The sequence below is a fragment of the Lacerta agilis genome, chromosome 11 (assembly GCF_009819535.1).
Source record: "Lacerta agilis isolate rLacAgi1 chromosome 11, rLacAgi1.pri, whole genome shotgun sequence".
NCBI classification, from domain to species: domain Eukaryota; kingdom Metazoa; phylum Chordata; class Lepidosauria; order Squamata; family Lacertidae; genus Lacerta; species Lacerta agilis.
The window spans coordinates 47,755,089-48,037,575 of NC_046322.1; the positions used below are offsets into that span (position 1 = coordinate 47,755,089).

At 43.5% G+C, this 282,487-nt stretch overlaps 2 protein-coding genes and 1 long non-coding RNA gene across 4 annotated transcripts; 1 reads left to right on the forward strand and 2 right to left on the reverse strand.

Annotated features, from left to right (window-relative positions):
* The first annotated feature begins 12,861 nt into the window (after positions 1–12,861).
* Positions 12,862–48,976, forward strand: LMNB1 (lamin B1). Of its 2 annotated transcripts, none has more exons than XM_033164592.1 (11): positions 12,862–13,259; positions 25,115–25,271; positions 26,717–26,842; positions 27,882–28,052; positions 29,472–29,597; positions 31,095–31,315; positions 32,008–32,233; positions 33,245–33,349; positions 34,491–34,610; positions 34,839–34,992; positions 48,956–48,976. In XM_033164592.1, exons 1-10 carry the CDS (start codon positions 12,889–12,891, stop codon positions 34,968–34,970), a joined length of 1,755 nt encoding a protein of 584 aa, XP_033020483.1. In that variant the 5' UTR covers positions 12,862–12,888; the 3' UTR covers positions 34,971–34,992; positions 48,956–48,976. The 2 variants fall into 2 exon arrangements, with proteins under 2 accessions (XP_033020483.1, XP_033020482.1); XM_033164591.1 differs by lacking the exon at positions 48,956–48,976 and adding an exon at positions 36,164–36,842 and having other exon boundaries at positions 12,863–13,259; positions 34,839–34,955.
* On the reverse strand, positions 47,319–205,418 carry MARCHF3 (membrane associated ring-CH-type finger 3). Its single transcript, XM_033164593.1, has 5 exons — positions 205,319–205,418; positions 98,934–99,177; positions 90,905–91,109; positions 64,507–64,716; positions 47,319–47,777 (listed from the first exon to the last, which is right to left on the reverse strand). Exons 2-5 carry the CDS (start codon positions 99,119–99,121, stop codon positions 47,619–47,621), a joined length of 762 nt encoding a protein of 253 aa, XP_033020484.1. The 5' UTR covers positions 99,122–99,177; positions 205,319–205,418; the 3' UTR covers positions 47,319–47,618.
* A 38,698-nt stretch (positions 205,419–244,116) lies between these two features.
* On the reverse strand, positions 244,117–246,593 carry LOC117054732. Its single transcript, XR_004427544.1, has 2 exons — positions 246,561–246,593; positions 244,117–244,291 (listed from the first exon to the last, which is right to left on the reverse strand). It is a non-coding gene; the product is annotated as an uncharacterized LOC117054732 (long non-coding RNA).
* Between the last annotated feature and the right edge of the window lie 35,894 nt (positions 246,594–282,487).

Genomic DNA, 282,487 nt, shown 5'->3' on the forward strand with positions numbered 1-282,487 from the left:
ATGGATTAATGATTTGCACTCCCTGTGCTTATTTGAACTGGCAGTGTATCAATATGCATGCAAAGAGAACAAGTATGAAAACAGTTGCTCAGCTTGTTTTGAGATGCATGCATCATAGAGGAGAGAGAAGGGTAAGACAAAAAACAACTTAACCCATTGTAACAGCCTGGGGTGCAGCCTGCACCACGAGAGGGAGGGAAGAAAACCAGTTAACTGTTTTTTCCCTGGTTGTCTCCACTAAAACAGCCCTTAACCCTCTGTAACTTTGTCATTTCCTATCAACTTCCTTATGGACTGAGCCAGTTCACTAAACTAGATAAAGCGGTAAGTCAGCAAGGTATGGAAATGAAAACAGAGTCATTAAGCCAAGTTGAAACCACAACAAATTTAGTTTTCAGCAAAGGTCTTGAAAAGCAGCAGTTTAAAAGTTGCTGTCTTAATATTTTCTAGCAAAAAGTAGGTCTTGAAACAGTTTAACCGCAAGAGCAATTATAATATGAAAATCACAGTGGGGAAACCCACATCCTTTGAAATATAGAACCAGATATCTTGGTTCACTGCAAATCCTACTCTGATCGAGCCAACTTTATTTCAGTCTGGCTCGTTTTATTAACTGGAGTTTGTGATCAACCACTCTCCCCGGTTCGCAAGAAAAAGCAGGCAGAGATTTCGGGAAAGGGAAACTAACCTGGGCAAAGTCCTCCTGGAAGAGGACAGGGGATCGGGTGACCCAAGAGCTTTCCATGGGTTCATTCAAGGTCGTGCATGTAGTTCTAGACTCAGGGGTGGCTATTAACCTGTGGCCCTTTAGATGTTGATAGACTACAAATCAGGTTAGGCAAGTCCTGGATCAATGTCTGGTGTTAGTGACGAGCTGCATACAGTCAATAAATTGAGGTTGAATTCTGTGTGAGTGAGTTGTTCCCTGTTGGTTTCCTGTTCTTGGCAGGGTTGCACTGTCTTGTGAAGAAGCAGGTATGTAGCTTGGCAATTCTCTTAGATCCGTCATTGTCAACGGAGGCACACGTGTCCTTGAGAGCCACCAGTGGTGTAGTGGTTAAGAGCGGTAGACTCGTAATCTGGGGAACCGGGTTCGTGTCTCCGCTCCTCCACATGCAGCTGCTGAGTGACCTTGGGCTAGTCACACTTCTCTGAAGTCTCTCAGCCCCACTCACCTCACAGAGTGTTTGTTGTGGGAGAGGAAGGGAAAGGAGAATGTTAGCCGCTTTGAGACTCCTTCGGGTAGTGAAAAGCGGGATATCAAATCCAAACTCTTCTTCTCTTCTTCTCCTTCTTAGTACTGTTGAAGAGTCCTTGCAGCTTCATCTGCTACAGCTGTTCCCGGGCAGAGGCAGTGGGGCAGCAAGTTGCTAACATATAGTCTGAACTATTGGCAATGTGCTCTACGCTGCGCTTGTCTTTCATTCAGAAATTGCAGCTAGTGCAGAATGCACCATCTGCCGGTACATTCCTGAGCAAAGTTCAAGCGTATAAAAATCCTAAATGACCTAGATTACCTTGTCCCTTAGGCAGATCACTGTGATTATCTGGAGGAGTCATCCTGATTACCCAACATTGATTACATTTGTTTAGCTTCTTTCTACACAAACTAAACCTTTGCTTTGTATTTTGTTATTTTATTGTGTTTTATGATTTGATGCTGTTTTAATGATTTTATTGTACAGGCACCATTATTTATGAGTTTGCAGTTGAAACACACACCTACACGAATGAAGATGCTTGCTTGCTTGGGCCTTACAAGTAAAAAGAGTCTCCCTTAGGGCTGACTCCCCTGTATCTGCTGTCTCAGGTGTTTGCCTCTTTGTCTGATAATAGGGTTATCTCTGATCTTCCTTTCCTCCATGAAGGGTGGAAGAAAGGTCCATGGCAGATAAGACATATTTTGAGGGAGAGCAGGGTTTGGAGTGTTTGTTACAGTCTCCGTTTCAAGTGGAATTCATTTTAAATATATGATTCATTTCACACATTACCATGATTGCTACTTCTGTTGATCTTGATCCTACAGCACAACAGGAACATTTTTTTTTTTAAACAGAATTTATTAGCATTTTCATAATATAACACAAACCCAACCCCACACCTACAAATACAAAAACAAATACAAATACACATAAAGTCAGGATTCTTCTTCTTCTTTGTAGCCTTACAAATAAAAAAAAAATTTCTAGTTCTGAATCTTGACACTTGACTTCCCCCGCCTTTTCACCTTCGGTTTTAATTCAATATACTATTTCCTTAACAACTTTTCTCTGTAAAAAATTTAACTTTACTTAAAAAAAAAAAAGAAAACATACTTATCTCAATCTTTGCATTATACCTTAAATCGTAACCAAATATTCTTATAGCTAAACTTATTTCTTCTGTCCTTTATCATGCTGCTTTTAACTTAAAATTCAATATCTCCTTACTTATTTAAAATAAACTTATCATTAACAGACTTCACACTCCGACTTCGGATACCATGGCAGACCATTTAGATTATACATTTAATTCTTCAACCCACTCCCCCTCTTTCCATTGTCTTTTCCTGTCTTTCTCCAGCGCCAAATCTCCCATTGTCTTCCTCCAAGTGTCCACAGATCCAGGCTGCATCCACAGCAAACCCCGCATCGAGCCTCAGGGCGTTTCTCATCTGCATTCTGGGCTCCTCCGTTTCTTTTGCTTCTTCTTCTTGTAAAAATTCTAATTCCATGTCCCTTACCCCCGAGCTGCCACCTCGGGGTCTGGATATTGTAAGTTTTCCCATTTCCAGTTGCTTTTCCCGGATTTGCCCAGCCATCTCAGACCATCTTTCAAACGCCCCTCCCAGCTCTTTGCCAAGGCATGATTCCACACAACAGGAACATTTAAGAGGTGAAATCATAATGTAAGTTTCCGCAACTGTGCCTCCAGCACCGATGGGGTGCGAAACTCAGCACTTAAATATAATTGATAATTCTGAAACATCAGTTTCAAGCGGGAAACTGCCAGGACTTGTGCTTTCTAGGCACAGCACATGCAGAAGTGTGGATGAGCCCTGATCTATCTACCTACCTACCCACCTACCTAATCTATATATATCTATATATCTGAGATCAATAATTGTGGTCACCTGTGTATGGCAGCTATGTACATTTTACTATTTTTAATGTGCTGTAAGCCACCCAGAGTGGCTGGGGAAACCCAGCCATATGGGCGGGGTATAAATTATAAAATCATCTTCTTCATCATCATATTTAAACTGGACTTGGATCAGACAGCCCTTCTAGTAGACGACTGCCCTCTGGACCCTTCAAAGGGAAAGAGGACTGTCCTCTGTAAAACAGGACACATCATAACCTGGATGAATGACTCCCTGGAATTAAATGAAAGGAAAAAAATATTTTTTAGTAAATGAAAGAAAAGGCAGAGTATGCATAAGAAAATTTAAAAATAAAATACATACCCTGCAGAAATCCAAAGATATGTAAAGTGATCTTGTTCCAAATGAACAAGATATAATCTTGGCTATTGCTTTATTTTCTTCATTGCAGCTGAAAACTGGTTACACAATAAAGATGGAGAACTGGTCGTTCCACTCGCTAAAACTTGGAAGTGTTGTTTACATGACTTTAAAAGTTCTTAAACTTTTTCTTCCTTATTAAGTTACCTCCTAAGCTTGTTTCTGTCTGCAATTGTTAATATGTGCAGTAGGCAAGACAGCGAGAGAGACTGGGCTGGAATCTAGAGACGTATTAAAAATGTTGTGAAAACGTTTCTTTAAAAAAACATTTTGAAAAAATATATTGAATTTGGTATAGCTCACCATCGCCATCAAGTGTCACATTTGTGTAATGCCCTTTACAACACACTTGAAACGTTTTATTTGCAGCTGTGTAGCTGAGTCCACTGAAAAGGGCCAAACTGAAGTTTTTAAATTTTCTTATGCATACTCTGCCTTTCCATGATACCTGACATTCATCTATGGAAACAGACCCATTGATTGATTCCATTCCATTTCCCAATAGAGGCATTGCTGTCAGCTAATTGAATCCAGTTGTTTTGCCATGGCCTGGTGATACTCAGCGGATGTGCCAAGGGGGTGGGTGGGGGCAAGCCCCCCCCCCAGATCTGCAGCGGCTGTGCGCACACACCGCAGGGCATGCTCACGTCACATGTGCAAACACGGGGCGTCCACATCACAGATAAGCATGTCCAGTGCTCTGAGATAGCCACCGAACCACCCACGTTTCATATTTATTTATAACATTTCTCATCGCTGCACTGTGTTCTCCTTGCTTCCTCCTCGTTCCCAGAAAACCTTGCAAAAAAAAAAAGTGTAAAGGGACTTTTATTACATCACAACCCCGTTGCCCTGGCGACTTCCTCCTCCTTCTAGGCTAGCCATACATGAGGAAAATTCCTGACATGTCCTGGTTTTCGGGTGTAAAAATGGTGGTGGTGGGGGATCTGCGAAATGTCAGGAAAAACTCAGATGTATGGAAAAAGCAGCTTAAAATTACAATTTTGGTGGTTCTCTTAAAAAAGCCCAACAACTTTGCGGGTGTCAAGAATTTTACTTTTTGAAATATGGCAACCCTACCTTGGTTACCTGTAGGGCCTTTTGCCCTGTAAGATGGCTTAATGGCATGTTTTTTTTTTTATGCATACCCCTTTATATTCTGCTCAAGGCAAAAAAATATCTCTCCCCCCCCCCCCCGTTTTACAGGAAATAAATATTTCTTAAACCATGAAACCTTTTATATATATGTACCCAGCCAGAAGCAAGCCCCATTGAGCCCAGGTGGCAGCCTAAGAAAGGGAATTGATGCCAGCACTAAACATCTGTAGGGGGGACCTCAACTTACTCAGCACCGCACACAATTTTATTATTTTGGCTCTGAGGTTATGTGTGCACACAGACTCTTTCACTTCAGCGTCAGCTGCTACACAGAGCTATTTAATGCTGTAATCCTAACTCTATGTCAACTTTATAATGTGGCAGGTGCGGCAAAGTCGCAGGCAGCTTGTTCTGTAGCTCTTTTTCTTAAGGCATCCCTTCTGGTTACAACAGACTGGGTAAAGGGGAGAGGAAAAACCTATATCATTAAAGGCCTGAACTGTGTAAAAAAGGGAGAGGACACTGCTCTTTAATGTTTTTATAAAGGACTACTAGGGTGTGGTATGAATGTATACATAGCAGCAGTTGCTACAGTTTTAGTCTCCCCTGAGGTGCGGCTGGATTCCTCCTGCATATTTTCCCAGAAACTCCAATGTTCAGACATGGTTCAGGTAGACTTTATTTCTTGACCTTTTCAAAGGACTATGTACATGCTCCTTTATTCAATTTAGCATCCATTGGTGCCTTGTCCCTCCCTCCCTCCCTCCCTCCCTCCTTCCTGTCTTGTCTTGTCTTTCTTTCTTCTTTAAAAAAGCACAGTGCATTTTTTATTTTCTAAAACCTCTCCTGGATTGAAGGATGGGGGGGGAGGGATGTCCTATTGTGACATCACAAAACCAACCAATCAGCATCATGCGTGCTGGCAGCCAGCTTCTGCCGACAATGAGTAGAATTAGTTTCCTGAAGCTCAACTCTTTCCAAAGTGATAGGGATAGCTGACCAGAGCATGGTGAGTATGCTTTCAGAGTGGTTCTAATGTAAATTTGTAAATTCCGAACTTAAAAGTGGAAAGTAATGCTGGTGGTCAATAAGAGTTTTAAAGACTCTCTCAAGGTATAGCTTAAAAAATGTAGTATAAACACCGACAACTGGGAAATACTGGCCTACAAGTGCTCCAGCTGGAGAACAGCCTTTACCAAAGGTGTTGTGGACTTTGAAGACGCTCAAAGTCAGGATGAAAGAGAGAAACATGCTAAGAGGAAGGCACATTTGGCAGACCCTCACCATGATCAACTCCCACCCAGAAACCTATGTCCCCACTGTAGAAGGACGTGTGCAGGGCCGTATCGTCATAGATGCTGGGTGGCGCGGCATGGCAGGGCGCCGGGCCCCCCAGGGGCGCCCCCGCGAGCCTGCCAGCATACCGGGCACCCCCTCCCCAACCCGCCCCCACCCCCACGGGCGGGCAGGCGATCGTGCGCCGGTGGGCGAGCTGCAAGCCGGCCACCCTCCGGAGCCCCAGCTGGAGCGCTGGGAAGGGCGTGCAAAGCCCCGCGCCGCTCCAGCGCCACGCCCCTCATCCCCCGCTCGCTTCCCCTCCCGAGTGGCGGCCAGCACGGGAGGGAGGCGGGCAGAGAGGCGGCACGCTGGGGGCACCAAGGGATCGTTGCGCCATGGCGGCCGATCCCTTTAAGACGGCCCTGGACGTGTGTATCCAGAATTGGCTTCCACAGTCCCTTATGGACTCACTGTTAAAATGTTTTGTCTTTCATTTTCTTTTTTAACATTCATCTACTGGGCGGGGGAGTTTCCTCTTTTGATTCAGATTTGACCATGTTGGGTTTTCTTGGCAATTGGCCATGTACATGTATTTAATAGCATTATGGCTACTGCTTCCAACTGGCTTAACAGCACTTCTTATAACTCGTGCCAGGTTCTAGGGTCCCCACCCCTCCAATCAGTTCCATGAGCAACTGTTCTAGGGCACAGTCATATCTAGAAATTTTTCCTTTTTGTTGTGACTGGAACACGTATGTAGCCAATCTATGTGAGACTAGTTCAAGGAGCCCATTACTAACATAACCAACATTTCTTCTTCAGGATGCTTCCTTGATTTCATTAATCTTAAGATTTCCTTGAGCATTTTCATCAGTGGGACGATAGCACCCCCCCTGTACTATATTATTCTTAGGGCTTGGTTCACTACCCACAATGTTTCTGTGGAGGAGTCTGTCCCTTTGGGGATTTCTAGCATGTTGGGCTGGGTCAATGACCTCTTTAACATACAGAATACCAGCTCCAGTACATTCTTCTCTGACCTTCCTGTAGCATTTGTATCCAGATATAACAATGTCCCACTGGCTTTCTGTTCCTCCAGTTTTGCATTATGCCTATTATATCAATGATGTCCTCTAAGACTAAGCACTCTGTTTCACCCATCTTGGCTCAGAGGCTTCTAGCATTAGCATATAAACACTTGTATATTCTCTCTCTTTAACAGACCATGACTCTTGCTTTTGGCCTTGCGGTGCTTTGGCTTTGATGAATCGCTATCCTTTGCTCCTGCACTCACAATGCCTAGTTGTACAGTCATTTGCCTCCAGATGCATTTACTTATGAATTACATTCCATTTCTATTACACCAGAACATGAGATGATAGCTAATCTCGTATAATTTCCTGACTTTTCTCTATAACCAATGCTTCCTGACATCATTTTATCTGCAGATTTCACCATTCCACATGTATTTTAGATTTTCTGAGGTTCTAACACTGAGATTTAGATACAGGTGGGTAGCCGTGTTGGTCTGCCATAGTCAAAACAAAATCAAAAATTCTTTCTAGTAGCACCTTAGAGACCAACTGAGTTTGTTCCTGGTATGAGCTTTCGTGTGCATGCACACGATAGTTTGTGAGATCAGGATTAGTGCTTGTGAGAAGAAGCTGGTTTGTACTAACTAGCAGATGAAAGAGGAAGTCTATTAAATCAGTGTGTGGTGAGTCAAAAATGGAAAGCTAGATTTATTGTGAGCAGTGTGAATAAGGAACAAAGGATTACCACCTCTTCCAATGTAGATCTACATTGGCTCCCAGTACATTTCCGAGCACAATTCAAAGTGTTGGTGCTGACCTTTAAAACCCTAAATGGCCTTGGCCCAGTATATCTGAAGGAACATCTCCACCCCCATCGTTCAGCATGGACACTGAGGTCCAGTTCCAAGGGCCTTCTGGCAGTTCCCTCACTGCAGGAAGTGAGGTTACAGGGAACCAAGCAGAGGGTCTGCTCGGTAGTGGTGCCCGCCCCGTGGAACACCCTCCCATCTGATGTCAAGGAAATAAACAACTATCTGACTTTTAGAAGTAATTTATTTCAAAATGCAAGGAAACTTAGAAATACTTTTTGAAAACTCTGTGAGCTAAAATGGGAACTTCAAAAGAGCTTCAAAATTTTCAGTTATGTTAAGGAAAAGCATAGTACATAGAATATTAGCCATATCTCTCCTGTCTCATGAAATATTGTTTTGATTATTTTTAACCCAAACTAGTTCAGTAAAGAACTTAGCTGTAATTTAAAACCATAATGTAGACATGGCCTTATATGCCTATTTAGTTTACGCTGCATTACTTTGCAAGTGCAGTTGTGTAATTCTTAATCCATATCATTTTCTAAATAAGCTGTCTGCCATTTCCTCTGTTGCTACATTTTCCTTCAAAGTTTATCAAATTTGTAACATTAGTTTCTGAATGATGCACTATGCATCAATAAAACAATTTATTTGTTTCAGTTACCTTTTCCTGTATGTAGTCTTTTATACATACAGTATAAACTGCCAACCTAGCAGTTCGAAAGCACGTCTAAGTGCGAGTAGATAAATAGGTACCGCTTCAGTGGGAAGGTAAATGGCGTTTCCGTGCGCTGCTCTGGTTCGCCAGAAGCGGCTTAGTCATGCTGGCCACATGACCCGGAAGCTGTACGCCAGCTCCCTCAGCCAATAAAACGAGATGAGCACCGCAACCCCAGAGGCATCCGCAACTGGACCTAATGGTCAGGGGTCCCTTTACCTTTACTTTTACACATACAGTACTGGGGTTATGCTTTACCCCAGAGGATGGGAACCCCATGGATTGCTAAAGTGCCAATTCAAATCCAGTTAAGATCTTTATTATTATTTATTAAATTTCTGTAACACCCTTCACCTAAAAATTGCAGGGCTGTTTGCAATATAAAAACACAAAAATACATATCATAGCAACAAACAAAAACACCCCCTCCAGTTTAAAATGCCATATATTATTTAGCATATTTACTCAAGTCCAATGCGCCATCAAATCTAATGCACACCTCAATTTTCAGAACCTTGAAACGCAAAAAAGTATTTGCTGGTGAATGTAAATGTGCCATTGAATCTAATGCACATCTTAATTTTTGCAATGTGATTTGGCCAAAAAAGGTGCACATTAGATTCAGGTAAATACGGTAATTAGTCAAAGGCCTGGGAGAAGGGGAATGTTTTTGCCTGGCACCTAAAGATAATGAAGGCGCCAGATGAGCCACCATGGAGAGAGCATACCACAAGCAGGGAGCCACCGCAGAAAAGACCACTTCTCATGTTGCAACCCTCTGGCCCTCTCCTGAAGCGGGCACATAAAAAATCAGAATGTGATTGCTGGGTCTGGGTTGGTTCATACGCAGAGAGGTGATCCTTGAGGTATTGCAGCCCTGAGCCATTTAAGGCCAGTGCAGTCAGACCAGGATTGCTTAAACTGTCTTGCCCCAGAGAGGAACTTGGCCTCTGAATTCTGCATGAGCTGAAGCTTCCCAACCATCTTCAGAAGCTGCCACACATATTACCGCACAATAATACATTTCTCTCTCTCTTGGTTTTTAGTCTCCAAGGAAAGGTGCACAAGAGGAGATCAGAGTCCAGCTTTCCTATATGCCATGTATACAGGACAGCCATGGACAAATAATGTTAGCAGTGGCTTACCAGCCCCTCTTCAGAATTGCATACAGTATTTTTTTATTGGAAGAGAACCTGCCAATGAGTTTTTGTTTTCATTACAGGGGATACGACGTTTAGATCTGCTCAGTACTGTCTTGTAAATCTTAGTTTGTCTTGTGTCCATTGCCTCCAAGTGAAATGCCAAGAAACCTCCACCCGTTGCAGAAAGGAGGCCACTCTTCGTTGAAGCAAGGGAAAAGTTGTAGCTTCACAGAAATGGAGTACGTATTTGGGGGGGGGGGGCAGAAGACCTGGCAGGATGTAACGAAACGGCCACTTGCTCCCACTTTCCAGGCAAGGTAGGACAGGCGCGGAGGCACTCCCTTCACGGAATTTCCTAAATCTAAATACATGTAATCTGAATTTATTTGTGGAGAAAAGACAGGCCTTTTTTAGACTCCCCCTTTCCTCCTCAAACCTTGGAGCGCAGATTGAAAGGCCAGTTAGCACTGCAACTGTCAAATATGTTTTAATTTTATGTTGTGAACTGCCCTGTGAGGTACAGCTGAAGGGAAGTGTACAAACTTAAGAACTAACAAGATAGCAGCAAAAGGCATCCTTGTCAATGGAGAGGTGTGCGGCCAAGTTACTTTGTTTATCATTATTTGATATGATTTTCAGTTATTACAATAGTTTTACAGTCATTTTTTAAACATTTCAAAACCAAACTTCCTTCCTCCTCTTTGTGCAGTTCCTTAAATTTATTTTATCATTTCCTGCCTATTCTAAATTAACTTCTTTTATTCATTGAGTTTAACTATTTACTGTTACGAAACTGCTGGTTATTACAATCCTGCCAATGCCCTTATCTAATTCCTTCCAGTAGCACCTTAGAGACCAACTAAGTTTGTGCTTGGTATGAGCTTTTGTTTGCATGCACACTTCAGATACCTGAAGTGTGCAAGCACACGAAAGCTCATTCCAAGAACAAACTTAGTTGGTCTCTAAGGTGCTACTGGAAGGAATTTTTTATTTTATTTTGTTTTGACTATGGCAGACCAACACGGCCTTGTTGTTGTTGTTCAGTTGTGTCCGACTCTTCGTGACCCCATGGACCAGAGCACGCCAGGCACGCCTATCCTTCACTGCCTCTCGCAGTTTGGCCAAACTCATGTTAGTAGCTTCGAGAACACTGTCCAACCATCTCATCCTCTGTCGTCCCCTTCTCCTTGTGCCCTCCATCTTTCCCAACATCAGGGTCTTTTCCAGGGTGTCTTCCCTTCTCATGAGGTGGCCAAAGTACTGGAGCCTCAACTTCAGGATCTGTCCTTCTAGTGAGCACTCAGGGCTGATTTCTTTAAGAATGGATAGATTTGATCTTCTTGCAGTCCATGGGACTCTCAAGAGTCTCCTCCAGCAAAAAGCATCAATCAAAAGCATCAATTCTTCGGCGATCAGCCTTCTTTATGGTCCAGCTCTCACTTCCGTACATTACTACTGGGAAAACCATAGCTTTGACTATATGGACCTTTGTCGGCAAGGTGATGTCTTTGCTTTTTAAGATGCTGTCTAGGTTTGTCACCAACGGCTACCTACCTGTAAATGCCCTTATCTGTTTGCAAATATCCAACAAACCATTCTCACTCTTTTATTAAAAGTTTGCTATCTTGATTTCTCTTTTTTTTCCCTGGCAAGTTTCACCATTTCTGCATAGTCCGTCTTTGTGTCCCTTCTTTTTTTACTTGGCAGAAAAGACGAGACCCTTTGTTTTTTTATACACACCAAACATTTTCTGCTTCACCATTTTAAATAATCATTTAAACATCCTTAAAATATCACTGATGTTGTGTCGTGGGTTCTGGTAGCAATAAGTCCAGCAACACTTCTTAGTGAACAGCTCTTTATTGTAAGGATAGGACAAGACTGGGGAATAGGGGTAGGGAAAGCTCTATTTATAGACACATTGGGACAGAGGGAAGATACATTTTAGCGGGAACCAATAATTAATTAATTTTGCATATCATAAATCCTTGCATATTTTACAAAAACTAAACCATTCAGTATTCCATTATTGTATCCATCAAAACGGGATGAGACCCTTTCGACGGGGTGCCCTAGGCACCCCACCTGTCTGCCCAATGGCAGGGCTTGAGCTTGCCTGTTTCAAAACCTTGGCCTCCCCATCCCCGCATCTTTGACGCCACCCTGAGCCGACCACCGCAGCTCCGTCGGTTCCCCTCGGGATTTTCCCGCCCAAACCCAACGGTCCGCGCGTTCAAACAGACCGAACGGAGGAGGACTCTAAGAGGCCCGCTAAACATCGGCCAGGGGAAGTTTCACGCCGCCACCCCTCACAGATAGCCAGGAAGGACAAGTGCGTGCGTGAGGAAAAAGAAAAACAACACAGCGGCTCCTTCCAAGCGCTTCAGGACCCGAGAAACTAGCAGCCCGCCCGCTCCCTTCCTCCGCCTCCTCCACAAGAGACGGCGGAGAGCGAGAGAGAGAGAGAAGAAAGGAACGTCGGCGGCCTAACCGCGCACGCGCACTTTGGGGTTTTAGGCCCAGCGAGCGGTGGGTTGGTGGTTGTGTTTCTGTGCGAGAGAGAGAGCGCGCGCGCGCCGCTGCTTCGCCGACAGTTGCGGGTTTTGAATTTAGCGTCTAGACCTCGGCGAAGAGCCCCGCTCGGCGCCCTATTGGTTGAGCTCGGGTCACGTGCGGTGGGGGCATAGGCGAGCGGAGGAGGAGGAGGAGGAGGAGGAAGGGAAGAGAGGGAGGGACGGCGCTCGAGCGCGCGACGGCCATATTGGTTCGGAGCAGAGCCCGCCTGTTTTGTGTGTTCGGCCCGGGGAGGAGCGGCCGGAGGCGGGATACGCGAGGCTGGCCGGGCGGGCGGCTCCGCTCCCTGCAGCAGCGCCGAGTTCCAGCTGAGCAGGAGCCGGTTCTCCTCGCTCGCTTTCTTTTATTTGCTTGGACCATCCATTTCCCCTCAACGAAGCACCTGCAGAGCCGCCTTCGTTTCTTTTCGCTCCTCTTTTTCTCCCCACTTCTCCCTTTTTTCCCGCCCGCTCGCTTCCTCGCCCTCGCGTTTTTTTTTTGGTTCATTCATTTGCATCCTCGGTTCGTTTCCTTTCGCGCTTAACTTTCTCCCCTCCCTTCGCTGCTTGGCGTTTTGCTGCTCGTTTGGCAATTTGCTTTTAGGATTGCTGTGGTGCTTTTTTTTTAACCTTTGCATTGCCAAGTTCTCCGCTTTTGAACACCTTTCGGGCTCTTTTTCCTCCTGCCTCCCCCCCCCTTTGGGCTTCCTTCCATCCCCCCCTTTCCCCGCGCGTTTTTTTTTTTGCGCGCCATGGCGGCGGCGGTGGCGGCCATGGCCTCGACGCCGTCGGGTCCGCGCTCGCGGGGCAGCGCGGCGAGCACCCCTCTGAGCCCCACGCGCATCAGTCGCCTGCAAGAGAAGGAAGAGCTGCGGGAGCTCAACGACCGCCTGGCCGTCTACATCGACAAGGTGCGCAGCCTAGAGATAGAGAACAGCGCGCTCCACCTCCAGGTCACCGAGCGAGAGGAGGTGCGCGGCCGGGAGATCACCGGAATCAAGTCCCTCTACGAAGCCGAGCTCGCCGATGCCCGGCGAGCCTTGGACGACACGGCCCGGGAAAGGGCCAAGCTGCAGATCGAGCTGGGCAAGATCCGCAACGAGCACGATCAGCTCCTGGGCAAGTAAGTGGCCGACGAGGAGACGGAGACACCCCCGATCTCTCTTCCTATCTTGGCTTCAATAAGAGTTCATAGGAGCCAATTCCTAGGCTACTTCCCCCCCCCAAAAAAAACCCCAATAAAATATGTGAGAGGGCCTCCCCAAAGCTGATGGGCATTCAAATGTTGCGCGTGCACATCATGTGATTGTGTGAGGCGGGGCTCCCCCCCCCCCAATATTTCACTCCAGTTGGCACTCGGTGTTCGAAACTCCCATTGTTCTGGGCGCGTTTTGCATGCTTGTTCTGAGCTTTGGGCACAATACTGCGCTTTAGATTTCTGATTAAAACTGCCGAGTGGAAGGAAAAGAGTGTTATACAGGAGCTTTTCTTGCCTCTCCACTTCCATCTACTCAGAAGACCGGAGAAGAGACCCTCTTAAGAATATTAAGGGGGTGGGCTAAACCGTGTGAAAAATGAACATAGTATTTTAGCTGCCGTTCGTTCATTTTCAGCACTGTACTGTATTGTTATCGAAAGAGCGTGCCCAGACATTCTGTTGTTGCGCCCGTAACCTCGGTTTAAGGTGCCGTTTAGCTCCTGGTTTTCATATCGGTTTCTAACACTGGCACCCTTGATAGCGCCATCAGGCCAGGGCCATGTGGCCTTTCTTGGTCCCCAAGAGGCTCCCTTCTCACGTTGCACCGCATGACTGAAGCTGATTGCCTGCTGGGGAGTTGGGTGAGGTCTGGGTCTTACTCCGCTGCTTGCATGTTGACGTCATAGACCCTCTTCCATTTCCTGCCTCCTAAATATCTGCCTCCGACCCCACCCTGTCCCTTGGAATCTTCCCACCATACTTCTTCCCACCCGTGCCTTCTCTGCCCCTGCTTGGGGTGGCCACCTTACATTTGCGTGCCCCCAAAGCAGTTAGTTAATATAGGTCAGCATGGAACTCCTCTCCATGAAGTTCGTTCCATAAGAGGGGTTGGTAACTGTTCCCTCACTTTCATGTTTGGGGAGATACCATGTCAGAAGTTAGAAGCATGCTATCTACTGAGAGATGTTGGTGTGGGAGAACTCTTTATTCATGTGTTTCCCTTGGCAACACTTTTTCATCCTGTTTTATAGAGGTGTGCATGATGTTTGGTTCCTCCTTTCTGGTTCCTTCTGTTAATTTATTTGTATTTCTGTTCCTGCATGTTCTCTATGCTCTTTATTTGTAAAGGTGAGCAGTAAAGTAAGAGCATGTTTTGTAATCTTCACTTTAAAACGAGGCAAATCTTGAGCTAACAACAGATTCTCAACCCACCTTTTTTCTCCATTGAGAGATGAGAATCAGGCATGGTTTGAGAGCTGTTATTGTCTCCTCCCCTTTCCTCCCATTCATTTGAGTAGTGAGCATATTAGTCTGACTCCTCTAGCTGCTGCCATGTGCTATAGCTAGTGTGTTAATATTTGAATGAATGAAAAAGTGGGCTGGGAGGTTTCTTCTTAAGAGCAGTTTCCGGCCTAACTGACAGTATGAGATGTATGACGCTCGGGTGGGCCATGATTTCATCATCATTTCATATGTTCAGATTTGATCTAAATGCATGGGCTGCTAACATGTGATACTTATCTACAAACTTACACAATTTGGCTAACTTTTTAAATAGCTTATCTAAAGTGGTAGTCCCCTTTAGAGCTAAAATAGAAGGGGAAGTTTTTCTATGCTTTTGTTGATTTTAGGGGGGGAAAACCACGAGCTATACTGCAACAACATAGGTACTTATTTTAAATGCAGTTCTTGAAAGAGAAGCGCTTAAGATGAATTTTTTCCTATTTTGATAAGAGCATTCCTGGTCAAGCATTAACAATGCATGTGAGAATTGAAATCACTCCTGTTTATGCTCATGTTTACATTTTTGAGCTTTGCAGAGCTGCCTGCCTGAAGCAACGTGCATAACTTTGGGAGAAGGCAGGTAGCTCCTTTCTCCAGTGCTCATCTGAATAATTTGGTTCATATCTCCATGGAACCTTTGCATTTTGTATGCTTTCTGGTATTGGGTATGTTCCTTTTGCTGGCTGGCCTCACTTCTTTGGAATGAGCAGGTGCTTGCTTGCACTGATAAGCTTGATTCATACACCTCCAGAGCTCTGCAAAGGAATGCTTTCAGGGGTGCCATCAAAGCTTTCCTTTAACAGCTGTGTGCTGTCAGTTTGCTGTTGCTTTTTATTTTTTGTTAATGGCATCCAAAATTTGTTTCTTAGGAAGCTTCCACTTGTGCTATTCCCTGTTGTTTTAACCATTTTCAAATCTGGTGTGAGGCCATACACTTGGGGTGAGAACACAATGAGACTTTCCTCCCTGTAGAATCTTTTCTGCCCCCCAATCTTATTCTGAAACAGAATGGGCATAGTGGAGGGGGGGCAGAAAGGCACTAGATGTCCTGTTGCCTGCCATTTTTCCTGTTCTCTTCTCTGATCCTCCTCCCCAGCTCTGCATTTGTTTGTTGGCAGTGTACAGCTGCAATCGTTTAAATGAAATTATGTAAGATGTATTTAATTATATGTTCTAAAAGCTTAAAAATTTTTATTTAGGACAATTTTGTATTCAGGACATTTTTGGATACCTTGAAAAAATGGTTCAGGTGTTGCAGTTTTTGTAGTATATTTCACAGTGAAAAACTATGCAAAGTAATAATCTTTTGCTCACTTCATCATCAAAGTTGGCCAACTTCTGTATTCTTATGGCAGTACTCCTGGAATTATAACTCTGAGGGGGTAGTAAACTACAGTTCCATAAATGTTTGAGGAAAAGAATGTTTCAAATGTGCCTCTCCAGTGGCGTAGTAGAAGTAGGAATGTTTTTGCCTGGTGCCTAATGGTATGTAATGAAGACACCAGGCAATGTTAGAAACTGAGATAGAATAGCTAGGAGCCAAATGGCTTCTGGGATCTGGCTTGTGGGCGCCGAAACAGAATGTCTAGTTTCTATGGGGAGGGGGTTGGCAACAATTTTTATATATTATTTTGATAAGCATGAACAAATATGCAATTCACATAAGTGACACGTTGATATCACATTTTTAGCAGAAATTGTTAATACATGTTTAATTTGGTGTTGGTACAATAAAAATATTGGTGCCATGCTTCAGTTTTCAAAAAACACTATTTATTGTGGAACTCCTTAACATGTTGTCTATCCGTAACATATACTTCAAGGCGCCATACATTTCAGTAATCCTTGAGTATCAGCCAGGGGGAGAAAATGGCACCCAGACTTTTCTCTCTTTCTGTCTTTAATGCCCTGAATAATTTGGTGTCATCAGAAAACCTGGTCACGTCACTGCTCACCCCAACTTCATAATTTAATATGTATATATAAAGTAATGGTTCCAATACAGATCCTTGAGGGACTCACTTCTTACACCCCTCCATTGTGAAAACTGGCCATTTAATTCTATATTCTGCTTCCTGTTCTTTAACCAGTTACTGATCCATAAGAGGACCTGTCCTCTTATCCCATAAGTAAGATCATCTTGGTGAGGGACCCGATAGCAAAAGCTTTTTGAAAGTACCATGTATGCAGTGTCTTATTGGATCATCCCTGTCCACATATTTAAATTGGATAAAATTGCTGCAGTGGTGGCATCTTACCTGCTGATGCCTTTGATCCGTGATCTAAAAGCTTCTTCAAGAAGAAAGTTATGTTCATTTTGCTATTATGCTTATGGCGTCCTTCTTTGCGTCTGCTTGCATGCTTTTCTTGATTCAGCTTGCGTGTTTGAACTGATAACTGGTTTTTTAATGCTATAAATTAGAGTTCAAAGCTTTGTTGCCACCGTATTCAAAGCTTTGTTTTACTAATTGTGCCTTCTCAGCAACATTTGCTGTGGTATAATTTGTGGTCAAGTTTTAAAGCTTGGGAAAAGCTACTCTTAAACATTAGTAATAGTCTCAGTTAACAGCCTTCTGGTTTTGTGAGGTGTATTAGTATATATAAATATTTGGGAGGAACAATAATGTGTCTAGCTGATGCAGCTTAGGGACTTTGTCTTGCAGTGAGGAAAAGAAGGTAATGCTATCACTCTTGTAGAGCCAGGTATGTATCTTTTTGTGTTAGGAGATAGGTTGCACATCCATCAATCTGTATGTGGTGGCAGTGGAGTCATGAAGGATAGATATGTAGAACCATCTATCTGCACACACATACACACACACACTATTTTTTTTGCTGGGCACTTTCAAATTGACTAGAGTGCTTGAGATAAAATTATGTTTTCATATGTTGGCAGTAGAACAGGAGAATCCACAATAGTTGGTTGGAGTTACAGTGTTCTGCTTTTGTGAAGACCATTGCTTGTGGCTTGGTAGTGCTTCTTAAACCTTGAGGCCACCTTTACTGAGTTTCTGCTGCCTTGCTCTTTTCATATTTAGGTTTCTATGTAGCAGTAACTTCTAGGACTTTGTATAGCTGGGCTAAATTGTAAGGGTGAAATCAAGTGTGGGAATTCTGCTTGTGAAATGGCTTTTAATCCAGCAGAAGTGTCTGCTAATTAAAGATACAGGTGGGTAGCCGTGTTGGTCTGCCATAGTCAAAACAAAATCGAAAATTCTTTCTAGTAGCACCTTAGAGACCAACTGAGTTTGTTCCTGGTATGAGCTTTCGTGTGCATGCACACTTCTTCACGAAAGCTCATACCAGGAACAAACTCAGTTGGTCTCTAAGGTGCTACTAGAAAGAATTTTCGATTTTGTTTTTGCTAATTAAAGAGATTTTTTTATTACTTCTCAGTCCACTGCATTCTCTCCAAGAATGTTCTAGATAGTTTTGGGGGACCCTCCAGTGGTAAGTGGCATGTAGGGGAGGGATGAAGAGGGAATCAGCAAAAATGCCTCCTCTTTTCTTAAGTTAGCAGATGCATCTGCTGGATTTTGCCCTAAAAAACTGTTATTTGAAAAAGCAGTGCATGGGTCCAAAAATGATTGCAGGAGGATGAACTCATTCATTCCTTCTGTCTTGAGATACAGTGGAAGAGTGCACCTTTGGGGGTAAAGTCAAACTATTGGAGAGTTACAGCGTCTGCTGTGGCTATAGAGATCAATACAGGAGAGACACGTTTTATTGCAGCTTGGGCAGATGAAGGCATCTGGTTTCACTGCTACATATGTGTCATGACGTTTCTTCTCTCTGCACTCCTCCAGCAGTCATTTCTCCTCTGGTCACTGCTGTGGATACCTGACTGTGTGTCTCCAAGCACTTCATCAATTGTCAATCAATTCCAAAAAGTGTAGCTTTGTTACTGGTAAATTTGTAGCAGAATGAAGTTGAGAAATACTGTGCTTAACTGTTGCCCCTTTTCTTGTTGCTTCTGTTCAGGTTGTACTCTTTCTAAATCAGTGTTTTTCAACCTTTTTTGGGCAAAGGCACACTTGTTTCATGAAAAAAATCACGAGGCACACCACCATTAGAAAATGTTAAAAAAATTAACTCTGTGCCTATATTGACTATATATAAAATAATTTTTAAATTTTTCCCACGGCACACCAGGCAACATCTCGCGGCACACTAGTGTGCCACGGAACAGTGGTTGAAAAACACTGTTCTAAATTACCTTTATTCTTTTGTTTAAAAACGGGAAAATAAACTAGTGCTGTGCATGTGTTCGCTTGTCATAATTAGCTCTGAAGCATCTTATAGTAGAAATATGATGTGGTTTTCTGCCTAGTGACTGAATAGTGTAACTCTTGATATAGATTCTATTTCTCTGGGAACTCCAGCTTACCACTGAAAAGCTGGATTTGCAAATTGCTAGAATAATTATGGTGAATGGGATACTTTGAGATCAAAGTAAATGTACATCTTTTGAAGGAACAGGAATTTCTGTGCAGAGTACCCCCTTAAACCTTTAATAAACAGGTTTTTCCATATTAATGAAAGCAAGGTTGGAAACTGGGGGTGGAAGGGATATCTTAAAGTGCCAGTAATTTGAGTCTCATCTATTTGGTTTAAATCCTCAGGCCCTGCTTCTCATCTTAAGGCCTGATTTGCATATGATTAGCAAAAGCAAAGCATTTTATCTAGTTCCAAGCCCATGTGGGGTATTTAGATGTCATGTTCTTCTAATTAATCGGATGGTGGTTGAGTTACTGTATTCCTTACTCAAAAACGAGTTGAAACCTTTTTTTTTTTGCAAAGGTTCTGAGTTAGAAGCAAATTTTGTGTGATTTAGAGGTAGGGCTTGGATTAAAGTACATCTGTGATAACTCCTGTTTGAGCTTGTGAAATGTGCACTTACACAGAAGTATAATACTTAAGTACAATATAATCACTGGTTCCTTTGTTACTTCTTATATTAGCTTATATTAATAGCCAGATAAAATGCAGAAATCTGTGATTCTCCATCTTGGGTGGTGTGTTTTGATGACACATCTCTTGTTGCATTCAACATTAAGTAGTAGGTTCGCTTTCTGGAAGCTAAGATGGGAAAACCCAATATTGTAGAGGCAGCTGCTTTCTCCATTAATGTTAAGAACAATCTTGTATAAGCACTCAGTTCTGGGTGAAATACTTAACCTCTGCTGTTACAATGAGTAACAAACCAGTGAGAAAGACCTTTGTAAGAGATATTATACAGGTGAGCATCCTGGAGAATCATAGTGACTCGTGAGAAAACCCACCTGAGATCCCAAAGAGGGGCTCTGGGGAGAATCTCCTCACAAGCTGGAGGGGCAGCGGGGCTTTGTTGAGCTGCTCAGCCTCACTGCCTAGCATCAGATGTGTCCCCAGAACCCAAAGAAGATCTCAGTGTGAGCTGGAGAGGCAGCAGGGCTTGCTCAGCTGATGCACTGGGAAGCGGCTGCTGCTGCGCTACCCTGCACACAGTGTTAGAAACTGGGATAGAAAAGCTAAGAGCCAAATGGCTCCTGGGACCTGGATGTGGGTGCCAAAACAGAATGTCTAGTGGCCATTTTGGGGGGGGGGTCGGCCACACTTTCTATTTATTATTTTGATAAACATGAACTAATATGCAATTCACATAAGTGACGCATTGTTAATATCACATTTTTAGCAGAAATTGTTAATACGTGTTTAATTTGGTGTTTATACTAAACATATTGGTACCATGCTTCAGTTTTCAAAACATTCTACTCTTTATTGTTAAACTCCTTAACATATTGTCTGTCCTTATCGTATACTTCAAGGCTTCAAAGCACACACATTTCAGTAATCCTTGAGTGTAAGCCAGGTGCAAAAAATGGCACCCAGACTTTTTTGAGGTGCTCGCAAATGGAGAACCTTTAGGCATGAAATGTGGCTGGCACCCCACTAATTTTGAACCCCGCCTGCACATCAGTTGTTAGGCAGTGAGGCTGAACAGTTCAACAAAGCCCCGCTGCCCCTCCAGTTCATGATGAGATCCTCTGGGGTGAGTTTCCTTGCAAACCAGGAGGGTGCTCCCCATTTCTGGATACCTGTCACCACGCATGTGTGCAGTCGCATACAAATAGATCACATGTAAATGGGGAGTTGCCTGCATACATATAGCAGTAAATAGGATGGAGTTGTCTCCCGGTAAGTGTATTGCCTATTACCCTTGTGCATAATACTTTAGGAAATACAAACCTAGCTGCTTGTTAATTGCACCCCAACATTGCTTCATTCCTTGTGCTGCTACTGCATGATTTTGAATATGGTCAAAATAAGTTTGACAAGATTGGAAAAGTGTAATGGATATGTGAAGTTCTGTGGTATAATTCTTAATGCTTGCTAGTAAATCTCAAATCAGATGCTTGTAAAATCTATTGGGTGGCATTACCTGAAATCAAATACATCAGTTTCAAATTGCTTGCAAGCTTGTGAAAGCTTGCCTAAGAGTAAATTGTAAAGCATGGTACTTTTGCCATCTAAATATTATTGTGGAAAACCAGACTTCATAACAGTAACCGGGGCTTCTGTAATCTTCAGACTTTGTGTCTTAATTTTCCTCATATTATTTAAATGTTATGAGAAGTAAGTTTTAAAACAGTTAAATAAACTAGAACACAATTTAAAAAGAATATACTGCATGTAGTGCTAATTTCACATTAATCAATACCGTGGTGTTTGCAAATTCTGCTGTGGTGAATAAGTGTATAGACTATATTTTGGAACTACTAGGTTGAGGACTGCCGCAAGAGAAACTCTTAAGCACACAGCTGCAGACATGAAAGGTTGTATCTATTGGCTGTCAATCATTTAGCTTACATAGTAAGATTGCCAGCAGCTAAGAGGAACAGAATCTTGTACAAATATATTTTATTGTTACTGTACTATCATCCAGTTCCAGGAACAGAAGATTTCTTTTAAGGAAATCACTTTTTTAATTCTTACTTTCCTGCTTCCTTTTTTAGAAAAGCCATATTTATGAAATTGCATTGAAAATCTATGTCCCCTATGGGCCTGTTATTAAGACAATGACTTGATTGATTCAACAAGTGTTAAGTATAGTTCAGCTGGTGCACAGGGCAACTGTTCAGAGGGTAAACATAGTTGAAACAGCTGTCCCAAGTCCATATTGCTGTGTTAAAGTATGGCCCTCAATAGGAGGGTTAGTATAATCTGATTTAAATGAATGGTTCTCCCTCGGTTGCAATTCAGACTATTATCCAAATCCCTTTTGCACATGCCGTTGTACTGTTGGCACAATGATTATTTTCAGTGTTTGAATCCTTGTGCTTATGAAATCAGACTTATTTCAACTATTGGTAGATGAAGCTCTTGTCTGTCATTTACTCTGATTCATTATACAACTACTATAATTGTAAGCTTTTCATTGATTTGCCAAATGTGCCATATGGTTACGGCAAAGTAAGGCAGCTGGATCACTTCAAGTATTTACTGAAAACTGTCCAATTTGTCATGTGCCGGCCCCACATGTTTGGTGTAACACAGCACTCTTAAATCAAGAGTTTTTGAACTTTCATGAATATGTCTCAGAGGTAGCCTTGGCATACCCACCCCCAACCCCAAATAGGGCACGCATGTAGAGTGGCATTCTTTTTAAGATAAGATAGGTGCACACTATCTGAGCTTTCTGGAAACAGAATTTACCAGCTGGATGACTGGGTCTCTGCCATGAGTGTCTATTTTGTATTGTTTTGATTTAAATAAATCTGCTGTTTTTGTGTGTTTAACTGTGTTTTTGCTGGTTTTATTGTACATCATCTTGAGCTGATGGTGTAAAAAGCCATTGATAACTAATGACGATAATAATGCAGAGAGAAAAAGCCAGTCAATATTATTCTCTTAAGGTCATTGATGCTGAGTGTTACAGCCTGTAATAATTAGGCACTATACTTTTTTAAAGGCTGTGCTTGAAATCTTAAAACTAAGATACTTTTCACTGTATTTTTATTGCCTTTTCACTTTTTAAAAGCGAATACTGTATGGGGTAGTGGCGGGGAACAAACTTAGGTTCCCAGGAAAGAGAGAACAAATCACCATCTACAGTACTTATTTATAAACTGACATCGCTTATGAAAAATATAAAGGTACCGGTATTGTACATAAAATACAAATCAAGCTGCAGTGGCTTGAGATCCTTTTTTGTCCAGCTGTAATTTTTGAATTGGGTGCCAAATTTAAAAAGCAGTGAAGTATACCACCAGCAGCAAAGGAAGACTCAAGAGTGCCCTTCGAATGCACTCCTGATGCTTGGTGATTAATTTGCCCCACAGGCTTACCTGTGCTGTGCCTGATGCCAGGTGATAAACAGGTGGGCATAGTTCAAGCCAAATAATCATGGGCCAAATGGGGAGGCCTGGCAGACCTAACCCTAATTAGGCTCCAGACTGGAGGTTTCCTATTCCTAGTACCGAACAGTGGCTTGGTGGCATGTGTGAACCTAGCACCCCTACTGGTTTGTTTGGCCAGCAGCTGCCTGCTACCTTTACGTTCAGTCTAATGGCCCATTGAATTGCAAACCCTAGCTGTGGTGAAATTGTGGTGGCCCTGAAACTCATGTTTTGCGAATAGTGTTCTGATAAAGGGTTTGAGGCTACTTGCATTTTTACCTAGGAGACTCAGAAACTTCCCTTCACAGTACTAAGCCAGATAATCTTGCTCAGTATTCTGGAAACCCACAAGGTTAATAGCAAGTAAAAGAAAAGAAACTCAGTTTTGCCCAAGAGGTAAACCAGGCTCCTGGTAAAAACAAATAAATGTGTGCGTTCTTAGTATGTTCCACCTCTTAGTATCTCTTCTAGGTCAGACTAATCCATTCCCTGAGCTACTGTATTTGGAAACTGCCTTCCTTGTCTGTTTCTTCCCTGTAGCCCGAACTCACCTTGGTGACAGTATGGAGAACAATGGGTATTCCAGTTATGGGGTATGGCACTCTAGGCATTGTCATCAGAATTTCTAATGTTGCGACAAAAGGAAAGCACCCCACAAGCAGGGACTGTGTTATAACATTACACTGCTTTGATAGCTTTAGCTGTGAAGTAGTTTATAAATAAATAAATACATAAAAGCCACAGTTGTACAACCCTTAAGCAAATAAACAAATGCTTGGGAAAGTACTTGTTACATATAAAAACTCTCTAGTATGTTCTCATCAATATGAGGATTTCATAAGCTGGCTTCATGTGAAACTTATGAAGGCCCACCTCAGCGTTTGCATTGGGAAGAATCGTGGTTTTTTTAATCTCTGCTGCAGGCCTGCCCACCAACTTACGTACTGTTGGGGTAGGTTCCGTGCTGGGGCCTGAAGAACCTCAAATCAAATCATTCTTCATCCTAGGTTTTTTTACCTAAGAGCTCTATAGATGTTGTGATTGTGTAGGACCAAAGAATGTGCAGCAAGGAGAGAGAAAATTATAGGTCATATCCAACCAAGTTTTACTCAGTGTAGACCCATTAAAATTATTCCAGTGGCTGTGAGTGGAGTTTTAGTAACTTGAGTAGCTGCTTGCCTTTTCCCCATGACTAGGAAAAGCAGAGTACAGTGGTACCTTGGGTTACATATGCTTCAGGTTACATACTCCGCTAACCCAGAAATAACGCTTCAGGTTAAGAACTTTGCTTCAGGATAAGAACAGAAATTGTGCTCTGGAGGCGCAGCGGGAGGTCCCATTAGCTAAAGTGGTGCTTCAGGTTAAGAACAGTTTCAGGTTAAGAATGGACATCCGGAACGAATTTAGTACATAACCAGAGGTACCATTGTAGATTGTACACATTTGTTCTGCTTATGTATTTTATTCAGGTCACAGAACTGCTTTCCTTGGCACATAATTTGGATTGTACCAAATTCAAAGTTTTTGTAGATATGCTTTGGGCTTTTACTTTTTACAGTGCTAGTATCCCAGCTGCACAATAACAATTTTATGATGGTGCTAAAAGCAGTTGAGTGTGCTGAATAACTCGAACTTCAGGTTCTACAGTCATTCAGCAAGTTAATACTGCACTTTGGTTTTTCTCTATAAAATAGAGGCTATACTTAATCTTAGCATCTCTGCAATCTTATTCATCACTGTTTTGGCATAAAGTGCTTGCATTGCAAAAATAGCTAAGTGTTGTTGATCGGTTTATATACAGCCAGCAAAATCTTTATCTCTTATGAAAATCTAGCTATGTACTATGATAAAATAATTAGTTCAGTGTTAGTAGTTCTTCACTAGAAATGATTACACAGAATAAGGCTTTTCTCTTCACATGGCTTACATATCAAGAACTAAGGATGCAGTAAAGTACATCTCACTAGAGTTTCAGTCTTTTAGCAGATTTTCCATTCCCCACAAACCAGCGGAATCCAACTATAGTCATACAGCTCTTGTTGAGTTCCATCTTGCATTGAATAAAATATTTGAGGCACCTTAATGAACTTCCTTTTTCTGTTATTTTATTGTTTTTAGCTATGCAAAAAAAGAATCTGATCTAAATGGAGCAATGCTTAAGCTTCGAGAGTTCGAAGCTGCTCTGAATGCTAAAGAAGCTGCACTTGCCACAGCACTTGGTGATAAGAAAAGCCTGGAAGTGGACCTTGAAGATTTAAAAGATCAGATTGCTCAGGTAAATACATAAGTTACTACACAATGCGCTTCAGGCCAGCTTGGAATAAGCAGCAACAGCATCTTGCAAATGTGGCTACAGCTCGTTGGGTAGTAAATAATGCTCACTATTTTAATTAAAACAAAACTGGTGAGTGTGTTGAGAAATTATCGGGTGGAAGCCACACATCAGAGCAGATTTTGGGGCGACCTGGAGGCTACAATGGGGGGAGGGAGGAAGGTGAAGTCTGTTGTGTAACCTGAAGTCTATTGCACTTGTGCACTGTGACACCATTGGAAGCAACTTAGTTTATCATAATAGCCTAGTTTGGATGTAATGATAATGGTTACTGTAATGTGCAGTGGCCTAGATCTCATGCGCTCGCCCCTCTGCTGTTTTGGTGCAGCCAGGAGGCAATCAATACATTAACTTTTGATTTAAATCAACTACAGTTTAGCATTGTGGTCAGACTGTAAATTAGTTAATTCTAACTATGGTTAGTTGAAGCAGATCAGTTTTCCTAAACTATGGGTTGAAATTTACATGTTTTGGCTAATGATTGCTAAGACCAGTATTTGAAATTAGCCAGGTGCCAGGTGGATTTTGCAGCTGGCTTTTGACCACTTGCGATCACGTGAAGATTCCTGGGCAGCACGATGGCACCTGGCATATCCACCATCTGGAGATCATTGAATGGACTGTTTTCACACACTAAGACCCCATATTGTAGAATTTTATTAGTTATATGTTATCTGCACAATCGGAATGAATTTCTGGAACTGAATTATTTTTTCTGTGCACCCTGAGCAGGAACAGTCATCATTAAGAAAAAGAGGTTGGGATAGGCCAATATATATGTGGACTGTTGCTGAATCAAGTGACTTCTCTTCTTTAAGTTCTCAATGCTCTTGACCTAGCCCAAAGTCATCATCTGAACTAGCCATATGTTTAACTGATAATCACAGTCAGTCCATCATTTGAACAATAAGGCTATAGAGCTGTCTTGCCCTAAAATGGCAACTAGACATTCCATTTTGGTGAGTGTAACCTTGGTTTAAGGGGAGCCATTTGGCACCTAGTTTATATATCTGAGTTTTTCACACTGGCTAATTCTAATTGTGGCTTATCTGGGTTCACATATAATACTTATCTAATGGTAGTTTGGAACTGAAGCAAAAACCTCCCAGCTCTTTATGGCAGGCAAAGGGGTGCAGTGTGTAAGCCCCAAGACTTGCTGTTGCTTGTTCCCATGATGATAAACCAAACAACAGTGTGTGAGACATTGTGGATCAGTAAATGAGCAGTACTTAATTAAGAGTGAACTTAACTTCAGTGTATCAAATGTGTTTTATTCTATAACTGGCCAGCTTTATGAAAACGTTGCCAGATGGCACTTAGTTTTTACTTGTGATAATTATTTTATGCTGGAATTGTGTTTTTGCTAATTTGTAATTATTTCTTTTAAGCTTGAAGCCGCTTTAGCTGCTGCTAAGAAGCAGCTCGTGGATGAAACTTTACTGAAAGTGGATCTTGAAAATCGCTGTCAAAGTTTGATTGAAGACCTGGAGTTCCGAAAAAATATTTATGAAGAGGTAATATAGTTCAGGTTCTAAGGTAATGTTACGCAGTGACAATCCAGTATGCACCCTGGCTTCAAATTAGGTATCTCTGTCTGCCTCCAAGTAGTGATAGATGGATCAGTCTATTTCTGATCTGTGTCAATTTTGCACATGTGTGTATTCTAAAGTCTGTCCTGTTACAGCACTAAACTTCAATTTTAAAAACCAGCACTAATTGGTATTTCAATTTGAACTTAAATATGGATGTGTGCTATTTCTCGGTGTATGTATTTTTAAAGGTGATTTATCCTAAAATACATGTTTTATGCATTTTGGTAAAAATTTTGAGTAGAGAGCTATCGTAACATTTGGGAAAGCATGCTGTCCGAAGGATTATTGCGTTTTGATCCATGTATTAGTATGGGAAGTGAGTACAAGGTCAGTTGCTTATAAAAGCAAATCAAATACATTTCTCCATCTTTACTTCAGACTCTCCAAGACTGTGGGTTTCTTGTGTTTGTATCCCTGTCTGTTTCAGCATTGCTTCCAATCAGTGAAGGGGGAAGATATACCCTTCTTTTTCTATACCTGAAGTGTCTCCAGCTATTTTCTGTGCCAGCCCATTGCCCTAGCTTACATGGCAAAAGGGGGTACTTAAGAGACATGGCCAGGACTGTTTACTTAACAGAAGAACTGGTTTGACCTTTTTAGCAATATTCTCAGATCCAGTCTTACAAATAAAGAACCGTGAGACTGGAAGCTATCCCAAGAGGATACCCATTCTAACCACAAGCTCACAACAGTAACATATTGGAGCACATTTAGTAAGAAGATTTGGAGGTGGGGCATCCTCTTAAAAGTGGCATATCCAAAAAAATATATTTGGAGTATTTCTCTTACAAGCTGAGCCCCAAGAAACCCATTTAAGCAAGACTTTCCTTCTTATCAGTACACAAAGCAATTGTGATCTAGTTGGAAAGCCAGTGGGGTCGTACTTTATTTAATATGCCACCCTTGCTTTTCTTTGCTTAGTGAAATTGTGTTATTGAAAAGTAATGTTATTCCTCCTTAGGAAATCAATGAGACAAGAAGAAAGCATGAGACCCGTCTTGTTGAGGTGGACTCTGGGCGTCGGATAGATTATGAGCACAAACTTGCTCAGGCGCTTCAAGAAATGAGAGAGCAGCATGATGTGCAAGTGAAAATGTATAAGGAGGAGCTTGAAGAGACATACCATGCCAAAGTATTTAATATTTGCTCTTGCATATAATAAAATCCTGATAGTTGTGTTACAAAAACTTTGCCTGAATAATTGAAATAGAAACTGTTTCTGGATGTGAGTTTAAAATTTCATTTCTTCTAGAGATTGATAGGTAGTAATGGGTTAAACACCAACATTCAAAATAGAAATTTCCTTTAACGTGAATGCTCCTTTTAAAAACAAAACTTATTTTGAACTAGTGTAGCTGTAGCTAATAAAACTCAACACAATTTTTTAAAATCTGGGCAAATAAGCAAAGTGGAATACTGTATATATTCAAGTCAAGAAGGATGCATGTTAACGTTTCAGAAAAGCTTTGCTAATGTTAAAGATTAGTTACTGTGTATACAATTGGAATGTTTGAAGAGCAGGGCATTTTCTTATAGTCAACCTGGGGCTGCAGGCTTCCCTGTGTCATTTGACTGATCTAGTACAGAATGAGCTGTTCAGAAGCCACTTGCTTAAGAAAAGGTAGTGCAGGCCCGCACCATTTAAGTGCTATCCAATCAGTGCAGCCAAAGTTACTGCTAGTCCTCCATATCTGGTCAACAATCCAGGCTATCCCATTTCCTTGTCTTGTGCATCCATCCTACTTAGTTGAAGTTGAGCTGAAAGGGCCTTTGCTATGCACCTAAAGACTCCTGCTCGCATTTGTAGATTTATTTCTATGGAGATCCTGAAGGTCTTAACATGGTGAATAGTTGCTTTTCCAAGATGTAGTCATTCAACAGTCAAATGAATTCCCTGCTTACTGTGTTTCTTTCCTTGCATATCTAGCCTTAAAACTTAGCTAGCCCCAGAAGGCCTTCTTAAGATACTGTCTGTTAATATTTGTGCTGTCTTGTGAAGCTGTACTTTATTGCATTGGAAAACTGGCAACTGTAGTATAGCTAATATGGAATGTTTTCTTTTAAAAGCATTAAGCAACACCACCATTACCTTCAACTAAATTGAGTTCACTGGTAGCCATATGACTCTGAACAGTCTTGGATCACTGTTGAAAGTTATTGAGGAGCCATTCTATAAGTTCAGTAGGTCACTTTGGTGGTTTTTCTAGTAAACCCTTGCACTCCTTTGAACATTATTGGCTATCTTAGTTCCTTCGCTTATTAAATGCTTCCATATTTCGTTGATAAGAGTTGAGGAAATTGCACGTGGCCTAAGGGGAAACTAAGGATAAAAGAATCTGAATATTTTTGTGGTTGGAGGGGTTGTCCTGGAGAAATATTACATATGTTCTTAGCTGTCAGATTTTCAGAAAAGCCTGCATGACAGGTTTCCTGTATTACATGCAATGTGTGCCTTACTTAATGTTGTTGCAGATATTTTAAAGTACAAGCACTTGCTTCTCTATTTGTTGGCAGACCAAATGTGAAGTGTGTTCTGCTTGTTTTCCTGCAGCTTGAGAACGCCAGACTCTCTTCTGAAATGTCTAGCTCTGCAGCCAACACTGTCAGAGAAGAACTCATGGAAAGTCGCATGCGCATTGACAGCCTCTCTTCCCAACTGGCTAATTTGCAGAAAGAGGTAAGGGATTCCACAATCCTGTCTTTATCACCTTAGTAGCAGGTAAGTACTTCTCAGATATTTTATACATTACATTACAAGTAGTTCAGCGGTTTTCCAGGTTACTGTTGTGTGTGCTGTACTTTAATCTTTTTATTCTTTTTTTAAAAAATCCCTGCGTTTGAAATAGACTGGGCCAATTTGTTGTCCATTTTTGGGTCAATTCCACCTTTTGTTCCCCTCTTGATTTATGAAACAGTTACTAGCGTTCAGTCTGACTCCATTGTATTGATTACCGAAAATGAACAAGTGCTTCTTTTTAGACAAGAGGAATTCATTGGTTACACAGCCATAGTTGTGTGTTTGTGCTATAATTCTGCCGGAGCATAGAATTCAGTTTCCTAAGATTCTCAGCTTTCATTTCTAATTTTTAAATAATAAGCAGTGTTTCTGGCACTTATATTTATGAAGATATGCTGGAGCGTTTGTAGGGAATACCCAGATTTTGGGTGACGTTGTTGGCCAACCAAAAACTTGTCACTAGGACATGCCCAAAGGAGTGGGGTCTTCTCCCTGCATCTTTGAAACATAGCACTTCAGGAGCAAATAGAAACTCCTCTATTGTTCCTCTCCAACTTGGCACTGGGGAGGGGTGGATTTGTTTGCTTTTGCCTGTCAGTTGGTGCTCTAGCCCCTCTCAAGGTTTGGAGTCAGTGAGGGGAGGTCAAGGATGGTTTGGGGTCTCCTCTTGTGCCCAGTAATTACAGAGCTAAAACAAATGGTCCCAGGAAGAAGCCTTTTGCTGAATCTCACTCAGCAGAGCCTGGTTGACTTCTCTCACCATGTCAGGATAGGAGAATGAAATTGATAAACAGTAGCGATATGTAGTGATACCTCAGAAGATTGGAGGGGCACAAACATTATTTGCAGCGTCTGGGGTAGGGCTTCAGGGTCCTTCATAGCGCCCCCTCTTTTAACTAGTAAAACCCAGACATTTATGCAAGCTTGCTTAATTTACAGAACTATATGGGTTGCAAAATTGAGATTATTTTGGTTCATTTTCCATTTTCTGTTTAGTGTGCATAACATCACTGATTATCATCAGCTACATCTTAATGCCATTCCCTTTCTTAAGCCATGCCCTTGCCCTTTGCATAATATGCTAGCAAATGAGAAAATATAAGTGCTGCAGCTTGTCTGTGTTCCAGTAATGAGCCAGTTCTGCAATTGTTCAGTGACTTGCTAGATTTATTCTTGCCCAACATAGGAAGTGTGTGTACGTGTGTGTGTTCTGTTTGTGCTTTTTTTTCAAAACAGACTCACAATCATAGACATCAGCTTTGTCACTTTAAAATATGAAGCAATAGACACAATACCTTGCACAACAGGCAATTTGTATTAAAAACAGGAATGTAACACTTACACGGCTCTTCATATTCATTCTGTCTTTGAATATTGGCTTTTAGAAATTAAAATTCCTGAAGTTGGTGTCTGTGCATTTTTTATTTTATTTTTTAGTCTAGAGAATGGCTAGAAAGGATGCAAGAACTGGAGGATATCCTGGCTAAAGAAAGAGATAACTTTCGCAGGGCACTGTCTGATAAAGAGAGAGAGATGGCAGAAATAAGAGACCAGATGCAACAGCAGTTGAGTGATTATGAACAACTCCTTGATGTAAAATTGGCGCTTGACATGGAGATCAGTGCATACAGAAAGCTCTTGGAAGGTGAAGAAGAAAGGTAAGAAATACTTGTCATTTACAAGAGACTGGAAGTTATCCTAAAGATTATGTACTCCAACTACCTGCCCAATTACTCCAGGCACATGCAGTCCACGTTTAAGAAGGGGAAGGGATATTGGCTACATGTGAAGAGCAAAATGTTTTGACAACTAGAGATGAATAATGGAAAGAGCTTCTCAGTCAAGTGTGAAACTTTTTTCCAGTTGCTGAATGTGAACACTAATACCTCTCCAGGTATAATGTCTTATGAAATAGAATGCAATTAAATTAGGGTTTATAGGTATATCCAGCCAAACTACTCCTCTTATGCTTGGTGTTTTGCAAGGTAAATATTTTCTCTTGAAGTTTTAATGGTTGATTTAAATGTTGCTCTTCACCCCGGGCACTCCCAACTGAAATAGTATAATAATAATTTTTAAAGAAAACTTAATCCCTCATTCCCAGGCCAACCCTATCCTTGAAAACCCTTAGTCCCAGCCCTGGTTTTTCCCACCCACTCTAAATGGTGGGGAAATAATCCAAAATGCACATACTTGCTTGAAATCCAACCTTGCAGGTTATTAATATACTCAAAAGTAATTATCAGAGTTCACAAAACATGTTACTAATCCATGCTGCCTGAGAAGGAGAGAGATGGAAGCACACTTGAAAAGTGTGTGTTGGTGGATTTCCTTTTTTCTTCTTCCACAGATTGAAACTTACTCCCAGCCCATCTTCTCGTGTGACAGTCTCTCGGGCATCATCCAGCCGCAGTGTGCGCACAACCAGGGCAAAGAGGAAGAGGGTTGATGTTGAGGAATCTGAGGCCAGTAGTAGCGTTAGCATCTCTCATTCAGCTTCCGCTACTGGAAATATCTGCATTGAGGAAATAGATGTAGACGGGAAGTTTATCCGCTTGAAAAATACTTCTGAGCAGGTATGGAAACCTGAATAATCAGATGAGGTGGTTAAAATGTAGATGACATTTCCCTGGATGACCAGAGAAAGAAGCAGAGCAACGACAAACAAAGGTTCTCCTGTGATTGATGACTTGTCCTGCAAAAGTTGAGAGTGGTTCAAGAATGTAAAACTCTTAAATGGTCTTACAAGATGTGCCCCAGGTGAAACAGTAAGGGTTGCATAGTGATCGAGTTCATAGAAAGGCTTAGAGAGCATATCGTATTTCACCACCCTCCCTGTGTTTTGAATGGCTTAATGTTCAAGTGTATATAATGACTTATATGGTAAGCCAGCTACTTACGACGTTCCAGGGATAGTGCCTAAAGCCAAATCATATCTCGTTAAAACAAACTGGGTGCCATGGCAGGTGGGATTGCCAAAGCCCTCGCCCCTCCAGATGCCCCCCTTCTTTCCGCCCCATTTTTAATTAATATTTTTGCCAAGCACGTTAAGCTGATTGCGCACATGTTAAATGCACATAACTTGCAAGTGCACTGTAGTGACATCCTATACATTGATATTCAGATGTACGCCCCATTGAATTCAGCAGGACTTCCAGGTAACCATATATAGTCAAAGTGGGATACCTCTGGCCTGTGGTCTTAATTATGCCCACCAGAGCATTTTATCCCAAGCCATGCACACCTGTCCCACATTTGACATATATGATGATGGGTTGGGGGGGCAGGTAAAAACCTCACTAGCTGAAAGGGATGCCTACAGGCATTAGAAGTTGGCAAAGCCCTTTTCAATGTGCTGTGCTAGATCACAGAGAGGGATTTCTGAAGACCCCTGCAGGCAAAAAAGGTCACTGGCAACATTGTGGTGTCAGGTGATTGACAGGTGGGCAGCCCTGTCTGTGTGCCAAACTTTGCTCATAAGGGGTTGGGTGGGGATAAAAACAACCTGGTTTATAGGACTGTAGTCTTAATGTTCAGAAATAAGTACATAATGGCTTGACATGAAAACATCACCTGCTTTTGTTTAGGACCAACCACTGGGAGGTTGGGAGATGATAAGAAAAATAGGAGACTCTTCTGTCACTTACAAATATACCTCAAGATATGTGCTGAAGGCAGGCCAGACCGTTACAGTAAGTGAAACCTACTTTTTGAGTTATCAAAATGTAACTTGGGATTAGCGTGTTGGAAATGTGCTTGGGGTCTAATGTGGGTTCTTTGCTCCAATCTAGGTGTATTTCATTTTCTATTAAGGACTCTCAGTAGTTTCCTAAAGAGTTGCAAACTTATTGTTCACACACAGTGAGTCTGGCAAATTGATCTCTTGAAAATTCTTTGGTGGAATACAGTAATAGGAAAATGGTGATGGAATATTTATATAGTTGGAACAGAAGGAGCTTTTAACCTTTTCCCTCTGCCAGTACTTTTCTTTCAGACTTGGGCTGTTTCTTCTGCTGCCAGGCTTTCTGGTGCTGAGCCTGGTTAGAAGCAAAATGTAAAAGGTGGAGTTTGTCACTCCTCCCAAACACCATTTTTCCTGTGTCAGTATTCTGAGGGAAACAGTAACTCCTGCTTAGCGAGTGATGCTACTTTGCACTTAGGCACCTCTAAACGTGAGAGGCAGAATAGAGCATGCATGTCCAAAAAGTGTGTTGCCAACTGGAAAAGTTTGCAAAGCTGTGGTGTGAGCCATCTAACCTGTATCCATGGCAATTACAGAACTCTCCAGAAAGCTGTGGGCCCTGGGTCTGTTTTGGAAGGGCATGACTCCACCCTGCAGATATCTACAATATCTACAGATAGTGGATGCTTGGGTTGCAAACGTGATCCATGCGGGAGGCATGGTCACAACCTGCAGCGTTCGCATCCCGCAGTGCCGCGTCTGCACAGGCGCGGGTCATGATTTGGCACTTCTGCGCATAGCACGATTTGACGCTTCTGCACATGCGCTGAAACCCGGAAATAACCTGTCCCAGTACTTACGGGTTCAGCACAGTGTGCAACCCAAAATTGTGCAACCTGAAGTGGCTGTAACCCGAGGTATGACTGTATTGCAAATGGGGTGTAACATGTATGGTGCTCTATAAATCGTTTTTATAAAGTTCAGCTAAGAAAATTTTAACTCATTACAAATGCAGTTATTATGGGTCAATAATTTGTCTAGGTCTTCTGCCATTTATTTGCTTCCAGAACTATTGCTATAGATAGAGCTTGCACAGTTCTTTTCTGGAAGACGTATTTTAATCCTTATTGACGTATCTTTCCCTTTCCCAGATATGGGCTGCTAATGCCGGAGTAACAGCCAGTCCTCCTTCTGACCTCATCTGGAAGAACCAAAACTCTTGGGGCACTGGCAAAGATGTTAAAGTTGTGCTGAAAAACTCTCAGGGAGAGGTAATGTTGGAAACCTGGCTAATCTATGCTCATCACAAACTAATTTGTCTAGTGAGAATAGCCCCCAAAGTAGGACAGAACTATACTTTTTGCTTGGATGTACTGGTACATAACACTAGCACAGTCTGTGTCGGATTCTAGATTGACAACAGTCATACTAACTTGCAGCAAATGGTCAGTAAAATATGCCAGATAGCTTGAATAACTGAACAGCCGCATCTGTTACAGGAAGTTGCTCAGAGAAGCACCGTCTTCAAGACAACTTTACTTGAAGCTGAAGAGGTGGAGGAAGTAGATGAAGAACCAGCTGAAGCTGTAGAAGAAGAGGATCTATTCCACCAGCAGGTATCTTATAACTAACTCGCACTGGTATGCTTTCGAAGTGGGACAGAGCAACAGGAGCTCACCGCTGCCACGCAGATTCGAACCACCAACCTTCCGATTGGCAGTCCCAAGAGGCTCAGTGGTTTAGACTACAGCGCCACCCACTCCCTGTAACTTAATTAGTGATATGGAAAATAAACCTATTTTCATAGTGACCTTGGCAGGAGAACAGTCCAGGTAATTGTTTTTTAAAAAATCAAAATATTGGTATTTGGAAGAATTCCTGCAACTCTTTCATATTGCCACAGTGAAGTAAAGTTATGTTCATATACCCTTCTGTGTATCTAAAGGTCTTAAGATGTAGCAATTTTAGTGGCTACTATAGAGGTAAGCATTATGTGAGTCCCAAGCAGAGCCCAAAGGTGGGGAACCTAGCCCTCCAGATGTTATTGGACTAACTTCCATCAGCCTCAGCCAGGGTGATTTCATGGTCAGGGATGATGGGAGTTATAGTCAGCAACAGGAGGACCACGGGTTCCCTATCCCTAATGTAGGCTCTCCTTGGTAATTTGAGAACCTCAGGGTTTTTGTTTTAAAAATCCCGTTTCATGGCTGCAGAGACACTGATGTGCTAGAGAACATGTGGGCCAACTGGCTAAAAGGACTGAAACTAAATTGTATTGCTCATCACAGCTTTAAACATGCATGGCTTGAATTGCACTAGATAAAAATCATGGCCTAGAGCTGTGGCAGGCAATATTCTGTTTAACTCAGTGTGCATCCTACATTTTTATACCAAGCATTACATTTTGAAACTTGGCTTTCCAATAAGGCACTATATTGTGGAAAGCAGTGGTTTTGGTTTATCTCTGAGCAAGACCTCCTTGCTCATCAGCCAGAGATTTAGAATGTACTGCTAGTTATCCTTTGCACATAAACTCCTGCTCAAGCCCTTCAAAGATTTCCATCCCTGAACATTGCCCATGCTGGCAGGGACTGATGGGAGTGAACAATATCTGAAGAAAGCACACGTTCTCCACCACTGGCTGTTTCCTGCTTGATAAATCCTGTGCCCATGAATTTGTCCACAAACAGTTCCCATGACAAAAAGCTTGGTGAAGAAGGCAGACTGTTAAAAACAGTTAATCAAACTACAATTATCGAAAGATACTTAAAATGTCCCCCTACTTTAACCTTAATTAAAGCTGTCTTTCATTTCTTTAAAACAGGGAGACCCACGAACAGCCAACAAAAGCTGTGCAATCATGTAAACTCGTCATCTGTATATCCTCAGTTATGTTAATCCCTTCCTGCAGAGGAGAACCTGCTTGGAAGCACAATATTTTTGTATTTCCTTTTGTGAATTTTAAAGCTGTGTCTGGCCTTAATTTCCTTTGTCACAGAGATGGAGGTTTTTGTAAGTGAAACCCATATATATAGCTTTTTGAAATGTGAAATATTGACACTGAATAATGTACTGTTTTCAAAAACAGCCCTCATTTTTATGCTGGTCCTTTTCTAATATCTTCATTTAAGAATAACGAACTACTGTGTGGGGGGTTTGTTAGTTAGATTAGCCATCTACTATTTGTCCTTTTACATTATTAGATGTTTTTTGGAAGGGGAAGTAAAGGGGCACTCAACAAAACCTTTTGTACTGAAAACTTTTGTATTTTAGCTATCAGGTTATACAAGTTTTACTTGGAACATTTGTAAAGAATATTATCCAACAATTGCATCATAAATAGAAGGATGAAGGATTCAATAAAATTCTTTTGCTAGTTTTGCTTCACTTAGAAACTTAACCGCAAATCAGGCTTATGATAATGTGTTAGGTGTGTTTTTTAAATTCTAGTGTAACTTGCATACCTTTTCATGTCAAATTAACAAATAAAAGTTACCTTAAGACGGGACTTGTATTCTTTTTTTGGGGGAGGGGGGAATACTCTTTTCCTTTAGAAATGAAATGTGGAACCATCAGATTTTGTAGGTGAAAGAAACTGTCCTTAATGACCGGTGTACCTTTTCTGCTTGGACCAATTCTTTTTAGCTATGTACTTGTCTTTATTTTTATTAAACATTTATTCAAAAGTTACAATACAGCTTTGTCCACTGCCATAATATCACAGAATTGTCACTTCGTTCCTCAATCCCAATTATACTTGCTTTCAACATTTTTACAATATGCTTGTCACTTACACCTTTAAAACATCAATCAGCTTTCAGTAACCACAACAAAATACTGCTTAGATTTTTCTTGGTGCGTTTGTGTATTTGGAGTTTAACCACCTGATCTTGTACCCAGCCTACAACAGGTTTTCAAGATCGGGAGCTGTGTTCCTGCTTTTGTCAAGCTTCTTGTAGACTGGATGCTTCTGAGGAGCATTTCCCCACACTTTCTCCAAGGCAAGGAGGTGCCTTGCACCCAGCCTGGAGCATATTTGGGAGACCATCCCTCTGCTTTGCAAACCGTCCCAATTTAATTCAAGGTCCGAGAGATCCCTTGCAGTCCTCCCTGCTCTTCCAAGACATGAGAACCTCAATGTTTTTCTCCCTTTAGGCTGTTTTCTGAAGGGAAGCAAGAATTGACCTGTAGACCAGGGATTCCTCACCCCTGTAAAGGGCCACCCACATTTGATATTTAGAAGAAATTATTCTTTCATGCTAATAAAACACTAATAGAAAAGTTTAATATGTGAAGTAGGTAAAGGAGGAGTTCTAGTTCCTTAGCCAACCTTACATTGTCTGCATCTACAGTGGTGCCTCGCAAGACGAAATTAATTCGTTCTGCGAGTCGTTTCGTATTGCGAAAAATTCGTCTTGCGAAGCACGACCATAGGAATGCATAGGAATGCATAGGAATTTAATTCCCATAGGAATGCATTGAAATTTTCGTCTTGCGAGGCAAGCCCATAGGGAAATTCGTCTTGCGAGTCACCCTTTCGTTAGTGAATGCCTTTCGTCTAGCGAGTTTTTCGTCTAGCGAGGCATTCGTCTAGCGAGGTACCACTGTATCATGTCTCAACCAAACGAGAGATTCAGTCCTTACAGCTGGGTCAGCAGCATCTCAGAACCATCTCTATTGTTCATAGATGCTTTTCCTTTGTCTTATTACAGATTGCCTTTTCCTTATTGAGTGGGTGTTAACCCTCGGTTATTGGCCGTATTGATTAGAGCTCCTTAGATTGGCTACAGAGAAGGCTTGATATAGTTGCTTATAAATGGGGAAGTGGAATGTGCCTTTTTTGTTAGTGTTATCAGTTAATGAAAGTGAAAAAAACAAATATTCTGGCTTGTTAGGTGCATTGTTTTAAATGTTTTGCAAGCAGAAATGTTCCTTTGCCAGGATCACAAAATCAAGCTAAATTGGCTTCCAGCCATGAAGAGGAATGTTCAACGATACATATTTTGAGAAAGGATATTGAAATCAGTAGACATGACCTATTCTAAATGCAGTGGAAGCCAAAAGCTTTCTCTGGTGATTCGTGTTCTACAACGATCTATTCCGCCACAAGATGGGAGTCTTGCTATTGCAGTGTTCATTGAAGATAGGAAAAGGGCAATTCACTGATAAAATTGACTTCCACTTTTGCCAGGTTCATTACAGCACCGTATCAAACCCAAGAAGTAAACATTTGAGCTGTGCTGAAGTACTGGAAATGAAAAATGTCTAATATCTGCTTAATGTCTAAGAAAGATGCTACATTCATATGTATTACTGGCTTTCATATCTTACAACAGTTGTTACCTAAGGATATGAACGTTGTTGAAATGAAAGCACACCCCAGAACACTTCCCTTTCACTTCTGTTATCCTTCCCCACAATGCCTTTTAATGTGTGAAGTGAAGATTTGGACTGTTTATCCCCCAAAAGAGGATAAACTGGGTGGTACTTGGTTCAAGCTGAGGATGGAGGAAAGTGGTGTGTGTTGACTCAGGTTGATAATGTGTTTGAAATACGCTACAAGTGTCTTATAGGGTACGTGAAAGAAAGAAAAAGGTTATGATGATGAAAGGGCCTAAAAATGGCCATCCTCCTGCACCCTTTAATTCTGTATGAGTAATGTTGCTTGGCAAGGAAATGTGTAAGAAAGTTGGTAAATGTTAACAAAAATTAATGCCCCATTTAAAGTTTAGTCTTTTAACAGAAATAGGATTTTTTTGGCTGATGAAAACAACCATTTGGAATCCTGGAATTGCAGCAATTTACACCTTGATGGTGATCTAGCTAAATAGCTCTGAGAAGAAGCCATGAAATTCAGGTTTGTAGACATATTTGTTCTTCTCATTGATCAAAATAGTGTAATGGAGTCGTGGGAAATTAAAATAAAACGGGATTTGCTTAAGGGTGCCTTGAAAATCATTCTAGATGATAGACTTTGTGTGCTGAGGAGCTGCAGCAAAGTTGCTTACATGTTCGATTTTTTGCTCTCTTCAGTACTGTTAAGACACCAGGAAAGGGACAGTTACTTTGTTATGTAAATGATCCTTTTTAGGATGAAATGCCTAATTCTGTGTCTTGTGTTTGTGAGAGAATCTTGACAAAAGCAGTATACCTTCTTTTTCCACAGTAGAAGAAAGACCAAGATAATAAGCAGCAGCAGAGGTCACTTGACAGTACAGTGGTACCTCGGGTTACATATCCTTCAGGTTACATACGCTTCAGTTTACAAACTCATCTAACCCAGAAATAATGTTTCTGGTTAAGAACTTTGCTTCAGGATAAGAACAGAAATTGTGCTCTGGCGGCACAGCAGCAGCGGGAGGCCCTATTAGCTAAAGAGGTGCTTCAGGTTAAGAACAGTTTCAGGTTAAGAACGGACCTGCAGAATGAATTAAGTACTTAACTAGAGGTACCACTGTATGCACATTAATAGGATTATAAGAGAGAGGCAGTCGCTAGGCCATATTTTGTCTCTCCTCCCATATTTGTGTAAAAGTTCATCTACCACATGCAGGCAGCTGACTAAGGATACCAGATGAGTTGAACATGTAGTTGGTGTGGGGGTGGGGAAAATACATATCAAGCTAGATCGACCTTCCCCAGCTTGGAGCTTGCAGCTGCAGCCAGCATATCCATGCTGACTTGGGATGATGGGAGTTTGAATCCAAAACTTCTGGAGGGTACTAGGCTGGGGAAGCTGACATAGACCCATAGAATCATAGAGTTGGAAGGGACCACAAGAATCCTCTTGTCCAACCCCCAGCGTGGGACTCAAACTCATGACCCTGAGATTTAAGAGTCTCAGCTTCTATTGACCAAGCCATAGTCCCAGTTATCAGCTATCCTGCTGGGTGTCTTTGATTTGCAATTAAGAAATAATTAAATGGAGTAAGGAAGGTAGGCCTGACTCATGATGATTTCTGGGGTTCCGGACCAAATGGTAATCAGTGAGGCAGGAAAGATGACGTACGATTGTATTTGAATGTCAGCTAAAGATGCAATGATGAGACATGTTCTTCCTTTGGAGGAGAAAGTGTTACATATTCTGTTGTCGGCAGGCTCTGGCTCATCTTATTTTTGAAATTTCCCGTTGGGTGACAAGCCAGAAAAGTGAACTTCAGCTGTTATAATTTGGTCAAGGCATTTTCTTGGGAGAAATCTGAAGCCCTGCTTGTCAATAACTTCTATACCAAAGGCTGAAGTAGGATTTGCACTTTTGCTAAGTGTCAAGGTGTACAGATCTTTGCTTGAATTCAATCTAGTATTTTTTGTTAGACAAATCTTGGCATCTTGTTCAGTAGCTGGGAGAAGAAGCTTGGGAAGAAACAGGCAACAAACTTTTTCATTGTCTTTAATTCCATTTGTTCTAGACAAATTTCCCTTTGCAACTACAAGAATAAATTTATCATAACCTGTATAATTTTTAATCTCAGTTTGTATAAAAGCAAGCTTTTCACAAACTGGCACAAAGTTGCTTTGGAATTTAACATGGTAACAAAAACTACAGGATAGAAAATAAACTTTTTAAAAAGCATAGCTTTCTACTGAGAATCTGTCAGATGACACAAGCTATTTACCTGTATTAAATACTGCTGATTGAAATGCTTCTCTATTTTCTATAACTTTCTGTTTGAAATTAATGAATCTGCTACTGTGAAAAGCTGTTTGCAACCACCACAATGTTTACAAACATTTATTGAAATTGAAGTTTCATTTTTGTTATAGTAGTAATTTCAGATACATGGCGGTGGCTAATATTTAGAGAAGGCTCCAATGTTATCTTTCCTTGTATAATTGTGAATTGTAGCAAATGTTTTGTCCAAGCCTAGTAATGGCTCATTATGATATGTTTGCAATATCTAGCTTCATGGCTTTTGCTCTGGAGGCTGTTTGCTCAGAGAATTGGTTCTTCAAGGGAAGCCTTATTTCTTTTTTAAATTAAATCTTCCTCTGCTTTTTTTTACTCGGAGTAGTTTAGATTTGCCTGGACTGTAGACCCAAAACTATTGTTTTCTTTCTAATGTGGTACTAGAGGTAGTTGTTCTTCATTCTCTCTTTCCCTCTCAATTAAATATAAATTAAATAACGATACTTCGAGTTTATTTGGATTTGGCAAGTCCTTAAACATAACCCCATTTTCCCTCACGCTAAATTGTTAATTAGGCTTGTCATTGCAACATAAGGTGTAGTCTTCGTATCAGCAGGTTCGCTGCATTGATTTCAGTTTACAATAATGCCTGTATTTTATAACATTCCCGTTCCCAGTTTATTTTACTGTCAGAATGCATCGCAATGGCAAGTTATGTATCGTGTCTGCTTTTTGTACAAGGTTACAGCCAGGCGTAGGCGGTAGTCAGATGATAGAGAAGTGGGAGCTACAAAACTTCTCCCAAGAAGAAAGCCATGATGCAGAACCCTTCATAGATAGCTCTGCTAATAAGTTGTCTTAGCTGAGACGCTGTTCTGCCTGCCTTACACCCCAAAAACATAAATTGACCCTGTTGTGACTATGTTACACACTTGTGCGCTCCCCAACCATTTCATTCTTTGATCACCTTGCTATTTTGTGAAGCTCCGAGGTTCCTAGGCTTGTTTTTCTTTGTTCATTCTGTAATGAAGTTAATAATTTATAATCTCCCCTATAATCACCACACCTCCCCTAAATTTATATTGGATTACTGTTTGTTACATCTTGAATGACCCTTCACATAATGCAACTTCATGCATAAACCAATATCCCAAGTTGAGAGTTTGAACACAATATTGTTGGCCACCCCCTTATACCTTCCTGCACCACAAAACCGGTTATTTACCAGACTGGGGTAGCGAAAAAGCTTTCTTGTTGAACCTCTCTGTGTTCTCAGTGAAAAGCACTCGGGGTACAGTCAAATGCAGCTGTACTTTGAAATAAGTCTCACTGTCTTGCTTGTGAGATGTATGTATTAGAACTTCCATTATAAACTAAATTTCTGATTGCACCTTGATTGAAATGCTACAACAGTATCACAAACTCCCTCATCCAATTTTGCATCAGAACTTTGCTACCAATGCTAAATATTTTCTCTTGGTTAGATGGCAAGGTATACCCTAGAATAACTTCTTGTCACTTGGTGACACAGTTGCTGCTTGAGGAAGCACTTTCTGCATTCTGCTGAGCTAAGCAATAATGTAAAACCTACTTCTTAGATCAGCTTTATTTTAGGATAAAAACCACACACAAACATTTTTCTCTCTCTGCTTTCCCTATTGAATGTACTCTTACAATTAAACTAAAGTGTGAAGATTTTGGTATCTACTAAGATCAGCCTTTCGGATTCTGAAAGTTAAAAATGGATTTATCACATGTCTAAAATGCTGATATCGGAATTCTCACATTGCAAGGCTGCTGTCCCTAGGGAGCCACAGGCAGCTGCTAAGGAGTGATGGAAATCCTTTCCTTATGCTTCTCCCCTTTGCTGGCCCATCTCATATTTTTGCGCCTGAGTTGGGTAGATGAGGAAACAGCAAAACCTGAAAAATGCCTTGCAAATGATCCCTCCCCCCATTAAAGTATTTAATTACATGATTCTCAGTTGCATTAACTAAACGATAGAAAGTTGTTTCTCAAATTGTATAACCTTGAGAGCCTTCTCTACCCTGGTCAAAACAAAATAGAAAATTCTTTTCAGTAGCACCTTAGAGACCAACTGTGTTTGTTCTTGGTATGAGCTTTTGTGTGCATGCACACTTCTTCAGACGAAAGCTCATACCAAGAACAAACACGAAAGCTCATACCAAGAACAAACACAGTTGGTCTCTAAGGTGCTACTGAAAAGAATTTTCTATTTTGTTTCGACTATGGCAGACCAACACGGCTACCCACCTGTAACTTCTCTACCCTGGTACAAGTTGATTGACAGGTCAACACTCGCCTTTGAAGTTTATGTTCCTGTCCTAAGAAGATGGACAGGCTTTTTTTAAGACTACCTTGTGTAGGTTGTGCACTGACAAACTTCTAGTTATTGTTCACTAGGCCAAACACACCCAGAGGACCACTCCACACATTCTCAAAAGGAGTTGATAAAAGATACAGCTTTGCATAAAATTTGTGCATGCTAATTTATAGGTGCCAATCCACTATAAGTAGAAATACACCACATTTTGCCATAGTGGGGAAGACTGGCACCAGGTAGCTTCTGTCGCTGCTCAGTCTGCTGCGCATGTTTTAAATGTTTCATGGACATCTTCAGTTCTCTTCTCCCTTATAGCTCCTCATCTTTTAAGCAACACTTGGATCCTTCAAAATAGAGACTCCTTTGAAGAGTAGGATACATGGTGATCCTGTACACAACCCATCCTCTGAATATGAGAGCCTACCAGGGCTTAATGAACTTAGGTTTGTTGCTGCATATATTATTATTATTATTATTATTATTATTATTATTATTATTATTATTATTATTATTATTATTATTAATTGGTAGCCTGGATGACTTTCAAACATGAAAAATTTCCCAATACAGGGCTGCCTTCAGATGTCTTCTAAAGGTTGTATACGCCTTGACATCCACAGGGCGGGTGCCACCACCGAGAAGGCCCTATGCCTGGTTCCCTGTAACTTCACTTCTTGCACTGAGCGAACCGCCAGGAGGCCCTCGGAGCTGGACCTCATCGTCCAGGCTGAACAACGAGGTGCAGGTCTCCTTCAGGTATACAATTTAATCAGCGGACCAACCTATGTGCTTCTCCGTTGTGAAAGCTCCCATTAGAGGCATCTCCTACCAGTGTTCTGGGAAGGAGTAAGAAAGACCCCCTGCATAAGGCGTAAGTGTGCCAAAAACCTGAACAGGCATAAATCCTTGGCTCTGGAGTCTTAAGTCACATACGGGTAGGTGCTATGATGAAGCTGCAGAGTTAATCCTTTGAATAAGCCTCAGGAGTTTTGGCACTCGTTGCTCACATACCAAGCAGGTATAGATTGGGCAGTGGGGGACCATTTTAATTAGGGTTTTGAGTGAAGGACCTCAGGCTCTGGTGCACTGCTGAAATAAGAAATGAAAGGAAATACTGAAGTTGTATTAATATCATAGCTTTTACTGAATTGTCATTTCGAAGAATTATGCAGCATCTCTAAAGGGCACCCATGCTCATGTTTTGAATGCACATGTATTCAAAATTGTATAAGAATACAATTCCATTTGTTCAAAAAGTCAGGTGGTCAAACTTTGTAGTTTAATTACGTGGGTTTATGTTTTGTTTTTTTGCCAAATAACAGTTGCTTATTCCATTTGACATATAAACTATACAGTGGTGCCTCACTAGACGAAAATAATTCGTTCTGCGAGTGTCTTCGTATAGCAAATTTTTCGTCTAGCGAAGCACCAAGGCAGAATAGCGGTTTTCGTGACGGAATTTTTTTTCTCGTCTTGTGAGGCAGCCCCATTGACTTTTTTGTCTTGCGGGGCAGCCTTCCGCTAGCAAATGCCTTTCGTCTAGCGAGTTTTTCATCTTGCAAGGCATTCGTCTAGTGGGGCACCACTGTATTTTATACATATCCTCTCCCATTTGACCCCCCCCCACAACTGCACAGAAAATACAAGCCAAATGCAGGGATTGCCCCCTATATATTTGTCACGATGTAGAAAAATATATTAAATTGCACATAAGCTACATGTCACCACCTTGCCAGCAGTAATTGTTGGTAGAAGCAAGTCCATTTGATAGCTTAACTCTAAAAAGAGTAAGGGGATGAATAAAAAAATTATTATTTTTTCCCTCTTTAGGAAGGGGCAGTCGTAAGCAAGGCGTACCACCCAGGAATTTGAAAAAAAAAAAGAATTCCAAATTGGAATTGGCCACAATTACAAAGCCTGCTGTAAACATTTGTTCACAAATAGACCTGAAGTCTCACTGGTACGAAGAAGTACAGTCTTCTAAACTCTCATCTAAATTTACCTGTCAAGCGGAAAATCCAGCAGAGAGTTGTAGCTTTACTTGATTGTTATGCATCGCAGGCCCAAGCTTCCTGGAACATGTCTAATGAGGCAGTCCTTGTATGTATGCAGAAGCTCCTCTTAACAAAATAAATCTGGAGAACTAGGGCAAAACTCTGTTCTGATGTAACTTGGCTCACTCAAGATTTACACCAGTATTTACAGCACATACAGTGCCGCCTTTCGGAGCTTTTTGAAACCGAGCCTGCATGGGGTTTGATACGTGAGGTATAAAGCTACATCATTACTCTGGCCTTCAAGAGTAATGCCCCAGGATGTTCTGCTATGAATCCTGGAAGGAGGGGTTCGATAGGAAAACATGCAGAATCTCCTGTATAGCCCTCAGGGAAATTTCATCTGGTCAGATACAATATCTCGGATGTTTTAGACTACAGCTGTCAGCCCCAGCTAACATTGCTGGGTGGTGTGGGAACTGTAGCTCAAGCTTCTTCAGGGCACGAGGCTAGCAAAGCCTGTACTATACATTGCCTATTCTCTGCAAACTCAGCATTAATGGTTAGCTATAACCCTATTCCTACTTCCCTGGAAATAAGTCTCACTGAACTCAACAGGACTTATTTCTGCCTAAACGTGTACAAGACTGCTGTTAGTAACCAGTCCATTATCAGATTCAAATTCAAATTTATTGCGCCTATAAGCCCATAAAGTCCATTATCTTTAAAGGACCCCTGACAGTTAAGTCCAGTTGCGAAGGACTCGGGTTGCGACGCTCATCTCGCTTTACAGGCCGAGGGAGCCGGTGTTTGTCCACTCTGCAGTTTTTCTGGGTCATGCGGCCAGCATGACTTAAGCCGCTTCTGGCACAATGAAACATTGAAACCAGAGCAGTGCACGCAAACGCCGTTTGCCTTCCCTCCGGAGTGGTACATATTTATCTACTATCACTTTTTGGGGTGCTTTTGAATTGCTAGGTTGGCAGGAGCTGGGACTGAGCAACGGGAGCTCACCCCATCGCGGGGATTTGAACCGCCAACATCCTGATCGGCAAGCCCAAGGCTCAGTGGTTTAGACCACAGCGCCACCCACATCCTGTCCATTATCTTTAGCATGGCCAAAATACAGTGGTACCTCGGGTTACATACGCTTCAGGTTACATACGCTTCAGGTTACATACTCTGCTAACCCAGAAATAACGCTTCAGGTTAAGAACTTTGCTTCAGGATAAGAACAGAAATCATGCTCTGACGGTGCAGCGGCAGCGGGAGGTCCTATTAGCTAAAGTGCTGCTTCAGTTTAAGAACAGTTTCAGTTTAAGAACGGACCTCCAGAACGAATTAAGTACGTAACCAGAGGTACCACTGTAAGTGTTTTCTGCCTTGTTTTTCTCTGCTCTTAAGATTATAATTTTAAAGAAACCAATCAAAATATTTTAACCTTGCAAGGAGCACATGAATGGAGCAGACCACCTGACATTTGGCAGATTATGCTAATCACTACCTAATTTGCAGGTTTTAAGCATATAAAGCGGGGGAGGGCAGATGCTGGACTCCCAGCTTCCATCAGCTGCAGCTAACATGGTCAATGGTCAGAGATGGTGGGAGTTACAGCTCCATACCTGAGCAGCAGCTACCTTTCCCCCCCATTAGCGGGGGAAAGGCTTGCAGGAGCAGAATTTCATCTGCCATTGAAAATAATTGGGAAGCTCTTGTTCCATGGTGTGCACGTATGCATGTTAACCAAATAAAGGTTGATCAGTAAATAGACTTTCTTTTGCACATCTGGCAAGTCTTTGTGAGGCTTGAGTGGAAAATCTTAAGTGTTCCAAAACCAATATGCTGTGTGGGTCAAACCAATACTTCTGTCTCTCTCTTTTCAAATGGCATTTCACTTACTACAGTTCAGTTGCAGCACAACATCCTCCTATTCTTCTCGTTTAATGTAGGTGGGAGAGGAGGAATGTGGCAGGAAACCTGTCAAACCACTTAAAGAAATACCGCCACAGACGTGTTTTGCATTGTTTGCCATCATAGTTTAATAATTTTTAAACAACAATAAAAAAGGGTTGCATCCCTAGCGATGCAGCTATCAACATGGGATTGAGGAATTTCATACAGTATCTGCTAAAGTTTAAGCAGGTTTGGCAGCTCAGCAAATATCATATGATTGCAGCATCCGTGATTTCGATTCCAACAGTCGTGTCCTCTCTTCGGCGTAAAGAGTCTTGTCTTTTCATAATAACCACTATCAGGTTTGGATGGAATTAGACCCCCGCATGTAGTTCATGGCCCCAGCTCATGATTATCACAATTAAACGATTGTCTCTTTTGAGTTCCTTTTGACCGAATGCAGGCCCAGCAATGACTGCTGGTTTGAAGGGATGCTGACAGACTTTGGGATGAGGAGGATAACTCTTTGATTGGTCCGACGCCATTCATTATATAATCTACAGTGGTACCTAAAGGATACCTGCAGGAAGAACAAGGGGAAAGGGCATACTTGAGATGAAAAGAGCGAAACACGGACAGCAAAAAAAGTGCATTTCTTATAGTGCATCTTCACTCTACAGTGCAGCTATAGCATTTCAAGGTCCAGCATTTCAAGGAAAGGTCAGCAACAATCAGGTGGAAAACACCTGCCCATGTGGATCTGTAAAGAGGTGTGTGTTAAACTGAATTTATGATATGGTTTATCTCTGTAGATCGTGGCATAAGATTGACATAACTCTAATATGACATGAGACCCTCCATGATAAGCTTTGGTGATCCTGGAACAAGCCAGATTCCAGCCCTCTGCTGAAAGGCATTTGGGCATATCCCGAGTTCACCCATATCTGACCAGAAGACAAACACATGCAAATTTATTTTCAAGTATAGTCGTACCTTGGAAGTCGAACAGAATCCATTCCGGAAGTCCGTTCAACTTCCAAAACGTTTGGAAACCAAAGCGCAGCTTTGGATCGGCTGCAGGAAGCTCCTGCACCCAATCGGAAGCCCCGTCGGGCGTTCGGCTTGCAAAAATAGTTTGCAAACCAGAACACTCACTTCCGGGTTTGCAGCGTTCGGGAGCCAAAACGTTCAAGAACTCAGCTGTTCAAAAACCAAGGTACAACTGTACATGATACTCAACTCTTCAGTGAGATCCAACCCCACAATGGTACGGTGATGTAAAGGCAGATCACCGACAGAGATGGGCAGGTGCAGATACCATCAAAGTCTTTTGCTCTTTTGTTAAGCAAACAGGAACAGGATGGCCAAAGATGGGCAAGGTGAGAACTAGGCAGGAAAGTCTGGAAGGGATTGTGCAAATTGCCGGGCACATTCTACAGCCCTTCTCCTCTCCACTGGCATACCTTGGCAAAAAGGTATACAAAAACATTATATGCAGGTAAAGGTGAAAAGGTAAAGGACCCCTGGACGGTTAAGTCCACTCAAAAGGTTACTATGGGGTTGCGGCCCTCATCTCGCTTTCAGGCCGAGGAAGCCAGTGTTTGTACACAGACAACTTTCTGGGTCGTGTGGCCAGCATGACTAAACCGCTTCTGGTGCAACGGAACACCATGACGGAAACCAGAGCGCACGGAAACACGGTTTATCTTCCTGCTACAGCAGTACCTATTTATCTACTTGCACTGGTGTGATTTTGAACTGCTAGGTTGGCAGGAGCTGCGAGAGAGCAACGGGAGCTCATTCTGTCGCAGGGATTCAAACCGCTGACCTTCTGCTTGGCAAGCCCAAGAGGCTCAGTGATTTAGACCACAGCACCACAAGGTTAGTTGGCTAGCTGCAACAGGACAGCACCTACCCCAGTGCTCCCCAGGACTCAGCATATTTCTGCTTCACTTTAAGGGTAGGTATACTTTCCTCCCCCTGCTTCACTTCCAAGTTTATGCCCACGTTTCTGTAGGCCTTTCAGAACAGGGAATCTTTTACTCTTTAATCGAGGTGTGTATGTACCATAATTTGCTACCTGCTTAGACTGTAAGTTTGCTATCTAAAGCAGCATCTTTATAGATTCCGTCACTCCTGTTTCATCTAATGAACCAAACTTCCTTTATTTCTTTGTGAGAGCACCATGTGGGCATAATGTTAACACACATCCATAACAAGTGTACGCCATAACTCCAGCTAAAGATCCCAAACCCCTCAGCAGTTGCGTATATGAACATACATGTGAGTCCAGGTACGCACTCATAACAGGACCAGACGTATTAAACATTACAGAAGAAGGTTGAGGTCCAGCGATCGAGAAGCAGCTCCGAGGCTCTAGCAAGATTATAAGGAGCCACCCAGCTGTGCAATGTATAAGCTCACAGTAGGGAGGTATGATTAGTTCATTAACTTATTTCCTGCCCCACCTCCTCCCAAAGGAGCCCAGGGCCACAAACACATCAATACTGAAAACACTGTTAATAGCATTCTAAAAAAACGGTTAAATACATTTTCTCAACCCGTGATTTCAGTGGTGCCAGGAACGATGGGCGAGATCCACTCTGCAAGTGGAGCAAAAACTTCTGTTTGCACAACAGGGCTTCCCTTCCCTGTATTCCCCCCCCCAAAAAAAAAATGGCTTGAGGGGTGATGGGGGAGGAGAGGAGAGTTCTTTGCATTTGGCAAGCTAAAATGCTTGCACTGATGGGATGATTGTCTCAGAGCGACACTGAATTTCACCCAGTACCTTTCAGCCATCAAATGCCTGGAAGTCAGGGAGACAGATGCACTTCACTAAGGTGGGCCTTCACAAATGGGGACCTAACACACAATAGGCTCTGCCATGGGTCAATGCCAGTGATGGTACCACCAATCAAAGGTTGGTTCTATGCTCTATGCCAGGGATGGGAGACTTTGCTCTCCAGGTGATAATTGGGCTCTAGCTTTCATCAGCTGCAACCAGCATGGTCAATAGTCAGGGACGATGAGAGTTGCAGTCCTACAATATTCCCCATCCCTGTTCTAAGTCTGTTCCAATCCCAGCTCAGCCAAAATTCCGGCAGGATGTTTAGCACAACTTGTTCTTGTTCCATGTCCATGTATTTTAAATTATTTAATTCAACAACAACACATTTCTACCCCGCCCATTTGACTGGGTTTCCCCAGCCACTGGGCAGCTCCCAACAGAATAATATTATTAATAATGCGATAAAACATTGAACATAAAAACTTCCCTAAACAGGGCTGCCTTCAGATGTCTTCTAAAAGTCAGATGTTTGTTTCCTTGACATCTGATGGGAGGGCGTTCCACAGGGCAGGTGCCACTACCGAGAAGGCTCTCTGCCTGGTTCCCTGTAACCTCACTTCTCGCAGTGAGGGAACCGCCAGAAGGCCCTAAGAACTGGACCCCAGTGTCCGGGGTGAACGATGGGGATGGAGACGCTCCTTCAGGTATACTGGGCCGAGGCTGTTTAGGGCTTTAAAGATCAGCACCAACCCTTTGAATTGTGCTCGGAAACATACTGGGAGCCAATGTAGGTCTTTCAGGACCGGTCTAATATGGTCTCGGCAGCCACTCCCAGTCACCAGTCTAGCTGCTGCATTTTGAATTAGTTGTAGTTTCCGGGTCACCTTCAAAGGTAGCCCCATGTAGAGTGCATTGCAGTAGGACTTAGCACATTAGCTTTCCACTCCCAGTTCTGCATAACACAACCAATCATAGAATCATAGAATCATAGAGTTGGAAGAGACCACAAGGGCCATCCAGTCCAACCCCCTGCCAAGCAGGAAACACCATCAAAGCATTCCTGACAGATGGCTGTTGAGCCTCTGCTTAAAGACCTCCAAAGAAGGAGACTCCACCACACTCCTTGGTAGCAAATTCCACTGCCGAACAGCTCTCACTGTCAGGAAGTTCTTCCTAATGTTTAGGTGGAATCTTCTTTCTTGTAGTTTGAATCCATTGCCCTGTGTCCGCTTCTCTGGAGCAGCAGAAAACAACCTTTCACCCTCCTCTATATGACATCCTTTTATATATTTGAACATGGCTATCATATCACCCCTTAACCTTCTCTTCTCCAGGCTAAACATACCCAGCTCCCTAAGCCATTCCTCATAAGGCATTGTTTCCAGGCCTTTGACCATTTTGGTTGCCCTCTTCTTAAATGCATATTAAGAAAAGGGAGTACATTCAATCCATATTGCAGATTGCCACTAGAAAAAAAATCCCCTCCGATGAAAAACAAATCTTAATTTGCTAGCAGCATCAAAATTGCTGATTATTCGATGCCAAGGGGCTGGGGAAGCTATATCCCTTGAGATGATGGAAGGCTTCTAAATAACAGGGGGTCCCTCCCCAAGTCGAAGACTTCCCACTTCGTAAGAATGATGGTCAACTGTTAAAATGGAGACTGACAGGCTGGAGTGGGCAGATCTTGCCAGAAGTGTGGGGGAAGGAATCTAAGAGAAATGAATGCTTGAATATGGCTAGGTGGTGTCACTTGTGCCCACTGCTGCCACTGTCAGTGGTCACCAGTGTCATGAAACCCCCAGGTGGTGCGCCAACAGGCAATGCAGCACTCGGCTGAAAATGATTTTCCATTTTAAGCAAAAAGAAAATATTAAAAAATAAAGTGATTAGGGTTGGGTTTTAAAAAAAATATCCAGTGCTTGCAGCTGTCTACTTCACAATGGCCATTGGGCTTCCATGTTCACCATCATATTGGTATACTTTTGTAGGGAGGTGAACAACCACCTGGGTAAAATTCTGGCTGGAAAAACCTAGTGGTGCCTCTTGAAAAAGCAGGATTTTGTCTTAAGATCACCATGCGAGCTCAAGCAAGGCTTCTCCAGGAATAGCTGCTTTGTTGAGCCAGGCTCCAAGTGGCTGCTCGTTTGTTTAAGACATTTTTCACAGGATATCCTAGTTAAGCCTGACAGCTTGTTTACAACGGGTTCTTGCCTTCAGGCAATCTCCAAGTGATGTCAGCTACTGAAATTTCAGCAGCGGCCAGGGCAGCTCAGCCTCGCGTTTCGCCAGGAAGCTCTCCAAGGCAGCAGCTGCAACTTGCTCAAGTGTTAGAGAAATAGTTCACAAACCCAAAATGTGAAGCCTAACCAATTCTAAATCCCCCTTTGAGTTTTCTGAAACACTGCGCAGTATCTTTGGTGAACTATCAGCCATTCTAGGGGAGACGTAATTCTGTGCGATCTTGCTGAGGCGAGGTTCAATGAGCCAAGGAAGGACCTGCCCCCTCAATGCTTAAAAAAAACACACACAAAAACACCCCAGAATCTTGGATTCAAAAGCTTTCCTGTGCAGAACAGAGACGAGGTTTGTGTGTTGATCATGGAGACAATGGTGAGATTCATTCAAATGGATAAACAGCAGTCTCTGTGGGAGACAGGATCTTATTTAAGGATGACGGAAAAGAGCTTCTCTGCAAATGTATGGGTTTCTGTTCTGAAAATAGTTACTTCCACTAAACTCTTAAGTTCAATGAGTTGCAATAGTGCAATGCTCACCCAGAGGGCAGCTTTTGATATATGCATCACTGGGTGTTGGCATACCCTCCAACATTTATCCAATTAAAATATAGTGGTACCTCTGGGTATGAACTTAATTCGTTCTGGGGGTCCATTCTTACTCCGAAACATTTGCATCCAGAGGCGGAAACCTTTCATTTACTTCCGGATTTGCTGCGTGCGTAGCCCGAAGCATTCGCAAAGGGGGTGGTTCGCATCCAGAGGTACCACTGTAGGGGCAACCTATTCCATAACAACAATGGTGATGGTTGTCGGAATACGCTGCGTGGATCCGCTAAAGATCCGCGGTTAGTCGTTTATTTTAATGAACTATTTTTCGTATCCTTACACTTGAAAATGAAAGTGAAAGTAAGAATGAACAGTCGTTTTACCAATAGGATTATTCCGCCTTTAACTTGTAGTTCCGGTAATGTTCAAAGTTATCAATGAACGTTTATCCTGCTTCCCGCCCTTTTGGAGGGCAGCAACAGTGGTTTTATTGGTTAAAGTATTGATCGTGATGTCATACCTGTTCCCTAATAAAAGGCTGAGGCTCCCCACGTTCTTTTACGTTTGTTCAGTTGAAGTTTAGGTTTAGTTTAAGGGTCTTGGGAGCGGGCTGGATGGGTTTTTCTTTTAGTTAGCTTCAGTTCGCGGAAGATCTATTCGGTTTAGTTTTAGTTAGGCTTTTAGGTTTAGCCTAGGGCTAGATTTGCGGAAGATATTTCGGTTTAGTATTATTTAGTTTAGTATCGCGGAAGATTGGGCGCGCAGGGACTGAGAGCTTAGGGAAACTTAGCTTAGGGCAAGAAGACGAGCCTACGCGGGTTTTGCCAAAGCCACTAAAGATATATCTGGTGTCTGTCGTCCTTTGGGGAAAAGGGTAAAAGGTTTAAAAGATTTTTTTGATTTTAACCTAAACTTAGACAACGTCCTTGGTTTGGTTTTTCCAGTTCAGATTCAGGGTATCCACTAGTTTTCGAGGCATCCATTAGTTTTCGAGGCATCCTTTTAGTTTCGAGGCATTCATCCACTCACGCACCTTCGGAGTCATTTTCCGTCTTACTCAGCTTCCTTCAGATTGTGAGACTTGGCCGGCGCCCGTGCTCATAAGCACGCGGAACGCTGGCCGCTTTCCCCCCGCTACTGGTACCTCGTGCGTGGGCAGCTTAAGCTTACGCACGGGGAGCTCCAGCACCGAACCCCGGCAGATGGTGATAATTTTATTATTTAAACCCTGCCCATCTGACTGGGTTGCCCCAGCGACTCTGGGTGGCTTCCAACAGGCAACCCTGTTAAGGGAAGTTTTTAATGTTTGATGTTTTATCGTCTTTTTAATACTCTGTTTAGGTTGTCCTCTAATTGCCTCTGTTAATCTGGCCAATTCAGTATAATCTAATAATTTAATTTTGGGGGGAAATGAACGAATTCCTATGCCCCACAAATAACCCAGAAATTTTAAATAAAAGGACACATTCTACTCATGTAAAAAACACGCTGATTCCCGGATTGTCTGCGGGCCGGATTTAGAAGGCGATTGGGCTGGATCTGGCCCCCGGGCCTTAGTTTGCCAACCCATGGACTAGATGATCCATGTCATCCCTTTCAGCTCTATGATTCTATAACTTTGGGGCAACTATGTTGACCCACTAGGGGTTCAGTTGGCAAGCAGATCAGAATTGCCTCCCATCTCAATAGTGAAGACCCCTAAAATATATCAAGGCAAGTCATTCCATACTCTGCTCAACAGTACCTTACAGAACACCTAAAGATACATACAGCTGTACTTAGTTCTTGAACGCCTTGCGACTTGAATGTTTTGGCTCCCGAACACCGCAAACCCGGAAGCGAGTGTTCCAGCTTGCGAACGTTCTTTGGAAGTCGAACATCCGATGCGGCTTCCAATTGAGTGCAGCCAATTGGAAGCCGCGCCTTGGTTGTCAAATGTTTTCGAAAGTCGAACCAACTCCTGGAACGGATTCCGTTCGGCAACCAAGGTATGACTGTACTTGAATGCGAGGTTTGGTTTGCCTGTAGGCAACACAGGAAGTTGCCATACACAGAGTCGGGCAACGGGTCCATCTACCTCAGCATGGTCTGCACACTAGTAATGGTTCTCTGGGATTTCAGCCAAGGGAGAGTCCCAGCCCCAGTGGTATGGCATGGAGAAGGGGGCCACAGGGGTTGTTGCCCCGGGCACAAAATTTCAACACCTGGTGTCGCCTCAGTACAGCTACATGCTTCCGTCTCTGGGCTCCACTGAAAACAACTTCTCAATGAGAACCAGGATTGACCTCTCCAGACAACATGACTCTTCTTTTCTTAACCCTGCACATGCAACCTCCTGGGTGATGTGGACACCTTAGGCAGCTGTGTGTGCATGCATACTCCATCCATTTCCTTCCCACCCTGCTTCTGTGTAGCCCCGGGCACTGGTAACCCATGCTACGCCACTGCCCAGCCCTACCAGGAAATGTTAGGCATTGAACCTGGGCCTTTTCTGCATGCAAGGAAGATTCTCTACCACTGAGCTATGCAGCCATTCAGTGGGGGAAGTGTGTGAGTTTGCAGCTTCCTCCAGCGCATAGCCCACATGCTTGGGCCACGTGTCACATAGTTTCCTATGGAACTTGTTCCCATTATATATGTTTAGCACTACAGTGTACAAGTCCTCTGTATACACACTGCGTCCTCTTATTATATTGCCAGCTTTGTGTTCCAACAGTTATGTATGTTCCCTATTAAATGGAGTCCCTGCTGATACACAACGAAAATTTGAAATCTCTTCCTCGCCTGAGCTGGAGAGCACATTGGCTCATTAATAAAGCCCCCTCCTGTTGGACTTAATAGAATAGGAATGGAATCAGATCTCCCACTTGGCAGCAAAGACAAGCTATAGGTTACCATGCAATTGATAATTTATTAGAAGTATGCTGATCTATCTAGTATTCATATCAGGATTATGACCACAGTATATAAAAATGGGAAACAATGCAAAAAATATATGCAGCTTACAGATATTTTGTTCCTGACTGAAAAATACTTAAAAAATAAATAAATCTCATGAGTTATTTTAAGATGCAAATTATTCTTTGGAGTTGCACTGATAAATAGTTGTTAGCATTTGCGCTTAAAATGCATATTCACCTGAGCAGCGATTAAGGATATTCACGGTGCAAGTTAAATACTGTGTTTCAGAAAAGAACTCCTCCTACATCACTCCAAGTCACTAGTAGCAATTTGGGAGGCATAATAAAAAATAGGGAGCTTTCGGGGCTCAGAGAAAGAGTGGACTGCACCCTACAGTTAAAGTGTCAACTTAAGATGACATTTACAGTCCATGGAGTGCAGCAAAGAAGCAGAGGAACATTACTGGAAAATAGAAACCATCAGTGATAAAAGTGTTAATATGCTCTGTATGCTCTTAATGTGCACAGAGTAACAGTTTCACAGCCCTTTTCTTTGAACAGCTATTTTCTGGAGAGAAGAGAATCCGTTATGAAAGGCTGACCACCATGTAAATGCTTATTAAAGGAATATACTAGAGAAATATATAAAAAAACTGTATTAAAAAGAGGTATTACTTTCCCTCCTTTGTTACTTGCCTGTTTTTTCAGTGTCCATATGTGTGTGTGTGTGTGTATGTGTGTATGTATGTATATATGTATATGTATATATTTGTATCTTGGAAGTCGAAAAGCTTAGTTCCCGAATGTTTTGGCTCCTGAACATTGCAAACCTAGAAGTCAGTGTTCCGGTTTATGAACTTTTTTTGGAAGCCGAACGCCCGACAGGGCTTCGGCGGCTTCCGATTGGCCGCAGGAGCTTCCTGCAGCCAATCAGAAGCTGCGCTTGGGTTTTTGAATGTTTTGGAGTCAAACGGACTTCCAGAACGAATTCTGTTTGACTGTGTGTGTGTGCGTGCGTGTGTGTGTCTTTGTAGAATAATTTCTACAAAGCTGTTAGATTAAATTCTTCCACTAGCATTTGGGCCCCAAAAGCACTCCAGCCATATTTGGTGTTACTGGAAATGGGAGACACGTTCCCATTCCTTTTGTATCAACAGATTTATTTAAATGTTGCTGAGGTAATTGTGACACGGTTGTACATTCATATCAGCTGCATGCAGGGATCTGCTGCTGAATCAGGGCAAGTGTCTCTTGGGAGTGTTGGTGAATTGGAAAAACCTAAACTGAGGTTAGAAAATAATGCTAAAGGCTAAAAACCCATCAAGCAATATGTGTTCCTCCTGTGGCAGATGCTTCCTCTTCAAACCACAACCCAGCTTTATCTCTTGAGCTCCACAAGCAATGAGTGGCCTCTCCTACAGTTCAATAAAGGCAAGTGCTCTTGAAATTACTATCAACTTGTGGAAAGTGCCCTGCTCTGTCGGGAATCCTTGCAAACTAAAAAAGAAAGATTGAGATTTAAAAATAGATTTTAAAAAAATGTTTCTTAATGGGGGAAAAGTATTTAAAGCCCTAAATGGCCTTGGTTCTGTATACCTGAAGGAGCATCTCCACCCCCATCATTTGGCCCAGACACCAAGGTCCAGCTCCGAGGGCCTTCTGGCGGTTACCTCACTGCGAAAAGTGAGGTTACAGGGAACCAGGCAGAGGGCCTTCTCGGTAGTGGCACCTGCTCTGTGAAACGCCCTCCCACCAGATGTCAAAGAGTAAAACAACTACCAAACTTTTAGAAGACATCTGAAGGCAGCTCTGTTTAGGGAAGCTTTTAATGTTTAATAGATTATTGTATTTTAACATTCTGTTGGAAGCCGCCCAGGGTATAAATTATTATTATTATTATTATTATTATTATTATTATTATTATTATTATTATTATTATTATTATTATTATTATTTCCATGGCTGTGTACTCTGACCTGGATGCTCCTAACTCAGTTCAGGCCCCAAATTGATTCAGGGGTCAGTCAAAATGATCAATTAGGGAGGAAATAGGACAGAAACGTACGTTGAAAATGTTGTCTATAAGAATAAAAGAAAATTATTATAAACTAGTTTGGAGATGGTATTTAATACCAGTCATATTACCTCAAATAAACAAGGAATATTCAGTCTTATGTTGGAGGGGATGCCAGGAAACAGGGAATTATGTTCACATGTGGTGGGGGTGTAAATATGTACATTTTTTTTTTGGCAAAAGGTGTTTAAGGAGATAACAGACATCACTGGGTTAAAGCTGGCCAAATTTATTATCCAAAATTAAAAAGTCCAAAATTTTTATCAATTTACGATGTGGTGGAAGGTTCACAGGCTATGAAGGACTTGCTCACAAATTTATTGACAGAATTATTATAGCCAGGAAGTGGAAGGGGCAAGCAGGATATAAAATGGAAGGATGGTATAAAGAGGTGTGGGGTATAGCTATTAATGATAAATTAACATGTGCCATTAAGGTAAGATGGGGAATACACAGGAGAAATGATTTTGAGGAGATATGGAAGGTGTTTGCAGAATCTGTACTGTTAAAACGGAAAGGGGTCAAACCAGCGCAAGAAGTGTTGAAATTCTGGGAGATTGGATAGTTACAATGGAATAGTCTAGGTTTGGTCTGCCATTCCTCTCTGGTGGGAACTTTTTCTTCCTGAGGACTCTTCAAGCAGAGGGCTGGGCCCCCTCAATATTACATGGCCTACAACACACCTCGCCGCTGCCCCTCCTGGCTATGATGGGCCCCACCAGTGGCCGGCCCCGTCAGACCTCCTCCTGCCACATGACGTCACTCAAAGTTGGGTAGAACCCAGCCCTTATGGGCATTAGGCAAAGTGATGCAGGTGCAGATACTGAGAGATGGAGCTTTCTGTGCCATGGGGCTCACCCTAGCCCCCCTAAGCTAGCCTACTGCCCTCAAGTGCTGTCACAGCAGCCGTCATGAAGCAAGATTCAATTGATAGGATCCTGTACATGGAAATGGCAAGAGAAGTGGCACCATCTTGTGGCTTGCCCATCATCTCAGGCAGGCCAGCCCTGGCAGATGGCACTGTTTTATTTTAAGCGATTCTGCGTCTCCACAAAAACCTTTCGTATTTCGTCTCGGATCCTTAATCCACCCCATTCACAGTCCCCGAGGTGAACGGCAGCTCTTAGCACGACCTGATGTAACGCAATTACAGAAATGGTAATTGCAGAATTTTCCATCCCTCTTAAGAGTCTGCTATTTTGGGGCATTGCAAGTATGATCTGCACTAAAATGTTGCAGCAAAGAGTGCTCTTGTTCATTGTTCCAGGCAGTCAGACCACACCCTCCTCCAAGACAGTCCATTCCACTTCTCCCTCCATTCTCTATGTGCCCCCCCCCCCAAATAAAAGCACTCCATGGTTACTGAGAACATTCAGTTCTCAATGAGCTCTTTTTCGGTCTTTCCTCCCGCACTCAGAATGACCCCCCCCTTTTAAGGAAGAGGTTAATTTCTGCAGAGTTTAGGATTCCACCAAGCCAGCTGATACCACCTGATTGTGTGTAGATGGTGCCAATTCGGCTGCACAATATTTCATTTATAGCCCTTTCCCTTTGTATTTAGAGGTCCTATTCCTCCCTCAGCTTGGCAGAAAGTGAAAATAGTTGTTTCCAGGAAAGCTGCCATTGTCTCACAGATATATGGGTACTGGAGTGACAATAACTAATACCGCAGCTTCCTTCCCTGAAAACCTTTGCTGGTTGCAGAGATAAGGCTGCTTGTGCCACAAGCTGCTGTCGTGTTTAGGTGTGGAGGTTTCCTTCAGGGAGGGTGGACCAGGTCAAACTGAAGGCTATAAAGATTTCTGCAGCGTCACAAACTGGTAGAGGAACAGGGCACCAGCCACCCACTGATTTATGTCGAGCATTATGAGCACTAGACAACACAAAGAAATAGCAGCCCGGCTAAAATTAAATGGTTTAACTTATGCAGAGGTTGCACAGCTGACAGGCACCAATTTCTTTACGCTGCTTTGGAGCATTTATTTCATTTATTTGGTATTAAGGTAAATGCCAAAGATGCAGTTTTGGAAAATCAGACAGGAAAGGACGTGAAAAGCAGAGCAGGAAAAGTACAGAGCAAGTGAAACTAAATATGCACCATACACACACACACACACACACACACACACACACCTGTGTATGTATGTATGTACAGGTGAAACTCGAAAAATTAGAATATAGTGGAAAGGTTCATTTCTTTCAGTAATTCAACTTAAAAGGTGAAACTAATAGATGAGATAGACTCATGACATGCAAAGCAAGATATGTCAAGCCTTTGTCTGTTATAATTGTGATGATTATGGCGTACAGCTGATGAGAACCCCAAATTCGCAATCTCAACTTTGGGGTTCTCATCAGCTGTACGCCATAATCATCACAATTATAACAAGCAAAGGCTTGACATATCTCGCTTTGCATGTCGTGAGACTATCTCATATGTTAAACTCCAGTAGCTAATGAAAACAATTGCTTACATAAATGGACTTTTCCACAATATTCTAATTTTTCGAGTTTCACCTACACACACACACACACACACACACACACACATTTGTCCACTCCAGTGGTTTCCTAATTGGGGGCAATCAAAGAGCTATGCACATGACATTTCTTTAGAAAGTTTCATATTTGGAGGGGACCGAAGCAAATCAGGTTTCAAATCATTTGGTTAACTGACTGGAGGAGACTGCTTGCACTGTAATCAGAAGGCCAGTGACCTTCAAAGGCTGGAACAGATAACAAACAGTGGGGTGGCGGCAACAGAAAAATGTTAGTGTGAAATTACAGACTATGAAATTGGGGAGGCAGATGGAGGCAAAAGAAAATAAGGTCAGAATTACACCTGGTAAGAGTCTTACAGCACAACCCTACAATAGTAATGATGATGATGATGATGATGATGATGATGATATAAGATAAAGGACCCCTGGATGGTTAAATCCAGTGAAAGGCGACTATGGGGTTGCGGCGCTCATCTTGCTTTCAGGCCAAGGGAGCCGGCGTCTGTCTACAGACAGCTTTCCAGGTCATGTGGCCAGCATGACAAAACCGCTTCTGGCACCATGGGACACCGTGACAGACAGAAACCAGAGCACACGGAAATATCGTTTACCTTCCCACCGCAGTGGTACCTATTTATCTACTTGCACTGGTGTGCTTTTGAACTGCTAGGTTGGCAGGAGCTGGGACAGAGCAACGGGAGCTCACCCCATTGCGGGGATTCAAACCGCCGACCTTACAATCGGCAAGCCCAGGAGACTCAGTGGTTTAGACCACAGCGCCACCCGCATCCCTAATAATAATAATAATAATAATAATAATAATAGTAAATGCCTCCTCATCTGACTGGGCTGCTCCAGCCACTATGTGCAGCTTCCAACATATACAAAACCCTAATAAAACATTAAATATTAAAAAACTTCCCTATACAGGGCTGCCTTCAGGTTGTCTAGTTACTTATCTCCTTGACATCTGATGTGTGGGTGCCACTACCAAGAAGGCCCTCTCCCTGATTCTCTGTAACTTCACCTCTATCAGCTGATTGTCTAATTTTTCAATATGAGATGCTTTCATTAGTTTATTGTTTATATGACTACATTTGTTACCTCTTCTGTCAGTGAAGTTACCTCTTCTGTCAGTGGGAGCCACCTTGAAGATGGTTTTCTATGGAAAGGCATCATTCAAAGAAGCAAAGATGGTGATAAGTTTTGAAAGTTGCATTTTCTGAGATATTGGGGTGGGGGGGAAGTGGAGACAAGAAGTGGTGTTGTGTTAATGACCTTGAACGGACGCTCTGTAAAAGGCGAGTGGAACTCACTGTGGCTATTCTCCAGTAAGAGCCCAATGTAAAAGCTGCCAGAGTCTTCTGGCACCTTAAAGGCAAAACAGATTTATTGTCACATAAGCCTTTGTAGACTAAAGCTCACTTAAGCAGATATATGAAGTGTCATTCTCATTTGGCAGAGGGGGGAGTAATGTGAACGGTGGGCCCAAAAGATCACGAAACGCAAGAGGCACAGTCACAGAATGTCAGACTGTATCTCTCACTGCATGACCTTTTGGTCCCGCTGTTTACAATTTTCTTTGTAGGTCTCTCTCTCTCTGTGTAATTTCTCTCTCTCTGACATCTGAGGATAACACTGCATCTTTGAAAGCTTATGGCAAACTAAATCTGCTAGGCTTGTAGATATGCCCATAAAAATCACTAGCCTACCCCCCCCCCCCAAATACTAGCCAACTAAGAGACTTGTCACCTACATTCTCATCCTTCAAAGCCAGCATAAAAATACTGACTACTCAGTTTCCACTGAGTAGGATGACAGATGAGGGACACATCACTCTACATCCTGTTTGCCATTTTCATGCTGGTCATGGAAGAACTTTACTCCCTTGATGGCTAGCACAGAAACCAGGTGGGCTTCTGGGGGAGGTATGGAGATTCTCCTCCTTCTTCTTTCTTTTTCTTTGGCAATCACTTGTAGCCGAGTAAGATTGTCTTCCATAAACACGGTTTTAACAATGAGTCCGTAAGTGACTGTGGAAGCCAATACTGGAACCACACGTCCTTCCACAGTGGGGACATTGGTTTCCAGGCGGGAGTTGATCATGGTGTGGATTTGCCAAGCGTGCCTTCCTCTTATCATGTTTCTTCCTTGCGTCCTGAGTTTGAGTGTCTTCAAAGCCCATGACACCTTTGGAAAAGGCTGTTCTCCAATTGGAGCGCTTGCAGGCAAGTGTTTCCCAATTGTTGGTGTTTATACTACATTTTTAAAAGATTTGCATTGAGACAGTCTTTAAACCTCTGTTGTTGACCACCAGCATTACATTTTCCATTTTTAAGCTCAGAATAGAGCTAATGGGGCCTCTTGCTGCCACCGCCGCACGATTTCTGTTCTCATCTTGAAGCAAAATTCTTAACCTGAGGTACTATTTCTGGGTTAGCAGAGTCTGTGACCTGAAGCGTCTGTAACCTGAAGTGTCTGTAACCCGAGGTACCACTGTACCGCAATAAGACATCTTCCAAGCAAGAGAATTCAGTGCAATTTCTCCATGCCTGTGCACCAGACTGGCAGTCCCCTGGAAACAGATACGGCCAACTTGACGTATTCATGTATTCTGTCTTAAACGAACTTGTGATCGAGCTGCCAACCTTTCCCACAGATTAGAGGAGCAAGTTCAGTCAGTGACACCAAGTCACAGATGTCTAGACGAGGAAACCAGATTGTATTTTAAAAAGTGCTAGAACTCAAATCAGTGCAGTAAACCCCCCCCACAAAACCACCCTTTCAACACTGTAACAACATTATCGTTGTCTAACCTACAGTGTTAAGCTAACAGCTTCAGACTTGTTATTTCTGAACATCATCGAGCCTTGGAAAATGTTGAATTTTCGGCACTCCATATCAAAGGAATGAGAACGGTTCAGTTCTTTCCCACCGTAGTTCGTTCAGTGCATTCCAGGTTGCTCTTGCCCACTGTCAACAGAAGACCTATTTAGGGAGACTGAGAAAGGTCTTGTGAGCTTCTTGTCCTGAGGCAAGTTCAGCTGTCTTCACAGAATTCACATTAGAATAAGAAAGCACACTTGTCTCAAGCGAGTTTTCTTCCAACACCCACTAACTGAGGAAAGGAATGTATGCTGGGTGGGATTCCTACACTTCAGCTTTTATTTTGCATTTAGCTGATATGAAAAGGTGTTGTTTTGTAGGAGGGAAGCACCCACCTCTCCTTTGCGTGTACGCATCAGAAACTGAAGTGCCCTGCCTCTTCAACCTATTTTTCCAAGTCCATTAAACTTCTCCCTTCTCTAATTAGAGTGTCCAAACTTCCTATGTTTAGAGGCTAACTTTACGTCTCACAGGTGCCAAAATCCCAAAGAAGAAGAAGAAGAAAAAGAAGAGTTTGGATTTGATATCCCGCTTTATCACTACCCGAAGGGGTCTCAAAGCGGCTAACATTCTCCTTTCCCTTCCTCCCCCACAACAAACACTCTGTGAGGTGAGTGGGGCTGAGAGACTTCAGAGAAGTGTGACTAGCCCAAGGTCACCCAGCAGCCGCATGTGGAGGAGTGGAGACGTGAACCCGGTTCCCCAGATTACGAGTCTACCGCTCTTAACCACTACACCACACTGGAGCAGAAAAGACTATTCATGTATGTGACCATGGCTGCATGGATGTTACTGGCCCAGAGATGGAAAGGAGATAAAGTCCCTACCAGAGAAGAATGGCTGATGAAGTTAATGGACTATGCTGAAATGGCTAAAATGACCATAAGAGTCAGAAATCAGGAAGACCAAAATTTTTAACAAGGAATGGGGAAAATTTATAACTTATCTTAAAGACCACTCTAAACAGTTAAAATTGTTAGTAGGATTGGAATAGCACTCATAGTTTAAGGTTGATTCTGGACATAATGGAAGAAGTAAAAGGTTTGGATTAGCACAAAATATTAATAATAGGACCCACACTAGGCAGGATGGAAGTCCAGAAGATTCTCTGGAATCTTGTTTTTATGATTTATGTTTGATATATTTCTGTAAATTTTAGAGCTGAAAAATCAAATAAGTAAATTTATAATAACTTTACATCTCTCCAAAGTCAAAAATCAAAGTTACAAAGCTGGATCCTCTTTTTGATAAGACAAGAGTCGCGTGGGGTGACCTCTGAACACCGCTACATCATGGCAACATGAAAAAAAAAACCCATGGCTCTCCAATCTAAATGAAAGTTAACAACAAAACAACAAAAAAAAGAGTACTTACTAGTGTCCAAAAGAGGTAAATTGTGAAGAGTGCGACAGTGAGTGCAATGAGGCCGACAGCTTCTAGCCTACTACTAAAGTGCAGGTGGTCCACTGCTCCCCGAAGACACAGCCAGCCCGAGATGGTAGCCAACGGAGTAATAAACAAGAAGCACACCATGTCCCCAAACAAAGTTCGTTTCTCGTGCTGGGGGCCGGGATTTCTTAGCCACTGTAGAAAGAATTAGCACAGAGTAAGTCTCAACAAAATCAAAGTTTTCATCCGGATAACTTGGCTCCCTTCCCTTAACACGACTCACAACATTCCACGGTCTTTCTAGTTAGTTCTCCGCTCCGTTTGTAAAACGGATGGTCCAAACAACCCAAAACACACGCCACATGATTGCAAATAAAAGGAAGAGGTAAGGTTCGCAGGCTGTGAAGGACTTGCTCACAAATTTATTGACAGCTGCACGGATTATTATAGCCAGGAAGTGGAAGGGGCAAGCAGAATATAAAACGGAAGAATGGTATAAAGAGGTGTGGGGTGTAGCTATTAACAAAAAATTGACATGTGCCATTAAGGAAAGATGGGGAATATGCTGGAGAAATGATTTTGAGGAGATGTGGAGGATGTTTGTAGAATTTGTACTGTTAAAATTTATGGTTATTACTTTGTTCAAACAAACAAACAACAAGAAAAGAAAAGAAAATGCTATTATAAACCTCCATAAAAAAGAGGTAAAGTGAAGATGCTTCATCTGAAATAGGGTTAAGTTGGGTTTATTTGCTGTTTTCATTGATTTTTTTCCCCATTTCTGGGGTGCAATACTTGCAAAGAGCTGATAATTCATTCAATGCTGTAAAAATTATTTAAGAATTTCTGTGCCACGTTGCAAAACAAAGTACACACCCTGCTCCAAGGTGGTTTACAATCAATTTGAAAAAGATAGAAAATATAAAACCAGTATATAAAATGTTAAAAACAGCAGCACGAAATAACTCAGACCAAGAAACCAAGTCAAATGTACTGTGATTTAAAAGCATTTTAAAAGCAATATCAGTTTAAAACCCGGCCCGCCCTCTTTCTCTCAAAGAGAGAGAAAAAGTATTTAATGCTTATCTAAAAGAAGATAGGGAGGGAGCCAAACAAACCTCTTGAGGGAGGGAGTTTCAAAGATATGAGGTAACTGCTGAAAAGAAAAAAATATATATACAGACCAAGTACAGTATATAGGACAGAAAAGCACTTATTCTCACCCTTTCCCAAATCTGGACATTTCACAGCTTATCTGGGGAATGCTGGCTTTTACAGGTGTGTTTGGGAAACTGAAGGTAAAACTAATTTAATGAAGACTAGTAATGGCTCTCTCGTTGAAACAGCATCAATAACCTGTCTATAAGCCTTGTGTTGTATTTATATATTTGTGAATGGATGGGCATGGGCATAGCAACAGGCTGAAAAGAACACTCTTTTTTATAATTTGGCAAACCTCTAGGCAGGGTCTGGGAGAGAGAAAACCACTGCTGTTAGAGGTGCCATGAAACCTGTTACTTGTTTTTTATTTATTTTTAAAGAGGGAATAGCTAAAATGCAATGTTAAACAGTTTCAGATTGCAATGCAAGAGTAGTACAAGTATTACAATTTGGGACCAGGATACCTAAAAGATTGTTTTCCCCCTTATATACCCAACCAATCATCAAACTGGTCTCCTGCAGATAACATCTTAACCAGAGATGCTTGCAATGTGGTAATCTGGCCTTCAGTGTCGTGAGACCTATTATTTGGAACGTCCTTCTGTTACATTAGACAGGTGCCACCCATGTTGTCTTTTTGGAGCTTCCCCTTTCAACAAGGCTTTTAGGTGGAGATAAATCTGGCCTGCACATATATTGGAACTATTTTAACTGTTTACACACACACACACACACACACACACACACACACACACACACACACACAGCTTTTGCACTTTTCCTGTTTTATGGTTGTAACTGTTTTGTTTGTTGTAACTGTTTTGTTTGTTTTATCATTGTATTAAAAAAAAATATGTACCCCACCCTGGGACGTTATGGCAAAGGGCAGCCAAGAAAGCTAGTAAATAAACAAGTTGTGCTGCTTAACTGGTGTGTCTCTCTTTTCTCAATCTAGCAGAGCCAATGCACTTAAAATTCTAAACTCTTAAAACATCTATAGTATCCTTATTCACTTAGATCCCAGCCCCTAGAGAAATAACTGTAGAGATCACTATCCCTGCTTATAGATCGAACGATTGTTGTTATTCCGTTAATTATACGTGCATCCTGCCTTTCAAAGCAACGTACACAAGATATCCTCCTTTCAATTTTATCGTTGCAGCCACCTTGTGAGGTCCGTTAGGCTGATAGAAAGTGACAAGCTCAAGGTCACCCAGTGGAGCTACCCTGTTTCTCCTAAAATAAGACATGGCCATAAAATAAGCCATAGCAGGATTTCTATGCATTTGTGAAATATAAGCCGTTCCCCAAAAATAAGCCATACCCCGAAAATAAGCCATAGTGACGTGGTACCTCCCATTAAAACAGCCTGGAGAGGCGTGGCTATGCAGCGTACCGATACGACGTGGTTAAAATAAGACATCCCCTGAAAATAAGCCATACTGTGTTTTGTTGAGTGAAAAAAAATATAAGACGGTGTCTTATTTTAGGAGAAACACGGTATTACTACTTGATACGAAAAGAGTTTTGACTACACTGTTTTTCACTGATCATTATACTAGAGGTACAAAAGTATTCCACACTCAAGTCAATATGGCTCATGACTTGTATTTTTTCCTGCTGAGTCTAGAGATTTTTCTAGCAACAAATCATGTGACAACTCTGTTTGATATTTGGAGTGGTGGTCGGGGTCTTTTCCTGCCTCAGAGAAAAGAGTTTGACTAAGTTGACTCTTGTCCTTTCTGTTGTGTATTGATTCAAGGGTTATCATATCTGTATTACTATTGTCTGTATTCACATTAGGGGAAAGTAACTGGCTTCCTGTTCCAGAAGGAACAGCTACTATTGGTTCATTCAAGTTGCTGCATTTGGATCCTCAGTCTTATTGGTTCCCACCAAAAGGCAGCTTTGTGATTGCTTGAGATTGTTCCTTCCAAAATGTATCCTTTCTAGCCAGTCTTCTGTCCCTATAAATGTAGCTTCCCTCTCCTCAGTTCCCCAGTCTTGTTTGCCTGAATAAAGAGTGTTGCATGAAGAAGCTGTCTCCTGCCTGCTATGTCAGAGAGCTGAAATCACTTGCTGAAATCATTATCCCCACGCTACTACACTTTCCAAAGTCCTAATTTGCAGCGTCGTATCTCAAAGCACTTTTCACAATGAATCAGAGCGGGTAAGGCTGCAATTGAGTTTTCTAACCTAAGAAACTTCTTCTGTTTTACTGAGATACTAAAAGTAATATGAAGCCAGTAATAAATCTCAGCTGTTGAGAGGAGGAGGGGAAAGGGCAGAGGAAAAGAAGATGGGAAGAGCCGAAATGTCACCAAGTGTGCACAAAATAGGAAGGAAGATTTGGAAAACAAGAGCAGAGAAAACAAATGTATCGGTTCCTAGAATTGTACCAAGAAGCATACAAAAACATAGCTCTAATGGCTTACCCCCCCTCTAAAGCAGGCTTAATAATATCCCCACCACCCCCAATTTACATTGTAGGCTACGAATCATGAACTGAGTAATAAACCAGAAAGGTAACTGTAGCAAAGAAATATCAGGTCTCATATCTGTAGCCTTTGACTTGCTCTAATTGTTTTTTTATCTGACAATTCAATTACATTTTTAAACCAAGATCGCAGCAAAATTTAACTCCTGTTAAAAAAATGAGAAGAATGCATAATTCTCAAGTGTTAACTGTAAAAAATATTCTTTAAAACCACCCAGATAAATACATCTTTTAGTAGATCCAAGACAATTTCTAGTCATTTTCAGACGGTGGTTATTTTGTGGGTGGGATTTAATCACATCACATGCAATTCAAGCCGATTTGATGTCCTCGTGCAATAAACTCCCTTCCGAAACAACAAGAACAACTTCTGGGGAAATAGACACGTGTGGAATAGCAATAGCTTGATGCAACGTCATATGCCCCCCCCAACAAAACAAAATGAATTCTCAGTAAACAGTAGACATTGTCTAACCTCCCAACACACCTTCTGCAAACAAATCAGGGTGAATGAGAACTGGGGCAAAACTAACAAAATGATTCTGACTAAATATCAGGAATTATTATTATTATTATTATTATTATTATTATTATTATTATTACCCACTCATCTGGCAGCCCCTATGAGTGACTTCCAGCGCAAATAAAAACAGAACAATATTTTCTGATGGTAAGAGCCCAACTGTGGAATGGACTCCCTTGCAGGGTGATGGGCTCTCCTTCCTTGGAGGTGTTTGGGTGGCAACCTGCCCTGTATGATCTAGTTGAGATTCCTGAATTACAGGGGGTTGGACTAGATGACCCTCGGGGTCCCTTACAGTTCTATGGTTCTATGAATGCTCAACAAACAGGTCACCTGGAAGCAACCTTTTCTTTGTACATTTTATCTCAGGAGACAGTAAAGTTCCATGAGCGAAATAGGGGAGCAAGCCTTTTGTGGCGATTCCCTGTGCAACTCTCCCTAAATCCATTCCAGAAAGTTGGGGGGCCCTCCAGACCAAACATAGGGGATCACATGAAGGGCTTCAAATGGTAAAATATTCAGTATGGACAAGATCCATGAACTGTCATACAAGCTGAAAAATGAAAGTGTGTGAGACTTATTTGTAGCTTTATTTGCTACATTCTTCAGTGAAAAAATAAAGTAGTGGCACAGGTAAATCCCACGAGTCTTAGATTCTTTGGCTTCAATGTTTTAAAGCACAATAGCTGCACAATTGTAATAACAGAACCAGGAAACCAGGACTAGATGCAGAAAAGGAGACCTAGAACATTCCCAGAAATTGGCTGTTGAATTGCTCTTAATTGTAAGAGGAATTTCTCCTGGTGTTCAGCTGATTCTACCATCCTGTAACCTAAACCCTTAACATCTTGCCCTCTCTTTTAGGGCAGCAGTAAGCAAGTTCCCCCCCCCCCCAAGAGGCGTAGCAAGCTCAAGTGGTACCCAGTGTGGATTTTTTTGTCACCCCCCCCACATCCGCCCACACCCCTTCAAGTCACAGTGAGCGTTTTGCGTTCTCCCACAATGCTTTGTGGCACCTCATTTGCGTACGAGGTGCCGCAAAGCATTGTGGGGGGGGAAACCGCAAAACGCTCCCTGTGACTTGAAGGTGTGGGGGCGGATGGTACCCCAGGTCCAGGTGGACTGAGTAAACTAAGCACAGCTAATGCTTTTGCAGTGCTGTGGTGAGTCCTAAGCCTAAAGCCTCTGGATTTGCTCTGGCTTGTGCTTGAGGCTCTAGGTGGAGGTGCCAAATGTCACCCCTTGAAGATGGCACCTTTGTGCCCTCTCAGATGGCAGTACCCTGGTGAAATGTGCCAGGCTGCTGGGTGGAGTCCTGGCTGGGCAGAGCTGTGCTTCTGTGGCTCTTCCCAGCAGGGAGGAAAAAGCAAAGTGTGTGCTGTGTAAGCCAGCTGCTGCACTGAGCAACTTATGAGTTGTGGGGTAGGCATGCTGAGAGTCACCCCCCCTCCCCTGGAACCTGGGGTGGCCCACCCCCCCTAGCAACACCCCTGCCCCCCTTTTGTGTTGTTCAGCTATTTGGACATACCCTTTTGTTTCCCACTGCTACCTCCGCCTCAGTTTTCTCTTCTCTAGGCTAAACATACCCAGTTCTTCCAATCTTTTCTCATAGGACTTATTCTCCACACTGCTGGCAATCTTTGTTTCCTTCCTCTGAACCTGTTGCAATTTGCCTATGAGTCTGCAATCTATTTAGAGGTAAAGGTAAAGGGACCCCTGACTATTAGGTCCAGTCATGTCCGACTTTGGGGTTGCGGCGCTCATCTCGCATTAGTGGCCGAGGGAGCCAGCGTACAGCTTCCAGGTCATGTGGCCAGCATGACTAAGCTGCTTTTGGCGAACCAGAGCAGCGCACAGAAATGCCATTTACCTTCCTGCCAGAGCGGTACCTATTTATCTACTTGCACTTTGACGTGCTTTCAAACTGCTAGGTGGGCAGGAGCTGGGACCCAGCAACGGGAGCTCACCCCGTTGCGGGGATTTGAACCGCCGACCTTCTGATCAGCAAGCTCTAGACTCTGTGGTTTAACCCACAGCGCCACCCGCATCCCTTTAACACAGACACAATTCGGACATCTTTCCTCAAGGTTGTATTGACTTAGTGAGAATAATGGGTTCTGTGACCTGTCTAAATTGCATGTGTTCTTATTTTAACCCTGTAAGAGACCACAGCAGTGATTTCTGGCCATGCTAACAAGGCCAATCCCTTCCAGCAGGCTAGAAATGCCATTTCACAAACATTCTATTTTGTTTTTCAATATTTCTGTTTCAGGCTAGGAACGTGCAGCACTTTAAAAAAATACGTAATCTGAACATTTCTCAGGGAAGTCTCTTGGGGTTGAGATTGTGAGATGTTTTTTTCTGTGCCCACTGAGCTGGCACCAGCAAAGACTATGATATGAAACGTTTCCAAAATAAAATAAAATAAAAATCCATACAGAAAATTCTTCACAATGTAGGGTACATAATCATATCCTTTATGCATCACGCCCATCCTGCAGCTCTGACAAATCAGGTAGAGATAAATAAATTTCATATTCCTATAGTTCCATTTACATTTGCTAAACATCTAGTTGGCCTTTTCTTTCTCAACGTAACACTTAACATACCTCTGTACAAGGAATGCAACTCAAACAAGCCAAAAAACAACAACAACCCTCCCTTAAATGCAGTTTGAACTGAACTAGTCAGATGTGTGCTATAACTAACAGGTTGGGATAAGCATGAAATCTAAACCCCAAATAAACAGTGCACTTCATAACACTTTGCCCTCTGCTATCAAGCAACGGTTCTTCTGACTTCTCCTGTATCTATTTCTTACATTTTCCATGATTTTTTAAAAATACATTATGAATTTGAATTATTACATCTGTGTATCACATCCATCCCTCTACAAGTCGGATGGCATTTACCAAAAGCAGGGGGTGAGAAGTAGGTGGAAGAATACCCTAAAGTAGATTTTTGAAGAAGTCATAGGTTGGGATTCAACTGACTAGTCCCATCACTGGACGCCTGCACAAGAACTTCCATTAGAGCAATGGGGCTCCCCCACTGCCATGAAATTGACTTTAGGAGGGAATTGGGGAAACCCCCCAGAACAGTGAACAGAGGGAAGGGGCATTGTTCCATCTGGCAAGCTGAAAAGCTTGCATTTCCGGAACAACCACCACAGCACCTCTCTGAGCTCCCTAGATTTAATATCAGCATAAAACGAATTAGTAGGATGCCAACAACACAGGAGAAATTGATACGGCGCCCTTTTCGAATGCAATGGCAAAAAGTTAACTGGTAGGACACAATCTGGAAAGAAAACGGCTCTACTCATGAAAGATGAGAGGTACAACAACTGCCATTGTGGAAACAAAGCGAGACTTCAGCCCATATAAATAGTGAAGCTCTTCCATGAAATGCTCAATCCATCAACCAGTAGCTGTATTCCCTGCCAGAGAACACAAATATCTGCCAAGCTCTCCTGGTCTGAACGCAGCCTCCATGCTTCAGCACCACAGAAATGATTTTTTCACACGCAGCAGAATCTCTTTCGTGCCTGTCGTGCACTACGTGTGGATTTCTTTTTTCTTCTTACTACAAAATAGGATGCAAATGCCAAAGATAAACTGCATATACGCTATCAGGAATAAAGGTTTTTTACATTCCCCGCTGACCAGTTGAAGGAAATGCTGACACAGGAAGCCTCACTTGTGGCAAAAGCTTGAGATCTCAACTCCTTGAGTCTGAATTTGCCACAAGGCCCGTTGACATTTTCAGGCACGGTCTTTACCTCTCTTTTTATAATATTGTTTTATTGGTTTTCCAAATTATTACAGATCAGACCAAATTGCTTTAATACAATTTCTTTTTTTAAACATCAGGTTTCCCGCTTCTACTTCATCTCTTCTTTAATATCCACTTGATCCACTTGATGTTAGTCCATTAGCACAGCTGATCATTATTGTCTCCTTACATACAGTGCCTCTGATACTTCTCATAAATATAAAATCCATTTCACATGTGAAAAGGTAAAGATAAGGTAATGGGACCCCTGACCATTAGGTCCACTCATGGATGACTCTGGGGTTGCAGCGCTCATCTCGCTTTATTGGCCGAGGAAGCCAGCGTACAGCTTCCGGGTCATGTGGTGAACCAGAGCAGTGCATGGAAATGCCGCTTACCTTCCTGCCGGAGTGGTACCTATTTATCTACTTGCACTTTGACGTGCTTTCGAACTGCTAGGTGGGCAGGAGCAGGAACCAAGCAACTGGAGCTCACCCAGTTGCGGGGATTCGAACCGCTGGCCGACCTTCTGATCGGTGTGTTTGCTCTTTACCTCTCTTTTTAAAAAATAATATTTATTAAGTTTTCCATTTTAACAATCCAGTAAAAACCACATCAAAATATTCCAAATTATAATACAATCAAAAAAGCCAAATATTCATGCCAAATGTTATATCTTTGGGTGATTTCCCACACACTGAAGTTTGGGGAGTGATGATCTAATATTGTACTGCATTCCTTATTTAGTCCAAATAGTCCTGATAAAACATTTCCGATGTTGATCCTTCATTTATTTTTAACAGCCTCTGAATTCGTTTAGCAAGTGGGTTAGGCCTTTGTAGTTCTGTGTGAAATGTTTTAATTTTCTCCTTTATTTTCCTGTTGTAATCCAAAGTTCTCATCGACGCTCATCCACTTTCGCTTTCTGCACACAAAGGCAATTCTCAGTGCGTCACATCCAAGACAAAGGGAGATCTAGCCTTCTGCCATTAGCGCCGGACAGATATCCAAAATACCCTTCTGTGATCTTGTTCCAGCTCTTTACCTCTCTTGACCCACTGTCAGATCCTGTAAACGGGAGTAACTATCTCAACATGCCTTCACACCTGGTTGCCTATCAATTGTTACTGTACAGGAGGAATGGGGAAACCCCAACACACAGGTCTAACTAGGCTTGTCAGGCACCCTCAGTTGGCCCACGAGGCCATTTTGTCCATGTCACATTGTCACAGCCACCTGCTCAGCACCTGACATCATATATGACATTGATGGCTCCAGGAAAGCCCCTTTCAAAGATATGGGATGGGCTTCTTGTGATCCAACCACGTCTTCAGAAGGTCATCTCAAGGTGCTTGTAACTGGACTTAAGATCTTCAAAGTGGCTTCTGAAGATCCCTGTGGGCAAAAAAAGGCTTCCTGACATCATTGTGACACCAGGAGATGGACAGGTCCACCCACCTGTCTAACATAGCCCATGAGCGGTGAGTGAGAGAAAAAACAGTCCCACCAGGCTCAAAAAGTTCTCCACTCCTGCTCCACAGGTCATACCGCTGTATGTGTGCAACGACTGCACTGAAACAATGTATTTTGTAGTGACAGCAGAAGGTGTGAATACTCTCAGGGCTGCTAGATGTGCAACAGCTCATTTGCACATACAGTCGTACCTTGGTTATCAAACAGAATCCGTTCCGGAAGTCCGCTCAACTTCCGAAAACGTTCAAAAACCAAGGTGCAGTTTCTGATTGGCTGCAGGAGCTTGCTGTACACAATTGGAAGCCGTGTTGGATGTTTGGCTTCCAAAAAAAGTTGTCAAACCTGGATGCAAATGTTCCGGTTTGCAAACTTAGTTGGGAAGCCGAACGTCTGATGCGACTTCCAATTGTTCAGGAGCCAAAACGTTCAAGTCACAAGGCATTTTTGAACCAAGGTATGACTGTACATGTTTATTACCATAGGTTGCAGTTATGAAGGAATGATTAGCATGTATTAACCATGGGTATAATTTTTGAGGATTAATTCAATGACATTTTTTTTTTAAAAAAAATCTGCAATAGAAGGTCTTTGCAAATGCCAAATTTTGCTTGAACGTGGGGACTAAATGTTCAAATTTCCTTGCATATCACTTATTGCTGTCACCTCAAGGTTAGTTAAACATTTTGGCAAGGCAGTTGGGAAGATGACATTTTAGAAAAATCACACACAAAGCGGCGTATTAAATTACACCCAGACAGAACTCTTGCGCAGTTCTCGGGCATTTTATGCAAGGTTGAAGGGTTCTGTTGTTAGGATTTATCTCATTTCCTTGGAAAATACCGCTGAGGATAGCAGCTGGATGAAGGTGCTGTTGCAATCCCCGATTACAATTGGGTTGCTTCTAGACATGATTGATTGCAACCTACACCTTGTTCAATTTCCATGAATCCTTGTAATGAGAAACTGTAAGACAACCAAGAGGAACTTGAAAGTGATTCTTTCAAAGCCGACTGCCAAAGAGTAGGAGGGAAAGTTGTTTGCTTAAAAGGTGACCTGCAGCACTAGAGAATGAGCATCTGGACTTTTCATTGATTGTGGTGGGAACTGCAGGTGCAGAACTTGAGCTCAGTTGTAACGGATCAGCCCTTAGGCTGGGTATGGTCAGGAGCCCAGCGTATTAGGAGTTAACACCCACTCTATGTGACTGGCAGCTCACTCGCAGGAGGCGGGGCTTTTCGCCCTTTAAAAGGGGGGAAATGGCAGTTGGTCAGGAGGGTTAGAGGTTGAGAGGGTTGGAGAGAGATCATGAGAGGTTAGGCTTTGGGGAATGGGAGGAAAGGTCTTTACCATTGCTATGTTGTAACAAAGCTGAATTACATGAGAAGAAGATTTGTAACAGTATTAACCCTGGACATCCATGTTTTCAAGTTACCTCAATAAAGTTAAATGTGTTTCAACGTTCGTTGACTCTGGCAGGGTATCAGTGCCTTAAGAGGTGTGACTAAGAGGAGAGAACAAAGTTTTCCTGTGGAAGAGGAAACGGTTTGCTTATTCTCCTGTCATACAGAGGGCTGGGCAGTGAAGCCAAAGGGGCCACGCAGTTGCCAAAAAGGTGAGGCAAACTGCAGTAGTTGGGAACCCTGGTAGGGAGATCCCATAGGTGGCAAGAGGTTTTCGAACGTGAAGCACTGAGGTACCCCAGAGACATCTCCCATATGAACCCTTTAGGATTCATTCTAGTCGTCAGTGAAACCTAGGGAGAGACACAGTTGGGGAAGCATCGAAAGGGGAAGCCAAAGAGTAGGAGGGAAAGTTGTTTGCTTAAAAGGTGACCTGCAGCACTAGAGAATGAGCATCTGGACTTTTCATTGATTGTGGTGGGAACTGCAGGTGCAGAACTTGAGCTCAGTCTACTGGGAACTTCTCTATGCACAACCCCACTGAATTGAGTTTGTTTTCTTTGACCCCTTGTTTCCAATTCTACTTTACGCAAATTAGACTCCTTAAACTGCATTCTACAGTGGAACCTTGGTTGTTGAATGGCTTGGCTCCCAAACAAATCGGCTCCCCAACGCCGCAAACCTGGAAGTAAGTGTTCCAGTTTGCGAACGTTCTTTTGGAAGCCGAACTTCATGACGTGGCTTCCGTGGCTTCCGACTGAGTGCAGGAAGCTCCTGCAGCCAATCGGAAGCCGCGCCTTGGTTTTTGAATGGTTCCGGGAGCCGGATGGAATCTTGGAACGGATTAAGTTCGACAACCGAGGTACCACTGTGCACATGAAAACAGGGATGGCGAAACGGCATTCCCCGCCCTTCAAACTCTTTTTTTCCTGAAACAAGAAAATAAAACAGGAAGCCAAAGTGTGGGATTAAGGTATAGCATCTAAATTTGGACCTCATATTAGTGTCACAATGGCATCTGGCTAAGTTCAGGTGCCCAAGACTAGCAATATTGCAAGACTGGACATAACTAAAATGAATGAATGAATGAATGAATGAATAGAAATACACCACCCCCACGCAAATATATTACTGGAAAAACCTCACTATACACAGAACACAACTGAATACATTACATGTTATTTTACCCTCTGGTATAAATTAAGATGTATGGTATTAAGCACCAGCAGTTACTGAAAATGGCATATGCATACATCCTAATATAGCATGCACTAATTTTTCCTAGACATGTTTCTGTTCTAAATGTAGTTTCCAGGCTGTGTTTCAGAAAAGTGCCCTGTCAACCTACTCTACAGAGGAAAAAGTCAAGCCAGCAGATCCATTCATGGAGGCAAAGACTGCACAATGATCTCGATAAAGTGCTGAATGGGCTTTTTGATGCAGACATATGGTAGGTGCTAGCAAGCTGTGAAAGACCCCTGTCTGGGGCTAAATGCCGCTGGTGCATATGTGGAGGTGACCATGCACAGAAACAAATTAAAGCTACAGAAAATGTCAGTGGAGAGAGATCTGTTAAGTGGATGGCTATTAACAACAGAGGCAAACAGCAGAATTATTATCCATGCTCCGGTGACCCAAAAATATCACATATTCTGGGGTTATTTTTTCTTTCTCCACAAAGCATTTCTGTAAGTACGCAGTTTAAATGGGAAGATTCATCTGAAAGTTGCATGAGCCTGCTACAGTCTGAAATACTTGAGGTAGGCAAGGATTACGGTAACTCTCCCATCCCCTTAATAAACTGGTAGTAATGTTTACTCATCAATCCTAGGGACGCAGGTGGCGCTGTGGTCTAAACCACTGAGCCTCTCAGGCTTGCCGATCGGAAGGTCAGCAGTTCGAATCTATGCGACGGGGTGAGCTCCCGTTGCTCTGTCCCAGCTCCTGCCAACCTAGCAGTCTAAAGCACACCAGTGCAAGTAGATAAATGGGTACCGCTGTGGCAGGAAGGTAAACGGCGTTTCTGTGTGCTCTGGTTTCCATCACGGTGTTCCATTGCACCAGAAGCGGTTCAGTCATACTGGCCACATGATCCGGAAAGCTGCCTGTGAAAACCCCCCCGGCTCCCTCGGCCTGAAAGAGAGATGAGCGCCGCAACCCCATAGTCACCTTTGCCAGACTTAATCATTCAGGGGTCCTTTACCTTTTACCTTTACCCATCAATCCAGCTATCCAACTGTCTGGGATGTCACCTGTTTTCATGACATTTGACAATTACAAAAACACCGGGATCGGAAAAATGAATGGCTTCGTACATCTTTCTAATCATCCTGATTCTGAAACGGCATTTTTTGAAATGCGTTTTGAACATATACTACCAGATTTTAATTTATACTCACATAAAGTCTTGAGCCTCTCTTGAACCATAGAATTGTAGAGTTGGAAGGGACCATGAGGATCATCTAGTCTAGGGTTTCCCAACCTTGGGTCTCCAGCTGTTTTTGGACTACAATTCACATCATCCCTGACCACTGGTCCCGCTAGCTAGGGATGATGGGAGTTGTAGTCCAAAAACAGCTGGAGACCCAAGGTTGGGGAACCCTGATCTAGTCCAACTTCCTGCAATGCAGGAATCTTTTGCCCAGTGTGGGGCACAAACCCACGACCCTAAGATTAAAGAGTTTTAATTTTACACAGCTAACGAGAATGAACACTGAGCACTTCTTAAAGGGAAGTGTGCCATTTTTGTACAGGCACTTTTCAGAAAAGAAGCAAATGTCAAGCAATCATTTGCCTTAGGTGGATTAAACGGGAACTCTTGACCTTCTCTGGATGAGCAATTAGCATATAGTGAACACATCTCATAAGACTCTGCACATATACCAGCTAGCCTGAAGATCTAAGTGCAATTTCCAACACTCAGTCATTTAAATCCTCGGGGAATTTTCAATTCATCAGCTATTTAAATAGGAATGGATCCACACCAATGCTTGAATATTTGGGTTTATCAGTCCTATCCTAAGCATGCTGATTCAGAAATAAGTGTCACTGACTTTAATAAGACTTTGGCCTAGCGATATTTGCGTAGGATTACAGATGTATGCACCTCGATCCTAAAATGCTGAGACGTTACACCACCATGTTCAATGTTCAATTAAAGGCACTCCCCAAGTAAGTGCGCATAGCATGTCAATCCTATGCAGAATAATTCGGGGAGCAGATTCCAAGCACTTAGTGGAATTTATTTCCAAGGAAACGTATACAAAATCTAAATCTTCACCAGTGAAAATCAGCAATGTTTAAGGGACAAAGTAGGATCAGGCTAAACACACAAGCTGGATAACTTTGTAGATTTGGCTGTAAACATACGAGGCCAGTACAGAGTCTTCCAGCAGGCTGCAACAGCAAATGCTCGGCCTATCAGCTATGAGGGGGAAGGTTATAAAGGACATAGGATGACCACCATCGGCAACAGAAGCCATTTTAAAAGGTCACAGCATGTTTTCAGCCTATGTTAAGAAAAGTCCACATCCTAGAATCAATACGCAGGCTTTATCGTAAATTGGTTTACTTCATCACAGGCAAAAAGACACTAAAGTCATTGTTTTGTACCAGCTGCCAGGAAATATGCAAGACAAAGAGTAGGATTTGGGAGATTTAAAAAATGTCAAATTACAGTAATTGGATAAATATACACTTCTTAATCTGGACTTTGAAAGCTGTTGGGCTTTTTTCTAAAAGAGTACAAGGCAACAACGCTCAATGGAAATTAATAATGAGAACACATAACAGAGTGTGTGCGTGAGCAAGCTAGAAACCCAAGATTGGTGCAGGAGTACATGGTGTGGGAGGTAGCCAGATTAGGAGTTTTTATGCCACAGTGGCACCTGAGCTAAGTATACCACACCAAAAAAATTCTTTTGGGGTGCTAGCAAACATTTCTAAGTTACCACTCTGCTGAGGTATATAGGATATAGCTACAAGGCCTCATGTAGATCTCCTGTTGGCACTGGGATTAGTAGACCCCAAACATACACACGTACACACACGTTTTCAAATTTATTTTTAGGACAAGGGTTATAACTCTGTTATACAGTGGTACCTCTGGTTACGAACTTAATTCGTTCCAGAGGTCCATTCTTAACCTGAAAGCGTTCTTAACCTGAGGTACCACTTTAGCTAATGGTCTCTTCTCATCCTGAGGTAAAGTTCTTAACCCGAGGTACTATTTCTGGGTTAGTGGAGTCTGTAACTCGAAGTGTTTGTAACCCGAGGTGTTTGTAACCCGAGGTACCAATGTATTACTAATTGCCAGAAGTGTGCCTATTTTACTATTCAAATAAATAAGCCCCCTAGGTCATTACAACAATTCTTTCTGTGCCCCATTTCTTTTGCCTTTTTGTGCATTTTCCCCAAAACCTGGTTGATGCAAATAAGTAGCAGTGTGACCTCTGAAAATCCAAACCACGTGAAAGGCAAATGTTTGTTACGCCTCTTGCTAGAGACCTTGTTTGTCTCTGAACCTAGACCTACTTTTTCCTTGGGGACAGTTTACCACTGAACTCAGTAGGACTGGATGAACAGCCCTGAGATCTATGGGTATACAGATTGAATTAATTATTATTAGTATTATTACTAATTTTTTCTGTGAACCATCCTGAGACCTCTGGGTATAGGGCGTTATATAAATTCAACAATTAATTAATTAATTAATTAATAGTTACATGTTCTGGGGAAGTCTCAAGCACGAGTTGTTTGGACAATTCTCCAGACCCAAAATGGCTAATGAGGTTCAGGAAAATGGGCACAATTCAGCGAGAACAGCTTCAGCCCAATCCCAACTAAAATACACCTGACTTTATTTCAAAAGCTGGTTGCGATGAGATGCTCCCAGTGGAATTGTTTAGCTTCAAATAGCTAATGAAGTTTAAAAGTTATGACCTAAAAGAGACCAGGGTGCACATCACAGATTAAAAGTGATAGAGAACCTTAGTTAGTGCTCTAAAGACGCCCACTTTTCCCTATAGTAACTAATATTTACCAACAGCAGAATCATAGAATCATAGAGTTGGAAGGTACCCCAAGGGCCATCTTGCACAAACCCCTGCAATGCAGGAATCTCACCATAGGGTCCTCCATCCAATTGGAAACCATATTGCTTCACAATAATCTTTTCTGCCTCACATGTCTAAAGGAACAGAAACATCTTGCAGAGCATCTGAATTACACGGACACTTCTAAGGCCCCATCCAGCATCAAAATGGCCCAGTTTCACACCATGGTAACAATACTGTATTAGTAGAGGGAAAACATCGCTAATGAAAACCTTTGTCTCACGGATCATAAAAATAAGCGATGTTGCTGTGTAGTCTGCTTTTTAGAAAGTTAACATTGAAACCTGGTCTGGTAGAAAGCTGTAGGGTTTGTTACACAGGGCAAGAGACAGTAGACATTTGGCAGTCATTGGCCACTGGAAATTCATTTTAGTTTTGTAGGGTTGCTCTCATCGCTAATGGAGCAATTTCTAAAGAAGGTTATTTTCAGACCCACAGTGACCCTCTTTGTATAACAGAAATACAGTTGTACCTTGGTTTCCGAACAGCTTAGTTCCCGAACGTTTTGGCTCCCGAACGTCACAAACCTGGAAGTGGCTGTTCCAGTTTTCGAACTACAGTATTTTTGGAAGCCGAACGTCCAACGAGGAACATCTTGGAAGTCGAACGGACTTCCAGAATGGATTCCGTTCAACTTCCAAGGTACGACTGTACTGAAATGTGTTTGCTATGTGTGCATTTTAACACATATTTTCACTGAAATGTAAAATCCAGGAATTGGGTTGCTACCGCCCTGTAGCACTGGAGGTCTACAAGCACAGGTTATTTAGGGCTATCTACTATTTACACAAGAGAGACATGGGTGGCGCTGTGGTCTAAACCACTGAGCCTAGGGCTTGCCGATCAGAAGGTTGGTGGTTCGAATCCCCGTGACGGGGTGAGCTCCTGTTGTTCAGTCCCAACTCATGCCCACCTGGCAGTTCGAAAGCACGTCAAGTTCAAGTAGATAAGTAGGTACCGCTCTGGCGGGAAGGTAAACAGTATTTCCGTGCGCTGCTCTAGTTCACCAGAAGTGGCTTGGTCATGCTGGCCACATGACCCGGAAGCTGTCTGTGGACAAAACGCCGGTTCCCTTGGCCTATAGAGTGAGATGAACATGCAACCCCAGAGTCGTCCACGACAGGACCTAACGGTCAGGGGTACCTTTACCTTTATTATTCACACACACAGTGGAGCCCATCCAGCTTTTCCAAGCTGTTTATTCTAGCTGGACATCATCATTTTTATTCTGTCTTAATGCCTCTCGCCGCTCTCGTTTCTTATTCTTTGAAATGAGCTTTTAAAAGAAAAAAGATAAATCTTTCAGCACTGCCTTTAACCACCTCCGGAGAGTGTAATGAAGTTGTCCCCTGTTTGGCTTCAGCAGGGTAGATTGCCAGCATTTGGCTCTGTTAGCCCTTAAAGCCAATGGGCCATTTCGTCTTGTTGATTACATGCCGAAAACGCCTTTTCCCTTCTAGCCTTGACAGTGATCTCTTTGTGAACCGTGTCTTAGAGCATGTGGCCTTCCGCTGCGGTAACAGGATACCAAACTCCTGCTTCGCTGAACAGCGGAGGGCTGGGATGTACAAAAGGGAGGATGGAACGGAAGTCGGTTCAAAGCTTTACATGGAAAAACAGTCAGTTGAGCTTCATATTTCAGTACAAGGCTTCAGAAAGCTTTCAATTACCAAGCAAGCTCATCTTAATCCTTTCATGCTTGAAGCTGGCTCTCCACCCCCCAGCAACAGCTTCCCAGCTGCCAAGTGACTGGTTAAAAAAAAGAGAGAGAAGAAAGTAACAAGTCCTAATGATAATGATATTTATTGTAGGGCTCAAGACGCAAAGTTTAGTATAGGAGCGTGAAAGGATAGCTTGCATGTATTTTTATATTGCACGTTAACTTTCATTTTACTAGATTATATGATTCCCTGCATGATATGCTCAATATGTGCACGACTGTGTTTACATGTAACACGCCAACCCAGAAACTTCATAAAGATGTCACTGAAATGCCACTAAAAGGGCAGAATGAGGGCAGGGAGTTTGCAGGCTTTTTCGATGGGTCTCCATTATACGCAATTTTACGGATGCATGCGGTGCCTCGGAACGTATCCCTCGCACACTGATGCTGTGTATAGGGGGCACTAAGGGCTCCAGGCCCCTCAATATTTTGAACCAGGGGGCCCAGCCCCCCAATACTGAGGGGGGAGACATCTCCCACCACTGCCCTCCGGGTGCCTCACCCCACACCCGGGAGGGAACGAGTGAGGGGGAAGATTGCTCTTCGTGTGTACTTCCCCCCAGTGCATGCCCTGTGGCATGTCCCATTGGGCAGGACATGTCACGTGACATCACATGGTGTGTCACGTGATGCTTCCCCCTCCAATGTGGGGTGCGTGTGCGCAAGTTGGCATCCCTGCCCTCGCATAAACGGGGGGATGCCTGTATATAGTCCTTTATGATCCGGTAAGAGGTAACACGATTCTTTGTTACAAGAACACAGTAGTAACTTATAAAGTAACCCGTGATTCTGTTTTTAAATTTATGTGCACCTGAGCACTGGAAATAAAAATATCTACCTGGAAATTCATGCCCAAATTCCTTATATTACTGACACCCAGAATATAATCCAGAAATCATTCACTCTTTACTATGTACTAAAGTCTGTGGGTATACTCAGAAATAAACCTTTTCTAGTCTTGCGATCCATCACTGAGTTTAATCTTCTCTAGAAGTTCTACTGTGCTTTCCACAAGAAGCAGCAATGCAGAAATGGGCTGTCCATTTCATATAGGACTCTATGATAACACACGTTTCTGTCACATATGTATGCAGTGCGTTTTACTCCTTCATATTATGTTTAAGCAGTTCTCAGATAACAGAAGAGAAAAAGAAGAAACGACATAATCAAATTTTGTCATGATGGAGCTCCTCCAAGATAGGAAAATCACTAGGTTCCCCACATATTATAAAGACAAAGCAAATTTGCCTGCAACACCTATTCTCTAATGAATGGATCGGCAGTTATATTTTTGAAAATACGGGAGTCATTCCACATGTGCAAACTTAGCTAAGTGTAACACAAAAGGGCAGTTTGAATTAAAGAGAAAAATACAAAACCTGGTGTGGAATTCTGGGCACGGAAAGAACTGCCACCTAACAAACCAACTTACAAATCTGTCCTTGGCCTAACAGGGATGAGAACCTGTGGAACTTCAACTCCCATAACCCCTGACAACAACAACAACAACAACAACAACAACAACAACTATTATTATTATTATTATTATTATTATTATTATTATTATTATTATTATTATTATTATTATTATTATTATTATTATTATTTATATACTGTCCTATACGCGGGGGTCTCACTACAGGTTCCCATGCCTGGACTAACACCATCAGCTTAATGACACTGTGATCCTCTTGTGCAGAAAATATAGGGTAACTCTTATCTATTAGTGTGTTTGAAAGTTTAAAAGCTGGCATTGGTTCATGCAGCTCAGTGCGGTGACTGGCAGCAGAATTTCAGATGGGTGTCTTTTCTACCTGGAGATGCCAGGAATGGAAACTGAGACCTTGTGCACTAAATCCCACTTAAGGAAGGACATGAAGTCATTTTTATTACTAGTGTGGCCAAGTGTAACATCAACTGAAGGTTTGAGCTTGTTTTAAAAAATCTGTTTTTCAGGGTAGCTGTCAGGCGTCAGGGAATCCTATCCCCACCCCCATGGTAGGATGCCAGGAATAGAAAGACAAGAAAGGTTCTTACCAATGTCTTTTATTCAATATTCACAGAGGGAGGCTTGGAAATGCAGCCTCTTGGAGTAATGGCGTTGCTCCGAGTAATCTCCACCCCCCTTCTCTCCTCAATCGCCAACAGCAGGCATAGGCAAAATTGGCCCTCCAGATGTTTTGGGACTACAACTCCCATCATCCCTAGCTAACAGGAGCAGTGGTCAGGGATGATGGGAGTTGTAGTCCCAAAACATCTGGAGGGCTGAGTTTGCCTATGCCTGGTCAACAGCATCACACACCTTACGGTGGCCACTTAAAGCCGTTTGCTCTCCTACTTTCAATGCTTGCTGGGTTCTGGGAGAAGAGGGATCCAGAATGCTTTCTAGTGATAATGTGTCAGCCAGCTGCCCCTCTGGCTGTGTCTCCTCCTCCTCCTCTCCCATTATTTCCCAACTTTGCCCCTCATCTACCTCTGAGCCATGACCTCCCGCAAGCCACTGTTGTAAATCTATGTATACTGTCTTCCTCTTCTCTGGAAGGTTGAGGAAGGGGAGGCATACACCACTCCTCCTCTATCCAGTCCCTGACAGTAGCACAAACCACACTTCGCTGGTTGGGAGAAAAAGCAAACCATGACATGCCTCAAACCAGAAATGGAAGCAGGCAATTGTCATGCATAAAAGTACAACAAGAAGGAGAGAGAATGTGTGCATCTGAGGCTCATCCCAGTCTCATGCACATGATGCTAGACCATAGTTTAGTGGTTGCTTCTGAAGCAAATCAGTGCTTTCTTGGGTCCAGCTGGGGGAAAAGAAAAGAGTCAAAATTCTACACGAGTCTGATTCATCAGAATAAAATATTATTTAAAAGTGGGCGAGTGCTGTGCTATATTTTGGCTAGTGAACTGCAACTTCCTTTGGAAGACGGAATTTTGCAGCATTTCATAGAAGTAGATAAGGCATGCACCATCAGCAATGCACATTGCAAGTGTGTGTGTTTTTTTCATTGTTGCAGTAAAATATAAACGGGTCTGCCTTCAGAATGCCTATTCACTATATCACTTCCGTTACATTTTTATGACTGATCTTGTGAGAACAGAATCTCTGCTATTTGGTTAAAACTTCTTCAGCCTGCAGGAAACAAGCCTCTTTTATATTGCTCATACAATTCTTATCTATAGCACTGTGGTCTTTTAACAGGAAAAAGAAATGAGAAAAATCTAATCTCTCCCACTAGGGCCAAAAAAAAGAAAAGAAAAAGATGCCTCTTATCAAAAGGAAGATCAAAACATCATGCAAAGCCTGGCATATGAATTTTCATTTTCCCGGTTCCATTTCCTCACAATTATAAAGTATGCAGCTGACCTCATAAACTCCGCTCTAGGATTATTGTTCCACACGGAAAAAAGATCTTAGGCTAGACTGTGAAATAATAAAAGAGGACCTATAATGACTGGCCTATGTTTAAAAAGCTATGCTCTAGGTTTGCTCTGACAAACGGAGCCCAAGTATGTTGTGGTAAGATAAAAACGGAAAGGAAGCTGTAAACTGAAGCCTTCAAGCCCACCTGCTTTGCACAATGAATGAGGCGTAAGGCTAATGTAAAGTCAAGGCTGACTCGGCCACAAATCCATGTTCTCCGCCAAGGAAACAAAAAAGAGCTACAAGAGACTGGAGGATTAAGCACGTCACAGAAGTCGTCTTGTCCAACAGCTCATTGAAAGCTGTACCCAGCAGAAACATGTCTACTCTCTAATTTCACCAGTCGTATAAAGTATAATAGAACTCAGCAGCAGTGCAGGGCCACCATCCATGAAGGATGATGGCGGGATACTTTTGGGCAGCCATGCTGACTCCTCAGTTTTTACACTTGGGAAGGAATACTGGTAAAAACAGCGAAGCTACAGGTTTGGGGTGAGGGTCTGGAGTAGGGGTCGGCAACCTAAGGCCCATGGGCCACAAGCGGCCCATGGACCCCTGCCGCCTGCTTGGTGGGCTCCCGTGCACCGCGCTAAACCGGCATGGAACAGAGCAGGAACCGCCTTCCGCGATGCTGGCTGGCTTCCCATTAGCTGCAAGAAGCTCCCGCAGCTAATGGGAAGCTGCACGCCTCCTACGCGCTGGAAAGAGCGCCAGAAATAGCATTTGCGCATGCGTGTGTGCACACTCCGGCCCACTGTGGAGTCTGCGGGACAGTGAACCGTCCCAAGCCACAAAAACTTTGCTGACCCCTGGTCTGGAGTGTCCATAGGCTGGGCAGGTACACTAGGGTCAACACTTTGCTGCCAGGTTACAGTGTGCATGCTCAGCCCCCACATCCACCAAGGGTCATTTAGCACGGCAACGTCAGGCTTCAGGGAATCTGATCCCTCCCACGGTGGCAGCCAAGAAGCAGATTAACCAAAAAAACAGTTCTTATCAAGTAATTTATTCACTATGCACAGAGAGATATGAAGGAATGCAGTCTCCCCTAAATAATGGCGTTGCTCTGAGTAAGGTAACACACCCTCCCTCTCTCCTATTCTATGTCATCCCTGCATCGGCTGAACTGAGCTTTCTGCCCCTGAGCTTTCCATTCTACTGCTCTCAATGAATGCCTGGTCCTGGGGGGGGGGGCAGGAATGCTTTCCAAGGACACTGAGTCTGTCAGCTGTCTCTCCCCCGTTGCTTCTTCTTCCTGCTGTTCCTCTTCCAATATTTCCCAGCTTCTCCCTTCTGCAGCCTCTGAACTATGCCCTTCTGCAAACCACAGTTCTAAATCTATACTGTCCTCCTGTTGTTGGGAAGGTTCGGGGGGGGCAGTCTTCACCATTCCTCCTCAGTCCAGTCCCTGACAGGCAATGGAGTACAGTCGTAACTTGGAAGTTAAATGGAATGCGTTCCGGAAGTCTGTTTGACTTCCAAAGCATTCGAGTTCCAAAGCATGGCTTCTGATTGGCTGCTGGAAGCTCCTGCAGCCAATCGGAAGCCACAGAAGCCCCATCAGACGTTCAGCTTCCAAAAGAACGTTCAAAAACCAGAACAGTCACTTCCGGGTTACAATCGTTCAGGAGCAAAAATGTCTGAGTTTTGGGGCGTTCGACAACCAAGATATGACTGTACACTCAACCTGTGGCTAGGAAGCCACTGCATGTAGCAGTTGACATGTCCAGAGGATGCCAGCAAGGTGCTCCCCTATATTTATGATGAATAAACTCACCTGCCCTCACTTATTAATTGACTCTTGATTTGCAGATCTTATGTTATATTTCAACGAATATAACCATTCCGCCACTATGCCAGCTCTTAAGTCATAGAATCATAGATTGTAGAGTTGGACGGAACCACGAGGCTCATCTGGTCCAACCCTAGGAATGCAGGAAAGTTTTGCCCAACATGGGGCTTGAACCCGCAACCCTGAGATTAAGAGTCTCATGCTATACCAACTTCTTCAGGGGATAATAGAAAAAATGTCCATTTTGGGAGGAAAACTAATACTGTATATCAGTTCAGCGGCTTTACTGTTTGCATATGTTCCTGTTAACTGTACTCTGATATTTTATATACTTCCAGTTTCTAATGAAGCCTTAGTTCCAGTTACAGGTGGGTAGCCGTGTTGGTCTGCCATAGTCAAAACAAAATAAAAAATTCTTTCCAGTAGCACCTTAGAGACCAACTAAGTTTGTTCTTGGTATGAGCTTTCGTGTGCATGCAGACTTCTTCAGATACCATGAATGCACACTTCTTCAGATGCACACTTCTTCAGATACTAATGAAGCCTTAGTTCACTGGCTTTCTACAAGGTAACAATCTCTTACATCTAGAACATATTTTTTATATAAATTAGAACTTCATTATTGCAAGTCTTGCAATACCAGTCAAATGTTTACTGGGAAGGATAACTGAAAAGTCCGCAATGATAAAATAGTTACTAGTGTTGTGAATTTTCTTTTCCTGAATTTGGTTACTACTGTTCCTTTGTTTTTCCCTCCACTGAGCAAATGAACACAAACATATTTGTTGCTTCTTGATTTTGTCCGCATTTTTCCTTTGGTCAGAAGGAATGTTCATTTCTCCATAGGATGTTCAAAAAGCAAAGCTTCTCCAGCTCTGGAAGGGTTAACATTCAATTTCAACTTCCCCAGTCACTATTAATTCTCAAGAAATGTCACATTCCATTTGTGCAAAGAACATTTTCAATTGCAAAGGTGAAATTGCAATAAATTGGGCTCTAAAATCTATTTATTTACTCAATGCTACCTTGTGGCCATTTCTTTATCTCAGTAGACTTACAGTCCCCCCTCCCCCACCGTGCAAAAGTTGCATTTACAGGTAATGAAAAATGTTGGGTTGATTCTGGGCTTCTGCTGTATAAGACGCATGTTCAAGATGCCACTGTCTTGTTATCCAAACTTAGCTGCTTAACTGAAATCTAAAGCTCACGCCACAATGACTTTAGGGTGCCACAAGACTTTGTCAAATCGAACTAACCATGAAACTTGTAACTGCCAGAAAGAAGACTTGGACCAAATTGCCAGTCACCTTCAGGCTGCAGTCCTTGAATGGAAGGACCATTTGGCAAGAGGTTAAAGGGCTACTGGATGACTAGGCCTCCTCCTTGCCAGGAAGAATATCATGACAAAAAGTTGACAGCGTGGCTCAAGCCATCAGTTTGAGTCCTGCTCCCTGCCTGAAAGAATACTCTCCTTCAACCAGAGGCGTGGTACCCGGTGCGGAAAATTTCTTGTCAACCCCCCCACATTGATTTTTTTTTTTGCCTGCAAAAATGGTTTTACGTTATTTCATATTTTCTTACTAAGCAATAATAATAAGTAATAATAAACTTTTATTTATATACTGGCCTCCCCAGCCGAAGTCAGGCTCAGGGCGGCTAACATCAGATACGTAACATTGCTATAAAATCAAACAATAATTAAATTACCTCCTAAAAACATGTCAAAATCAAATTAAATTCTAATTAGATGGTTTTCCACAGGGTTAGGGTTGGGAACAGTAAGTGCTCCACTGAATTGAAATTTCAGCCTTCACGACATAGGAAAACGGCCAAGTAAACAGCTATTTTTGTGGTCAAGATATTAACTGATATGCATGAAATTTCATATATAGCTATATAATCTCTAGTGTAGTAAGATAAGACCTTTGGAGCAGGCATTTTCAAAAAAAGTTTTTTAATGAACCGCCCTAGTAGGGCAGTAGTAATTGTTCCTTGATAATTTGTCATCCCCCTCCATGATGGAATCTGGGGCGACCAGCCCCCGCCCCCCACTTCCTATGCCCCTGCCTTCAACTGCCATTTACCCTTGCATTACAAAATCTGGAGGGAAGCACATTTTGGTCTGTCAGGGACTGCTGAGCTGTGCTGCACGTGCATAGGGATTTGTTTTGTTGTATTATCAATTGTGGACGGCATTTACATTTCAAATGGAAAGGGTAGTAGCTTAGTGGCAGAGTTTTGCACGTAGAAGATCCCAACTTAAACCCCTGTCATCGACAGGAAGGGCAGAGAAAGACATCTGCCTATCAGTGCAGATATAATAATAATAATAATAATAATAATAATAAGAAGAAGAAGAAGAAGAAGAAGAAGAAGAAGAAGAAGAATATTTATTGTTGATACTCTGCCCATCTGGCTGGGTTTCCCCAGCCACTCTGGGCAGCTCCCAACAGAATATTAAAAACACGATTAAAAATCAAACATTGAAAGCTTCCCTAAAGAAGGCTGCCTTCAGATGTCTTCTAAAAGTCAGATTGTTGTTTATTTCCTAGACGTCTGATGGGAGGGCGTTCCACAGGGCAGGCGCCACTACCGAGAAGGCCCTCTGCCTGGTTCCCTGTAACCTCACTTTTCGCAGTGAGGGACCCGCCAGAGCTAAACAGCTTCCTATGAAGCAAGGCTCCACTGTTGTAGACAAGCATCCATGCAGCTTTGCGTGATCAGACATAATGCTGCCCCCTCTGTGATTGATATAAGTTATTTTTATGTTGTCAGTTTCTCAACCAACTTCCTATAATTCATTGTACAGCTTACTCTGAATTCTCATCATCACGGCTCCATTTTCAAATTCCAAAAGGAAAGAAGTGACCTGTAATAATATCATATTTCAAAAGAAAGGAAGAGGCTGCTGCTGCAGCCCAGAGAGCAGATTGGAATTTTACGTGCAGTCCAATTTATTTAAAATAATTGTATCCACAACCTGCAAGACTCAGACCGTAAGTAACCAGAAGAAGAAAAATTGGCTGGTGTGACTAATGTTTGGCCAATAAACAAACCAGCGTTAAAACTATAAAGTGGCAATACAAAAAATCCATCCATGGGGTGACTTTTAAAAACATTAATTCTTGATCTACATTTTACAATCCACAGTAATGTTTTTTTTATAGTGTTCTGTATATCTATTTTTCCCCCCAAGAGGTCTCCGTTAAAGCAAAGAAGAAAATACACGCTGTAAATATTATCCCCTGAAGTATGCAGAGTCCTACAAAGGAGCCAAACCATTTGTCCTATTGTTCTCACCCATGTTCTTTGCTGGAAAAAATGAAAGTTTTAATTACTGTTGCCCTCTTGCTGCCCTTCATTCCCCCCTCCCCGCTTCTAAAAACACCCCAAATGTATAGCTTTTCTTTTGCTTCATTGAAGCTGCAAATCTGTTGTGATCCTGGTGTAAAAACAGACATCATTAAAGCAAAGCTTGGGAGGACATGCCCCGTTTACTGACCTCGACCAGTGGCCTTGGTTTGCGCTCTACTGCAAACCTGAAGTGGCAGAGTTCACAGTAAGTGGTATTCGAAGACGACAGCCAGTGTTCCAGGCAGCTGCGATGTATAGTCCCCAGGGTTCCCGTACATTCACAGGGAGAAAGCAAGTCTTCTTGACTGCTGCCTTCGTGGCAAATTCTACACATTGGTCGGTCATTGAAAGGGCTAGAAGACAAGGAATAGGGGTCGTGGGTTAGTATCGGAGTCACGGAGAGGAGGAAACAGGACGATTATATGGCCCAACCCCATTGCCACGCCAACTCATCGCCACACAATAACAACGCTTTTCCACAGTAAACGCACCATACAATAGTATACAAGGTAGCTTCACTCATCGAGACGACTCAGGCACATCCCACCCCACATATGGAGGTGTATCTCCTCCATCTCTACTAGCTAACCTGACCCGGGGGTGACATTTTTTCTCACCCGCAAATATGGAGAACATCCAACTGCAGAGCGAATTCTGAGACACAAACTATCTAGAGAGGTGTAACATCTTTGGCTCCATAGTATAGTTTCTCCCAGTGTTTTGTTTCCAGTTTCTGTGCTGCAGTGTACACTGCAATTCAACCAGGTAACAACAACAACAACAACAACAACAACAACAACAACAACAACATATTTATACCCCGCCCATCTGGATGGGATTACCCAGCCACGCTGGGCGGCTCCCAATAGAATATTAAAACCCGATAAACATCAAACATTAAAACTTCCCTAAACAGGGTTGCCTTCAGGTGTCTTCTAAAAGTCAGATAGTTGTTTATTTCCTTGACATCTGATGGGAGGGCGTTCCACAGAGCGGGAGCCACTACCGAGAAGGCCCTCTGCCTGGTTCCCTACAGCCTCACTTCTCACAGTGAGGGTACCGCCAGAAGGCCCTCGGAGCTGGACCTCGGTGTCTGGGCTGAGAAAGGGAACTCTATTTACACTAGTTGCTGGGACATCTGGTATTGTGTCCTTTTCTTTTCTCTTGTGCCTTAATGCAGCAGGAAAGGTTGAAGGAGCTGGGTATGCTTAGCCTGGAAAAGAGGAGACCGAAAGGAGATATGATAGCCATCTTCAAATATCTCAAGGGCTGTCACACGGAAGGCAGAACTCAAACCCATGGCTTCCAGTTGCAAGAAAGGAGATTCCAACTAAACATTAGGAAGAACTTTCTGACAGCAAGAGGGGTTTGACAGTGGAGCAGTCTCCCTTGGGATGTTGTGGACTCTCCCTCCTTGGAGGTTTTTAAGCAGAGGTTGGATGGCCATCTGTCATGAATGCTTTAGCGGAGATTCCTGCCTGGGCCTAGATGACCTTTGGGCTCCCTTCCAACTCTTCAATTCTATGATTCTAATACAAAACCACATTAGTTAAAACCATAGTTGTTGTTTTTTTAACCAAACCACAACACTATGGTTTGTTTTTAGCCAGGGCTCAAGCTGTAATTTCTTTTGTTTTGGACTTTAAGCTGTAGTTTAACACTCCGGAAGTGCTGCTTTAATGCTTAAGAGAGAAGGGAGTTTGTGGATACTGTTACATTTGAACCAGGCCAGTGACTTTCCCAAATTATCTTCATTGGGACACACCAACTTACCGTAGGTTGTTTTTTTCACCAGCACAGTTAGGCTATAAATGCACTAAAGGCATTTGGACCTTCATGTCTACCACCCACTGACTGAACAATATATGCACAGCCTGCTCTCCCCTCTATAGCAGTAGCAGAGCATTACTGTGCAAACTGTTGTATGCTGTAAAAATGGCAGGGTATACTAAAGTCTTGGGTGGTAAAATAACACTTCCTAGCCATAACTGTACCCAAAACATGAATATTTAAAAAAAGAAAATCCTTTATTAATGTTCTTTGAGATCAGTGAGGTTCTTTGCTCAGATGACTATTTTGCAGTCTGTTGAAGAATTTTTCGCCTCCTTTCCTTGGAAACCATACTCTGCTCCCAAGTTTTAATTTTTAATGGACCATGTATAGCCATTAGTTTTTATACCCATGGTCTTTCTCAGTATCTCTCCTCTCCAGTGTATTCATAGTGTGCAGTTATATGCACTCTACAACACCTTTTGGCCAGGTTGAACAGGCTAAAGTTTTTCAATCTGTTCTCCATTCCTGTATTCATTCTGGTTATTGCACTTGGTGTATGCTCAAGGAGAATAAACTTAAAATCGCACCAAACATGACCAAACTGTATCTTCTCTTCCAAGTGAAACCTTAGGTCAGGGGGTCGGCAAACTTACTAGGCCTCAGGCTGGTTCCTCCAGCGCTGATTGTGCGGTGGGCCGGAGTGCGGTGGAGCGAGTGCCCATATATGTGTGCACATGCTATTTCCGGCGCACTTCTGGGTCGGCGGAGCACCAGAAATAGCTTGTGCGCATGTGCACGGGCCTCCTCAGACCTGGAAGTGCTCCAGAAATGATGCTTGCGCATGTGCACAAGCTATTTCTGGTGCTCCGCCGACCCAGAAGTGGGCAGCCGCACCGCGCTGGTAAGAGTGGGCGGCGGCAGCAGGCGGCGGGGGTTGCCGTGGGCCAGATAATTGAGTCCCTAGGGCCGTATCCAGCCTGCGGGCCTTAGTTTGGAGATATCAGCCTTAGGTGGTGACCCTTAAAGACGGGATTAAACATTCACTCTCTGACATTACCTATGCGTCATTTGTTAAGTACAAGGTTTTTATGATGCATGTTCTGGATACAGCCGCTGCCGCTATCAGATCTAGATGGAAACACAAGCTCTCTTGTTGTCTTCAGCAAGTCTACTTTCTGTGGAGGTAGCAATTCTATTTCCTGATCGAAATTTGCTGGCTAACATATGATCCCTAGCAGGTATCGATCCCTAACTTCCTTTCCACTGTCTTCTCTTCCTTATGTCATAGCTATCACCTCTCCTCTTCCAGGTAGAACCAGTTCCTGTCTCTGCTACTCTCTTCTTCCAAGTACATCGAAAGGTTCAACCTGTACTTACAGTTTTCTTTTATGCTTCCTGGATTTGGCTTTGCCAAGATCAGGTGCACTGTCTCTTGTTCTTGTTTGGTGGTAAGCAAGGAGCAGGAGAGGCTTGCTTTGTTGAGGAAAGGCACCCTGCCCTTCTAAGGAGGAGTTGTCATTAGTGAATCTCAGAGGCTCGCAATGGCCTGGCACATTTAGCTCAGCACAAACATGCTGAGTTCCAGTCACAGTCATTTTGCTCTTTGTTGGTCCTTGCCGATCAGAAGGTCGGTGGTTCGAATCCCCGCGATGGGGTGAGCTCCCGTTGCTCTGTCCCAGCTGCTACCAATCTAGCGGTTCAAAAGTGGTAAGGTAAACGGCGTTTCTGTGAACTTTGGTTTCTGTCACAGTGTTCCATTGTGCCAGAAGCTGTTTAGTCATGCTGGCCATATGACCTAAAAAGCTGTCTGTGGGACAAACACCGGTTCCCTCGGCCTGAAAGCGAGATGAGCACCGCAACCCCATAGTCGCTTTTGACTGGACTTAACTGTCCAGGGGTCCTTTACCTTTACCAAGCTAAGACAGGTAAAGGTAAAGGGACCACAGACCATTAGGTCCAATCACGGACAACTCTGGGGTTGCGGATTTCATCTCACTTTATTGGCCGAGAGAGCCGGAGTACAGTTTCCGGGTCATGTGGCCAGCATGACTAAGCCGCTTCTGGCGAACCAGAGCAGCGCACAGAAACGCTGTTTACCTTCCCGCCGGAGCGGTACCTATTTATCTACTTGCATTTTGACGTGCTTTCGAACTGTTAGGTTGGCAGGAGCAGGGAACGAGCAACGGGAGCTCACCCCGTCACGGGGATTCGAACCGCCGACCTTCTGATCGACAAGCCCTAGGCTTTGTGGTTTAACCCACAGTGCCACCCATGTCCCTAAGCTAAGCCAAGGTTTGGCTTATTGTGACATCCAAACTTGGGCTCACAGTTTCAACTCCCCATGGTAACCATGAGTCATAAACAAAAAGTCATAAACCATGGTTACAGCTCACGGTTAGCCCATAGAGAGAGCTAAACCATCAGCCTGGGTTTAGACAACACGCTCAGTCAAACCTCGGCTTGATATGGTGTGGCAGCACCAAGGACTGCGGAGGAGCAAAGCGACTGCAAGCTCCCCACTTGTGGAACACCACCAGCTCATCTGCCACTACTTTGATTCTTTATATCTCTGTATTTGCTTGCCTGTTTTTCATGCTCCTTAGGCTCCCCAGACTCTTTTACGAATAAGGATTGAGGAAAGGATTGTTAAAAAAAACAAACTATAAAAGGAAAGTGGATTATCTTAGAAGAGACAAATGAATCAATGTGGCTGGAACTTTCCTCATGCTGAGGGAGGTGGAATTCTAGAATTGTAGAGTTGGAAGGGACCACGAGGGTCATCAAGTCTAAACCCCTGCAATGCAGGAATCAACCTCAGGTAGCCCAGTATACCTGAAGGAGCATCTCCACCCCCATCGTTCTGCCCGGACACAGAGGTCCAGCTCCAAGGGCCTTCTGGCGGTTCCCTCACTGCGAGAAGTGCAGTTACAGGGAACCAGGCAGACGGCCTTCTTGGTAGCGGCGCCCGCCCTGTGGAACACCCTCCCACCAGATGTCAAAGAGATAAACAACTATCTGACTTTTAGAAGACATCTGAAGGCAGTCCTGTTTAGGGAAGTTTTTAATGTTTGATGTTTTGTCTCTTTCTTTCTTCTTCTTCTTCTTCTTCTTCTTCTTCTTCTTCTTCTTCTTCTTCTTCTTCTTCTTCTTCTTCTGTTGGGCGCTGCCCAGATTGGCAGGGTATAAATAAGAAATGATGATGATGATGATGATGATGATGGGGATGGGGAAACAGTGGCCGTCACCTGGTCTGAGCTCTCCCCCCCCCGCAATTCCCCCCTGTTGAAGGACACAGGTATATATTTGCCCCTGCTAAACTTAACTGCTATGAAGGGCATCATACCTTTGCCAATGCTGAAGGAAGATTAAGCCCTGTCAGCTTTTGTACATGCAATGCGGAAGGGGCACCATATTGTCTTTTGCCTCAGGCAGCAAAATGTCTCAGGCCAACCCTGCCTATCAAGCAGCTTTAAACTGAGTTAGGCCCAGGGTTTCTTTTAGGGGGAGCTCACAGGAACTCAGTTCCAGCACCTCTCAGGTGGGCACCATTGCCTTAAGAGAACGAGGGAGGTGTTCATGGTGAGTTCTGACATGTCTTTCTCTAGAAAAATAGCACTGGTTAGGCCTGTGGTTGATTCTAGACCAATCAATGTCCTATCAGTCTCCAATCTTCCCTTCCTCAGCAAGGTGTTAAGAGCATGTGGTAGCATCTCAGCATCAGGGTTCCTGGATGAAACAGGTTATCTAGATCCATTTCAATCTGGTTTTAGGCCTGGTTGTAAAACGGAGACTGCTTTGGTTACCTTGGTGGCTGATCTACATTGGGAACCGGACCTCTCAGTGGCTTTGGAGACCATCAACCATGGCATCCTTTTGGACTGTCTGTCTGGGATGGGACTTGGGAGCACTGTTTGACAGTGGATACCCTCCTTCTTAGAGGGGAAAGTTCAGAAGGTGCTCCTGAGTGTGTGTGTTTCCCATTCAACCCTGTGGTGGTTGAAATGTGGGGTCCCTCAAGGCTCCATCTTGTGCCATGGTATTTAATGTATGGGGTCACGAAGAGTCGGACACGACTGAATGACTAAACAACAACAAATACATGAAACCCCTGGGAGAGCTCATCAGAGTTTTGGAGCCATGCTGATGCCACACAACTTTTTCTCTCCTTTCCATCTGAACCAAGGAAGCAGTCTCCTTGATGCAACAGGAAAGGTTGAAGGAGCTGGGTATGATTAGCCTGGAAAAGAGGAGACTGAGAGGAAATATGATAGCCATCTTCAAACATCTCAAGGGTTGTCACATGGAGGAGGGAGCAAGTTTGTTTTCTCCTGCTCCGGAAGGCAGAACTCAAACTCATGGCTTCCAGTTACAAGAAAGGAGACTCCTCCATCAGAACCAAGGAAGGCCTGATCTGACTTTTGCCACGCCAAGAAAAGGAGAGTGTCTGTGTATATTTTCATACCTTGTTTTCTTTCTTAAACATTACCATTGGTAAGATACTGCTCTATGACACTGGCGCAAATCGGGGGGTTTCTTTGCTCAGCTGTCTTATTCCTAATTCAGATTTATATCAATTAAAAATAGCTTAGCAATATGATCCTCTTCTGCTTATTTTAAATATTTCCATTTCGAGACAGTATAGTGTAGTGCAGATCCTCCCAACAGGGTGGCATTTTTAGACCACCATTCTCATGCGGCCTCAAACCAGCATGGTCCAAACCAGCATGGTCCAAAACAGCTGAGTGGACCAAAGTTGGGGAAGGCTGGTGTAGTAGGTTTGGAGGCTCAAATTTCCTCTCAGTCATGCATCTTTCAGGGTAGCCTTAGTGCACAGCATCACCTCTCACTAACCCTGCAGGGTAGTTATTGCAAGGATGAAACACATTTCACCTATTCCTGCTTTGACCTCCTTGGAGAAAAAGCAGGATACAAATAGGATGGATGGGTGGATGGATGGATGGATGGATGGATGGATGGATAACTAACTAACTAACTAACTAACTAACTAACTAACTAACTGCACTTAAAAAAAGGAAGCACACATACTGCTATAAAAAATATTTAATAATAATAATTTATTACTTATACCCTGTCAATCTGGCTGGGTTTCCCCAGCCACTCTGGGAGGCTCCCAACAGAATATTAAAAAATACAATAAGACATCAAACATTAAAAACTTCCCTAAACCGAGCTGCCTTCAGATGTCTTCTAAAAGTCAGATAGTTGCTTATTTCCTTGGCATCTGGTGGGAGGGCGTTCCATAGGGCGGGTGCCACTACCGAGAAGGCCCTCTGCCCGGTTTATTGCAAGGCAAATCTATGAATTTAAAAATGTAATTGAAGCACAGCTCTTCACACACAAAACTTTGTAGAAAGATATCAGCTCACTCTAGGAGCTTCCAATCTACCCTTCTGAAAAGAAAAGCTACTGTTAAGGGCATGACAGGGGATTTTTTTGGAAATCAACACTGGTTGAACAGCATGTGCCATTCCCCCCCCCCCCCGCCCACTTACAAAATATAACTATTTTCCTAAATACTATATTCTACATGCATTGGCTGATTGCCTACCATTAGACATAACAAGCCATTAGACATTCTTCTAAATGGACTTAAAAATATATATAACATGACTACTGCTTACTTACACCATATCAAACTGCTGCCTGTCAGCAGTAAAAAGAATCTCATACAATACCACCCCCAAGACCCACTCCAGTCCATGGATATGAATGAGAATGGCAAATTCTGTACCCAGGCAGTGGGCATCGTGTTGAATACCAAGTTTGTTCAGCTGCCCAGCTTTACAAAATGTGGTCCAGAAGTATAACAGATGAAAGTCCACAATACTCTACACAGAACGCGACAGGCTCTATATGAGTTTCCCTCCCAATCTCTCACACACACGCAAACGTGAAACGACAGCCCTCACTAGGAAGCAGCGAGCACCATGCTCAAGTCAGCAGAATGTCACTCCTGAACTTTTCTCTCTCGCATCAGGAGGATTGATGGCCTCTCCACATCCCTTTGCCACCCGCCTCTCCCGAGGGTCCCCACCCGCACCCCCTTCCTTGCGCGAAGCGGAACGAGTTTAATCGCCGGGGATCACGGCAAAGTTGCAGCACATTACGAACTCGAAGAAGAGCCGAGCTTTTGCTCTCTTTAAAGTGAGCAAAGCTATGTGCATTGTTCGGAGAGCATGGCTGCAACGATACCAGAAGAACTGAACGTGCAGCTTCCCATCTGGCTGCCCCTGAAACGGACCTGTGACTTTGGAGATGAAAGACCCCCGAGTGCACTTAGGGAGGTTCGGGTCTTGCAATCTCAAACCCCCTCCCCTCCCCGGCACTTTCTTCCCCGCGCTTAGCAATCGATTGGATGTTTCCTTGGCTCGGTACGACCGTACCTCTGTGTGGCAAGCGTCCGTACTACTGTTGACAGCAGCTGTCCGTCCTTGGCCGAAACTTGCATGACATACTGCGGCTGCCCATTCGCGAGGCTGCTACAGTCCTCCACCGTCTTCACCACCGGAGCAGCCGGGCTGGTGCAGTCTGGTAAGACTTCGGGCAGGTGACTGCAGCGGCTGGTTGTCATGGTAACAGACAGCAATTACTCTGCTAATGGCTTCCACATTCATACAGGATTTCCATCTAGGAAAGAAAGATTAGAAAACAATTTATCGGAGGCAGGGGCTGCTGAGAGCGGACGCCCGGGCAAGACGCACACGCAACAAACCACCAACGTCTCCATCATTAAAATTCAGCAGGACTCAAAGAGCATCGCTTCCCATTAGAAAATATTCTAACACAAAGGTGGAAGTGGGGGGGGGGGGAGAGAAAAGCAGGAACTGTTAATAACAATGCAGCAAGCACCTACGTGTACAACACTGTCTTATTGATTCTCTTTGAAAATGAGATATTTCTCTCTCTGGCCCCCCTGCACCTCCTATTTCTTCTTCTTTTTTTAAAAAATTGCTCCTGCTATTTGCAGGGGATGGGCAGCCTCACAATTACATGGAGTTGAGAAACTGCGTCTCTATGAAGTGTGTATTATCTTTAAAAGCAATTTTTCTCCCTTTACTTTTCTCCACAGACTTTAATGCCTTGGTGAGAAATGGAAAGGCTGAAAACCTTTTGTCTCTCTCTCTCTCTCTCCCTTGCCGCCACCTTCCCCCGCCCCCCCCCCCACCTGCTTCTCTCCTAGTTGTGAGGTGCTAAGGACACCTAGCTTGGCCTGGCTTCAGCTGCACGCCAGCCTGTTCCCCATAAATGCAAGAAAAGTACCAAACAAATCTGAAATCTCTCGGAGAAAATAATCTGTTATTACGAAGTGCGTTACACCATCGAATGGAGAGCACAACACCCAAATCAGTATTTAATGACAGAGGGGTTTTCTCCCCCCAACCCCGCGGCTCCGGCCCCCTTAATGATAACCTGCATGCAGTAATGATACAGGCTGCGAGGTAAGGCTAGAGGGGGGGGGTGGCGAAAAAGAGAAATCATACTTGTATATGCCATGCTCCTTTCTCCCAATCATTTCAAATAAGTGACATTTAAAATGTTTTGCTGGACAGCGCCGCAGTATTTGTACAGGAAAACAGAACTTGTGATAGGCAGGAGTGGGCATTCCCCCCCCCCCACAACATAGGTGCCAATTTTGCACAGGAATACACACTGCAGAAATATGTGACATTAGAAATTGTGGGTTAATTTACTGGGAAGTGCCATGTCCTGCTCTCCTCAACCAGGGTGAGAGTATAACAACACCTCTAAGCCTTGTAGACAGTGTGTGTGTGTGATTGTATTGTTGGTTATTATGCTACGTGTTCGTGTGTGTGTTTATGCACATAAAAGATCACATACAGATTGTTCAAATACGAACATCACAGAACCAGCCCTTTCCTTAGAAGTCAGCGGCCCTAATAGAGGAGGACGTTTCAAAGGCCTGACTGTGGCTAGCTGCTAATTCTGTAGGTTCACTCTACTGATTTAAAAACAGCCAATAAAACATTACAAGATAATATAATCATCAACTTCGTCATCATCAACATAGAAAGCTTAAAAGGAAACTAGTGGCATAAAATATATTCCAGAGTGGAATACAAGATTCATATTTCTACCAAACATACCAAATAGTCATGGACGCTGCCAAATAAACTCATATTTGAAAGGACTGAGCCAACCATGAGAAAGATTGGTCATATACGGCACAAACGGCCCCCAAGCAGAAGCAAAGTAGGAGGGGTCTGCATCACCCCTGGCGGCGTGTATTTTATGAGTCGTCTTCCCGGAAATGGCAATGAGCACAACTTCTTTAAACCATCGAGCCACAGGAGAACAGGATGCATCTTCCCATCCTTGAGAGATCACTAGATGAGCAGCAACCAAAGGATATAGAATTCCCTGCTGAGAAGTAAGGTCAGCACCACCCCAAATGGCTAAGAGACATAGCTTAGGGTCCAAAGTGGCCTGCCTGTTTGCCAGCAATAACGCCAATCTCAACTGCAACCTGCTTCCAGAACTTGTGTACATAATGACATCCACACCACATATGCCAGTATGTTCCTCATACCTTACAACTCAGCCAGCATAAGGGGGAACTATATCTTCCAATACTTTTTTTTTTTTTTTACTGTAAACCTGTGATCCTTGAATGATATATTGATCCAGTACTTTGGCCACCTCATGAGAAGAGAAGACTCCCTGGAAAAGACCCTGATGTTGGGAAAGATGGAGGGCACAAGGAGAAGGGGACGACAGAGGATGAGATGGTTGGACAGTGTTCTTGAAGCTACTAACATGAGTTTGGCCAAACTGCGAGGGGCAGTGAAGGACAGGCGTGCCTGGTGTGCTCTGGTCCATGGGGTCACGAAGAGTCGGACATGGCTGAACGACTGAACAACAACAACATTGAAGAAGAAGAAGAAGAAGAAGAAGAAGAATTAAGAAGCCAGGCCCAACCTGGTGCCATGGTTTCAGGTTAGATCCCCGTATGGGACAGTTGCATTGCAGGGGGTTGGAAGAGGGGATCTTCAGGGTCCCTTTCCAACTCCACAATTCTATGATTCTATGATCTCTCGCTGTTGGCTGTGCTGCCTGGAGCTGATGGAAGTTGTAGTCCAATACATCTGCAGTCACAGGTTGGGGAAGGTGGCCTTAAAGCAGCGTTCCCCAACCTTGGGCCTCCAGCTGTTTTTGGACTACAGCTCCCATCATCCCTAGCTAGCAAGGCCAGTGGTCAGGGATGATGGGGGTTGTAGGCCAAAAACAGCTGGAGGCCCAAGGTTGGGGAACACTGCCTTAAAGAACATTAAAGGTACAGAATGCGTTTTAGTGCCCCTGGCATTAATTCAAAAATGCCACCTAACTGCTTATCTGGGGAATACTCCTATCCAATGTATTTTATTGATTTTCTTTTCCCCCTTTCTTTTTTAATGGTATTACACTATCCTGTCACTGTTGAGGCTCAGGGTAGCAGCCACCGAAAACAGTTGCACAATAGGAAAAGAAAGCTGAGAGTAGCTATGGGGCAACACATACCATATTTTTCTGTGTATAAGACTAGTTTCCCCCCCTAAAAAATAATGTCAAAAATTTGGGGGCGTCTTATACACAGATACATCTCCCCCCATTTTCTTAAATCTGAGTCCCCCAAAACAGGGGGCGTCTTATAGACGAAAAAATACGGTACAAAGAGTTATATGCGCTTGTGTGTGTACCAGCAATCATTTTCATATTCTCCCCCTCCCCATTTCTGAGCCCTATCCTTTGATTCCAGTCCTCTCCAGAGTGAGTGCTTGTGTAATTCCTAGGGGATAGGTTTATTCCCTCTTTCTTGTAAATCATTTTTATAGTTTTTTTGAGGAGCACAAAAAGGGCAGGGGAACACTTTGGGAATTCTGATTCCCCAGGGCTCTTCCCCACTCCCCCCCCCCATTTCTTCACAATGCTAAGGGAAGAACCAGGCATTATGGGAAATGCATTGTTGCTCCAGCAATCAGCAGCTCCTGGCACCCCTCTTTTCTCAGTCTCCTGCAGCAAGTACTAAGATGATGATTTTGTCACATTCCAAGATTCTGCATTATCAGCTCTGCTCCAATGGCTGAGATACCACAGGCAGAAGCCACCAGTCTGGCCCATCTTTTTATTTATGTATAAACAACCACGACAGAGCTTGGCAGACACAATCTGAATACTGAACACCACTCTTCTTCTTCTTCTTCTTCTTATTATTATTATTACTATTACTATTACTATTATTATTATTATTATATTTGTACCCCACCCATCTGGCTAAGTCCCCCAAGCCACCCTGGGCGGCTTCCAACAAATATTAAAATACATTAAAATGTCACAGATTAAAAACTTCCCTAAAGTTATTTCCTTGCCTTAACACCAAAATAATTTAAAAATCGAAACCCTGGCCATTCCTTTTGTAGTTTGATAATCAACTGGCACAAAGCACTTTGTGGCACTTTCCAGAGTTAGCCAAGCAGCTGGCTGAGGCAAGAAAGAAGAAGAAGAAGAAGAAGAAGAAGAAGAAGAAGAAGAGTTTGGATTTGATATCCCGCTTTATCACTACCCGAAGGAGTCTCAAAGCGGCTAACATTCTCCTTTCCCTTCCTCCCCCACAACAAACACTCTGTGAGGTGAGTGGGGCTGAGAGACTTCAAAAAAGTATGACTAGCCCAAGGTCACCCAGCAGCTGCATGTGGAGGAGCGGATCCAGGCAGAAAGACATCAGGGATGCCATACCACTCCCATAACGTGGGTCTTAAGCAGTGGTGTTGCACTCCTAAAGTAATATCTACGAACAGGGGCGAGTGCTTGACGATACACCTATCATTGCGGGGATGGCTTTAGCTACTTTTGCAGAGGATACATTCCCTAGGGAGCATGCATGTTGCCTATGTGCTACTTCGTAGCAGTTCTGACGCTCAAAGAACCACGAAGAAAAAGAATAGCGTTGTGATCCTCATATACGATGACAATGGAGCAAATGACTAATTCTAAGACCATTAGCACACAAAGAAATGCAAAAGAATGCAGCCTTATGAGAACGGCAGCCACAGACTCTCAAAGGAGCGTGCGCAGAGACATGGATTATGAGCTACATTTTAGTTTTGAAATGCATGCTGAGACTGTTCAACGAGAGTATGCAGCAGCACAGTAGATGCCTCATTAAACTTAAATAGCCTAGACAGGGCTGTGCTTATAGACCCATGCTACAGAATTATACATTTCCTTGCTCACTGCTTCGCTGACCTCATTATGTACAGCAGGAAGATTATCATTCTGCATAAAGTGACCATCCATGCCTTGACAAAGGCATCCGTCAGTCAGTGGAGGAGTTTAAGGGTATTTCTTAACCACCAGATGATGACGTTAAGAGCAAAATATTAATATATGCACAACTCTTTGCTTAAAAAAGAGCCCAGTGGAATATGTTTCTTCTTATCAGCTTGATAACATATTTTTAAAATAGGAATATCTGACTATTAATTCCAAGGCACTTGAAAATCTGCTATTCAAGGCACTTGAAAATCTTTTTTTAAAAATATAATTTTTATTATTTTTTACACTATACTACTACAATATAAAATTAAATCAAACATTTTCATACATTTTCCACTTTGGCTTGCAAAGCCATGACTTCCCTCAATCCCTCCACATGGCTTTCGGAATTTTATCTTGATATTATACTTCTTAAAATTCCTTCTTACTTTAAACCATACTTACAATAATATTTCTACACATTAACTACAAAACTTCTTGAAATCCTATTAGCGTATTCAATTGTAAATTGTCTTTTAAATAGTTCGTAAACTTTAACCAGTCTTTGATGAATTTCTGGTCCCTCTGTTCCCGGATTCTTCCCGTCATTTTGTCCAATTCTGCATATTCCGTCAATTTCAATGTCCATTCTTCTTTCGTCGGTAATTCTTCTTGTTTCCATTTTTGTGCTAGTAGAATCCTAGCTGCAGTCACTGCGTATTGGAAAAGTCTAATGTCCTTCTTTTCAATGTCTGTACCTACAATACCTAAGAAGAAAGCTTCAGGCTTCTTAACAAAATTATATTTCAACATTTTTCTTAACTCATGATATATCATATCCCAATACATTCTCACCTTCTTACACTCCCACCACATATGATAAAAGGTACCGACACTTTCTTTACATTTCCAACACTTATTATCCGACTTATACATCTTTGCTAGTTTAACTGGGGTAATGTGCCATCTGTACATCATTTTTAACAAATTTTCTTTTATTGACATGCATGCCGTAAATTTCATTCCTTCCTTCCAAAGTTTTTCCCAGTCTTCTAGCATGATGTTATGTCCAATGTCTTTTGCCCAATGAATCATCACTGACTTTACTTGAAAATCTGATGTGGGTCACTATCATTTGTGTTATACGGAAAACAGAAAGAGAGGGAGTAGCTTGGCCAAGGCAGCTGACGTTCATGGCCAACGTTGACATTTGAAAACAGGTCTAATCCCATTATTTTACCAGTGCCACCCTGATTTCCAAAGTTCTGGTTTTTAGAAAAGCTCTGACAACGCAAAATAAATACCAGCCTTTTGAACATGTATTAAAAAAAATCATAATAATTCAACCCCGGCAGAAGCCCTGTAATGCAATTCATCCAATTCCAACAGTTGAGTGTGTTTTCAATATTCTCCCTCATAAAATGCAGCATGATATACACTTTTGAAAATGGTGTAAGTAATAAGCAGCGCATATCGAACTCTGGAGGTAAATATCAAGAATGATTGTTCTGAGAAGTACCTATTGACTAAGGCAATGCCAGCGCATACAAAAGCAAAAATAAATCTTGCTACCTAAGAAAACCCCGGCTGAATACATGTATTCTTTTTATGCGCTTTCATATGAGAGACATGGAAATAGCTTTTGACCATGAGCAGGTATTGTTCATTTTCAAGGCCGTAAGGTTCATTCAGAGACGCTGACAAGGCCTATATTGTATCATTATAGCAGAGAGTCAGAAAACCAGGGGAAGCCAAGAGACTGAGTACTGGACCTACCAGAAAGCGGTGGCCAAACCTCAAAAGTCAGAATCCAAGACACTACCACAGGGTTTTTCTAGTCATTCACACATTTCATCATGGTTTGGCGCAGCTGTGTCACTACACAGAGCTGTTAAGACATAGCTCTGAGGTGGTGAATGTAGGCAGAAGACCTCTGCCGATTTATATGCTTATGAAATGATCTAAATTCTGTACCAAGAAATCTGAATTCTGCAACCTGCCTATGTCATGCAAATGTACATATATTTAGTCATCTTGCACAATTTATTCTGATTCTGGTAATCATATTTTTTTGGGGGGGGGAGGAGAAGAGAGCAATGCAGGACAGCGAAACATTGCTCTCTGGCCACTAAAAATCCTGCTAAGCTTCCTTCATTGGCTCCTGTGATCTCATTGGCACTTCTCATCTAGTTTCAAGGCTATCTTATGAGCTAGACAATGGAATCTCAATTTTGGCACTGAATAAATATAACACTGAACCAAAACGATCATGTAGGTGTCCCTAAAAGTATGTTGGGGTGGGGGCACCGTGTAGGTCATGTAGGTGTCCCTAAAAGTATGTTGGGGTGGGGGCATCGTGAAATCACGACGCCGGACAGACTGTGCATGCGTGGAAATGCTGTGCATGCCCAGTCCACCCGGGCCAGTGTTGCTGCTCCCGCAGCGACTGAGCGAGCCGCCAAGTGAGTGGTGGGTCGTGGGGCTGCCCTGTCTGTCTGTAAAGCAGTACAGACGGGTGCCACACAGCGGGGCTTGGTTTGGGGAGGGGCTGCCAAGTGTCACCCCCCTCCCCTGGAACCCGGGGAGCCCCACCCCCTACACCCCACCCTTCCTACGCCACTGGATGGGGTGCTGCCACTGAAAATGTTGGGTTGGCACTCATCTAATCTCCAAAATGGGGAGCCTCCGAAAAAGGTCGTCTTCAAGCCAGTCTTAACAATCAAGATGGGTGAAATGAGAAACAGTGGTCCCTTGCTATTATAAACCATTTCTTCTGTCTGTAAGCCTGGTTAAACACATAAATGCAGAGCTGCATTTCTAGCCTTCAGTATTCTGGTGAACAAGTACCGATACTTTTGATGTGTTTTCCAATAAGCTCTGCAACTTCTGGGTTATAAGCACGATCCTTCACCTTGCTCAACAGAGGAAAGGGCACCAAATGGAAGATGTTCCCTTTATCTGCTTCGCCCCGTTCAGGCGACTGTTAAGTTCAAAATGTCATCCTACCATTGCTGCGTCTTAAAACGAATGCTTGCCATGCTGCATTTTGTTTCTTGTAATGTAGAAGGCAGAGGGCTGGGGGGGAAAGTAGGCAAAGGGAAATTAAAATTTTAATGGAAAAGCGATGAAATACAGTACCAACGAAAGAACAATGGCAAGAAAAGTTGATGAAATACGCTGAAATGGTGAAGCTAACTGAGAGACTCAAAGATAAGGACAACAGTGACTTCAAAAAACATTGGGAACCTTTTATGATGTATATACAGAAACAATGCATTGAAATGAACTCACTTGCAGGATTCGAGTAATACACTTACAATGGACAAACATAAACAGAAAATATAAATATGAGGTTAAAATGTTAAGAACAGATTGACAATGTACAATTTTAATTTTAGTACACAAGGCATATAAAATTATAAAATTATAATTATATAAAATTATAAATAAATATGATATAAACCAGAAAGGGAAGTCGGGGTAAGTCGGGGGGGGGGGTAATTGAACATGTAAAATGTAATTTGAATTTTTGATTATGCTAAAACTTGTAAAATTTTAATAAAAATATTTTTTAAAAAAATATAAAATTTTCTTTTGCACGAGGAGGAGAAAGAAATTACGCTAGCTGCTGTAGAGAACACTGTCATTACAACCCGCTTGTTCCTCAAGGGAGCATCATGGAGTCACGCGAGTTATTTCCCTTTTGCATCTCTGCTGTTGATTTAAATGACAGATGTGAAAAGTGCAGGGAGTCAGACTGCTCCTGACCGACTCCTCATGTGTGGATGCTGAATGGTGATGGCACTGCAACACACACAACTGCCCCTCCAAGGAGTGCTAAAAATCTTGCAGCTAATGAATTGACTCTCCTGTGAGGCATGGATATAGAAAAGCAATGCTACATACAGCAAGAGCATTGCAGCGACTGGGGAAGTAATTTTGGCAGAATGCAAAGAAGTTAGGACAGTCTTAAGACATAGTCTTCTGTTCTTGTAACCTCCAGGTGTAGACCTGTACTTTTAACAATTTGCTGGGAAGATCAAAGATTGCGTTTGCGCCCAGGAAGGCTAGAATTAGAGCTGGGAAAATCCTCCTGTTCCAAGGAGGCATTAATCATCTCATCGATGCAGTTTGTCAAATCCCCTCTTGCTAGATGCTATCAACCAAGTAGGGCAAGGCTGGGAGCCGGCAGGTGGAAGGTCACGTTTCTCCTAGAACCATATCTATCACTTCTTTATTCTCAACTCGGGGTAATCTTTGTTTGGAGTACTTACACCGGTACTTCAAGCATGTTGGCTAGCCGAGTAATAGCTTGACCTTCACACTTCTAGTGGGCTTTAATGTTTCATGCTGAAAGAAACTGCCTTTCCCCCACATGACCCAACCTACAGAGTCTTCCAATTCACACTGGAGAATGGGAATCAGAAACAGGATATTTGTGGCTGACCTAAAGTTGTGTGATTCACTTCTCTTAGAAATTTGTCTGAGATCGAGCGTTTACTGAAAGCTTTCCATTAGCTAAAAAAAGAAAGAGCGAGGCTCTGATTCAAATCTGCTGGGACTGGTGAATTTATATTAAGGTGTGGGTATTTTTATTCATGCCTAGTTTTCTCCCAACGCTGTAATCCGTTTTCAGCCTGTAGGTTAAGACACCCAAAATAATACATTAAATTAAATAATATTAGTCCAACAAAATATTTTTTCTTTCCTTATTCCGTTCCATTAATCCATTTCAGGTCAATATTATTTTACATATAATTTTATCATGTCACTCCCTCTGTATGTGTTCAAAATATGAATGCACACAATATGGAGATCTGGGGTTGCTCTCTTCGGTATTGTGTTCGAGAATTCAAAATGCCACTTGTGATGGCCTGGGAGTCAGACTCTGATGCTGAACCTGAGGGATCCCAGCCTGCACAGGATTCCCCGCCTCCAGAACCAGCAGAGCCGGGGCCAGGGCTTGAGCCTGAAGGATCCCCACCTGTGCTGGATCCCCAGGTGCAGGCTGTGGAGAACTAGCCGCATGCCAGGTAGGGGTTAAATGTTCTGACAGTTAGAACCCTCGGGGGCGGGCTTAGCCTGGGTATAAAACACCCCTCCCAGTGGGCAGTTAGGCAGTTAGAGTTACCGTTGGAGTTGAAGTGTGGGCAGGAGGAGTTAGAGTGCAGTTAAGTGCGGGGAGTTGAAGTTGAAGTGTGAGTCAAGAGATAGAGCTGGGAGTTTAGAGTCTTAGGTGGATGTTAGCAGAGAGGATAAGGAGATTGTGAAACGCATTGTTATTGCTATTTAGTTAACTATTAGAGGTATTAGGCCGGTAACATTTAGAGGTATTAGGCCGGTATAGGACAACTGTTATAAGCTTATTGAACAACCTTTTATTTATCAGCAACCACAAGCTTTGTACGCAATAAACATCTTTTTAGTTCACAATATCCTCGTCTGTGGTGAATGAAGTAAGCAGGATCCAGCTAGTAGTCTGAAGGGCTGCAGCTGGGGACTGTTTGTCGTTGGTGCAGCACTCATAGACCGTAAAACGTCCGGGGGTGGGCTGTACAGGGCGAAGGGCCCGCGACATTAAAGTGGTGGCAGCGTCGGGACGAAAGATAGTCATAAAGTGGTGGTCATGTTGAGATCAAAGATCTAAAGTGTTGGCAAGCAGTGCCAAGGTACAAGAAAGATTTAAGGGTGACACATTGTGTGAAGTGTGAGGCTTAAAGAGGATTTAAGCAAACTTCTGTGAGACTCTACAATCTAGTCAGGAAGGGGATCGCATACACCTGGAAAGGGAGAAGGGGAATTCAGAGAGGAATTACCTGGCCCTAGGGTGTGGTGTGATAGCGCCTAAGACTGTGAGATTGTGAGAGAATTACAAAGATACTTTGCGTTTAAAACTATTTCAGGCAGAAAGGTTTATAGTGAGAGGTCGGAAAAGTACGCTGGACAAAGTGCACTGAGGTAACTTTGGGCGTGACTTTGGACCTAAACTGTGGAAACTAAGCCTGGAGAAATAGTTTAACTGAAACATCCTTGCTTTAAGTACAGAAATAATACCACCAAATAAATAGAAAATGCCACCTAGGAAGACAAAAACAGCTCTTAGGGACTCACAAGTAGAAAGCTCTGAAGAAGAAAATGGGGTTTCCCAGATTGAGGAAACCAGTACTGAAACAGTTAACAAAAATCCTGCTGAGGGGACTAGTTTTAAAGCCTCAGAGGAATTTGAGAAATGGAAACTAGAACAAGAATATAAACTGAAGGAATTAGAAATGAGATTGCAAGCTGAGGCAAAAGAGAGAGAACTAAAAGAGAAAGAAATGAAACTAAAAGAGAAAGAAATGACCTTAAATATTGAGAGAGAAAGAGAGGAAAGAGAGTTAAAAGAGAAAGAAATGACCTTAACTATTGAGAGAGAAAGAGAAAGGGAGGAAAGAGAATATTTATTAGAAATGAAAAGACTTGAATTATCAGCTGTAGATAATAGAAACAACAACAATAGTTCCACACAAAATCCTAGCAGGGTGGATTTAAAAAGATTCCCTGACTTCAGAGATAAAGACGATCCTGAAGCATTTATCATTTCTTTTGAGAGGGCTTGTGAAGATTTTGAAGTAAAAGATGAGGAGAAAATGCAAATACTGAGAGCTCGTATTAGTGGAACATTAACAGAGATTTATTCTCAAATGCCATCTGATCAATCTAAAGATTTTGAAGCATTTAAACAGTTGGTTTATGTTAGATTCGGAATTACTGCAGAACAACTGAGACAAAAGTTTAGAACAATAAAAAAGGTGCGTGAGGAAACATTCGCTCAATTAGGAGCTAAAACAACAAATTATTTAAACAAGTGGCTAGAACAGGAGGGTGCTGATTCTGTGGCGAAAATAAAAGAGGTGATCGCATTGGAACAATTTTATGACACGATTAATAGTCATTTGAAGTATTTAATTAAAGAAAGACGCCCTAAAACCATCCTGGAAGCTGCTAATCTGGCAGATGAAATAAATGAAATCCGAGAACACGCTTATGATGCCCCAAAATATAAGGACAAGCAGTGGGAAACAAATAAGTTTAAGAGAACGCAACAGCCCGCAAAGTTTACCACAGAAACTGCCAAGAAAATTTTTCCCGCCAATGCAAATGTTCCCCATAACACGCCTATGACAACGGGGGGGACTGAGGGAAAAGTAAATAAATATAGTGAGGGTAAAAGGCCTGAATTAATCTGTTGGCAATGTGGGAGAAAAGGCCATCGACAGGTGGACTGTAGAACTGAACTCAGAACTAGGAGTGCAAATACTATCCCTCAGAAGCAGACATATTGTGTCCAAACTGTGGAGACAGAGCCAACTGCCAACATGGTTGCCACGACAACCGAGGCCCAGTCTAGAGAACAGGCTGATGAGTTACCAGTGGCCCAAGTTGTGAGGTGCTATATAATTCAACAAGATGACATGCTATTACACAAAACAGGAGAAGAAATTTGGGTGAATGGTAAACAATATAAAGGCTTAAAAGACACAGGGTCTCAGATTAGTATTGTACATCCTGATTTATTAAAGCCAGAAGACTTTATTAAAGGCAAAACAATCGGTTTAAAAGGAATATCAAAACAGCCAGAAATCTTGCCAGTCGCACTAGTTAATCTGACATATAAACAATGGTCTGGAAAATGGCAAGTAGCAGTTTCACCAGAAATCCCAGCTCCAATGTTAATTGGGTGGGATCTACTTGACCATGTACAGAGTGCATTTGTGATAACTAGGGCACAAAAACTGCGACAGTTACCTCAGGAGGAAAGGCCTGATACAATTGTTGAACTGACACAAGATACAAGTATAATGCCAGTTACAAATAGTCAAGCAGCTAGTTTTGCAGCCAAGCAGAAACTAGATACAGATTTACAGAAATATTTTCAAGCCACAGCCTTGAATACAGTATTAACCCCTGAAAGCCCGGAGCGGGTTATAGTCAACAATGAGTTGCTATACAGAGAGATTCTTTTAAAGCCTAATAGAGGGGGTAATGAAATCCACAGGCAACTGATCGTACCTACTGAATTTAGAACCAAGATAATACAACATGCACATGGCAGTATCTTTGGAGGTCACTTGGGAATCACCAGAACCAAACAAAGGGTGTCCCAAAATTTCTTTTGGCCTGGGATGGGCAAGCAAATAAAGTTATTTTGTCGAACGTGCCATAGTTGTCAATTACAAGGACATGGGCAGGATAAAACAAAAGCACAATTATGCCCCTTGCCCATAATATCACAACCCTTCCAACGTTTAGCATTAGATGTAATGGGACGAATGCCAAAAGCCAGTCGCAGGGGACATCAAAATTTGTTGTCTATTGTGGATTTTGCGACGAAATATCCGGAAGCGATACCGTTGCAAAACATAGAGACTGAAACAGTGGCTTCAGCTCTAATATGTGTCGGCTAGGGTTTGCAGAACAAATCGTGACAGACCTTGGAGCCTCATTTACCTCTAAACTGATGCAGCGTTTGTGGGAGAGGTGTGGGATAAAACATATCACCAGTAGTCCCTTTAAATTATTGTTTGGGAGAAAAATCAAGGGTCCCCTAGATTTATTAAGATTTAATTGGGAAGGACGGCCGGTTGGGGATTCTGAGAATGTAGTTGATTACCTATTTAAATTGCAAAACACTCTCAAACGATCACTAGAACTGGCAGGAGAACATTGCAAGGTTGCTCAGCACAAACAGAAAGTTTGGTATGACAAAAAGGCACGTATGAGATCTTTTGAGCCAGGACAGGATATTTTATTAATCAGACCAGTAAACTGTGACAAGTTACAACTGACATGGGAAGGTCCTTGTAAGATCATTTCAAAAATGAATGATATAAACGATATAATTCAGCATGGTGAAGGGAGGCGGGTCATGCAGGTGAATATGATAAACCCAACCCAGTCACTAAACCATGAACCCAATCTAGACTACAGTAGTCACGTTGTTGAAAAAGCCTGTGATATTGGTAAAGGAGTGTCTACCTGCAATATGACCAGTGACCCCTCTGTGAGATCAGTTAGAACAAGTAGTCATAGTGACGATAAACCATTCATCAGTTGGAAAGATAGAAAGAAAGACGTACTGGAAGTTATAGCTGGCATGGGGGCCTATCGACTTTCTATGAAAGTGAAATTGTTTCCTACACTAGAGATTGTGTGGTGGGAAGATGGGTACCCTGCTGCTCATGCAACACAAATAAATGCCCAAAAGGAATGTAGTTACACAGCATTAACAGGGCTACCACGTCAAAGGCATACAAAAGTAATCTTAAAATTGCTCGAAGTGGGAACTAATAAATCACTACAGACCAAAGATGAACTGACAACAAGGGAGATTGCTATGAGCAATAAGCAATCAGAGCTTGTTAGCCTACTTTCATTAAGAGATCACGCTTGCCTAGAAAGCTTCAGCAAGCTGAATAAAACAGAGGATATCCACAAACTTCTGCAAATAGTTCCCAGTGCATTTAAAAGCCAGACAACCAGTGTTTATGCAGCTTATGATGACCTGGAGATGTGTGTACAAGTCTGCGAGCTTAAACATTTAACAGAGATCCTGAAGGAGGGAGAGGTTGAACAAAGAGAGCTTTTGATCCTGAGAAACAAGGACTCTACCCAGCTTGAGATCCACAATCGTTACAGACGCCTCGAGTGCAGGGATCGGAATGGGACTGTGTCATCTGGCCGGGGAAGACAGCTTACATCCCATCACGTATGGCAGAGAAAAGACTGGTGCCCAGAGAAAGATACTTCTTGCGACGGTTAAGGACGATAAGGAGCGTGAAAGGATCCTAAACATCATCGCAGACGCCTTATAATGAAGACCCAAAGACAAAGGTTAATGGACAGTTACGGGTTTTCTTGCAATAAAGACCTAATGCTGCATGAACTATTGTATATAATGTTCACAACTATATGTACTTTTACTGGAGATGTAACTGTTTATGCCATAGTTAGGGAAAAGGTAAGAGTTAATAAATGTAATGTTTATGTTAATGTTTAAAAATGTTGTTTGTATCAGAGGGATACTTTGGCTAGTAACTCCTCTGATACAAACCTAAAAAGGAGGGAGGTATGTGGAGAACTAGCCGCATGCCAGGTAGGGGTTAAATGTTCTGACAGTTAGAACCCTCGGGGGCGGGCTTAGCCTGGGTATAAAACACCCCTCCCAGTGGGCAGTTAGGCAGTTAGAGTTACCGTTGGAGTTGAAGTGTGGGCAGGAGGAGTTAGAGTGCAGTTAAGTGCGGGGAGTTGAAGTTGAAGTGTGAGTCAAGAGATAGAGCTGGGAGTTTAGAGTCTTAGGTGGATGTTAGCAGAGAGGATAAGGAGATTGTGAAACGCATTGTTATTGCTATTTAGTTAACTATTAGAGGTATTAGGCCGGTAACATTTAGAGGTATTAGGCCGGTATAGGACAACTGTTATAAGCTTATTGAACAACCTTTTATTTATCAGCAACCACAAGCTTTGTACGCAATAAACATCTTTTTAGTTCACAATATCCTCGTCTGTGGTGAATGAAGTAAGCAGGATCCAGCTAGTAGTCTGAAGGGCTGCAGCTGGGGACTGTTTGTCGTTGGTGCAGCACTCATAGACCGTAAAACGTCCGGGGGTGGGCTGTACAGGGCGAAGGGCCCGCGACACAGGCATCAGCAGAGTCTGCTCTGGCTCCTGATGGGAGGGAGGACCCATTGCCTGCAGGTGCTCCACTCCCAGCCTCTTCAGAGGAAGCTGAGGCATCCCCTGGGTCCTGTAACCCACCAGCCTCTCCTGAGCTAAAGAGGCTCAGGGCAGAGAGGCAAAGGGAGTTAAGTGTCTGCAGGAGGAGTGCTCGCCTCCAGGCCCGGAGGAGAGGCGAGTCTCCGGAGGATCGGGACTGCCCTAAGCATAGGGCCAGATAAAAGCCAGCCAGACCCAGCCCAAGTTGCGTGAGCAACTAGTTGCAAGCGTGTGCTCAACCTGCAACCTTGTGCCTGAACCTGCTTTGGACCTCGACCTGCTCCCTGCCTCGCTCCCCGCCGGACTGACCTCCTTTGGACCCCTAGACCCAGGACTGGACTTGGACCTCGCTTCATGGACAAACCCTTGGGGCCAGCACACCACTGCTGATCACTCGCTGAGAAATTCCAAGGCAGCGAGGGACCCAATGAGTAAATTCTCATGCCAAGACAATCCCAAGAAGGCATTTGCAAGAAATTCTGCAAACGGTCCCATCAATGAAGTGCTCATTTTCCATCGCAGAAGGACTGCATAGCAGGAGATGCGTGACTCTGAAATCAAGAAAAACGGCAGGACTCCGCAAATGCCTGCGAGCGAGGCAGAGGGATTCTTATTAAGTTATAGTCAAACATATGGAGATGTCAAACGGCAGCCTTGCCAGCCTGGAGATGAATTTCAACATGGGCTCATTTGCATTTACAACAGAAAGCCAAGTTGGAGCCCTCATTGCACTTTTGACTACCGTGCATAAATTGAGCTCATTTCTCCACTGCATCAAGAACTACCATGTTGATGAATTCAAGTACCGAAGTGGAAACCCCCCCCCCCATTTCAACAAGGAGAGATTCCCCTCAGAGCCGCTGCAGAAAACCCTGAGTGGTTTTTGATTCACATGAGACAAAAAAAAAAAAAAAGCTCTTACACTGTAAGCTGTGGGAGGCAGAAGTTATACAAATATTGAAGTAGAGCTCTTATGTGAATTTCCCATTTGTGCTTTTTCAGCACCTTTATTAAAAACAGCACAGAATGCATCCGCAGTCTTCAAACACTTTCAAGCACTCAGAAACCCACACTAAACTTCCTATTTCACAGTATTCCCAGGAGTCTCCTATTAAGTTCCAAGAAATGCAACTCAAAAACTTGTATCCTGCAGCTTTGAGATTTCAAGACCAAGGGAAGAGAAACACAACTAGCTTGTTACCAGGGGAAGCTGTCCTAACAGCCTAGCAGCCAGTTATTTAAAATAGGGAGTTAGGGGAGAATCACCCTTAAAACGAAAAATATGTGTGTTGGGAAAGCAAATAATCATCCCCGATTTTTATATTCTGTGCAAGAAACTATAAATTCTTACAGCATGTGGTAAACATGCCATGTGTATTTTAGCTGACGTTCAAATATATTTAATTATTAAAATACCATTGATTGGGGAAGTTAATCATTAACCACAGTTAATTATTTTCCAATTTAATATGAAGCTAAGGGCTTACAGCCCTACTTATGACTCTTTTGAAACTGAGATACAAGTTTGCATAATTTCATGCAAATCACCCACAGCGTGTAGAGACAAAGGGATATTTGCAAGAGAAATATAAAGTAGAATGAGAACTGATTTGACTAACAAAATTTAGCAAAACAACATTGTCTTATACATGGAAAAATTTGGTATTTGGGGGGGGGGCACAGGTTCTCTACCCCATCCTAAAACCTGTTGCCCCAGCACATGGAATGCTAGGGTGTGGGAGAGAATGTTTTTTATTTAGTTAATTGGGAGACAAAAAAGATGCCGTAACACATGATCTCAGAGATCAAGGTGGGATGTAAGGGTTCATGTGGTTGCTAAGCTATATTTAACATAAACTTCCCAAAACATGATGTCATGCTGGGGTTGCAACATCATCACAGCAGCACCGACACTAGCAAATATGTTCAGTAGGCGGAGTCCTTTTCAAAGGTACATTGAAATCTCAGTTTGTAGACTGGAGGCACACAAAGGGCAAAACTATCACTATCATTATCAAAAGAGGGGGGGAGCCAGGTTAAGTTTTAAAATTAACCTTATGGGAGTTTAAATATGGACAGTTTCGTATGATAGGGATGCTTGCAGTAGTCCCCTAAATAAAGTTTACCATGCTAATCAGAAATTAAAGAAAGTAAAGATTAGAATCTTAGAATTGTAGAGTTCGAAGGGACCACAAGGGTCATCTAAAAAGGTAAAAGGTAAATGACCCCTGGATGGTTATAAATCCAGTCAAAGGGGACTATTGGGTGTGGCGCTCATCTCGCTTCAGGCCGAGGGAGCCAGCGTTTGTCCACAGACAGCTTTCCAGGTCATGTGGGCAGCTTGACTAAACCGCTTCTGGCGCAATGGGACACCGTGACAGAAACCAGAGTGCACGGAAACGCCGTTTACCTTCCCGCCAAAGTGGTACCTATTTATCCACTTGCACTTTGATGTGCTTTCGAACTGCTAGTTTGGCAGGAGCTGGGACAGAGCAAAAGGAGCTCATCCTATCGCAGGGATTCAAACCGCCAACGTTCTGATTGGGAAGTCCAAGAGGCTCAGTGGTTTAGACTACAGCACCACCCATGTCCCCCCAAAAACAAGCACACAATCACTGGCAGGTCCACCTGCCACTGTGAGGCTCAAAGCAATAAAAATGATGCCTCCCCAGCTGTTGCCATTGGCTGTGGTTTTCTTGTGATGTCACAAAAGCACTTGGCAACTGAGTAGATATAAAACCAGACCAGGGGGAAAGCCCTTTTCTATTTCCAGCAGGACACACCTGGCAATGGAGGTGACATTCAGCACTGCCCAGGTTTCTTCCACTTGGAGGAGGCAAACTGGTGAATGGGAGGAGGCAATCCTTTGGCAGTGGGACGCCTGGGAGCAATAATAAGGCAAGTTTGCTTGCTTGAAGGCTGCTGGTATCCGTGGTTGGAAGCTGGTGGATGTCTCATGAAGGACCTAACAGTAGCTTCTGGCACAATGGGACACGGTGACAGAAGCCAGAATGCACAGAAATGCTTTTTATCTTCCTGCCACAGTGGTACCAATTTATCTACTTGCACTGGTGTGCTTTCGAACTGCTAGGTTGGCAGGAGCTGGTACAGAGCAATGGGAGCTCACCCTGCCGTGGGGATTCGAACCACCAACCTTCTTATCGGGAAGCCCAAAAGGCCAGGTGGTTTAGACCACAGCACCACCCACTTCCTCAATAAACAAGCACACCATCACTGATAGGTCCACCTGCCACCGTGAGGCTCAAAGCAATGAAGATGATGCCTCCCCAGCTGTTGCCATTGGCTGTGGGTTTCTTGTGATGTCACAAAAGCACTTGGCAACTGAGTGGATATAAAGGCAGGCCAAGGGGAAAGCCCTTTTCTATTTCCAGCAGGACACACCTGGCAATGGATGTGACATTCAGCACTGCCCAGGTTTCTTCCACTTGGAGGAGGCAAACTGGTGAATGGGAGGAGGCAATCCTCTAGCAGTGGGATGCTTGGGAGCGATAATAAGGCAAGTTTGCTTGCTTGAAGGCTGCTGGTAACCATGGTTGGAAGTTGGCGGACGTCTCATGATGGACCTATCAGTAGCTTCTGGCACAATGGGACATGGTGACAGAAGCCAGAATGCACAGAAATGCTTTTTACCTTCCTGCCACAGTGGTACCTACTTATCTACTTGCACTGGTGTGCTTTCAAACTGGTAGGTTGGCAGGAGCTGGTACAGAGCAACGGGAGCTCACCCTGTTGCGGGGGTTCAAACTGCCGACTTTCCAATCAGCAAGCCCAAGAGGCTCAGTGGTTTAGACCACAGCGCCACCCGCATCCCTCACAAGAGTCATCTAGTCCAACGCCTGCAATATAGGAATCTTTCACCCAACGTTGGGCTCTCACCACAACCCTGGGTTTGAGAATCTCATGCTCTACCAACTGAGCTATCCCGACTGCAGTAATATTTGATTATGTCTGCATTTATTTTACCGTTGTTATATCTTTACCTTCCCTTCCACTAGAGAGCTCAAGCGGGTGTGCATGCCCATCTGATGGCATCCTCAAAGCAACCATGTGAAGCAGGCGAGGCTGAAAAGATTGAGCAGGGACATGAACAAGATTCAAGGGCTTCAATCTTCCTGGTCCGAGGCCAACATTCTGTCCTCGGTATCAGGATCCTCTTCGGGTATCTTAGAACAGGGGGTAAATGGGGATGAACGATCCTAGCTCTGCCCCCGTCCCTGCTGTTGTTGTTCAGTCATTCAGTCGTGTCCGACTCTTCGTGACCCCATGGACCAGAGCACGCCAGGCACGCCTATCCTTCACTGCTTCTCGCAGTTTCGCCAAACTCATGTTAGTAGCTTCGAGAACACTGTCCAACCATCTCATCCTCTGTCGTCCCCTTCTCCTTGTGTCCTCCATCTTTCCCAACATCAGGGTCTTTTCTAGGGAGTCTTCTCTTCTCATGAGGTGGCCAAAGTACTGGAGCCTCAACTTCAGGATCTGTCCTTCTAGTGAGCACTCAGGGCTGATTTCTTTGAGAATGGATAGGTTTGATCTTCTTGCAGTCCATGGGACTCTCAAGAGTCTCCTCCAGCACCTTAATTCAAAAGCATCAATTCTTCGGCGATCAGCCTTCTTGATGGTCCAGCTATCACTTCTGTACATTACTACTGGGAAAACCATAGCTTTAACTATACAGACCTTTGTCGGCAAGGTGATGTCTTTGCTTTTTAAGATGCTGTCTAGGTTTGTCATTGCTTTTCTCCCAAGAAGCAGGCGTCTTCTAATTTCGTGACTGCTGTCACCATCTGCAGTGATCATGGAACCCAAGAAAGTGAAATCTCTCACTGCCTCCATTTCTTCCCCTTCTATTTGCCAGGAGGTGATGGGACCAGTGGCCATGATCTTAGTTTTTTTGATGTTGAGCTTCAGACCATATTTTGCGCTTTCCTCTTTCACCCTCATTAAAAGGTTCTTTAATTGCTCCTCACTTTCTGCCATCAAGGTATGCCCTGTGAATTGGAGGGCAATTGTCTAAAGCCGTGGTTTCCAATGTGGGGCAATTTGATTTTTACGGGGGGGGGGGGCGGATTTGAGAATTAGCTGTTAACAGAGTTTTATTTTTTGCATTTCTTATGCTTATGGAGGCCTCATATACAGTATATTAATATATATTGTGACATACACAATTTTTAAAATATAAATCAGAATGTACACGGCAGCCAGCTGGTGACAATGGAGGGGTTATCTAAACAGAAAAGGTTATCTAAACAGAAAATACACTGGGCACATTCAGGGGGAGTAGCACTCAGTCAACAGTTGTGGAATTTCCCCCTCAGTTGGAGCGGTCGCCATTTTTTCAGGTCCACGGCACTCAGTAACAACACTGTTAGCGGAAGAATAGATGAAATGAGTGAAGATATTGAAACACAACTTGTTGAAAAGCTGAAATCAAGAAAATTCTCAGCACAGATGGATGAATCAACTCTGAGAGACACTGAGGCCGCATTGCTAACCTATGTAAGATACAGTGGTAACGTGGTTCTCAAACGCCTTGGTACTCAAACAACTTGGAACCCAAACACTGCAAACCCGGAAGTAAGTGTTCCGGTTCGCGAACTTTTTTCAGAAGCCGAACGTGCTCCGTTTTGAGTGTTACGCTGAGGTCTGTTTTTGCTATTTATTTTGCTTTTTTGTGGCTTTTTTGTTTTGTTTTTGTGACTGTGTGGAACCCAGTTCAGCTACTGATTAATTGATTGTGCGACTGTGGTACATTGTTTATTGCTTTCATTTTATAGATCAATGGTCTCGTTAGGTAGTAAATTCATGTAAATTGCTGTTTTAGGGGCTGTTTTTAAAAGTTTGGAATGGATTAATCCATTTTGCATTACTTTCTATGGGAAAGTGCACCTTGATTTTGGAACAGACTTCCGGAACGGATTAAGTTTGAGAACCAAGGTACCACTTTACAGTGGAACCTCGGGTTAAGAACTTAATTCGTTCTGGAGGTCCGTTCTTAACCTGAAACTGTTCTTAACCTGAAGCACCACTTTAGCTAATGGGGCCTCCTGCTACTGCTATGCCGCCAGAGCACGATTTCTGTTCCTATCCTGAAGCAAAGTTCTTAACCTGAAGCGTTATTTCTGGGTTAGCGGAGTATGTAACCTGAAGCGTATGTAACCCGAGGTACCACTGTATATTGATAAAGGTGATTTTTGCTGAAGAAATGCTATTCTGCAAATCGTAGAGAGCACCACTACCGCCACTGATGTATATAATAAGCTAAAAAAATTACTTAGGTGTCAATAATATATCAATGGGAAACATAACATGTCACGGGGTGGGACGGATCAGGATTTTAGAGATGCTTGGGTGGGGCATGGCCAAAAAAATGGTTGGGAACCACTGGTCTAAAGTGTGAGGGGCTGTGTTCTACTTGTGTGAGCTCCCTATATAATGCAGTTGCTTGCAAAACCAGGATTCCACATTGCATGAATAAAATACGTCACCCTCCCCTACATGTGATGCTTTGCCCTCTTTCCATAATACCTGAAGGTTTTCTGGTTGTAGGATATAGGGCACTATCTTACAACATGATTTCAGACACCATACAGATAGTTTTAAATGACTGCACAGTGGTCATCTGATTCTGCCCTCTTGACAGGGACAAGAAAAGTGTCATTTGAAAGTATTGTGGTCCACAACAAGCAAACCATTGATTTTCAGCTCAAACGGAGAATCAGCAACAATCACTTGCCGCTCTTGGAAGCTTTTGCCGGATCAAAGAGCCTTCCATCAGTGGTGGGAGACAACTGGATGCAACCCACTGGATTTTGCAGCAATCTTTTACAACATATAGCCATGCCGGATTTAATCAATACAGAAGAAGCAAATCTATCTGGTTTTCTTTGGGCTCGTATCACCCTTGCATTGGATTCTGGGGTATAGGAAATTTTCAGCCGGGTTGGACTGAATGTAGCTGCACAGAGATGTCTTTTACAAACATCTATATAAATTACCTATGCAGTGCAACTGGGGGAGCAGGGAGCTGTTCTCCCAGAATTAATGATGAGTTTTAGATAAGGCAATCCATTGTAACTACTCCTCAATTTACTGCACACTTAAAAGAAAAACTTTCAGTGCACAACCATGACTCACGATACTTCTCAATATGCCTTAATTTCATTTTCAAGCCATTTGCTGCCAATGGCCTTTTCTCTTTTTTTTTGCTTTGTAAAACTGAATAATGAAATCCATTCACTGGCAACGCCATTTCACTACGCGCACAGTTCATGGGAGATTATACACTGCAATAAACAGGTAGATGATAAAAGTAAAATACAACGATGGAAATTGGTGTCTGGAATAAATGTCACTGATTTGGAATCTTCCAATATCAGGTGTGTAGGTGTGTGTGTGTGTGTGTGTGTGTGTGTGTGTGTATATATATATATATATATATATATATATATATATATATATATACCTGATATTGGAAGATTATTTTAAAAAGTTTTTTAAACATGGAGGAGCAAACTGCACATTGTGTGCATGAATAAAATGATGCCTCAAGAAATTTTGGAAGGCTATGGTTGGATCTGCCATCTGATTTTGAGTGACTCCCCACCCCAAAGTCCCCTACACACCACCCAAAAGCCCCCAATATCCCAGAGAAGTTATTCAGGTGTGCCAGTGGCAGCTGAAGGAAGAAGGGCAGGGGATGCTTTCGTTCTATGAACTTCCTTAAGTAAAAACAAAATAAAAATTTCTTTCCAGTAGCACCTTAGAGACCAACTAAGTTTGTTCCTTAAGTAAACTTACCCATTGTATTTTCTTTTTTTAAAAAAAGATATATCACAGTGTGTTGCACTGCGAACATCCTGCTCAGTAGACGATGTTTTAACTTTCTTGTTTTGTAGCTGTTGTGTTTGCTTTTTATTTATTTATTCTTGGCTGTCCATTAAAATGGGAACTGGTAATGTTTTGGATAAACAGCTCCAGGTCCCTTGTATTTCGCGATAAGTCAATTCCATCTTGTAATGAACCGCTATCTCGCAACTTCAGCAGCAACAGCCTTCATTGAATCATGAATCTTGGCAAATCTCTCTTATCGCTGGAGGAGCCACAGAGCAAAATAATGGCTGGGTAGCTGTGGCTCAGAAAGGAATTGGAGGCGGCTTTTCCTTATTTCTCGCAATGAGGGAGAACGTCGCAAGAATCCGTCCTCTGCAGAAACGGTGACCTCCTATCTACGCACAGATAAAAAGATCCGTTACTTGCAGTGGATTTTCAAAAATAGGGAAGGCTTAATTCGATCCTATGACACATTGATTTACTACAGCGCATCTTTCCTTCCAAGCCTGACCTCAGTTTGACTTTCACATTTACTGGCTAAAGTGAAAAACTAGAACACTGCATGTTAGCATGGCTGCAAAAGCCAAATGAGAAGGTGACAGAGTGTGCTCTGTGCAGCTCTTGGGCTCCAGAAAAAAGACCCCTGGATTGAACTAAAACATTGATTAGGTTTACACCTTAGCATTTGGCTGGTTTTACTAGTTTCCTATAAACTGGAAGTGCCACATGAAGTAATATCTCTGGGCCGGTTCTGGATTTACATATGAGCTAAACAAGCTATAGTTTAGGACCCCACTTTCTTGGGGGGGCCCCAAATTATGAGTCTTTGTAAATTGTGTTTCTAAAGGAACTTTTGTTATTGCCAAATGTGAATGTGTTTGCATTATTAAGTTTGTTATGAATAAAAAATCATTTTAAGTTAGAGCTTGATAATTGTTTCACTATTAATGTACTTCTTCTTAATTGTATTTCAGTTCAACAATTACTTCAATAAAATACATATTTTGTTATGTGCAAATGGCTTTAGGTCCATAAATTACCATATAGCATATATTCAACACAAAAAACAGCGACAATTTGCTGTTGACAAAGGACAGCTGGACATATAAATCTGGCCCTACTCTGGGCTACTGGAATAGCCCATAATGACCTTCTGTCTTCTCAAATCTTAGAAGCAGAATTTTTTCTGCCTGATACCTAGCTCTACCTCTCCTTTAAAGCAGATCCAGTGAAGGCGGTGAAGGTCCTGTGTGAGTGCCTGGAGGTGGTTGGAGGATGGATGGCGGCTAACAGATTAAGGTTGAATCCTGACAAGGCAGAAGTACTGTTTTGGGTGGACAGGGGGTGGGTCCAGAATGGGGTAACTGTGTCTCTGCAGGACCAGGTGTGCAGCCCAGGAGTCATTTTGGACTCACAGCTGTGCATGGAGGCGCAGGTCAATTCTGTGTCCAGGGCAGCTGTCCACCAGCTCCATCTGGTACGCAGGCTGAGACCCTACCTGCCCGCAGACTGTCTCGCCACAGTGGTGCATTGGTGCATGCTCTGGTTAACTCCTGCTTGGACTACTGCAATGCGCTCTATGTGGGGCTACCATTGAAGGTGACTTGGAAACTACAACTAATCCAGAATGCAGCAGCTAGACTGGTGACTGGGAGTGGCTGCCGAGACCATAAAACACCAGTCCTGAAAGACCTACATTGGCTCCCAGTACGTTTCCGAGCACAATTCAAAGTGTTGGCACTGACCTTTAAAGCCCTAAATGGCCTTGGTCCAGTATACCTGAAGGAGCGTCTCCACCCCCATTCATTCAGCCCGGACGCTGAAGTCCAGCTCCGAGGGCCTTCTGGCGGTTCCCTCACTGCGAGAATTGAGGTTACAGGGAACCAGACAGAGGGCCTTCTCAGTAGTGGCACCCGCCCTGTGGAACGCCCTCCCATCAGATGCCAAGGAAACAAACAACTATCTGACTTTTAGAAGACATCTGGACAGCCCTGTTTAGGGAATGTCTGTTGTTTTATCGTGTTTTTAATATTCTGTTGGGAGTCACTCAGAGTGGCTGGGGAAAGCCAGCCAGATGGGTGGGGTATAAATAATAATTTACAAAATTCAAACCTCAGTCCTACATTATTTTTAGGCAGTGCTATAGGGGTGGGGGGGTGGGGAGGATGAAAAGGAAGTACAGTATTGAGGATGTCATCTAGATGTTACCAGAGCACTGACATCCTAATTTATAGTTGTTCAAGCAACTCATGCCCATCATCAATAATTCTAAACAGAGGATTTCAGCTGCCCAACGGAGGTAACTACACAGGTAAGGCAGGTGGCAACAAAGGGCTTTTTCATTTGTGGTTTCCCAGGTCTGGAACACTCCCAAAAAGACGTACACCTTTTCCAATCTCTTTTAAAAGTCCCCAGGTTAAGATGTTTTTATCCTGGCATTTTAATCACTGGCAATTTCAGAAATTTTCTAAGTGGTTTTTACTAGTCATTAATATTTCACTGTATATATTTTTATTGCTGCTGCTCTGGATTTTCAATTGTCTTGCAAACCATTCAGGGGGAAATGTCTATGAATGTCAGTGTACAAATGGCTGGAGTGAATATGTTCACTACAACTTTGTATTGCAACTTAATACTTCTTAACACTTTTCCATGGTTCCACTAAAGGAAGCATGTGCTCTAGCCTTAAGATTTAGGCGATGTGAACATAGGATGAAAGTTTCATTGTATGCCAAGCACATCGCTGGCACATCAAGTGTTGTCTCTTGCTTAATTAACACAGCTATTATTGAATTTCCTGATCACCGTGGAATAGGTAAGCAGGTCACGGCAGCTTAATCAAAACCGTGTAACAAACTCCAAATCCTGTGCCAAGAAGACCCAGATTTTTGAATTGAACTCTGCTAAATAAAAAATGTGCATGCAGATTATGATTCATTTTCACGCTATATTCTGTTTAACTGAGGAACGAAGGAAGGAAAACACTTAAAGATTAGGGCTAGAAGCGCTTTAGAAACAGTGAGAAATGGAGTAAGAAGGTTGGGCCCAGGGTTTCCCAAACTTGGGTCTCCAGCTGTTTTGGGACTACAATTCCCATCATACCTGACCACGGTTCCTGCTAGCTAGGGATGATGGGAGTTGTAGTCCAAAAAAACAGCTGGAGATGCAAGTTTGGGAAGCCCTGCTCTAACCTAATGGCTAGCAGAAGGCCTTCTCTTGCTTCCCAAGGTGTGTGTGTGTATAACATAAAGCATGTGTATTGTTACTTTTACACCCACCTTTCCTCTAAGCACCTCAAGGTGGCATACATTGTGTCCCACTCCCCATTTTGTCTTAACAACAGCCCTGTGCGGTAGGTTAGGCCAGGCACCCCCAACCTTCAGCCCTCCAGATGTTTTGGACTACAATTCCCATCATCCCTGACCACTGGTCCTGTTAGCTAGGGATCATGGGAGTTGCAGGTCAAAACATATGGAGGGCTGCAGGTTGGGGATGCCTGGGTCAGGCTAATTAACTGACTGGCCCAAGGCCACTCAGTAAGCTTTGTGGCAATTAACACACACCTCCTCCCACATAAGTAAAAAAATTAATTAGGATTACAGGGGGAGGAATGTTTTATAACCCTTTCTTATAAAGACAATTGGATTGGATCAAGACTAAACCAGGGTTAGAAATCAATGGTTAATATTCATTGATTTCAGGGTCTGCACTCTGAATATGAGTAATGTTGGATATCACCCAATGGGACTTACATTAGTGAGATTTCAAGGGGCCTACTCTCAATATGATTAAGGCCACAATCCTAACCATGTCTAGCCAGAAGTAAGTCCCATTCAGTTCAACCTGAATAGTTCAGTTGGTTAGAGGTTGATAACCCCAAGGTTGCCAGTTCAGCTGCTGTATGGGACAACTGCATATTCCTGCATTGCAGGACGTTGATGATCCTTAGGGATCCTTCCAACTCTATGATTCTATGATATAGAATTCTATGTCTGGATCCAACCCAAGTGAGTTTAAATGATCTACCCTCTTGTATCCTTCAAGGGGTGGGTGTTAAAAACCACTCATCTGACATTTGCTTCACTTCGGAGCATGAAATCGTCTTTGTGTTATTCCCACCCACCCACCAAAACGAACATGCGTTCACACAACAGCTCACCGTCGACATTATGTTGAATTCATTAGGAATAACTCCCATTTGAGAATTACAAGAACAACTACAGTATTTGCCGATATACGGACTCTTTGAACACTGGACTAACATTCTCCCAGTTTGTTTCTGAAAAGTGGATATATGTTTGTTTCCCTGTTTGTTTGTTTTGACCCTGTTGTGGCCATTTCCTGTCCATCATTTTCCACACTAAATTGCAACCTGCAGGTGCTTTTCCTACCATGCAGTTCCAGTCACATGTTGGCAAGAGCAATACTATGAATATCAGCAATACTATGCATACCAGCATCATTCTGTCAGGTCCCAAGCTTAATATCCCTTTTTAGAAATTCAGGCTGCTAAGCAGATTCACACTGTATCTAAAGCTTCTCCTTTGATATACTGAAAATGGGGGGGGGGGAGCACTACTCTTCCTACTCAGAGTTGCCCAAAGGTATTATTTGGCTATAATCCAAAAGACAAATGATTCTGCCATGTGCTATAAATATTAAGTCAATGGGATGGCTACTGTGGATCATGCACATTGACATCTGTGTGTCATAGGGGAAACACATAGGGGATGCAGGTGGCGCTGTGGTCTAAACCACTGAGCCTCTTGGGCTTGCCTAATCCGCACCATGGGGTGAGCTTCTATTGCTTTATCCCAGCTCCTGCCAACCTAGCAGTTCGAAAGCACGCTAGTGCAAGTAGATAAATAGGTACCGCTGCGGTGGGAAATGGCGTTTCCGTGCGCTCTGGTTTCCGTCACAGTGTTCCGTTGTGCCAGAAGTGGTTTAGTCATGCTGGCCACATGACCCAGAAAACTGGACAAACACGGGTTCCCTCGGCCTGAAAGCGAGATGAGTGTCGCAACCCCATAGTTGTCTTTGACTGGACTTAACCATCCAGGGGTCCTTTACTTTTAATTGGACAACAGGTCAGCAACGAAGGGCAATCAAAACATTATTTTAAAAAGTGTATAGTGGAAAAGAGGAAACACTTACTATTTTACACTGAGAGCCACCATAAAGTGTGTGTGTTTTTAAATTAAATTAAACAATGGGATTTTGTAAGAGAGGGGCATACACCCATTATCTTCAGGAATATAGCTGGTCACTACTCTAATCAGAACAAATTTACAAAAAATATATAGAATATACTAGCAAGCCTTTTAAAAACAGGGGGGGGGAGAGAGAGAGAGAGAGAAGAAGAAGAAGAAGAAGAAGAAGAAGAAGAAGAAGAAGGGGGAAAGTAAGAATTGAATTACATTGGTGACAAAATTGCAAGAAGCATTTAATGTGGCATGTGAGGTTGCAAAATGTTAAAGGTAGTATGTCTGGTCATGTACTTCTTAAAAAATAAAAATCTGCCACCTTTTAAGAAGGATGGCATTAGGAGATATGGGTGTATTGTACAAATAAGTCAAAGCAGTGAGAACTGTCTAGGTTAAATGAGATCACAGGGGCATGAACTGAAGGTTATAAAACTGACCATTAATACATTGAGAGGAGTCCCTGCCATCTCTTGAAACTCTGAAAGATCCTCTTTTCATGACAGCAATCCCACTTATGTGCAATTATCAGGATCTCTCCCCCCAGAACTCCTCATGCACTTTTAATTCTTCAAGTTTTGTATTCACACAGTTGAGATGGCTGAATTGCTCCTGGTTAATTACAGTTCCCACACCATCTGGGCATTGTTCTGGGTTATTCATATGTGATGTCAATTTGTTTAATGGTCTGTCAAAAGCAACTCTGGTACAGCAGATTGTTTCCTCTAGAGTTTATACTTTCCAGTAATTCCCTCCTTCTAGGTTCGTTATATCCGCAGCTGGGGAAAGAGAGTTGGGGCAGAGAAAAGAGAAGCGAGGAACTGTTGGATTTCAGACACAATAGCCAGGCTGCAATATAAACATGATGCGTAGCTTTGGTGCCAAAAAGAGACCATTGTTTCTTTTTAAACTCCCCAAACCAGAAGGAAACGACGATCCAGAAGGATGTCTGCTTAGCATGTGTTCAAAAGACAAATACACAAAACCATCTATTGAAACTTATTTCCCAAAAAGAAAATTTAGTGAAAAAAAACCCCATCTGAAGACTATAACCAAAAACAGAAGAGGGAATTACAGTGTATTCCTATAAATGTCTACTCAGAAGTAAGTTCTACTGAGGTATAAGACTTATTTCAAGGCAAATGTGTATACAATTGCAGACCCAGCAGTGACGAGATGCATATGGATGGGTAATGTAATCTATTTTTAATTGTCAGCATACTCCAGCATTAAGCAGTATAATAAATAATGATCGTTTTTATTTTTTTAGTTACAGCTGTTATAAACCCACCCGCCAGTTCATAGTCCCTGGACAGAAGTTCATATATGACATTAAAACAATAAAATAACTCATCTGAAATCCAATACTCACAAAAAAATTAAGTCAATACTTTAACTGTCAAAAGCGTGTTCCACAGAAGCAGCAGGCAAATTAAATCAATAACTGAGGATAACAGAACTGACAATAAACCTCGCTCTGTCCCCAAAGCCTGGGGAAACAGGTGCGTCTTCACCTGTTGACAAAATGCCACGAAGTCAGAACAATTTTAAATATTCCCAAGCGGTTCCCAAGATGTCCAGGACTTTATATTTGGATATAAGCACCTGGAACTGAGCTCTGAAGAAAATTGGTAACCCGCCCAGTTCATTCATTCATTCATTTACATACATACATACATACTTTTCAAGTTTATACATAAACTGCGTCCTCCAAACATGCAAGAAGTTGAGCTGCCACCACCAGCGTCTACAAGCAAGTCCCCAATGATGAACACCTCGACCTGATGAAGCATCAAGTGAGTGAGGCAGCTATATGAGGAGAAATAAGTACCATCCATTTAGTTATTTAATTTATTAAAGTATCACCTAAAAGTGTAGCAAGAGCACTTCAGGAGGCTCTGTGTGCCAGGAGCTAAATTCACGGTGGTTAACTTTTGTAAAAATGTACAGCTTCCGATAGGCCTGTGCAGAGCTTGTCTGAAGCCCAGGGCGGGACTATTGTAAGAATAAGGTTATAAACTCAAACTCAAAAGGGCCGCGGGTGGCACTGTGACCTAAACCACTGGGCCTCTTGGGCTTGCCGATCAGAAGGTCGGCAGTTCAAATCCGTGTGACGGGGTGAGCTCCCGTTGCTCTGTCCCAGCTTCTGCCAACCTAGCAGTTCGAAAGCACACCAGTGCAAGTAGATAAATAGGTGCCACTGTGGCAGGAAGGTAAAAAGCATTTCTGTGCATTCTGGCTTCTGTCACTGTGTGCCATTGTGCCAGAAGCTACTGTTAGGTCCATCATGAGACATCCGCCAACTTCCAACCATGGTTACCAGCAGCCTTCAAGCAAGCAAACTTGCCTTATTATCGCTCCATAGCATCCCGCTGCCAGAGGATTGCCTCCTTCCATTCCCCAGTTTGCCTCCTCCAAGTGGAAGAAACCTGGGCAGTGCTGAATGTCACATCCATTGCCAGGTGTGTCCTGCTGGAAATAGAAAAGGGCTTTCCCCTTGGTCTGGCTTTATATCTACTCAGTTGCCAAGTGCTTTTGTGACATCACAAGAAACCCACAGGCAATGGCAATAGCTGGGGAGGCATCATCTTCATTGCTTTGAGCCTCACAATGGCAGGGTGGACCTATCAGTGATTGTGTGCTTGTTTATTGAGGAAGTGGGTGGTGCTGTGGTCTAAAACACCTGGCCTTTTGGGCTTCCCAATAAGAAGGTTGGTGGTTTGAATCCCCACGGCGGGGTGAGCTCCCATTGCTCTGTCCCAGCTCCTGCCAACCTAGCAGTTCAAAAGCACACCAGTGCAAGTAGATAAATAGGTACCACTGTGGCAGGAAGGTAAAAAGCATTTCTTTTCCGTCACGGTGTCCTGTTGTGCCAGAAGCGGTTTAGTCATGCTGCCCACATGACCCAGAAAGCTGTCTGCGGACAAACGCTTGCTACCTCGGCCTGAAAGCAAGATGAGTGTCACAACCCCATAGCTGCCTTTGACTGGACTTAACTGTCCAGGGGTCCTTTACCTTTACATTTTACCTATAAACTCAAACAAAAAAACAAACAGTCCCTGGTGGGGCCCCCTAACCAATTTATCCCTCCAAGGCCTGGGGCAAGTGTACACAACTGTCCCCCGTCCACTCTGTACATGCCTGGCCGAGGAGCTGATTCCTAGTGGTGACAAGCCTACAGAAACTCAGTTTCTAGCTCTACTCTAGCAGGAAAGCATTGAGGGGCCGCAGTGGACAACAACCAAACAACAACCAGAAACCCAGATTAAATCCCCTTGTTAGACAGGAGGGGATACCACCGTGATAGAAAGTTTCAAACATGGCAATGGAAATGTCAGCTATAAAGTGTAAGCTTAGCATTCATCTCAAGCTCATTGCAGGCCTTAGTTTTAGGTTGAAGGGGCAACGTATAAACTAAGTAAGTTTTATCCACCCTTTGCAGATCCAGGATCCCCACCTTTACCCCAGACTTGCATTAGGAGACCCTTGATAATTTCTTTCCATCAAAGCTGAAAATTCATTGCTTCACGATTTCTGATCCTGGCCATTTCATTCGTTTGGCTCATCCTGCCCGGACCCCAAACTTTTGGAGACACTATGAAATTTATCAGGGTATATATGGAGGCAGTTAGAGATTTCACTTTCTTGGGTTCCATGATCACTGCAGATGGTGACAGCAGTCACGAAATTAGAAGACGCCTGCTTCTTGGGAGAAAAGCAATGACAAACCTAGACAGCATCTTAAAAAGCAAAGACATCACCTTGCCGACAAAGGTCCGTATAGTTAAAGCTATGGTTATCCCAGTAGTAATGTATGGAAGTGAGAGCTGGACCATAAAGAAGGCTGATCGCTGTAGAATTGATGCTTTTGAATTATGGTGCTGGAGGAGACTCTTGAGAGTCCCATGGACTGCAAGAAGATCAAACCTATCCATACTAAAAGAAATCAGCCCTGAGTACTCACTAGAAGGACAGATCCTGAAGTTGAGGCTCCAGTACTTTGGCCACCTCATGAGAAGAGAAGACTCCCTGGAAAAGACCCTGATGTTGGGAAAGATGGAGGGCACAAGGAGAAGGGGACGACAGAGGATGAGATGGTTGGACAGTGTTCTCGAAGCTACTAACATGAGTTTGGCCAAACTGCGGGAGGCAGTGAAGGATAGGCGTGCCTGGCGTGCTCTGGTCCATGGGGTCACGAAGATTCGGACACGACTGAACGACTGAACGACAACAACAACAAATATATGGATGCACAGATGCTATTTCACATTTAAAAGATTAACAAACCTGTTTGTGGGATCCGATCCCATTAAAATGTCCGCACATAGCCTGATAGAAAGCATGCAAAGATTCATGGCAGGGCAGTGAGTGACATAACAAGAATCAAATGCGGCAAGAGTGTTCGCCTTGATGTACCTCTTAAACAGGCTTGTTTCTGTTGCTTCTCTTCTCCAGAGGCAAGGCTGTCATTTCTGATGAGCTACCACTGGCTATTAGCACGCTAATGTTTATGCAATAAAGAGCCTATGGCAAGCCAGGACTAACCAGCCATTGTGCTCCATAGAGCGGAAAGGGGGGGGGCAATTCTTGAATTACGATTTGTGCCTGAGCAGGTAGGCAACACATTTCCCAACCGCCCTTGGCTTAAACTGTACTTTGCTTTTATAACACTTTCATGTTTGCATGCACTATTCTCGGAAACCTATTATCGTCACAGATAGACGATGGACCCAAAGAAGAAAGGAAGCTGGCAGTGTTTCGCAGAGCAGTTTGGACAGATTGCTAAAATAAGAGAATGATGGCCTCAGTAATTCCACATGCAGCCCAACTCGTGCCACACGAGAGCTGAAGGCTTGGTGTGAAGGTAGAGGAGCGAGAGATTGGGAAGTTTTGTCACAATTTTATTTTATTTTTTATTTTTTAAAAATGCTGTTGTTGTTCAGTCGTTCAGTCGTGTCCGACTCTTCGTGACCCCATGGACCAGAGCACGCCAGGCACGCCTATCCTTCACTGCCTCTCGCAGTTTGGCCAAACTCATGTTAGTAGCTTCGAGAACACTGTCCTACCATCTCATCCTCTGTCGTCCCCTTCTCCTTGTGCCCTCCATCTTTCCCAACATCAGGGTCTTTTCCAGGGAGTCTTCTCTTCTCTTCTCATGAGGTGGCCAAAGTACTGGAGCCTCAACTTCAGGATCTGTCCTTCTAGTGAGCACTCAGGGCTGATTTCCTTGAGAATGGATAGGTTTGATCTTCTTGCAGTCCATGGGACTCTCAAGAGTCTCCTCCAGCACCATAATTCAAAAGCATCAATTCTTCGGCGATCAGCCTTCTTTAAAAATGCTACTATCTTCCAAATACTCTGACATCGTCCCATAGGCACTATGACCTTATTTTATTTTCTGTCCTTCCCCTTTAAATCCAAGTGCAGCTGACAGGATTGCATGCTGACACGATGCATTGCATTGTGAATCTGTGACTTCAGATAAAAAGCGGGCGCACATGCTTATCTGCTTCATTTTGGAGAAACGAGGGCTCCAATCAGGTTGCATATTCACAGATATGCCTCTAACATTACTGGGTACAGTCCACTGGTCAGAAGCCTAGGCCACAAATCAGGATCTTAGGTTCAGACGCTCCAAGTGTCCCTGTTTTCCAGCGACAGTCCCAGATTTACAGAAGCCGTCCTAGTTTCTGATTTGATCCCGGCATCTCCTGCTTTTCCTTATGACATCCTTATTTTCACCAGATAAATATTGGGGGGGGGGGGGTTTAATGGAATTATGCAACCCCGAGCCAAGGAGATAAGTAACGATACAACCTTCAGAAGACATCTGGAGGCAGCCCTGTATAGGGAAGTTTTTTTAATGTTTAATGTTTTAATATATGTTGGAAGCAGCACAGAGTGGCTGGGGTCCAGTCAGATGGGGAATAATAATAATAATAATAATAATGGAATAGAACGTCCTAATTTTCATCAGAGAAATGTTGGAGGGTATGTAAGTTCAGTTTCAAACCACCCTCTCTGCGACATCAGAAATACGGGGGAGAAGGTATACCTATTTCACAGGGTTACTATTTTATTTATTTATTTATTTATTATTAAAGATTTTCTTGATTTACAAAGGTTGTGTGCAATGTCTCTCTCATATTTTCCCCATGTAACATTTTTACAAATCAGTTTCGGTTGTTGAGACATTAGGAAGAGAAGGGGGAAAGAGGTGGGTGGTATTATGAGGAGAACAAGGTCTGTCTGTGGTGCTTAGCTGCACAGTGCTAAGTCGTTTCTATTATTTTATCAATTACAAAAGAAAGAAAATAAATAAATCTTGCAATGTTGGGGGGCTTGTTGCATATCGTGTACGTTTACTCTTTTCACAGGGAGGCGGATGATGCTGTGGTCTAGACCCCTGAGCCTCTTAGGCTTGCCAATCGGAAGGTCGGCGGCATAGCTGTCAACTTCCCCCTTTTTTTGCGGGAAATTCCCTTATTCCAGCGCCATTTCCCAATGCAAAAAAAGGAAAGTTGACAGCTCTGGTGGCGGTTTGAATCCCTGCAACAGAGTGAGCTCCCATTGCTCTGTCCCAGCTCCTGCCAACCTAGCAGTTTGAAAGCATGCCAGTGCAAGTAGATAAATAGGTACCACAGTGGCGGGAAGGTAAACGGCGTTTCCATGCGCTCTGGTTTCCGTCACAGTGTCCTGTTGCACCAGAAGCTGTTTAGTCCTGCTGGCCACATGACCCGGAAAGCTGTCTGTGGACAAACGCCAGCTCCCTTGGCCTGAAAGCGAGATGAGGGCTGCTACCCCATACAGTCATACCTCTTGTTGCGTTTGCTTCATGTTGCGGCTATTCGGGTTGTGAATGCAGCAAACCCGGAAGTGTATACTTCCGGGTTTCACCGCGCTCGCATGCGCAGAAGCTTTCTGTGTGTTTTGCAACCCCATAGTTGCCTTTGACTTGACTTGACTGTCCAGGGGTCCTTTACTTTTACCTTTCTTCTTCTTCTTCTTTTACTCTTTTCATATTTACTTTAAACTCCCTAGATCAGGGATGGGGAACCTGTGACTTTACAGATGTGGGTGGACTCCAACCCCCAACAGCTCTATCTGCCTGGCCAATAGCCAGGAATGATGGGAAATGTAGTCCATCTGGAGGCACACAGGTTCTCCAATGCTGCTTTAGACCACTGGTCTTCAACTGTTGGGTTGGGGCCCAGTAGTGGGCTGTGGGCAAATCCACAATGGGTCATAACAGGAGCGCAACCGCTATGCAAATATATGGTAAAAAGTTAAGAACTGGGTATCCCAAAGAGTGCTTTGGTTAAAAGTGTCTTCTGTGACATCTTGGGGAAAGTTATGGAGGGAGGACTTAAAATTAACAGCATGCTGTGCGTTGAAGGAGGACTATATGAAAATGATGTATTTCAACACCCACAAAATTAGCAAAAATGTATAGAACTGCTTCAAATGTATGTTGGAAATATAAGGAGAAGGATGGCGCGTTCTACCATATGTGGTGGGCATGCAAGATGACAAAAGCATTCTGGGAAATGATACATAATGAGTTGAAAAAAATGTTTAAAATAACATTGGGGGGGGGGCGGGACAAAATCCGAAGCTTTTTCTTCAAGAATTTTCGATGCAGAGATACCAAAGGAACAGAAATGATTATTCATGTATACGATGACAGCAGCGCGGATGGAAAGAATAAAAAGTCCCGACCAGAGACGAATGGTTGATGAAGATGATGGACTATGCCGAAATGGCGAAAATGACCGAGAAAACCAGAAACCAGGAAGATAGAAACTTTAATAAGGAATGGGGGAAAATTTACAATTTACTTCAGAGAACACTGTAAACAACTAAAAACTTTGGCAGGATTTGAGTAACACTTGTAATGTATTAAAAACTAAGGTAAAAATGGACTATTTTAAGAAAAATGGGGAAAATATATGATGCAGTAGAAAAAGTTTGATAATGGAAACCATGGAGGGGTGGAGGGAAGTCTAAGGATTCAGGGAATACTAAAGGTTGACGATTATGATTAATGTTTGAATTCACATGTATAGTGTAAAATTGAATAAGAAAATAAAATAAAGGTGGGTTCTTTGTCTGAAGATGCCTGCTGTAGACTGAACAAGTGACTTGGGATCTTTCTTACGTACTATGAGTTGATAAGCAGAAAAGGACGACTGATCTTGTGCCATTCCTATGCCTTTATTCAGAGTCCTTCGAAAAGCAAATGCATGCCCTGTAATCGACTTATGACAGTGAGGCTCTGCCAGCTTTCAGCTAGCTCAGATTTGCCAAGCATCTGGCATGAGTAAACAACGCCGCTTTCCAACATTTTAATGTGACAAAATTCAGACGGCATTTGTATTTGTGTGTGTGTGCGTGAGAGACCACTGGCAGGAGAGAAAGAGTATACATTCATAAAAAACCTCTGTCAATCACTGCTTCAACCGTACCACAGGAGGTGGGGGGGGGGGGTAAGCCACCGCAGTTCGTTTAAGGGCTCTTCAACAGACACAAAGAGCTCTGCACTCAAGTAAATGGCTTGTGGATTTTAGCTGAAAACGACAGAACTGGCATTTGGTAGCTTAAATGCAGGTTATTAATTTGAAAAAGCAAACAATTATAGCAGGAAATAAAATGCCAGATGACAACTGTGGCTCAGCTTTGCACCGTCTTCTACTGCTGCTTGGTATTTATGCAGCGCATTTCAAATGTTCGAAGAAGTTCACATGCATTATCTCAATAATCCTGCTGGGATGGGGAGTTAGCAGCTAGTCTAAGGCCACCCAGCGAGTAAACAGTGACATCTCATCACAACAGCAATTCAACTTGATGTTTAGTTGACATCAAACTGAAGACTAATCGTTGAGAAAAGGAGATCTGGTAGCTTATGGAAGGAGAGGGAAGACTCAGTTAAGTCTACTCGTGGCTGCAGATTCCATGTCAATATCAGTCTTGTGTCACTGCTAGATGAAAAAGACATGGCACTTGACTCCATCCCATTCCTCTCACACGACACGCTCCCTACATGGCCTGAAATCACTGAGGTGGGCAGACATGGCTGGCTGGTTGAACGATAACTGTTTCTAGAGATGGATGAGTTGTCACAAGCTTGTTTTCTAGCACTGGGGTTTTGTCACATGAAGACTATTGCAGAAGACTATATGACCAGGGTGCCACCATTACAAACTTCCCTAAACAGAGCTGCCTTCAGATGTCTTCTAAAAGTCAGATAGTTGTTTATTTCCTTGACATCTGATGGGAGGGCGTTCCACTGGGCGGGCGCCACTACCGAGAAGGCCCTCTGCCTGGTTCCCTGTAACTAGGGCCGTCTCATCATAGGGGCTGGGTGGCGTGGTGCACCAGGGCGCCAGGCCCCCCAGGGGCGCCCCCGCAAGCCCACCAGCATACCGGGCGCCCCCTCCCCAACCCGCGCCTGCGGGCGGGCGAGTTGCAAGCCGGCTGCCCTCCGGAGCCCCAGCTGGAGCACTGGGAAGGGCGTGCAAAGCCCCGCGCCGCTCCAGCGCCACGCCCCTTATCCCCCACTTGCCTACCTCCCTCCCACGCTGGCCGCCCCTCGGGAGATGAGGGGCGTGGCGCTGGAGCGGCACAGGGCTTTGCACGCCCTTCCCAGTGCTCCAGCTGGGGCTCCGAGGGCGGCTGGCTTGCAGCGCCACGCCCCTCATCCCCCGCTCGCCCACCCCCCCTCCCAAGGGGCGGCCAGCGCGGGAGGGAGGTGGGCGGAGAGGCGGCCTACCGAGGGCGCCGAGGGATCGTTGCGCCAGGGCGGCCGATCCCTTTAAGACGGCCCTGCCTGTAACCTCAGTTCTTGCAGTGAGGAAACTGTCAGAAGGTGCTTGGAGCTGGACCTCAGGCCAAACGATGCGGGTGGAGATGCTCCTTCAGGCATACAGGACCGAGGCTGTTTAGGGCTTTAAAGGTCAGCGCCAACACTTTGAATTGTGCTCAGAAACGTACTGGGAGCCAATGTAGGCCTTTAAGGACCGGTGTAATATGGTCTCGGTAGCCACTCCCAGTCACCAGTCTAGCTGCCGTATTCTGGATTTGTTGTAGCTTCCCTATCACCTTCAAAGGTAGCCCCATGTAGAGTCCATTGCAGTAGTCCAAGCGGGAGATAACTAGAGCATGCACCACTCTGGTGAGACAGTGTGCGGGCAGGTAGGGTCTTAGCCTGTGTACCAGATGAAGCTGGTAGAAAGCTGCCCTGGACACAGAATTGACCTGCACTTCCATGGACAGCTGTGAGTCCAAAATTACTCCGGGCTGTGCATCTGGTCCTTCAGGGACACAGTTACCCTATTCAGGACCAGGGAGTCCCCCCCCCGCCCACCCCCTGCCCCCCAAAACAATATTTCTGTCTAGTCCGAATTCAACCCCAATCTGTTAGCCACCATCCATCCTCAAACCGCCTCCAGACACTTACAAAGGACCTTCACCGCCTTCACTGGTTCTGATTTAAAAGAGAGGTAGAGCTAGGTTTCATCCGCATACTGATGATCTGCTACCTCAAGTCCGGCATCAATTAATAAAGCAACACCTTGGCAAAAGATGCAACAGCTCAACTTGCTGGTACAAGAAATACAACTGATTAGAACCTTGTCTTAGAGGTTTAACCCCACTTAAAACTACATGTCCTTCCATAACAGGTGAGCACGTTGAAGCAATCTCTCAAAGCAGAATCAGTGGGTTACCTGCTGTACCAGGTAAACCACAACTTCTGGAACAGCCCTAATCCTTAGCTGGAGGGAACGTCAGCAAACATTAGACAAAACATTGCCTTGCCTTTGGAAAGGCTAGCAATGAGTCATTGCTATTCAAGACCATTCAGTGATTAAAACCAGGTTACCACTCACATATTCAGAGCTAATCTAAAGTCCCTTTTTCTAGTCAGATTTCCTCTTTTAAAACAAATGAGCCAGGACTTCATTAACATGCTCATCTGCTCGGAAACTTTTATGAAATAGCTGCAAACACCATGACTAGAGGCTTTCAGTTCAAAGCAAATTCTTCCTGATTAAAATAATAATAATTAAAAAAAATCCGACTATTTTGTCCTTTGCAGGTACAATGTTAAAACGGTATCTCACAAGTTAGAAGAGGTCCAAGACAGCACATTTCTTTTCACTCCTCACTCTCTGCTAATAAAGCCTGGGACTGCATTATATGAAATTAAATGGGAACCGTTATCAACTTCCCTTTTTCTCTCGGGAAAGCGCAGCACCATTGGTGCTCAGACAGTCCTTTTAATGAACTACCAATTACCACAAAGAGCAAAGGACCCCAGTGGCCAGAAAACCTCAAGTCAGTCACCTAGCACAAACATCTATAGAGTTGCAATATAAATTCTTAGAGGACTGGAGTCTTAGCCTGCTAAATCTCTAATATTTCAGGTGCAAGAGATGACCTACTCTCGCCTCATTATATTTCTAAGTGGGAAACCGGCCTTTCTTTTCAGTTCATTTGCCAAGGTGCCTACTGAGCCAGTAAAGTTTCGACTGAGCAAATGACTGCCATGGCATCCTCTGCTGGCAATGATGGCGGAACCACCCAACTGCTAGGCCATAGAATTAGTGAATGACTGCAAAACAGCAGTGTTTACCCTGTGCCAATTCAGTCAAAATGACAAGCTAGCTTGTCTTTCAGTGTTTCTTGGTTAACCTCGGCAACTGCAGTTTTTCATTCAAAGTGTATTCATTTTATTTTATTTTATTAATTTGTATTTATACTTTTCAGGTTTATATATTTCCTTAATTTTACAGTCATTTTAACATTTCAAAACTTGACTTCCTTCTCCCTCTTTCTGCAGTTCCTTAAAGTTAACACACACACACACACACACACACACACACACTGGTACCTCTGGATGCGAACGGGATCCGTTCTGGAGCCCCGTTCGCATCATGAGCAGTCCGTATCATGAAGCACCGCGTCTGCGCATGTGCGCAATGCGATTCGGCACTTCTGCACATGTGTGTGACGTCATTTGACGCGTCTGTGCATGCGTGAACCACCAAACCCGGAAATAACCCGTTCCAGTACTTATGGGTTCGGCGGGTTCGTAACCTGTGACGAACGCAACCTGCAGCATTCGTAACACGCGGTACGTCTGCGTAAATATCTATCTTCTGCATATCAAAATTCATTTAATTTGCTTACTTGTTTATCTACTTTAAATATATACTCTTGTTAAACTGGTTATTACAATAACCCTGCTAATGTTTATATCTGTTTGAAATTTATCTGTAAATATTCAATAAACCATTTCCATTCTTTTATAAACATTTTGTTATCTTGATTTCTTATTCTTCCGGTAAGTTTTGCCATTTCTGCGTATTCCATAATTTTTGTATCCATCCTTCCTTTTATTTTTAATATCTTCTGCAAATGCAAATTGACTTAATTTGCTCATTTATTCATCTATTTTAAATATATACTCTTATAGAACTGCAGGTTATTACAATAATCCTGCCAATGTTCTTATCTGTTTACAACTTATCTGTAAGTATTCAATAAACCATTTCCATTCCATTATAAAAAGTTTGTGATCTTGATTTCTTATTCTTCCGGTAAGTTTTGCCATTTCTGCATATTCCATAATTTTTGTATCCATCCTTCGTTTGCTGGGACTTCTGCTTCTTTCCATTTTTGAGCAAGTAACATTCCTCCCGCTGGAGTCAAATACATGAAAAAACATTCTATACAATTTAGGTACAGTAGTTCTGTCCCTATAATTCCCAAAAGAAAAGCTTCTGGTTTGATTACAAAGGTTATTTGAAACATCCTTTTCAATTCATTATATTTCATTTCCCAGTAAGCTTTGACCTTACTACAATACCAACTCAAATTAATTTAAAACATTTGTAGCTGGTATAACTCAGTTGGTAGAGCCCAAGTCTCAGGGTCGTGGGTTTGATCTCCGCAAAAGATTCCTGGATTGCAGCGGGTTGGACTAGATGACCCTTTTGGCCCCTTCTACAATTCTATGATTCTGTGATTTCTTTACTGCACTTCATCAAAACATTCCAAGGCGGCATCCCAAAGCGTAAATAAAGTCCAACCAAAATGTATTAAAGTGCATCTTCACAATCATCAAGCCAGAACGCCCCACTAGCACATCATTAATGCAAATTAGCAACTTGACGTTAACTGCCTTTTTATTCCGAGTTTTGTGAGCTCATACGTCACCGCTATCTGACATTTATACTCTTGCTGTTCCATCATAAGGCTTTAACGTATGCTATACCCATTATAAAGAAGAGCTAGAAAGGGGAGCAGTTAAAGCAGGAATATTCAAAGCCCCCTGCAGGGGTCAAGATGGAGCAACTCCAGATGCATCCCAGTCCCTAGAAATCAGTGTAATCAGCTGAGAGAGAAAAAGGAAATACTTAACGGGTCTCATGTCCCTTCTGGAACACCACTGACTGCTAAGAATTGAGTTGTCGATGTCTGCTTTTCTATCCTAAGAGAGAGGTTGGTGAAGGATCAGGATGGACAATCTGGGCGATATATGCACAGTACGAACACCAGCTCATCCTCATTAAGAAGTTTAAATTTATTTGTGGTTCTGTGGTTTTGTTTTACTGTACTGCCCCCCCCCCAAACCACTTTAATCATTTTAGGTGAAAGGCCATGTATTAAATTAGGAGTATGGCAAACGGATGGAAAGTTCCATCGATCCTATAGTTTTTGGCGGATCCCAGACCTATACTGGGAAAGGCAGATTTACTAAAACCTGCACTGTTCATAGGACCCCACATACAACACCCACTGGTTCCCATAAACCTCTCATACAATAGGACCCACAGTTGCAAGTAGTGATGGAAATGCCTCACTAGTGTTCTGCTTGACCAAAGGGGCAGCAGCAACCCTACATTACTGTGATGTGATAATTCTTCCAGGCAGGGGAACTTGGGAGATTACCTTGCCAGAGCAAGTATACATGTGTCAGGTGTCAGAGGATCCAACCCCCCCCCCCGTAGGTTGCCAGGAACGGATAAGACAAGGAAAGTTCTTACCAATGCTTTTTATTTAATATTCACAGAGAGAGGCTTAGAAATGCAGCCTCTTGGAAGTAATGGTGTTATTCCGAGTGATTCTCTCTCTCCCATTATGCGTAATCACTACGGGTGCTGAGCTGAGCTGTACCTTCTGCTTCTGAGCTCTCTGCTCTCCCACTTTCAGTTCCTGCCAGGTCCTGGGAAGGGGCCCCTGGAATGCTTTCTAAAGACACTGCGTCCATCAGCTGTCCCCCCACCTCTGGTGCTTCTTCTTCCTCCTCTCCCATTATTTCCCAGCTTTGCCCCTCATCTGCCCCTGAGCTGTGATCTCCCTCAAACCCCTGTTGTAATTCTGAACTGTCTTCTTCTTCTCTGGAAGGGTCAGGCTGGGGAGGCAGTCTCCACCATTCCTCCTGTGCCCAGTCCCCAACAATATGCAGATATGTCCTTGTTTTATTCATCAAGTATCTGAAGCAGGAATGGAGCCCTGGTGGGCCTCCAGATATTGTTACACCAATCATCGCTTGCCAATATGGCCAATGGCAAGGGATAGTGGGAGTTCTTGTCAAACAACATCCGGAGGATCACAGGTTCCTGAATTTGAGCACTTGTCAAGAGCTACCCCACTCCCCTGTTCCACCAACTACAAGCAACAACTGATCTGAATGACGCATAATTGCGCATGTGTGCACACCTCTGGAACATAAAACGAGTATTGCCTGTATAGACCCACAAAATATTTCAATGAACAAGCAAATCCCAGCCACGGTCGCAATGAACTCTGAAGACATCCTTGGTTAGGAACTTAAGGTACACAATTTATACAAGGCAATACTGGGAACAAAATAAAAAGAAAAGGAGATACCCTTACACAAAAAGCCACAATACTCCTTTCATCCACCCGGTACTTTTCAATAGGGATTTTGTACTATTTGTCTGTCTCAAATCTGTTCCGCATATACCTGTGTCTCAGTCTCTCTCTTGATGCCTGATCTTTACAGATTTTGTGTGGTTTTGTGGGTGGGTGTTCAAGTCACACAAGCTCCTGCCGTGTGAACATTCAGAATCTTTCATACTGCTCTGCAACACAAAGTTCATTGTCATGAATTATTTACATAAGGAGAGCTATTTGTAAGGAGCGATATCGTCACGGGAACATCAAATATGCAATTAGATAACCGGACTTCTTGTCCTCGCTTCAAAATGGACCAGATGATTGAATCCGGGCCAAGACAATTTCCTGTGTCCCTCTATTTCCCCTCCTAAACGTTTGTTAGATTGTCTTCTGACATTACATGATAAAGCGTTGCAAAAGCACTCATGTTCCAGTAACATTACCTATTTATTGTCGGCCAGTTGTTTATTATCCGTCAATTGCTGAACCAAAACAGGAATATTGTGCTATTCTGCATCAGCCTTCAACAACCTGGTGCTCTCCAGGTGTTTTGGACTACAATTTCAAACAGCCCCAGCCAAACCCTTCAATATTATTGTGGTGGTTCAATGCCGATCAAGCAAGCCTGCCCAACTTGTAACTCAACAAACCCAAGACGGCAATGCTCCAAGCTTGACACTTCCTCAACATTTGGTGTTCCAGAGAAGCCGTAAAAAACAGAAGTTTATAAACCCACCTACCTAGCTGGCAGGTTGCCTTTGATCACAAGTTGAAAAAAGTGGGAAATTACCAGTACACATTAACAGATTATTATTATTTTCTAGGTATGAGAATAAAGCTGATCTCTTTTCTCTTACTTGCTCAGGCAAGGATTGGGGTAGAGATATTACAAAAAAATTGGTCTGGTTGATGTGGAAATAACACCTCCATTCCTTTCAAATCTTTCCTTTCAACCTGCTATAGCAGAGACAGATGCCAAAAAAACAACAACCAACAAAGCCAACACACAGGAAGTCGGTATTTAATTGTAGCCATAGTTTGTTATTTTAAAAACAATAAAAGGGAACTTCCAGTTCCTTCCTCAAACCAGCCAAGTAAGTGAAATGTCTTTACACTTCCAGCACATTGTGTGGTATTTCTAAGATAGCCAACGATGCACAAAAGTTAAAGGAGGAAACAAAAAGTACGTACGAACGGGCAAGAGGGTGGTTGACTTTTACTACTTATTTTAAGTTGGATGTACAACTGGAAAATGATACTGGTGGCTGAAAGGGAGAACCAGCGAAAACTGGCGTCTGTGGTGCAGGTAAATTATTGGCCTCTCAGCAGGGTCAGTCCAGGAAATTACCTAAGTGAGGGTGCCAATATCCAAAGAAAAGTGCCTCAGCTGTGGAATAAAATAAAACAGATACCTGTGCTTTTGCAAAAGGCACTTCAGCAGTTCACTGAACTCCCATTGGCCACTCTTTTTTTGGGGGGGGTCTCTCTGTAGTTCCATGAAGACGTGGGTGGCGCTGTGGTCTAAATCATTGAGCCTCTTGGGCTGGCTGATCGGAAGGTCGGCGGTTCGAATCCCTGCGACGGGGTGAGCTCCCGTTGCTCTGTCCCAGTTCTGGCCAACCTAGCAGTTCGAAAGCACACCAGTGCAAGTAAATAAATAGGTACCGCTCTGGCGGGAAGGTAAACGGCGTTTCCGAGCGCTGCTCTGGTTTCGCCAGAAGCGGCCACATGACCCGGAAAAACTGTCTGCAGACAAACGCCAGCTCCGTCGGCCTGTAAAATGAGATGAGCGCTGCAACCCCAGAGTCGTCTGCGACTGGACTTAACTGTCAGGGGTCCTTGACCTTTACCTTTTACCTGTAGTTCCACACGATCCTCACTTGTTTAAATGAGGCCGCCTGTTTTGCAGGAGGAATAGGGTACTCGCTGGCTGAGGCTGAACTCAGTGAGGCTTACTTCTGAGTAAACCTGTATAAGCCTGTGAAGTAAGTGTGCTATTGTTCAACTGCTCATCATACTATATAAGACCATAGGCGGCATCTGGGGGAACTGGGGAGCCGATGACCCCCCAAAATTTTCAAGTCAGACCCCCCCAAAAAATCCGCAGTGGCCATGCATGCATACTGCGTGACATGCTCATCTTAATTGTGAAGCCTGTGTGGCATGCCAGTGTGAACATGACACATCAGCATTTTTTCACGACATGAGTGCATGGCACATGATGTGTGTGCATGACATCAGCACATTGTATGGCGCTGGCCCCCTCAATTTTGGGGGCAAGGCAACAAGCTTGTATAAGATACAAGTATGCCTATGGTGGGGGATGAGAGTAGGGCAGCAGAACATTAATTTTCAGCCAAAACCATTGGGCAAGTCTTTCCCACTTAAATAGTAACAGAAGAATCCTTGTCGAGTATGACAAGGTGAAATGAGACTGAACTGCCAAGCACAGTGTTTTCCACATTTAACAAGAAGTCCGGCGAAATAAAATCTTTCCAATTCAATACAGTGATACCTTTGTTCTCAAACTTAATCCGTTCCGCAAGTCCGTTCCAAAACTAAAGCATTCCAAAACCAAGGCACCCTTTCCCATAGAAAGTAATGCAAAACGGATTAATCCGTTCCAGACTTTTAAAAACATCCCCTGAAACAGGCGTTTAACATGAATTTCACTATCTAACAAGACCACTGATCCATAAAATGAAAGCAATAAACAATGTAATGCAGTCACAGAATCAATCAATCAATCAATCAATCAATCAGTAGCTGAACTGGGTTCCACACAGTCACAAAAACAAAACAAAAAAGCCGCAAAAGCAAAAACGCAAAATAAATAGCAAAAACAGGCAGACCTCAGCGTAACACTCAAATTAGAGGCGTAACACTCCAAATGGAGTGCGGTCGGCTTCTGAAAAAGGTTCGCAAACCGGAACACTTACTCAGGGCCGTCTTTAGCAGATGCTGCATCAGGGTGCAAATATCCGCCCAGTACCCCCAAATTACCACAGATGGTGTTGGGGTGGCCGTAGCTGCGCACTGCCAGCCATCGGGGGTGCAACTCTCTCCCATGCCGCTGCAGGAGAGAGATCCCAAGCCTCACTCCCAAGGCTCTGCGAGGATTGCTCTCCTCCCACAGGAGGTTATCTTATACCAAGTCACACAGTGGGTTTATCTAGCTTCCTATTGTCATACTGAATGGCAGTGGCTCTGTGGCTCTGAGTTGGGGTCTCTCCCAGCCCAGCCCTGGAAATGCCAGAGACTAGTCCTGGGGACACCTTCGCATTCAAAGCACTACACTTATCACTGAGCGATGACAGTTCTATTTCCTTGGTGATATCGCTGTTTTATCATGGTTTATCTCCCAGCCTTACATTCTTGAGACTGAGGAATGACAACAGAGATAAGCATCGAAGGATCATCCTTGATTCTAGACTATGCATCCTCACAGGTCAACCCATTCATTCCCCCATTCTTCACATTTCCAGACTCCAGTTTTAAAAGGGATTTTTTTTGGGGGGGAGGGGTAGGAAAGCATTGGGAGGGTGGGAAAGAGAAGATGAAGCCAAAGAGTGATGTTAGAAAACCGGGCGCACAACCGCTAGCCTCAGGGCTGAATGTTTTAAGTGAATATGACCTATTAAACATGGAGAAATGGAGCGTTTATAGGAAATATCACACCAGCCCCTTTTAAACTAATAAAATATTTACAAAGAATATACAGTGGTACCTTGGGTTACGAACTTAATTCGTTCTGGAGGTCTGTTCTTAACCTGAAACCATTTTTAAACTGAGGCGCTCTTTCGCTAATGGAGCCTCCTCCTGCTGCCGCACCGCCAGCGTGTGATTTCTGTTCTCATCCTGAGGTAAAGTTCTTAACCCGAGGTACTACTTCTGGGATAGCGGAGTTTGTAACCCGAAGCGTTTGTAACCCAAGGTACCACTGTATGATGCCCCGGCCTCGTGCCTTTTGGGATTATATGTGTACAACACACATACACCCACTGGAATGTGTGGGATGTATACACATCAGAAAAGGGACAATAATCAGGTGCCAGATTACCTTTGACAACTTTGCAAGTTGTATTAGGTAGGAATGGCCAGGAATGATGGGAATTGTAGTTCACCAACATATGGAAAGAATAGAGTTGGATTAGGGCTGCGGAGACACAGGTTCAAATCCCCATTCAGCCACGACTCTCCAACATTTCTCCAATGAAAATAGGGACATCCTAAGGAAAAGCAGGACATTCCCGGATCAAATCAGAAACCAGGATGGCTTCTGTAAATCTGGGACTGTCCTTGGAAAATAGGGACACTTGGAGGGTCTGTCACCCTCTCTTCCAGCCTAAACTATCTCCTAGGGTTTTCGGAAATATAAGAAACCGAAGAGTTCTAAGTATTATTCAACCTTCCCTATCTGAAGTTTTGCTTTGTTGCATAATTTGGGATAGTAGGTGAATGTATGCTATCTCTCTAGCTTGTCACACCATTTCTAGGCTAAAGCTCTTGGTATGTATAATTTCTCTCCATAAAAGCACTTTCAGAAATACATTTTGCTCCTTTTAAGCTAGTGCATCATTACCTTACCACTTTCTATTTCAGGCTACCAAAAAACAAAAACAAAAAACCCATTAAGAAAGAAAACAAAAGTTATTTTGAAAAATATTGCTACTCCTTAGTCACATACTAAGAATTTGAAGATGGGTAGAATTCTAAGGACATCAAAGGCTAGTTCTCTTTCTAGGATAGTCTTCTGCAGCTTGGCGCCCTCCAAATGTTTTGGACTAGAGGTCCCATCAACCATGCTGCCTCTGGCTGCTGGGAGTTGTATTTGAAACCATCTGGAGGTCCTCAGGAGAAGGAAGACAACCTTAGAAGCACAACCAGCCCCTCTTACACAGCTTCCATTTTGTTTCAACGGAGGCTGCGCAAGAGAATGGTGCCCTGCTTTGCTTTCTCCCTAATTCTTCCAATGAACCAGAAGAAACTTCATGTAGTACCCTACAACCTTGTGTAGAAAAAATCTAGACCGTTTGCTCTCACAACTTGACCTGAGATGGAGCAGTTCTTAACATTTTGCATGCATGTGCTTAAAATTCTTATGTTAGTCAGTTGATATTCTTAATTTAAAAAGTTCCAGTTACAGGTAGGTAGCCGTGCTGGTCTGCCATAGTAAAAAAAATAAAAAAAAATTCCTTCCAGTAGCACCTTAGAGACCAACTAAGTTTGTTCTTGGTGTGAGCTTTTGTGTGCATGCACGCGTAAGCTCATACCAAGAACAAACTTAGCTTAGTTAAAGCTATGGTTTTCCCATTAGTAATGTATGGAAGTGAGAGCTGGACCATAAAGAAGACTGATCGCCGAAGAATTGATGCTTTTGAATTATGGTGCTGGAGGAGACTCTTGAGAGTCCCATGGACTGCAAAAAGATCAAACTTATCCATCCTTAAAGAAATCAGCCCTGAGTGCTCACTGGAAGGGCAGATCCTGAAGTTGAGGCTCTAGTACTTTGGCCACCTCATGAGAAGAGAAGACTCCCTGGAAAAGACCCTGATGTTGGGAAAGATGGAGGGCACAAGGAGAAGGGGACGACAGAGGGTGAGATGGTTGGACAGTGTTCTCGAAGCGACTGGCATGAGTTTGGCTAAACTGCGGGAGGCAGTGGAGGATAGGGGTGCCTGGCGTGCTCTGGTCCATGGGGTCACGAAGAGTCGGACACGACTGAACGACAACAAAAAGGTGCTACTGGAAGGAATTTTTTAATTTTATTTTGATTTTTTTAAAAATTGTATCGCAAAGTCTCCAGAAAAACCTAAGCTGCATTTTCAGAGCCTCATCATTCCATTCTATTCTGCAGTCTCAATGCTCATAGGATAACAAAGCTCACCGTGTTCACAATTTTTTACTGCCCATAAGCCATTTCAAATGGAATGAATTTAGTGGCAGGCGATTGCAGTCATTCGCCTCATAACAGAGTCTTTTAAAGACGGTTCCAATTACCCCTTATATTACTCCACTATTTCATGCAGTTACTTATCTGCTCACCTGGAAAAATCCCCCCCAGCAAGAGTATGTCTGTGAAGGGCCTCCACCCACAGGATTCCCATGAAAGACAAAGGGATGGAGCTGGATAAAGGAAGTTGTTGCGCTCCTTTTGTTTTGCTAAATAAAGTGTTGACTTTGCTGGCACCTTGCGAGCTACTGCTGAGCTGTGCCTGAATTGTGCCTTGGCATGCTGACATTTCTGAGAAGGACAATTCTGGTTTCAAATCATTTCTTTACGGCAAATGTTGGCAGGCAGGGTTGGTCCTAGAACAGGGGTCCCCAAACTAAGGCTCGGGGGCCGGATGCGGCCCAATCACCTTCTAAATCCAGCCTGTGGACGGTCCGAGAATGAGCATGTTTTTACATGAGTAAAATGTGTGCTATTTGTGAGGCATAGGAATTCGTTCATTTTCCCCCCTCCAAAATATAGTCCGGCCCCCCACAAGGTCTGAGGGACAGTGGACCGGCCCCGTGTTGAAAAGGTTTGCTAACCCCTCTCCTAGAACATCAGCTTTGCATGTAAAAAGTCCCAGGTTCAATTCCACGTATCTTCTCTTGACAGCCTGGTTCATACCCTCCAAGTGTCCCAATTTTCCAGAAGCCATCCCGGTTTCTGATTTGATCCTGGGACATCCCGCTTTTCCTTTCTCCTCCCCTCCGTGTCTTGGAGAACAATTTAAAGTGGGGTTTGTGCGTAGGTGCAAAAAAATGGAGTTTGTACTGAAAATAAAGTACCTGCACCAAATGAAGGAAATGGTGAAGCTGGCGTATGAAGTCCTCCTATAATTTTGAAGGAAGAGGTCACCAATCCACTTGGTTATGATGGTGGTGATGATGATACCCCGCCTTTTCCCCTGACAGGGACTCAAGACAGCTCATCACTAAAAGAATATTTCATTCCATTTATCAGTGGAAGATGTTGCACGCGATCCCGTCCAGCACACATTTTTTTCTTTACAAGAATCCTGTGAGGTAGGTTCAGCAGAGAGGTTGCCATTGGCTCACGGTGACTAACGTATATGTGTCTATGACATATACATATATTCAGCGAGATCAAAGGTGGAAGAGGTATCCTGATGTAGAATAGAACGTCTCTATTTTCATCGGAGAAATGTACATACATAGCTGAAGGGCCATTCCATTGTCACGGGTGGGACACTTGGACCATGTTTTTTGGTATTCTCACATGTGTAGCAATGTAAATATACATAAAAATTAACAACCAAAATTTAAACTATGTTCTTAATAAGATACTGAACATTTTACTATTTTTTTATTATTTTTATGGATATTTTTGACAATTTTATTAAATGTTAAAAGTGTTGTCACGGGTGGGACAAAAAAAGGACATGGAGCTTGAGATAAGTTTGATTTATGGAAAAACTCTGTGAGTTGGGAGGTGAATCAATGATAAACTCAGCATATCTGTTTAAATCAATGTTTATTGGTTACAACTATGCAATCAGGAATTAAGTTTAAGAAATTTAACGATACAAAATTAAGGAAAAAATGCTGTCACGGGTGGGACAATCATCAGAAAACTTTTAACTTGAACACTTCTGTGAAGACTACATGGGTGGACTTTTGAAAAGAAAGTCCATAAAATAAACTTCTTTTGTCTTTAGCTTTTTTAAAAATGGTTAGACTGCACGTTTGGAAACTTCCTCACCAAAGTCCAGCACTCATCAAGCATTCTTATCAGGCTCATTTTTCATGGAATGGCCCTGAACTAAAAGGTGACGTTATGTAAAAGCTGATGTTGTGGAGGTTGGATGTATGGTGTTGTTGTTTTTTAAATGCTAACTGCTTTTATAATTATTCCTAATTGTATCTCATACATTTCCTGCATTGTTTTTACTTACTAGCCACTTAATATGCCGCGAATCACTTTCAGAACAATTTTCTGGGAAAGTGGCACACGACTAAACAGACGGTGATGATCTCAGGCAGAAAAGCATTAAGGGTGGCGTTCAACTATGTTTTACTTGGAGTAAAGCATTGGAATTAATGACTTAAGTTTGGTCCATTCATTTCAACAAGTCCAGTCCGAGTAAAACCTAGCTGAAAACCTCCCTAAGAATATTGGTTTAACTGCAAACATAATTCCTTTTATTAAACATTAAACATGTGCTCCCAGAGGGGAAATATCCAAACAGCCTTGAGGAAAAAAATGAAAATCCCGGCTATTAACTACTACGTTTTTATTGCCCTATTAACAAACCGCCTTAAAAATCCCAACTGCAGAAAATGGGCTTGGTGTTGTACAAGGGCCAATGCTCTGCCACCGCTTAATTTTTGCAGCTCTGTTTTGAATGCAAAGCTCCGTCTTGCGCTGCCCATTAACAAAGCCATTTTTCTTCCAGCTGTTAAGGGTTAGATGTGCAACATCCATTAAGAGAGCTACTTGATGGCATGACTGGCAAGGATGCTGCAAAAGGAGAAAGATCATCGCAGGCCCGGAAAATTAATGCATCCTTCACAACAGAGCTCCCAACATCCATTATTACCAAACATTGATTAAGCATCAGTATGATCAGCAGAACCAAATATCTTTTATTGCTAACATAGGAAGATGTCATGTCCGGCGTTTAGGGATGGGTTAGGGAGGGGAGAGCATTGCACTAGCAAATGTGTCACAAGGGACCAGCGGTATTAACACCCAACCTTTGGGCAGATGTTGGCGGGTCCCAATGAGGTGTGTAAATAAAGCACCTACCTCTTTATTCCTTCCAGCTGAGCATAGGGTGGCTTTTGAACTACTGCTGATCTCAGAAAAACTGCAGCTTGGAGCTACAGTTTGGAAGCAGGAGAAACACACAGGAAGAACGCCAAACAGTGGTTATGCTAAGGCATGGGTCGGCAAACTAAGGCCCACAGGCCGGATCAGGCCCAATTGCCTTCTGGATTTGGCCTGCGGACACTCTGGGAATCGACGCGTGCATTGCCAGAGCACACGTTCTTTCCCTCTCCCTCTCCCTCTCCCTCTCCCTCACATGGCGGTGGCAGCACCTCCTCCCTCCCTCCTCCTGGCTTCTCCCTGCCCTGCCTAGAGGAGGAAGGGGGCTGGGCTTTGTTGGTGCTAACAGCAGCAGCAGCACTCGAGTGGCCGCCATTTTAAGCAGCCCCTCTCCGGAGCCCTTTCGTGCGCCGCTCATCGTCCCTCCGGCGTTGCCAGCCCCTGCCGCTCGCAAGACACAGGTAAGCAGCCACCAGGGCTCGTGGTGCTCTTGCACCATTCTTTTCCAAAATACAGTCCAGCCCCCCACAAGGTCTGAGAGACAGTGGACTGGCCCCCTGCTGAAAAAGTTTGCTGACCCCTGTGCAGCAGCAGGCTGGGCAGCCATTCGTCTTGAAAATGGAGCTGCAACCACTCCCATTTCCTCTCAGAATGCACCAGATGGCGTGGCAGCCTTCTATCTTTGCTGCCACAGCCATAAGGAACAAGGGACTGGGTGCAGGAGGAAGTGGGAAATGCAGTTTGGTTCTTTTCCACAGCAGACAGATTATGCCCATTTCCTTGGAATTTGCACAGATTGAAGCTGCTTTCACACTGCTGACCTGCAGCCATCAGAACTAGCCTACTTCCAAACGCCTCTGAAACCAGTGTGTGATATATATATTGTGCCAAAGCTCTATTATGCTTGCCTGTGTTTCCAAACCCAAACAAGTGAGCACCTTGGGCTCTAATGTGCACCTACCAACATTTTCAAGGATCTATCTGGGGCTATTAGCCAATCTGCTTAATAGTAGGGGTGTGCATCTGTTCTGTGACACCTCCCAAATCATGGGCAGATCTGTTGGAGATCTGTGCCTTGACAAAGTGAGGCAGGAACGGGGACCACAAAGAGTGGTTTGAGACTTGGAAATGAAAAACAACAACACATGCAATACAGTGTTTTCAAAGAGAAAACAAATGTCTCACTTTCTAACCATACAAGCAGTGCTTGCCCCCCCCCCCCAATGTTTAGGGGTAGGTACTCTCATTCCATCTGAGACTCAGGAAACACCGTGACAGGAAATGAGGCCGCCGTCGAGGGTAGCAACAGAACTGATGATTCACCGTGCTAGAGAAGAAGCAAGTTTTAAAATTTTCTTCTCCTGTTAGATTTATGAAATGTTTAGGGCTATGCATACCCCTGCGTACCCTGCCCCCCAAAAGCACTAACCTTAGTCAAGCCCAGACTCAGGCAGCTGCTGGGTTCAATATGGCCCCACTAGGCCCACTAGGGCTGCCACCTACCCCAGGCAACACTGTTATCAGATTATCAAGTGCCCTCCAGCAATGGCTTCTGGCCTCTACCATTTGCAGCAAGCAAGATGCAATGGCTGACAGTGATGTCGAGACTGCATTTGGGGAAAGAAATTGTGGCAGCACCCTCACCCCAGCACTTACTTTTCCATCCAATGTATGATTGGTGGCAGGGAGAGCAACAACCTGATGGGTCTGTTTAAGCCTGATGCCTGGACTTAGCAAGGGGACAGGTGTGTCACTGGCCACATGGCAGCAATAAACGAGCCCTTTAAGTTCCTGGGGGTGGCAAATACAGATTCCACACCTGAGGTTGGCTGTGGAGGCTTCCTCAGAGAAACAGCTCTATGACAGGGCTGGGGTTTGAGGACCCTGTGGCATGGGAGGTCTGCCTCAGGCAGGTAGGCTATCTCACTCCACATGTCTTGTCTGGATCTCAAAAAAAGGGTAGTGAGATAATTCTACTGGTCTCTGTAGCTCAGCAGGTGGTGAAGACAGGCCTCATGTGAATCATTAAATCAGAGCTTTCCAAACTTTTCATATTGGTGACACAGTAATTCAGATTTACTAGCAAACTGGAGGTTAAACTAAACCATTTCCAGCCCCAGGAGAAGCAAGCGAGCGTTTGCACGACACACACCTACACACACTGCAGGTGTCGCAACACACAGTTTGGAAAGCTCTGCATTAAATGAAGTCTGGACTCAGCATCACAGGGGAGCAACTGGTGACCTTCAAGAGAGACGAGGCTACATGGGTGACCCCAGTCCCCTCACGCCAAATTTTGAGTTACAGCAAAAGAAATCCTAACATTTTTAACATTATGAAGTTCCTCTGTAGAAACACACAACCCAAACCTATGTTTTCTGCCTCCTGACTCCTGAACTGGACACCTCTGGTTTGTGACTTTTAAGCCAGAATTGAAGATGATGTCACAAAGGAGGGCAGGTCACTGTTACCTTGACAACCCACCTACCTGGGCACTGCTCCTCAGTCTTTAAAGTTCTTCAGAACTTTGAGGCACCTGATATTCTGTCTGAAACATCTTGTTTAAACATCTCTGTTCATATTCATATCTCCATTTCAGATTATCCTGATTTCTAAGAGAACCACCCCAATCTCCTTTTAAATACAATATGAAACGCATATCGATAACACAGCATTAGGCAATCTGCTTTACAAGCAGGAGGTCCCAGGTTCAACCCCTAACATCACCAGGTTGGGACAGTGCTTTTTTTTCTTTTTTTAAAAAGGTTTAGGGGTACTCTCCTTTTGACTCAAGAAAATCACCATTTTATAGTTCAAATCGGGGGAAATAAATACAGTAAATGGACCAAAGTACAAAGATTCACAAAATGTTTAGGGGTATGGATACCCCTGCGTACCCCCAGAAAAAGCACTGCATACAGGAAATGCCAGTTTGGGGTAGAGGAAGGGTGGAGCTTTCTAGATGTAAAGTTTACAATATACAAAGGAAATGTGCAGAAAAGGGAGCTTCTATTGACATGTTTCACTTCTAAACAGCAGGGAAGATTTACCATGGCTCTGCAGTCACAATGGTTTGGTGGAGGGATAAGTAAGTAGAAAGAAGACCACACAGAGGAAAGTGAATCCATTTTACTTACCTGCAATCAGCTTTAAAGCACAAAAAGCCCCTGGATCTGTTTGTCTGCAATTTGACGCGTTTGTTATTCAGGAGCACCTCTCGTGTGTCTTCAGTTTTCAAGCCACAAAACACTATGGGTGATTAAGCGATTCCTTTTTTTTTTTCTTTTTTTTGCACACCCCAAACTGCAAAGCCTGTTCTTGCAGGAAAAGCATCACAGCCATTCTTCTGAAATTTGGCAGGGATTTGCCTTTGCTGCAAATTTCATCCGGTTCTCCCCTCCCATGAACAAGTTTGAGGCACATCCTTTTTTCTAAAAAAGAAACAAAATGTCCAGCCCTCCAGCCCCCTGGATGGATTTGCTTGTAATTTGGCAGCCTTAATCCACTCTGAGGGGCTGCTATGCCTACAAATGTCATCCACTTCTTGAAAAGAAGCAAATTAATAATAATAATAATAATAATAATAATAATAATAATAATAATAATAATAATAATGCCACTTTTTATTCCCTCTAATACTGAATGGTGAGAAACAGAGCTTTGTTTTTAGCTAAACTGCCTCAGACCAGAAATAAAAGTAGAATTGGACGGTTCAGGAAAAGACTCAGAATAGATCAGACTGCTTCCTAAAGTGACAGATACAAATCTGAACCCAATCCTGTGGTCAGTGCACAATCATACTTAATAGAAAGTTTTAATCTTATGGCGTATGAGGGTGGAAGCAGAGGGCAGGATCTGAGTGCATGATATATTAGGAGAAGTTGACCGGAGGCAATCATCATGTGGGTAGAATATTAATTAGGAGGAATACAGTTAATTTAAGAAGACTTAATTTAGAGTAGGTTTGGGGTTATGGTCTGTGCCACACAGCGGGACTTACTTCTTGAGACACCATGCATAGGATAAGTTTTTGCCAGTTGAGATGGAGGAGATATTTGTGTGCTTCATATTTGAAGCATGTAAAGGACCCTCAGTAAAACCATCAAGTTAGGTGTCTAATATTTTTTATATATATACAGTCGTACCTTGGATCCCAAATGCCTTGCGAGTCAAACTTTTTGAGTGTTCCGGTTTGCAAATGTTCTTTGGAACCCGAATGTCTGACAGGGGTTCTGAGGTTTCTGCTTGGCTGCAGGAGCTTCCTTGGTTTTCAAACTTTTTGGTAAAGGTAAAGGTAAAGGACCCCGGGCGGTTAAGTCCGGTCAAAGGCGACTATAGGGTTGTGGCTTTCAGGCTGAGGAAGCCAGCGTTTGTCTGCAGACAGCTTTTTGGGTCATGTGGCCAGCATGACTAAACTGCTTCTGGTGCAACGGGACACCGTGACGGAAACCAGAGCACACGGAAACACCGTTTACTTCCCGCCACAGTGGTACCAATTTATGTACTCACGCTGGTGTGCTTTCGAACTGCTAGGTTGGCAGGAGCTGGGCCAGAGCAACGGGAGCTCACCCCGTCGTGGAGATTCGAACTACCGACCTTCTGATCGGCAAGCCCAAGAAGCTTAGTGGTTTAGACCACAGCGCCACTGGTGTCTCCTGAGGCAGCAGTAGCTTCTCACCTTCCCTCAGGAACTATGCAAAACCTGCGGGAGAAAAAGTGACTGCAGCATCTTCCAGGTGGGACAGAAAATAATGGCATAGCATCAGTTTCCAGACTGCAGCCTTGCATCCCCTTCGCATCTTAATCATTGCAACCGTTTCTTCTGTTTGCCCAAGTTTAATTTTAGGTGACTAATCTCAAGTATTGTCCAGGGATATTTTTTTTTTCTAAACGGTGTTATCAACAACTGAGATAAGCTTTGCAAGAACCTAAGATCAAAAAAGCACTCTTTGGAAGAGTTCCTTTCAAAACCAAGCAGATACATGAGAGGTTGCTTGCAAGATGTTTTAGGCAGATTTGAACTTGACACATGATGTCTGCAACAGATTGTTGCAGTGTATCCTAACCCTCTAACAGGAATGCTCCTAGTCAAGATTCCAGCTGGTCAGGCCATCCTCCAGACTATGATAACCAATGAAGACATTGGGATGTATTTCAAAGTAAACATGCTCAGACTTGCCCTGAAAGACTAGAGAATCGCAGTGGATTTTAAGGGAACTGACCAATTAGCAAGAGAGACTTTGTTTCCCATAACGTACACACAAATTTCACCAGCTCTCTAGTCAAATGCATTTCGGAGATTTTCAAAACCAAAGTGGAATCTACAGATTTAAAAAATGCTTTGTTTTAAAAGCGTTTTTAAAAATATATTGAATTTTTCATAAGGCTCACTATCCCCATCTAGTGTCACGCTGTATATTGCACTAAAAACACGCTGAAAACGTTTTATCTGCAGCTGTATAGTTGAGTCCCAAGTGAAAATCTGCAGAACAGATTGTACCAGAGGCAAATGGAGGAGGCCTGTAGACATTAGGAGTGATTATTCCTTTTCGAAGCTATCTTCTACCCTCTGGAGCAACTACCATCTGTCTTCAGCCTAAGAAGTCAAGCAAATTATTTGCTATGTAAAGACATTAATCTTGTACCGTCCAATTCCAGCCCCTCTCTATACAGGGAAAGCATTGACAGTAAAGTTGGACATATTTAGACTGAGTAAATGAACGAATGAGAGATTGTATCATTCCCAGGATGCTGGAACCTAAGTATGGGGGATGCAGTGGATATTTAGCAACTGTATCTGAAAGCTTCAGCCAATGATATAATGCTTAACATATCAAGAAGAATCATAGGCAAACATAATTCAATTACCCAATTAGAATTTGAGTAATTTCCCTAAGGTCAGGATACAGAATAATTACTTTTTTCAAAACCTTTGCCTAGGTTTAACATACAGCACAAAACCCAGGAGAAGCTTGTACAGTCGTACCTTGGAAGTCAATTGGAATCCGTTCCGGAAGTCCATTTGACTTACAAAACGTTTGAAAACCAAATCATGGCTTCTAATTGGCTGCAGGAAGCTCCTGCAGCCAATCAGAAGCCGCGGAAGCGCCACCAGATGTTCGGTTCCAAAAGAACAGTCGCAAACTGGAACAATTACTTCTGGGTTTGCGGCGTTCGGGAGCCAAGGTGCGATTGTAGTTCCGTTGAATGAATCCTGGCTTGCCATTGAGCTAGAGAATAGAAGACAGTACAGAAATAATACCCAATATTGTGTGTGTGTGTGTGTGTGTGTGTGTGTGTGTGTGTGTTGGGGGGCAGGGATTGTACAGAGACCTCTTCTTCAGTATTGATTTTAAAATCAACAAATTTATTTTATTGAATTAAGATGCAATTATCACACACAAACACATACCCCAATGAAAGTGCTTTTAAGGATCAGGAAGGAAGCAAGCAAGCAAGCAAACAAACAAACAAAAACAGGCTTGTCTGTTTGCTTAACTGAAAGTTTGTTTGCTTGCTTGCTTTTTGCAAAAGACCATTCTTCGCCTATATTTCAAATTTTGAAATATAAAGCCTATGGCCGAATTAGAACCACATTCATAATGGGCACCTACAAATTAACATGTCAAAGACATCCGTATCACTACTGCGGGAAATTAAAGAATATACTGGCACCTATTTCACCTGAACGTCAACATCACTGCTCAAAGCTATAGTGCAAAATGTAGAAAGCTGCCTTTAGGGCAGAACTATGTGGGAAAGAAGAATGCATGGAACAAGACTCACAATCACTTCCACCAGGGTAGGAGTAGCTGACACGCTGCTCTCCAGATGTTGACTACAGACTCATCATTTCTAACCATGGATCCTGGTGGTTGGGACTGATGGGAGCTGCAATCTGGAAGACACCTTGTCAGTTTAGTCTGCTCCAAGGAAGGGAAGTTTTAGAAATGAGTAATTTTGAGTAGAGAAGCTCTGATTACAACAACAGACCCTCCAAGTGTCCCTATTTTCCAGGGACATCCCTGATTTAGAGAAGCCATCCCAGTTTCTGATTTGATGCCGGAATGTCCCATTTTTCCTTAGGCCGTCCCTACTTTCATTGGAGAAATGTTGGAGGGTATGGAGTTATCTGACCTCCAAGCCGTCTGAAGGTAATCCTGTATAGAGAAGTGTTTGGTTGTTGTTTTTAAATTTTTTAAAAATGTTTTATTGTGTTTTTATATATGTTGGGAGCTGCACAAAGTGTCTGGGGCAACACAGTAACATGTGTGGGGTATAAACAGTAAAATTATTTTTATGGAATGGGACGTCTTTATTTTCATCGCAGAAATGCTGGAGGGTATGCAACAATAATACAAACAGCATGAGCTATTGTGTTATTTGTATTTTTTAAATATATTTTACATAGCCTATATGGCTGTAGGTCTTAAAAGAGATCTAGGACTTCACTTAATTGTCAGCTCCTCAGATTTGCTCTTTCATGCAAGGAAGTAACATAACCTGCAACATTAAAAAAAAAACAAAAAAAAACAGAAGGAGAGGATCATTTGGCCTAATCTTCAGGTAGGAAAATGTATTGTGCTGGCAATGTCAGCCCCCAACAATTAACTGCAGTAGGAGGAGATTTTAATAGGATTTTAATTTCAATTGATTAGTGGGTGACATTAATCAACTAAAGTGTATAACTTTCCATATGGGCTTTATTTTCATCATCACGTAGACATGCATACATCTTTCCATACATTTTATTAGCAAGCAAAATTGCTGCGAAAATTAGCCTGTGGGTTGCAGGCATTCCACTCTTTCCTTTAAGCTCCCCGTTTTTGCAACTGAGCCGCTGAGCCAGCATATATGGTAGTGACTTATATGAAGTACATGCAGCTGCGTGACCCAAATGCCATCCTCTGAAGTGTATTCTCGGGCCACGGAATGGATCTCTGCTGAGCTGGTATTTTGTCTAATCCATTGCAACTGCCCCAGAAGCTACTGAAATGTCATGGTGATAATGAAGAGCCTTGCCTTTGTAGACCTCCATTCTCAAATTAACCTGAATTGACTTTCAATATGCAAAAGAACAGGAGCTTGTCCTTAAAAGCATCACAAAAGGACTTAGCATTCCAGTAAGTGTTGGTCTCCCTGTATGCTGCTAAGAAGGCACAAGTCCCTTTGTTTCGTGGTCCATTCAGCCTGCGTTTCGGAGTCTTTCTGATCCCGCAGACCACAAGGAAACCAACCACATTCATCAATCACATCCTTGCTTTACTTGTGTCACTTTCCTGAGTGCGCAATCGCAGCTTCCTGCAGTCCCTGCCGGCCACGTGTTTGCAAAAGAGCAGTAGCTGCAGGAACAGCTGATTCAACATTTGCACCACCTAGATGATCCCAAACAGCGTGATGAAGATGGACAGAAGCAGCTGGAAGAAGCAGCCCCAAGCACTGAGTGGTCAGCAGAGTTCAGATGACTGCTTTCTTTCTGCTCAGCTCCGGAAAGGATTCTTGTAAACTGGGATAAAAGTAAAAGATGGTGGGATTTTCCCTGGAGTCAGCATAGGATCTATTTTATTTTTAAAAAACTTCAATTCCTATAGAGTAATTGCCGTTGTAAACTTGTTCACTAGGCAAGAAGGATCTCCAGCCACAGTTCTGAGCAAGGTTAGGCTTCTAATTCTGGGAATTCGCTGGCAAAAGTGTAGGAGCTTAAGTACTGGTAACTTCAAGGTCCAGAGAGAGTTTTCTATGGTGTTCTCCCATAATATGTCAGTTCTGTGGGGGTTTTTAGGTACTCTAAGGATTATGAACACTTTAAATGGTGGGTCTTGAATGGAGAAATCTATATAAATAAAAATGTAATTTTGTTTCTTCGTAGCCAGTGAACTCAGAAACTACTGCACCAATCGCGTTGAAATTTTGACACAACGTTGCTTTCGAATATGGGAGTGTTTATATGTAACTACATTATATAGATGTCACACCAGCGAGAGATAAAAAGGAAAAAACATACTTTTTTAGATCCTAACCAATCGCATCGTAAGCAGCGTGACATCACAACACTACATTTTCAATGTGGTGACATCACTGCTGTGATACAGGCTACACAGAGATCCTGGTCAGAGAGCCCAGGAGGAGAGAGGAGAGAGGAGAGAGGAGAGGGAGGGAGGGAGGGGGGCCTTGAAGGCGTGCAGGGAGAGAGCGGGGGCAATAATGCCATGCAGAAGATCAAACATAGGTCGTCGTACTCCGGGGGAGGCGGAAAAATGAATGGAGACATTTCTGAGGGAGGAAGAAAGTGGGAGAGGGATGGTCTGAGGGGGGACCTTGGAGGGGAAGGCAGGCGGGAGTTCAACGGGAGAAGCTGTGGGGAGGCAGGTGAAAACAAGGGTCTCCTTCCAGTAGGGTGGGTGGGGGATATATTCGAGGGAAATGTCTGACGGGGGGAGGGGAGGGGAAGGGGAAGGGGAAGGGCCCCTCCCTCAGGAACCCCCCGAACTCTGAATATGACAGGGCCTGCATCCCCTTAACCACTCTGAGCCACAGCAACGTGTGGCCGGGTACAGCTAGTAGTAGTCTGCAGCTTCATTATTTCAACAGTGAAACAAAGAACGTTTGAAACCATTAACAAACACATTAGTGTCTTAAAGCAAAATGACTGTTCAGTCTTCATTTCTGATCCTGAATGCTAATTACATCCAAGAATAATTGCTTGGATAATCATCAAAGTTGTTTTTTTCACAACATATAATGAGTTTAGGTGTGCGCCCCCCCTTTTTTTGCCCGAGTATTTTTTTTTGTAAAAATATTGAAGCAACTTGAGCCAGAAGAAAATGAATATGTGCCGTGTCATCCCATACAAATCTGCTCAGGAGTAAGCCCTGTCACCTTCAGTGGATACAAGGCTGCAGCCAAAAAATAGACTTTGTTTTTTAAACATGAGTGCTCAATAAAGGGAGGCAAACTTTGCAAAAAATAATTTACAGCTTTGACTCTTGGTTATATAACTTTTTACATAAATAAATCTCAGTTCCTTCCCCTTTCAATTCTTGAATCTTTTTCCAAAGCATGTTCTGGAAAAATCACCAGCAATCAAGGTTAATTTCCTTACTGCCAGTGCAGAATACCCAATAGAAGTTTCCTTAATAAAAACAGGACAGTTTGAAGAACTGTTTTAGTCATTTAATAGCTTTCCCCCAACCTCATGCTCTCCAGATGTGTTGGTCTATAATTCCCATTATCCTCAGCCAGCACAACCAGTGGGGAGGGACAAACATCTGGCCAGCACCAAGCTGGAGGAGGCTGGGATACTACGGTATTTCAAGACTATCAATCTATTGACTTCCAGGTCTCTCCGACTAGTATTTTCAGGAGCATAAATTGGAAAAAACCAACCCAAAAAACTATAGGGATCGGAGGACAAAAATGGAACATGCCTCCTGGTTGTGATTATATCCCCCATTTTAAAAATGCTGGTTTGGTTGCCCATTTATTTCCAGACCCAATTCAGGGTTTAATTCATTGTTATCAGCCACTTCGGGAGTTGGAATCGTCATGCCATAGCTACAATGATTCTACTTATATATATATATATATATATATAGAGAGAGAGAGAGAGAGAGAGAGTAGTTCATTGGATGAAAATTGAACCGTAAAAACTGGGTAGGGTACATTTCTTATGTCAACTGGCTAACTTCCTGCCACGACCTCCTTGCTCATGTTACATCATTCTCATGCGCCCAGCACTGCTGCCATTTTAAGAATTACTGCCTATGTGCTTGCAACACTTTCTCATAAGCTGCTCTCACCCAATTTTACCTAGTGGCCTGCTCCCACTGCAGCCCCCCCAAATTTCCAGCCCCTGCAAGTGTTCCTGTTTTCTAGGAGAAGTCCCGGAGTTACAGAAGCCATCCTGGTTTCTGATTTGATCCCAGAATGTCCCAGTTTTCCTTTGGACGTCCCTATTTTCATCAGAGAAATGTTGGAGAGTATGGTGTTATGCAACCTCCAAGCCAAGGAGATAACTATATAACCTTTAGAAGACATTTGTTTTTTTTTTTAAAGATTTTATTATTTTCCATATGCATATAAAAACAAAACATATACAACTACAATAAAACACATTAAAACAACAAATCAAACAATAATACAACAAACATAAAAAACATAAGAAAAAGCACATACATACCTATCAAAACACCAATCTTTATCTCGTTCTAATTCTTCCTTCTAAACATAGAGGACTTCCCCCACACCCTCCACTGCATTGATAATCCAAATATACTTTAAGTAGCTATATATCTTTTTTCATAAATGTTAATCAAAATTCTTGTTTGTCTTTAGATTCCTCTACCAAAAACATAGTTCATAATCTATCCTCAATATCTTAAGACATTCTTTATCATTTATAACTTATACTATAAAATTTCTTACCAACAATTCAATCTAAATTTGCTTAGCTAAAGCCTGTTCTGTAGCTAATTCTGCTCAAATATTCAATTTTACACAATTAACTAAATATTCCTTAAATTTCTTCCAATCCTTCGACACCTTCTCCTCCCTCTGGTCTCGGATTCTCGCGGTCAGTTCGGCAAGCTCCATAAAGTCCATTAACTTCATCTGCCATTCTTCCACTGTTGAAGTCTCTTCACCCTTCCAGTTTCTTGCCAATAAAATTCTAGCAGCTGTTGTGGCATACATAAAGAATACTCTATCTTGACTGGGTATCTGTTCGTTGGTCATGCTCAAAAGGAACGCCTCTGGTTTCTTGCTAAAGGTAATTTTCATTACCTTTTTAAGTTCATTGTAAATCTTATCCCAGAAAGCCTTAACCTTTGGGCATGTCCACCACATATGATAAAAGGTACCTTCCGCTGTTTTACATTTCCAACACATGTTAGACATTGATGGGTTCATCTTAGCAATCTTAACTGGTGTTAAATACCATCTATAAAGCATTTTCATAATGTTTTCTCTTAAATTGTTACAAGCTGTAAATTTGATACCTTCCTTCCACAGTTTTTCCCAGTCCTCCAACATAATATTATGGCCCACATCTTTTGCCCAGTCTATCATTGTTGATTTAACCATTTCATCTTTCGTATGCCACTCTAGCAACAAGTTATACATTCTGGAAAGGTTTTTAGAGTTCGGTTCAATTAGCTCTGTTTCCAGTTTTGATTTTTCAACTTGAAAACCAATTTTCTTGTCTGCTTTAAAAATCTCATAAATTTGATGATATTGCAGCCAGTCGGCGACCTCGCCTTTTACTTGATCATAACTTTTCAATTTAAACGATTCGCCTTCCTGCTGCAATATATCTGCGTATCTTAACCATCTTGCAGACATATTAGGTCTCTTATAGGATTTGGCCTCCACCGGAGAAATCCATCTAGGAGTCTTTCTCTCTAACAAGTCTTTATATCTTGTCCAAACCTGATACAAGGCTTTTCTAACAATGTGATTTTTAAAAGTCTTGTGGACCTTAGCCTTGTCGTACCAAAGATAAGCATGCCAACCAAACATGTTGTCAAAGCCTTCCAAGTCCAACACATCAGCATTTTCCAATTTGAACCAGTCTTTTAGCCAGCAAAAGGCCGCCGCTTCAAAGTAAATCTTTAAGTCCGGCAGAGCAAAGCCTCCTCTCTCTTTAGAGTCCGTTAGTATCTTGAATTTAATTCTAGGCTTTTTCCCCTGCCATATAAACTTTGATAGGTCCTTTTGCCATGTCTTAAAACAGTCCAACTTATCTAAAATTGGAATGGCTTGAAATAAAAACAGCATCCTTGGTAAGACATTCATCTTAACAGCAGCTATTCTGCCCATTAATGAGAGTTTCAATCTTTAGAAGACATTTGAAGGCAGCCCTGTATAGGGAAGTGTTTCCATGTTTAATGTTTTTATATATGTTGAAGCTGCCCAGAGTGGTTGGGGCAGCCCAGTCAGATGGGCTGGGTATGATGATGATGATGGAATAGGACATCCCTATTTTCAATGAAAAAATGTTGGAGGGTATGACTTTCATTCCTCAGGCTTCACCTGAGTTTCCTTGGATTCTTAGGAGAGGCTTTAGAGGGCAAACAGGGTCTCCAGGGAGGAAGTGGCAGGAAATTCACCCTGCACAATCATCCACGTGCCACATTGGATATTGATCATTATGTACTACAACTTCTTGCCATTCAGCGAATCTCTTAACTATGTACAGTGGTACTTCAGAAGTCAAACAGAATCCATTCCGGAAGTCCGTTTGACTTCCACAACGTTCTGAAATCAAGGCGCGGGTTCCGATTGGCTGCGGGAAGCTCCTGCAGCCAATCGGAAGCCGTGGAAGCCCCGTTGGACATTCGGGTTCCAAAGAATGTTCACAAACTGGAACACTCACTGGTTTGCAGTGTTTGGGAGCCAAAACCTTCGACCCGCAAGGCGTTCGGGATCCAAGATACGACTATACTACAAAGCTGCGAAGACATTTACTAAGCCTTATTCTACAGACACAAAGTCAGGACTCCACATCCAAAGTTTCGATCGACATTCTGACTTTTTTAAAAAATGAGGACTTGGCGCCCCGAGATCCTAAGCTTTGTTTATCACTCGGTTTTATATATTAAAATGCATATCAAGCGACAGAGCAGATGTGTTGAATGTCAGTAAACGGCTGCCAGATAAACTCAGCAAATTGTAAAAACAGAATAAACCAACGCTGCATTAGCCTTGGCTTGGCAGAGATTCCTCTTGTCTGTGGCTTGAGTGAAAACATTTGTCATGAAGCCAATAGCAACTGAATCAAGCAACTGAAACCAGAAAGGATAACATAAGTGGGTGAGGGTGGAGGCGATACAACTGGCCTGAAAATATAATTGGCATCAGTGCAGGATCCTCACCTCATCTGCAATTCCAAAGGTCCTCAGTAGGACTGGTTAAGCTTTTCATATACTACTGTAGCATTAGATACTCTCTCTTGCAGAACAGCTCAGACAACACTGACAGCTTCTTCTATAATTGGCCATTCCTTTCCTTGTATTGCATTATCATAGCTTTATTTTACATGTTCTCCGCAGAGACAATGGCTTGGATCCAGACTGCTTAAGAGCTGAACCCTGTTCACAGAAATGTCCCCACTGGCAGAAGCAGGGAGCCCCTCACAGCTCCCTGGACTCTCCCCCAAAAAAATCTACTCTAGAGACCCGCCAGAGCAGTATGGGAGGAAAGGAGAATTGGCAAAAACTGCCTCGCTATTCTGCCAGTGGGAGCCTTCAAAGTCTCTTAAAGGAATCCAAGCTCATCCATCGAGAGGAAACGTTCTTAGAATGCAGGAAAGCAAGAGTTTCCTTACTGGATCCAACAGCAGCTTCCTTGCAGCGACAAATAGCAGATTGCATCGGCGCCAATTTGAACAAAATACAGTGGTACCGTGGATCTCAAATGCCTTGGTACTCAAACGCCAGAAACCCGGAAGTAAGTGTTCCTGTTTTCAAATGTTTTTCAGAAGCTGAACGTCCGATGTGGCTGTCGGCTATTGTTTCCAGGGCGCCTGCACCAATCAGAAGCTGCGCCTTGGTTTTTGTACATTTTGGAAGTCAAACGGACTTCCAGAATGGATTAAGTTTGGCGCTTTTGTTTTTGCTATTTATTTTCTGCTTTTGTTTTTGAGGCTATTTTGGTTAATTTGTTTTTGTGAATGCATGGAACCCAGTTCAGCTACTGATTGATTGATTGATTGATTGACTGATTGATTGATTGTGAGACTGCAGAAATGGATAAAAGCCCCCCATCCAAACAATGACTACCATCAGTGCAGGTATGGGGGAAAAAGAAATTTTAATTTTCATCATCTACAATACTGTCTTATTTATAGTACAGTACATTGACGATTGCTTTTATTTTATGTATCAATGCTCTCGTTAGATAGTAAAATTCATGTTAAATTGCTCTTTTGGGGGTTGTTAAGTTTGGAACGGGTTAATCCGTTTTGCATTACTTTCTATGGGAAAGGGCGCCTTGGTTTTGGAACGCTTTGGTTGTGGAACGGACTTCTGGAACGGATTAAGTTTGAGAACCAAGGTACCACTGTATGCGGGGGCACCCCACACTTCTCCCCCCTCCTCGCACTTCTGTGGTGCACACCTTCCGACACTGCTTGCGACCGGGCACAGGCCTCCCTCCCCCCCCCCTTTGCTCACCTCTAGCCCGCCTGTCTGCAACAAATTTCTACCTGCACTCCCACCTCCCGCACCTCGCCTCTTGCCCCCATGTCCACCCACCACGTCTCCTACTGACCTCTCCAGCTGCCCCGGCTCCGGTGTGCTTGGAAATGGTGCCAAAAGTTGGTAGGCAAGTCAGGAAAAGATGGTGGCACATGGCTGGGGTGGGGGTGGGGAGGTGTCTGCCCAAGGGAGGGAAGAAGGCACTAGCTTGCAGGGAATATTTTTGGGGGGAGCTTCCCTAAATATTCTACTGGGGGGTATTGAAGAGACCAGGGCCCCATAGAATTGGCACCTATGGCAGCTTGGGGGGGGGGAGTTAATGAGCTCTTATGGCCCTAGCAAAAGGGTTGAACTTCTTCTCTATGTTATCAATCTGGACAGCCCCCTCTGAAACCCCCCCCCCAAACAATCAGTTGTTACCACAAACCACACAAACACACACACACATTTAGTGTAAAGCACAGTTTGGCTCCCTCAAACCTTGCGCCAAATTAGTTTCCTTCAAGCCACATAGTCACCAAATATTTGCTCTGCAAACACTAACAGTTCCAGGGAAAGTATTTGTTAAGCCCAAAGGGGGTGGGGAGGAAGTCAGAGTCCTTAAGCACTTGTCCAAAGCTTCCCAAACCCATCAGATTTCCTTCATCCAGCGATTTCTAAAATTTGTGTTGTAAAAGAGAAAAATGACTTGCATAGGCCCACAGTTAAAGGATAACTAACTGTAGGCTTTGCCTCTGTTCAAGCTCAAGACTTGTGAATCCAACACCTTTGCAATGGCTAGGATGGAATTGATTTTGACTGCTCCAGATACAGAACTGTCCACCCTCTAAAAGAGGGCGCATCTCTGCAAAGGTCTCTTCTATGAACTCTCCTCCTTCAAAATAAGCAGGAACACCAAAAAGGGTAAATTATTTACTCATATATGCATACTTTCCAGGTGTAAAAGTCAAATGTGTGACCGGATTTTAAATTCAGGGAGGAAAAGAAACGTTATGTCACAGAGGTTTTGCATCACCTCAGTTAACAGAAGTCCAGAGTGTCACGATGACCCTTTTACATCGACCTTAACTGACTTCAGATACTACACAGTCCAAATTTAGCTTGAATTAAGACAAGGGGGTGGGGGACAAAAGGGGAGCTGAAATCAAAAGTGTTTCAAAATCTCCTGGCAAAATTCAGGAAGAAGAACAAAAATTGTGAGAGCTAGATCCCACTGCAGTGAGAGATTTTACTTTCTTGGGTTCCATGATCACTGCAGATGGTGACAGCAGTCACAAAATTAAAAGACTTCTTCTTCCTGCTTCTTGGGAGAAAAGCAATGGCAAACCTAGACAGCATCTTGAAAAGCAGAGACATCACCTTGCCGACAAAGGTCCGTATAGTTAAAACTATGGTTTTCCCAGTAGTGATGTATGGAAGTGAGAGCCGGACCATAAAGAAGGCTAATCACCAAAGAATTGATGCTTTTGAATTATGGTGCTGGAGGAGACTCTTGAGAGTCCCATGGACTGCAAGAAGATCAAACCTATCCATTCTGAAGGAAATCAGCCCTGAGTGCTCACGGGAAGGACAGATCCTGAAGTTGAGGCTCCAGTACTTTGGCCTCCTCATGAGAAGAGAAGACTCCCTGGAAAAGACCCTGATGTTGGGAAAGATGGAGGGCACAAGGAGAAGGGGACGACAGAGGACGAGATGTTTGGACATTGTTCTCGAAGCTACCAACATTACTCTGACCAAACTGCAGGAGGAAGTGGAAGACAGGAGTGCCTGGCGTGCTCTGGTCCATGGGGTCATGAAGAGTTGGACAGAACTAAACAACTAAACAACAACAACAACAGATCCCACTGCTATTCTTCCAACAGCTGCTGACTCCTCACCCCCCCCCCAAAGAATCCAAGGAACACAATTATGTGGTGATATAATATCACTCTGATTCAGGATATTGGGGAAAAGATATCAGCTGCCAGCCAGCAACAGAAAGCAAGAAAGCAAGAAAGCAACCCATAATCATCAAAATGTTCCCCATGTCACCACCTGCAAATGGGGGGCAGTAAGACATGCTTTGTTGCGGTATGGTAAAATATCAGTAAGGTATAATTTCCTTAACAGGAGGGTTTCGAGTGATGATGACTATCATATTGACAAACTTTATTCAAAACTCTCCTTTTTTAAATAATAAAAAATCCCTAAAGTATATCCTACCATGTGCCAAATTGGCCATTTCATTAGTTGATTGTGAATATGTAAGTACCTACATAAGAAATGTCACCACTGATGGCTGAGAGCCAGGCCACATATTATGGTTATCTTGCAGTTGTAATCTTATCACAAGGGGCTTGGTACCACATTTAATGGTCTGCCTTCTCTCATATGTACTTTCCCAACAATTAATATAATCTTTTAAGACCTTTATCTGGGTTCCCGCTTTTCAGAAGTTAGGTGAGTGGCTTCTTTGTTTTGGCACCCAGATTTCAGAATTCTTCCAGAATTCTTGGTGCTGTCACAATTGTCACCATGGTATCAACACTAGTTTATGCTAGTTTATACTGTGTACGATACTTTAGTTAATCAAGGTTAAAAAAAACAAAACCCTTTTTTACTGAACGATTTGTTTTGTGCTACAGTGGTACCTCTGTTCGAACGTAATCCGTTCTGGAGGACCGTTCGAGTTCTGAAATGTTTGAAAACTGAAGCATTTACTTCTGGAAGCATTTACTTACGAAAAACTCAATAGGGAAACCGTGTTTCATGTTCGACTTCCGAAAAGCGTTTGAAAACCGAAGCATTTCTTTCCGGGTTTTCGGCGTTCGAAAGCCGAAATGTTTGACTTCGGAGATGTTCGAAAATCAAGGTACCACTGTATCCTTTTTAATGTCTGATAATTCGCCACCACATATTTTCACAATAAGAAGTCAGTGGGAGAGGGGGGTTGAAAATATGTGAAACAACACATGGCAATTTTTTGGTTCTTTATGCTGTCCTGCTAGGTTTTTCAGGTTAATTTCTGAGCATGTTTTCTGTGATAGTTAAGATTATTTATCCCAGCTGCCTTAACCTTGGTTTCAATTTCTTTTCTTTTTTTGTGTACTATACGATGTATTTTTGCTTGTACAGATAGATGATTATACAGATTAATAGGCAGAACAAAAAAAAAAAAGTGATTTCTACAGTCATCGTTGCTGATTCAGCATCAGTAGGCAGATCAACAAGCGAAGGCAATACAGTGGTACCTCGGGTTAAGAACTTGATTCGTTCTGGAGGTCCGTTCTTAACCTGAAACTGTTCTTAACCTGAAGCACCACTTTAGCTAATGGGGCCTCCTGCTGCCGCTGTGCCGCCAGAGCACGATTTCTGTTCTTATCCTGAAGCAAAGTTCTTAACCTGAAGTGTTATTTCTGGGTTAGCGGAGTATGTAACCTGAAGTATATGTAACCTGAGGTACCACTGTAGAGGAGGGGGGAACCCAGCTGCGGGGGGGGGGGACACACCTGTTCCCTTTCATAATTCCTAATTGCATTGCCTTTCCATAGTCCGAAAAAGGTCAGTGGACTTGGTAAAATTGACCAGATGGAAATCAACAAATAGCCTTTGTTACAATCAATTTCGCTAGCGAGAGAGAGGAAAAAGGGGAACGGAATGACAATACTTTCCAATAGCAAGGCAGTTGCTGAGAAGGGAAGGTAGCCGTATACAAAACACAGTGTTTATAATATTAGTCACATCATCTGAACACCACGTAGAAGAAAAGACGGTGAGAAAACAAGTGCAGATCTGCTCTAATGCACAGACCACTCTTGTGGGATTCCTTTCTTCTTCTATAACGGTGCCACAAGTAGAAGATAGAGATGAAGAAGCAGTCACTTGGCATATCCCATGGTGGATTCAGCTTTTGACGGAGCAGTGCTAACCACTATTTTGAAGTGCTTGTAGTGATGTTTGCTATAGATCAGATAACCACTTGCTCACCTCTGTCTTTCCTTCTTCAGTGACAGGAAAATAAAAAGCTACCACCCAAGTAACAAAGAAAAAGATTTATAGTAATACAGAGTCACTTTTCTTCCAGCTAGACAACTAAGTGGCTGTTACGATCTAACCCATATTAGCCCGTGACAAAATTAGGAATGAAATATTCCAAATACCCTACTACAATGACTAAAACTGGAAGAAATGTGTAGTTACTCTCTCAGTTTCTGTGGCATTAAGGACACAGGACTCCACATTCTTACGGTACTGTAGCATATTTACAATGTAACAATTCTGAAATATTTTAGGACTAATTGATTCTAAAATATTTTAAGACTTAACCCAGGGGTCGGCAACATGTGGCCCATGGGCCGGATGCAGCCCACGAAGACTGTTTTACCGGCCCATGAGCCACCCCCAAACTGAGCCGCCTGCTCGGCGAGCCCCCCGCACGCTGGGCTAAACTGGCACAACGAGGTGCGGGGACTCACCAAGCGGCGCTGGAAATCACGTCTGCGCATGCCCAGACGCTGAAAATCACTTCTGCGCAGGTGAGATTTTCAGCATCTAGGCATGTACAGAAGCGATTTCTGGTGCCACAGACATGCGCAGACGTGATTTCCGGCATCGTGTTGCACCGGCCTGGTCCACAGATGATCTCCATGGGAGTGATCTGGCCCAGGGCCAGTAAGCCTTGCCGACCCCTGACTTAACCAGTGGGTAATAAGCGGCTTCTTCTGTTATTAAATTCTACTCTTATTTATCCTGAGCGGAACTCCGACGTATAGTTACCAGAGTAAAAACCTAAACACATTGCAGGATTCTCCAAAAATAGACCAGAGGCAATTAATATTTCATCCAGCAGAGCTTTACTGCTACTGAAGGCAAATGAGCATAATGGTCACAAATCCAATACATTCAGGATTGGCCCTGTCCATAAGAAATCCAGCTGCCACAGACTTAACTTAAACTTACAATAACTTAAAATAAGACTAAAAACTTAACACTAAGCATACTATGTACAGAACACCACACCAGAAGGAAACGAGATAGAAAGAGAAAGTGAACCCAGGCTCCTTCTGGCCTTATTATCGGTAGTGGCGCCGGCCCTGTGGAACGCCCTCCCATCAGAGGTCAAAGAGATAAGCAACTACTTGACATTCAGAAAATACCTGAAGGCAGCCCTGTTTAGGGAAGTTTTTAATCTGTGATATTTTTATGTATTTTAATGTATTTGTTGGAAGCCGCCCAGAGTGGCTGGGGGGACCAGGCCAGATGGAAGGGGAACAAATAATAAAATTATTATTATTATTATTATTATTATTATTATTATTATTATTATTATTATTATTATCAGCATGACCTTGACAGAAAGAGATAACAGAACCAGTTTAAGCCAGCACCAGTTTAAGCCATCTGTACTCAGCTTCTCTGAAGGAATAACCCAAACACTACGAACTTTCTGCTTGTTTCTTTCACACAGAGAAGCTTCCAGAACCCTCTTGAATTAATAGAACAGGAAAGATCTCTACACATCAGATCAATACTTTCTGCACTAAGAAATGCAAACTGACATCTTCTTTATTATGAATATAAAAACATAAGAAGAACCTGATGGATCAGGCCAGTGGCCCATCTAATCCAACATCCTCTCCCCACAGTGGCCAACCAGAATCCCATGAGAAGCCCACAAGCAGGACCTGAGCACAAGAGCAATCTCACTTCCAGTGATTTCCAGCAACTGGCACCCAGAAGCATGCTGCTTCCAGCCCTAAAAGCACAGCCATCATGCCTAGTAGGCACTGATAGCCTTATCCTCCAGGGATTTGTCTAACCCTTTTAAAAACCCAACCACGTTGGTCACCATCCCTGCATTTTGCGGGAGCAAATTCCACAGATTTAAATATGTTCTATGTCTCAAGAATTATACAGTGGTACCTCGGTTTTCAAACATCTCCGTTGATGAACATTTCGGTTTTTGAACGCCGTAAACCCAGAAGTAAATGCTTCGGCTTTCGAATACACATCGGAAATCGAACATGCCACGCGGCTTCTGCTGAGTGCAAGATCCAGAGGCGTAGCTGTCGGCTATTGAGTTTTCGGTTTTCAAATGTTTCAGAACTCAAACAGTCTTCCAGAATGGATTGCGTATGAAAAGGTACCAATTGTGTTTGAAAAGGTACCAATTGCGTTTGAAAAGGTACTCTCCAAGTGTCTCCATTTTCCAGGGACAGTCCCGGATTTACAGAAGCCGTCCGAGTTTCTGACTTGATCCCAGAATGTCCCACTTTTCCTTAGGACGTCCCTATTTTCTTAGGAGAATTGTTGCGGGGTATGGAGTTATGCGACTCCCAAGCCAAGGAGACAAGTAATATACAACCTTTAGAAGACATCTGAAGGCAGCCCTGTATAGTTTTATTGTGTACATGTGTGTATATGTGTACACACACACACACACACACACACAGTCTTGCAAAGCATCTGGGGCAGCCCAGTCAGAAGGGTGGGCTATAAATAATAAAATATTATTATTATTATTATTATTATTGAATAGGATGTCCCCGTTTTCATTGGAGAAATGTTGGAGGGTATGGTATATTTCGATACCTCTCCTGAATCTTGCAACCTGACTCTTCATTGGATGCCCATGAGCTCTTGTGTTGTGAAACAGGCAGAGAAATTTTCCTCTACCCTCTTCCCCCATGCATGGCATCACTGTATACATCCTTTCTGCAGCATTGCTCCAGCTCCTTGATCACTTTGCTTCCCCTGTTCTGAACCTCTCCCAGTTCTACAATAACCATTTATTAGGTAAGTTGACCTGAACTGTACACAATCTCATTCCTGGTCAGTCGATGCCACTTCAGAATCCATGAGTGTACATGTGAAATTAGGATTTTTGGCCACCAACACGCCTCACTTTACGCTTGTTTACGTTGAATTGTGTTTGCCATTTTTGTTGATCCTGAACAATTATCATCAGCATATGATGATATGCTTACCCTTAACTCTGGATCTGGGTTTCCAGATGTTTCCATCTCTTTTTGGACTACAACTCCCATCATCCCTAGCTAGCAGGACCAGTGGTCAGGGATGATGGGGATTGTAGTCCAAAACCAACTGGAGACCCAAGTTTGGGAAACCCTGCTCTAGATTGTTTATGAACAAATTAAAAAGCACAGCTCCCACTATAGACACTTGGGAAGACTCCACTTTCTACATCCCTCTGTTGAGAAAATGGTGCATTTATGCCCATGCTCTGCTTCCTGTTAAGTACCTAGTTCATGATGCACAAGAAGACATTGATTTTAATCCTTGACTGTAGTGGGTATTGGCTTACATGTAAAAATAAAATATAAGCTGTGTCTGCCATTGAGATTTTCCAAGCACTTCAATCATTGCATGCAAAAAGCAAAGAAGAACTTTAAAAGCTGGGCTATTAAAAATATTATAATTTACTGCATCACATAGAAATGCAAGGATTGTCAGAATTTTTGGTGCATGATGTATTGGGACACAACAGCCATAATAATTTAGTATAATTTATGGAGCATGGAGTTGATTTTACAGGTGCATGCTGGCCTGAACACGCTAATGAAAAATGCTGTACTGGTGTTTTAAACTAATCATGCAAAAGGCTTGGGTGATGCAGACAATGCTAAAATAATATGAGAAATAAACAGGAAGGGAAATCAAACCTCTATAAAATATCCACCTTAGGGATATTATTACTGGTTTATCTTGCAGGATCATTGTGCAAATTACCGCTATAGTATCTTACATACATTATTAAAATAGTCATTCAACAATAGCATGATACTGAAGAGTTATAAACTTTAATGTTTTAATTATCATAGAGTAAATTCATCATTATTATTTAATTTATTAATCATCTTCTGTACAATTGCCTCAAATTGATTTAAAACACACACACACACACACACACACACACAAAGATTTAAAACATTTTTTAAAAAACATGGAAACCCAAGCAGATACACTGAAAACAAAAACAAAACCATACAAAAAAGACACTTGTGGCAGAGACCAGTTTATCTAGTTGAGAAAACCTGTCAGAACAAAAATATCTTAAATAGTCTCTGGAAAGTGCAGTTAGTAGACGTATGAAGGACTCCCTCCCCCCCCCCCCAGCCGGAGCTCAGCGGACCTCAGTTCTGGCACCTCTTATGTGGGCACCATTGCCATTCTAAAAGAACAAGGGTGAGCCCTGGATAAAGGTTTTGGCATGTGCCCACTCATTATGGAGATTTCGTACTGGGGAGAGAGAAAGGGTTAATAGGCTGACCAATAAGAAAGCCCAGGGACGGAGCCTAACTGTGTTTAAGGCTCAACACAGGGGTTTTGGCAGTTAGTTCCATTGGTTCCTTGTGGGTGGGAGGCATAGGAGTCACAGTGAGTTAGAAACAGAGGGGAGACAGAGAGAGTGAATCGGACTACAGTGTTTCAAAGTATTTAAAACTTGTTTGCGTTCACAATAAACTGAAATCTTTGTTAATACGTTACAACCTGACTGAGTCTGAATATAATACCGGGGAAACCTGGTTGGTGGCAGTGGAAGAGAGGAGCTGTGGTGGTGCAGGGTCAATAGTCTGTGGAACGACCGGGGACTCTCTGTGAACGTCACAAAGGTGTCCCTCAAGTAAGCTGGTCCTGACCTGTACTATGCCTTACATATTAATAGAATGGGTGGTGCTGTGGTCTAAACCACTGAGCCTCTTGGGTTTGCAAATCAGAAGGTTGGTGGTTTGAATCCCCACAACGGGGTGAGCTCCTGTTGCTCTGTCCCAGCGCTTGCCAACCTAGCAGTTCAAAAGCACACCTGTGCAAGTAGATAAATAGGTACCTCTGCAGCAGGAAGGGAAACTGTTTCCATGGTTTCTGGTTTCCGTCACGGTGTCCCATTGTGCCAGAGGCTACTGTTAGGTCCATCATGAGACGTCCACCAGCTTCCAACCACAGATATCAGCAGCCTTCAAGCAAGCAAACTTGCCTTATTATCGCTCCATAGCATCCCACTGCCAGAGGATTGCCTCCTTCCATTCACCAGTTTGCCTCCTCCAAGTGGAAGAAACCTGGGCAGTGCTGAATGTCACATCCATTGCTAGGTGTGTCCTTTGGAAATAAAAAAGGGCTTTCCCCTTGGCCTGCCTTTATATCCACTCAGTTGCCAAGTGCTTTTGTGACATCACAACACACACACACACATAGAGAGAGAGAGAGAGAGAGAGAGAGGCTGGGAGCCTGAATGGAGATTTCACCTGAGGCAAAAAACCTGGCTACCCCACCCCACCCCCATAGTTAAGGTTCTGTTAAAACATAAAACTTAAGCTCAAACATACATCCTCCACTGCCTCCCGCAGTTTGGCCAAACTCATGCTAGTTGCTTCGAGAACACTGTCCAACCATCTCATCCTCTGTCGTCCCCTTCTCCTTGTGCCCTCCATCTTTCCCAACATCAGGGTCTTTTCCAGGGAGTCTTCTCTTCTCATGAGGTGGCCAAAGTATTGGAGCCTCAACTTCTGGATCTGTCCTTCCAGTGAGCACTCAGGGCTGATTTCTTTAAGGATGGATAAGTTTGATCTTTTTGCAGTCCATGGGACTCTCAAGAGTCTCCTCCAGCACCATAATTCAAAAGCATCAATTCTTTAGGAGACATCTAAAGGCAGACCTGTACTGTAAAGGGAAGTGTGTGTTTTTTTAAAAAAAATGTTTAATGGTTTATTTTGTTTCTATGTGTATTAGAAACTGCCCAGAGTGACTGGGACAATCCAGTCAGATGACCAGGGTATAAATAATAAAATTCTTATTCTTATTCCTATTTAATTGGACGTCCCTATTTTCATCGGAGAAATGTGGGAGGGTATGCTATTTGTTGCAAATACTTGAACAGAACACTGTTTTCGTTTTTGCTGCATTCATGTGGGGCTTCTGGCTGAGGACCAGACATCTTCATCACCATCACCATCTATTTATACCCCGCCCATCTGGCTGGGTTTCCCCAGCCACTCTGGGCAGCTCCCAGCAGAATATTAAAAACACGATGAAAGATCAAACCTTAAAAACTTCCCTAAACAGGGCTGCCTTCAGGTGTCTTCTAAAAGTCAGATAGTTCTTAACCAAAATTTTTCATATTGCTCATATTATCTTATTGGTTAAGATAATGAGAAATTACAGAAGTATTTTGAGGCAGAGGTAGAGAAATGTTCAATAGGTAAAATGATGAGATGGATTTTAAATTAGAGTTTAAAGGTAAATAAAGCTGGAACTATGTAATAATTTAGAAATCAGTAAGAGGGGGACTGAGGAAGCCATTGTAAAGGAATAAAGATTGGAATTTAATTGACTGACCCGGGAGGAGGGTCAGCGTGCTGTGCTTTGGAAAGTATGTAGTTAAATGTAAAATGACTTTTGCTACCTCTGTGAGAGGGGGGTTTGTTGCGTATTGCTCCCCTCGGTGGGAGAGGGGGGAGCCTGGAGTGTTTAACCATGTATTATAATGTATTGGCTTTAATTGGTTTTTTAATTGGAAAATCTAATAAATTCTTTAAAAAAATAAAAAATAAAAGTCAGATAGTTGTTTATTTCCTTGACATCTGATGTGAGGGTGTTCCAGCAAGGTGGGCGCCACTACTGAGAAGGCCCTCTGTCAGCTTGCTCCATTAAAGAAATGCTGGATCCTAAAATGAGATTGCCTCAAATTTCATCTCAGAAAACACATACTGGCTCACTTGGAAATTGCAGCTTACGGTATGGATAAAGGACTTCACAGGGCTCCAAGGCCTGTATTTCCTGTAAATTCACGCAGATTAGGATGCAGAGCCATTTTATTTCTGCACTGATCAACACAACTATGATAGGCAGAAATGATGCAAAATGAGTTGGGCAACTGAATCAGCACAAAGCAGTAAGGAAGCAGAGCAGCTAAATGAACTAAATGGCCTGTCAAAAAAAGAGAGAGCATGCAAAATAAGAAAATATAGAACTTAAACGTCCCAGGAAGTTTGCTTATGATTAAGGACCGAGCCAAAGTGCTGCAGAATTGAGATGGCTCACATTGTTGCAACATGTTTTCATGCTTAAATCATTTTTAGGCACAAGAACAGATGGGGAAAGCAACACAATCCTTTGCTATATGCGAAAATTTGAGCCACTGCTTCCAACTTCTTCTTCTTTTTTACTTCTTGTGCATCTCCACAAAGTGACATCATAGTGGCCTAGATCAGGGGTAGGCAACCTAAGGCCCGTGGGCTGGATGCAGCCCAATCACCTCCCCCCCCAACACTCAGTCTCATTGCACTCTGTGTGCTTGTCACACAACACACCAACCCCAAAATCAGTTGCACTATATCAGGCATGTCCAACAGGTAGATCGTGATCTACCAGTAGATCACTGGACGTCTGCTGTAGATCACTGGTAGATCATTGCCCCCCCCAAGAAGCTGAATAATTGTGCCCCCCCTAAAAAGCTCAACATTTTACCTCCTCCCTGAAAAAACTCAACAACTTTGACCCGAATCCCCCCAAAATGGGGTCTTCCTCCTTCCTAAAAAATGCTCAACAACTTTGACCTGAACCCCCCAAAAGGGGGTAGATCACTGCCAGTTCTTAACTCTGTGAGTAGATCGCAGTCTCTTGGGAGTTAGCCACCCCTGCACTATATTATGTTCTGTTCAGCAGCCTAACAGCCCATGGATAGAAACTGTTTTTTAGCCTGTTGGTACGACTGATTATACTTCTATATCTCCTGCCTGAGGGTAGAAGATTAAAGAGATGCTGGCCAGGGTGTGAATCATCCCTGAGAATTTTTCTCGCTCTCCTAAGGCAACGATCCCTTGCGATGTCATCTAGTGGGCTCAGGGGACAGCCCATGATATCATGTGCTGTGTTCACCACCCTCTGTAAAGACTTTCTGTCCGTGGCTGTCAAGCCAACGTACCACACTGTGATACAATATGAGAGGACACTTTCTATTGTGGACCGGTAGAAGGAGGTCATCAATTGTTGTTTAACATTGTTCTTTTGCAGGACCTTGAGGAAATGGAGTCTCTGTTGGGCCTTCCTAACCACCTGAGTTATATTGTTTTTCCAAGTGAGGTCTTCACTAAGGTAAACTCCCAGGAATTTGAAGGAAGAGACTCTCTCACCACACACACACACACACACACACACCCGATATACAACAGGGCTAGTTCCCCTCTCTTCCTCCGAAAGTCCAACACCACCTCCTTTGTCTATTTAGGTGCAAGTTATTCTCTAAGCACTATGCAGATACTTTTTGAACACCACCCCCCCGTACGACCTAATTCAGTGGCATCCCAAACAAGAACACTTGTGTTTGGATAGGACACCATGGAACATGCTGACATATCTCTTCAAAATAACATTCTTAACATTGTTTGATAGAACTACTTGTACAGTTGTTTTCTAGAAGACACTCTGCCCAGGAGAAGAGCCTATCTTGTTGCCATTAGTTGCCATAGTAAAGGCTGATAAAGCGCATCTTCAACATCACATCCTTTCTCAGGAAAACATTACAAGAGTCAAAATCAAAAATCCAACATTTAACACCCAGATTTCTGGGCACAGCAGTTTCAGTTAAAAATGGTTCCTGCGTGCCGCATTACCCACCTTTACAAGTGATTACAGAAATAAATTGAAGACAAAGGACCATATGGCTATGATGAGACAAAGGCATTTTATTGTTATCCCCCTTTTTAGATTTTCCAGGGTATTTTGTGAAGTTCAGATCTGGCACAATAGTGCTCAGTCAAATGCAAGAGAGCATAAACTTATCTAAAAAGTGCAGAACTGTGGATGCCAGCCCTAATCCCCATGCTCCCATGCATAGCAGCACCAATCCTCTCCAACCTGTGGAAATGGAAGGAGATGGAGAAGTGGACATGGGGAAGAAGAAGAATAGTTTGGATTGATATCCCGCTTTATCACTACCCGAAGGAGTCTCAAAGCAGCTAACAATCTCCTTTCCCCTCCTCCCCCACAACAAACGTTCTGTGAGGTGAGTGGGGCTGAGAGACTTCAAAGAAGTGTGACTAGCCCAAGGTCACCCAGCAGCTGCATGTGGAGGAGCGGAGATGCGAACCCGGTTCACCAGATTACGAGTCTACTGCTCTTAACCACTACACCACACTGGATATGAGATGTCTGCACCCTGACACCTTTGACTGAACATTTGGAGAGTGTGACATCCCTTCCATATTACAATTTATGGAGATGAATAACTCCCCTCCACACAAACATGGTGTGTGTTTGTATACCTATATCTTATTGGGAAACCAAAGTGCTCATTTACAAAGCTATGGCACTACCAACCTTACTGTATACTTTGAAAACTTGGACCACTTATAAACGCCATTTTCACCTCCTTGAAAGATTCCATCAACGGTGTCTCTGAAATTTTTTACACATCACCTTCGAAGACAGGCGAACTCATGCCAGTGTGCTGGAAGAAGCAATGATCACCAGTGTCAAAGTGATGATTCTTCAACATCAACTTCGTTGGACTGGTCATGTTGTGCAGCTGCCTGATTATCATCTTCCAAAGCAACTAGGTAAAGGTAAAGGGACCCCTGACCATTAAGTCCAGATGCAGACGATTCTGGGGTTGTGGCGATCATCTCGCTTTACTGGCCGAGGGAACCGGCGTTTGTCCGCAGACAGCTTCCGGGTCATGTGGCCAGCATGACTTAAGCCACTTCTGGTGAACCAGAACAGCGCACGGAAACGCCGTTTACCTTCCCACCAGAGTGGTACCTATTTATCTACTTGCACTTTGACATGCTTTCGAACTGCTAGGTTGGCAGGAGCTGGGACCGAGCAACGGGAGCTCACACCATCGCGGGGATTCAAACCGTCGATCTTCTGATCAGCAAGCTCTAGGCTTTATGGTTTAGACAACAGCAACACCTGCATCCCGAATAAACAAGCACACAATCACTGATAGGTCCACCCGCCATTGTGAGGCTCAAAGCAATGAAGGTAATGCCTCCCCAGCTGTTGCCATTGGCTGTGGGTTTCTTGTGATGTCACAAAAGCACTTGGCAACTGAGTGGATATAAAGGCAGGCCAAGGGGAAAGCCCTTTTCTGTTTCCAGCAGGACACACCTGGCAATGGATGTGACATTCAGCACTGCCCAGGTTTCTTCCACTTGGAGGAGGCAAAGTGGTGAATGGAAGGAGGCAATCTTCTGGCAGTGGGTTGCTAGGGAGTGATAATAAGCTTGCTTGAAGGCTACTGGTATCCATGGTTGGAAGCTGGCAGGCGTCTCATGATGAACCTAACAGTAGCGTCTGGCACAATGGGACACCGTGACGGAAACCAGTGCCCACGGAAACAGTTTACCTTCCCGCGGCAGAGGTACCTATTTATCTACTTGCACTATGACATGATTTTGAACTGCTAGGTTGGCAGGAACGGGATTCAAACCACCAACCTTGTGATCAGCAAGCCCAAGAGGATCAGTGGTTTAGACCACAGCGCCACCTGCGTCCCTCCAAAGCAACTACTCTATTTAAAAATGGAAAGCATAATGCTGGTGGTCAACAAAAAAAGTTTAAAGACTCTCTCAAGGCAAATCTTAAAAAATGTAGTATAAACACTGATAACTGGGAAACACAGTGCTCCAATTGAAGAACAGCCTTTAGGAAAGGTGTCATGGGTTTTGAAGACCCTCAAACTCAGGATGAAAGGGAGAAATGTGCTAAGAGGAAGGCACACTTGGCAAACCCTCACCGTGATAAACTCCCACCCAGAAATCTATGTCCCCACTGTGGAAGGTGCTGTGGATCCAGAATTGGTCTCCACAGTCCCTTACGGACTCACTTTTAAAACCGTATTTATGGAAGACAATCTTACTCGGCTACGAGGGATCGCCAAAGAAGACATCTTAATTCATATATCTGGAAGTACATTTCAGACCAGGAAGTTGGCTTCCAAAAAGAACATCACTACTTGAAAGGTCCACAAAATGTAAGGTCAACAGCAGCCAGTGGCGTGTGGTGAAATGTTTCGCAGGGGAACAGACAACAGCTTCCAAGTGCGATGTGGGACATTGCGCGTCTGACATTGGGCGTGTGAGCATCGCGCCTCCCTCCCTAAGCCAGGCAGAAGCTTCCCAGGTTTGGGAAGGAGGTTCCAGGCATCTGACAGGATGCTGGAGCCACCCTTTCTCCTTCCCAAATCCAGGCAGGCTGCGGGTAGGTGGCAGGAGGGACTTTGGACCCATCAGAGCATCATGCCTCCCTCCCTGAGCTGGGCAAAAGCTTTTTGGGCTTTGGGAAGGAGACGCCAGGGGAATGTTTATCGAACTAGCCCTTCAGAGGTTACAAAAGCTGCGTGAAATCTGAATGTTTGGAACTGGCAGCACCCCTAGAAAAGGGGCACTGCCCCCAAAGAATGGCAGGATGATTACAGAGCAGGTGCAATATGTGGATTTATTTCCAATGCGTGTGGGCTTTTATTTTTTTGAAAAATAAACCCAACATTTCCCTCACAAGTCTCTTCCTGACCGCCTCCCCCAGGTGTTCCCATGGCATCTTCCTGAATTATAAGAAGAGCACAAGGGTGAAGTGGCCATTCTTCTTAGAGGCCACCTGGATAACATAAGCATACAAGCAACTCGTTTAATGAACCTGCGCATCTTGCCGATTTTATGCGCACTGCATTTCACAGCTGTGATGGCAGCAGCAACAGAATCTAACCTCTCCAAGGCTCAGCGCAGGAATAATATTGATTTGTATGAAAAGTAAAACATTTCCATAAATCTCATTCCACCTGTCAGAAGAGTGGCTTTCTAATGAGAGCGAATCTCCGCTCAGAGAGAAAGAGAGAACACCCAGGGACCATGTTGATGCATTCATAGGATCAAATTGGGTCCAGCAGTGCATGAAAAGGGTCAGTAAATTAAGTTCAGTTGTCCATATTTTCTGCTAGCCTTTTTATTGTGTAACTTAGGATGCTTTGTGGGTTAACAGGTAGGTGGGATCTGTGCCAGAAGTAAGGAGTTTCATACTCAACAACACTCTTGAGGCCTCTGGTAGAAGCACCAAGCTGTTCATATCTAGAGGTTTTCTTGGCAATAACAGCAGGAAATCTGCTATTGTTTTAAAATGTGTGTTCAGTTTTTGCATGATAGCTCCCAGATTCTGCACTAAGGATACATTCTGTGGCACAATTTCAAACCATATAGCTATCTACACTTCTTTGGTCAATGTGAGCAGTTCTGATCCTGCTTATTGAACCTTGCTGATGTTATGAATAGATTGCCACGAACAATTCTGGATGTAAAACCAGGCAGATGGAAGGTTTATTTGGATACAAAGAAGTAAAAATTGAGGTTGGTGAGGTGTTTTTTTTAAAAATTTAAATTTAATAAAGCATAAAAGGTTGGATTTGTTTATCAGATCTCTATCTGAAAAAACAACAACAGTATTTTGCAGGTTTGGCCAAGTGGCTCCAGCATTTTGGCAAGAAATGAACTTGAGACAGAAATCAGCACTGCCTGCTTCAACGTACTGCAACATTTTCAGAGCCAATGAATGCTATTTTTCCTAAAGCTGCACATCACCACCTGGCCCATCTCAGACAGTTAACATAACTCAGTGTTTATAGATTACAAGTTTGGAGAATTAAAGCAATTATTCTTCATGTCACACACAAACACAAGAAAGGAAATTTTGCAGTTAATTTTCAAAGCTGCCTAGAATGGGGCCTGTATATACATATATTTAAAATACTTACATTTGATTTATAGGTTACTCATAAGCCTCTGTAAATAGGCTTTATCTTTCCCAATATAAAGTTTTTTTTTTTTTAAGTATTCCATTACCTCAGGAATTTCTCATCATGACCAATATTAAATCAAATCAGGTTGACAAGAACACACACAAAACACCACAATCTGTCCGCATTTATAGCTCACTGTCTTACACATGGTGACTAATGGAGGAAGGAAAATACACACTTCAATTCCATATTGTAGGTGCTGCATGATTTTTAATTGCATTTTTATTACTGTTTAGCGAAGTTTTTAATGTTTGATGTTTTATCGTGTTTTTAATATTCTGTTGGGAGCTGCCCAGAGTGGCTGGGGAAACCCAGCCAGATGGGCGGGGTATAAATAAATTTGTTGTTGTTGTTTTGTTGTTGTTTGGAGCACCACACTTTACTTTAAGAGGAATTCTACCCCTTCCCCATTCTTGAAAACAAATAATAATAAAAACATTCCAGAAATGGCATCTGGAAATGGCTCATCAACCAACGTATGGGGGGAAACGCATGTCATGATGTGCCCTTCAGTGTTCCCATGTGCATCATCCATGCCTTAGCAGACAGACGTGGAGTATGAGGTTACCCACAGCCTCGCTGGCCAAGAGCGAATGACGCGGACATTTCCAGCTTGCCTTCCCCGAGGGAGCAGAGCCTGTTAAATTGATTGAACAGTTTTTCCTACGTTGTCACCCTCATCTCTTGTGACACAGAGTCCGTCCGTCCCCCGTCCCCCCCGTAACAATACATGCCTCTAGTCATTGAAGGCAGCTGTCTATTTTTGTGACCGAGAACAATAGCAAGAACCCAGGAAAGGTCAAAACAACTAATTGGTTACAGAGACGTTTCTCCCGATGCAGAAGCCTGTGGTGATGGAAGGGGTGTACTTATGAAGTAATCATCTTGACATAGCTGGATTAGTTGCTGCAGGTATTGCTGTCATTTGCAACTCTGAAAACGGTAATTTCTCGTTCACTTTTAAAATGGATTAAACACAATCCTTTTTTTTAAAAACAGAATTTATTAGCATTTTCATAATATAACACAAACCCAACCCCACACCTACAAATACAAAAACAAAAACAAATACACATAATGTCAGGATTCTTCTTCTTATTTATATACCTTGCAAAAAAAAAAAAATTCTAGTTCTGAATCTTGACGTTTGACTTCCCCCGCCTATTCACCTTCGGTTTTAAATCAATATACTATTTCCTTAACAACTTATCTCTATAAAAAATTTAACTTTACTTAAAAAAAAGAAAAAAACACAATTATCTTAATCTTTGCATTATAACCTAAATCATAACCAAATATTCTTATAGCTAAACTTATTTCTTCTATCCTTTATCATGCTGCTTTTGACTTAAGATTCAATATCTCCTTACTTATTTAAAATAAACTTGTGATTAACAGACTTCACACTCCGATTTCGGATACCATGGCAGACCACTTGGATTATACATTTAATACTTCAACCCACTCCCCCTCTGTCCATTGTCTTTTTCTGTCTTTCACCAGAACCAAATCTCCAATTGTCTTCCTCTGAGTGTCCACAGATCCAGGCAACATCCACAACAAACCCCGCATCGAGCCTCAGGGTATTCATCACCTCCATTCTGGGTTCCTCCGTTTCTTTTTCTTCTTCTTCTTGTAGAAATCTTAATTCTATGTCCCTTGCCCCCGAGCTGCCACCTCGGAGTCTGGATATTGTAAATTTTCCCGTTCCAGGGCTGCCACCCCCAGAAATCGGTTCCTTTTCCTTTCGGAGTTGCCCAGCCATTTCAAACCATCCTTCAAGCGCCCCTCCCAGCTCTTTGCCGAGGTTTGATTCCATTGTGTAAAACTTTTGAAAAGCCTCCTCTGTGGAAAGTAAGTCCTTTTTATTTATAATTCCACTCAAAACTTGTAGTTTTCGATTAAGCAGTTCCAGCTTCAAGACAGTGAGCATTTCCTCATCCTTTAAACCAGAGTTCAATACCAGTGCGAGCACAAAGTCCAGCATTTTAGGAGGGAGGGTGAGTATCAAGTTTCAGTTCCTGTCTCTTCCTTCCTTTGTTTCAGTTTTTTCCCACGACAGTCCAAGTCGTCGCCATTTCTCCGAAGCCGGAGTATAAAGACCAAAACTTCAGATGGAGATATTTTTTCCCCAGTTAACCCCCGAAGGGAAATCTCAGCAGTCTCAGTTTTAAAATTCCAGATACTTTCTATCGATTGTTGTAGCAGCAGTCACTTAAAGAGTTAATTTCTTTCCTCTCCCGAAGGGAGGGAGGCGGGCTGCCTTTCTTCTTTCCCCCAGATCGTTCCAGGAATACAAAGAGTCAATCAATTACTCACAGCCTCTGGGTTCTTATCAGCTCGTTAAAGACAGGTAGAACTTAGACGCTCATCACAGGCTTTGTCGCCGCATTTACATCCCGGTTGGGGCATGTCCCCTATAGCCCGGCTCCGTCGTCCCTTCACCCCCACTCCCCCTTTACAGGGGGAGCGGGGGAAGGGTTCGGAGCCACAACGGGCACAGCCGGGGAGCCCAGGGTGCGGGACGCTCTTCCCGCACCCCAACCGGAGCCCCGCTATGCGGCTGCAGGGCTCCTAACCCCCGGGATGGACTGGGTGCTTCGCAGCCGAAGCAGCCCACGACCACCCGTAATGGCGTCAGCCGCCGGAATTAAACACAATCCTGTCGCACATCTCTCACGGAGAACATTAGAACCATCTCACTGTAAACAAACGGCTTTGTCTTATCTATTTTCAAATAATTTGCTTGTCTTCGTAGCCCAGCTTTCCTCCAAACCCCAGAGAAGCACATTTCCCTGTTGTAATTTACCCTTATAACAGACCAATATGGTGGTCATGGTCCCCGTTTTACTAGGCAGGAAAACTGAGGCTAAAGGATGTTGCCAGAGGATTCGTTTCTAGTGAAGCAAATGCACGGTAGTTTATTTATAAAAGATTTGCTGTGGAACATTCAAATGTCTTTCCTTAAGGCAGAATTTCTGCCCAAGTGACAATTGGTTGGATCCCCAAAGCAAGGAGTCTTTCACTCAAATTTGTGGATGCAAGAGTCTTAGAAGCTGTGGAGTCTTCCACAAGCAGAAGTAGGGGCATGGGAAATTTCCATCAAATCCCCCCCCCCTCCATACTACCTCCCATGCCATTTCTCCATGTCCCCAGCCTTCTGGAGGTTTTCAAGAGGCACAGAGTTGCTGAGACAAAATAGGGCCCCATTCCAGGAGCTGAACTCATGGAACGCTGATTCAATCCTTTTTCTTTTCCCCAGAGCTCAAGTCGCAATTCAAAATCCAGGGAAATGAAATGAGTCCGCTCTAAGCTTTAAGAATCACTATAGCAAGACATCTGAAAGCAGCCATGTTTAGGGAAGTTTTTAATTTCTGATGTTTTATTGCTTTATTATTATTATTATTGATATTCTGTCAGGTTACAAACTCTGCTAACCCGGAAACGCAACCAGAAGCACACATGTTTTTGTGGTCTGCGCATGGGTTTTTTCAGTTTGCACATGCGCAAACTGAATTTTTCGGGTTGCATACAGCGACCCGGAACCAATTAAGTACGTAACCCGAGGTACCACTGTAATTTAATTCACTGAAATTGTAAATGCTTGCATGCATTGCTATGTGTTTAAATTTGACTGTTTGGTAACTGAATTCTACAGAGTTCTCTAGTAGTTTTCATGTGATTGGCTAACGTTGGACACATGGAAGGTAACCAGTGATTTTATTTGTGTTTTAGAATCCACTGTGAACACTGCTAAGTTGAGTAGAGTGTCAGAGTGCTTCTTCTCTGCTTGAAAGAGAGAGCGCAAAGCTGCAGGAGAAGGAAAAAGTGGAAATCTCTCCTAGGAGCTGCAAGGCATGGCCTAATTGAGATACTGAAGGCTGAAAGTGCTGAGCTCTGGAAAGAGAGGAAAATAGCATTGTTTGGAAGTACAGTGGTACCTCGGGTTACATACGCTTCAGGTTACATACTCGGCTAACCCAGAAATAATGCTTCAGGTTAAGAACTTTGCTTCAGGATAAAAACAGAAATTGTGCTCTGGCGGCGCAGCGGCAGCGGGAGGCCCCATTAGCTAAAGTGGTGCTTCAGGTTAAGAACAGTTTCAGGTTAAGAAATGACCTTCGGAACGAATTAAGTACGTAACCAGAGGTACCACTGTAAGAAGAAGAGATTGTAAGCCCATGCTTGGACAAGCATGTAAATATCATGTTCTAATTCATAACTTTCTGCAAGTAAAGTTTTGGAATGTTAAAGTCTGGACATTGGTTTAATTCCCAAAGAAGAGTGTCAAGTCATATATTTGATTTAGCAGTTCGAAAGCATGCCAATGCAAGTAGATAAATAGGTACCGCTGCGGCAGGAAGGCGAACGGCGTTTCCGTGTGCTCTGGCTTCTGTCATGGTGTTCCGTTGTGCCAGAAGCAGTTTAGTCCTGCTAGCCACATAACCCAGAAAGCTGTCTGTGGACAAACGCCGGCTCCCTCGGCCTGAAAAATGAGATGAGCGCCGCAACCCCATAGTCTCCTTTGAGTGGACTTAACCGTCCTGGGGTCCTTTACCTTTTTTTTTTTTTTTACCTTTATGATTTGAGCTTCTTGGCTACATTTGCACTATCTTTATTTCAACAAGCTCCTGGTACCCACCTTGCCAAAGTAGTGCTCTGTGGAGACATTGTCATTCTCCAGTGTCGGTCTCCCGGAAAAGCAGCATTTCCAGTCTCGGTTATTTGCAACAACCTCAAGTGAGCATAAAGGTGAGCTCTGCTTTATTACCCAGTCACTCAGTTTTACCCTCATCGCTGGAGACAGATCGCTGGGACGTCTCCAGATTTCTAAAAAATGCATCAGTGCTGCTCTCTGCATGAACTAGGGGTGGGGGAAAGATGCTGGAGAGCTGAGAATCTGGCATCTTCCCAAGAGACCAATCACGCTGCCCCATAATGTGCTTACAACTCCTTCCCCCCATCCTCCAAACCCTTGTCTGGCACCAGACAGAATGAAGCGAGACAGCAGGCAAAGAGAGCTGTGCTTCAGTTTGCGGCAGCAGGGAACAAAACCCTCAAGGGCAGAGCACTCTGCAGACCCATCTATTCCTTTCTCATTTAAGCAAAAGGAAGATGCTCCTCCTGGGCTCAAAATCCTCTTGTAGCATCCTTCCTCCAAACATATTTGATGCTCTGCTGTTTCCGGGAGGAACTCACCCCACCACAGTTTCTTTAAAAGAATTGGGGGGAGGGACTACTAGGTCATCTGCCTCGGACTTGAGTAAGATTATGGACTTCAGATCCAAACTTCAAAAAAGTCACTTGCCCTGGTAAGCATGTCAGGTAAAATAAGCCCTAAAAACTTATTTGAAAGGAAAAGACAGAGAATACGCATTCGGAAGCTGGTTTGATGGCAACGCATGTATTGCATGTAACTCTCTTAAGGGTGGGGGGGCGGGGGGCGGGAGGAAGCCTAGTAACAGTCTCTTAACTGCAACAGCTCCACAGCCATCTGTGCAGAGTACCCTATGTTCATAAGCTTAGGTTATTTCTGCTGTTTGGCAAATGAAGGAATAGTTGCTCTCATAACAGATTCAAATTCAATCAACGCTGCATGCTTCCATCGACGCATCCAAATAACCCCAGGCATTTTGGGCACAGATCCAAGACCTTAATCTAGCACGAGGGGATGGTTTCTATCACCATCGAAAGCAAAGATTCAAAGTAGCACCAGCAAACACGGAATTAGAGGCGGACGAGAGGAGCCACTCTCTCATAAGGAATGGCAATGTGTTCTGCAGGCTTTTCAAACTGCATTTTCAGTTTTGGTGTGCGCTTTTATCGATACACAGATACCTGACTTGGGGTTCCTCCCTGCTTCTTAGCTTACTGCAGAACCTTGCAAGTCACAGAAAGCTCACTCTTTCATTCCTCCTGTTCACAGTTTATTGCCCACTAAAGAAAGGTGAAGATTGCCAAACAGATTTATTCTCCCCAAATGCAATTCTCCAAAATGTTTTCATTCATATGTGTGTGCGTGCGTGCATTAGAAGCAGTGTTTTTTTTCAGGGGGTATCCAAGGGTACAAAGCACTGGCACCTCTTTTGTTGTTAAAAAGTGTGGCATTTACTGTACTGCATGGTGAGTTCCAGCACCTTTTTTTCTAGGAAAAAAAAAGCACTGGTTGAAAGCCACCCAGAGTGGCTGGGGCAACCCAGTCAGATGGGTGGAGTACCAATATAAATATAATAATAATAACCAAATGAATAATTCTAAGAATATGGTACTCCTCAGCAATGGGGACTGGGATCCTGACAGCCCAAGTGTCATTTTACACGATGGTGTTTGCTGACGCTGCCAAGCCGACTCAAGCCTCGTCAATAAATACCCAGTGTTTATGCAACAAAGTGCTGCACAGTTTCCTATGGCATATGGTTATCTCAGGGCACATCCACATGGCAGCTTCCCACGCTGTTGGTTCAGTGCGCAAACAAGAGCATGGGAAGTGTCCTTGGAAGGCAGATGCTCTCCTCCAGGAGCGCCCTGGAACAAAAGCATCTCATCTACGAGATTTGGGGCTTGCTACTAATCCATAACGAAGCACCGAAATCCATACGTGTTTTCATGATTGATTAGCAGCTTTCAAACTGTTCTCCAAGAAACCCTGGGGTTTCTGACCAATGCTTAATTGGGAATTTCTCAATCATTAGCAGCAGATTAATTTCTCTAAAAGAGAGTTCAGCCACCACTACTTATCTTCGCCTTGTGCAGGGCCCATTGCATGTGGGACGGAGCGTTACAGTCCCAAGAGGTTGGAATTCATACATAGCATTTTCAACAGCAGCAGCAGCAGCAGCAACAGCAACAACAACAACAATTTATTATTTATACCCTGCCCTTCTGACTGGGTTTCCCCAGCCACTCTGGGCGGCTCCCAACAGAATATTAAAAGCACGATAAAACACCAGACATTAAAAACTTCCCAAAACGGGGCTCCCTTCAGATGTCTTCTAAAAGTCAGATAGTTGTTTATGTCCTTGACATCTGATGGGAGGGCGTTCTACAGGGTGGGCGCCACTACCGAGAAGGCCCCCTGCCTGGTTCCCTGTAACCTCACTTCTCAGAGAGGGAACTGCCAGAAGGCGCTCGGAGCTGGACCTCAGGCCAAACGATGGGGGTGGAGACGCTTCTTCAGGCATACAGGACCAAGGCTGTTTAGGGCTTTAAAGGTCAGCGCCAACAATTTGAATTGTGCTGGGAGCCAATGTAGGTCTTTAAGGACCGGTGTGATATGGTCTCGGCAGCCACTCCCAGCATAGCTGTCAAGTTTCGGATTTGAAAATAAGGGATCAGCAGTCTCAACTATCCCGGGGACAGTCACATGTAGTGGTGGGCGGAGCCAGAAGCAAAAGTGGGTGGAGCAGCAATGTAAACTCCAAGCGGGCTCGGAGCAGAGCATAGAGGAGGGCAGCCAGCAAAGAGGAGGGCAGCCATGTGCTCCGCGCAATGGAGCCCCATCGTCTTCTTGTCTGATCCCATCAAAACAGGACAGGAAGCAGCAGCTGCTCAAAGGCAGCTAGGCTCCACCCGCCAGCTAACCCTATTGGCCGGCTGAGGGGCTCGGCGGCAACGGATAGGGGCTGATGCAGGGGGAGGAATACACCCCCCTGTATGCACAGGAAACGGCTCCCACTTGCTTTGAGGGCTGAGGCTTTTCTCTCCAAGTAGGCGAGGTCTTCCCACCCAGTCCCTGGCCAGCAGGGGAGGAGCTGCTTCCATTAAAAACGGGAAATTTAAGGGAAATAAAAAATAAGAGAAACTGCTTAAAATAAGGGAGAATCCCGGGGAAAACGGGATACTTGACAGCACTGACTCCCAGTCACCAGTCTAACTGCCGCATTCTGGATTAGTTGTAGTTTCGAGTCACCTTCAAAAGTAGCCCCACATAGAACAGCGCATTGCAGTGGTCCAATGTATGGCAGAGGGAAAGGAAGTGCATCCATTCTTTCACCACCCATGGTTAGAGCGCTAGACTAGGAAGGGAGAGTAGGGTTCAAATCTCCACTCAGGAAGCTCACTGGGTGATCACCATCTCTTAGCCAAACCCACCTCACAGGGTTGTTGTGAGGATGAAATGGGGAGGAGGAGGAGGAGAAGGAGGAGGAGGAGGAGGAGGAGGAGGAGAAACATGCACACCACCTTGAGATCACTGGGAGATAAAGCTGGTATATAAACATTATTTAAATAGATAAATAAAAAATAAATGCTGAGCAAGGGTCTATGTTAATCCCAAAGGCAAGGTCCATGTTGTGCTCTGATCAAGACTGATCCATGCAGCACTGTGAGCCCAGCCAAGGCCAATCAGGCTGTTGATATGAAGCATTTGTATGGCATTTTGAAACTTTGTGGCGGCGAGGGAGGGGGGGGGGTAAATAAATAAATAAATCACATTACTCATTTATTATTAAAAAGTGATGCTGGGGCAGGGGGAATTATTCTATGATCAAGAGTTCACAGGATGGAAGGGGCCATTCTAGTAAGTTTTTGGTGGCGATCATAATTATTAATTCCAATATTAAGGTTTACCTCCCAGCTCTGTTGCAAAGATGAGAGAGGTAAAGATTATAAAAACAGAGAAAGTGCCTCATGAATGCTAAGCTATGTTTTCGGCACCCCCATTCTTAGAAGCATGCACTACAATGGTATCATTACGCTTAAAGATAAACTTAAGATATTTCATCTTGTTGGCCTTGTGTAGCCTGCATCTTAAGAATTTGAGATTGCCAAGGACCTATGTAGCAACTGTGTCTTTTATCAAGCATACCTGATTTGCAAACAAGTTTCCTTGTGCAGGGGGAACGAAGGCTCGATATTTTTTTTTTTCCTCAGTGAAAACCACTGTTACCAAAACAGCACACAGAGCAGCGGCTCTGAAATAAATACCAGCATTCTCTTTTAGTTGAATTAAAAATATCTGATGATATAGCATGCACCGCAGTCTCTGAGTGGCAAGAGATTTCAGTGGGTACGCCTCATGCCATGGGGTTTGCTTCCTTTGAACAAGGTTACTGGAGACCTATGGGGTTTCTGTGATACTGTTTTATTGATGAAAGCAGACCAAACAAAATATGGGGGGGGCATAGCATTGACACTCAAACAGATTCTGCTCCCACATAAGGGACACGGGTGGCGCTGTGGTCTAAACCACTGAGCCACTTGTGCTTGCCGATCAGAAGGTTGGCGGTTTGAATCCCCATGATGGGGTGAGCTCCCGTTGCTCTGTCCCAGCTCCTGCCAACCTAGCAGTTCAAAAGCACACCAGTGCAAGTAGATAAATAGGTTTTTCTGCAGCGGGAAGGGAAACTGTGTTTCTGTGCGCCCTGGTTTCCGTCACGGTGTCCCATTGTGCCAGAAGCTACTGTTAGGTCCATCATGAGACGCCCGCCAGCTTCCAACCATGGATACCAGCAGCCTTCAAGCAAGCAAACTTGCCTTATTATCGCTCCCTAGCAACCCACTGCCAGAGGATTGCCTTCTTCCATTCACCACTTTGTCTCCTGTCTCCTCCAAGTGGAAGAAACCTGGGCAGTGCTGAATGTCACATCCATTGCCAGGTGTGTCCTGCTGGAAACAGAAAAGGGCTTTCTCCTTGGCCTGCCTTTATATCCACTCAGTTGCCAAGTGCTTTTGTGACATCACAAGAAACCCACAGCCAATGGGAACAGCTGAGGAGGCATCATCTTCATTGCTTTGAGCCTCACAACGGAGGGTGGACCTATCAGTGACTGTGTGCTTGTTTATTTGGGATGCAGGTGTTGCTGTTGTCTAAACCATAAAGCCTCTTGGGCTTGCCGATTGGAAGGTCGGCAGTTCGAATCCCCATGATTGGGGGGAGCTCCAGTTGCTCTGTCCCAACCTAACAGTTTGAAAGAACGCCAGTGCAAGAAAACAGGTATCGCTGCAGCGGGAAGGTAAACGGCGTTTCCGTGAGCTCTGGTTTCAATCAGTGTTCTGTTGCGCCAGAAGCGGTTTAGTCCTGCTGACCACATGACCCAGAAAGCTGTCTGTGGACAAACGCCGGCTCCATTGGCCTGAAAGCGAGATGAGCCCATAGTCGCCTTTGACTGGACTTAACCATCCAGGGGTCCTTTACCTTTTGCCTTATCCACGTAAGGTTTCAAAAGTGCCTCAACACTGGGTTCTCACAGAGAGGCAGGCTTCTGTGTTCCCTTCACACAAGACTGCTAGTCTGTTGCCCTCTTTATTTCTTATGCAAGGCACCTTGAGAGGGGAGGATAAGCCTAGATTCCCAAATGGCACTGTCCTTTCAAGGAGAAACCATCCATTGAGACAAATCACCTTAATAAAAGCAGGTAGTTGACCGCTCTTGCCAGAGCTATCAAGTCAAGATAATCTCCACCACTACTCCTGGTTTCATCAATCCTCTCCTGATCAAACTTCTGTTTCACAATCAAGCATCATGGGGCTGTAAGGAACCCCTCAGGTGAAGAAATCCAGACTAATTTCCCAGTGTGAAAATACAGAAGATTTAAGTTTCAGATGCACATATTTCTAAAGTCAATCCATGCTAAGTGCCATCTACAGGCAGGCTTCTCATTCACAGCTGCGTACCCTCCAACATTAATCTGATGAAAATAGGGGTGCGGGTGGCGCTGTGGTCTAAACCACAGAGCCTAGGGCTTTCTGATCAGAAGGTCGGCGGTTCAAATCCCCGTGACAGAGTGAGCTCCCATTGCTCGGTCCCTGCTCCTGCCCACCTAGCAGTTCGAAAGCATGTCAAACTGCAAGTAGATAAATAGGTACCACTCCGGCGGGAAGGTAAATGGCATTTCCGTGCACTGCTCTGGTTCGCCAGAAGCGGCTTAGTCATGCTTGCAACATATGGCTTGCAACATATATAAAAACATAATAAAACATTAAACATTTAAAAAATTCCCTATTTAACATTAAAAAAATTCTTCTAAAGGGTGTACAGTTGCTTATATCCTTGGCTCGGGGGTTGCATAACTCCATATCCTCCAACCTTTCTCCCATGAAAATAGGGATGTCCTAAGGAAAAGTGGGACATTCCTGGATCAAATCAGAAACCAGGATGGTTACTGTACATCTGGGTCTGTCTCTGGAAAATAGGGACACTTGGAGGGTCTGCAGTCGGTTGCCATTGTGAGAAGAGGATGTTAGATTAGATGGGAATTTGGCCCAATCCAGCAGGTCACTTATGTTCCTAACTTATTTTAAAGCTCCTTTATTTCCCCTCTTTTTCTCTCTTTCATATCAAAATATACTACGTTGGGCTGATCTTGCATATGCGTTGAGCCACGTTCCAATTTGTCCAAACTTGGTTTCCTCAAAACAGCTATTGGTGGGTTATTAGGTAAAGGTAAAGGGACCCCTGACCATTAGGTCCAGTCGTGTCCGACTGTGGTGTTGTGGTGCTCATCTCGCGTTACTGGCCGAGGAGCCGGCGCACAGATTCCGGGTCATGTGGCCAGCATGATTAAGCCGCTTCTGGCGAACTAGAACAGCACACGGAAACACCGTTTACCTTCCTGCCGGAGCGGTACCTATTTATCTACTTGCACTTTTGACGTGCTTTCGAACTGCTAGGTGGGCAGGAGCTGGGACCGAGCAACATGAGCTCACCCCATTGCGGGGATTTGAACCGCCAACCTTCTGATCAGCAAGCCCTAGGCTCTGTGGTTTAACCCACAGCGCCACTGTGCTATATTTATTACTGTGCTATTAAATCCCAACAGAAAGGGGTTCACACAAACCTAGACCTCAGTGTGTGTATACTGCAAACTTTTACAAACTAGAAGATGTGAATGGATTTTTTGCAGCTCATTGAGAGATTGGGTGGAGGGGGCAGATGATGGCTCCATTTGTCTGAGAGAAATGCATCAATCTACTGTGTAACTTTGAAAGACTGCACTAGGAGATACACAATCTAATAACACCCTGAGCAGAAGATGAAATAACAATAACTGAAAAGGAAATAAAAGCAGAAGTGTCTCATGCTATAGGTGCCCATGGTGCAAGATGGCATAGGTGCAAGATGCTATAGGTGCAAGAGCTGGCATATTATTAAGGAGATCTATCATGTCCTTCGTGCCAGAAATGGCAGCACAGTTCTCATGACAATACACTCTTAGGACATACCGGTATGTGCATACTCTGTTCAGTACCAGAATAAAAATTTGGAACTGTATCTTAACACTGAATTAATGAAAATAGCATGTTTTTTAAAAAAATCCCTATGGCAATTTTGACAATTTTTTTTTATTCCAGTAAAATTGAGAGGGGGGTAGTACCCACTGATTATCATTTTATTATAATAATAATTTTATTATTTATATGGTGCCCATCTGAGTGGGTTGCCCCAGTCACTCTGGGCGGCTCTCAACGGAATATTAAAGACACGATAAAAGATCAAACCTTTAAAACTTCCCGAAACAGGGCTGCCATCAGATGTCTTCTGAAAGTCAGATAGTTGGTTTTTTCCTCGACATCTGGTGGGAGGGCGTTCCACAGGGCAGGCGCCACTACCGAGAAGACCCTCTGCCTGGTCTCTTGTAACTTCGCTGCTTGCAGGGAGGGAACTGCCAGAAGGCACTCGGAGCTGGACCTCAGTGTCTGGGCAGAACAGTGGGGGTGGAGACGCTCCTTCAAGCACAGCTGTCAACCTTTCCCTTTTTTGGCGGGAAATTCCCTTATTATAGCATTGGGAAACAGCAGGGAGGGTTGACAGCTATGCCTTCAAGTATACAGGGCAGCCTCTGGGCTTTAATATGAGCACTATTTACTGGGAAAGTGAATAAATATTTTGGAAATAAATATGCACAACAAAGTGGTTAAAGAAGATGGTTTGCAATTTTCAGGAAATAACTTGTGGGTTATTGGGAATCAGATGAAGTCCCTTCCTATGGCAGAGATCACAGCAAATGGGTGGCCACGTGAACTTCTAAATCTTGACGTTTATGGAAGCTGGTTTTAAAATCAAGGTCTTTGGCATCCTTCTCATTTTCCTCTCCACTTTTGAGCCTGCAAAGGAGATGCTGCTCTCTCGTGTGTTTTCAGCCCTTCTCCTCCCCCCCCCTCCACCGGCAACAAGCTTATTTCACATTCCTGCTACACCACAGCAATTGCTTCTTTATTACAGCACAGACATTGATGTCTCGCACGGTTCTAAGATCACAGCAGCAGACAAGCCCAAATACTTCAGTTACCTTTTCCCAAATGAAAAAGGGCATTATCCGAATTGGGGGGGAAGAGGGTTCCCGCTCATTCTCTCCGACTGGTATGAATTCAGATTGTTCAGAAACTCTTTCAGATGGCAACAATGTACAAAGAAGAGTGTCAGGCTGGTGGGAAATGCATCAGTTCGGCTTACCATGGCATTTCCTGTCTCGTGTTTGATATGAGTGATTTCCTTGTTTAGCTCTATATGACTGTCAGAGCTTTTAAAAATCTCAAATCTGAAACGCTAAATCTTTATTTTATATCTGCCCACCACTGGCTCTGAAAAGCATTGCCTTCTTTGTGTGGTTCTTTTATATTCTTTTGTCCGTTGTGATAGAAAGCCACACTCTGTGATCCCAAACATATTTGTGCGAGGGGAAGAGGGGAACCATTTAATGGAGTGTTCCATCTCTCCAAAATTGCTTGCATTCTTCCCTAGTTGCTGCTGCCCAGGAGGACTCCCCTGCCTGAGTGCCTGAGGGCCCCGTTCCTGCCACTCACCATCTGGCCCAGGGCGGGGCCTGGTAAGGCCTCAGAAGGACTGCTGCTGCCTCTGCTTTGCTGCTGGTTGCTGCTGCCCAGGAGGACCCCCCTGCCTGAGTGCCTGAGGGCCCCGTTCCTGCCACTCACCATCTGGCCCAGGGCGGGGCCTGGTAAGGCCTCAGAAGGACTGCTGCTGCCTCTGCTTTGCTGCTGGTTGCTGCTGCCCAGGAGGACTCCCCTGCCTGAGTGCCTGAGGGCCCCGTTCCTGCCACTCACCATCTGGCCCAGGGCGGGGCCTGGTAAGGCCTCAGAAGGACTGCTGCTGCCTCTGCTTTGCTGCTGGTTGCTGCTGCCCAGGAGGACCCCCCTGCCTGAGTGCCTGAGGGCCCCGTTCCTGCCACTCACCATCTGGCCCAGGGCGGGGCCTGGTAAGGCCTCAGAAGGACTGCTGCTGCCTCTGCTTTGCTGCTGGTTGCTGCTGCCCAGGAGGACTCCCCTGCCTGAGTGCCTGAGGGCCCCGTTCCTGCCACTCACCATCTGGCCCAGGGCGGGGCCTGGTAAGGCCTCAGAAGGACTGCTGCTGCCTCTGCTTTGCTGCTGGTTGCTGCTGCCCAGGAGGACCCCCCTGCCTGAGTGCCTGAGTGCTGCTGCTGTCCAGCTCTTTTTTAAATGTTTTTTTTCTTTTTTCTTTTTTTTTCTTAAATGTTTTAAAATGTTTCTATTATTATTATTATTATTTCTTTTCATCTTTTTAAGTTTTCTTGTTGTGGGGGTGGGATAGATGTTTAGTGGGGTTTTGAGTTTTGTATAATTTTGGTTACTTGTAATTTTTATAGTTTTTGGTTTGTATTGTTGTGTTTTGTTTTCTGTTTTTATATAGGTTTAATTTTGTTCTTAAGGGGTGGGGTCAGGGCTGCCTGGGAGGGGGTCCCGGCCAACAAAATGGCTGGGGCAGGTTCCACAGGGTGGGATGCACTGGGACAACCGATCTCAGTGATCACGGGCAGGAGGAGGAGTTACGCTAAGACCAGACCATGTCATTGCCGAGGAGGCAGGTTTAGTCGTTGTCTGAGGACTATTCCTGCCTCCGGGTCTGGTCCTGACCGGACGGATACTGGATTCAGCAAGGGATACCCACATGACCTGAAGATGCTGCTGTGCAATGCCAGGTCAATGTTGAATAAAACCACTGCCATCCACGACTTGATTGTGGATGGTGGACTTGACCTGGCATGTGTAACAGAGACTTGGTTGGATGAAGCGGATGGGCCTGTCCTTGCCGCTGCTTGTCCACCAGGTTTCTCTTACGCACAGCAACCCAGGCCATCTGGGCGGGGAGGGGGGGTTGCAGTGATTTTTAGGAAGTCATTAGTTTGCACCAGGCGTCCTATTGGGAAGACCCAGTTCTCTGAGTGCATGTTCTGGAAGTTGGGCAATAGGGGCAGTACAGGATTCCTTTTGGTGTACCGACCTCCCCGCTGCACCAAGGATTCCCTGCCCGAGCTGCTTCAGGTCGTGGCGGATGTTCTCCTGGAGTCACCTAGTTTGGTCGTCCTAGGGGATTTTAACATCCATGCCGACACGACCTTACAAGGGGCCGCTCGGGACTTCGTGGAAAGCATGGCCTCCATGGGGCTGTCCCTGAATAAGTCTGGTCCAACTCATAGCCGAGGACATGCCTTAGACCTGGTATTCACCTCTATGGATGTTGGTGATCTGACATTAAAAAAAAGTGAAACTAAAGAAGTGCCATGGTCAGATCACTTCCTGGTACAACTGGACTTCTCCGCAACCCTTCCCCTCTGCAGGGAGGTGGGACCAATTCGGATGGTCCGCCCCCGCCACTTAATGGATCCAAATGGTTTCCAGAGAGTGGTAGGGGATACTTTATCCCATGTTGATGGCCTTTCAGCCGATTCCCTGGTGGCCCGCTGGAATGTGGAGCTAACCAGGGCTATTGACTGTTTGGCTCCGAAGCGCCCTCTCCGGTTGCATGGAGCCCGGACAGCCCCGTGGTTTTCCCCGGAGCTGAGGGCGATGAAACAATCGTTGAGACGGCTAGAGCGCCGGTGGCAGAAAACCCATTCTGAATCCGACCGAACACAGGTTAGAGCTCAACGTCGAGCCTACCAAGTGGCGATAGCGACGGCGAAGAAGACTTTCTTCACCGCCTCTATTGCATCTGCGGAAAATAGCAGCAGGAGACTCTTTCAGGTGGTTCGGAATCTATCGGAGCCACCTTCGTCATCGGGGCCTGGTAGGGACCCCAAGATCTCCTGCAATGCGTTTGCAAAGTTTTTTGCAGATAAAATCGCTCAGATTCGGAAAGAGATAGACTCCACCGTGGGAGCAGGGCCAGGGCGGGAGAGTGCCAGAGTCCTGTCTAGTCCAGTTGCGTGGGATCAATTTCAGTCTGTTACCTCCGAGGATGTGGACAGGCTGCTTGGACGAGTGAAACCAACCACCTGTCTCCTTGATCCTTGCCCATCCTGGCTTATAAAAGCTAGCCGGGAGGGGCTGGGCGATGGGCTGCGCGGGGTGGTGAATGCTTCCCTCTGTGAGGGAGCCTTCCCAGCCCCGCTGAAAGAGGCGGTCATTAAACCGCTTCTTAAAAAAACATCTTTAGACCCGGCCAATATGGCCAACTATCGCCCAGTCTCAAATCTACCATTCTTGGGCAAGGTGATTGAGAGGGTGGTTGCTGAACAACTCCAGGCACGCCTGGAAGAAGCGGACCATTTGGATCCCTTCCAATCGGGATTCAGGCCTCACCATGGGACTGAAACCGCCTTGGTCGCGCTGGTCGATGATCTCCGGCGGGCTAGGGACAAAGGTGAGAGCTGTTTCCTAGTTCTGCTGGATCTCTCAGCGGCCTTTGACACCATCGACCATAACATCCTTCTAGACCGGCTAGAGGGGTTGGGAGCTGGAGGCACTGTTATACAGTGGTTCCGCTCCTTCCTCCTGGGTCGTGTTCAGAAAGTGGTGGTGGGGGATGAGTGTTCAGACCCCTGGGCTCTCACTTGTGGGGTGCCTCAGGGTTCTGTCCTCTCCCCCATGCTTTTTAATATCTATATGAAGCCGCTGGGAGAGATCATCAGGGGGTTTGGGCTGGGTGTTCATCAGTATGCGGATGATACCCAGCTCTACCTCTCTTTCAAATCAGAACCAGTGAAGGCCGTGAAGGTCCTGTGTGAGTGCCTGGAGGCGGTTGGAGGATGGATGGCGGCTAACAGATTGAGGTTGAATCCTGACAAGACAGAAGTACTGTTCTTGGGGGACAGGAGGAGGGCAGGTGTGGAGGATTCCCTGGTCCTGAATGGGGTAACTGTGCCCCTGAAGGACCAGGTGCGCAGCCTGGGAGTCATTTTGGACTCACAGCTGTCCATGGAAGCGCAGGTTAATTCTGTATCCAGGGCAGCTGTCTACCAGCTCCACCTGGTACGCAGGCTGAGACCCTACCTGCCCGCGGACTGTCTCACCAAAGTGGTGCATGCTCTGGTTATCTCCCGCTTGGACTACTGCAATGTGCTCTATGTGGGGCTGCCTTTGAAGGTGACCCGGAAACTGCAATTAATCCAAAACGCGGCAGCTAGACTGGTGACTGGGAGTGGCCGCCGAGACCACATAACACCGGTCCTGAGAGATCTGCATTGGCTCCCAGTACGTTTCCGAGCACAATTCAAAGTGTTGGTGCTGACCTTTAAAGCCCTAAACGGCCTCGGTCCTGTATACCTGAAGGAGCGTCTCCACCCCCATCATTCAGCCCGGACACTGAGATCCAGCGCCGAGGGCCTTCTGTCTGTTCCCTCACTGCGAGAAGCAAAACTACAGGGAACCAGGCAGAGGGCCTTCTCGGTAGTGGCGCCCGCCCTGTGGAACGCCCTCCCATCACAGGTCAGGGAAATAAACAACTACCTGACATTCAGAAAAAACCTGAAGGCAGCCCTTTTTAGGGAAGTTTTTAATGTTTGATATTGTTGTATTTGGTTTCTGTTGGAAGCCGCCCAGAGTGGCTGGGGAAATCCAGCCAGATGGGCGGGGTACAAATAATAAATATTATTATTATTATTATTAGTTGCCCTTGCCTTGGTCTCATCATTCTCTCTCGTCAACATTTAAATTGTAAGCTTCTTTTCACCTACGACCCCCTGTGAAATGCCATGTACATCTCTGGTATTAATATAAATTTTAAAATATACTAGTGACACTGTAAACCAGGGGACTGCTGGCCACGTCTGCCAAGTGGGTGGGGCTGCCTGCCTGTCAATCACCTGACGTGATGATGTCAGGTGACCCATTTTTGCCTCTGTGAGGTTCAAAACTTTGCACAGGGTTCCCTGCAACCCTGATTATTAGAGCCCTATGCAGTGCTTTGAAGCCGTGGCAATCAGCTGATCATTGGGGCTTCCAAGAATACTAATTTTCAAAAGGTTACAAGCTTAATACACATACATCTTAAATTACTCCACAATTTTCAACTAACATTTGATTTCCCCTCCACTCTTCCGTGGTTTCCCTGTAATTTCTAATATTGCTGCATATTATGACTCATTTTGTACCCTATCGTCCCCATATTATTACAAAAGACATAGTTCACTGCTGTTCATTATTCAAATCCTGTTGTTGTTGTTGTTGTTGTTCAGTCGTTCAGTCGTGTCCGACTCTTCGTGACCCCATGGACCAGAGCACGCCAGGCACACCTATCTTTCACTGCCTCCCACAGTTTGGCCAAACTCATGTTAGTAGCTTCGAGAACACTGTCCAGCCATCTCTCCCTCTGTCGTCCCCTTCTCCTTGTGCCCTCCATCTTTCCCAACATCAGGGTCTTTTCTAGGGAGTCTTCTCTTCTCATGAGACGGCCAAAGTACTGGAGTCTCAACTTCAGGATCTGTCCTTCCAGTGAGCACTCAAGGCTGATTTCCTTCAGAATGGATAGGTTTGATCTTCTTGCAGTCCATGGGACTCTCAAGAGTCTCCTCCAGCACCATAATTCAAAAGCATCAATTCTTCGACAATCAGCCTTCTTGATGGTCCAGCTCTCACTTCCATACATTACTACTGGGAAAACCATAGCTTTAACTATACGGACCTTTGTCGGCAAGGTTGTGTTTTAATCCTACTTGTGTTTTAATATGTTTACGATCACTTTTTAAGTACTTTATAAAAGGTTTCCAATCTTCTTCAAGCACTACAAATCTTCAAGACTTACAAAGGACCACAAACAGCCTGCAAACCCCCTTTTTTGGCTTAGCCATTACAGTGGTACCTCAGGTTACATACGCTTCAGGTTAAGAACTCCGCTAACCCAAAAATAACGCTTCAGGTTAAGAACTTTGCTTCAGGATAAGAACAGAAATTGTGCTCTGGCGGCGCAGCGGCAGCGGGAGGCCCCATTAGCTAAAGTGGTGCTTCAGGTTAAGAACGGACCTCTGGAACGAATTAAGTTCTTAACCCGAGGTATCACTGTACTTGACCCAATCCACACCTGATATAGGGCAAGTGGATGTTGGCTTGACCAAATAAGGAGGCCAGTCATGCCTTAATTGGGCCTGCTCTAAATCAAGATTGAATACAATCCTTAATATTTTATAGAATTTAATAGCAAAAAATATCCCTTGCTGTAATGTTTGTTATAATAATCTTAAGAGGAGCTTCTGATAAAAACTATAATTGATGGGCAGGTTCAAGAAGAAGGTTACAGATAGCCTTTAAAGCAGGCTTCCTCAACCACGGCCCTCCAGATGTTTTTGGCCTACAACTCCCATGATCCCTAGCTAGCAGGACCAGTGGTCAGGGATGATGGGAATTGTAGTCTCAAAACATCTGGAGGGCCGAGGTTGAGGAAGCCTGCTCTAAACCAGTGTTTCCCAAACTTGGGTCTCCAGCTGTTTTTTGGACTACAACTCCCATCATCCCTAGCTAGCAAGACCAGTGGTCAGGAATGATGGGAATTGCAAGACTGAACCTAGCAGCAAACTAGCAGACAGCGGAGATCATTTTTAGGCACTGGTGTAAAACGTTCTCAGTGGTCAGCCCAAATGTGCCAGCTATAGTTGCAAAAAGCTTTTTAAAAGCAGCTCCATGGGTGATGGATAGGGATGGAACAATCCAGCAATCCTAGTTTCTCATTTCTCCAATCTTATATCCAGTTCACCCCATTTCTGCACCAATTTGCAATTTTTAAATAGCAGTATCTATCCAAAACCTCATAAGCATTTTCATGCACCTTTCATTCATACATTTTTTGTACACATTGTTGCCCAATATACACATTTTTGCAAGCCGTTTCCATGTGATATAATTAATTTTCTACACACTGCTTTCACTGCCACATTTGTGTACATACTTTCCCCAGACATACATTTTTTGTCCCTATTTTGCTGGGCAAACTACAATGCAAAATGCAGAGAAGTGCAAATTTCAAAGGATTGATGCATTTTAGTTTATGTGTAGGAAGCTGGAATTAAGAAGTGAGGATATTCATGTGAATGCTAACCAATTTATGCCCTATTCCTTAGGATGTCATTGGAGATGGAATAACTGTGACCGGACTATATCTCTCCAAGGGGGGGGGGGGTGCAGCTGGTGTACATGCCAGAACCGATGAAAGGCAATATGAGCCATGAATGCCACCTGTGCACTTATCAGCAATCAGGGATTTAAAATCACGCCCAAGCTGATCCTTAGAATGGAACACAATCCCATTCAAACAGGTTGAATATCCTTTCCCTCAGCTGCCAAGTAAATGACCAACAGCACATCAGTCTTGTCTGTATTAATCTATACACTAACCCATATACAGCCCATTACTGACTCCATCTACCTGTTATTTATTTACAGTTAAACCGGGTTCCAATGAAAAGAAGAAGCAGAGTTGGGTGTCTTCCACATATTGATAGTGCCCAACTCCAGATGACCATTCCTATAATGCAATATAATAATAATAATAATAATAATAATAATAATAATAATAATAATAATAATAAATTTATTCCCCAGCCACTCTGGGCAGCTCCCAACAGAATATTAAAAACAAACATTTTAAATTCCCCTAAGCAGGGCTTCCTTCAGATGTCTTCTAAAAGTCAGGTGGCTGTTTATTTCCTTGACATCTGATGGGAGGGTGTTCCACAGGGCGGGCGCCACTACCAAGAAGGCCCTCTGCCTGGTTCCCTGTAACCTCACTTCTCACAGTGAGGGAATCGTCAGAAGGCCCTCGGAGCTGGACCTCAGTGTCCGGGCTGAACGATGGGGGTCCCTTCAACAAGTTTTGTAGTATGTCCAAACCTGGACAAACTATGGTCTGCTGAAACAAGCCTACTTCAAACCATGGTTTAGGAAGTTCACTTGTTTCCGTACACCATAGTAAAGATAAACCACAGTTTGTCCAGGTCTGGACAGAACATTAAACTGCAATAAACAGGAAAACAAAGCTAACGTTTCCAATCTCCTTGTATAACCCAAATAACTTGAACCTTCTGTTTGCTTCTTTCACACAGAGAAGCTTCCAGAACCCTCTTGCATTAAGTAGAATGGGAAATATCTCTACACATTAGATCGATACTTTCTGCACTAAGAAATGCAAACTGACAGGAAGTTCTCCCAAACAGCCAACATGATGTATAACATGAACCCAACAGATGCCTCACAAAGATAAGAATCCCCCACCATTTACTGTATGTTCTGGCGTATAAGATAATTTTTTAATCCAGGAAAATCTTCTCAAAAGTTGGGGGTCGTCTTATACGCCGGGTGGAGAATCTGCGGTTGAGTATATCTCAAACTCTATATTTTAACTGGAAAAGTTGGGGGTCGTCTTATACGCCCAGTCGTCTTATACGCCGGAAAATACTGTACTCTGTGAAGCTTGTTTCAGTCAGTCACTACCCACAGGATGAGAAATGCACCTTATTGCCCTACTCCTGGCCTCCATGCGGCCACCTGAACGGTCGGTAGAAAGCCTGAGCACAATCCTCATTTTGATGGGTTCCAGAGGGCCTACACACATGCAAACGGCACATCCATATGCTCTGCACAAGGGGCTGCTGAACACACCTGCGCCACAGTTCCCCATGCTCTCAGCCTGATCACTCCATGTTCCTGTTCTGCAGCAAAGGGAATGAATAGGCTAGGAGCCAGCAGCATGCCACCACCTGCGTCATCCAAGTGGCAAAGGGGCTTATCTCACCTCACCAAAGCGCCAACGGAAGGACGGACAGAGACAACCCCTTCCCCTCAAGTGTTCTCACGGGAGCATCGGAAAACACCTTTCTGTTACTTGCAGTGGAGGCCATACCTTTGACGCCGGTTGTCATTTCGGCAGCGAGCTTTAGATTAACAGTGATGGTGGTGGTGGGAAAACGCTCCAACTTGGCTCGCTGGGGCGACCCCCAAACCTGAAATGTAACAAAGAAACAGAAAGACGTGGTGAAAAAAAAACGATGCTTCTTTAAAAAAACCACAAACTTCATTTATTTATTTAAATTAATACAAAGAAAAAAGAAGGTAAAAGCCATATAATCACTAAATCGCAACATAGATTTACCAAACCTATTCCCCCTTATCCCACCCTCCCCACTCCCCCTCATCCATGTGTGATCTCATTAACTCTATATCTAACTTTCTCACCTTTTTGCTGTGTTACACATTACAATATTCAAAACAAAATAAAATAAAAAATAAATTCCTTCCAGTAGCGCCTTATAGACCAACTAAGTTTGTTCTTGGTATGTGCTTTCGTGTGCATGCACACTTCTTCAGATATTAGGTTTGTCCCCATCCCTCCCTTAACCTCCACTTCACACCCATTAAGTAAAACAAAAGGTGAGTACATATCTGAAGAAGTGTGCATGCACACGAAAGCTCATACCAAGAACAAACTTAGTTGGTCTCTAAGGTGCTACTGGAATTTGATTATGGCGTACAGCTGATGAGAACCCCCAATTAACAATCTCAACTTTGGGGTTTTCATCAGCTGGACGCCATAATCATCACAATTATAACAAACAAAGGCTTGAGATATCTCGCTTTGCATGTCATGAGTCTATCTCATATATTAAACACCAGTAGCTAATGAAAACAATTTCTTACATAAATGGACTTTTCCACAATACTCTAATTTTTCGAGTTTCACCTGTATATTCTATTAATCTTTCTTCCACTTGTTTATAGAAATTTGTATTGTTCCCATTGGGTGCCTAGATTCCTACCGCTATAACTTGTTGTTTCCCTTTTGATATTTTAACTCCTATAAATAAAAAGTTTAAAAAAGTCATAAATGGAGCTGAAAATCATATCTTGGAACATAAATGGGATGAATGATAAAATTAAGAGAAATAAGGTAGAACATATATTAAGGAAAAATAAATGGGATGTAATGTGCTTACAAGAAACCCATGTAGCAAGGAGGCATAAAAGGATATTGATCAATAAAAGACTAGGTCAAGAATTTATTGCATCAGACAAAAGGAAAAAAAGAGTAGTCATATATGTAAGTGAGAAATTACAGGCAGAGCAATTCGGGACAAAACAGCTCTATAGCCTTATTTTTCTTCCTTCCTTTTAATTTCTATTTATACTTTTCAGGTTTATACATTTCACTGATTTTACAAATCATTTTGACATTTCAAAACTTGACTTCTGCGGTTCCTTAAATTTATTTTTAATATCTTCTGCAAATCCTAATTAACTGAATTTGCTCATTTGTTCATCTTCTTTAAATATATACTGTACTCTTACGAAACTGCAGGTTATTACAATAATCCTGTCAATGTTCTTATCTGTTTACAGTTTGTTTGTAAATATTCAGTAAACCATTTCCATTCTTTTCTAAAAAGTTTGTTATCTCGATTTCCTATTATTTTCAGGTAAGTTTCGCCATTTCCTCTTCTTTCCATTTTTGGGCAAGTAGCATTATTGCCACTGTAGTCTCACACATGAATAAATTTATATACAGTCTGGGTCCATAGCTGTCAACTTTTCCCTTTTCTTGCGAGGAATCCTATTCGGAATAAGGGAATTTCCCTTAAAAAAAGGAAAAAGGTTGACAGCTATGTTTGGGTCACCCCCTTAATATTCTTAAGAGGGTCTCTTCTACGGCCTTCAGAGAGTGGCTGGAAGTGGGGAGGCAGAAGAAGCTCCCCCTTTCCTTCCACTTCAGTTTTAATCCGAAATCTCAGGCTCAGTACTGCGCCCAGAGCTCAGAAACGGCTCACGTTAATGAAATTCCCTGTCGCAAAAACATGCCTAGAACAGTGGGAGTTTCGAACGGCATTGGAAACGTCAGGTGCCATCCTGGCACCCAGGCATCTTCACTTGGTTGCAAGTGGACAATAGTCAGGTGCTAAATGCGCCTGGCTATGTTTGAACACTGGTCTTAATATTGTGTTACCATGTATCTGTTCTCACCTTTTCCTCATAAAATCCAATTAAGACCTCCATTTCAAAACCACTGGCATTTAAAACAAACAAACAAACAAACACGCTTAAAGCAGGGGTCAGCAAACATTTTCAGCAGGGGGGCGGTCCACTGTCCCTCAGACCTTGTGGGGGGCTGGAGTATATTTTGAAAATAAAAATAAAAATGAACGAATTCCTATGCCCCACAAATAACCCAGAGGTGCATTTAAAATGAAAACACACATTCTACTCATGTAAAAACACCAGGCAGGCCCCACAAATAACCCAGAGATGCATTTTAAATACAGTGGTGCCCCGCTAGACGAATGCCTCATTAGACGAAAAACTCGCTTGACGAAGGCATTCGTCTAGCGGAAGGCAGCCCCGCAAGACGAAAAAGTCTATGGGGCTGCCTCACAAGACGAAAATTTTGCGTCTTTTTTTTCTTCGTCTAGCGAAAGCGCGGCTTGCATTGCCGCTTCGCTAGATGAAAAACCCGCTAGACGAAAATTTTCGCAGGACGAATTATTTTCGTCTAGCGGGGCACCACTGTAAACGGACACATTCTACTCATGTAAAAACACCAGGCAGGCCCCACAAATAACCCAGAGATGCATTTTAAATAAACGGACACATTCTACTTGTAATCTGGGGAACCAGGTTCGTGTCTCCGCTCCTCCACATGCAGCTGCTGGGTGACCTTGGGCTAGTCACACTTCTCTGAAGTCTCTCAGCCCCACTCACCTCACAGAGTGTTTGTTGTGGGGGAGGAAGGGAAAGGAGAATGTTAGCCGCTTTGAGACTCCTTCGGGTACTGAAAAGCGGGATATCAAATCCAAACTCTTCTTCTTCTACTCATGTAAAAACATGCTGATTCCCGGACCGTCCGTGGGCCGGATTTAGAAGGCGACTGGGCCACATCTGGCCCCCGGGCCTTAGTTTGCCTACCCATGGCTTAAAGCCTTGCCAGAAAATGTAGTGAGGAATTTGACCCTGGTAACTGGTATGTTTTTAAAATACACATTTTGCTTTTTACTATCTCGGTACACACTTTACTTTTTAATAGCAGTACCAGCCACAGCTGTGTTTGAAGAAAACAGCCCTGTTTAAACTACGGTAGGTGCTGAGCTAAATCTTCTACTGAGGTTTATCTGCATTGCAAAATGTGCGTGAACACCATCACTTCCAAAGCTCCACCAAATAGTGTAGCACAGATGGAAGTAGCCTGTAGCATACCTAGTTTAAACGGTGTTTTAAAAAGCCTGGTGCCATTTCAGCTCCCAAACAGCTGCTTGCGTGCATCATAAAAGAGCTTTCAAAATACAGCGTGTGCACACGGGGGGTGGGGTGGGGGGGTGGGAAGGAAGCAGCACATGCCCGGCTGTGGTTTTACCCAAAGAGCCTTGCTCAAATTACTTGAGAAATATTCCAGCTATGTGTGCCCATTCCAGAATCTAAAAAAATAAAAAATAAAAAAACGCAAAAAACTTATGCTATACATTTTGTATGAATTCATGCTGCTTTGCTACCCGGAGAAGTTAGGAAGTGAAAACACATGCATGCCCTGTTCAATAGACAAGTCAGTTGAGCCTGGTATTTTATCCATCGGCAGATTTTTCTTCTTCTTCTTGCCTTCTCCCCTTGTATTATTAATATGGCAAGTCTTGGCATACCAGGTATATTGACAGCAGTCAGCTGCTGCCAAGAAATCACACGAGTTTCTGTTCTAATAGCTTTGTTTTTCAACTCGCCTGAGCGTAGGAGAACGTATTGAATGCTGCAAGACATTTGCAAAAGTATTCTGAATAAACAAGGTCTCCCCCAATGAACTTGATTTACTGTGAACTGTTCGTTACCTGGGAAAATGCCAGTAGAGGCTTAGAGCTCATGATTGCTTTCCACTGAATTCCGCACAAACTTAGCTGTTATGGAAGCAGAAAACAAACCAGTTGTGCTAGTGCAGGGGTCGGCAAACTAAGGCCCGCGGGCCAGATCCGGCCCAATTGCTCTCTGGATCCGGACTGCAAATGGTTCTGCAATTGCCACTTGGATCGGCGCGATTGCCATTTTTTGCAATTTCCCCCCTCCCTCCCTCACAGTGGTGCTGTCTCCTCCCTCCCCCTCCCTCTTCCTGGCTTCTCCCCACCCTGTGGAGGAAGGGAGCTGGACTTTGACAGGAAGCCTTGCCGCCCACCCGCCAGCCTCTCCCCATGGCTGCGCTGTGGGCTGGAGCTTGGCGCGCCTGCTGGCCCCGTGCCTGGCACCCGGGAAAGCTGGCCCAAAAAGGAGAGGCGCTTCCACCACCAACGGTTCCCAACCACAGGCAGAGCGGCAGAGGAAGTAGGCAGGGGGAGGGGAGGGGAAGGGCTGGGGGAGAGAGAGAAGCCCCCTCTGCCGTGTGTGCATGTTCCCGTGCACGCAGTCCAGCCCCCCACTAGGTCTGGGGGACGGTGAACCGGCCCCCTCCAAAAAAAGTTTGCTGACCCCTGTGCTAGTGGCTGTTTTTTAAAAGTAAGCATTTTAATATGGTGTTATTGGATCAATTTTCCTAATGGGGGCAGTGGGGGGCGCAGTAGGAATGGATGGTAGTCAGCCATGAGGGCTTGTTTCCAATTTTAGTACAGTGGTTCCTTGGTTCTCAAACTTAATCCATTCCGGAAGTCTGTTCCAAAATCAAAGCGTTCCAAAACCAAGGCACGCTTTCCCATAGAAAGTAATGCAAAACGGATTGATCCGTTCCAGACTCTTAAAAACAACCCCTAAAACAGCAATATAACATGAATTTTACTATCCAACAACACCACTGATCCATAAAATGAAAGCAATCGTCAATGTACTGTGCTATAAAATAAATAAGACAATATTGTAGATGGTAAAAATTATCATCCACAAAGTCAGAAGAACCAATTAACCGAAAAAGCCTCAAAAACAAAAACGCAAAATTAATAGCAAAAACCAAAGCGACAAACTTAATTCGTTCCGGAAGTCCATTTGACTTCAGAAATGTTCAAAAACCAAGGCGCAGCTTCTGGTTGGTGCAGGCGCCCCAGAAACAATAGCCGACACCCTCATCAGACGCTTGGCTTCCGAAAAAAGTTCCAAAACCGCAACACTTACTTCTGGGTTTTTGGCATTTGGGAACCAAGGCGTTTGAGTACCAAGGCATTTCGGAACCAAGGTACTACTGCATATGCATTTCTCTAACAGTAGAACAAAGGTGATCAGCTTATAGGTCTAATTATTTGCCAGTGTTTACCTATTCATTTTCCTTGTTCAGATTTAAGATATTGCTGTCCAACAAACAAAATGCTTAGGATAGAGCACATGTATCACTGGACAACCCTTCTTGCTCTGTTGTAATTTTAAAGTATGGATTTAGTTGGTCTCATAGTTTATAACAGATCGTTAATATATCACTAGGGCCACTTTGCCTTTCAGCAAGAACACAATCCATTTCTGGCAACGGGATTAGGGAAAGGATGGTGTGTGCTTGTTTCTTGCCTCTCTGGGATACCGGCTGTTTGCCCTGGTAGAGGACATTGTTATTGCCAAGTTGTTATTTTTCATAAAAGAGATGCTACAGTATTCCTTGTTACCAAACTGCGAGGTAATCCGAGCGCCGCTACACAAGCGCGGTGACCGCTTCTTTCCATTTTTGATTACAGGATTACAGGGAGAAACATCTGGGTGACCAAACATGCAGTGGGCAGCAGCTGTGTTACAAAAGTTGGGTGCCATCTCCAACTGTCTGTTGAGCTGCAGCAAGATCTTAGGGGGGCCCAGAAACTTACCCAGGGCCTGTGGTCCTTTGGAGAATTGAGACACGGTGGAGACTGTCATAGTTTTTAAGAAATATGGTTTCTTCACCTTCAGTCTGCATGGAGGGAGTCCAGATGTTACAGCATGGTAATTTCATTGTCCTCCACAGCAGTGCAGCCATCTTCCAACCAGCCTTCAGCCAGCCTGCCCAAGATGGATTCCAATCTTTTCTCTTCCTGCTTCCTCCTCCCAGAACAGCCTGTTAAAACCTCACACCCTGGCAACATTTCAAACCCCAGTCTCTGTTGACACTTCAGGACAAGGGGAGAAGGACAATTCTCTTGCATTGCCAATGGCCCTCAATGGTTTCTTAATGGCTCTAGCTTTGCCAGGTCATTTTGCATAGGCTTAGCCCAGGAATTCTCTGATTTCTCCCTTCACATCCCAAATAATCAAAACCCCACCATTTATTAATTTCTAGGGTTTTGATTACAGGATTATAGAAAGAAACAGCTGGGTGACCAAGCAGGCAGTGGTTGGCAGCTATTTCCATGATGGAGGTGGACTGGGAGAAAACACTACTGGAGAAAGTGCTTCTACAACACCAGAAGTGACTGCATAGCTGTCAACCCTCCCTGCTGTTTCCCAATGCTATAATAAGGGAATTTCCTGCAAAAAAAAGGAAAAGATTGACAGCTATGCCACAGTCCAGATTTCCCAAACAGGTGAGCCGGTAAGCCTGTTCCCTCTCTCCCCTCTACACGATTCTTAAAATCATACGACTGAACACCCAAATAAGGTGAATAAATTATATAAGAGGACATGCTTATGTGCCAACACGCTTCCTCCCCTCCTATGGAAACTCCCCTACGTAATTTGAATTTTGTTTCATTTCCTTTGCTGAAATGTCACCCAAGACTGGATTCACTATGCACTATTCCTTCCATAATCTTTCTTTACTCGGGGTTGAAAAATTGGAAGGAAGTAATCGTAAAGTAACAGGCAACGGCTAAGGCTCACTCAGCCTGGGTCCCTGCTGTTCGTGAAGATTACCGCAGGACATTTATATAACAGATTGCTAATCCTGTATAACAATAGTGATCTTTGCCATTTGCTTGCTGCCTTGTAAAAAAAAAAATCACATTCCAACTTCTGCAGTGAATTTTCAATTTCCATCGATATACTAGAACTACACCACAGTGAAGCAAAATAATTTTGTGCGTACTTCTGCCAGGGAATGCCACAAGAAAAGCCTAAAGTCCAAAGCAGGGGTCATCAAACTTTTTCAGCAGGGGGCTGGTCCACTGTCCCTCAGACCTTGTGGGGGGCCGGACTATATTTTTTTTTGGGGGGGATGAACAAATTCCTATGCCCCACAAATAACCCAGAGATGCATTTTAAATAAAAGCACACATTATACCCATGTAAAAATACCAGGCAGGCCCCTCAAATAACCCAGAGATGCATTTTAAACAAAAGGACACATTCTACTCATGTAAAAACACGCTGATTCCCGGACCGTTCGCAGGCCAGATTGAGAAGGCGATTGGGCTTCATCCGACCCCTGGGCCTTAGTTTGGGGACCCCTGGTCTAAAGCATGTCTAAAGTTTGCCATTTCTTATTTATTTCGCCTTTCGCCAAACGGTGGTCGAGAAGGTACAAAAACATCACAATTAAAATAACAAAATAGAACCACGCAAACAAACTAATATCAGAATAATGGAACAGTAGCACGGCATTATGGAAATTGGGCTCCCTGCAGAAGTAGGACCTAAATCCTTTCTGACACTTCGATGAAAAATGAAATTTCTCTGGTGGCAATCCAGTAGCTTTATTGGTAGGCAAACTGGAGAGGGGAAGTGAGGCAGATTCTCTTTCATATCTCATTATAAAACAAACAGAACCCAATATGCGCAGGACGCATTGATCCAGATGATCTTTCAGGGATGCCATTGGGTGGGCCTCTTGGGAAAACAACAGGAGAAAGGCCCACATTACCAATAGATGAAGATGTCACGGTTATGACTGCTGAATGTCTAGTTGCAAGGCAAAAACAGGATTTGTTTACTGCTCAAGGTCTCCTACGATAGTTTCTATTTAAAATTCTGAAGTGCAGTGCTTCCAAGGTAAGACTAGACGGGGTTTTTTTTCCTTTTCTTTTTTAAACTTCTAGGATCAGCAGACACAACATTTGTATGAAATTGTGTATCTGAATATTTGGTGCAGAACAATGGTTTTAAGAGAAAGATGCATATAATTGCCTTTTAAAGGGGGCATTTGCTTTCCAAAGTTATTTTTTTAAATTTCCCAGAGTAGGCCTATGGCAATAGCTGTAACTAATGTTCATTTAAATGTGTGCACAGGAACCTCAGACCCTCCAAGTGTCCCTATTTTACAGGGACGTCCCTGATTTAGAAAAGCAGTCCTGGTTTCTGATTTGATCCAATAATGTCCCACTTTTCCTTAGGACGTCCCTATTTTTATTGGAGAAATGTTGAAGGGTATGGAGTTATCAGACAACCAAGCTACTTGAAGGAATTCCTGTAAAGGGATTTTTTTTAATGTTTCATATTTTATTATGTATTTATATATGACGGGAGTCGCCCAGTGTGGCTGGAGCAACCCAGTCAGATGTGTGGGGTATAAATAGTAAAATTATCATTATGGAATGGGACGCCCCTATTTTCATCGGAGAAATGTTGGAGGGTATGGAACCTTCAACACCTCTCACCCCTCGGGAGATGCCGAACATTTTGTCCATCCATTGTGATGTTGACTTTTCACCAGAAGTATTGCTCTTCACCTTTATGACTTCCTCAGACCAGTGGCTTACCTCTTCTTTTTTAGTTACAGGTAGGTAGCCGTGTTGGTCTGCCATAGTCAAAACAAAATAAAAAATAAAAAAAATTCCTTCCAGTAGCACTTTAGAGACCAACTAAGTTTGTTGTTGGTATGAGCTTTCGTATCTGAAGAAGTGTGCATGCACACAAAAGCTCATACCAAGAACAAACTTAGTTGGTCTCTAAGGTGCTACTGGAAGGATTTTTTTTTTTTTAAAAAAATGTATATACCCGAGTATAAGCCGACCCAAATATAAACCGAGGCACCTAATTTTCCTACAAAAACCTGGGAATGCTTATTGACTCGAGTATAAGCCGGTTCACCTTTGCCGCTGTGGAGGAGGAGGAGGAACGAGCAGCCCGAAAGCAGCCCTCTGGGCTGCTCCTTCCTCTTCCTCCTTTGCCGCTGTGGAGCTCACCCCGTCGCGGGGTTTCGAACCGCCATTCTTCTGATCGGCAAGCCCTAGGGGTCTGTGGTTTAACCCACAGCACAATGTTCCCTTGTGTTATACAGAGAAGGCTGGGATCCTGTCCTGTTTAAGCAGGAGCCAGGGGTTTTAATACTTCCTTAACTAATAGGCTTTCTGCCTTCTGGGGTCTAAAGTTTGCATTTATGCGAGCAGTTCAGGAATGGAACAAGCTGCCTGGGGAGAGTAAAGAACCGCCGTTCTTGTACGCTTCTTAAGGAATGGTTGACTGGGGTGAGCGTGTGGCAGCACGAGCGGAGAGAAAGGGCTTCTTTCTCGCCGCCCCCACCACGCGCCTCACTCGAGTATAAGCCGAGGGCAGCTTTTTCAGCACAAAAAAATGTGCTGAAAAACTAGGCTTATACTCAAGTATATACAGTAGTTTTACAGACTTTTGCTTAGCGCAGAAGGACAGGACTCAATCCTGATGGGAAGCCACATTCCTTGGCATGGAATCTATTTTTGATCCAGATCACAAGAGCCGTGAATGTGAGTGACTCACTGGCGAGCTCAACAACTCTATCTGCTCATATCTAGTCATCTGATTTCACATGATCCAGGATTGAACGTTGTATTAAAAAACAGAGGTGGTGTAGCAGACTGGCCAAGAAAGGCTTAGAGATGCCATTTCTGCCTCAGTCTTCCCATCTGCAATATGGGGAATAATACAGGGTTGCTGCAAGCAGAGATGACACGTGAAACGCACTGAGAGCACTGTACAAATGTTACATACTGTTATTCTTACTGGTAAACCTTGGCTCAAATTAGGCCTACAGCTAACAGTGGAGGATATAACGTAAGAGTTATCTGTTGTGGTGTCTGGTGTTATTTATCTGGGATTTTCATTTTTATTTGTCAGAAGTTATTTGGAAGCTGTTTGTGCAAGCTGTTTTACTGTTAATAAATGTCAAAAGGCAGATCCAGTAAAAGAATATTACTTTCAGATAAACAGGATGCTGCCTATTAATGTTGACTTTCTAGAAGACAGTAGTTACCGCAGTATTGCTAAACAAGCAAGAAGAAGGATGTCATATACGGCATCTATCCTGAAACAAGTCTATTTTGGGCAGAGCTTTTACTAGTTACATGGGTGACCAAATAATATTTCATTCCACTTATTTTTCGGCCAAACATGAAACTCACAGCACATGGTGAGAACCCAAAAACCTGCATTGACATATGCAGTTTCCACATATACACAGAAGGGCTTCTCAAACATTTTCTAAAATACAGTACCTAGCATTGAAATGGACGGAGACCTCCTATGATATTGATTGATTGAATTTATATACTGCCCTGTACCTGGAGGTCTCAGGGCGATTCACAAAAAGATGACAATATATAAAATAAAATAAAAATAATTCAATAACACCCCACAAAAAAGAGCCGCATTTTAAAAGGATATAGGATGTCGATCAGGTCAACAAAAGGCCTGGTTAAGAAGGAAAGCTTTTACCTGCCGCCTAAAGGCAAATAATGAAGGTGCCAGGCAAACTTCCCTGGGGAGAGCATCCCACAGACGGGGAGCCACTGCAGAGAAGGCCCTGTTCTCGTGTTGCCACCCTCTGGACCTCTCGAGGAGGACATGAAGAAAGGCCTCAGATGATCTCAGGGTCCGGGTAGGTTCGTATGGAAAGAGGCGGTCCTTGAGGTATTGCGGTCCTGAGCCGTTTATGATTTCGGAGTGGCTTCTTCGGTAACATGAGGTCAGAGGCACCAACTTGAGCAGAAGATGGGGGGACAATGACAAGGGCATGATGTCTATGTGGCACAGGGATGCTGGGAGAAGCCAGGTGGTGTTGCTGAATGCAACGGTGGCACAGTTTCAATGGCTGGCGGATCCTCCTCTCTGGCATTCCTCCTTCCGTTCCTGTTCCTGTCGCCCCCACTGGCCTAGGGCTGCTTTCTCCTCTCCTTCCCCTCCATGGCAGGAGGTGGAGGTGGTGGAGAAGGAGTCGCCAGCCAGGGAAGCCATTGGGTGCTCGGCTCCACCCTCAACCTACTCTGGCCCCTAATTGTTCTCAATATGGGGGGTCAAATGTTTTATGTGGGCCCCAAAGAGATCAGGACCCCTTAGAGTAGGTTTCTATGCATGGGGCTCCTCACTCTCCAACACTCTCACAAAACTCAACATGAAACTCAATTATGCCCAAGCCTATGGAATGACAATATGGCAATAGAGCATGCTCTGGTTATCTCCTGCTTGGACTACTGCAATGCGCTCTACGTGGGGCTACCTTTGAAGGTGACCTGGAAACTACAACTAATCCAGAACACAACAGCCAGACCTGGGGCTGGGAGTGGCCGCCGAGATCATATTAAGACCAGTCCTGAAAGACCTACATTGGCTCCCAGTACGTTTCCAAGCACAATTCAAAGTATTGGTGCTGACCTTTAAAGCCCTAAATGGCCTCAGCCCAGTATACCTGAAGGAGCGTCTCCACTTCCATCGTTCTTCCCAGACACTGAGGTCCAGCTCTGAGGGCCTTCTGGCGGTTCCCTCCCTGCGAGAATTGAGGTTACAGGGAACCAGGCAGAGGGTCTTCTCAGTAGTGGCGCCCACCCTGTGAAACACCCTCTCATCAAATGTCAAGGAAATAAACAACTATCTGACTTTTAGAAGACCTCTGAAGGCAGCCCTGTTTAGGAAAGTTTTAAATGTCTGATGTTTTATCGTGTTTTTAATATTCTGTTCGGAGCAGGCCAGAGTGGCTGGGGAAACCCAGCCAGAAGAGCGGGGTATAAATAATTTACTATTACTATTACTATTACTACCATGTTTACCCTATTTTAAGACACCGTCTTATTGTTTTTCCCCCTCAAAAAAACACAGTATGTCTTATTTTCAGGGGGTGTCTTATTTCTATTATGTCAGGAATAATAAAATTATGCAAGGAGCAGGCAGGCCAGGACTCAGGCGAGAGGCGTCTGTTTTTTCGCGCCTCTCACTGGCTCCCTGCGCGCCCCGAAAGGAGGAGGCGGTGGCAGGTTGAGATTGTCCCCTGAAGGGACTCTGCGGAGGTTGGCGGGAGAGAGAAGGCTGCCTGAGGGAAAAGAGTGGGCGGGTGGCTAGGGCTGGATCCAGGCAGACATTAGGCGGGAGAGAGAGGGCTCCTTATTGGTGGGCGGGAGCGGGGATGTTCCGAGGGGAGGGAGTGGCAGTTGGTGAGGGAGGGAGGGAGCTCCTCCGAAGGCTGCTCTCTCTCGCTCGCTCTCCTCCAAGCAGGCGGTGGCGTCGGGGCCCGTGAGGTGACAACGGGTGAGCTGCCTGCTCTGTGCCTTGCAGCCAACCGGCCTCCAGCTCTCCCCTCGCCAGGAGGTGAGGAGGGCATTCTCCGGAGGGGCCTGGAGAGCATGGGGAGAGAAAGAGAGGGTGCAGGCCAGCAGACTCTCCTTTGCTTTCAAATCCCCCGTCCCCTCCGCCATCCCCACCGGCTCTGGAGGGCAGATGCTGCTTGGCGTGGGGAGGGGGGGTCGCTGAGGGCTTTGTGGGGGCTTTTGGCACCCTCCAGAACTATGGCTTATTTTCGGGGTACGGCTTATATTTTGCAAATGTGAAAAAAAATCCTGTTACGGCTTATTTTATGACTAGGTCTTAAAATAGGGGAAACATGCTACTACTACTACTATTACTATTACTAATATTACTATTATGGAACTGTCACTTCAGCACCCTATATTTCCATTAAGGCGTGTAAAAGGTCACCTATATTTCCATTGCCATTGCATGGGATGTCCAGGGGACATCAGGGCAGCTGATTGGTGTTCCTTCCATCAGCTGTCCCTGGTGTTCATCCTTGGCTGTCCTACGAACGTGGCTCTGGGACAGCGCTGCCTGCAAGGGTGCAGGGAGTTAGTCGAACCAGAACCTATGCAACCACTCACTTGATTGTAATCAATAAAGTTGTGGCCTAAATTCTGCCAAAAACCAAACCAAATATCTGACTCTGGAGTGAATTTATTTGGGGAAAGGTAAAAGGTCTAAACACGCAAAGCAGTGGCGTCGCTAGCCTCTGCGCTGCTGGGGGCGGCGGCAGCGCAGAGGCACCCCCTGGGGGAGGGGCACGACGCGCGCGCCGTGACGTCATCATGACGTCACGACGCACGTGTATACAGAAAGGGGGGATTTCCCCCTTTCCGAGGCTTTTTTTCGGCGGGGGGGGGTGGTGACCAGCGAGGAGGGGGTGACGGGTGACCCCCACCTCGCTGGTCGCCCCCCCTCCCGCCGAAAAAAAGCGGCGGAAAGCGGGAAAAGAAGCAGAGCGGCGCTTAAACGCGCCTGCTCTGCTTCCTTTCCAGGCTTTCCCCGCCCCCCCCCGCGGTTTTTTCGGCGGGGGGGTGGTGACCAGCGAGGAGGGGGTGACGGGTGACCCCCACCTCGCTGGTCGCCCCCCCTCCCGCCGAAAAAAGAGGCGGAAAGCGGAAAAAGAAGCAGAGCGGCGCTTAAACGCGCCTGCTCTGCTTCCTTTCCAGGCTTTCCCCGCCCCCCCCCCCCGCGGTTTTTTCGGCGGGGGGGGTGGTGACCAGCGAGGAGGGGGTGACGGGTGACCCCCACCTCGCTGGTCGCCCCCCCCTCCCGCCGAAAAAAAGCGGCGGAAAGCGGAAAAAGAAGCAGAGCGGCGCTTAAACGCGCCTGCTCTGCTTCCTTTCCAGGCTTTCCCCGCCCGCCCTCCCGCGGTTTTTTCGGCGCGGGGGGGGTGACCAGCGAGGAGGGGGTGACAACCCCCCTCGCGGGTCGCCCCCCCGCCGAAAAAAAGCGGCAGAAGCACCCCATCCATGTGCTGCTGCTCCGGGGGTGACGGAGGGAGCGGCGGCGCGTGGGAGTGGCGGGAGGGGCCGCCGCTTGACACCCCCACCCGCCGCTGCTCACCCTGTCACTGGGGGCGTCCCGCCCCCACCGCCCCTCCCCAGCGACGCCCCTGACGCAAAGAAGTTAACATTCACCGTAATTCAAGAATTAAACTCCTCCTTGGCCTACAATTGTTTGGGCCCTCATGTACTGTGAAGCAGATGACTTCTAAATATACCTCCAAATCAAACTCCACTTCTTATAACAGCTAAATAGGGATACACAAGTTGCATAAAACTGGGAGATATTCAAGACATACAATTAAACGTTTGTTTAAAAAAAAAAAAAAAGAACCCCAGAAGCTTTTCTCTTGGGAATGGTAAGATTAGAACTACCCAAACAGTATAGACATTTATTTCTATATGCGAATACAGCTGCCAAGAATGTTATTTGCCCCAAAGTGGAAGGATGAAAAGGTCCCGACGAAAGAAGAATGGATACAGAAACTAATGGAGTATGTAGAAATGGTGAAACTTACTGGAAGAATAAGAAATCAAGGCAACAAACTTTTTAGAAAGGAATGGAAATGGTTTATTGAGTATTTACAAACAAACTGTAAACAGATCAAGACATAATAGATGATTAAAAGAATAAGCTAAGGCAATTTGGAGTATGCAGGAAAGGACGAAAATAAATGTAAGGAACCGCAGAAAGAAGGAGAAGGGAATCAGAATTTAAAATGTTAAAATTATGGTTAAATAATTGTCATAATGTATATAAATGGAAATTATATAAAAAAAATAAAAAAAAGACATACACTTCAATATTTCAGACACAGCAATTCAGAATGAGCAATCTTTCCATTTTGCTTTGCTCAAGAAGTTCAGAAACAGATTTCCATTAACTGATAGCATTTGTTAGTTTGCTAAAAGCAAACATGGCACACACAAATTAATATTAAAATATTAATAGTTTTTACATATCAGAGTAAGGTGACGTCACCATATACAACTAGAGATTACAGCCAATTTGCATACATGACCTTTCCCCAGTCTACATGGCTATGCCAATTGGAGTAATGGCTCAAAACATCTGGAAGGCGAAAAAAGATCATGCAAAGCTCCTTCAAACTACCTGGATTTTGGAGTTCGGGCATTCACTTGTTCATCAAGGACCAATTATGATAATGTTAGGTATTTTGTGTTGCCATTTCCATTGTTGATCAGATCCATTATAAGAGAACGAGGATGCTCAACTGTTGGTTTAGAGCTAACCTGAAAACAAACCTCTTGTCTATACTGGAAGGATTCCTAAGAAGTTGTTGATAAAGGCAACAAAAGAGTGTATCAGACCACTGTGTGTTTGCCCATTTTTACCTTTATATAGAGAGTAATGTTATCACAACAGAGAACATAGAGCTTGTCATCATCTAGGGATACTTTCTCTTGCTTTCAACATGCATAACTCGGTCTCTACGGTGTAAACAAACCTGACTGGAGCAGGCGAAGGTGCTATAGTCAAAGAATAACACAGCCATAAAATGAATTGGAAAGTGTTTGAATTCCATGCATGATCATATTAAGGTTGCCATATGTCTTCTTTTTGCAGGACACATCCTCTTTTTCATGGGTATGTAATACAAGAGTCGTCATAGCGATACATAGTTAAAAGTAGAAGTACAGTGGTACCTCAGGTTAAGAACTTAATTTGTTCTGGAGGTCTGTTCTTAACCTGAAACTGTTTTTAACCTGAGGTACCACTTTAGCTAATGGGGTCTCCCACTGCCGCCGCTGCACGATTTCTGTTCTCATCCTGAAGCAAAGTTCTTAACCTGAGGTACTACTTCTGGGTTAGCGGAGTCGGTAACCTGAAGCGTCTGTAACCTGAAGCTTCTGTAACCCGAGGTACCACTGTATTATTATTATTATTATTATTATTATTATTATTATTATTATTATTATTATTATCCTGCCCATCTGGCTGGGTTTCCCTAGCCACACTGAGCAGCTCCCAACAGAATATTAAAAACATGATAAAATATCAAACATTAAAAACTTCCCGATACCGAGCTGCCTTCAGATGTCTTCTAAAAGTCAGATAGTTGTTTGTTTCCTTGACATCTGATGGGAGGGTGTTCCACAGGGCGGGCACCACTACCAAGAAGGCCCTCTGCCTGGTTCCCTGTAACCTCACTTCTCGCAGTGAGGGAACTGCCAGAAGGCCCTCAGAGCTGGACCTCAGTGTTGGGGCTGAACAATGGGGGTGGAGACGCTCCTTCAGGCATACAGGACCAAGGCCGTTTGGGGCTTTAAAGGTCAGCACCAACACTTTGAATTGTGCTCGGAAACATACTGGGTGCCAATGTAGGTCTTTCAGGACCGGTGTTATGTGGTCTCGGTGGCCACTCCCAGTCACCAGTCTAGGTGCCGCATTCTGGGTTAGTTGTAGTTTCCGGGTCACCTTCAAAGCTATCCCCAAGTAGTCCTCTTTTTTGCTCCTCGAAATGTGGCAACCCTAGATCAGATGGAATTTTGGCTACTGAAGTTATACCTATAAAAATAATTCCTCTTCAGATCTGATCAGATATTCAAACAAACCCAGTGTAAACACTCAGACCTTTTTTTCTACAGGAGGAATGCTCGTTGGGCCATTGTTTTCGCACATTGACTTGCACATCCCTGTTACATGCTGAAGTTGCCGTTCTTTTAGGACGGGTGAACTTTTGCCAAGGTGCAAGTTTGAATGGGCTGGTGAATGGCAAAATGAGACGGTTCAAATTTTATTAGAAAAGTTACCCCGTTCATTTCAGCACCGCCGAAAAGCTGCAGCTTCCAGGACTAAATTAATTTGGAGTCCAGTCCGGTCCCCGTTCTTGTGCATGCTTCACTCGGCATAACATTATTCAAGGTCAGCATTACAGGCTCATCATTTCTGTGTCGGATGACAGATGAGGCTGATGGCTTCTGCCTCAGCTGTCATCAGAGCACCCATGAAGAACTAGCAAGCAGTCAGAGTTCTATTTTAAAGACCCAATTCTCCTCACTCGCAGGGGTCTAACAGCACACGTGTCCCTCAAATCAAATTCACTCGGGCTGCTTTCAGATACTGTAGTATAACGGCTGAGAAGCTGAGCTTGGAAGCAGGAAGCCAAGAGTTTTAGTCTTGCCTCTGTCAAAATTTGGTGGCCTTAAGTAAACCCCCCTCTTTCTCTCAGCCTGCCCTTCCTCCTCATATATAGAAAATATAATAGGGATCTATCTTAAGGGGTGGTTGGAAGCAGGGCTATTTTTCTAGAAAAAAAGAAGTGCCGGAACTCACCATGAACAACTCACTTGTTCTCTTATAATGGCAATGGCACCCACCTGAGAGTTGCCGGAACTGAGATCCAGCTGAAAAAATGCCCTGCTTGTTAGGATTAAACATTAAACGTTCAATGTAAGCAAATGCAAAGTGATGCATGCTGGGGCAAAAACTCCCCAGTTCACATATACATTAGCAGGGGGTGAACCTTCAGTGACTGACGGGGATCAAGACCTTGGGGTCATGGCGGTTAGTCCTCTGAAAACGCTGACTGGCTGAGGGGAGATTGCAACATTTGGGCCTTTGTAGTTGATTCAGGGACGAAACATGTTAGAAGAGAATATCATTGTGCTTCGCGTGGAGAAAGGGGACAGAGAGATGTTTCCCTCGCTCTCTCACAATGCTAGATTTTAATTTAACACATAGTTAAAATCTATGGCATTTGATACCGCAAGATGCAGTGATGGTTGCCAGGTTGATAGCTTCAAAGGGGGATTAGGCAAATTCATGGCGGGTAAGACCATTAATGACTACTAGGCATTGTGGCTATATCTCCTTTAGTATTAATAATAATAATAATAATAATAATAATAATAATAATTTATACCCCACCCATCTAGCTGGGCTTCCCCAGTGGCAGGGTACTTCCATATACCTGTAAAGTGTTTTGAATTATATGTTTATTATACAGGCAAGGGGGGGGTGAGCCTGCAACATTTCTCCAATGAAAATAGGGACGTCCTATTCCATAATAATAATTTTACTAATTATACCCTGCCCAACTGACTGGATTGCCCCAGCCACTCTGGGTGGCTTCCAACATATATAAAAACATAATTAAACATTGACAAAGTTCCCTAAACAGGGCTGCCTTCAAATGGCTCGGGGGGTCGGATAACTCCATACCCTCTAACATTTCTCCAATGAAAATAGGGACATCCTACCCTACCCACCAACATTTCTCTGATGGAAATAGGGACGTCCTGAGGGAAAGCAGGAAATTCTGGGATCAAATCAGAAACCCAGACGGCTTCTGTAAAAACCAGGACGGTCCCTGGAAAATAGGGACACTTGTAGGGTGTGGAAACTGTATCAGAAGTTCTCCAAAGACATTCAACGCATATCATTATAATAAAGACTTCAAACGCAGAGGAGAAATGAAGTGAAGCTGGGTGGAGCAGCCAGCTCAGATTGAAAGCTGTGATATGGAAACAACTGCAAGCTTCATCCACATAGAAGATAGTTATAGCGCTGGCCCTACCGTTAGGCAGGGCGAGGCAACCGCCTCAGGCAGCAAATGCTGGAGACAAGGGAAGGGGTGACCAAGAACCGTGTGTGTACACACACCAGACAGCCTGCCCTGTGCCCACAATGTGGCAAAGAACATTGCCATGTCATCAGTGTTGAAACATGACGCAACTTCCAGTCTGGTCAGCTTCTGTGTACAGAAGGATGGTTGCCACATTGCCTTTAAGCTCAAGTAGCAAAATGTCTTGGGTCTGCTGTTCCTTCTCCCTCTCACATTGGTTATTTAGCCTAATCATGGCTAGGCCATTTGTGAGCCAAGCTGAAGGCTCCAGAAGAGCTAATGGTGGCTGATGAATTTGGGGTATACCGTATTTTCCGGCGTATAAGACGACTTGGCGTATAAGACAACCCCCAACTTTTCCAGTTAAAACACAGAGTTTGAGATATACTCGACCGCAGATTCTCCACCCGGCGTATAAGACGACCCCTGACTTTTGAGAAGATTTTCCTGGATTAAAAAGTAGTCTTATACGCCAGAATATACAGTAATTTAGAGGTGACAGATGTGGGACACAAGCCCTGAATTTACGGATTCCAGTCCTTCCTAGCATCAGCTCTCTTAGTTAGACTGCTCTGTGAAGAATGGATGAAACCAAATGCCTGGTCCTTTACTGAGGTACTTCTCCCTTCTGGGAAAACCACATGAAAAATCAAGGACAAGGGACTTAGCTTTCTTTTTGGTCATAGGTGATAGAAAGGTCATCCTTAGTACAAAGTGCCATCACCAGGGACAGCATTAGACATTTCATAATTCATTCTCAAATCCAATAATTTATCTCACATGTTCAGATTCATCCCTCAGTGGACTGTCAATGCTGTACCAGGAAAGACTATTGACAGAAAGCTTCTAGCAATCAGAGTTGAGGCTGGATGAAGCCTTGGTCCAACTTGGTTGGAAGCTAAGGCCAAGGTACTTGGAAATTCACAATTGTCAAAGGCCACCTAGGACCAAATATCCATGACTGAAGAGAAATGTGAGCCCAAGTCAGGTATTCCTGAACCTAACATCTGGCTTTTCTCCAGTGGAAACAGCCAGGTGATCTTGCCAGAAATTTCTCTGGATTCATTATAATTTGCCATAATGTCTCTTTGTACATTTATCTGTGAGGATCAGCACCTACTAATATGCATTTAGGGCTCAGCAGAAAACCAAGCGATGCTGTGAGATATAGATCAGCTTTAGTTCTTTGAAAAATTGCCAGCGAGGATTCCGTCCTCACGGTCAGCATAACACAATAATTAAAAACAACAATACGACACAGCAGACAACAGTACGTGGGGCTATTAAACTCCACTCAAATTGCAGACCAAAGGCCTGAACAAATATGTTTTAAATTGACAATTACATGAGGTGCAACAAAATCTCCACAGGGAGAGAGCTTCTCAAGCAAAGTACCGGCACCAAGAAGGCCCTGTTTTGTGGTGTGGTCCCATGGGCTGCTGGACAGGAGCAGGGGGCTACAAGCAGGGCCTCTCCTCATCTGTGCCCCTGACCCTCATGGGACTGCAAAGGATCCAGAATTACCCCAAGCTGCATACCTGCTCTTTCAGAGGGAGTGTAACCTCATCAAGAGCAGGCAACCTCCCATCCGTCTGGTCTGGAAACCAGCCATTAACAGGGCCTCCGTCTTATCTGGATTGAGCTTCAGTTTACTGCCACTCACCCAGCACATTACTAAGGCAAGACAACAGTCCAGCAGTGGCGTCGCAATGGAGAGCGGGGGCCGGTGTGCCCCAGGTGACATTTCTGGAGGGGTGACAACAAGGCACCCTGTGGGCGTGGCGGCGCAAGCTGGCATCGCGCCGCCGCAGCTGTATGCAGAGGATCCTTCGTTCGTGGCTGCAGCTGCGAGCAGAGGATCCTGCCACCGTCCGTACGGTGTTCGAGCAGCGCTGGTGGCAAACCGCTATGTACAACGCATGTGCGGTGTCACACGCATGCACTAAATGTAGTGACGCCACACATGCGCTGTACTTAACGGTTTGCCAGTGGCACCGCCTGAGCACTTCCACTGCTTCACCTGCAGATGTAAAGGGGAAATACAGCTGTGTGTCATATTGCTGACCATGTACGCTGAAATTCTGGATAACCCCACTCTGCAGTTTCATGTAGATGTTAAACAGCATAGGGGAACCCTGGGGAACCTCACATTGAAGGCTCAAGTAGGACCAGAACCACTGCAAAGCGATGCCACCTATAACTTGGACAGCCGCTCCAGAAGGATACCATGGCCGATGGTATTGAACACCGCTGAGAAGTTGAGGAGAATTAACAGGGACACATTTCCTCTGCCTCTCTCTTGACATGGTGATCAAAGCAGTTTCTGTGCTGGAAATGGATGTAGAAAATCAGTTTCCTCTGAGAGCGCCTGGATATGGTCCACAAGCACCTGCTCAATAACTTTGCCCAAGAAGGGGAGATTAGAAACCGGGGAAGGTTTCTTGAGGAGTGGTTTTACCACTGCCTCCTTCAAGCAGGCAGGAACCATCCCCTCTTGCAAGGAAGCACAAATCATCTGCCTGGATCAGTAACACATGCTTCCATCTTGCTGCTCTTCATAGCAACCTGGTAGTGTCATTATTCACCAGCGGCAGGTTCCGGACTGTCTTCAAGGGTTGCCCCATGGATTGCTGTAGACCTACGAGGAGTCTATTACAGCATGAATCACTGCACTCAGATTACTCTGATACAGGAAAGGCCATAGCTAGCTGGACATAGGCACTCCTCACAGCTGAAGCTACTTGGGCCTCAAGTGACAGCTTATGCACCTGTTCTCTGGGGTTGGGGAGTTCAATGCCACCCAGAACAGGAAGTTTCCCTGATTCTTGTAAACCAATGATATTTGAGGAATAAGGCACGTGCCATAGTGAACGATGGCATAACGGAACAAATAACACTAAACCTGAGGTACAAGACAAGGATTCCCCCTTTCTCCAATTTTATTTGTATTACTTATTGAAGTTTTAGCCAACGTAATTAGAGACGATGAAAATATAAAAAGGGAAAGGTAATAAAGGAAAAGAGGAAATGAGCTTATTTGCCTTGCTGATAATTGAAAATCGGGTGGAAAATATGCAGGTAATAGAAGCTTATTTGAAGGAATTTGGAGAAATGACAAAGTTGTGAATTAATTGGAATCAGGGAAGTTTCCCCAATTCTTGGACTGAGTAACCATCTACCAAGAGAATCTCCACCTTATTGATATTGAGTCTGCATTTATTGACCCACATATAGACATCAGTCCAGCATCTCCCGGTACAGATTTGGATATCTCTCTTACAATAAAACAATGTTTTTCCTTTGCCTTAATCCTCTTCCCCCACCTTTCCAAGTTTGTGCAATATCTGTTCAGCACATATATCGATCTATCTTGTCTATAGAATTGTATTTTTAAACAAATATTTCCTATACACAAAGCTGCTCCTTCCAATATGTGAAGACAGGATTATCTCTTGTGCAACTAGTGCACACACAAAACACACAGCTAGTGCACAAACAAAACACATACACAAAACCTAGAACATGCAAGCAACATGTCCTTTACCATCACCTAGAAGGATTCTGAGTTTTCCACAGAACCTGTTGGTAAAGCATTTAGTGACTGAGGCGGAATACTCACTTTAATCACTGTGCATTTATTCCTCCCAGGTTACCATTGTGAGCATATTTACTTCACAGTAAATGCTACCGAAATCTATTGGACTTACTTCTCATTAAACCTCAGGGTCAGCAGAATGTCTCTGTTTTTAGCACCACATGCAATAGTTTTTTTCCTGTTACAGACACAGCACAGCTTTGGATTGACAAACAGTTAAGGAAAACGGCATGCAGGATTTCTTTGACCAGCTATGGTTTGGCACAGAATAAGATGTGAAGGTTTTCCATTAATTAGATAATTCTTCATTGCCTCTCAGCCTCAAAATAGCCCAAACAAACCAACCATTCACTGAAGCCTATCATTAAAAACAATTTGGCAAGAACCAAAAAAACACAACAACAAAAACCCCTCCAGACCCTTGATTTGCCAGGATGTTAACTCAGTTGTACTCAGGTTCTCAAAAACCACCATTTCCAAAGCTACACACAAGTTCACCAACATGCCTAATTTCATACTGTGTTTTAAGATTCAGGAAAAGCAGTGTTCTTTTTGTGACTCTTTCCTGGATTCCTGAGCTCTGTCTGGAGTGTGTTTTAACAGATGGGCTCTTTGGCAGACTGTGGGCTGTAAACCAGCAAGCCGTGTGGAATCTGCACTGAATGATTTGGAACCCAGCGCTCGTAAAGTTCACGGACACAGGCAGATTCAGACTTGTACGCAATCGCACACAGAGGAGGTCACACACAGAGTACACATCACTAGGCAGTCTGCCTCCATCCCCCAACCGCGCAGGGGAAGTTCAAGACTTTGCATTTGGCATTACAATCCTCTCACATACATTGCAGCTCCTCATCTGGCTGAAACAAAGGAAGGGGAACAAAAAAATACTACATATACAGTCTCCAAAGAAATTAGCATCTCTTAACACAGCCTGCAAACAAGAGATACAGAAAGAGGCATTGGGCAACTATCATGGATGGTGATTGGAATTCTCCCCTGTTGTCAAATCCAGCATATAGGAGGAAAAGAAATTAAGGGTAGGATGGCTACTGAGTAGGCTATTTGTTTGTCCGAAGAAAAACTATTCCCATCTCTCGCTATTCTAAGACAGGAAGAAAAGATAGCCCGAGTGGAAATTTAGTCCAAGCCAGCCAGCTTTTGTTAGTTTGTGTTTACAACCAAATAGTTACCATGGCATGTGTTATATTTGTAATAAACACACATACACACAATTCTGACATGTACAGCAACCGGACCCTGCATTAGAGATGGCTGGCATGCACATTTATTTAGAACACAGGCTCTGTATTGCACATCTGTATTACACATAGCCTTCTGTGTGCTCTGTTAATTGCTTTTTCCATCTTTACACAAGGTAATTATTGCATTATAGTCTGAAACACCATCAGGGAAGCTTCCCTCGGCATACTCTGCCTTTTGGGTGGTGGAAACAGAAACCAAACACTGCCACAAAAATTACTGCCAAGAAAAGATGACAACTTTTCCCCCTACGCCATTGTCCCCCAATTTTAAAGACCTATTTTTTTAAAGTCCGTCGCTCTCAGCAGAGCAACAACTCTGTGATTTTGCCAGAAGTACCTTAACGGAAGTTTCTCATGCAGATGGGCAAAGACTACTGGGGGAGGAAAGGTAACAAACATTATAAACGGGGGGGGGGCTTTTTTCTCCTCCTGCTCTGGAAGATAGAACTCCAATGGCTTCAAGTTACAAGACTAAACATCAGGGGGAAAACTTTCTGAGCTGTTCAACAGTGAAATAGATTCTCTTGGAAAGCTCTCCTTCCTTGGAGCTTTTAAAGTTGGATGGCCATCTGTCATGGATGCTTTGGCTGAGATTCCTGCATTGCAGGTGGTCGGTCTGGATGACCCTCAGGGGTCCCTTCCAACTCTACGAATCTACGGCTTCCTGTATTTAGGTTTGCAAAAGGAGGCTCGCTCCTCAGTGCCAATCTCTTCTTAAAACCATCGCCCTCTCCTCTCTGACTGGTATGAACTAAGTTGGGGGGTGGATAGGGAAGAGTCCAGCCCTTCCCTGCAAACTGGGATGGGGGGGTGGGGGTCCCTGTGCAAGCTCCTGCCAGGAAGAAGGGAATCACGCGTGGACCTAATGGAAGACTCCACGTCCCCACCGATCCAGCCCGGCTAGAAAGAGAAAGAGAGAGAGAGGTCCACTCACCCTTTTTCTTCTTCTTTCCTTCTCCGGAGGGGTCCCGCTTCTCAAGGCGCAGCTTCCCCGGCATGGGAGGCGCCGGGCAGCCGCGTCTGTGCCCTTGCGGGATCCGGGGACGGGCAGGCAGGCAGGCGAGCAGCCGAGTCCGCCCCCCGCGCCGGCAATTCATGGACCTATTTGCTTGCGCTGGAAAGAGAGAGGCAGCCCAGGCGGGGTGGGGGGGCGGGGCCAGCTCGCCTGATTGACAGCCGCCGCCTCTTGCCTTCCTCGCCTAGCAGCGCCGCGCTGGAAAAGGGGACCGGGCGGGGGAAGCCGCGTTAGGAGGACAAAGGGCGGCGGGGAGGACCCCTAGTGGCCACAGAGAGGAAGCGAACCGGGAAAAGCGCCCAGGTAAGAGCGCCGGAAAGATGCTGCAGGTAGATGCGGATGCAGCTGGCGCCGCACACCTGCCCATTAACCCCTCCGTCTCCGTGTGGCGCTGCGGTCTAAACCACTGAGCCTCTTGGGCTTGCCGATCGGCGGTTCGAAATAGTCCGAGAAAGCCTTCCAGTCTTCCACAAAACGTTCACCATTAGGTTCTTCTCTTATTTTATTTTCTCTTTTCTCCTCTTATTTATTTCTCTTATTTTAGCTGTTAGCTCTGCAGATTCCGCAGAGTCCCATCACTTTACTTATTTATTCTTCTTTGGTATGCACTACTACTTCCTGTGGGAGCAGGTGGCGCTGTGGTCTAAACCACTGAGCCTCTTGGGCTTTCCAATCGGAAGGTCGGCAGTTCGATTCTTCATGGTGGAGTGAGCTCCCGTTTCTCTGTCCCAGCTCCTGCCAACCTAGCAGCTTGAAAGCACACCAGCACAAGTAGATAAATAGGTACCACTGTGGTGGGAAGGTAAATGGCATTTCCTTGTGCTCTGGTTTCCGTCACGGTGTCCCATTGCGCCACAAGCGGTTTAGTCATGCTGGCCACATGACCCGGAAAGCTGTCTGTGGACAAACACTGGCTCCCTTGGCCTGAAAGCAAGATGAGCGCTGGAACCCCATAGTTGCCTTTGGCTGGACTTAACCATCCATGGGTCCTTTACCTTTACCTATAGGGCAAACCACTTGCTTTGTAGTTGTCTTGTAGAGTTTAAAATAACCAGGGCTTTTTCATCCGGAACTCAGTTCCGGCACCTCTCAACTGGGTGCCCTTGCCATTATAAGAGAAAAAGGGAGGTATTTGTGGTGAGTTCTGGCACCTCCTTTTCTAGAAAAATAGCACTGAAAATTAACAGGAGCCTTTTTTATCCCCAGACTGTGGTGGCTCATCCTCTGATGGCTGATATGAGACAGGTACCTTAGCTCACAACCAGAAGCAGAACTCTCCCAGAGAGAGAGAGAGAGAGAGAGGATGCCCCAACACATTCATTTCTCACCAAGAATGGTAATCTGTGCACCTGTAGATCACCTCCTCAATTGGGTCCGATGGGTAAAGGTGCTGCACTTGGGTAATACCCAACCATACTCAGGACTCAGAAGTGCCCCCCCAACCCCCATGGATAGTTGATAACTCCAATCACATGCTGGTGACGTGGGAAGGCTTGTTCCAGTCACTGCAAAATTCCCACTCTCGGGTAGGATCAGTGCTTGTCAAAGTTGCCAGCGCCTAATTTGCTATGCCAGAAGAATAGTTTGCATACAGTCTGCTGCTGCATAAATGTCTGGATCGGGGCCAGCACGCCAAAGTTCAACTCCTTAAAGCCACTTACTTTCCACACAGTTGTTTTTGGACCGGAGCCTCCGTTTCCCTGCTTGCGGGGTGGGCATTAAAAAATCTCATTCACAGCTTGGACCAGTTATGAAGATGAATGAGTTCATAACCATAATAAGCTCTCGTTGTTTAAAAGCAATGCGCTTTAGTCGTTCAAAGTGCGAAGCAGAAAGAACACAAATTGTAATCAAAGCAACCAGAAGCATCAAAGAGTCGGGATGAAGGAGGGGAGGAAAGGATTTAAAGAGCGGGGCAGAGAAAGTGCATAAAGGGAATATTAATCTCCATTTACCAAAGATCTATTCAGAAAGCTAACAACTAAACTGACGACTGAAATATTTAATTTTCGGCATTAATGAATAATTATCCCTTTTAAAATGCTCTTGAGTTTGCTGGGAAAACAGTGTCCTTCAAGCAGTTTTCTTTAGAAGAGAGATTATAAAAAGCCTTCTATCAGATTGAGTTGACTGGGAAGCCCAGCTTGAATATCACTGTGTACAGAACCTCTCAATCCTTTATTCAAAGTAAGTGCACTTGCTCTGATTGTGATAACCTCTCAACTCATTCTGTCTACATCTCCACGAGAGTAAAAGCAAATCACATCAGGGGCTTTCACTCAGGGCTGACGCAGGGGCCTTGCTTTATGGTAGCTCCTTATAATGATATTTAATGAGGCATAAGCATACTAATAGTAAAGTCTTACAGCAGAAGGGAAATTATGTAGAAACAAGGTTAGCAAAGAAGTTGGATGTGTGCTTCTTCCGCTATAAATACGTATTCTTGTTCAAAGCAAGAGCGCAGCTTAGCTTTACTTTGTTCATAGATAAGTGAGGTTTTCAGATGTGAGGAAAACACATATACTAATAGCAAACTCAGGCCGTGTACATACTTTCATCTGCATGTGGGTTTGAAGCTGTGTGCGCATGTTAGGCACAATTCCCATCTATCCTACACTTTCTTGCTTTTTAATATGTTTCCCGCCAAAACCAGCCAGGGCACCCCAAGGTTGATGGCTATTGCCATTCAAATGGCTTGTGCCGCCCTTATACCATATGTGGTGGATGTGTATGGTAACAAAAGCATTCTGGGAAATGATATACAATGAATTGAAAAAAATGTTTAGAATAACTTTTGTTTAAAAAACACCAACACCAGAATATTTTTTTTAATGAATTGTAGGTACTGAGATCCCAAAGGAGCAGAAAAGACTTTTTATGTATGCAACAACAGCTGCACAGATGTTACTAGCCCAGAGATGGAAAGAAGACAAAGTTGGTGTTAGATAAAATTGTGTATAAGAAGTATTGTTATGTACGAATTAATTGTTTAAGAATTTTAGGATGTGTAGCTTAAGTGATGAACTATATTTGATTAATTGCCCTAAAGATTTTAAGAAGTTGGTTAATGTTTATGGAAAAAGATACAAAGTTACCAAAGTATATTGATATTGAATGCAGCCGAGTCTGCGGGGGAGGTCACTGGTTAAAGAAGATTGAAACTAGAACGAGATAAGGATAAATGTATGTTTTTGCTTATTTAGGTAGGTATATGTATTCTTTTGTTTACTGTGATTTTTGTTTGAATTGTTTATTATGTTTCTTTTGTTTCTATGTGTATTTGTATTTGTGTATTGTTTTTGTTCCTTATGTTGAAAATAATAAAAAAAATTATTAAAAAAAGGAAAGAAGACAAAGTCCCCACCAGAAAAGAATGGCAAACCAAGCTGTTGGACTATGGTGAAATGGCAAAACTGACCAGAAAGTTCAGGAACCAAGAAGACCAAAACTTCAATAAAGAATGGGGGGAAATTATACTTTACTTGAGAGACCGTTGTAAGCAGATGAAAACATTAGCAGGATTATAATAACACTTGTAATGCAGAAGATATTATGGAGAAAATGGAGAGGCATAAAATTTGGATGATGAAATAACCTGCAGTTGAAAAGGTTTATAATAGGACCCATGGAGGGAATGGTGGGAATTCTAGAGATTTGGAGATTTCTAGATATTTGTATTGCTTTAACTCTACACATGTAAAATCAAATAAAAATTATTTTAAAAACAACAACAAATGGTGTGTGCCACATCTTATGTTCGATTTTGCGCAGTGGGGCTCACCTGGGCCCCCACAATATTTTATTCAAGTTGGCATCCCTGGGGCAGTCAGGCAATTTAGAAATACTTCTAATTGCACATTAATAACAATGTGCAAATGTGCTTTGAAACACTACAAGGAGAAATACCGGTATGCTAACTACTTTTTAAACTGGCAATGTGTTCACAACTGGTCAAACTCCGCCAGCGTGGCCAATGGTCAGGCTATGACAGAGAAATTTAATAAATGGTGATGACGATGATGGGACTTGTAGTCCAAGTTGGGGAGGCATGTTCTGTGCATGCCCATGGAACTCTTTTCCAGGTTCGGCAACATTTACAGATCCCCAGCTTTAACAGGGATGGATAACCTTTGGACCTTCAGGTATTGTTGAACGATGGTTCCATCACCTGTTACCGGCATGTTGGCTGGAACTGTTGGGATTTGTAGTCCAGGAGCATCTAGAGGGCCACAGGTTAGCCAACCGCATTTAACAGAAACCCAAGCTTTTTCCCAGTTGAAATGGCTCTCCTATCCAATAAATCCCAAAGGCCCTTAAGCCAAAACAATGTTTCAGCACCATTAGAAAACTGTATATCCTGCCCTTAGTAGCAATTTAAAAGAAGAATGTGAGCATCCCTAATCTTTTGCTAGCAGGCTTGCAAGGAAAATTGTATCGCTTTTGATAACGTGGAGAGAAAGGTGGCATAGAGAAGCATATTCAGTATGTTCCATTTTATTTCAGGGTCAAGTCGCATTATGCTGGTTGACTTTCAACAAAGACACTTAGGAGCTGATGCAGATGGTATTAGCAGGAACTCCAAAGAGCTTAACCTGTCCCCAATAAATATAAATGATTACGTAGATATTAGTGCTGTGTCACATGTCAGGTATCCGAAAAGCTGCAATGATACTCTGGAGTCCCAAGCAACTGTATTTCATCAACTAAGTTACATTTAATCTAAAATATGCCTTTTCTCCCTTTCTGCTTTGAGCAAAAGAAATTGAAGTGCATTGTTCAATCCCTACAAGCACAGAAGTATGCAGACATAATTCTGCCATTTCTTCATTTGCAAGGAACAGCATGTTAACAACATGGAGGCCAATGTGATGGTAGCCAAGTTGTTTGGTAGCCAAAAACGGGAACAGAGCTGGGTATGCATTGCTCTGCAGGGTTTTATCAAGGTTGCAAAACCAAGTTAAACATATCAATTTGAATTAAGAAATTCATGCTGTTTATTTGTGAAGAAGGCAATACAAAATGATCTAATCATTCTTCTGCAGCCCACAGCTGAACTACAAATCCTTTCTTCACCTGCTGCCATCATCTCGCAGCTCTAGGTTCAACAGCTGATACTCCAGTTTTTGTATATCCACACGATGTTTCATTAGTAAATTGCCCATTCCAATGAAAGACAGGAATGTCATACTTGTACTTTCCAAACCAGGATGAGCGATTTGGAAGAGTGATGTCCACTTCCTGCAAAATAAACTGTTAAAGACAGCAAAACTGAAATAAGAAGCATTTAAAAACTAAGGATGCATACTTACTTAGCTGCACTGAAGTAACTGGAATGGCCTCTAAAGAAAATACATTTATAATCAGAGTGTAGAGTTGTTGTATTCTAAAACAATAGTTTTTCATTGCATTTATTATGCGTGGTATCCCATTGGTTCTTCTGTGGATGGAAGGCACCCATCAGTGCAATAGGATGCAAGACCATTTTGGGTCTTGCATGGTGCCCAAGATCTGCTCAGAAGGAACGGAGGACCTTTTGGGACAGATTTTCAGAAGACGCAGGAAGCTTTAGGGGAAGGAGGAATCACTGAGAATTGCCTTCCTGTGCTGGGCCCGAAGGTAATCCAAGAAGCAAGGTCCAGGTCCGGTCCAGAGTTCAAAGAGTCAGCGAGGAGTCAGTCCAAAGGAGTCAGGGCAGGAAACCATGCAAGGTCAAGTACAGAAACACAGGCAGGATCTGACAAGCGGCAATGTTGCTCCCACAACCTGGGGTGGGGTCTGACAGCCTTTTATCTCTGACGAGGTAATGGCCGGTCCCGATCCCCCAACGACTCACCACCCTGTCTTGCCTGAAGGCGAGCACTCCTCCTGCGAGTACTCAGGTCTCTCCTCCTCTCAGACCTGAGTCTCTGCAGCTCAGGAGATGCCAGTGGGTTACTAGACTCAGGGGCCGCCTCAGCCTTTCCTGACCCAGCCGGTAGTGGAGCAGCTGTCAGTGATGACCCACCTGATGGCAACGAGGTATTCTCCGCATCTGGAGCCAGGACAGGCTCAGGCCCCTGATTCGGCCCAGCTGGTGCTTGCTGCAGGGGAACCTGTGCAGACTGGGGCTTTTCAGGATCAGGCCCAGACTTGGTTCAGATGATGTCTGAGGCAGAGGATCCGGTGCAGACTGAGACTCCTCTGGTTCCGAGTCTGAGCCTGAGTCCCAGGCCATCACACTTCCGACCCATTCCACTGAAAGAGGCTTTCCTTCAGCAGACAAATACTCGTTGGATACCATCTTGTGCAGCCAGCAATAATTTCTTAATGAGTTGAGCATGCAGATGTTGGCCCTTCAATGAGAAGGTGCACTACAGATCAATTGGCTCTTGAGAAAGAATTCTTGTGCCAGTTTAGTTCCAGAGAAACGTGCAATTTTGAAATTGGCAGCCTGCACATTGAAAAGTAATGTAATTTTCAGCTGCCTCCTCTGTAGACGTGCCTGTTGGCTTTCTAAGTGGCAATCTTAAGCTGCCTGCATGTAGCAGAATACATACCAATTAGGTATGGAAGAGTATGGGACCACTTATAAACGCCATCGCCAACCTCCTCAAAAGATTCCATCAACGGTGTCTCCAAAAAATTTCACACATCACTTGGGAAGACAGGTGAACTAATGCCATTGTACTGGAAGAAGCAAAGATCACCAGTGTCGAAGCGATGATTCTTCAACATCAACTTCGTTGGACTTGTCAAGTTGTGCGGATGCCTGATTATCGTCTTCCAAAGCAACTACTCTATTCCAAACTTAAAAATGGAAAGCGTAATGCTGGTGGTCAACAAAAGAGGTTCAAAGACTCTCTCAAGGCAAATCTAAAAATATGTAAAAACAAAATAAAAAATTCTTTCCAGTAGCACCTTAGAGACCAACTAAGTTTGTTCTTGGTATGAGCTTTCGTGTGCATGCACACTTCTTCAGATACACAGTGTGCATGCACACGAAAGCTCATACCAAGAACAAACTTAGTTGGTCTCTAAGGTGCTACTGGAAAGAACTTTTTGTTTTGTTTTGACTATGGCAGACCAACACGGCTACCCACCTGTAACTAAAAATATGTAGTATAAACACCAACAATTGTGAAACACTGGGCTGTGAGTGCTCTAATTGGAGAACAGCTTTTACCAAAGGTGTCATGGGCTTTGAAGACACTCAAACTCAGGACAAAAGGGAGAAATATGCTAAGAGGAAGGCACGCTTAGCAAACCCTCACCATGATCAACTCCCGCCCAGAAACCTATGTCCCCACTGTGTAAGGACGTGTGGATCCAGAATTGTCCTCCACAGTCACTTACGGACTCACTGTTAAAACTGTGTTTATGGAAGACAATCTTACCCGGCTACGAGTGATCACCAAAGAAAAAGAAGAAGAATGCATACCAATTAGGTATGGGAGAACCTCACTGGTTCCACTTTTATAAAACTGGCACATGTGGGTTTTCCCCTAGGCTTGGATAAAAATCAGCCAGATCCCATAACTACATGCCGGATTTCTTTATAGAACTTCTTTATAAGTTTCATGCCCAAAGGCTTCTGTGATTACAGCAGCATGCACAGCAGATTTGGGGGTCCTCCTGCTCCCATCCCTCCAAGGTCATGCCACAGTTTGGCAATGCACAGGCTACAGTTACCCCAGATGCCTTTCAGCACCAACATATCCGTATGAGGTCCTTTCCTGAATTCTTTTAGGTGGGACTATAAGTGCTGGTAGGAGTCAGACACTCAGAACGAGATAGGTACAGTTGACATGTTCTAGTAAGTGAAACAAAAAAATCTAGCAACGCAACCTGAGGCTCCCTGAGGGTCACTTTGCCACTTATTGAGGGCTTCCCAGTGGCAGATCGAAGTGCTTGCTTGGTAATGTATATAACGCTTGCTGTTTAGAATAAAACTGTTAATCTTCTCACTCACTTGCGTTTGTATTGCTTCTGAATCTCATAAAAAGAACCACCTTACATTTGGCAAGACACAGAGATGTTTCAACAAGATGTTTCAGACAGATTATCAGGTGCCTCAAAGTTCTGAAGAACTTTGAAGACTGATGGGCAGTGCCCAGGTAGGTGGGTTGTCAAGGTAACAGTGACCTGCCCTCCTTTGTGACATCTTCTTCAATTCTGGCTTAAAAGTCACAAACCAGAGGTGTCCGGTCCAGGAGTCAGGAGTGGTAGGAGCAGTGTGAAAGTGTGTCCATGGGTGTGTGAGAGAGGAGAAGAGGACTATTTTTTGTTTTGGTATTTACACATTTTCAATCATCTTTTTATTTAATGCTTCCCATAGCCTTGTATATTTTTAGACTGATATTTAGGGGTAGGAGTTGGAGTACCTTAGGTGGGTTTTAGGGAGGTAGAAAACATAGGTTTGGTTTGTGTGTTTTAAATTGCCTTTCTACAGAGAAACTTAATAATGTTAAAAATGTAAGTAGGATGTCTTCTGCTGCTAACTCTAAACTTGGCGTGAGGGGACTGGGGTCACCCATGTAGCCTCGTCTCTCTTGAAGGTGACCAGTTGCTCCCCTGTGATGCTGAGTCCAGACTTCATTTAACACAGAGCTTTCCAAACTGTGTGTTGCGACACCTGCAGTGTGTGTAGGTGTGTCGGGCAAACACTCGCTTGCTCCTCCCGGGGCTGGAAATGGGTTAGTTTAACCTCCAGTTTGCTAGTATATCTGAATTACTGTGTCACTAAATGATGTATATCGTAAAAGTGTGTCACCAACGTGAAAAGTTTGGAAAGCTCTGATTTAATGATTCACATGAGGCCCGTCTTTACCACCTACTGAGCTACAGAGACACGTAGAATTACAGTGTGGTAACTTGGTTCTCAAATGCCTTGGTACTCAAACAACTTGGAACCCAAACACTGCAAACCCAGAAGTAAGTGTTCCGGTTTGTGAACTTTTTTCGGAAGCCAAACGTGCTCCGATTTGAGTGCCACACTTCCATTTTGAGTGTTACACTGAGGTCTGTCCGTTTTTGCTGTTTATTTTGTGTTTTTGTTTTTGCGGCTCTTTTTTGTGACTGTGTGGAACCCAGTTCAGCTACTGATTGATTGATTGATTGATTGTGTGATTGCAGTACATTGTTTGAGAACCAAGGTACCACTTTACTCCACCGAGTGGGGTAGGAGAGCTGAAAATAATGCCAATATAGTTCATGTCTGGCAACCAATATGCCTCTTTGGTTTCAGATAGTATGATGAGTCTAAAAAGCCCGGGACACAAATTTTCACGGCCCTCTAAAGCAGGGGTCAGCAAACTTTTTCAGCAGGGGGCCTGTCCACTGCCCCTCAGACCTTGTGGGGGTCCGGACTATATTTTTGGGGGGAAATGAATGAATTCCTATGCCCCACAAATAACCCAGAGATACATTTTAAATAAAAGGACACATTCTACTCATGTAAAAACATGCTGATTCCCGGACCGTCTGCGGGCTGGATTTAGAAGGTGATTGTGCCGGATCCGGCCCCCGGGCCTTAGTTTGCCTATGCATGCTCTAGAGGCTATGGTGGCTAATTTACCAGAAGTAATGTATTTAGTGTTAACTCTGAAACTATGTAATTGATCCTGACGAAACTAAGCTTCTTAGAGCACAATATACATCAGGAGGCTTGGTTCGGTCAGATTTGTGCATACACTTCCAGAGTTAACACTAAATATATTACTTCTGGTAAATCAGCCACTGTAGCTGCTAGAGGGCCGTGAAAATTTGTGTCCTGGGCTTTTTAGACATTTGAAAGCACGTCGAAGTGCAAGTAGGTAAATAGGTACCGCTCCAGCGGGAAGGTAAACGGCGTTTCTGTGTGCTGCTCTGGTTTTGCCAGAAGTGGCTTAGTCATGCTGGCCACATGACCCGGAAGCTGTACGCCAGCTCCCTCGGCCAGTAAAGCGAGATGAGCGCCGCAACCCCAGAGTCGTCCGCGACTGGACCTAATGGTCAGGGGTCCCTTTACCTTTACCTTTTACCTTTGTAATATCTGAAACCAAAGGGGCATTTGGTTGACAGATGTGATCCCCCCCCCCCAGCTCTCTTAGCCCACTAACATTGAGAAGAACCTCCTCTATCTGATATCTCAACCTTAAAGCATGTAGCAGGATGTGAATCCAGCAATTTCCATCCTAATTGCAGTTTTGTGTGAGTGATTTGTATTACGTTCGTGCTGCACCTGACAAGGTGCTCATCTTCTCTGTCAATGAGTGACGGACAGCTTTGACCTTGACACTGCTGTATCTTGATTTTATCCACGCAGCTTAAGCATGCAGATACCCCGGATATATGTAGAGCAGAAGGATAGAAAGCCTGAAAAAAAAACCCAATGCTTTCTGGGAATTAGTATTATGGAACTCGGTAGCACAAACCTTTCGAGGAAGTTGGAGAAAGAGCATGGAAAGGTCGACTTCCGGCGAGGTCGCCATCACGGGCGGTCGTGGGTTGCCTCGGCAGCGAGGCGACCCAGTCCAGCCCGGGGGTTGGAGCCCCGCTACCGCTAAGCGGGGCTCCGGTGAGGCGCGGGAAGAGCGCCCCGCGCCTCGGGCTCCCCGGCGGGCCCGCTAGGCTCCGTACCCTTCCCTCATTCCCCCTGTAAAGGGGGAGTGGGGGTGAAGGGAGCGCGGAGCTGGGCCATTAGGGGACATGCCCCAACCGGGCGGAAAAGCGGCGAGTGCTGGCCGTGACGAGCGACAACGTTCTCCCTGTAGAAGATGAAAGGAAATGAAGCTCGGTGGTTGTGAGTACTTGACTGGATTAATTTGTGGACTTAACGATCCGGGAGGTTTTAGGGAAAGGAAGCCTGCCTCCCTCCCTTCGGTGGCAAGAAAATAACGGCTTTTGACAGACTGCTGCTACAATGATGGTTACATTGTTTTGACTTTTTTGACAAGTGAGGCTATTGAGATTCCCCTTTGGGGAGGAAGATGATGGAAAATATCCCTTTTTAAAGTTGTGGTCTTTACGCCTCGGTTTCGGGGAAAATGGCTGCGAAAGCTTGAGTTGGAGCGGAAAACTACTGGCATTAAGATGGAGAAACACTGAAATAGAAACTGAAATTTGACACCTATGCCCGCTTCTACCATGTTGGGCTTTGTTTTTGAACTTGTTTTGAACTCTGGATTAACCGATGAACAAAAGATTACTTTTCTGGAACTGGAACTGCTGAACCAGAAACTGATGGTCTTGAACTGGGGCATGAAGAAAAATGTGCTTCCCACAGAGGAGACCTTTCAGGTTATTGATTCTATGGAAGAGAGCCTTGGCAAAGAGCTGAAGGGGATGATTGAAGAACAGAGAGAGATGGCTTGGCGACTTCGGGGAAAAGAAACGTCCTTTGGGGGTGGCAGACCCGGGACGGTGAAGATTGTTATATCCAGCCCTCGAGGTGAGAGCTCGGGAGCGATGGGCAAAAAATTGAGATGTCTACAAATAGAAGAAGAATGCAGCATTGAACCGGAGAAGCTAGAAGAAGACGAATTGTGCACCCTGATGCTCGAGGCAAGGACTGTTATGGACTATGTCTGGATCTGTGGACTCATAAGAAAAGAGGACAATTCGAGGAGTGGTTCCGGTGCAAGGTGGAGAAGGACAATGGTTAGAGGGGGGATAGGGTGAATTGTATTAAGCGTAAAATATAAATGGTCTGTTATGGTAACCTGAAATCGGTGTGTCAAGATACTAAGTCTTTTTAAATAAGAAAAGGGATATTTTGGAATTCTTTTTGTTATTAGCAGCAGTTTAAGGGAAAGAAGAAGTATGTTTTGATTTGACACAAGAATAATATGTTAAGATATAAAGTTTTGTTATTAATTGTTATGAAGTTATAATATGATTTGATTTTATTCAAGATAGAGGTGAGATATTATCGTAAATTGAAAATAAGAATTTAAGAGGTTTATTTAGATTTGAATTTTCTTTTTAAATGAACTTAATTTTTAGAGAGGTGAAGTTATTAAAGTAGAATCTGGATTTGAAACCGAAGAAGAGAAGGCAGGGGAAGTCAACTGTAAAGATTCGAAACAAGAAATTTTTTTTGTGTGTGTATGTAAATAAGAAGAAGAATCTTGGTTATGTTTGTATTTGTCTTGTATAATTGTGGGTGGGTGATTGTTTGGGTAGATGTAGGTGTGGGTGTGGGATTATTCTTTGTTATGAAAAATACCAATAAATTCTTTATAAAAAAAAAAAGAAAGAGCACGGAAAGGTCAACAAAATCAAAGTCCTCCTCCAAAATGTTGCCATTTTAAATTATGTGTTTTATTTCATGCGTCCAAAGAACTATAGGGCTCTGTTACATTACCTTGTATTCATACTGTTCATGTGGGATATAACATCACTGAAGCAGTCAAAAACAACATTTCCTGTTTGCCCAGAGTGGGCACACAGGGGAATGTTGCTCTAGCCAGGAGGACTTCCTGTCATACCTGGTCTGGAGCTTCCCCTGCGTGTGACCAGGTAGATGGGCGTGACCCTGGCTGACCCTATAAAGGGGCTAGTCACGAAACCATCTCTCTCTCACTCACTCTCTTGATCCCATCTCTTCTTGATGCCTTTTGCTGTGCGCTGGCTCTCAGCCAGCAGCACATGGGCTCATCCCTCACAAGAGGATGAACCCACACTTTTCTCTCTAACTGTAACTACAAGCTACAGCCTGCCTTCAGGATCATACTGTGAACTGAGTGTAAGTAAACCTTATCATTACTTTTAAAAGAAGACTGCTGTGTCTTTATTGTTTTCAAGAGGGAACTAAAGGGGATTTACCAGGAACACTCCAATCTGGACAAGCCAGACTGGATTGCTTAACTCTCACGAATCCATCAACTAGCTTCCTGCAATGTGCAAGGGAATGTGCTCTGCTACTAGCTCACTAGCGTGAGTGAGGAAGGATAATATTTCATCAGTATATCCTCTCCTACCATCCTCAACATTCCCACAGTTCAAGCACCGCTTTGGCTTCATCACACAAGAAGCAGGGATGCTTCAGGAGAGAGGGGGAGACAGACAGCAATTAAATGAAACGGTGGGACACATGAAGCTCCCTTGCTAACATATTCTCAAACAACTGATCCCGCAAGATCTTCGTCACTGTCATATCCTGCTCCATATTAAGATGCTGCTGGCTTCTGTAGCGTGGAGCAAAGGAGCCTTAAAAGTAGGAGAGCAAAGAGCTCAAAGATAGATGGTATGTAGCAGCACCCGTAGAGGAGATGATGATGATGATGATGATGATGACGACGAAGACGAATGAAAAAGTGGGAGAGATGGTGGGTGCATAGTCACTCGGGACAACACCATTAACCAAGCGACTAGGTTCTATAACCTCTCTCTGTAATATTGAAATAAAAAAGGACGGTAAGAAACTTTCCCTTGTCTTTCTACTTTCCTGGGCAACCAGCCGGGAGCTGCTGACAGCATCCTGACAGCATGTGCTCTGTCACTGAGCTTCAGCCTTGCATGAAAGGCTTCTTTCAGTGACGATGGGCCTGCTGCTGTGTTCTTCAATGAGGAACATGGGGCAGCCGGGCCTTTGCTATTTCCAGTTGTGATTCAATCACAGAGCAGAAAATTCAAGTTGCGCAACAAGCCCACTTCCCCCCAAAATTTTTGCAATAACGAGAGTGATGGGGGTAACACTAGCTTTGACACACGGCCACCCAACATCCCCGTAAACAAATCAAAACAAATTTTCCTTAAACAGCCAATGTCTCCCTGAAAACATCTGAATCTCATGTTGTGGATTCGAATCCCACCTTGGACAAAAGATGCCTACTTTGCAGGGGGTTGAACTAGTTGACCCTTTGTCTCTCTTCCAGCTCTACGATTCTATGATTCTTACGTAATCAGGATGAAAGCTCAATAAACAGGTCATCTGGAAACGCCAATGAAAAGTTGCCAGGTGGACCCTTTTTGCAGTGGAATTTTTCTCTTCTTTTCAGATCTCAGAAACGAAGTGCACAGGGGCCAAATCCTTTTTCAAACTCGTGGGAAGAGAGGGAGATGAACACAGAACAGAGTTAAGTTTAGAAGAGTCCATACTCTGGAGTCGGGGTGTGTGTGTGTGTGGACAGTTAAGTAACATGGAACTTCACTTTCCCTTACAAAGAACTCGACAACAGTCCATTTTTGGAACAGGGATGTAGCTCCAGTAGGAGACCTCTCTGAAAATAATACTCTTACTGGTCAGATTCTCAGCAGCCTAGCTTTAAGCAGCTTTTTTTTTAATGGGATGCCAATTGAGATTTCTCCAAAGGTAATGCCTTTCCACAGAGCACTCAGTTGCTCCCGAAAGCCAAATCTCCCACAGAAGGAACACACAGACCTGCTGGGCACCAAGAATGTGAAATGGCGAGTTTTATCCCTTCCCTGCAGTCTCACAGCACACTTCCCCCCTGACTTAAAAACATAACTGAGGCTGGACTGAGTGGACCCAAGCTGGGAACACGAATTAGGCTATTAAAAGAAGCCTGCACTTTAGGGAGATAACTTTGCACTGCGAGTCCACACATTCCCTGCAAAAAAAAAGAGAGAAAAATTCAATCCCACATTCACATAAGCATGCATTTAACAAAAGAGGCCAATCTAAAATACTATTTCCAGTTTCTTGGTGACAATTTGCCCTGAACGTTTCAAACTGCTATGACTCAGCATGTGCTAAAGCATAACAAAAGACTTTCCCATCACCCAATTATTAACCTCTAAAAGTAATCCCGTTATTCACTACCTCATTGCTTTTTGGATTATAAAACCGCATGGGCAGCTGGCAGAGAGAGGGAGAGAGAGAGAGAGAGAAAGAAGGAGACCCGTGACTTAATGTGACTTAATGTTTCCTCATCGAAGGAACGGCTTTGAACAAATGAACCCAAGGATGCTTCGATTCAGCTTAATTGGATCATATTAGCGAAACCAAATATTCCAGGATCAGGTTTATTGTTAGTTTTGTGATACCCATTACACCTTGCATCAAACATCTCCTTCCATTTCCCTCCCCAAATTCTCTTTACAGCTTGGCAGGAACATTTGTCTCGTGGTGAGGGTTCCACGCTTCCAACCGCAGGACGGAGTCATTCACTTAAAAATGGTAGGCACTGGAGGAACTAAAATACAGTAAGTGTAAGATGTAGGCATAGACTTGATCATCTGTCATAGGAACTTGGGATAATGGTAAATCCCTTTTTTAAAAAATCATATCGATATTATCTATTTAATTGATTCCGACAACTTATATATGACTGAACTACAAACGTCTCCAAGGAAGGAAGGGTACATCTGTCATTCCTTGGACTACTGCAATGCACACTATGTGGAGCTACCTTTGAAGGTGACCCAGAAACTACAATTAATTCAGAATGCAGCAGCTAGACTGGGTACTGGGAGTGGCCGCCGAGACCACATAACACAGGTCCTGAAAGACCTACATTGGCTCCCGGTATGTTTCTGAGCACAAATCAAAGTGTTGGTGCTGACCTTTAAAACCTGGTATACCTGAAGGAGCATTTCCACCCTCATCGTTCAGCCTGGACACTGAGGTCCAGCTCCGAGGGCCTTCTGGCGGTTCCCTCCCTACGAGAAGTGAGGTTACAGGGAACCAGGCAGAGGGCCTTCTTGGTAGTGGCACCCGTCCTGTGGAACACCCCCTCATCAGATGTCAAGGAAATAAACAACTATCTGACTTTTAGAAGACATCTGAAGGCAGCCCTGTTTAAGAAAGTTTTTTTTTTTTAAGAATTTATTAAATTTTAACAATAAAGAACATACAAAATACAACTACAAACTACAAAAAAACTACAAAATTACAAAAAATACAAAAATCTTAACAAACAAACACTTATTTAGCTATCCTTATCTTATTCCTAACATTGTTTGGGGACCTCCTCACATCCTCTCTTCTGCGTTCATTTCTAATCTTCTTTAGTAACTTTGTAACATTGTAAAATCTTCTTTCTCACCTAATATTATCATTATAAACCTTGATTAACATTTAACTCTATTTTAATCCTGGTAAAATCCTCATAACTTAATTCTAACTACTTCTTATATCCTATCTTAAACTAACTTCTGGCGATACTGTAGCCTTAAATGTCCTGCTGATTTTAAATTCAAATATCTATCTTTTCACGTCGTTTCAAATAATCTTTAAGTTTCTTCCAATCCTCCTGCACCGTTTCTTCCCTCTGGTCTCGGAGTTTCGCGGTCAGTTCTGCGAGTTCCTTATATTCAATCAACTTCATCTGCCAGTCTTCCACTGTTGGTAATTCTTCAGTTTTCCATTTTTAGGAAAGTTTTTAATGTCTGATGTTTTATCGTGTTTTTAATATTCTGTTGGGAGCTGGCCAGAGTGGTGGGGTATAAATGATCTATTATTATTATTATTATTATTATTATTATTATTATTATTATGACTCAAATCTGGCCATTACTATGATGACGACTGGGGCTGGACGATATCTGATTTACAACAATATATTACTGACTAAACATCGTGATACATCAATATATCACAATGTCTGAAATAAAGATGGAACTAAGTTGAGGGGAACCGTAAAGCTGGGCAATATCTGGTTTTCAGCATCACGATATATCACCACCTAAACATTGCGCTATACCGATATATCATGTCTGAATTAAGGATGGAGCTCTGTAGAGGCATCGGCTGGCTTTGCGGTTTCCCCCGCGTCACGATTTTTGCCGGCGCCTGCTCTTGTGATTCACTGCCTCCAAGGGTTTCAAAACTACATTTTGGGTCATCGCGTCTGGTTTATTCAGTAAAGTTGTGCTTACCTTGGTGAACTGGTAAATTGGCACTTTCTGCCCTTGCCAGCTTTTGCAATGGGCTTGAGCATTTTTGCCAGCTCCGATGTCAAGCTCTGAAACCAGAACCAGAAATACCCTGTAGAAATGATAAAATATTCCCCTGCAATTATACGCATGGCACATATTAATTGGGGGCCGTAAGTTATATATCAGCAGACAGTCACCAGATAGCAAGGATGCTTCAACGACAGATTTGAAACATAAATGCAATTATAAATCATTTTCACATCGCACCGAGGGGAAAAAAAAGTTTACTACGACAAGCATAGTAATTTAATGCAGCACAAGAGGCACTGTTTAGAATTTACATTACATTTTCTTCCTGTAATGCCTCTTTTAAATTCACTAAAACAAACGCTGATATAAATACATTACACAGTTTCAAGGAGACACATGCCAGTAAGTATTAGCCGGTATTAGCAGAACACAAAGTGCTGTGCTTTGAACCTCTCATAATCTTACTGCATTGCTTGGCATAAAATATTCGTAGTTCTTCAAAATTATTCTAATAAACAACCGGTACTGTAGGCCGAAATGTTAAACTAATGCGTCCTGCAGCAAACATGAAAAAGAGTCAAGATGATTTAACTTTGTAATGTGACTTAAAAGCTTGCAAATTACCTTGTGGGGTTTTTTATATATATAAAAAAAGCAACAGTAAATTAATGTATGAAATATTTTATTGCTGGACTTCTTTAAAGCAAGCTTTACTTCCAAAAGAAAAGTGCTGTTTAAGTTTTATTTGGGAAGATTATAAACTATAATTTGGTACATATATTGATTTGTAACTTTATTGATTAATGCTGACTTTTCCCTCAGTGTGCCTCCTTTTCTTGCTTTTTTTATTGGGGTGGGGGAGAAAGACAGTATCAATGATACTGTTGCTGCATATAAGGAGTATGGGTTTTACCTGACTTAATGAGTAGACCCATTGAAATAAGTGAATTTAAATTCGTTATAACTAATTGTCTGTTGACTTCAATGGGTTTATCCAGAGTATAATCAGTGCTTCCCCTCAAAAAAAGAATGTTTAGGGGTACTCTCATTTCGACTCAAGAAAACCACCATTTTATAGTTCATATCAGGACAATAAATGGAAAAAAGTACAAAGATTCAAAAAATGTTTGGGGTGTGCGTGCCCCTGCGTATCCCCCACAAAACTGCTTCTGGCGCAATGGAACACAGTGACGGAAACCAGAATGCCCGGAAACGCCGTTTACTTTCCCGCCACAGTGGTACCTCTTTATCTACTTGCGCTGGTGTGCTTTCGAACTGCTAGGTTGGCAGAAGCTGGGACAGAGCAACGGGAGGTCACCCCATAATGTAGATTCGAACCACCGACCTTCCAATCGGCAAGCCCAAGAAGCTTGGTGGTTTAGACCACAGTGACACCTGTGTCCCATGTCTCCTTATATAACTAACACTCAGGAGTTGTAGTCTTATTTTCGTGATTGGTACAGTCACATGCTGCTCCTTCCCTTTGCATCATATCTTGATTTGGTGTTTTTATTTAATTTATATGCCACTATAAAGGAAAAAGCAGAGTACATTCAGATAAACACGTAAGAGTCAAAACAGGTTAAAATATCATCAATCTCAATTAGAACATAAACTGATATATAACACCAGAATCAGAGTGTTGCCACACTCATCTTTCTATGAAGAAAGGTTCAAAAACAACAGCAAAATCACAACTTTTCTTTCTAAAAAACTGGGATATGTGAACAGCCTGTATTTTTCAGAAATGATATTATTTGAATCAGGAAAATTGTGGTGGTAAAACATTGCTCTCTGGATCACATTTGGCCCAATGCACTTTGTCCCAGTGATTGAGGAGCTATAGTGGACTGGTTATGTGACATTATTAAAAACGGCATTAAGAGCAAATTAATTTTCGGTTATTTAACACGATGCATGGAAGTAAAATTATAATGAGACACCATTACAGGCTAGAAGGAAATAAAAATACACTGCAGCATAATTCTTGTTCGTGTTGTTGGCACACTAAATGTGACACTTTGACTGCCAGTTGTTTAGCCAGAGAACTTTCAGCAAAGTTGAACGCTCCACTGCTCAAACACTTTGAGGCATATATAGAAGTTGAGAAGACAGCAGACACCATAGTGGTTGTGTTTTCACATAATGCTAAGCAATGCTTTGTTTTAAACCATGGTTGGTGGAACAAACCAAGCAACAGTTTTAAACACAAGCAAAGTAACCATACCTTGTTTTGCCTAATGTGGATCTTGCATTTTAAGCATTCTCATGTTCTCTACCCAGGTGAGACAGGGCACAAAAATAAGATTAGCTCATTCAGTAGCGCATAAGACTTTTAATCTCAGGTTCATGGGATCGAGCCCCACCTTGGGTGAAAAGTTTCTGCACTATGTGGTCCTTTCCAACTCTACAATTCTATGAAACTAAGATTAAGCCAGGATAGTGTGTTGTATGTGTCTTTAAGTGTGGAATCTCATTGTGTACACCTGAATCCTATTAGCTGGGATACAGGTATTTTAGTTGTAATCTGTTCCCCTCCCATTCATTCATTTAAGTGTTTTCCTCCCTCCTCGGGGGAAAGGTCGTCGCTGTGTATGAATCTTTAATAAACAATGGCTGCAGTTTAGTAAGGACTGTCTTGGCAGCGTTGTTTCCTCATTGCCGAGGTCCGGGGATCTCTCAGAGGCATGTGGCATGACATTGCAGATAACACAAGTCAAGATTCATAAGCTACCTTCAAACCATGGTTTCATAGTCTAGTTTGTTGGTCACAAGCAAACCACAGACCGTTTCCAGAGGCAGATTCAGAAAGACAAACAAACCAAAGTGGAGCTAGTCAATGACTAGCAGGGTTCATGATTAAGTATCAGTAATCATCTTTGCAAACATGTATCCCACAAATATGCATGAACTATACAACTACTAGGCCATTCTGTGACCGTTGGAGATTTTTGCAAGATGGGCATGTGACATTTGCAGAACTATATACAATAGTGGCCTCAGTGGCCCTCCGTCAGCTTCAGCTGGTGGCCCAGCTACACCCCTATTTGGACAGGGATAGCCTAACTACTGTTGTCTATGGTCTGGTAACTTCAAGGTTAGATTACTGCAATGCGTTATACGTAGGGCTACCTCTGAAGATGGTCAGAAACTTCAGCTAGTGCAGAATTCACTGGAGCAAGTCGGTTTGAGCATATTTCACCGATCCTGGTCCAACTGCACTGGCTACCAATTAGTTTCTGGGCCCAATTCAAAGTGCTGGTTTTGAACTATAAAGCCTTAAACGGTTCAGGACTGCAGTACCTCAAGGACCGCCCCTTTCCATATGAACCTACCCGGACCCTGAGATCACCTTCTGAGGCCTTCCTTTTTGTGCCTCCTCAAGAGGTCCAGAGGGTGGCAACAGAAGAATGGGCCTTCTCTGCAGTGGCTCCCTGCCTGTGCAATGCTCTCACCAGGGAAGTCCGCCTGGCGCCTTCATTATACACCTTTAGGCGCCAGACAAAAACGTTCCTTTTTAAGCAGGCCTTTGGTTGATCTGATTGACATCCTATACCCCTTTAAAATGTGGGTCTTTTTGGGGGGTGTTATTTGGTTATGAGATGGTGACAGCAGTCATGAAATTAGAAGACGCCTGCTTCTTGGGAGAAAAGCAATGACAAACCTAGACAGCATCTTAAAAAGCAAAGACATCACCTTGCCGACAAAGGTCCATCTAGTTAAAGCTATGGTTTTCCCAGTAGTAATGTACGGAAGTGAGAGCTGGACCATAAAGAAGGCTGATCGCCGAAGAATTGATGCTTTTGAATTATGGTGCTGGAGGAGACTCTTGAGAGTCCCATGGACTGCAAGAAGATCAAACCTATCCATTCTTAAGGAAATCAGCCCTGAGTGCTCACTAGAAGGACAGATCCTGAAGTTGAGGCTCCAGTACTTTGGGCACCTCATGAGAAGAGAAGACTCTCTGGAAAAGACCCTGATGTTGGGAAAGTTGGAGGGCACAAGGAGAAGGGGATGACAGAGGATGAGATGGTTGGACAGTGTTCTTGAAGCTACTAACATGAGTATGGCCAAACTGCGAGAGGGAGTGAAGGATAGGCGTGCCTGGCGTGCTCTGGTCCATGGGGTCACGAAGAGTCAGACACGACTGAACAACTGAACAACAACAACAACATTAGGTTATTATTCTTATTTTGATTTTATATTTTGTGATCTTTTCTGTGAACCGCCCTGAAACTTCCTGGTATAGGTATCTAATTAAAATAATAATAATAAAAAACAAAATAAAAATGGTGTGGAAGTAGAGTAGAGGTAGTCAATGTGATGTCCTCCAGAAGTTTCAGCCAGCATGGTCAATGGCCAGGATGATGGGAGTTGTAGTCCAAAGCATATGGAGGGCACCATGTTGGCTACTCATGGAGCAGAGGAATATTGCAATTGTGTGCTGGGATGCAATATAAACTCAATGGAAGATGTGTGGTCCACATTTATTGTACAAATAATCCAACCTTAGTGGCTGAGGACAAGTAAGCGTTATTTTAGTGGGATTTAAATAAACAATAGCTATAATTTTCTTTATAAGGTTGTTAGCCATTCTTAGCCTGTGCGGTTAAAACATGTTATAAATCTAAAATGTAATAAAATAAAACCTCCTAGAGCTCCGGACACTCCTCTCTCATTCACCATTTTGCAAAATAGCTGTAATAGTCACACAGAATGCCCAAACTTGGCCCGTGATATGTTCCAGGAAGCAGAGCAAAGCAATAAATCCTCAGCCACGCTATAAATAAGCCCCAGCATTAGAACCAAGTATAATTTAGACCAATTAATTGCTTGTGCATAAAACTAAGAGATAAATATGCCTCACTTTTCAGTTGCCCATTTTTAATAATGGCAATTTCTTAAATAATCCCAGAGTGTCAAGCTAATGGCTGTTATAACCACGGGATATCAAATGATAGGTTATTAAACACATTTATGAATATATGGAATCAGCTGTTAAGATCTATTTTCTGCCTCATGATCTCTTTATTTGCCTAATTACATGTGCATAGTTAAAAGCCAAAAGCTTGCCTAACAGAGCAACTATGAACCGATAGAAAAACAGAAACGTATTTTGTATTTTATATTAGCTGGCCAGGAAACCAGAAATAATATATGCCCCGTAGTACAACCATAATTTCTGTTATGATATTTTAGCTTCTTAAATCACTTGATATATTTACTACCCAAGGCTTTCTTCCAAATTGCCCATTCCATAGCCGTCCAGTGGCATCACGAAAGGGACCAATAAACTCACGAGAATTATGTTCCCCAGTCAGAATGGAAAGGCAAAGGGTTTCCATTGACCGTAGTCCAACGATGCACACCAAAGAATCCAAAATTGGAGAAACCTGCAACGATCCCTTTAGTAAAGTGGTAGGCGAACGTATCCTAGTGTACTGGAAGAAGCAGAGATCACCAGAGTCGAAGCAACGATTCTTCAACATCAACTTCGTTGGTCTGGTCACGTTGTGCGGATGCCTGATTATCGTCTTCCAAAGCAACTACTCTATTCCGAACTTAAAAATGGAAAGCGTAATGCTGGTGGTCAATAAAAGAGGTTTAAAGACTCTCTCAAGGCAAAACTAAAAAAAAAAAAACACAGTAGTATAAACACCAACAATTGTGAAACACTGGGCTGTGAGTGCTCCAATTGGAGAACAGCCTTTACCAAAGGTGCCATGGGCTTTGAAGACACTCGAACTCAGGACAAGAAGTGTGCTAAGAGGAAGGCACGCTTGGCAAACCCTCACCGTGATCAGCTCCCGCCCGGAAACCTATGTCCCCACTGTGGAAGGGCTTGGCCTCCACAGTCACTTTTTACCACTCACTGTTAAAACCATTCCTTCCAGTAGCACCTTAGAGACCAACTAAGTTTGTTCTTGGTATGAGCTTTCCTGTGCATGCACACTTCTTCAGATACACTGAAACAGAAGTCTGTATCTGAAGAAGTGTGCATGCACACGAAAGCTCATACCAAGAACAAACTTAGCTGGTCTCTAAGGTGCTACTGGAAGGAATTTTTATTTTTATTTTTTTATTTTGTTTTGACTATGGCAGACCAACACAGCTACCTACCTGTAAGTGTTAAAAATCTTACTCGGCCACAAGTAATCGCAGAGGGAGAAGAAGAAGAAGAAGAAGAAGAAGGATTTAGACATAGTTTTAAAATATGCATTCATTTTAAAAAATTGAATAAAATTTGGAAACATTTCCATGCTTAGATGCAGGTTTGGTGCATATGCTATGACTGTAATATGACGGTCCTGTTTTTTGTTTTTTTTTAAAAGGCCTCTTTTGCCCATTGTATCATCACTGATTTAACTTCTTCATCTTTAGTATGCCATTCTAGCAACAACTTATACATTTTGCAAAGTAGCTTCACATTGTTTTCCAATTGTGGGTAAAAAAACACCTTCACCCTCTTTTCAATCAATGCATTTGTACCAATAAATAAATAAACAAATTGTGGAGGCTGCTCCTGTTTGCATTACTACTACTAGTACTACTACTGATAATAATAATTTATTATTTGTACCCCGCCCATCTGGCTGGGTCTCCCCAGCCACTCTGGGCAGCTTCCATCAAATATTAAAATACATTTAAAATATCACAGATTAAAACTACCCTAAACAGGGCTGCCTTCAGGTATTTTCTGAATGTCAGGTAGTTGTTTATTCCCTTGACCTCTGATGGGAGGGCGTTACACAGGGCAGGCGCCACTACCAAGAAGGACCTCTGCCTGGTTCCCTGTAGCTTTGCTTCTCGCAGTGAGGGAACCACCAGAAGGCCCTCGGCACTGGATCTCAGTGTCCGGGCTGAATGATGGGGGTGGAGACGCTCCTGCAGGTATACATGACCGAGGCAGTTTAGGGCTTTAAAGGTCAGCACCAACACTTTGAATTGTGCTTGGAAACGTACTGGGAGCCAATGTAGATCTCTCAGGACCGGTGTTATGTGATCCCGGCGGCCACTCTCAGTCACCAGTCTAGCTGCCGCGTTCTGGATTAATTGCAGTTTCCGGGTCACCTTCAAAGGTAGCCCCACATAGAGTGCATTGCAGTAGTCCAAGCGGGAGATAACCAGAGCATGTACCACTCTGGCGAGACAGTCTGTGGGCAGGTAGGGTCTCAGCCTGAGGAACCAGATGGAGCTGGTAGACAGCCACTCTGAACACAAAATTAACCTGCACCTCCATGGACAGCTGTGAGTCCAAAATGACTCCCAGGCTGCGCACCTGGTCCTTCAGGGGCACAGTTACCCCATTCAGGACCAGGGAGTCCCCCACACCCACCCGCCCCCTGTCCCCCCATAACAGTACTTCTGTCTTGTCAGGATTCAACCTCAATCTGTTAGCCGCCATCCATCCTCCAACTGCCTCCAGACACTCACACAGGACCTTCACTGCCTTCACTGGTTCTGATTTGAAAGAACCAATACTAAGCATTGAAAGAAATACTAAGCATTGCCAGGAAAAGTGACCCCCCACCATATGACTTCCACTTGCTTGCAATGCAATTATACGAGACAGACGGTCTCATGGCGTCACATTTCGGACATCAGCAGAAGACTGGTGTGCCAATGACCAGGCTGCACCCACTACATTTCTTTATATCTTTAAAAAAAAGATTCTTGCAGGCTGTCAGAAGCAATTATAATAAAATCAAATATAATAAGCTATTTTAAAAGGATTAAAACATCTTCATTAGAGCAACCAAAGGAAGCCATTACGGTGCAGAAGCTAATCAATCACCCTTTATTTCACAGAGCAAGAAAACTGCTTTATAATACAGGGCACAGTGATTTATTCCAGTTCAAAGGGCAAAATCTCAAGTGCTCAAGGAATTCAAAATCTACCCAATTTGTGGGTTATCTACATACTCCTATTTCTGCCTGCCGTTTCCTCTTTCCTGGGTAACAACAACAACAACAACAACAACAACAACAACAACAACAACAACAACAGCAACAACAATTTTATTATTTATGTGGCGCTCATCTGACCGGGTGGCCCTAGCCACCCTGGGCAGCTCCCAACAAAATACAAGGTGTGACTGGAAAGTAGGGTGAATCACCACAGTATGCAATAATAGGAACTACCGGATTCACGGAGACAGGAGGGAAGCATTCATTCGTATCTCAGCTAATGTATGTGCACAGGTCTCAGCATTTGTTGACAGGCCTACGTTCATGTGGTAGCGTTTAGTAGCTGTTAATAGTGCTGTGTGTTGTGATTGAAAATGGAGCAGAGAGTCAATATGAGATTCTGTTTCAAACTGGGTAAATCAGCATCGGAAACCCACAAAATGCTCATAATTCTGTCCGGAGATGAAGCTGTAACTTGAAAGACAGCATATGAGTGGTTTGAGCGTTTCTGTGAAGGGCAGCAAACCATCGAAGATGACCCTCGGTCTGGCAGACCGTCAACAAGCAGAACAGCTATTGATGCGGGATTGGAGTTTGTCCGTCTGAACGGTGGCAGAAGAATTGCACATTCCACGTGAAATCGTTACTGAGGTTACTGAGTTGTCCCACCCTCCATATTCTCCTGATCTGGCCCCACCAGATTTCGTTTTCCCCTCAAAACTGAAATCTGCACTGAAAGGGCACAGATTTTCCAACATTTCACACGTCCAAGGTGCTGTGACGAGGGAACTGAAAGCAGTACGAGAAGATGACTTCTCCAGAAGTTTCCAACAGTTCTACAAACGTTGTCAACGGTGCATTGTATCAGAGGGGCCTACTCTGAAGGCCTGTAAGGTATGTATGTTCAAATATTTCTCACTGTTCGATTTCTGTGACCATTCATCAAACTTTCCGGTCACACCTTGTATTAAAAGCACAATCAATCAATCAATCAATCAATCAATAACTGCCATTAAAAACTTCCCTGAACAGGACTGCCTTCCAATACAATATTCAACAGCAGTGAATATCTTGATTGCTCATTGCTGGTAAGATTAGCTGCCTTGGATGTTTTATGCTCACAGGCAGGATTTAAAAATGTTCCACATCAATAAATAAAGGTTATTGATATGAAAGAAAATGATAATTCCTTAACAGAAATATTTCAGCAAACTTCCAAACAAGAGCTTTTCATGGCTGAATAATGTTTGGACAACTCCTGCTGATTCCAGCATCTAACTTCTCCCCCTCAAAACACTAGACTCATAGAAGCAGTGCTTTTTTTTGGGGGGGGACATGGGTTTGCATACCCCTAAACATTGTAAAGCAGATTGCCTAATGCTGAGTTATCAACATTCCTAAACCTGGGAGGTGTGCATTTCATATTGTATTTAAAAGGAGATTGGGGTGGTTCTCTTAGAAATCAGGATAATCTGAAATGGAGATATGAATATGAACCGAGGGTAGGGGCAATTTATCCAGAAGACAATTGTATTTCGAGGAGATAAGTGATCTGACATGGTCATCTCTTCCTGCTTCTGTTTACTTCACCTCTATCTGTTGTTCTACTCTTTGATGTCTGAGAGCAGCCTTTAATGTATAATCTGGTGGACGGAAGAAGTGATAATGCAGGGTACCTTCTGACCTTCTATAACGTTAGACATTGTTTGGAGGAACATGCGGTATTGGAAGAGGGGGCTAGCTAATGAATAATCTGCACGTAGGCAGATGGGCAAGCCATACAGGCTGGCTATCAATAATCTATAAATCAGATGATTTTGAGGCATAACTCAGATGCTTGTGTACGAACTCATGGCCGGAGGGTCGTCCAACTTGAGGCTACCTGGGGGTCACTTCACCACTTCTTGAGGGCTTCCCAGTCCCAGTTGCTTGGTAATGTATATAACACTTGCTGTTTAGAATAAAATCGTTAATCTTCTCACTCACTTGTGTTTGTATTGCTTCTGAATCTCATAAAAAGCACCACCTTACATTTGGCAAGACACAGAGATGTTTCAACAAGATGTTTCAGACAGATTATCAGGTGCCTCAAAGTTCTGAAGAACTCTGAAGACTGAGGAGCAGTGCCCAGGTAGGTGGGTTGTCAAGGTAACAGTGACCTGCCCTCCTTTGTGACATCTTCTTCAATTCTGGCTTAAAAGTCACAAACCAGAGGTGTCCGGTCCAGGAGTCAGGAGTGGTAGGAGCAGTGTGGAAGTGTGTCTGTGGGTGTGTGAGAGAGGAGAAGAGGATATATTTTGTTTTCGTATTTACACATTTTCATTCATCTTTTTTATTTAATGCTTCCCATAGCCTTGTATAATTTTAGACAGATATTTAGGGGTAGGGCTTGGAGTACCTTAGGTGGGTTTTAGGGAGGTAGAAAACATAGGTTTGGGTTGTATGTTATAAATTACCTTTCTACAGAGAAACTTCATAATGTTAAAAATGTAAGTAGGATTTCTTCTGCTGCTAATTCTAAACTTGGCGTGAGGGGACTGGGATCACCCATGTAGCCTTGTCTCTCTTGAAGGTCACCAGTTGCTCCCTTGTGATACTGAGTCCAGACTGAGATTAGCTGCACCACTGTCTGGTGTCAGCACTTTTCCAAATATTAGTGATCCCCCCAAAGCAACAAACACAGGGCATGAGCCTCTTAATCTCAGAGTTGTTGGTTCGATCCCCATATTGGGCAATGTATCTCTGCATTGCGTGGGGTGAGACTGGATGGCTCCCAGAGTCCCTTTCAACTGTACAGTTCTCTGATTATATGAAAATTTCATTGGGACTAGATGGGCCATTGGCTTGATCCAACAGGTGCTTCTTAACCTGTTTATGTTCCGTGTATTCCTAAGGACTATAGCAATACACCTGCTGTTACTTTTAGCTGAAATGGTCAGTGTATATTTTCCCATGAAGCATAGTGCCAAAAGAACTAAGATTCTTCCTGTTTCAGGCAACTCCTTTGTATTGCTTGAACAAATTTTGCTTGGATTGTTCCAGCTTTTCCCGTGATAAATCTTGATGTGATATCCATGATATCCAAATAACATAACTAACAGGAGCCGAGGGAATAGAAACGATGATTGCTTCCTTCCTGCTGCAAGAGAGGAAAGTACTAATTGCTCCTCATGGGATACAAATGGTTCCCTGCTCAAAGATGTTATTTAGGATATTGTACAGTTGTTGCACTTCTTTGGTGGCGAAATCGCAGCCAACCTCCCCACCCAGAACCCACTCCCAGCATTGTTTAACATCTAGCCAGGTGAAGAATTCTGGAGCGTCTGAAAGTTTGCACGTTATTTTGTGACGTTTTCCTTGCCTGAAAAACATGTTGCCTTACCATGGATTGATGGATAAACATGGCTACCTTCTGCATTTGAAAGGAAAGAATTGATGGCGAGACAGCTATGAGCACAAAGCTTTCTACCAGAATGTCAGAGGACTTCTGGTGGCACTAATGAGCAACAGTTTTCAGATATCTGACTGTCAAAAAGAAGATGCAGAAGAATTTTTCATTGATGCTCCAGAGGGCAGGACTAAAGCCAAGGTGTGGATATAGCTGGAAAGCAGATAATGGCTAAGGATTAGTAGGCACTTTATAACAGCAAGAGTGTTTAGAGTGGAAGTGATGAGTTCTCCTTGATGGGATCAGAGGCTTGTCAACCATCTATCCTGAATTTTTCAGGAAAATCTGGGTGACCTCCCAGGTCTCTTCTATAATAAGTGTTATCCTGCCAACAGAGCTCTAGCTCCATCTGCAAAGCAGCACCTATGCTACGCACAAGGGATATTAAGTAATTGCTACCAAGGACGCCTCTTGGGCTTGCCGATCAGAAGGTCAGCGGTTTGAATCCCCGCGACAGAGTGAGCTCCCGTTGCTCTGTCCCAGCTCCTGCCAACCTAGCAATTCGAAAGTATGCCAGTGCAAGTAGATAAATAAGCACCACTGTGGTGGGGAAGGTAAACAGTGTTTCCGTGTGCTCTGGCTTCCATCACGGTGTTCCGTTGTGCCAGAAGTGGTTTAGTCATGTTGACCACGTGACCCGGAAACCTGTCTGCGAACAAATGCCAGCTCCCTTGGCCTGAAAGTGAGATGAACGCCGCAACCCCATAGTCGCCTTTGACTGGACTTAACCATCGGGGGGGGGCTTACCTTTACCTTTACCTAAGTAATTGCTCCTTTAATCTCCCCTTTTTGGGGCAACATGTTTTGAATGAACATCCAGAATTCGAATCTTTCCCCTTTCCAAAAAAACCATGTGACCGTTCCATGTAGTGAAGTCTCTGTGGCACAACCGTCACAGAGGCCCAAGAAGATTTTAATTTTTCCTCTAAGAATAAATTCAGGCCATCATTCTGATCTCCCTCTGGCAAGTTCCTTAGCTTAATATGGTTCCTTCTAATTTTCCAACCTCTTTCTTTTGCATCCCTTCCTCCCTTCCTCCCTCCCTTCCTTCCTTCCTTCCTTCCTTCCTTCCTTCCTTCCTTCCTTCCTCGCTTGGATTTATTGTATTGCTAAAGAATGTGTTTTCTTTCTTTAAATCTAAGATGCTTTAGATAAAGGAGGTCAATCCTCCCTTAATTTGCCGCCCTATCTAGAGACCCATTTCATGAATTGTATTCCCTTTCCTTGCTAGAGTTCTTTCTCATAGTTGCACTTGAGGTTCAACCTTTTACTGACCTTTAAGGTTTCTTTCATTTTTCTCCTTTACACAGAATTGTAGAGTTGGAAGGAACCCCAAGGGTCATCAAGTCCAACCCTCTGCTATGCAAGAATCTCAACTAAAGCATCCCTGACAGATAACCATCCAACCTTTGCTTAAAAACCCCCAAGGAAGGAAAGTCTACCACCTCAAGAAGGCATCTGTTCCACAGTTGAATAGCTCTTACTGTCAGAAAGTATTTCCTGATGTTTAGTCAGAATCTTCTTTCTTGTAATTTGAATCAATCGGTTCAGATCTAAGCCTCCATGCCTATCCTTCATGTTACAGCCCCTTAGATATTTGAAGATGGCTATCTTATCTCCTCTCAGTCTCCTCTCCTCCAGGCTAAACATACCCAGCTCCTTCAAGAGCTCCTCATAAGGCTTAGTTTCAAGACCCTTGTTGCCCTCCTCTGCACACATTCCAGCTTGTCAAAATCCTTCTTAAATGGTGGCGCCCAGAATTGGACACAGTATTCCAAGTGTGGTCTGACCAAGGCAGAATAGAGCGGTACTATTACTTCCCTTGATCTGGACCCTAGACTTCTGTTGATGCAGCCTAGAATAGCATTAGCTTTTTTTTGGTTCAGCAGCAGACTGTTGAGGCATGTCAAGCTCATGGTCTACTAAGACCCCTAGATCCTTTTCACAAGTACTACTGGCAATTCAGGTGTCCCCCATCTTATATCTGTGCAACTGGTTCTTCCTGCCTAAGTGTAGAGTCTTACATTTGCCCTATTACAAATTCATTTTGTAAGTTTTTGACTAATGTTGGATAGCACCCACTATGTGCTTTTTCACAATTTGATCATTATTCCCCCCCCCAAAAAATGGTCTTCTGAAACTTGCTTGCTGCAAATTTTTAAATATTTGTTCCATCAACTGCCTCCCCACCCTCGAGGGATCCAAAATACCATGTCTGGTCTTGCAGTGGAAGCAGTATTTTCTGCCTTAGATAATGGATGAAAAACCGCTAGGAATATAAATGACCTACGATTCATGAAACATGAGTTCTTTGCATGGTTTCAGGTTGACATCAGCATAGAGCATAATTCTGGTGCCCTTAATGGCTATTAGTTTTTGTAGAATGTTTTTATATGTAAAAAGAAATGAATTTACTTTAACCCCTATAGATTATCTGCTTCTCTGGTATAGCATTTCCTTGATTAATCACTCTTCCCCCCTGATCTCTTTCTTTGCAGATTTCCTGTCTAGAATTCTGACTTCCTCTGTGTTTAGCATTTCTTATCTGGAAGCATGAGCAGTACAGGCTCTGAATCAGCTCTCGCTACTCATATCCACCAAGAAGCAACGCAGTAAGACAGACCCCGAAGGAACAAGTCCTGATTCTGCCCCCATAGCAAGCAAAATTAATCACCGAGCAAAGCACCACGTCTACTATCGAGTCTGAAACATGCTGGCTCCCTCGGACTCATTTGTAACTGGTGTGTTAAACTGGGCCTTTTGGACACAGGATCTCATGTAGGCGTTTGAACAGTCCTGTCTAGCCAGGTGACAAACCAAGCTCCCGAGACCCTAATTTCATCAGCTGGGATGTTTCGAATTATGAAGGGTTTGCAATACATATTCAGTAAACAGAGCACTAGTCTTGTCACGATGATGCAGTGCTCCGCATTGTTTGTCTAAGTGGCTTGGCTATGGCTTCCATACAGGAGGGCTGCTGTCAGTTGTGTTCGGCTGAAAAATGAGAATGCAAGGGTCAAATATGACATGATGGAGCAGCAGCCAGGAGTATTCATTCCCAAGACTGCTCCAGTCACACAAAGGGAGGGGGGGTGTTCTTTATGTGGCAGAGAGCAAAATCTCTCCCTTCCCAACATTACCTCACCCTACTTGGAGCAGTTTCCTCACAGTATTTAATGGCTGGTGTTTTACTGTGTTTTTAATATTTTGTTGGGAGCCTTCTAGAGTGGCTGGGGTAACCCAGTCAGATGGGCATATAAAAATAAGAATAATAATAATTTCTACTACTACTATTACATACCCTCCAACATTTCTCCTATGAAAATAGGGATGTCTTATTACAGTGGTACCTTGGTTCTCAAATGCCTTGGTTCCCAAATGCTGAAAACCCAGAAGTACGTATTTTGGTTTTCAAACGTTTTTTGGAAGCTTAACGTCCGATGAGGGTGTCGGATATTGTTTCTGGGGTGCCTGCACCAATCAGAAGCCTAGCCTTGGTTTTTGAACATTTCAGAAGTCAAACAGACTTCTGGAACGGATTAAGCTTGGCACTTTTGTTTTTGCTATTTATTTTGCGTTTTTGTTTTTGAGGCTTTTCAGGTAATTTGTTTTTGTGACTGTGTGGAACCCAGTTCAGCTACTGATTGATTGATTGAGTGAGTGAGTGACTGTGGAAATGGATAAAAGCCCCCCTCCATCCAAACAATGACTATCATCAGTGCATATATTTTCTGCTCCTTTGGGGTGTTGGTACCTACAATTCCTAATAAGAAAGCTTCTGGGGTTTGTTTTACAAAAGTTTTTAAAACATTTTTTTTCAGTTCATTATATATCATTTCCCAGTAAGCTTCTCTTATCTTACATGACAACCACAAATGATAAAAGGTACCTTCTTTTTATTTACATTTCCAGCATGTATTTGTACTGTACTTGTTTTATACATTTTTGCTAGCTTACTAGGAGTCAAATACCATCAGGACATCATTTTCATATAATTTTCTTTCAGTGTACAACATGCCATGAATTTCAAGTCTGTGCTAGCTATGGGTTCTCATTTAGCTGAAGGAGACTTGATGCGTGGATAGCAGTGACTAAGGAAATTAGAGTAAACTCTCTCACATCACTCCCAAAGAAAATGATGGGTCACCAACCACATACTGGCATCGGATTCAACCACATACCAGCAAAGTTAGCTTGTGCATTTATTGCTGATCTGGAGCTCTTGTGCAATGCATCCAGTCCATCCAAAGACTGGTGTTTTTGCGAAGAGAAAAGTGATGACGGAAAGCATGGAATGACGTCTGCTTTGATGTAACATTGTCTAGGCTCCCTGCAAACAAATCAGAGTGAAGGCTCATTAAATAGTCTGCAGCGGGTGTGTCGTCCCCCCGATGAATTAGGATGAATACTCAATAAACAGGTTATCTGGAAGTTGCCAGCAGTGTCATAGTGTGGTGGAGGCCACAGGGACGGTTGCCCCAGAGGCAAAATTGTTAGGGAGAACAAAATTCCGACACCTGGTGCTGCCTCAATACAGCTGTGCAATTCCGTTGCTGGGCTCCGTTGAAAACAGCTTTTCCATGCAAACCAGGAAGTGACCTCTCCTGACAACGGAACAACTCTTCTTTCTCATCTCTGCGTCAGTGATGTCCTGGGACATGTGGATGCCATTAGGCAGTTGCATGTGCATGTATGCTCCATCCATTTCCCTCCCTCCCACCCCCATCCAAGCAGCACTGGGCAGAGGCAACCCATGCTACGCCACTGGTTCCTAGTGCCAGACGTGATTTACTGTCCTGACTAAAGAGTCAGGAGCTAGATGAGAGGGCAAGTGGAGCCACTTCCGGTATTAAGACTCTTCACTAGTTATGCAAAGACTGAGTGAAAAGGAGAGGTGTAACGCTTGACTTCTGGCACACAAAACAGAGGAAGCTGCCTTTATACGAGTCAGAGCATAGAGCTCTCTAACTCATCTTGTCTGCACTGACAGGGAAGGGTTTCAGAATCTTTCCCACCCCTCTTTAGAGCTGCTGGAGTTTGAAAATGGGACCTTATTCATGCAATGCAGTTGCTCCATCACTAATAACAGGTGCTTGGCTCTTGATGTCAATAGATTTCTTTGTGGTGTTCTGGGTGTATCTGTGCTGCAATAGAGCAAACGGCAGTCACAGTAGAGAACATAACGCGCCAAGCCAATCCGTAGACTGGAAAGGAAATGTTGGCAAACATCAGGCTCTTCGGAATAATGTGAAGCACAGCTGGAATGTGACTACAAATTGCGAAGCCCTCTGAATAATACAGCAGGGACTTGGCAACCAATTCTTTAGGACACATGCAGACATTCCTTCCTGCATATTACGACTGTAAAGCACGATCTCGGCTGGGTGATTTTTATATTTCGGAGAGAGACATTTATGGACAAATAATGACTAAATAAATAAAGGGCACATTTAATTAAACAAAAAGTATAAGAGCACGACTGCAAATGAAGTTTCATCTGCATCAAGCCTGCCCGCTCCCATCAGTAATTACATCTGATTCCCTAGAGTGGCATTCACTTCTACACTCTACACTAGCTTATTACAGCCTGCCTACCTCTGCATGGATTGGCGAAGCTTCCTTCTTTCCTTGCAATGTTTGGCAGGAAGAAACAGCTTGCCAAGTGCCCACCTAATCTTCTGCAAGCAGATGTGATTGTATCTCTCCACTTCCTCTTCACTCTTGCATTTCACACACAGTTGAAGGATGCTTCTCGACGACCTGCTCACTGAGCGTTCATCTCAATCTGTTGATATTTTCACCCCTCCCATTGTGAGAATCTGGTGATCATATGTTTTGAGAAAGGAGGGGGCGGAAACTCCTCTTTCTCTCTTCCGTCCCTGACTGCCTGACTCTGTGTGGAGAGAGTCTTATCTTTGTTATGGATAAGATGGGCTGCATGAGGGCTAACTCTCTCATGCATGTCTTCTCTGTATATAGTAGCTGTTAGGAATAAAAGGAGTTATGCTTCATAACCTCTACAGGTTATTTATACTCTGCTAGAGTCTGGTGCTCACAATGAGCTGTTGTGAGTCCAGTGCACCGGGACCTGTTCTCCAGGATTGGAAGAAGAAGAGTTTGGATTTGATATCCCGCTTTTCACTACCCGAAGGAGTCTCAAAGCGGCTAACATTCTCCTTTCCCTTCCTCCCCCACAACAAACACTCTGTGAGGTGAGTGGGGCCGAGAGACTTCAAAGAAGTGTGACTAGCCCAAGGTCACCCAGAAGCTGCATGTGGAGGAGCGGAGACGCGAACCCAGTTCCCCAGATTACGAGTCTACCGCTCTTAACCACTACACCACACTGACTCTCTGGAAGGTCAGTGAAGGTGCTCCAGTTGTCTAGCCCAGTCGGGGCAGAACCAGTTGCAGGCACATTGGTTGTTGAACTTGGATGCTGCAAATGGGTTAATGGGTGTACTGACAGAAACAGCTTGCCAAGTGTCCACCTAATCTTCTGCAAGCAGATGTGTTTGTATTTCTCCACTTTCTCTTCACTCTTGCATTTCACACCACAGTGGAAGGATGCTGCTCACTGAGCGTTCATCTCAATCTGTTTGCAGGGATACTAGATGACATTAAATGCACTACTCTCAGAGACCAGGATGATGAGGAATGGTGGGAGCCTCCCCCTGCCCCTGCTCCTGACCAGGATGCTGAAGCTGCCCAGCAGCAGTGGAGCAGTATAGATTTGGAACAGTGGTTTGCAGAGGGACATAGTGCAGAAGGCAGAAGCTGGGAAGAACTGGGGGGTGAACAGCAAAGTGAAGAAGTACCAGAAGAGAGAGAGAGCTAACAGACTCTCTCTCTGGAAACTGTCCAGCCTATTAGTCCAAGGACATGTAGAGCAGATAAGGTGGCTACACAAAAAGCACAATGGTTGCGAGATCAGGTTGCAAGGCGTGGAAGTGACTAGGGGGGAAGTGGGTGGAAACCTTAATTGGGAACACCGTCATTCTGAGAATGGCTGCTTTGTTATTTTGCTGTGATCATTAAAGACTCTTTAAATGGTAAGTGACTCTTTTCGCTTTGTACTGCTTATCTACGGCAAAAGGGGGAAGGAAGTTGAGTCTCCAAAGCCTGACAACTACACATTTAAGGTAGTATCATGCCACGTTAAACAGTTGTGGCTTCCCCCAGAGAATCCTGGGCACTGGAGTTGGTTAAGGGTGCTGAGAGTTGTTAAGAGGTCCCTATTCCTGTTACAGAGTTACAATTCTCAGAGTGGTTGCTCCCAAGACTGAGGGTCCCCATGGCATCTCCTGACACCACACAGGCTGGTGCAACCTTTTGTGATGTTGTGTCTGTTGGGATGGGTGGGCCCCCTTTAAATTGAGGGGGCCAGGACCCCTTTAAAGAAATATTTTGTTAAAAATATTATTTATACTTTTCAGGTTTATATATTTCAGTAATTTTACAGTCATTTTAACATTTCAAAACTTGACTTCCTTCCCCCTCCTTCTGCAGTTCCTTACATTTATTTTTAATATCTTCTGCAAATGCAAATTGACTAAATTTGCTCATTTTATTCATCTACTTTAAATATATACTCTTATAGAACTGCAGGTTATTACCATAATCCTGCCAATGTTCTTTTCTGTTTACAACTTATCTGTAAGTATTCAATAAACCATTTCCATTCCATTATGAAAAGTTTGTTATCTTGATTTCTTATTCTTCTGGTAATTTTCGCCATTTCTGCATATTCCATAAGTTTCTGTATCCATTTTTCCTTTGCTGGGACTTCTGCTTTTTTCCATTTTGGGGCAAGTAACATTCTTGCCATTGTAGTAGCATACAGGAATAAGTTTCTATACAGTTTAGGTAGCCAGTGTGGTGTAGTGGTTAAGAGTGGTAGACTCGTAATCTGGGGAACCGGGTTCGTGACTCCACTCCTCCACATGCAGCTGCTGGGTGACCTTGGGCTAGTCACACTTCTTTGAAGTCTCTCAGCCCCACTCACCTCACAGAGTGTTTGTTGTGGGGGAGGAAGGGAAGGGAAAGGAGAATGTTAACCGCTTTGAGACTCCTTCGGGTAGTGAAAAGCCGGATATCAAATCCAAACTCTTCTTCTTCTTCTGTCCCTATAATTCCTTTAAAGAAATATTGAGAGGGCCGTATATACCTCAGCCCCCTAGAGTTGGCATGCCTGGGTTTAACAATCAATCCTTTTCATTGGGGAACTCTGTGAATTGTAGCTCTGTGAGGGGAATCTAGTGGTTGGAAAGCTGAACAGGTACAGAATTCTGTGCTCATCTGTGCTTAGGAGAGCGGCTTTACATTGGCTTAATATTGGGTTTGACACTTTTAAGTGCATTTTTAAGTGTCTTGAAAGGTGTCAGGGACTAGCAGGAGGATGATAAGTGTGCACCGGGAAGGAGAGGGGCTGGAGTCTGACTCGGGAGAAGGGAGCCGTGGTCCGTGGGGACCTGCACCAGACAGGAGGCAAGAGTTGGAGGCATGAAAAGCTACAGAGCTGGAGGAAGAGGAGGAAGAAGCAGGTCTCACAAGTCCTGAAAGACCTACATTGGTTCCCAGAATGTTTCCGAGCACATTTCAAAGTGTTGGCACTGACCTTTCAAGCCCTAAACAGCCTCGGCCCAGTATACCCGAAGGAGTGCCTCCACCCCCATCGTTCAGCCCGGACACTGAGGTCCAGCGCTGAGGGCCTTCTGGTGGTTCCCTCACTGCGAGAAGTGAGGTTACAGGGAACCGGGAAGAGGGCCTTCTCGGTAGTGGTGCCTGCCCTGTGGAGCGCCTTCCCATCAGATGTCAAGGAAATAAACAACTATCTGACTTTTAGAATACACTTGAAGGCAGCCCTGTTTAGGGAAGTTTTTAATGTTTGATGTTTTATCGTGTTTTTAATATTCTGTTGGGAGCTGCCCAGAGTGCCTGGGGAAACCCAGCCTGATGGGCGGAGTATAATTAATAAATTGTTATTGTTATTGTTATTGACATAATATACGGGCCATTATTATTGACATAATATACTGGCCATAGAGTCTCTCCCTTCCTTTATTTATAAAGTATTACATTTATATCACACCTTTCCTGAGCTTAAGTTTCGCAGGTCCTAGTTTGACACTCTATATCATACTCCATAGTCCACGGTGGGGTGTTCTACAGCTTTTCTTCATGCTTGTCTTAGCCTTGGAATGTCAATGACAAAAAAGAGGAAGTTATTTTTTTAAAAAAAATAATACTGAAACCTGAAAATCCTAATTAAAAAAGAAATAAAATATTGCTCCATGCCCAAACCTTTATATTCCATCTGCAATAATTTAAGACAAGACACAATTCATGCAAAGCTGATGCAATTTCTTATCTATGTAAGCAAGCTTTAATTAAGCCCACTATTAATAGTCAGTGCGCTTTAAAAGTTATACATCTCTGAGAAGAGCATGGAAATGTTGGCACGTATTCTATGGCTCATTAAGACCCATCCTCCCTTAATTAAAATGAAATATTAAGCCGGAAAAAATGTGATTGTCACATCTTTGCATCTTTCATTGGTCACAGTATGTCAAAGTTTCAATCCCATGCCTGTTTAGCTGGGAAGAAATCCCACTGAAGGAAGTGGAGTTTACTTCTAAGTAAACAGACATACAGTCCGGCAGCATGCCAAACTTTCAAATGCAAGAAGCTTGCAAATGGCAGTATTTATCCTTTCTGACAGCCATGCGAAGATAGTTAAATTGCCTTGAGATAACATTTCACATCACCTTGAAGTCTGTGGCCATGTTGCATCTAGTTGAAGAAAAGCCACGTTAGGTTCTTAAGTTCAGACATTATAATCTTTGACATTGCCCACGTGCCCATGCAACAAGGGAGGACCTTTTTCATTTTTTCTTCTACTGCCCAATATATGTCTCAGTAAGACCCAGGCTTTTCCTTTTAATCCCACTGATCGCCCGGGAAGATGACCGCATGAAATACTTACTGGCGGATGCCAACCCACTGATATCACGTGGAGTGGCCATCTACATATTACAGGCCCTGAAACTCAGGGCCACCTTTTTGGCTAACTTACCTCAGCCCTAGTCCTATGTAACTTCCTGACATAGACACAGTCGACAGGCCCTGTTATTGCTCTTTATCTCATCTGTATTACTCAGCATGATTTTACACTTAATGTTCTAACTGTATTTGTAGTATTCTATGTATAATCGCGACAGGTCACTGCCTGGTCTCTCACAATGTGCTATGGCCATATGGCTAATGCAATAAATAAATTGATTGATTGATAATTATTAATATCTGAAATAGTTTATGATATTTATGTAGTCTTATTAGCATCCTTCCATCAAGGACGCTTCGCAGTCAAGGAATGCATACGGCAGAGAGTTAACTCTCTATCGTCGAAGAGAACGCAGTCGCTTCTACAGCTCTGAAGACCTGCACACCCCAATCTAGAGTCTAGGCATCTATTCCAAGGTCTGGGTTCTACGGAGCAGTTGCAGCAACCAGGAACCACTCTCCCTCCATGTCAGGATGCTGTCAGCAGCTCCTGGCTGGTTGCCCAGGAAAGTATAAAGAAAGGGCCTCAGACTGATCTAGTTCTGTTCTCAGGGTAGCCAGCCAGATAGCATCATAGAATTGTATAGTTGGAAGGGACCACAAGGGTCATCCAGTCCATCCCCAGCAATGCAGGTATCTTTCTCCCAACATGGGGCTCGAACCCACAACCCTGAGATTAGGAGTCTCAGCAGGATCGTCCTCCTCTCGTGTGGGACCCTGGCAGAGACACATGCATGACTGGCATGTTCTCTGCCTCCTGGTCGATCATTCAGGAGTTTTAAAAGCTTTCTTCAGCCCAAACATCACAGCGACTAATGCCAAAAAGCATTAGCACACTCAGGGATGTGCAGAGTATTCTCAGCTTGTGTAATAGACATCAGCAACTCAGCATTTTGGCTAATCTACTTTATTTACATATAAACACACACAGAGCACTGCAAAATGGCTCCTTCTCTCTCTAGCATCAAACAGCAAAGAGAACGAACAAAGGACAATAGTCCCACTTCATGGAACACAGTAACATAAACACAAACATCCTGTCTCCGTCACTTCCCACTCTGTAGAATGAGTCCACATTTGGAAGGCCACAACAGGATAGTCACCCTTGCCTTACAACCTGACTGATTTCAGAAGTCATGGTTATAAAGAAGGCAGAATTCAGCATGAGGTTAAGTTATATATTTTTAAACATGTGCTTTCTAAAATGTCAGGAGTAGAGCATGTGGCCTATAAAGATTTGCCCTTATAAATCCAAGCAATAAAAGCAGTTTACTGAATATTGTAGCACATGATCCAAGCTCTAGCATTCAATCCTAAGAACAAATTGACAGACGGTTGTATCCAATGATGTGAGAGCAGAATTATGTTAACGTAATTTCCCCTACCTCTCCCCAAATGCTCTGAGAAGTTGCTCTGGGAGGCTCTCAAAGCCTCTGCAGCAGATTTTGAGGGTGCTCAGATGGCTGTAGGGAAGAGGAGGGTAAATTTCCATTGCACAAGTTGAAGTCTGCTGTGCTAGTGGAACTGCAGTATTTGATACAATCAGGGCTGACCCAAGCATGAGACATCAGGATCCATTAGGGCAGCAGATCCAGACTCCAAGGAATGCACAGCGATGGCATGCTTTTTGGAGCTCGGATCTGCCTCCTCCTTGGCAGCCCTGTTAAGGAATGCAGCGAATGGGTTAGTTTTCAGAGTCAACAGAGATTGCACATCCCCTACAAAGCACCTACAGGCATTTGTTATCTGTGTTATTGGGCAGATTTGGCAAGTAACTCTGTGTATAAAAGGGCTCAGGTTACAGCATACCGTGTGGGTCCTGGTGGGGGATTGCAGGAACTGTGGAAGGCTATATGTTGGAACTGTGGATTCGAGTGAAGACTTTTTGAAGAGCTACCGTCTGAGAAAGAAGTTGGAAAATAGCCGAACTTCAGAACTCAGAGAACTCTATCAGTTGCAGGACTTTGCAAGCAACTGAATTAAGGACTTGGACTTCAGCACAGCAAGGACATTGATGCAAAGAACCCTCTCTGGGCTCAGAGAGAGAAGACTACTTGTAACATCTGTAAAAAAGTGTGTATATGTTGGTGTTGACCTAATAGAGACAACTCTGCTAAATGGCTGTTTTCTGTGGTGAGCTTAACCTCTTGACTGAGCACATACATCCGTCACGGGTCAGGAGTCGGCTTCACCAGCTGAGCAGCAGCCTGGAGGAGCAGAAGGCGAAGTGACTCCACTTGCTGCTGATCAGCCTTCTCGCTCCTGATGTGAACCAGCTGCCTACAGCTTTCTCAAGCACGGTTTCCAGCCTCAGTCAGTCACTGGAAACAACAGTCATCATTTGTGGCCAGACCTTGCTGCTTCTTGCTTCTCGTGACCTTGGACCCTTGGCTTACTTGACCCCTTGATTGTCTGACTATGTGAACTGAGATGCTCCTATCCTTAGGACTGGACTGAACCTAGCATATGGACTTTGCCTCCAGGCAAGTAGCCCCCTAAGACTCGGCTGGTTAGCTGGCTTCTCCCTCCACTGAGCTCTGCCATGGCTGGCAGGACGGGACTACTGTTGGATTAATCCTTCAACCTCTGATGGATGATTTAGAAGGATTGGGTTCTGGCATCACTTTCATTGCGTTTGTGTGCCAGTATCCATACTCAGCAGAGTTGCATCTCAACGCAGCTCCTTCCTTGGAAGCATCTTTTGGGTTGAAGGTACACACAGTAGGCAATAAACATTCATGGATGCCATAAAGATTCAGTCAAGGGTAGAGGTATAAAAGCATATTGGTAGCAAATATATACAGACATTTGCCATGGCCGTGGTCAAGGCATGCTTAGAGTCCAACAAGGCTCCAAGACTCTTTCTCTGCTTCTCTCACCACAAAACGCAAGCAAGAGACTCACAACAAGTTACACAGAACCGTTGTTTCCAGTACTTCCTGTCACACAGCGCATGTCCAAAGAACAGTTCCCACAGAAAACGTCCTTGCATAGACAAAACAATCTCAGCCTTCTGCTGCTTCTTGAAACTTCTCTGTTCTTCTTTGTTTCTAGAACAAATTATTTTCATGCACACAGAGAAAATTTTCAACAACTACGACAACATCCAAATCACAGTTGTACTCTTCTGGATGTGTGCATGGGGCAACAGCCCCTGCTGCCCCCTCTGCACAGGTAATATATATTCTTACCCCCCCACCACCACTGCCACCACACATTTCTGACCTGCTGTGTACACAAACAGAAATGAATCTGGTTACAGGTAGGTAGCTGTGTTGGTCTGCCATAGTCAAAACCAAACAAAAATCCAGTAGCACCTTAGAGACCAACTAAGTTTGTTCTTTGTATGAGCTTTCGTCTGAAGAATTGTGCATGCACACGAAAGCTCATGCCAAGAACAAACTTAGTTGGTCTCTAAGGTGCTACTGGAAGGAATTTTTTTATTTTTTATTTAGAAATGAATCTGCCACTGATGAAACTGTGCTGATGTGAACAGCTAAAGGGGAAAGAGCTGTGAAACACAGAAGCAAACAAACTAACAAACAAAAACACCCAACTTCGCCGTGCTGTAGGTTCGTAATGTGAACACACTCTAAATTTTGCAAATGGGTCATTTGTATATCACAACCAGATTGTTGGCAACAGTGGGGCTTTTTAAAAAGTATTGAATTTCCCTACATAAAGGGTAAATTTGGTTTAAAGGGGAGGGATATGGACTGAAATTTTGATGACGTTGTGTGGACTCTGAAAAACTTGCGCATGTAAGCAGAACCTATCCCATAATAAACGCCAGTCTGGAAGCACCCAGGGAAAGCACAGAATCTCGGAACAAAGAATCTCTCTTTTTGAACCAGAGAGGCAATATTAAGGGGAGCAATTGGGAGTATTGGTGTCAAACATCTGTCACAAACCTTGTGAACTACCCCACAAAGCAACAGTTGTATTTCACCTGCTCAATTGCAGAAGACTAAGAATGAACTAGGTGTGTTTTCACAGGTACACTACACGGTGCCTTAACTGTTCAGAAACAATATGTGAGCCTGGATGATAAAAATGGAAAGCAAATATGTGCCAATTTCTCAAAAGACAATTGTGCAGGCATGCCATGATGTAGACAATGAAGCTTTATGTAAATACAGAAGCCAACAGCTACAGAAGCATCTGTCTTGAGTTTGTTTTGCAGAAGAAATTTTTAACACAAGATTTAAATAACATCTTCAGTGACCATAATGAGCCATCTGGCTTTGAGTGTAAATAGCCTGGTGGTAATAAATAATTTCACATAATTAGAGAATCACTACAAGCTCACACAGAGAGGAATGTAGCAGCAATTTACACATTATTTTTCTTAACCAAGCTGGACATGAATCTCTGACCACTCCAGATCTCTAATATTACAAGAGTATGTAGTAGCATATCTAATGTGCCTTTGTTTTAAACAATTTCTTCTTCTTCTGAGAAGGAGGATTAATTGCATGGTTGGTTTAACTTTACAGTTCAAACAGAACAATCCCATATCACACTTTCCTTTAAAAATAAGTAATGAAAAAGGCACCAGATCTTTAAACTGGATTAATTAAATCCTCTAGACTGTTTAAATAGTGGAGTACCTGTTTCTATTTAATCTCTGGGCTGTATATTTGAGAATTTATTGCTAACTCCTTAATACAAGTAGGTCAGAACTCTTGGCAATTCCTCTCTAGGATCTCAGCTGAGTTCAGCAGAGCTAGAGTAGCAAAAGACACAAATTTTTTGCTTGTGTATAGTGTTACAAACGTTGTGTGTCTCCCCTTCTCTCTGCTAAGCGTGGCAAGAGCCTGGGGGAACCAGAGGCTTTTCTGTTAGGTATAATAGGTGAGGAACTACCAAAATAAAATAAAAGACTGTTTATGTACGCAATGATAGCAGCGAGAATGCTTCTAGCCCAGAGATGGAAAGAAGAAGTACTGACAAGAGAGGAATGGCAGACCAAGCTGATGGAATATGAAGAAATGGCAAGACTGACCGGAAAGATCAGAAACCATGAAGACTAAGTATTCTTAAAAGACTGGAATAATTTCTGTTTGCTACAACGTCGGCTCGGATTCTACTAGCCCCAAAATGGAAGGATGACAAGATACCAATGAAAGAAGAATGGCAAGTCAAACTAATGGAATATGCAGAAATGGTGAAACCGACGGAAAGAATCAGAGACAATGATAATGAAGAATTTTAAAAAGACTGGGAACCTTTCATGTTGTATTTACAGAAATACTGTAAAGACACAGGCTCACTAGCAGGGTTTGATTATTATTATTATTTTTTTACAAAGAATTTATTAGTTTTCCACATAATACAAACAAAACAAAACAACGATACAACAACAAATACAACAAAACAAACACCAATATTTCTTATTCATCTTAAAAAAAAAATTTCTTGTTTCAAATCTTACTAAATGACTTCCCCCGTCCTCTCTCCTTTGTTTCCAATTCCAATCCACTTTGATAACTTCTCATCTTTAAATTTAGAATCATCAAAATTATCTAAACAAACTTCTTAATATTCAATTATTACATATAATGTTCACAATAACAAACAAACTTCTTAATATTTATTTTTAACTTCATGATATAACCTATTACTTCTTAGCTCCAATCTTACATCTAACTTCTCATATATAAATTTAAAATCATCAAAATTATCTAAACAAACTTCTTAATGTTCAATTATTACATATAATGTTCATAATAACAAACAAACTTCTTAATTTTTATTTTTAACTTCATGATATAACCTATTACTTCTTAGCTCCAATCTTACATCTTATTTTCTTAAACTGCTGCTAATAAACATGTCCAATATCTCTTCACTAGTTCAAAATCTTAAACTCTTAACACACTGACTTCAGGGTACCATGGTGAGCCGTCCTGTTTATATTTTAAATAATCTCACCCTATCCCTCTTCTAACCATTTTCCTTCGCAATCTCGGGGTCGCTTCCCCGACATTTCTCCATCTTTTTACCACAACATTACCCAGAATGTCCTCTTTTCCTTTGAAACCAACAGACCAGACACAGTCCATAAATATCCTTGCAGGGGGCTCCAGGAAACTCATATCTTCATCTTCCAGCATCTCCATTTCACAGTTGCATTCATCTTGAAATTGTAGTTTCACAAGTCTTTTGCCCATCATTTCCGGGCTCCCACCCCAGAAATTGGATATAAATTGTATTCCAACCCTAGGTCTCTCACACCAATAGGGTCTTTCAGCTTCTTGGAGTTGCGCAGTCACTGTACTTTGTTTCTCAAAAATTTCCTCAAGTTCCCCAGCAAGATTTTTTTTCCAATTTAGCAAAGGTCTTTCCTGTAATATATAACTTTTCCTCAAGATCCTGGTTCAGCAAAATTAATTTCTGGCTTAACAGTTCTAATTTCAAAAGAATAATCCTTTGTTCATGAGTCAATTCAGAGTCTAACGCCAGTTTAAAAACGAAACCAAGCATGGTAGAAGTAGGCATAGGGTATCAAGTTTCAGTACTTTTCCATCTTCAACTATAATTTTCAGCCGCCATTTTCCCCCGGGTCAGGGTAAAAAGAATGCAGTCCATCATTTTCCAAAAAGAGATATTTCCGAACTCTTAATTCCCCCAACGGGGATTCAACCAGTCTCACTTGTTAAAAGTTCCATAGAAACTTTGTATCCACAACTGCAGCAGCAGCTCACAACAATGTTATCTTCTCCGATCAGCAAAGGGAGGAGGAACGGGCTCCTTTTTTACGATCCTCCTGGAGTGCCAAATGCCATAAATTTTAAAGCCAATTAACTTCGTACTCACGGCCTCCAGTTTCCTTCTTTTAAATGCAAAACAGGTAGAACGACGCGCTCATGCAGGCGGCAGCCGCCGCATCGCCGCCCGGTTGGGGCAATGCCTCCACAGCCCGACGCTGTGGACTCTTCACTCCTTTTCCCCTTTTACAAGGGGATCGGGAGAAGAGTTCAGCGCCATAGTGGGCTCGCTGGAGAGCCCAAGCCGTGGGACGCTCTTCCCACGGCTTATCGGAGCCCCGCTGTGCGGTAGCAGGGCTCCAACCCCCGGGCTGGCCTGGGTCGCCTCGCTACCGAAGCAACCCACGACCGCCCAGCATGGCGTCCTTGCCGGAAGCCTAGCAGGGTTTGATTAAACACTTACAAGAAAGAAAATAAGATCAAAGGTTAAGTAAGGACAACATGGAATGAAATTGATGGTAAGATGTAAACATAAATGAAAATTTGGTATAAAACTGATAAGGAAATAAGAGTATTAAGGTATAAGATTATAAAAATAAGATAATAATTAAGCAGAAGTAGTAAATTTTTTAAGAAGGGGAAGTTGAGGGAAGTCACTGGGAGGGTTTCTTTTTCTTTTTCTTTTATATGACAAATGTTATATTGTGTTGTTTGATTGAATATAAATTATAAAAATCCAATAAAATCTTTTTTTAAAAAGAAGAAGATTGGCATAACTTCTTAATATACTTAAAAGACCACTGTAGACAGTTACAACCATTGCTGGGATACAATGACACTTGTAATGTGAAATGAATTTTGGTTACTATGATTATATAATAGATGGATAACGGTAAAAGATGCAGGGGGAAAAGAAAAAGACAAAACCTTTAGAAATGGAACCCATGGAGGGAGGGGAGGAGGTCCGAAGGTTCAAAAGAACCTTTTTATTTTTATGTTTTGGAATATATTTGTAGTGTCTCAATGAGACTTCCAATGAGTGTTGGGGGAGATTTCAGGTGCTGGGGGAGGGGTGGTACCAGAGGAAATGGGCTTGACGAAACTAAAATACCTAGAGCCAGAATATAATTAATCCAGAATACAATATTGCCTCTGAGTACTGAGTGAGCGGCACATTTACGCATGAATGATGGCTGTCTCAAATGTACAAACCATTCAAAGGGATGAACTGAGTATGGCTTATGCTTTCTAGGTTTGTTTTGTTTTTTTAAAACTTTTTTATTGAGTTTTGCATTGCAAATTTAGACTCAAACATTAAACATCAATATAATCATTTAGGACCCCCTGAATCCTTCGACTCCCCTCCGCCCTTCCATGGTTACCATTAACAATCGTTTTTCACTGCTTCACTTATTCTATTTTTAAAAAAATAATCCATTTTTTACCATAGTTTTTCATACGTTATAAGCATTACTCAAATCCTGCCGAAGTTTTTAGTTGTTTACAGTGTTCTCTTAAATACATTGTGAATTTTCCCCATTCCCTCTTAAAGTTATTCTCTTCCTTGTTTCTGATTACCCCGGCCAATTTCGCCATTTCGGCGTAGTCCATCATCTTCATCAGCCATTTGTCTCTGGTTGGGACTTTATCTTCTTTCCACCTCTGGGCCAGTAGTATCCACGCTACTATCATTGCATACATAAAGAATCATTTCTGCTACGTTGGTATCTCTTATTTTTCTAGCTGGATTAAAGCTGATTTGATGGAGGGAAACCCTTAGTTCAGCCATATCAAAGAGGACTTTTAGTTAAAGGTTGACCTGGAAAGAAATCAACAAAATTCTCTTAAGAAATGGTGCCACTCTTTTCAAATGTGAGAAGACGGCGATTTAGTAAGTGCGTGTTGACATTTCAATAAAGCGACACATTTATCTTCATCAGACATAGCAAACAGTTTTTTTCTATTTTTGTTCTTGAAGATGATTTTTAAATATCACAGATAGTCTGTTATCTCTAGCGCCGAGACTTACACCTTCTTTCAGATTAATTTTATTGTGATGGGATGCTCTTTTACAACAGGTAGCTCTTGTTGTGCACAGAATGTCAAGCAGTTTTACCTTAGCAACTGCAGTTATTGTTTTGTTTTGTTTTTGCCCAGTGATGTTGCTTAATATTACTCGAAACCATCCCCGTTAATTCGCTGAATGTCATTTTCAAAGCAAAACACAGCACGTCTCTTGTGGAAACAAACAAACAAGCAAAAGCTAGAATACTAGCAGAGGTGGCACATCTCATTTCATTGCTGCTGTGCCACCTCCCCTGCCAGCGCTGCTGCTATGCCACCTTGCTCCGCTGGCACCGCTGCCCGCCCTGCCTCTTATGCCACTGGGAAAAAAGCTGGTGGGGACGACGACACACAAACACACAGCTAAAACAGGCTACACAGACAGTGATTTTTGCAACTACGTAATGTATCACTTTCAATGGGCTTGCATGCAAGAAATTCAGTTGATCTTGTTGTTCCATTTATTTTCATCTTTAAAACATTGGTCACTTCGTTATTCATCTGTTGGTATCCCATTATTTTCTATCATGTCATTCATTTCTGCTATTCCCATTTCTTTCCTTTTCTGGGGTTGCTGTTTTCCCAAAAGTAAAAATCTGAAATTGCACCAAGTTGTGGAGCTTTTGGGGAAAACATCTCACCCCTACAAAAAAAGTAAGTTTGGGGGGCTTTGGGGAATGTTTTTAAGCACCCTACTTGCCGGGTTCTCCTCGACATTTTGCTGATTCAACAAAATTCCACCCAGACGTCATTTTGCAGCCCAATTCCCGGAAGTGTCTGGGACAACCCAGACATACGGCAGCCCTAGCTTTTGTACTGCTTTCAGCAGGATTCCCAGCTGCTCTTCTGCTGCTTTTAATATTTGTGTTTTCCATCAAACTGCCATGAAACCTCCAGGCATTTTCCTACTGCTCCAAGGCATCATCCGAATCTAGTCTCCCTTTTCTCAGCTTCCAGAAGTACTATTAAAAGGCTAATAGCGTCCCTCTTTTTCCATTATTGTAGGGAATAATGTAAGGAGAATATAATGAAGTCATCACTTAAAAAGATTGTTGTTGGTTCATAGGCAGTGTTCGAAACTCCCATTGTTCTAGGTGCATTTTGCGACAGGGGATTTCATCAGTGCAAGCTGTTTCTGAGCTCTGGGCACAGTACTGCACCTAAGATTTCAGATCAAAACTGCAAAGTGGAAGGAAAGGAGGAGCTTTTTCTGCCTCCCCACTTCCAGCTACTCTCTGAAGACTGGCGAAGAGACCCTCTTAAGAATATTAGGGGGTGGGCAGTGTTATGTATTGAAGTTCTCACCCTAGGCCACTAGGGGTGTGTGTGTATAGTTCATTCTGCTGCAGTTTTCACTCAGGTCCGCATATGCAAATGAGGAATTGAAAAGTGACGTTCGGGGATTGGGTAACTACAGAAAGTTGTTACTGTGGCTTTGTAGCTGAGTTCTATATAAGCAGGCTGCTGAGGCCTTCAGCTCACTTCTGTTCCAGCCTGAGAATAAACAAGAGCTGCTTGGAAATCACTGTGTCATCTGCTGTGTCCACCCACAACTTAACAGGCAGGGGAAGCACTAGACCGTGTGAAAAATGAACATAATATTTTAGCTGCAGTTCAGTCATTTTCAGCTTTGTATTCTTGTTATATATATTTTTAAAAGGCACCTAGATGGTCCATTGTTGTGCCCATAACCTTGTTTTAAGGTGCCATTTAGCTCCTAGCTTTCATATCTCTGTTTCTAACACCATTCATAGGTATTCACTGCAAGGGTCAAAGTGACTTAGAAATCCATAACCATACAGCTACATCAGAAAAGAGTATGACACCTGCCTTCATAAAAGGCTCTGGGCAGTTGAAAAAGCTTCTACATCTGCAGCGTTCTCAGTTATGATAGGAAATGCCTGGAGCTCCCCAGGAAACTATGGAGATTACACTGTTAATACTTGTAGGGTGTGTGACTGCTTATAAGGGGATTACAGATGTCCTAAAGACTTTTAGGAATGTGAAAAGGAAGTGGTGAATGAGAGCATTGTACACTCTGTGAAGCAAAGGAAGTGATCATTGAAGGCATTGTACACTATACAAAACAGACGAAGTGGTCAGCGAGGGGGGTTTATTGGGTTGTTGTTTTTATTTTGATTATATACATTGTGGTTTTTATACAGTGGCACCTCAGTTTTCAAGGGGACGTGGGTGGCGCTGTGGGTTAAACCACAGAGCCTAGGGCTTGCCGATCAGAAGGTCGGTGGTTCGAATCCCCATGACGGGGTGAGCTCCCGTTGCTCGGTCCCTGCTCCTGCCCACCTAGCAGTTCGAAAGCACATCAAAGTGCAAGTAGATAAATAGGGACCGCTCCGGTGGGAAGGTAAATGGCGTTTCCGTGCGCTGCTCTGGTTCGCCAGAAGTGGCTTTGTCATGCTGGCCACATGACCCGGAAGCTGTACGCCGGCTCCCTTGGCCAGTAATGTGAAATGAGCGCTGCAACCCCAGAGTCGGACATGACTAGACCTAATGGTCAGGGGTCCCTTTGCCTTTACCTTTACCTTGGTTTTCAAACGTCTCCGTTGATGAACGTTTTGGTTTTCAAATGCCGTAAACCCGGAAGTAAATGCTTCCATTTTCGAACACGCCTCGGAAGTCGAACGGCTTCTGCTGAGTGCACATGTTATTTTTCCTCAATTTTCTCTATTAAATTTGCAGGCCACCCTTTGCGCCTCGGTTTTCAAATGTTTCGGAACTTGAACGGTCTTCCGGAACGGATTACGTTTGAAAACCAAGGTACCACTGTAATGTGTAGAACAGACACCCCCAAACTGCGGCCCTCCAGATGTTTTTGGCCTACACTTCCCATGATCCCTAGCTAACAGGACCAGTGGTCAGGGATGATGGGAATTGTAGTCCAAAACACCTGGAGGGCCGAAGGTTGGGGATGCCTGGTGTAGAAGAATTCTCCTCATGTTCTGCCATCTTTACACTGTGTGCATTTCCTTCATTCCTGCTGTCTATTCTTGGCAGTTCCTGATAAGGACAAGAATAAGAGCAGTAAAATTATTTGAAGAAAGACATGAGCTAAGTTATAATATAGATTGCAGAGAGTGTGGGATGTCAGAACTATAAATGTTTTTGCCAGGTACACATTTCTTCTCTCTCTCGCTCTCTGTCATTTAAGCGCACCCATTCTACACACGTTGACAATGTAAGGTTATTCTGCAAAAATGTAATGTATTTTTCTTTCTTTGCAATAAGAAAAAAATGAGACTGATATTCTCTCTTGCTGCCTTGTATTTTTGATTATATACAGTTCTATCCTGAGCTGCGCCACGAAAGACATGAGAATTGAAATGAAATGCAATGAATGAGATGCAAAGTATCAGGGCATGCCACTGATATTTCTTGAAGCATTTGCCATCAGTGTTGAGATGGTCATTATATCAGTCTACAGAAACGCACCCTTTCCAGTCCCTTTTAAAATCAATGGCTTACTGACATCTCCATTTATGTCAATTAAGCCTGCAAACTTTTCCTTACGGCAGTTTTCATTTGCTATTCTGTCACCTCTGAAGACTTTGAATACTATGAGAAATGTAGGGAAGACAATCAAACCAGGCGAAATTGCAGGCAGTGATCCCTGAAATCATGTTTTGCCTGAAAGCACTTTCTGTTATGAGTTATAAATTTGCACGTCCAAAGCATATGGTATTTCCCTTTCTCCAACATTACTTAAATAGATAAGACCCGTAGATGCTAATCGCTTCCAATAAGTTAAGGAAAAATCTCCGAGATTGGTCATATCTATTTACACGACTACCTACGGCAGCAAACAAACAAAAAGACTCGGCGTCAACAACAATGTTCAGAATTAGCATGCAATTATTTTCTCCTCAGCAGCAATAGATTTCTGCAAATCATTTTCCATTTGTCACCTATGGAGGGGGCCTAGTTCCTGACTACAATTAAGCTCTAACCGATCCGCATCCAGTTTTGCTAAACATTCCCAGTACTTGACATTCTTCCTTGAGCTTGACAATGCTTGGTGATAAGACTTCACTTGTTGTTGTTGTTGTTCAGTCGTTCAGTCGTGTCCGACTCTTCGTGACCCCATGGACCAGAGCACGCCAGGCACGCCTATCCTTCACTGCCTCTCGCAGTTTGGCCAAACTCATGTTAGTAGCTTCGAGAACACTGTCCAACCATCTCATCCTCTGTCGTCCCCTTCTCCTTGTGCCCTCCATCTTTCCCAGCATCAGGGTCTTTTCCAGGGAGTCTTCTCTTCTCATGAGGTGGCCAAAGTACTGGAGCCTCAACTTCAGGATCTGTCCTTCTAGTGAGCACTCAGGGCTGATTTCTTTGAGAATGGATAGGTTTGATCTTCTTGCAGTCCATGGGACTCTCATGAGTCTCCTCCAGCACCATAATTCAAAAGCATAAATTCTTCGGCGATCAGCCTTCTTGATGGTCCAGCTCTCACTTCCGTACTAGATAGACTTCACTAGATAGAGATAAACCACTTCACTAAGACTTCACTAGATAGAGATAAACCACAGGAAACTAGGGGAGGAGGGAGAGAATTACAGTTTTCAGTGGGAATATTCATTTTGAACTGAGCCACTAGCTGTTCGTGCATTGTGACACATGAGTACCATTCATAGCTGGCTGCACCAACACTGCAACCCTCAAATGACTGGCATCAATCTCCAATATTTATTCTGTTTTCATACTGTATCCACTTTCAAGGGGCCTGGGACACGGGTGGCGCTGTGGTCTAAACTAAGGTTACCAGACGTCCCCGTTTCCCAGGGACAGTCCCAGGTTTACAAATGAGTCCCCTGACAAAATCCATCTATTTAGTAGGAAGTTGAAAAGTGTCCCCGGATTCATTGAAAAAAATCTGGTAACCTTAGTCTAAACCACTGAATCTCTTGGGCTTGCCAATCAGAAGGTTGGTGGTTCGAATCCCTGCGACGGGGTGAGCTCCTGTTGCTCTATCCCAGCTCCTGTAGAAATTGGAGTTCTTGGTAATACCCAGAAGTCAAAAATTAAAGAATCCAAGAACTCTGGCCAGGCGGGAGATCAATTTTAAAGTCTTCAAACAGTTTTATTAATATAGAAGCAAGGTGTACCAATTCTCTGTATGCATGAAAATCTAGCTGAGGAAGAATTAGCAAAACAGGGCCTTGTCCTGGAATTTATTTCGACTGGAATTTGCTTCTATCCCAGGTCCTGCCAACCTAGCAGTTCGAAAGCATGCCAGTGCAAGTAGATAAATAGGTACAGCTGTGGCGGGAAGGTAAACAGCGTTTCCGTGCGCTCTGGTTTCCATCACGGTGTCCCGTTGTGCCAGAAGCGGTTTAGTCATGCCGGCCACATGACCTGGAAAGCTGTCTGTGGTCAAATGTCAGCTCCCTCGGCCTGAAAGCAAGATGAGCGCCGCAACCCCATAGTTGCCTTTGACTGGACTTAACCGTCCAGGGGTCATTTGCCTTTTACCTGCCATTTTACCTGCACCAACACTGCAACCCTCAAATTGCTGGTATCAATCTCCAATATTTCTCCTGTTTTCATACTGTATGAGATGGTTCTGAATCCTGCTTCATGTACATTCCATCAGTACATTCCATTTTGGCTTCTTTTTATATCATTCAACCAGTGCTTTTTTTTCCTGGGGGTGCGCAGGGGTACGCATATGCCTAAACATTTTGTGAATCTTT

Coding starts and splice junctions, on each gene's coding strand:
- LMNB1 (XM_033164591.1), top strand. CDS start 12,889: ATGGCGGCGGCGGTGGCGGCCATGGCCTCGACGCCGTCGGGTCCGCGC. Junction 33,350..34,490: donor AGGCAGGCCAGACCGTTACA/GTAAGTGAAACC, acceptor TCCCTTTCCCAG/ATATGGGCTGCTAATGCCGG. Junction 34,611..34,838: donor TGAAAAACTCTCAGGGAGAG/GTAATGTTGGAA, acceptor CATCTGTTACAG/GAAGTTGCTCAGAGAAGCAC.
- MARCHF3 (XM_033164593.1), bottom strand. CDS start 99,121: ATGACAACCAGCCGCTGCAGTCACCTGCCCGAAGTCTTACCAGACTGC. Junction 91,110..98,933: donor CGGACGCTTGCCACACAGAG/GTACGGTCGTAC, acceptor CTTGTCTTCTAG/CCCTTTCAATGACCGACCAA. Junction 47,778..64,506: donor TTTACCTCTTTTGGACACTA/GTAAGTACTCTT, acceptor TTCTTCCTGCAG/GTATCCTTTAGGTACCACTG.